The sequence below is a fragment of the Patiria miniata genome, unplaced genomic scaffold (genome assembly GCF_015706575.1).
Source record: "Patiria miniata isolate m_02_andy unplaced genomic scaffold, ASM1570657v1 HiC_scaffold_21, whole genome shotgun sequence".
Lineage (NCBI taxonomy): Eukaryota > Metazoa > Echinodermata > Asteroidea > Valvatida > Asterinidae > Patiria > Patiria miniata.
Window position 1 is genome coordinate 1086731 of NW_024037060.1, and position 285494 is coordinate 1372224.

The window sequence follows — 285494 nt, forward strand, 5'->3', positions numbered from 1 at the left end:
GGCACCTTGTTTTAACATGCAAACAGTCTGTGGTATTGTGAGATGTTGCTTTTAAGTTCGAGAGAAAAGTTCAAATTCTATGCCAAAACAGTTTTTGTAATTGATTATTAGTATCATAAATATGTTTAAACTTGTTCCAAAGACAAGCGGAAAAGTGAGGCATCTTATAGCGAGCTACATTAGTAACAAAAATGCTATTAGGATCGTTACATGGTATTTAAAAGCACCATTTTTTTCACCAAAGCTTTGCCAATGTGTTACGATCAAAAATAGGGTAGGATGCAAAAAATCGGATGACAGGAAGGGTACTTTATGACGTTATAATGACGTCACAATATACTACCAAGCTCGTACAGTAATTAATTGTAGAAAATAAGGTCGTGAAGCGTTGTGATGAGATTCCAAGTAATTAATTTGACATTTTGAGGGTCAGGGAATTGAAGAGTGATATAATCAGTGACATTTAAGTAACAATAAGCTGATTTGCTGTTGCAGTGACGTCACTATTTTCAAATTTTCTTGAAAAATCTAAGCATTTTTTGATTATGGACAAAAGTGCTACAATGACGGTATTCGTCACGCAGAAAATAAATTGTGTGAAATTGTGCGGCTCCTTGAATTTGGTCTTTACCACATCCATTTGTTTTGACCATTTACTATAGCTGGAAGACGTAACATTCTTATATGTGTTGTATATTACGGGTAATGAGGTATGGGTTAGGAGCCAGACAAAAAAGGAACGTGGTAACCTGAAATAGATTAACAGAGTGGCCGGAAATGGTGATGGTATTTCCTTTAACAATGTATTACAAACGGGGGCCGCCCGATAGTCCGAAGGTCCAATAGTCCGAAGGTTCTTTAGTCCGAAGGTTCGATAGTTCAAATCAGGGGCGGATCCAGGATTTTCAAAAAGGGGGGCACAAAAACTTTGTGCGCGTTGCACACATAACGAGACTGAAGCGCGAAATCCCTTGCGGGCAGGGTTGAGGGCACTGGAAGCTCTACGATTCTAGATGTTCTCTCCTACATCATGAGTACTTTAAGCCATTAAGAGCAAAATTCACAATGTTTATTTTTTACTTTTAATAACACTATTTTTGCCTATCAAATATAGAATTTAAAGTCACTGTTGATGTAAGTTGAAAATGAACCCCAAAATTAGAAGGTGCTGATGACAGCCCCCGGGTGAAAAATATGAACATGTGTTATTTTGCGAGCGAGCGGAGCGAGCGAGCCAAAAAAAAGTCATGTTTACTATTAAAACATACATTTCTACCCAGAAATTTGCCTTGCAAACAAAGAAAATAAAATAAATTGAATTTCATTAGGGGACAGCCTGCCCCAAGCAGCCCCTACCCCACCCCACCCCACGGCTGAGCAAATCAACCGGCCCAGAAAATTTCTCCGTCCCAATTCCTTTGAAAAATGTTGTATAACTTATAAGCCTGCTGAGTATTACATTACGAATAGTCTTTACAAACAAAAAGAAGAAATAAAACTTTATTTCAAAACCATCTCGGTTGTCATAAAAAAAATTGATGATATTAGCAAAATTTCCCCGTAGCGTTTAAATGTTTAGTCAAGACTTCAAAAAGACTGCCGCCTGTGTCCCAGTATAATGTGAGGTAACTGCGGTCACATATATACTAACTTTGTATATACACTTGTATACACTTTAACCACCATTTTTTTCCATGTTCTTTTGAAGTCTGCTGGCTAAATAATTTAAGACGAAATGAATCGTCTGCATTCTGCAAGTGTTGTCGAATCACTTCAAGAAATGTCAAGGCCTGAGGAAAATCGTTTATTTGTATTTTTTTGGGGGGGGGCGCCGATTTTCTTAAAAAGAAAACAAAAAAAAACAAACTTTAATTTAACGGAAATGCAAACTACATCAAAATTCCAAATTCCAAAATATGAAAAAGTTTGTCTGCACAAATTTCCCGAAAGTGGCAGCATTCCTGAGCTGTTATCAAAGGCCTTAAAGTTCGGTGGCCTACAGCTGAACCCAAATGTATATGCTTTGTAATGAACAAGAGTAGCATTGTATCAATTTGAACAATGCGGCTATCAATCATTCTCTGGAAAGGCTTTTCGGAGCTGAGATTTTATTTGGGCATTTGTTTTCCTCAGAGACAGGGGAAACCTTTATGCGAAAAATGTGGGAAACTGAATTGAACGTGAAATTTCACCTCCGTGTTGTGTACATGCACATAGATAAACGATTGGGGGATGATATTCCAAGTCCAAATAATTCATTAAATGTAGGGCTCCCGATGTCTTTTTTCGTAGTACGATTTTATTCTTCGCTTATTAAAAAAATAAAACTGCATGGCCTACATTATTTTTGTAAATGTTACTCTAAAATATTTCGGAATACATTTTGAAATTAAGTTTGAAGTCAAAGGGCTGTTGATAATCTTATTCGTATTCCTTTTAAAATTAGGAAAAACTAAGCATAATTCGTATTAAAATTTCCCCTGGAATCTACAAAAGAATTAACTGAGGGTTCAGAACTTAATGGGCTAGGGTAGTTGAAATCGTTTTACTTTAAAAATAAATCGAGAGAACAAGACATACTAAATCGTATTAAAATAACCCCTATTTATTTGATTTCTCTCTATTTGAGGCAAAAGGGATGACGATTAATTCTTCGTGTATCTAAAAAATAAAATGCATGGCCTACATTATTTTGTGAAAATGTTTTACTCTAGAATATATTTTGGAATATATTTTGACGCTATTATTTGAGGGATGTTGTTAATCCTGATCATATTCATTTAAAAATAAGAAAAACCGAGCATAATTCGTATTAAATTTCCCCTGGAATCTACAAAAGAATTAACTTCGAGTACAAACTTTAACGAACTAGGTTTTTTTTAATCATTTTGCTTTTAAAAAAAAAGTTTTTGTAGAGAACCAGACGTAAATCTCTCTCTGAGGCCGGGAAAATAAAAGAAGGGGAAGGCGATTTTATTCTTCATTTATTAAAAAAAACACATAGCCTACATAATTTCGTGTACCGGTACATGTTCTACTCAAGGGTGGATCCAGAACACAATTTTTGGGTGGGCCAAAACAAATTTTTGGTCCCCCCCCCCCAAAAAAAGTTTTGGTCCCCCCAAAAAGTGGGTCAAAAAAATTACGGCGTGGGGTTCGGGGCCCGCTTAAGGGCCCCGAAATTTTTTTGGATTCTAGATACTCTGTGGTGCGATCTGAGGCAATTTCTGACCACTTTAACCACTGTTTTATTGAGGAAAAGATGGTGGTGTACTCATTGCCTGCCTTTATTGCGATGTCACATAAAAAAAAAAAATTGGTTTCGTTTTTTTTTGGGGGGGGGGGGGCATGGCCCCCTTTGCCCCCCCCCCCCCCCCCCCGGATCCGCCCTTGGCTCTACTCTAGAATATATTTTGGAATACATTTTGACATGAAGCATTAAATGCAAGTGCTGTATTAAATGTGCCCCTAGTGCAGCCGGGAAATAAAAAAGTGTCTTATAAAAATATATTCTTGCTTTGAAAGAAATTTTGAGACAATGATTGACAGGCGACCTTCAAAACTTATACATTGTATATTTTTGTTGATAATTATGTATAATAGTTATGTTCCAAGCGATTGATTTGATGACCGCCCGTCCGCCCGCCATAATGACTCCTCAAAAAGGAAAAAGATAGCCATGTTCTCAAAGGGATGTATTTAATGCGCGCCCGCCCTAAGATAACTCGTTAAAAAAAAAAATAAAAAAAAACAGTTGCAAAAAGGGGGGCACGGGCCTGGTGTGCCCCCATCTGGATCCGCGCGTGGTTCAAATGCACAAAATTTCCATAAGAGGGGGTTCGTTGGTCCGAAAATGAAATAAGGTTCGTTAATCCGAACATTTGATGCAATAGTCCGAAGGTTCATTAATCCGAAGGTTCATTAGTCTGAAGGTTTATTTCTCCGAAGGTTCGATAGTCCGAATCGGTGATGTAGTGCCTTGATGCTGGGCCTTGGCCTTAAGGCTGCCTTAAGGCTGGACTTTAGGGCCTTGGCCTTGGCCTCGAGGCTTGAGGGCAAAAGCCTTGGCCTTGGCCTTGGCCTTGTCTACTGCGAAGGTGAAAAGAAAGAATGGTTTTGGAAAGAATGCATGCGACATGTTAAATGCCGTCATGTAGCATGGACAGGGTAACCAATAGCACACATCAATCTGCATGGAATTGAAAACTTGCGGTACTTTATCTGAAAGGAAAAGAGGACCTAATTTTAGCATAGTTAATGTTTTGCAAGTTGCTATCGATTTGTTGCTTCTACAATGTTTTCATATGTGAAGCTTGCTGACTGAAAAATGCACCTACTTCAACAGTTACGAGTTTCAAATTTGATAATATAATGAACCTTGCTTTTCAGTGTGGAACAGACCTTGCCAGCTTTATCCAGAGGAGGGACGAGGAATGCAGCAAGACGGGAGTAACTCTCAAGACATACCATGGACCATTTCTTCAGTTCTTTAATGAGGTGACAGTGGCAAAGCTGTTTCGAGATGACCGTTTGTGGTATTAAAGTTTTAAAATAACACATAAAGGTTTTCTGAAAATTTGGGAAGTTCATTTTTTACAATAAACTGATACAAAATAATGTATTTTGTGAAAAGTGACGCAATAACATTTGGAAAGAAACTTAACCTTTTTCAACAGCTTGTGCTCATCTAGTAAATAATTATCTGAAGTTGCTTCCCTTCAAGATGAATCAGAACAATTTATACCAAGTTTTGAAAAATCTACTTTCAAGATTAGGCAATTGTTAATAAGATTTATAATGAATTACAAGACAATTCAGCAAGTCTATCTGTAAAATTGGCAATTTGAAGAAATCAAATGCTGAACTTAAAGTACAAATCTTGAATATCATCCAACTTCTATTGGGGAGAACCGGAGAACCACAAGATGGGTTCAAACTCAAAGTTAAAATTGACTGAATCTGAGGGAGAGGGTGACGATATTACGGAAACTAAAATATAACATCCACTTATTAAAGGGAATATACATCATTTGCTTTTGCTGTAATTTTCAGAAATGGATGGAATTGGGGGGTTGGAAATATAAAGCAAATATAGTTACACTGACTTTTTGGAGGTTTTGGGTTCGAAAATGCTATAAAAACCAAGAAAAACGATCATTTTCCTGTAGTCTGGTTCCCTGACTCCATATAAGAAGAAACAGAGCAGTTTACATACATTGGGGAATTGTAAGGTCAGGGAACCAGTCTAGCTGGCTCGTACCCGTTCATAGGTTTGTAATCGATTGCAAACAAGTGCAATGGTCAATTGGGGCCAGTATTTGAAAAAAAGCCAGTTGTTTCCAACGCTGATCGGCCGATCAGCGTTGGAAATTGATACAAAAATACCACTTTTCTTGAAAATGACAGTATACCAGGTGCCATAATTTTACAGGATGCTTTAGACTGTCATTTACCAACATCCTGTTAAGGTATTTCGCAAAAACTTGGTAGTTTTATTTTTCGATGTTTACAAATGTTGTATATTCCCTTTAAGCAATGATGTCATTTGATGCAGGTCAGGTCGGTTGTTTTTGTTTGTCTTTTGTTAAAAAACAACCAAGACATGTTGGTTAGAATTCTGACTAATATAGATAGGTTGAAAAGCAAACCATTTCAGATTGGTTATTTTAAGCAATAGATTGGTTGGACACATATCTACCAACCACATTGGTTGAATTTGACTAATATATTGATTTCAACCAATTTGTTTTTAGAGTGTAGACACATGGATTACAAGATACGAGAACTGTTCGATTGCCTCATTGATGTTCTCCGAGGTCACCGTGTTAAAATTACAAAAAGTGTTAATTGTAGAAGGTTGTGAATCTTTTCTTTCAAAACTGAGGGAGGAATTATTGCAGTCATATTTATTTTATCGTCAATGTAAAATTGTGTCTTATTTCATTTTGTTCCCGGGTATTTTCTTGTTTTTTCTTTAGTGTGTGTATTTAATCTGAGTGTAGACCTATGTATGTCAACTAGGTTGTTTGTTTCTATGGGTTGCATTTTTCTCTCTGGGGAATGGGATTGCTTTTGTTTCTCGGTTTTGTTTTGTTTTGTTTTGTTTGTAATAATCTCTTTAGCCCGTTTGTCATTCGTTCCCGTTATTGAGTCTGAAGGGTTTAGGGCAATAAATGCATTGCCAGTTGATGTAGAATACGGAGCCGAAGGGACAGTAGAATAGCTACTAACGAATCATTGATCACAACAGGGGATAGGAGCGAGGGTCAAATGTACATGTACATACATGTTTAATTTAATACATTAAATTAGGAAACATCCCTCATTTTATCAAACTATTTGTATTTAAATCTTTTAAAGATAGTCTAAGAACAAAATTGGCAACTGCACTGATTTCCTTGATCTCAGAAACGTATATTAAATGTAAAAAAAACGATCCATGGCTTATTCCTAGATAATATTTCAATTTTAATGTATAAGTGTTTAATAATTAGCCGATGACGTCATAATGATGTCATAAATGGCCCTTCCCATCATCCAATTTTTTGCATCCTACCTTTTTTTCGAAAACGTAAACAATGGAGATGCTTTGGTGTGAAAATGGTGCTTTTCTCCACCCGTGTCACGATTTTATCACCAAGGTACCTCACTTTTCCGCTTATCTTTGGAACACTAAACATTTAAGATACTAATAATCAATTACAAAAACTCTTTAAGCATAGAATTTGAGCCTTTCTCTCTGACTTCAAAACAACATCTCACAATACCACATACTGTTTGCATGTTAAAACAAAGTGTCAAAGTGACTACCCAAAATCCATGATTTTAGCCCCAAAAAACGGTCTTTTGACCAAAAAGGTTTTTTTGACCCACAAAATCACCCTCAACTATATTCCATCCCAATGACATACCACTCAAATGAAAGATCTTGTTGTCCCCTTTAATTTGATACCAAATTTGTTGTTGAGATGCTCGCAGTTCTGAAGATTATTATTAATTTATATTTTTTCATGTAATAATTAGCTGATGACGTCATAATGACGTCATACATGCCCTTTCCATCATTCAATTTTTTGCGTCCGTCTTTTTTTCGAAAAGGTATACCATGGAGATGCTTTGGTGAAAAAATGGTGCTTTTGTCCACTGTGTAACGATCCTTAGCATTTTTGTTACTAATTATAATGTACCTCACTACGAGGCGAAGCCGAGTGAACTGAGAAAGTCCAGATTTTACCGAGCGATAATATTCCTCCCATTTCACAATTTAAAGCCACTCAATATTTGTTTTATATAGCTGACATATAGATCCTTGTCATTTGATATATTTGAACTTTTTTCAATACAAAACTGAAGGAAAATCTATTTCTCTCTTCCAGATCACCCCTTCACGAAAATATTTGAACCTAACGCTGTAGCGCTGGCTCTTTGGAACAATACGCGCTACGCGCAACGCTGAACGCGCACACCAGCATTCATTTGCACACAAATACCGCGTCATGATCCTAACTGTTGAATAGTATTTCCCATTCCCCATGGGCGGATAGTATCCAAATACTTCGAGTGGTGTAGTAAAACTAGCCTCCCGAGGTGATGCATGGACATTCTATTTTCCCGAGGCAAAGCCAAGGGAAAATAGAATGCTCCATGGATCACCGAGGGAGGCTAGTTTTACTTCACCAAGAGATAAAGCATTCAATACAGGCGCGGTTCTAGAACCAATATTTTTGGGGGGCTAGCACGGTCGATCCAGAAATTTTTTTCAGGGAGGCGTGCTGAAATGTTGACCGGTTATTTTTTCCAGACACTTAGGCCTCCGAAGATCAATAGGTGGTGGTGGGGGGGGGGGGGGGGGGGGGGGGGGGGGGGGGGGGGGCTCATGCCATATTTTCAACGGGGAACGCCAATAAAATCCTAAAATCATTCACACTATAGCAAGGGCGGATCCAGAACACAATTTTTTGTGGGGGGGGGGCCCAAAAAAAATTTGGTCCCCCAAAAAAGTGGGTCCAAAAAATTACGGCGTGGGGTTCGGGGCCCCGAACAATTTTTGGATTCTAGATGCTCTGTGGTGCGATCTGAGGCAATTTCTGACCACTTTAACCAATTGTTTTTGAGGAAAAGATGGTGGTGCACTCATTGCCTGCCTTTATTGCGATGTCACATAAAACAAACAAAAATTGGTTTCGGTTTTTTTTTGGGGGGGGGGGCGATGGCCCCCTTTGGCCTCCCCTCCCCCTCCTGGATCCGCCCTTGCACTATCTATACTACAATTCAAGGAATCTCTGTCTGTCTGTCCGTCTGTCTGTCTGTCTGTCTGTCCGCCGATTATCTCCAGAACTGGGCACCGTATGAAGTTGAAAATCGGCGGGTGTATTGCTCGGGACACCAGAATGTGCAGTGCCAAATTTGAAGGGGTTTGGAAGAGCGGTTGTCGAAAAAGCTGCAAAAAAGCAGCATTTTTTGAGACTCAACGTGGCAGAGTATAGCCTAGAACTCCACGCACTACTGTTCTTTTCAATTGTTTACGTCATGTTAAAGCTAAAGCGCGCGTGCTCAATATGACGCAAACAATGCAAAAAGGACGAGCACGCGCACGTGCATTGTAGGGCGATACCATTGTCCAGTATGGGTGAATAGCACTGCGTACCATATGTTTCCGTACGTGATGACTGCACGGGCACATGCATTTTGCAGTCGATTGAACCACTATTGTAGGCGGTGGATTGAGCAACCTTACTCACGTAGGTGAGTAGCTGCACGGGCGTATTGGTGAATATCAGTGCCGGGGATGGCCTGGCGACATGTACAAAGTGCGCTCAACCTATGAGTGTGAGTTTAACATGTGAAAACAACACAATTGAATCGTGTGCGTTGTTTGCATGATATGAGCATTTTGAAATTGCCCCTAACGAACAGGTGCATTTTTTTGACGGGCCCTGCAAAAATGACGGGCACATTGTAGGGAGATAAGCACTGCACACTATGTCTTCGTACGTACATATACGTGAGTAGCATGCACGGGCACATGCATTTTGTACTCAAATGAGCAACCATCACTGCACTGTATGTGCCGGGGGGGGGGGGTGACGACATTTTGTGAGTTTAACTTGCGAGTGTGCTTTCACACCATTGAATAATGTGCGTTGTTTGCACGAGCTGCAGTTCTCAACTGCCCCTTCCGAACACGCACATTTTCGACTGGCCCTGCACTAGTATTAACTAATGCACCCTTGTCACGGCTATTTCTTCTTTAGGGGGAGACCGTTCACATGTACATCACAATCCTTCTTTTTGCTAATGCAATTTGTTTTTTTACGGAATTTATTTTGGGGGGGCTAGACAAAATTTTTTGGGGGCTACAGCTCCCCCTAGCCCCCCCGTAGAACCGCGCCTGATTCAATATTTGTTTTTTTAACACTTCACCCACAGATTCTGCTTGATTTTAATATTTTAAATTATTTAAATCTGAACACAGTTGAAATTAACTTCAATTTCAATACAAAATTGGTGGAAAATGTATTTCTCTCTTAAAAACCACCCCTTCACGAAATGTTTGAACCGTAAGTCTGCGGCGCGCTCTCTTTGGAATAATGCGCGCTACGCACTACGCGCAACGCGCACACCAGCATGCATTTGCACACAAATACCGCGCCATGGAAATAGTACTTTGGTTGCTAATGGTATAGTACTTTGGTTGCTATGCGCATAGTACTTTTGGCCGTGCACAGAAAGATAGCAAAATTAGAAAGTAACACGTGACTCGCTCTCGGCCAATCAAGACACAGAATCTGTGGGTGAGGTGTTATAATCCAAACAAGTACAAGTGCAGGCAGCACGTATACAGGCGCGGCTGTGTGAGTGTACGTGTACCGACGAAGTGTCAAAGTTTTCCGTCATTCAAATAGTTATACTCTTTCTGCACATTGAACTAAAATAACTGCTAAATGTGTTTTGTAACCAAAGCTTCGGCTCGTTACACCTACATGCAATTACTTGTGAAGGACGGTGGAATCGCAGGGCGGCCTCGGACTGGTTTTGTACACACTAGCTGACTAGGCCTACGTACTGCTGCTGTTTAGCATGTTTAGATGATGTGCTATATTCTGTACGAATCTCGTGATCCGGCCATTCAACTTTTTTTAAGGCGATTGTGTAGGCCTAGGCGCAAGGCTACATGTATAGTTATTTCATCATAGTAGTACAGTGCAGTGTCCACCGGCCCCCTCTATCTTTTGGTCCTTAGGACGACTGTGCCAACATGCACGCCTAGCATGTCTGACTAAGCCTGACTTGCTATTGCGGCTTAATTTCCTTTCCTTAAATTGATCTTTGTTTTGTTCTAACCGGTTGTTTACATTTTAAAACTTTCTCCAATTCCTTCAGCTCAGTGACGTGCCATGCGTGTGTGGGTGGTAATCAGGTTATGAACTGCCCACATCTTTCAAGGGTCCTGCAAAAAGGATGTGGCAGGCTGCAGGCAGAGGCAGTCGCTATGTCTTAATTAAAGTCACCCTTGCTGCATCTGGTGCAGATACCAACAAATCCCACGCAGGTTGAGAGACCGCTAGTCACGACACTAGTTTGAATTGAACACATCAAGTAACCATGGCAGAAACCGACGCCCTGTTGTTGACCAAATTCAATACTGTCAATGGGGACCGTGACATCCTTAGTGCGGAGACCCCATCTCCTCTGACGAACAGCTTGAAGAATGAGAGGGGAAAGCCCATGGCAGAAGAACACGTGGTGTACAAAAGAAGGTGGTTCATTCTGGCCGTCTTCTCGCTACTTTGTATGTTGCAAGCAGCAACGTGGAACACATGGGGTCCCATCTCCGACACAGGTTTGTCACACAATTTCACCAGTTTGTGCTGACAGGAGAGTTGTAACCAAGTCATTTTTGTCCTAGTCAAGTCAAGTCACAAGTCACATATTTTCAAGTCAAGTCAAGTCTCAAGTCATTTTTTCAAGAGTGAAGTTGTCTCAAGTCAAAAAAAGTAGCGACTTGAGTCCGACTCGAGTCCGAGTCAGTGACTCGAGTTAACAACACTGGCTGAAAGCGTTAGCAGAAAATGTCTGATCTTACCCAGTAACCGCAGAATCCTTCGTTACGGGATGTAAACATGTGTATAATCCAAAATTCCTCTCTAACCTGTAAAAATAATTTGATTCCTTTTAATTCTAGGACCTACCTATAGATCTGGAATTATATTGTGTACATAATATCAGATTTTCGATTTACTTATAAGGCCCAAAAAAAAAAATATTCGGTCTCTGGTCAGACCAAATGTCTGCAATTGACGCGGCCACACGGCTTTTTTTTTTTTCTTCAAGCTTGGATTGTACAGACAAGGTGGGTACTATTTTGCTTTTTTGGTGTCCTCATGTACATTGGTGTCCTCCATAATTTGCCTTGGTGCTTTCGATCATTTGCCTTGGTGCAATTTCCCATTCCTTGGTGCTCTTTGGTAAAAAAAATTGAGGAGGTGCGGAAATAGTGGGCGCCGTTTGGAGCTACCGCGGCGCGGAACATTTTGGAAAAAAAAAAGATCGATGCGCATGGTTAAAATCGACGTGCGCGCTGACCAGAGACCAACTTATTTTTTTTTTGGGCCTAAGCTCCATTGATAGTAAACCATGATTTTAAACCTAATTCTTCATCATCTGATTTCTAGCCAAGGGTGTGTTGGACTGGACGGATGGTGACATAGCCCTGTTGGCCAACTGGGGTCCCATTACATTCGTAATCACCTGCTTTTTCTTTTCCTATCTACTTCTCATCAAAGGTAAGAAATTGTCACACAATGATCTCATGGTTTTCATGTTGTGTTTTGTGAAATTTGTTGTTTTTATGAGAGCTACCTTGTGGGGTACTTGCACAAATGGAACAATGGTGCCGTATTTGTGTCTGCCGGTTGTTGTCTAACGGTGCCCAGAAGGGAAATTCTAAAGAAGAAGAATAAAAGTAGAACAATGCAAGACCCATAAGCCTCATCCATAAGGTTGGGTGTAGGTGCAGGGGAGGGGGGGGGGGGGTAGTTTGGGGCAGTATAAGGTGTTAACATCCCTCCCTCCTAAAACAGACAAAATTTGAATGGAAAAAAAAACGCACTTCCCTATGAAAATAATTTTTAGAACACATGCTTTAAAGACATTATATAGTGTTAACATGTTTTAAACTCACGGAAATAGTGCAAAATAATTCATCAGCTATCTGTTTCTTTTCGTGTCCTGCAGGTCTCAGGTTTTTCGTATTATGCAGTTCCTTGATCTTCCTATTGGGAGTCGCTATACGGTGCATTCCTGTCGGTGTAGAAAACGTGAAGTGGTAAGAAAAATTACGAGGGCACAGATTGATTAATTTTCTATTTTTTTTATGAGATGGAAATAGATTCTGTTTCGTCCGCGGGCTGCGAGAAACTAATCATTAGCTTACTTAGGTGGGACTTGAACCCACAACCGCCTGGACTAGTGTTAGATGTCTCAACATGACTACCTTGTACATGTAGTACCGTATTCAAACCATGGAATATTCATTGTCACATTGTAAATTGTCGTCTTCGATGATTAAATGTCTGTTTTGTGTTTTATCCAAGGACAATGAACGCTGGCCACGTTTTAATTGGCATAGCTAGTCCTGTTATGATGTCAGCACCAACTGAATTATCAGCGGTCTGGTTCCCGCCTCACCAACGGACTACGTCCACGGCCATTTCTTTGACCTCAGCATTTTTTGGCATGTCCATGTCGTTTCTGGTGGGGCCATTAGTGGTCACAAGTCTTCCGCAAAATGCAAGGTAGTAACCTTACCTATTTGGTTAGTTTCACGTTTAATCTTTTTTTAGAGCAACTGATCTTTGGAAAGAGAACTAACTGAAATCAATTGTCTCTTTCGACAATGGGAAAGAGGGTTTACTTTTGATAAATTGAAGAATTATGAATTGTCCCTTGTCAAAATGTTCCTCTTAATATCGCTAAGCTGTTACCAAATAATGTTTTTGTTGAATTAAAAAAAGACCCAAAAAAAGGCACTGTCACACTGCATTGTAAAAGTGAATATTTGGTTTCAGTTCACATGCAGAATCCATAGACCCAAAGGAGAAAGCACTGTACTTCAATGAGATAATGAAGTTAATGTATATAGGTATGTACAAACTGTTGTCTTTCAAAAAAGTTACAGGGCTTAATGTTTTGGTCGTAGTAAAACTTCAGTTAAGGCAAACAGAATGTTGCCTGTAACAAAGGTCTAACTGTATTCCAGTAAGTAAGCAGTCTGCAGCAATTTAGTCTTTTAAATATTCGTTGTCAGATTTGATTCAAAAAAGGAAGGCTTCGGGATTTGTTTTTAATTTTATTGAAGTTGATAAAAAAAATCCATGAAAAACTTCTCTGAAAAATCATTTGACTGTTGAACCCACTGCTGTTCTGGATTTAAACCAGCCGGGAAACCAAACCAACCAAGGTGGTCGAGTGATTAAGCATGATTGTGCTTTTAACCAAAATGTTGTTGGCTCAAGTCCCACCTGAGCAAGCTGGAGGCTTTTATTTTCTGACCAGTTGCCAGACAGCGTTTAGTGTATATAAATTGCTGCGAGTGCCTATTAAATTACATTGGGGAAGGGTGAAACCTAATATAAACAATAGATATTACACACATTTGTATTATTTGTTTTCATTTGATGTTTCAGAATGTGGAGCTGTGGCCGTCGTGGTCATCGCGGCTCTATTGTACTTCCCTGAGAAGCCACCAACCTCACCCAGCTTATCTGCCACCAAACCTCGGGAAAGCTTCAAAGATGGAGCCCTGAAGATGATCAAGTTAGTCTTTAGAAAACTTCATTTTCAATTTTTTAAGAAACATGCTTTAATTCAATCAAGTGTCAACACGTATTAATCATAATCCTTAACTCTGAAACAGCTAAAGATTAAAAGAGTCCCATTTTTGTTGAATATTTGATTAAAGGAGCACCAATTTTTGGATTCCTGCGGCAGCCTACAGCATATCATCTGGAGTTTATGTTGGCTGGACCACGCAAATGGACACAATTTTCAAGAATACTCTGAATATAGGACAGGTAACAATCACAGTATTTAAAATTATTGATAATCGCTGAAAGTTTTGTTTAGTACAAGTGCGGCACTGTCCAATATGCTATGCTATGCTATGTCTCTGTTGAGTTGTGCTTAGCTGTGTTGTGTGATTTAGCCATGTTAGTGGATGAATTTCTAATATTTGGGTGGTTTTTTTTTCAGGACACTGTTGGTTGGATTGGATTCATCTCCAATATTGCCGGGATGCTGGGAGGCTTGATAGTTGCAAGGTGAGTGGTGCAACAGTGTCACAAAAGTTTCACTTCAGTAGAAAAAATTGCTCCTCGTTTAAGCTTTGGTCCCAATTGAGGATCAAGGAGGGCGCTGGGGGGGGGGGGGGGGGGGGGGGCGGGCTTAGTCCCCTTAAACTCTCCAGTAAGGTTAAAAAGTCTGGATCTTAAGCTCAGAATTTTTGTAGTTTACAGGTATATGCCTGGGTTGGTCTACCTTTCCACTCCCCATTTTATAAAATGTACCAGTCCATTGACCTGTGTGGTTAGATTAGGTGGGTGATAAGGCATACAGGATCACCAGGTCAGTGCCACGCTCACGTAGCTGGTCACACAGGGTGAAAGTTTTCCATATGGTGGGTGAAAAATCCTTGAAAAAATCATGCATTCAGATGCTGATCTGGATCACTTCCAAATGAAATGATTCGTACTTGTACCAAGGACCACCCCTAAATGAGTGACGGCAGGAGTATGCCATCGAATAGTAAGACAATTCTTATTTGGCAATGCGTTTGACAAATTCCAGTCTTCACTCTTGTTAACCATTTTATCTCTCCTTCTTTGTGTGACTTCACCAGACTTGTAGACATCCTAGGCGGTAGGATGAAGGCAGTATTGATTTCACTCACCCTGGCAGCCTTCGTTAGCTGTGTATGGTGTGTCCTACTCTCAATGAAGTATATCTCATACAGTTTAGGTGAGTAACGTGAGATAGTGTCGAAAAAAATGTAATGCGCACATTTATTTTTTATGTGAGTCGTGTGGGCTTCAACTTCAAGTTGAGATTATCTGAAAGATTGTGAAATTGAAGCAGATACGGGCAAATTTCTAACAGAGGTACAGAGTTTCGAAATTTTCAGGTTGTTTTATTTATCTTAAAAAGCTTCATAAGAAAATGTGAACACCCCTAATGAAAAAAAAACTGAAAAATGACAGTCACCCAGGTTTTACAAATGTTTTAAGCTTATACCAGACATACATTGCAAGTGTTTTCAATGTTTATTTTTGGGAATTGTTTATTGGACATTCACCTATATTTGATTCTGTGATTTGTTTCTCTTTGGTTGCAGTGAGCGTCTATATTGCATGTATCTTCATTGGACTTTTCATCAACGCCTCCTTCCCCATATACTTTGAGATCACGGTCGAGGGCATGTATCCTGTCTCGGAAGGCAACATAACAATGGTGATGGCATTCCTGACCAATGTGGTTTCTGTGATATTCCTGTTGCTGCCGATGATTCCAAATCTAAGTAAGTTCAAAATTCTGAAATAACTGAGGCTGCTACCACCGTCACAATGGACTCAGTGCGCAAACAAGAGAGGGCGCTTTTTCTACCACTTTTGAGAGCCATGTGGACGGGAGACATCATGTGCCCGTTCTGGTTCATGCACCTGCAGCATGAAGGAGGCATGACTAGTTTTATTTTCAGGGGGCGATCCAGAACACAATTTTTTTGGGGGGGGGGGGCCAAAAAAATGTTGGTCCCCAAAAAGTGGGTCCAAGAATATAACTGCGTGGGTTTTGGGGTCCGCTTAAGGGCCCCCCAAATTTTTTTTGGATTCTAGTGGTGTGATCTGTGGTGCGATCTGAGGCAATTTTCTGACCACTTTGACCCAATTTTGACCCTGGATCTGCCCTTGTTTATTTTGAATATGCATATAGCAATGTCATCTCGCATGAGCGTCAGGCGTCGGAAATGTATTGGAATGTCTCTCCCAGTGGTCTCCCCCAACTCTGCCCTTCTTACCGTTGAGGGGGTACTTGTGCACAGAGCCCATAGACTCGCCCATTATGCCCTGCCCAATTTTGTTTCAACCAATCACAGCCTTGAAGTCTAGCAACAAGTCCAATAAGTCCTCAGCAAATTTTTGTGCTGAGTAGCTGTATGAAATTGTGTTGGTCATTGATATTTTCCTCTTTGTTCGCCATCAGGTGTGATTTGGATGAACTGGTTCCTTCTAGGTTCAGTCTTTGTGTGCTTGCCTCTCCTCATGATGTTTAAAGAGCATTATAATCGTCTGGATGAAGATATGACGGAAGTATCCAGAGAGGATAACAAATGATATTGTCCTCTTCTAGGGCTAATTTCATATTTGAGTATTCTAACTTGGACTTGATTGAATATTCAAATATATGAAATGCACCGATCAAAATTAACTGGCACTTGAATTATCATGTTTTTAATTCATAATTTTCTCTCATTAACTAAGTTATGAACTTGCCAATGAGACGTTGCACACAAATCTTCTGACAGTATTAAGGTTAAGTTTGAATTGGAGTGACCTGCTCCCAAGTTTTGACAGTATTTCTTCTATATCCCCCTGGACTGTGTAGAGTACTAAGTGTAATACAGCATTATTACATTTAAAAAGTACAGTTTTCTCCCCACAGTAAGTGGGTATGTGGAAGACTGCCGTACTAATTTTGAAACTCATAATTTGCTTGTATTCCCACATCTTCTAAACCAAGAAGTATTTAGGGCATTATTTCATTTAATTGTTTATTTTGATAATTATTCACCGAAGTAAAATTAATTTTGTTTTAAAATCAACTAACTTGTAATTAATAGAATGTTTTGAAGCGTTAGGGTTGTAATAGAAAAACGGTGCAAGACATGACTTTTGATGGAATGCTTGCCTCAGAGAGACATTGCTTGAACACCTGTGCAAGTTTGTTGTATTGTTATCTCACCTGCTCATGGAAACCACTGAATATATAATGAGTAAATAACAAAGATATTTAAACTTACAAGATATTTGCACAACGAAAGTGTTATTAATATTAACATGTAACATGTATCACTCAGGTCACCTGTAAAGTGAATATAATAATTACATAATGTACATAGGTCTACATATTAATATTGCAGGGAATATTAACTTTTAATGAGGCTTCATCAATGCTATTGCATTTCCAATAATATTAAGAGGTGTTAAAGGCAGTGCTTATGTATCGAAGGTGGTTCATTCTTAAATTTTACACATTTATACAAACTTTTTATAATTTTTTTTCCAGCAATGTACATTGATAAAGATGATACTCGTTTTTCATGTATATAATGCTTGAAATTATAAATGCTGGCATTTCTACCATGACTGTAAATTTAATTGGTATTTTTTTAAATTTAAAACAAATCGTCGACTTTTATCCAATTTCTTGTCACTCCAATCATGATTGCTGCCTTATGCCATTGAATTTAAACTAAACTTTTTTTCTAGACGGTTTGACGCAAGTCTTGTAAATACGGGTAAAATGTTGGTTGTTTTTGTTAGAAGATTATTTGAGTGATGATTAATTGTATTTCCTTTTGTAGTACGTATATGTTGCAATTATGGTGAAACTTCAAACCGATTGTTGCACTAAAAACATTTGTTATAAAAATATCAATAGAAACCAAGTCTTTCACATACTGCCATGCTTTATTTAAATGTCAGTTATTTTAAGGATAGTCATAAATTAACATGAAATCATATGGTGGGCAGAAAAGTACGAAAGCCCATTAGCGCCACTGCAAGTATATATGTTGCGGAATATTTAATTCGTTATTATGGATTATTAATTCGTTATTACGGATTACTAATTCGTTATAACGGATTATTTAATTCGTTATTACGGATTATTAATTCGTTATTACGGATTATTAATTCGTTATTACGGATTATTAATTCGTTATTACGGATTATTAATTCGTTATAACGGATTATTTAATTCGTTATTACCGATTATTAATTCGTTATTACGGATTATTAATTCGTTATTACGGATTATTAATTCGTTATAACGGATTATTAATTCGTTATTACGGATTATTTAATTCGTTATTACGGATTACTAATTCGTTATAACGGATTATTTAATTCGTTATTACGGATTATTAATTCGTTATTACGGATTATTAATTCGTTATGGATTATTAATTCGTTATAACGGATTATTAATTCGTTATTACGGATTATTTAATTCGTTATTACGGATTACTAATTCGTTATAACGGATTATTTAATTCGTTATTACGGATTACTAATTCGTTATAACGGATTATTTAATTCGTTATTACGGATTATTAATTCGTTATTATGGATTACTAATTCGTTATTACGGATTATTTAATTCGTTATTACGGATTATTAATTCGTTATTACGGATTATTAATTCGTTATTACGAATTACTCATACGTTCCGAGTCATTACTCGGCAAGTATGGCACAGGGTGCAAACGTTGTATGCAAAGATAGCGCCGCCTAGCGGCGCTATATACACAGGCCCCTGGTCACGTGCTCTCCAAGTGTGAGAACATCAGACCTAATTCGTAATAACGAATTAATAATCCGTAATAACGAATTAAATAATCCGTAATAACGAATTAGTAATCCGTAATAACGAATAAGTAATCCGTAATAACGAATTAATAATCCGTAATAACAAATTAGTAATCCGTAATAACGAATTAATAATCCGTAATAACGAATTAATAATCCGTAATAACGAATTAAATAATCGGTTATAACGAATTAATAATCCGTAATAACCAATTAGTAATCCGTAATAACGAATTAATAATCCGTAATAACGAATTAATCATCCGTAATAACGAATTAATAATCCGTAATAAAGAATTAAATAATCCGTTATAACGAATTAATAATCCGTAATAACGAATTAATAATCCGTAATAACGAATTACATAATCTGTAACATATATACTTGCAGTGGCGCTAATGGGCTTTCGTAGAAAAGTGATTGTACTTTATTATTGTGTCAATAACTTGACATAAACCTATCGGTGTTTTTTTGTAATTGCCAGAGAAAAAAAAGGGAAATATCAAGATTCCATTCAAGTGTGTGGACTAACAGCCATTTTTGAATCGTAGTAATAATTTAATATTTATAACATTTTTAAAACACCTTACAGTGCCTTGATACACATTTTTCTTAATTTGTGCTTGGGAATTAAATCGATAAATCTCGAATAACAACTTCAACAGTAGCTGCATTTTCAACGCACTGTCTTAAGATTAAGAATCTTACGATTAACCACAACGGTACTAATTAAATACTAATTAAAGTTTGCATTGTTTGCAATCAACACATAGTTTGAACGTACTAAATTCTGGGGGAAAATGATGTATTCAATGTCTGCGTAAATATATTTTCACAAATCTTGAAAACATATTGATATCAATTAAAATTTAGGTTGCACAACACGGTTCTTGGAAGATTTAGTAATTGTAAACACATTATAGTTACTCTCTTTAACAACTTCGATTTTGTTTTTTTTATAATAGAATTCATGTTTTCAATTAAAATAAAACCAACATTTTCTATTTTTCGACGACTGCAACCCTCCGATTTGTTTTTCTTTTTGACTTTGGGTAGCGCTCTTCTTAACGTACACAAAAAAAAATCCGGATGAATTATTGTCAATCGCAAAAAATCGAAATTTGTAAAGTAATTATTCCATAACACTACACGTCAACTTGACATATTTTCGTTTGATGTCTCATTTAAAAGTAAATAACTTTTGCATTTCCAGGAAAAAAAGCTAGCTCGTGCTAGTCTTTTTTACCTGCCAGCATCCGGGGTGCGTTACGTGTCCGGATGGTCCGGGTATAGGCGCGTGGGACTTGACTAAAGGCTAATCGAGTGCTTGCGTGTAGTACTATACTACTATACTCGAGTTGTACAACACTGCTAATTTTTGGCAACCACTTGACATTGAGCAATCTCACCCATTTAATAATGGGATGGTCCAACTAGCACGGTGAACTAAAATAAACTGCTAAATGTGTTTTGTTACCAAAGCTTCGGCAAATACAATATCTTATTATTACAATTACATGCAATTACTTGTGAAGGACGGTGGAATCGCAGGGCGGCCTCGGACTGGTTTTGTACACACGGTAGGCTTACGTACTGCTGTTTGGCATGTTTAGATGATGTGCAGTGTACGAATCTCGTGATAATCCGGCCATTCAACTTTTTTCAAGGCGATTGTGTACAAGCATGTTTTATTTCTCCATGGTACAAGTATACAGTATTTCATCAACTCGGACCCACGACCAACTCGGACCAACGACCAACTCGGACCCACGACCAACTCGGACCCCAACTCGGACCCAACAATGACTTAATCATTAGTTAAAGTTATTAATTTGAAATAGGCCTTTCATTTCATGTAATTGTTAGTTTTTTTAATTTTTTTTTTTTTTACGAATCTGTTTAACTTTTTATACTTTTTTGATTAACTTTTTTGTTCAATATGGAACCTTCGTTTTTCTTGCAGTGTATGCAATGGTGTTTATGTGTTTTTTTTTTTAAATACATGTACATGTAGAGTTTAGAGTAGTCTTCGTTTTTATACCTTAATTATTTTATTTAATGACTTATATAATGTTTACTTATATTTATTGAATTAATAATGTCATGTTTGAAAGTGTTTATGTTTCAATGTCATACTTTTCAATTTTATTTTTCTATGAAGATCTGTTCTGAATTTATGTGGTGTTAATTAAAAAGGAAATAAATTGCTGTTAAATTGAGCAAGATGGCATGAACGATGTCAAATATGAAAATGAATAATTGGTTAAACTTTAATTTTAATTACTTTTGGTTAAAGTGCAATATGTTTCAATGGAAACAAATGATAAAAATAAATAATTAATTACACTTTTAAAAGCGCATTTCAAAATAGCATTTCAATGCGCTTACAACAACAAACTGCTGCAAGTGCAATACAGATATTTTACCTGACAACTACAATGAAAATTTATACTTACCAGTAACAGCATCACTGTATTAACAGATGATAAGTGGACAAACTGTATGAAATTGTCGAATGATTGAAAACGCTGTCGAATGATTGTAAACGATGGGTCCGAGTTGGTCATACATGGGTCCGAGTTGGTAGTGGGTCCGAGTTGGTTGTGGGTCCGAGTTGGTGGTGGGTCCGAGTTGGTAGTGGGTCCGAGTTCGTATGGGTCCGAGTTGGCTCGGGTCCGACTTGGTTTGGGTCCGAGTTGGATCGAAACCCTGACTAAGCCTGACTTGCTATTGCGGCTTAATTTCCTTTCCTTAAATTGATCTTTGTTTTGTTCCAGTAACCGGTTGTTTACATTTTAAAACTTTCTCCGATTCTTTCAGCTAAGTGACGTGCCATGCGTGTGGGTGGTAATCAGGTTATGAACTGCCCACCTCTTTCAAGGGTCCTGCAAAAAGGATGTGGCAGGCTGCAGGCAGAGGCAGTCGCTATGTCTTAATTAAAGTCACCCTTGCTGCATCTGGTGCAGATGTCCTGATAACCAACAAATCCCACACAGGTTGAGAGACCGCTAGTCACGACACTAGTTTGAATTGAACACATCAAGTAACCATGGCAGAAACCGACGCCCTGTTGTCGTACGTAGCACCCAAGCATTCACACCCAAGCTTGACCAAATACGATACTGTCAATGGGGACCGTGACATCCTTAGTGCGGAGACCCCATCTCCTCTGACGAACAGCTTGAAGAATGAGAGGGGAAAGCCCATGACAGGAGAACACGTGGTGTACAAAGCAAGGTGGTTCATTCTGGCCGTCTTCTCGCTACTTTGTATGTTGCAAGCAGCAGCGTCGAACGCATGGGGTCCCATCGCAGACACAGGTTTGTCACACAATTTCACCAGTTTGTGCTGACAGGAGAGTTGTAACCAAGTCATTTTTGTCCTAGTCCAGTCAAGTCACAAGCCATATATTTTCAAGTCAAGTCTCAAGTCATTTTTTCCCAAGTAAAGTCAAGTCTCAAGTCAAAAAAGTAGCGACTTGAGTCCGACTCGAGTCCGAGTCAGCGACTCGAGTTAACAACACTGGCTGACAGCGTTGGCAGAAAATGTCTGATCTAACCCAGTAACCGCAGAATCCTTCGTTACGGGATGTAAACATGTGCATAATCCAAAATTCCTCTCTGACCCGTAAAAATAATTTGATTCCTTTTAATTCTAGGACCTACCTATAGATCTGGAATTATAATTTATATTTTGTACATAATATCAGATTTTCAATGTACATACTTATAATATAAGCTCCATTGATTGTAATGCATGATTTTAAACCTAATTCTTCATCATCTGATTTCTAGCCAAGGTTGTGTTGGACTGGACGGATGGTGACATAGCCCTGTTGGCCAACTGGGGTCCCATTACATTCGTAATCACCAGCTTTTTCTTTTCCTATCTACTTCTCATCAAAGGTAAGAAATTGTCACACAATGATCTCATGGTTTTCATGTTGTGTTTTGTGAAATTTGTTTTTTTTTGAGAGCTACCTTGTGGGGTACTTGCACAAATGGAACAATGGTGCCGTATTTGTGTCTGCCGGTTGTTGTCTAACGGTGCCCAGAAGGGAAATTCTAAAGAAGAAGAATAAGAGTAGAACAATGCAAGACCCATAAGCCTCATCTATAAGGTTGGGTGTAGGTGCAGGGGAGGGGGGGGGGTAGTTTGGGGCAGTATAAGGTGTTAACATCCCTCCCTCTTAAAACAGACAAAATTTGAATGGAAAAAAAAACGCACTTCCCTTTGAAAATAATTTTTAGAACACATGCTTTAAAGACATTAAATAGTGTTAACATGTTTTAAACTCACGGAAATAGTGCAAAATAATTCATCAGCTATCTGTTTCTTTTCGTGTCCTGCAGGTTTCAGGTTTTTCGTATTATGCAGTTCCTTGATCTTCCTATTGGGAGTCGCTATACGGTGCATTCCTGTCGGTGTAGAAAACGTGAAGTGGTAAGAAAAATTACGAAGGCACAGATTGATTAATTTTCTATTTTGTCTTATTAGCTTACTTAGGTGGGACTTGAACCCAGGACCTCCTGGACTAGTGCAGATGTCTCAACATGACTACGTTGTAGTACCATATTCAAACCATGGAATATTCATTGTCACATTGTAAATTGTCGTCTTCGATGATTAAATGTCTGTTTTGTGTTTTATCCAAGGACAATGAACGCTGGCCACGTTTTAATTGGCATAGCTGGTCCCGTTATGATGTCAGCACCAACTGAATTATCAGCGGTCTGGTTCCCGCCTCACCAACGGACTACGTCCACGGCCATTTCTATGACCTCAGCATTTTTTGGCATGTCCATGTCGTTTCTGGTGGGGCCATTAGTGGTCACAAGTCTTCCGCAAAATGCAAGGTAGTAACCTTACCTATTTGGTTAGTTTCACGTTTGTTCTTGTTTTAGAGCAACTGATCTTTGGGAAGAGAACTAATTGAAATCAATTGTCTCTTTGCGACAATGGAAAAGAAGGTTTACTTTTGGTAAATTGAAGAATTATGAATTGTCAAAATGTTGTTCTTAAAAATATCGCTAAGCTGTTACCAAATAATGTTTTTCTTGAATTAACAAAAGAAAAAAAAAAATATTGCATTGTAACAGTGAATATTTGGTTTCAGTTCACATGCAGAATCCATAGACCCAAAGGAGAAAGCACTGTACTTCAATGAGATAATGAAGTTAATGTATATAGGTATGTACAAACTATTGTCTTTCCAAAAAGTTACAGGGCTTAATGTTTTGGTCGTAGTAAAACTTCAGTTAAGGCAAACAGAATGTTGCCTGTAACAAAGGTCTAACTGTATTCCACGTCACTCTAGTCAATAAGCAGTCTCCAACAATTTAGTCTTTTAAATATTCGTTGTCAGATTTGATTCCAAAAAGGGAGGCTTCGGGATTTGTTTTTAATTTTATTGAAGTTGAAAAAAAAAAACCATAAAAGACTTCCCTGAAAAGTCTTTTGACTGTTGAACCCACTGCTGTTCCGGATTTAAACCAGCCGGGCAACCTAACCAACCAAGGTGGTCGAGTGATTAAACATGATTGCGCTTTTAACCAAAATGTTGTTGGCTCAAGTCCCACCTGAACAAGCTTGAGGCTTTTATTTTCTGACTAGTTGCCAGACAGCGTTTAGTGTATATAAATTGCTGCGAGTGCCTATTAAATTACATTGGGGAAGGGTGAAACCTAATATAAACAATAGATATTACACACATTTGTATTATTTGTTTTCATTTGATGTTTCAGAATGTGGAGCTGTGGCCGTCGTGGTCATCGCGGCTCTATTGTACTTCCCTGAGAAGCCACCAACCTCACCCAGCTTATCTGCCACCAAACCTCGGGAAAGCTTCAAAGATGGAGCCCTGAAGATGATCAAGTTAGTCTTTAGACAACTGTCCAAAAATTGGAAGAAGAAAACTTAATTTTCAATTTTTTAAGAAACATGCTTTAATTCAATCAAGTGTCAACACGTATTAATCATAATCCTTAACTCTGAAACAGCTAAAGATTAAAAGAGTCCCATTTTTGTTGAATATTTGGTTGAAGGAGCACCCATTTTTGGATTCCTGCGGCAGCCTACAGCATATCATCTGGAGTTTACGGTGGCTGGACCACGCAAATGGACACAATTTTCAAGACTACTCTGAATATAGGACAGGTAACAATCACAATATTCAAAATTATTTATAATTGCTGAAAGTTTTGTTTAGTACAAGTGCGGCACTGTCCAATATGCTATGCTAGTCTCTGTTGAGTTGTGCTTAGCTGTGTTGTGTGATTTAGCCATGTTAGCAGATGAATTTCTAATATTTGGGTCATTTTTTTCAGGACACTGTTGGTTGGATTGGATTCATCTCCAATATTGCCGGGATGCTGGGAGGCTTGATAGTTGCAAGGTGAGTGGTGCAACAGTGTCACAAAAGTTTCACTTCAGTAGAAAAAATTGCTCCTCGTTGAGCTTTGGTCCCAATGGAGGATCAGGAGGGCGCTGGGGGGGGGGGGGGGCTTAGTCCCCTTAAACTCTCCAGTAAGGTGAAACAGTCTGGATCTTAAGCTCAGACATTTTGTAGTTTACATGTATGTGCCTGGGTTGGTCTACCTTTCCACTCCCCATTTTATAAAATGTACCAGTCCATTGACCTGTGTGGTTATATTAGGTGAGTGATAAGGCATACAGGATCACCAGGTCAGTGCCACGCTCACGTAGCTGGTCACACAGGGTGAAAGTTTTCCATTGAAAAAATCATGCATTCAGATGCTGATCTGGATCACTTCCAAATTATTTGGGGGGGGGGGCAAAAAAATGTTGGTCCCCAAAAAGTGGGTCCAAGAATATAACTCTGTGGGTTTTGGGGACCGCTTAAGGGACCGCCAAATTTTTTTTTTGATTCTAGTGGTGTGATCTGTGGTGCGATCTGAGGCAATTTTCTGACCACTTTGACCCAATTTTTTTGAGGAAAAGATGGTGGTGTACGCAGTGCCTGCCTTAATGACCCCCCCCCCGTACCAAGGACCACCCCTAAATGAGTGACGGCAGGAGTATGCCATCGAATAGTAAGACAATTCTTATTTGGCAATGCGTTTGACAAATTGCAGTCTTCACTCTTGTTAAATATTTTATCTCTCCTTGTTTTTGTGACTTCACCAGACTTGTAGACATCCTAGGCGGTAGGATGAAGGCAGTATTGATTTCACTCACCATGGCAGCCTTCGTTAGCTGTGTATGGTATGTCCTACTCTCAATGAAGTATATCTCATATAGTTTAGGTGAGTAACATGAGAAAGTGTCGAAAAAAATGTAATGCGCACATTTATTTTTATGTGTGTTGTTTGGGCTTCAACTTCAAGTTGAGATTATCTGAAAGATTGTGAAATTGAAGCAGATACGGGCAAATTTCTAACAGGGGTGCAGAGTTTCGAAAATTTTCAGGTTGTTTTATTTATCTTAAAAAGCTTCATAAGAAAATGTGAACACCCCTAATAAAAAAAAAATGAAATATGACAGTCACCCAGGTTTTACAAATGTTTTAAGCTTATACCAGACAAACATTGCAAGTGTTTTCAATGTTTATTTTTGGGAATTGTTTATTGGACATTCACCTATATTTGATTCTGTGATATGTGTTTCTCTTTGGTTACAGTGAGCGTCTACATTGCATGTATCTTCTTTGGACTTTTCATCAATGCCTCCTTCCCCATATACTTTGAGATCACGGTCGAGGGCATGTATCCTGTCTCAGAAGGCAACATAACAATGGTGATGACATTCGTGACCAATGTGGTTTCTGTGATATTCCTGTTGCCGCCGATGATTCCAAATCTAAGTAAGTTCAAAATTCTGAAATAACTGAGGCTGCTACCACCGTCACAATGGACTCAGTGTGCAAACAAGAGAGGGCGCTTTTTCTACCACTTTTGAGAGCCATGTGGACGGGAGACATCATGTGCCCGTTCTGGTTCATGCACCTGCAGCATGAAGGAGGCATGACTAGTTTTATTTTCAGGGGGTGAGCCAGAACACAATTTTTTTTGGGGGGGGGGCCAAAAAAATGTTGGTCCTCAAAAAGTGGGTCCAAGAATATAACTGCGTGGGTTTTGGGGTCCGCTTAAGGGCCCCCCCCCAAAAATTTTTTTTTTTGATTCTAGTGGTGTGATCTGTGGTGCGATCTGAGGCAATTTTCTGACCACTTTGACCCAATTTTTTTGAGGAAAAAATGGTGCTGTACGCAGTGCCTGCCTTTATGACCCCCATTGCCCCCCCCCCCTGGATCTGCCCTTGTTTATTTTGAATATGCATATAGCCATGTCATCTCTCATGAGCCTCGGGCGTCTCTCCCAGTGGTCTCCCCCAACTCTGCCCTTCTTACCGTTGAGGGGGTACTTGTGCACAGAGCCCGTAGACTCGCCCATTATGCCCTGCCCAATTTTGTTTCAACCAATCACAGCCTTGAAGTCTAGCAACAAGTCCAATAAGTGCTCAGCAAATTTTTGTGCTGAGTAGCTGTATGAAATTGTGTTGGTCATTGATATTTTCCTCCACGTTCGCCATCAGGTGTGATTTGGATGAACTGGCTCCTTCTAGGTTCAGTCTTTGTGTGCTTGCCTCTCCTCATGATGTATAAAGAGCATTATAATCGTCTGGATGAAGATATGACGGAAAGTATCCAGAGAGGATAACAAATGATATTGTCCTCTTCTAGGGCTAATTTCATATTTGATTATTCTAACTTGGACTTGATTGAATATTCAAATATATGAAATGCACCGATCAAAATTAACTGGCACTTGAATTATCATGTTTTTAATTCATAATTTTCTCTCATTAACTAAGTTATGAACTTGCCAATGAGACGTTGCACACAAATCTTCAGACAGTATTAAGGTTAAGTTTGAATTGGAGTGACTTGCTCCAAGTTTTGACAGTTCTATATCCCCCTGGACTGTGTAGAGTACTAAGTGTAATACAGCATTATTACATTTAAAAAGTACAGTTTTTCCCCACAATAAGTGGGTATGTGGAAGACTGACGTACTAATTTTGAAACTCGTATTTGCTTGTATTCCCACATACTTCTCAACCAAGAAGTATTGAGGGCATTATTTCATTTAATTGTTTATTTTTATAATTATTCACCGAAGTAAAATTAATTTTGTTTTAAAATCAACTAACTTGTAATTAATAGAATGTTTTGAAGCGTTAGGGTTGTAAAAGGAAAACGGTGCAAGACATGACTTTGACGGAATGCTTGCTTTAGAGAGACATAGATTGTAATTTTGCTTGAACACCTCTGCAAGTTTGTTGTATTGTTATCTCACCAGCTCATGGAAAGCACTGAATATATAGTGAGTAAATAACAAAGATATTTAAACTTACAAGATATTTGCACAACGAAAGTGTTATTAATATTAACATGCAACAAGTATCACTCAGGTCACCTGTAAAGTGAATAATTACATAATGTACATAGGTCTACATATTAATATTACAGGCAATGTTAACTTTTAATGAGGCTTCATCAATGCTATTGCATTTCCAATAATATTAAGAGGTGTTAAAGGCAGTGCTTATGTATCGAAGGTGGTTCGTTCTTAAATTTATACAAACTTAAAAAAAAAAAATTTCAACAATGTACATTGATAAAGATGATACTCGTTTTTCGTGTGTATAATGCTTGAAATTAGAAATGCTGGCATTTCTACCATGACTGTAAATTTGATTGGTATATTTTTTTAATTCAAAACAAATAGTCGACTTTTATCCAATTTCTCGTCACTCCAATCATGATTGATGCCTTATGCCGTTGAATTAAACTTAACTTTTTTCTAGACGGTTTGACACAACTCTTGTAAATATGGGTAAAATGTTGGTGGTTTTTGTTAGAAGATTATTTGAGTGATGATTAATTGTATTTCCTTTTGTAGTACGTATATGTGGCAATTATGGTGAAACTTCAAACCGATTGTTGCACTAAAACATTTTATAAAAATTTAATAGAAACCAAGTCTTTCACATACTGCCATGCTTTATTTAAATGTCAGTTATTTTAAGGATAGTCATAAATTAACATGCGGTGGGCAGAAAAGTGATATTGTACTTTATTATTATATCACAAATTTGACATAAGCCTTTATACAACACCTGAATAAATCCCCGTCATCTGATTGGTGAATTGTAGATCACGTGACATATTATTATTCGGTATAATGCACGGTGCGACCATGCGTTATACCCATGCGTTATACCGTTTCACTTTGCGCTTGTTCCATGACGCGGTATTTGCGTGCAAAATGCATGCTGGTGTGCGCGTTTAGCGTAGCGCGTATTGTTCCAAGAATCCAAATAGCCAGCGCTACAGCGTTGGGTTTAAACATTTTCGTGAAGGGGTAGTTCAACATCTTTAAAATCAAAATAAATTGTAGTTTATAATTTACCAATCAAATGACGAGAATTTATTTAGGTGTTTGTATAAAACAAATAACGAATGTTTTACGTTCGTGCGATGGAAAGAATAATTTCATCGGTGACAGATTGAATGTTCTATTCCACTCGGCTTTGCCTCGTGGAATAGAACATTCAATCTGTCACCTCATGAAATTATTCTTACCATCGCACTCACAAACATTCGTTATTTGTATAATATCGTTGTTTATTGTCATAACAAGAGAAAAAGAAAAAAGAAGATTTTATCCATGCGAACTAACGCCACTGATCTCTATATAAAGACTGGATAGCTAATAAAGAGCTGCACAATGAATGAATTTGACGCCAAATTGGTGAGACCGGCTGGTGATCTACAAAGGACAAGTTGCCGTCTTTATAGACAGCATGATTTCTTTTGTAACGTCGCGGTTCACTTGACTTATATTTTGGCCACCACCACTGACCAACTGACCAAGGTTTACTACAATTTTTCTAACGTCGTGGTTACTTTTATAATGCCGCAAATCACTTTTTCGGCGTTTTTGAAATAATAATCACTACGGAAATGTGTCCCTTTTAGAACATCATAATATGTGTACGTGACCAAAATGCGCGTCAACTGTTGATACAACGCGCGCGTATTTACGCGTAGAACGTTCGTATTATACGCGGCCATCTTCGTGAGACCGGGGGCGTCTACTGTGTTAATGTTGTATGCATATCCGCTATCCAGTCTTTATATAGAGATCAGTGACTAACGCAGCCATTGTTTAATATAACAACAATTTATAACATTTTTAAACACCTTGCAAAGCAATAATGCCGTACATTTTTTTTAGTATTGTGCTGGAGAATTTCACTTTATTTATTAAGTAAACGCTTCAGATTTCAAATATGCACTTGTTATTTTTCAAGGCTGGGTTGGGGCAAGGCTTTGAAATGATAAAGCAAATAATTCTGCGCAAAAAGTACTGCATTTATTAATGTTAATCGCGAAAAATTAATATTAACAAAGTTCATAAAGTACAAATGATACCAGTTGGTATGAATAAAACATGGCCATTTGCTTTTACTACCAAAATTTCAGCATATTGTACGCATCAGTTCTGTATGAGTGAAGTACAAATGATACCAGTTGGTATGAATAAAACATGGCCATTGCCAGTGCTTTTACTACCAAAATTTCAGCATATTGTACGCATCAGTTCTGTATGAGTAAATTTAAATAAACGCTTTTAATGAAAACCATTTGCTAAAATCTGATTAGTTTGCTGCACTATAAGCGTTACTTCGTTTCATACGAATAATAAAAAGGAGTATATATTTGCTGCAGAGTTCAACTAATATATTTCAAAGCTGTGGCTTCCTTGAAGATATAAAAGCAAATACGTTTGCGCAAAAACTACTACGTTTAAAAATGTGGATCGCGAAAAATTAATATACAAAAGTTCATAAAGTACAAATATTACATAATACCATATATCGTATGAATAAATACTGGCATTTGCGTATGCACGCGCTGTCGCTCCTGATCGGATGAGCTATAGTACAGAATCGATTTAAACAAAAATGAACTCGATTTGTACTCCCAGTAATTATATACTGGAGCCAGTACCGAGTCCAAACCAACGAGTCCGTGCCAAAATTAGCACAAAGACTCGAGTACGGGCCGAGTCCAAATAATTTTCGAGCAGTCGGGCCGATAACTTTTGTGTAGTTCTCGAGTTGTACAACACTGCAAATTTTTGGCAACAACTTGACATTGAGCAATCTCACCCATTTAATAATGGGATGGTCCAACTATTAAAGATCAAGGCAAAGCCGGCCGGTCGCGCCACAGGCTAGGCAGCGCAGCACGTACGTACAGGCGCAGCTATATGTCAAAGTTTTCCGTCATTCAATTTTAGTTACTCTTTCCGCACATTGAACTAAAATAACTGCTAAATGTGTTTGTAACCAAAGCTTCGGCAAATACAATATCTTATTACGATTACATGCAATTACTTGTGAAGGACGGTGGAATCGCAGGGCGGCCTCGGACTGGTTTTGTGCACCGGTACTCGGTAGGCCTACGTACTGCTGTTTAGCATGTTTAGATGATGTGCTGTATATTCTGTACGAATCTCGTGATCCGGCCATTCAACTTTTTCAAGGCGATTGTGTAGGCCCTATAGACTATTTCATCATAGTAGTACCGGTACAGTGCAGTGTCCACCGGCCCCTCTATCTTTTGGTCCTTAGGACGACTGTGCCAACATGCACGCCTAGCATGTCTGACTAAGCCCGACTTGCTTGTGGCTTAATTTCCTTTCCTTAAATTGATCTTTGTTTTGTTCTAACTGATTGATTGTTTACATTTTAAAACTTTCTCCAATTCTTTCAGCTTAGTGATGTGCCATGCGTGTGGGTGGTAATCAGGTTATGAACAGCCCAGCTCTTTCAAGGGTCCTGCAAAAAGGATGTGGCAGGCTGCAGGCAGAGGCAGTCGCTATGTCTTAATTAAAGGCACCCTTGCTGCATCTGGTGCAGATGTCCTGATAACCAACAAATACCACATAGGTTGAGAAACCCCCGGACAACTTGTGAATGGAACATCCTCCCACCAGACGTTAGAGCTCAACCTGACATCAAATAATTCAAAGAGAGACTGCATCAAATAAATATGGATGAGCTGGTCAAAAAAGCTCATTACAAAATTTAATCACCACTGCCACACTGACCTATACGTTATACCACCATCTGCAGTGTTTGCATACTATCCAGCAGAAGCAGAAGAGACCGCTAGTCACGACACTTGTTTCAATTGAACGCATCAAGTGACCATGGCAGAAACCGACACCTGTTGTCGAGTGTAGCATCCAAGGATTCACACCCAAGCTTGACCAAATACGATACTGTCAATGGGGACATTCTAAGTGCGGAGACCCCATCTCCTGTGACGAACAGCTTGAAGAATGAGAGGGGAAAGCCCATGGCAGGAGAACACGTGGTGTACAAAAGAAGGTGGTTCATTCTGGCCGTCTTCTCGCTACTTTGTATGTTGCAAGCAGCAACGTGGAACACATGGGGTCCCATCGCAGACACAGGTTTGTCACACAATTTCACCAGTTTGTGCTGACAGGAGAGTTGTAACCAAGTCATTTTTGTCCTAGTCAAGTCAAAAGTCACAAGTCATATATTTTCAAGTCAAGTCAAGTCTCAAGTCATTTTTTCCAGAGTGAAGTCGTCTCAAGTCAAAAAAAGTAGCGACTTGAGTCCGACTCGAGTCCGAGTCAGCGACTCGAGTCAACAACACTGGCTGACAGCGTTAGCAGAAAATGTCTGATCTAACCCAGTAACCGCAGAATCCTTCGTTACGGGATGTAAACATGTGCATAATCCAAAATTCCTCTCTAACCCGTAAAAATAATTTGATTCCTTTTAATTCTAGGACCTACCTATAGGTCTGGAATTATAATTTATATTTTGTACATAATATCAGATTTTCAGTGTACATACTTATAATAAAAGCTCCATTGATTGTAATGCATGATTTTAAACCTAATTCTTCATCATCTGATTTCTAGCCAAGGGTGTGTTAGACTGGACGGATGGTGACATAGCCCTGTTGGCCAACTGGGGTCCCATTACATTCGTAATCACCGGCTTTTTCTTTTCCTATCTACTTCTCATCAAAGGTAAGAAATTGTCACACAATGATCTCATGGTTTTCATGTTGTGTTTTGTGAAATTTGTTGTTTTTATGAGAGCTACCTTGTGGGGTACTTGCACAAATGGAACAATGGTGCCGTATTTGTGTCTGCCGGTTGTTGTCTAACGGTGCCCAGAAGGGAAATTCTTAAGAAGAGGAATAAGACTGAGAAGAACAATGCAAGTACCAATAAGTCCCATCCATAAGGTGAGGTGTTGGTGAAGGGGGGGGGGGGGGTAGTTTGGGGCAGTATAAGGTGTTGACATCCCTCCCTCCTAAAACAGACAAAATTTGAATGAACCAAAAAAAGTCTATTCGAAAATGATTATTAAAAAACATGCTGGTTTAAAAGACATTAAATGGTGTTAACATGTTTTAAACTCACGGAAATAGTGCAAAATTATTCATCAGCTATCTGTTTCTTTTCGTGTCCTGCAGGTCTCAGGTTTTGCGTATTATGCAGTTCCTTGATCTTCCTAATGGGAGTCGCTATACGGTGCATTCCTGTCGGTGTAGAAAACGTGAAGTGGTAAGAAAAATTACGAGGGCAAAAATAGATTATTTTTCTATTGTTTTTTTTTTTTATGAGGTGGAAATAGATTCTGTTTTGTCCGCGGGCTGCGAGAAACTAATCATTAGCTTACTTAGGTGGGACTTGAACCCACAACCGCCTGGACTAGTGTAGATGTCTCACCACTCTCCAGGATTGGCTGAGATGGTTATCTCAACATGACTAGTACTTATTAAAACCATGGAATATTCATTGTCACATTGTAAATTGTCGTCTTAGATGATTAAATGCCTGTTTTGTGTTTTATCCAAGGACAATGAACGCTGGCCACGTTTTAATTGGCATAGCTGGTCCCGTTATGATGTCAGCACCAACTGAATTATCAGCGGTCTGGTTCCCGCCTCACCAACGGACTACCTCCACAGCCATTTCTTCTACCTCGGCATTTTTTGGCATGTCCATGTCGTTTCTGGTGGGGCCATTAGTGGTCACAAGTCTTCCGCAAAATGCAAGGTAGTATTTTTTTAGTTGGTTAGTTTCAGGTTTGATCTTCTTTTTTAATGCAACTGATCTTTTGAAAGAGAACTAATTGAAATCAATTGTCTCTTTCGACAATGGAAAAGAAGGTTTACTTTTGGTAAATTGAAGAATTAAGAATTGTCAACCTATTCCTCTTAGTATCTCTAAACTGTTGCCAAATAGTGTTTTTGTTGAATTAAAAAAAAGAAAAAAAAAGATATTGCATTGTAACAGTGAATATTTGGTTTCAGTTCAAATGCAGAATCCATAGACCCAAAGGAGAAAGCACTGTACTTCAATGAGATAATGAAGTTAATGTATATAGGTATGTACAAACTGTTGTCTTTCAAAAAAGTTACAGGGCTTAATGTTTTGGTCGTAGTAAAACTTCAGTTAAGGCAAACAGAATGTTGCCTGTAACAAAGGTCTAACTGTATTCCAGTAAGTAAGCAGTCTGCAACAATTTAGTCTTTTAAATATTCGTTGTCAGATTTGATTTCAAAAAGGGAGGCTTCGGAATTTGTTTTTAATTTTATTGAAAGAAATCCATCAAAAACTTCTCTGAAAAGTCATTTGACTGTTGAACCCACTGCTGTTCCGGATTTAAACCAGCCGGGAAACCAAACCAACCAAGGTGGTCGAGTGATTAAACATGATTGTGCTTTTAACCAAAATGTTGTTGGCTCAAGTCCCACCTGAGCAAGCTGGAGGCTTTTATTTTCTGACTAGTCGCCAGACAGTGTTTAGTGTATATAAATTGCTGCGAGTGCCTATTAAATTACATTGGGGAAGGGTGAAACCTAATATAAACAATAGATATTACACACATTTGTATTATTTGTTTTCATTTGATGTTTCAGAATGTGGAGCTGTGGCCGTCGTGGTCATCGCGGCTCTATTGTACTTCCCTGAGAAGCCACCAACCTCACCCAGCTTATCTGCCACCAAACCTCGGGAAAGCTTCAAAGATGGAGCCCTGAAGATGATCAAGTTAGTCTTTAGACAACTGTCCAAAAATTGAAAGAAGAAAACTTCATTTTCAATTTGTTAAGAAACATGCTTTAATTCAATCAAGTGTCAACACGTATTAATCATAATCCTTAACTCTGAAACAGCTAAAGATTAAAAAAGTCCCATTTTTGTTGAATATTTGATTAAAGGAGCACCCATTTTTGGATTCCTGCGGCAGCCTACAGCATATCATCTGGAGTTTACGGTGGCTGGACCACGCAAATGGACACAATTTTCAAGACTACTCTGAATATAGGACAGGTAACAATCACAGTATTCAAAATTATTTATAATCACTGAAAGTTTTGTTTAGTACAAGTGCGGCACTGTCCAATATGCTATGCTATGTCTCTGTTGAGTTGTGCTTAGCTGTGTTGTGTGATTTAGCCATGTTAGCGGATGAATTTCTAATATTTGGGTGGTTTTTTCAGGACACTGTTGGTTGGATTGGATTCATCTCCAATATTGCTGGGATGCTGGGAGGCTTGATAGTTGCAAGGTGAGTGGTACAACATTGTCACAAAAATTTCACTTCAGTAGAAAAACATTGCTCCTCGTTTGAGCTTTGGTCCCAATGGAGGATCAAGGAGGGCGCTGGGGGGGGGGGGAAGGGGGGGGGGGCTTAGTCCCCTTAAACTCTCCAGTAAGGTGAAACAGTCTGGATCTTAAGCTCAGAATTTTTGTAGTTTACATGTATATGCCTGGGTTGGTCTACCTTTCCACTCCCCATTTTATAAAATGTACCAGTCCATTGACCTGTGTGGTTAGATTAGGTGGGTGATAAGGCATACAGGATCACCAGGTCAGTGCCACGCTCACGTAGCTGGTCACACAGGGTGAAAATTTTCCATATGGTGGGTGAAAAATCCTTGAAAAAAATCATGCATTCAGATGCTGATCTGGATCACTTCCAAATGAAATGATTCGTACTTGTACCAAGGACCACCCCTAAATGAGTGATGGCAGGAGTATGCCATCGAATAGTAAGACAATTCTTATTTGGCAATGCGTTTGACAAATTCCAGTCTTCACTCTTGTTAACTATTTTATCTCTCCTTGTTTTTGTGACTTCACCAGACTTGTAGACATCCTTGGTGGTAGGATGAAGGCAGTATTGATTTCACTCACCCTGGCAGCCTTCGTTAGCTGTGTATGGTGTGTCCTACTCTCAATGAAGTATATCTCATACAGTTTAGGTGAGTAACATGACACAATCTCGAAAAAAGTGTAATGCGCACATGTATTTTTTATGTGAGTCGTGTGGGCTTCAACTTCAAGTTGAGATTATCTGCAAGATTGTGAAATTGAAGCAGATACGGGCAAATTTCTAACAGGGGTACAGAGTACAATGTGAACACCCCTAACAAAAAAAACCCGAAATATGACAGTCACCCAGGTTTTACAAATGTTTTAAGTTTGTACCAGACATACATGGCAACTTTTTACAATGTTTATTTTGGGGAATCGTTTATTGGACATTCACCTATATTTGATATGATGATTTGTGTCTCTTTGGTTGCAGTGAGCATCTACATTGCATGTATCTTCATTGGACTTTTCATCAACGCCTCCGTGCCCATATACTTTGAGATCACGGTCGAGGGCATGTATCCTGTCTCGGAAGGCAACATAACAATGGTACTGACATACCTGAACAATGTGGCTGCTCTGATATTCCTGTTGCTGCCGATGATTCCAAATCTAAGTAAGTTCAAGATTCGGAAATAACTGAGGCTGCTACCACCGTCACAATGGGCTCAGTGCGCAAACAAGAGAGGTCAATATTTCTACCACTTTGGACGGAATACATCATGTGCCCGTACTGGTTCATGCACCTGCAGCATGAAGGAGGCATGACTAGTTTTATTTTCAAGGGCTGATCCAGAACACAATTTTTTTTTTTGGGGGGGGGGGGGGAAACGGTGGTCCCCAAAAAGTGGGTCCAGGTAAATAACTGCGTGGGGTTCGGGGCCTGCTTAAGGGCCCCAAACATTTGTTGGATTCTAGTGGTGTGATATGTGGTGCGATCTGAGGCAATTTCTGACCACTTTAACCCAATTTTTTTGAGGAAAAGAAGGTGGTGTGTGCAGTACCTGCCTTTATTGCGATGTTTGCCTTTTGCCGACGTTTTTAGTGCCTGCCTTTATGGCCCCTGTTGCCCCCCCCCCCCTTCCCGGATCTGCCCTTGAATGTGCATATAGCCATGTCATCTTGCGCGAGCTTCAGGCGTCGGTAATGTGTTTGGAAGGCTTCCAGTGATCTCCCCAACTCTGCCCTTCTTACCGTTGAGGGGGTACTTGTGTACAGAGCCCCTCGACTGACCCATTAAGCCCCGCCCAATTTTGTTTCAACCAATCACAGCCTTGAAGTCTAACGACAAGTCCAACAAGTCCTCGGCAAGTTGGTGTGATGAGTAGCTGTATGAAATTGGTTTGGTCATTGATATTTTCCGCTTTGTTCACAGGTGTGATTTGGATGAACTGGCTCCTTCTAGGTTCCGTCTTCGTGTGCTTGCCTCTCCTCATGATGTATAAGGAGCATTATAATCGTCTGGATGAAGATATGACGGAAAGTATCCAGAGAGGATAACAAATGATATTGTCCTCTTCTAGGGCTGTGCATGTTCAAATAATTTCATATTTGATTATTCTAACTTGGATTGATTGAATATTCAAATATTTGAAATGCACCGATCAAAATTAACAGCCACTTGAATTATCATGTTTTTAATTCATAATTTTCTCTCACTAAGTAAGTTATGAACTTGCCAATGAGACGTTGCACACAAATCTTCTGACAGTATTAAGGTTAAGTTTGAATTGGAGTGACTTGCTCCCAAGTTTTGACAGTTCTATATCCCCCTGGACTGTGTAGAGTACTAAGTGTAATACAGCATTATTACATTTAAAAAGTACATTTTTCCCCCCACAATTAGTGGGTATGTGGAAGACTGACGTACTAATTTTGAAACTCATATTTGCTTGTATTCCCACATACTTCTCAACCAAGAAGTATGAAGGCATTATTTTATATATTTTGATAATTATTCAATGAAGTGAGATTGATATTTGTTTTAATATCAACTAACTTGTAATTAATAGAATGTCTGTGAAGGGTTGGGTTTGTAAGAAAATAATATTTTATGTTATGAATATTACATGAACACCTGTCCAAGTTTGTAGTATTGTTATCTCACAAGCTCTTGGAAAGCACTGAATATATAACAATTATATAACAATGATATTTAAAATTTCAAGATATTTGCACATATCTACATCAAAGGTGTTATTGATCAAAGGTGTTATTGATATTTACATGTAACAACTATCACTCAGGACACCGGTAAAGTCAATACAATTAATACACAATGTATATAGGTCCACATTTTTAATATTGCAATGAATGTTGACTTTTGTGGCTTCATATAGTATGCTACTGCATTTCCAATAATATAAGAAGGTGTTATAGGCAGTGATTACGTATCATAGGTGGTTCGTTCTAAAATTTTACACATTTATACAAACTTTTTATAATTTTTTTTCCAGCAATGTACATTGATAAAGATGATACTCGTTTTTCATGTGTATAATGCTTGAAATTAGAAATGCTGGCATTTCTACCATGACTGTAAATTTAATTGGTATATTTTTTAAATTTAAAACAAATAGTCGACTTTTATCCAATTTCTCGTCACTCCAATCGTGATTGATGCCTTATGCCGTTGAATTTAATGTAAACTTTTCATTCTAGACGGTTTGACACAACTCATGTAAATACGGGTAAAATTTTGGTGGTTTTTGTTAGATGATTATTTGAGTTATGATTAATTGTATTTCCTTTTGTAGTACGTATATGTGGCAATTTTGGTGAAACTTCAAAACCGATTGTTGCACTAAAACATTTTTATAAAATATCAACTGGAAATCAAGTCTTTCACATACTGCCATGTTTTATTTAAATGTCAGTTATTTTGAGGATAGTCATAAATTAACATGAAATCATACGGTGGGCAGAAAAGTGATTGCACTTTATTATTATGTCAAAATTTGACATTAACGTATCGGTTTTCTTTGAAACTGCCAGAGAAAAAGAAAGGAAATATTAAGATTCCATTCAAGTATGTGGACTAACAGCCATTTTTGAATCGTAGTGATAAATTAATATTTATAACATTTTTAAACACCTTACAGTGCCTTAATACACATTTTTCTTAATTTGTGCTTGGAATTAAATCGATAAATCTCGAATAACAACTTCAACAGTAGCTGCATTTTCAACGCACTGTCTTAAGATTAAGAATCTTACGATTAACCACAACGGTACTAATTAAATACTAATTAAAGTTTGCATTGTTTGCAATCAACACATAGTTTGAACATAATAAATTCTTGGGAAAAATGTTGTATTCAATGTCTGCGTAAATATATTTTCACAAATCTTGAAAACATATTGACATCGATTAAAATTTAGGTTGCACAACACGGTTCTTGGAAGATTTAGTAATTGTAAACACATTAAAGTTACTCTCTTTAACAACTTCGATTTTGTTTTTTAAAATAGAATTCATGTTTTAAATTAAAATAAAACTAACATTTTCTATTTTTCTTTTTCGACGACTGCAACCCTCCGATTTGTTTTTTTTTTCTTTTTGACTTTGGGTAGCTTTAGCTCTTAACGTACAAAAAAAATCCGGAAGAATTATTGTCAATCGCAAAAAAAAATCGAAATTTGTAAAGTAATTATTCCATAACACTACACGTCAACTTGATATATTTTCGTTTGGTGTCTCATTCAAAAGTAAATAACTTTTGCATTTCCAGGAAAAGAGCAGTTTGAAATACAAATCTATTTTCTGGTCACAATGAACTCGAAAATGGCACGGGAAAGGTCATTTTGTCTTAAAATGAGACCATTATTTCAAAGGTATGACTAAATATAATACATGCATGTCAGTGCTTCAGCCTCCAAATTGTGTACATTAAGACAGTGCCAACCCATTTACAATGTGACATGACACTGCAAAAAGTTCCAGTGTGTTATATATAAGTTATAACTATAACTTGGAAATCTGTATTATAAGTGCCAACAGTAAATTCAATGCTTAAAGGAAAGATTGAAGAGCGTCATATTCCCGACAAATAGGAAATTGAAATTGTCACCGGCCCAAGTTTTATTTCAGTTATTGGTACCTTACCGCACCCATACAAAGGAAGACAAAAGTAGACGGAAAGGATTAAAGAAGATCGTCGAAGTTGAGTTATTTATTTTAGCCCTTCTTTTTTTTTCTTTTCTTTTTAAAGTACATGTAACATAAACTGCTGCCGAAAGGGCTTTATATAGTAAAAAGTTGTTTTGAAATAGTGCCTTCATCATCAGGCGTCGTCTTCACCCAACTTTTCCGATTTTTTCACGGCTATTTTGCTAGTATGCTAATGTTTTGCACTCACTTTGGAAAAATCCTGGCTTCAACTATGCTTATTATCAGTGGTGGAAGAATCGACATTTTTGTTATTTGTGATTATGTAGTAAAAACAGTAGCTGCAGCCTGAGTCAACAATTTATGTGTTTAGAAGAAAAATGAAAAGTCGTTGGCACCTAAGTTATATTTATAGCTTTGCTCGTGCGGGCCGGTGTTTACTCGTCCTTCGTGTCGAGATTGAGCCGCTTATATTGCTCCTTGTACATCAAGAGGAGCGGGACGCAAATGACCACTGACCCAAGGAGCATCCAATTCATCCACACCACTCCTAGAAGAAGAAAACACAACCGAAATTAATCAGTCACAATCCAGAACTTGTAGAAACTGCTGACATGCCTCCAGTTTTTTTTTTCGCCAAGTTTTATAGTAATGTTTTACGCATAACGACCCGTCATAGTCATTCGCACTGAACAAGCATGGCCGGGGAGTGGCTTTTGGGGGTTCATTACCAACATATTACGCTTTTATTACCAACAGTGTACAAAATGATGTACAAAATGTAGTTTGCTTATAGGGCTGTAAAAATAAGAACGGAAGTAACAATTTATTGCACTTTTTACAAAAACGAAAATCACCTTCCTCTGACTGGCTCCGTTTTTGGTGTTCCGTTGTCCCGGTTACTGTGCTATGCCCCACATTTTGTAATAAGTATTTGGGGGGGGGGGAGACGAATATAGATCCTCGAATCCTCAAATTGGCTCATAGCTAATGAAGCAGTAAAGGCCATGACAATGAGGAAAATGATAAGGTGCCTTGTTGCACTTGCAATCTTTAGGAAGAAATGAACAGTATTACGTGGAATAGACGCTCCCAAGAAGGCTTCGTCGCCGTGCCTGAGAATATTGCCTCGTGTGAATTGGTGTTTGTTAAAAAACAAAAGTCGTCGATGATATTGACAGTGTTTTGTTATTTTACCTATGCCGTGTATCTGCGGTAGGAGCAGGAAGACCAGCACGCACACGTTGTTGAGCCACGTCATCAGCATGGTGATGGTTCCCTCGGAGACGGGATACATGCCCTCTACCGTCACCTCGAAGTAGATGGGAATGGAGGCATTGATGAAGAAACCGATGATGATACAGGAGATGTACAGACTCGCTACATGATCAAGAGAGAAAGAAATTTGATCACAATATCCACCCGTTTCTCTCGTTTCTCTGATATTATTTTTTCAATTCCTATTTTGTTTTCTCTCGCACTACAAAAGTCATTCACTTTAGAATGAGATAGCGAACGACAAAATCTGCCCACGCACGTTTAATTACCGTACAAAACGTGAGTTATTTGCGGCCCGATAATAAATCAGGAGGATTTTTTTGTGCGTTATATGAGTCGCAAAAGCAACCCCAAAATAAGTGTTGCAGACTGCCCCAAAGGAAACAAACATTGTCGAAATATAACAAAAGAATTGAAAACTCGTCGGGGAAATATAATTGTTTTTTTTTTTTTGGCAGGGCACGGGGCAAGTTTAAGTTCTCCAAGGAGGCATCGTACCCTCCTCCCAATTCGCCCTGGAAGTATATCAACTTGAGCTACTTACGTAAGTTGAACGAGATGTAGGACATGGACAGCAGGACACACCAGACACAACTACCGACCGAGCCAATCATCATCAAAATAAGAATCAACTTCATGCGACCTCCGAGGTAATCAACTAACCTGCCAATGGAACAAAGAAGATTTCAAAAATAGACGCATGGGTGATTTTTATTGTGAATTTGTACCAGATTTTTATTATGTAGTATAATTTTTCCCACCAATGATATGAAATATAGTAGCAGCCATAGTTTAAATAATGCAGTTTGTCTCAATTTTTGGAAATAATGAAGATATCTTGGACACGTTAAACGAATGTGTAACATTCAAAGGGCTCTTAATACCAATCTAGCAGCTCATACTATAGTCAGGTGGCATATGGTCGGAATCGTGACCGACTGGTCCAAAGCACCAAACTTGGCAGATAGATTCTTATAGCCCTAGAGAAGATATTTAGAAGGGGTGACACCTGAAATTCTTTTGGGAAGGGTGCCTAATTTGCATAAATCGTTAATCCCTGCCGTGTAATATATTTATTCCCATATTTGGGTATATTTTTATTTTTTATTTTTTTTGAAAAGTGTATTTTGGTGATTCTACTTGCATATTCTTACTTCAATAACATTTTGTAAAACATATAAGTGACTGAATAATTAGGAGGACATAGTAAAGAACCACAATTGCTACTATTTTACCCTAAAGTTACGCGCATTTACCTTTTCCTCAGATATCATCAACTAGTCTCGCCAAACGTTGGTATTGATGAGCTTCAAATTAACAAAGTTACTTACTGGCATAGTTACCCTGACAAAAATAAATGGGAAATCAAGTGAAAATTGATAACATCTTGATGCTTAGCCCAAAAGACCAAAAAAGGGGAGAAAATGTGGTGTCCGTAAATTGGGCTAGTACGAGAAGGGTATAACGTGGGAACTTAAACAAGTTCAACAAAATCCCCCTTAAGAAGAGATTATTGTTGTTTACAATAATTTTGTCTACGCCAAAACGTTTTCTTAACAATAATTAGGGGAATTTTCTTGAACTTGTTCCAGTGTTCCATATGTTAGGCAACCATTCACCTACTTGTTAGCCTAATTTATGGACACCTCGTTTTTCCCCAGTTTTTGTTTTCTGGGCTTAATATCACAATGTTATCATAGTTCACATGATTTTGCATAAGGTTTTAATAGGGTAGCTGTACCAGTAAGCTACTTGGTGAATTTGAAGTTCATCAATGCTAATGTTTGGCAAGACTAATTGATGATATCTGGAGACAAGGTAAATGCGCGCAATTTTAGGTCATAATAGTAGCCATTTTGGATCGTTACTATGTCCTCATAATTATTCAGTCACTTATATGCTTTGGAAAATGTTATTTAAGTAAAGATATGTAAGTAGAATCCCCAAAATACACTTTTCAAAAAAAATAAAAAAATGGAAATATACCCAAATATGGGAATAAATATATTACACGTCAGGGATTAACGATTTATGCAAATTAGGCACCCTTCCCAAAAGAATTTCAGGTGTCACCCCTTCTAAATATCTTCTCTAGGTCTATAAGAATATATCTGCCAAGTTTGGTGCTTTGGACCAGTCGGTCACGATCTTGACGAAAATTAGATCTAAGCCACCTGACTACTAGGCCTACCTTGCGAAGGCCAATCCACCAGCAACCGCCGCCAGGTTTCCGATGAAGCCGATCCATCCAACCGTGTCCTGTCTCAAAAGTAGACTAAATTATTATCCTAAATAATTATCTTTAATATCTAACAAATTTCCGTTCAGTTTTGATCCTTGCAGAACCTAGGATCGAAACGTAGGCCGTTTAATTTTGTTTGATTTGTACACGTACATGTATCTCAGAGCAGTCAGGGCAAAATTCAATGGTGCAAAATTCAATGGCGCAAAAACTTCATCAAAAATCCTTCATAATTCCATCCAAAGTTCCAAACACGTCCCTAAATTACAACTTCGCCATCAGCATACAATTACTGGTGGAATTTTAATGAGACTGGCGTTGTACCAAAATGACTCGAATTTGAGAGTGTCTCATCCGAAAACGGACGGCTGTTCACGACTACGGCCATCAAATTAGCCACAAATTTTCCGATTCTGACAATGCCAGATATTTAAGAAAGTAAATTCTATCAAAATGCATACCGACCTGCTTAACGCCAAGAGACTTGTCAAAGATGACGTCCAGTTGCGTGCTCCATCCCGCGTACACTCCCGTACTCACACTGTACGCCAGGGCGGGAATCCAAAACTGCACGTTCCTGCAGTTTTTATTGATAAGTGTATAGTTAGTTCACCATCATTTAGCACTTCTTTTTCTTCTAAAAATATAACCACTTCATTTTTTTTCGGCTTGCAATACAGTGTATAGTACTAGTATACAATCCATTGTAATGTCATCTTTGGATTAAAATGACCAAAAAAATCACTTTAAAGATGGCTAATGAATGCAAAGAGTGTATACATAATCTGTCAGTCCATTTAGAAATGTGAGAAACAATCGATATTCAACAGACAAAGTAGGCCTATGCACGTGGTAAATTTCAAAATCGGATCCGTTAAGAACACGTCACGTAAAGAAGTTGCAATGTAAAATACGGACTCCATGAAAAACGGACCCATGACCATACTGCGCATGTCTATTGCAGAACTTGGGTCGCGTGAGTGGGCTATTCCAAAATAATAAAGTAAAAAAGGACCGGCTGTTATAAAAGTCAATATTTTCTATAATGACAACATACTTCAGAAGACTTATGGCACCAGACAGGAAGCTTTCCCGGTCTTCGCTGGCTGATATGCTTGGTGGAGTCGGTGGCTTGTCAGGGAAATACAACATGGCGGCGATCACAAGAACGGCAGCCATTCCACATTCTGTCCATTCAAAGAGAGAAAACAAAATCTTATAACCTAGGATACACGCTATAAGTTCTTAAAGGGGAAAAACAGATCAAATATATAAATTTTAAAACGAGTGTATGATTTTCTTTTAAATGTAAAGTGTGTTTCTGGAAGCTATTTTCCTCTTTAGAAATTCCCGATTGCATGGACTAAATGGTACGGAGTCTTACCTATGTACAGAAGGTTCATGATTTCGCCAAAGTGTTGTGTTCGACTCTCCGCTGTAATGTTGTTAGCTCTATGTTATTTGAAAGTCAAATAAAATATAATCATTAGAAATTTTATTGTGAAATTGCACGAAACAAAATGTTGTCGACTATAATTATATTTCCTATAACATCAGAATACTTCTGCATGGGCTTCAAGATCCTAAACTTAACTTTAAAAATGGCCTTAAATTTGGCATGTGAATTATACAAAACCAACCCGACCCAGCCCAACCCAACCCAGCCCAGCCCAGCCCAGCCCAGCCCAGCCCAGCCCAGCCCAGCCCAGCCCAGCCCAGCCCAGCCCAGCCCAGCCCAGCCCAGCCCAGCCCAGCCCAGCCCAGCCCAGCCCAGCCCAGCCCAGCCCAGCCCAAACCCAACCAATGTGGTAAGTCTCACGTGACATTCTTGGGCACATCGCTCACGATGTTCGGACCAATCAGGAAAGAGCAAGCCAGGCCGAAGTAGCCTGCCGTGGAGGCTATAGCCGTAGATGTAGTGCGCTGATGAGGTGGAAACCAGACTGCCGAGAGCTGCGTCGGTGCCGCTTGGAGAATGGGTGCTGACACGCCCACAAAGACCTGACCAATGTTGGCCGTCCTGGAAAAAAGGGAAATAGAGGTTTAGTGCGAAATTTGAACTTTATGAAATACGGACTGTAGGTTGTCTTGCGCAGGCCTCTTGAGGTGATTAAAAAAACAAAGAAAGGTGGAAGCCGTTCGTGAACATGACTGTGTGCTTGTATTTATGTGAACATTAGGATGAAATTGGGCCCTGAACTTGTTCTGTAATTTTGCAACGGAGTACAGGCACCATTTTTGAAAATGGTGACGGGCTTCAGGACTACTTCTACAGGGGTGATCATAATTATTTGAATGGAAATTTCTCCCAAAAGTCATCGGATTACCCCCCCCCCCAAAAAAAATGAACAGAAAATGAACGACGATGAAGTAAGCTTTAATTTGATGTGTATCAAATAACTTGGAGAGGTGCGAGTATTTTTTCTTGATTTTTGGAACAAAACATTTGGGGACATTCGTACCATTTGATGTTTTCCATTCCGACTGGAATGCAACGTAAACCCATGCCGAACAGGAAGAGTAAAGCACTGCACAGCACAGCAAAGCGTAGTCCTGTTAAGATAAAGTCAAACAAGAATCGTTTGGGTGGACTCTAACCAGCCAGTGAATCCGAACAAGATCATTGGTCGAAAGTCGAAACACGTGTTTTTTTTTTAAGTTAACAGGTGGTTGTGTGCGAGCTTCTTGTGCTTTTTCTGACAATCCTATACGGAGGGTGCCGTGTTTAGATTGTGTAAATACTTCAAGTAAGAAGCAACCGCTGTAGGAAATAAGTATTAAATTCGCACACCAATTTTGATGTAACAAAATGGCGTTGTATATCGATGACCCAAAGTTAGATTTTAAAATTCAATGATGTGGATTAACAAGACTAATTTTAAATATTTATACGACCTCCGTGCTATGGCTCATTAAAAAGAATTAATGACCGTCACATCAAAAATATATTCACAAACAAGATTGTTTTATTATTATACACACAAAAACAAAAACGTCATTCACCGACCTTTGACCTTCAGTATATAGGAAAAGATGAATCCCGTCACGACGTACGTGATTGGCCCCCAGTTGATGCACAAGTCGAGGTCCGCTTGGGTCCACCGTAGAACTACTTCGGCTGTGTCAAACATCACAACAAATGACTTGAAGAGCAAACAAATGTTTTGATAGCAAATTCTTATTGTTGAGGGCGTGAGTTTGAACGTTCTGAGGGAAGTTGCATTATATAAGCAAAAAAAAAAAAACCAAGCTTAAGGCCATCAACAGATGTTCCTCCGCTGGTGGCCCTCTATAATCACTGCACACGTAAATCCCAACCGAACAGCTGCGCAAACTTAATTATCCCTCCACTCTTTTCCGCAGCATTGCACTGTACGCGGAATATGCTTAATTATGTTCCATTATAGAGTAAAGTATAGTCATCGCAAAAGGTAAAAAAAACCCAAATTACCAGACAAATCATCAAACGAGTAGAGAGTAGGGGCGTGGGCTAAAATTTGGAGGGAGGAATTTGGAGGTAGTTCGCATCGTTTGAAGAGGGACTCAAAGGTTAAAAAAAAAGAGCTCATTTGCATTCAACGAATTCTGAGCGGGGAAAGCACAAGCCATGGAGGGGGTGGGGGGGGGGGCCGGGGGGTACCCCCATTTCCCCCTTAATAACATCACTGCCATCAGAGAGACAAAACAATGAGGACATCTTACTGGTATCAGCTATGGGACCCCACGTGTTCCAGGCAGCCGCCTGTAAGACAAAGAGAAGCGAGAAGACGGCCAGGATGTACCACCGTCTTGCATAGGCCACATAGTGCTCCTCCTGCAGATGCTCATGGTGCTTATGATGATAACCGTCCAGACTCTGGCGAAGGCTGCAATTCTTCTCGGAGTCTCTGGGCGAGATTGGGGGAGGAGTGCAGGCGTCGTTCAGCGTGCACTCGGGCGGCCCGGCGAGGGGTGTGGTCCGAGGGAAGTCATCTTCAGCGTACGGCAGGAGCGGTCTTGTGTCGGGTTCTTTCTCAGTCCGATCCATATCGAAAAAAAAATCTGCCGAACTTAAAGAAACGGAGACGGAAAGTATGCAAAACTTGTCTAGATTTTTCCAGTCAATATTATTGACTATAGGAAAAATTGTTATGCAAATAACTAAAACTGGAGTCAAATCCAACTAGTCAATATTTTGACTACATGTAAGTTGTTTTATTTCCTTTTAAAGTAGCAAATTAATCATTCAATTTCAGGTTTAAATTGAAGTTTATAAACACATTAATATGCATGACAACTAACTGAAGTGCCTTCCTAGATCTTACAATTGGACAGCGATAAGCAACCGGAATCGCAAAATCGCATTTTTTATTAGTAAAATTTGAAAGTTCTATATGGACCTCCATTACACTGTGATGTCCGTGTTTCCTGGTGTGAATTGTATGTCTGGTAAGACTCTGGTTCACTTCCCCTTTCAATTTAGTGCTGAATGAACATTTAAGCTATATCTGTCAAGGAAATAGTAAGCCGACACAGCTTTATGAAACTGTACTTTTTCATGCAGAGCAGAGGTATGTGTAATATCCACCATCGTGTTTACTGCATGAAGGTGCATACAAAGTTACTAACAAAAGCAACATTGTTGGTTTTCCTTTCGTGACAGGCTTCAAAGTGTGATGGTTTGTTAGTGATGGTTTGTTAATGACGGTTTGTTCGCCATTTGTTGTAAATAGGATGCTTGCAACACATGTCTTTTATGCTGAGCTCCTCTGTAAAGCATATAAAAAAGTTAGTTTACGTGTGCGTTTTGTAACACGCGCGAACATCGCCAAAATTGACTGAAATGTGTGAAATCTAGATTGAAGCAAGCATGTTAACAGCGTCCCACAATGTGAACAAATGCCCTAAAGTAATGAGCAATCTGAATACGTTGAATACACAAGCCATTTGCCTTCCCGCACTTGTCATATCATCAGCCGCATTACACCCAATTCACATTTAAATACAATATTAGTATAAGCGAACAAAGATTTCTCAATGTCATGAACAGGATAGCTCTTTTATCATGTGACCGCGGCCTGACTCGTGGAGAGTACACGCGCAATCGGAACTTCCTCTTCAAGGCTACTTCCTGTGTATAGGCTACGAATTATTTGCTTCATATGTCATTTGGCGAACGATACCATCATGACGTCACTGAAGAAAGCCACATTCATTTTGAATTTATCTCATCATATCTTCTGGTTTGTGAGATATGGCATTTTAACTTTTATAAATGGTCACATTTCTTAGTTTTCTAAAATCTGACATGACACGTTTAATATGCCTACGTTTATTGTGTACTGGAGTGTGTGCTCAAACAGGCGCAGAAACAAAACTGGTGAAAAAGACGGCAGAAAAAAAATAATCTGAACAGAAACAAAAGGCGTTTGGGATACAAACTCGCGCTAGTTTGAATCAAACAGATCAGTGTAATTAAAGCATAAAGTGACGCTATCTCATCTTACCTCAATTCCAAAGATAATCACGCCTTATTTCACACAGAAGGCAAACTAGAAGGAACAAGCAGGGTCGAGTTTAGGTTTGCACATTTAAAGGCTCACACTTGATATATTCATGCACGCCTTCCCTAGCCCTGCGCGTGACTGCTTCGCGGTTTCGCACTCGTGAATATAACCCGACTGTTGAACTTTAACCACCAACAACAGACTACAAACAAATCAAACACTTATGAACAACTATGGACCATTGTGTTTCAAAGATTGAACTAACTGTGATATAATATGTACATGCAATTCCCAGTATTTAGAGGGTATTTGACGTCGCCGGGGCGCATCAGAAAGATGGGAGTTAATAATTGGCCGAAATTGTGGAACTGTTTGTTGGGAGCTGGAGGGAAGTGCGGTCTTTTTTGAATGGTTTTATCATGACGAAATACTACACCGCGCAGCATTAAATAACCTTAACGTCCTAGCCATTACTTTGGGATAAAGAACTGAGTACATGTACTACAGAAAACTTTCAGTGTTGTGCACGCTTAAGTGTAATATATGCTGAAGTATTTCATACTATCGTTACTAGTACAGGTAGCTACGTGCACAACTTTTGCAAGGCGCAGTCCAATTTAAAAGCACTCCGATTCAAAATAACGGACTAAGTACAGTTGAAAATTATCACGACTATAAATACATCGTCACCAGGCATGTTTATTTAATGTGCCAGAATTTCCAATTGACTAATACTACAAAGAAAGAGTGCTCATCTGGCCAGTACATTTTAAAATTTATAATCACAAATTAATCGTTTTCATATTTCAAATATTATTTTTTTTCGGGAGGTCTACATATGACCATTTTTCATATGAGAATTTTTTTCGTGACAGTATAAAGTTGCACTGCTTCAGCAACAGAAATCAAAAGAACTTGAGTAATTCCACTTCTTAATTGTAACATTTTTTTAAATGTTCATACTGTGTTTTCAGTATTATAAACCAAGGCTTTTTTTTTTTTTTTTTTACAATATCAGCTTAAATAGAAAAGAACAACTTGTTGCACTTCTAACTGATGTTTTAAAGTCACTTAAAACAATGATTTCACTTACCGGTCTTTTTTTGCTTTTTTTTGCATTAATTGATTTCGGACCTCAATTTAATAAAAAATAAAAACTGCCACTGTTCACACTTCGTTCACATATCTATTTGAATTTTTAGAAAAACGAAAAGAACAGATACTTCCACCATTCACTGGCATGGGGCACCAAACCCCACATAGGGTACTGTGACTGTTGTGGGGCTCTACCTTTCTTAATCCTGCGAAATCCTCGCAAACATCTTGGTGGACTTTGAAGTGTCTGGGAAGATTGCGAGTGAACAGTTTCTTCCATTCTGAGCTCAACTCTCCTAGCTCTTAAAAAATCCTACAAATCTTCTGGTCTGTTGGAGTTTGAAAGATCTGGGAAGGTTGGGGTCAAACAAGTTTATCCTTTTTTTGTGTTATTCATGTAATAGCAACATGGCTCAACCTTCCTCAATCCTACAAAATCCTCCAAACATCCTCTTAGAATCTGGATGATCAAAAAAGCTTAGTATTGAACAGTTTTTTCCTTTCATGTAATGTCATAGAGGAAGGGCTTAACATTCCTTGATCCTACAAATTCCTCCAAAACCTGTTGGAGTTTGAAGGATCTGGGAATATTAGGGTTGAACAGCTTCTGTATCTATCTGTCAACCATCAAACAGTTGATTTTTGTTTTAGAAAATCAGTAGCTGGTCTCCATTCAAGCTGATTCTAGCTTGATTTTTGCTCCTCTTCTTGGTCGTCACATCCTTCTGCTCCGATTTGCTCAGTCGAATCCCAGTGAACTCTTTAATCTTCGGCTCCTCTTCAGGTGTGTCGCTGCTCTCGTAATCATCGCTGGAGGGCTCCGGCTCAGACGTCTTTGACTTTCTTCTACTCTGAGGTGTCTTTGTTTTAGATAGAAGACCCTGGTCTTTTCTCAAACTGCTCGGCACTTTGGGGGTTTCGGGGACTACTTTGGGAGTGACCGAGGTATCCTTTGAGAGATTCTTTGCTGTGCTCTTTGGCGTGGCTGCTGTGCTTTTCCTAGCATCTCCCGTCTTCTTTGGCGTCTCAAATTTGGACTTGACTGCTGGAGATGCTGCTCTCTTCAAAGACAACCTCCCACTTTTCCTGGTCTGGCTCAGAGCTCCTGATGACTTTTCCTCCTTATTTTTCTTGAGTGGGGATGCAGGAGAGGCAGCCTCTTCGATGGGGGAAACTGAAGTCGAGAGCTTCCCTTTCTTCTTAGCAGGAGTCTGTCTGTCTGCCTCGTTGGATGAGGGCACTGCCAGATCTTGAGAGTCCAACTTGCGTTTTGGGGACTTCTTGTCGCCGTCGACTCCTTCTTGTGATTTCTCGTCCGTGCTAGATTGTTGTTTCTCTGACTCGCCCTTCTCCCGTTCTTCTCTCCGTTTGTGCCTCTTGCTGATCTTCCGCTTCAAGGAGAGGAGCTTGACCTTCTGTTTGGCTCGTTTCAGGGCCTCCTGCTTTCTCTGCTCGATCTCCTTCTTGCGAAGGGCTTCAACTTTCTTCTGCTCGTTGATGAAAGCCCGAGCCTTCTTGATGTTCTCCCACTCCTCTGTCTGTTGAATATTCAGACAATGCATAACATAATTACAACACGGAAAAAAACACATCCGATCTGATCTCGGGCATATACTGATGAACACTCAACCAATCAGAGGGACTGATCAGATTCACAGTTTGCCGAGATTCATGCACTCTAATCTGAGGCATAAAAGACTCTCTGTTATTGTGTACTGAAAGAGTAAGTGACAATAACGTACAATAGAAATGCCTGCTATAAGTTAATTTGCGATGTAATTGTGTGAATGGAAGTGTGACAGGTTCTTGCATAGTCAGAAGAAGGTATGTGAATTTGTTTTAAGCAAATTAAACAAAGCTCAGTGGTTACTTTTGAGCAACAGTGCCTAGGGCACTTTTGAGGAATCCTTGGTTTCATTACCAGAAAGAAAAAAAATAATATAAGCTGGTACTAAAGGAATTATACCCGAGTACCTAAATGGAGTGGTTAGAGAGAGTTTTTGATTATTGTGGAAAAAGGGTATGTTGAAAACGTCAAAGAATTAGGAAATGACACTGACTTGATTTTGAGTCTGGTCATTGTACAACCAAACATGCATTATTCCAACTCACACACAAGACTGTCAGAATAGTCCAGTGTGTCAAGCTTAGGCTTGATTCCTTCTGTAAAACCTTCTTGGAGAAGGTCTGTATTTGCTTAGCAAATACAGGTTACCAGCCAAAACACCACACTCTGTACATTGCATGCGACTGGCTCTCGGCAGAATTTTGCTTAGTGAGCAAATTTGCCAAGCAATTTGTTCTGCTTAGCCGCTCTATGACAATGAGCCTAGTGCTTACATATCCAGGAAGGTTGCACTCGATGCCCAGTTTCGCCATCTTCTTCTTCCGTCTCCCCTCCATCTGGACCAGTCGTTGCTGGCTCTTGACGATGCGGGCCTCGTTGGCCGTCAGGAGGCTGTTGTGACGTTCTTTTGCGAGTTTGCGGTGGTAAGGCTTGACGAAGCGTCTTTCTGCATTTCTGAAGGCCCCGCCACACACTTCTCCGTTTGGGATGAATTTACCTTCAGATCGGGAAGGACAAAAACCATGTTAAGGTGCAACACAGTATACCATCTTTTTGCTTATTATTATTTATATCTTAAGTAATTATTCTAAAGGCAATGTAACACTGTGTATTTTACAGTGGTCTTAAAAACTATGCTGCTGAAGGGGTAAAACCATTTTAAAATCTTCCCAACACACAAAAAAGTCATCATATACAGTACAAGGGAGATTCTTTTGTTTTACTAGTATACTCACATTTGAGTAGTTTTTGAAACATGAGGTAGTTGTTCATGGTGTCAGCAACAATCTTGGCGACATCGGCATACTCAAACTCAATGTAGGCAAAACCTCTGGATTTACCACTCTGAAAGCCAAGAAAACACAATACAGTAATCAGTTAACACATAACAAAACGAGCCATTTCTTAGATTCCTCAACAAAGACTTGTTCCAACACTGATGCATGCAACATAAACCAATTTGGCACATTCTCTTTGCTCTACACAACCTAAGAAAATCAATTCCCATTTTTAATAAGTCAATGAAGATAAGGAACGAAGTAGAAATTTCAGGGGGGACGTCAAAGGGTAAATGTACCTTTTTGCTGCGCCAGAGCTTCAGTCTGTTCACCGTCCCAAACTGTGAGAAGAAGTGTCTCATCTGGGGCTCGTAGAATCCATGAGGGATGTGAGACAGATACACCACACCCACATCTTCAGGATCTCCACTGACTTCAACTTCATCAGCCTTCAGAAAAAAGAAAGGAAAACAATTACAGGCAAAATGTTGACGGTTAATTTAAGCTACAAATGATTGGCAACAGCCAACTAATGAACTAGAACCAACTGCTGGCATGAATTTGCACATAAATGGCCCAACGCATGCACATGGCAGTGCCCAGTCAACGTAATTTTAATTCTATGCATGGCATATTAATTTATGAACGATATATTTAGAGTGTTTCTATGAGACTCAGGAGGGAAAGATTCCCATATCTGGCCATCACTTGTCAACCCTACCTGTGGTGCACAAACCCTATGGGATTGGGACTGGTCTGAACATTTTTAAGTGTTTTCTCAGTAAAAAAATTGTACCTGCTAATTTTGACTTTTTAGGACATATTAATTATTATCACTTTCTGATAATATGGGCTGATACTACTAGTGATAGTGATAGGTCATTTAAGGGAAAAATTACTGATGGCCAGATATTGGGAATCTTTCCCTCAGCAGGAGCGTGGTGTTGTTATTGACGCCAGGTTTACGGTTCTTTTTACTTCTAAAAATATCATGGAGGAATCATGCCATGAAAATTCCTCAATGGTTCTACCCCTACCATGTCTACACGTGCACCGCACAGACAGTGCGCAGCCGTTCCAGCCATAATGCCAGCAGCGCAATCTCCCGCTGACAATGGCTGGGTGCTGTGTGCCGCATGCCACAGGCTGCACTGCAGTGCTGTGGCGCTGATCATGACCCACCGATCGCGCCAAATATGTTCAGGGTACAAACTATGCCTAGCCTAGGCGCACTACAAGATTGTCGTACCATTTTACCAACGCTTTTCTTCTTTCCCCGTTTTCTCTTTTTCTGCTGTTTTTCAAGGAATTCTGAGTTGACGTCCTTACTGAGGAAAGCCATGTTCGAAGCTGCACAGTTTTTGCACGTGTAAATTTATGTCTGGTTCTTCGTGCTCATCCGTAAAAATCTAACGTCAATTTTCAGGCGAAGAAGAGCCCGACTTCTACTGTTTAAAAATATCATGTACTTCGATCACATAATTATGATCGACCCCTTAAAAAGACATCGGGAAAGGGCAACTATCTGGACAGTTGTTAAGGGATTATTTACTCTGGGTAGAAGGTTGCGTACCGTCAACCTCGTCCCCAGGGTGTCGAGCAGTACGCGCCCACCACTACCTGCTCTTACTATTGGAAACACGGTTGGAAATAAAGTAAGCACTGGGGACGAGGATGGCGTACCGTTGACTTGAACTACTTGTTTTAAGAGCAAATATGGGTGGTTGTTTGTTGCCCAAAGAAACTTACTCCAATGTGCTTGGCAACACGCTACAACAACATGACGAAGTTGGTGATTGCAGGTAGATTTTTCATTAAAATAATGAACATTTTTCTCACCATTTGACTTCTAATGTATAATTTTTGAAAAATTAATAATAAGTCCTCCGAAAACTTGAAAATATTGGTCGTACAGGCTTTAAAGTCGAGCTATTGGCTGAAGTTTATGCTTGTCCAGTTTTCGGACAACTTTACCAAATAAAAATTGTGTAGCATCAATGTACATGGGTGTCAGACGCTTCGCCCCATTTCCACGTCGCCCCATGTCACTTCGCCCCTAACCACTTCGCCCCATCCCCACTTCGCCCCATCCCCACAACGCCCCATCCCCACATCGCCCCATCCCCACTTCGCCCCATCTCCACTTAGCGTTTGTTTTTGTAGCGTTTGTTTTTGTATGCGGTGTCTGGGGTAAAAACAGAGTCAATTTGTAGCAGCGCGAGCACGGCGTGAGTTACGAAAACACGATTTTTGAAATCAAACTGTTATGATCTTATCAAGACAACATGCAGTATCATATTTCATATTAATATGAGCAAATTGGAAAGGAAATGAGTATTTTCGAGAAGGCGTGGACGAATGATCGCGAAAACACGTACTGCACGTTGTGAATATATAGCACCAAGTACACGATAAAAATCCATTACTAGCCAATTGCGGTATCCAATCAGGATACAGGAAGAAGTTTCCTATCCAGGGTTTACTATTGGAAACGCGGTTGGAAATAAAGTAAGCACTGGGGACGAGGTTGGAGACGCCTCTCCTATTGGCTTGTGAATAAAAAATGTGCGTAAGAACAACACATTGAGTTATTCGATGGTGTGACATTGTGTGGTTTATGTTCTTCAATTGAGACACATGAAAGGGGTCTCAAAAATTGGGTAGAAATAAGAAGGAGAAATCAATGGAAGTTTTGACCGAAGCCAAGTTTACCCAGGCAGTGGGGTGGGTTAGGTTTTACCTGAGGGCAATAGCGGAATGCATATTCGTCCCTTCGGGGACTCATCTGCCGCTGGATTCAAAAGAATCCGTAGGTATGGGTCAGTGAGTTAAAAGGAACTCACTGCCTTGAGGAAAATGTTCCGTCAAAATTTGTCTGATATGTGACACTTACAACTTCATTTAGATGAAATTAGGATGTCAAAGGTATTGTCGTTCTCAGATAAGTGGGAGACGGGTTGGTATAGCCGGGTTGGGAACAAAGTTGGATCTTTTACTCTAGGCTTTTTTTCTCGGTAGGGGAGAGTGATAGCTTGAGAGGTTGGTCATGAATTGTTCATTTGGTGGGCTAATTCTTTCCGTTGGTTAGCAAGTAGTGAATCTGTTGGAATTGTTTTTAAGCCAATAAAATAGATGAGATTTTTTTTTTTTACATGTAACGGCTGGGGCGAAGTGGGGATGGGGCGAATTGGAGATGGGGCGAAGTGGGAATGGGGCGAAGTGGGAATGGGGCGAAGTGGGGATGGGGCGATGTGGGGATGGGGCGTTGTGGGGATGGGGCGAAGTGGGGATGGGGCGAAGTGGTTAGGGGCGAAGTGACATGGGGCGACGTGGAAATGGGGCGAAGTGTCCGACATTCACCATGTATACTGTTGAGTGTTTGGCCGAAAACTTAGTAAGCTATGGACTAAAACTAAAGCAAAATTCTTCTGTGGGCCCAATGGTATTTGTGGTAAGTTGTCTTCTGTGAGGCCGAGAGAATGAAAGTCATAGAATACCGTCCTGCTGATTTTGAAAAACAATGAGGCTTTTTTTTCATTATTCATTATTCATTATTGTGAATCTGAAATACTAACCAGAATCAGGTAACGTCATACTGATAGGTATAATGTAAACAGCTCTATATGCAGTATACACATATAATGTTCTTTCCACAGCACTGTATGCTCGCCCCGGATGGTCGCTCTTCATATGCTTCTGAGCTGCACTGGCTCAGGCAGTCATTGGTTTGCAGCGCTAGTGCTGGTAACCGCACGCTATACATTGTATGCACGTATTGTATATATGTACAGCGTGTTCACTGCACTCTGAACGCGTGGGCAGATTGGGTTTCGCTTCAATGTGGTACACAGAATACGACTATTCTGCGTTAGAAAAATTGTGTAGAGCGGATTCTGATAAAAAAAAGTAAACTGTTGTGGCAGATTAATATTCTGGGTAAATAATTATTTTTTTTGTAAATAATGAAAAATTTTGGCGGCACCTTTCGGCACATGCGGGCAGTGGACAGTATTCTATGACTTTCATTCCCTCAACCTTAGTCGATTGATCCTATTTGAGGAATCAGTTTTAAACAAATGAGCACATTAAATCTCCACATCTCCCTTTGAAATATGACATGACTTTAGTCTGCAGTTTGGCGGTAGGGACCTAGGCCTTAGCTTTCAAGTTGTAAATATTTTGGTAATCTTTCTTTTCTTGTTGTAGGTTGTGCTGATTGCCCATACTATGCTCGCTCTGAGCTTCTGGCTGATGATCTCAAGATCAATTTGCCGGATTTTCACATCCACAAGATAGTGAAAAATCCAGCGGAATGGGAGGTAGGCTAAATATAGTTCCATTTTCTTATTAAAACTTAAAACTCAAACTTTTGTTCACAAAATACAAATATGTAGTTGTGATATGTTGTTGGATGCTTTTTGGTGTTTAAATCTGAATATTTTGTCTTACAGATTTGGTTGCCGCAACTTTGCCAGAAAAATGGCTGGGCCCACAAGAAGTCCCCCATTGTATGGCGAGAACTCATCGACAGAGGTGGAAAGGGTGTCCTCATCGGTGGTTCCAACGAGTTTCAGGAATACGCCAGCGGTTATTACGGCATCACTTCCAAACAAATGAGCAGCGATATGACCAAGATATCGGCTGAAAATATGGAGACAAAGTTGCTGGTCACTGCAGAAGAGGAGTACGAAAAAAGTCTGAGCAATCCCTTGCATGTCTGCATCACCAACGCCGCCAGTCCTGTAGCTTATCACTTGGTGCACGAGATAGCTCGCGGGGACGTCCTGGGCAAGGATAATGAGATCTCCATCAAGCTGTTGGCGGATGTGGACAGCATAAAATCAGTGGAGGGTATGAAGCTGGAAATGGAGGACTTAGCTTGCCCATTGCTGCGAAACATTGTGGTGACAGCAGATGTGAAGCACGCATTCAAGGATGCCAGCATAGTTATCTTCCTTGATGAGATTGCCAGACCAGACAACATGGAGAAAGAGGATTGGTTGAAACTGAATGCAGAGGTCTTCACTTCCTATGCAAAGGTACTGAATGAGTTTGCCCTTTCTGAAGTCAAGGCCATTGTTGCCGGCTCTGGCCCTCTAAACTTCAATGCCTTTATCCTGGGACATTTCAGCCCGGCCGTCCTGAGGCAGAACGTGGTCGCCCTGTCGCGCCTGGAGGAGAACCACGCCAAGTCTGCCCTGGCGCGGCGCATCCAAGTCAACATGGCCGGCATTGTCAACCTGTTCATCTGGGGCAACGCGGGTGGGACGACCTACACGGACCTCAAGAACGCCAAGGTGCATGGGTGTGAGGGCGCCATCTGGGGGCCGCCGTTTTACTCGCGGCCGATTGGCGAAATGGTCCACGATGACAAGTGGCTGCAGACAGAGTACGTGGCCGGATTGAAGACTTACAAGGAGACTCTTGAGGGTGCTCTTCAGCACCCAGCCACCTTCTCAGTAGCCCACTCTATAGTGAGTCTTCTGACTGACTGGTGGAATGGCTCTGAAGGGGACACATTATACTCAGTTGGTGTACTATCTGAAGGTATGACAATCACCTTCTATCTAATTCTTTGTCTATTTGTTAAATCTGGATCAAAGCACCCGTCAACTGTAACAAGTTTCTTGATTTTCATGCGCAATCATACCAACCGTAAGTGCAAGATTGCTGAAATGACTGCAGGCATTATCCTTGGATTTTAACGTTGTGCATTTTAAAAAGGTTTAGTTTTTATTACACATTTTCGTGCAAACAATTAACGTTATCTGGCCGTTTATATGAAACCTATATGTCAGTGAAATTATTTTTGAATACTGTTTTCCTTTCTTTTCTTCATTGCAGGTTGGTATGACCTTCCAGAGGACATCGTCTTCTCCTTACCGGTCAAATTCCAGAAGGGGACCTGGGAGGTCGCTCAAGACATTCACATCAGCGAGGATATCCACAAGATATTCAGGTCCATTGCCGACGAGCTGATAAAGGAAAAAGAGGTCATCTTCCCCCCACCCCACCTCACCCCTCCTCCAGGAAATGACGATGATGGTGACAAGAAAGTGTTTGGGCAGGACGAGGCAGTGGAAGCAGCAAAGGATGGTGGGAAGGAAGAGGGTGATAAGGCCTCTGAGGCCGATGCCCAGCCAGCAGAGGGAACCAATGGACCTTTGTCTAAGATTGTTGAAGAATCCGAGATCGACAGCAAAGAGGGAGACAAGACAACGGACACAGAAAAATCAGCAGAAGATGCCTAATCCTCGTCAATTATATACACCTGTAGCTCTAATTGTCCATAGAAATCCCTCTCTACTGTAAATAAGTCTTCCACACTATGTTCAGCAATCATGTAACATGTATTTTTCAAAACAAAATGTGAGAAAAAACACTGATTGAATTTTTTTCCAAAGGAATCGGGAGATAGAGTCTTTATTTCATTTTGAAACTTAAAACATCAGCCATGTACATATGTATACTGTTATTTTTAACTTAAAATCACCCTTTGTCCTTTCATTTGTTGTGTATTGTACAAAGTGGCTAAATGTGTGTGTACACCTGACCATTGTAATATTCATGACCGTTTTTTTGTAGGCCTACTTGTATTCACTTATAGGATTAATTTGTAATTTCCTTTTGAATGGCTTGAGTTATTTTAAAGACTACGGAAAAGTGATACATGTTTTGGTTAAAAAATATTGCGGTTATTTCATTTCTCGAAGCATTATTTGTCACCTATTTTTTTGTAGTTGTGCAAGGCAAACTGAGGTGTAAGATAGTGGAGGGATCAGAGACTTACAGGGCCCATGAGATGAATTTTACTTGGGCTCATATTTTGTGCAACATTCTTCTCTTAAATGTATGAAAACTATTTGCCATACCTTAGTTTTTGGTTAATTTTATTGAATAGCGCACTTTTTAAAACATTTGAAATGTTCCCTGCTTTTCTTGACAAATGAGGGGGGATGTTTCTGTGATGTCATTTCAGGAAGACCGTTCAGTTTAGGAGTTTTCTTTTGAACTTGTGAACCAAAAAATTGCTCATTGAAAACATTTTGGGACAACTTTGCTCATTGGCCTAATGTCAGCTACTGAAACACTGAACAACGAATCACCAAAGAAAAGAAAATTTACGATATTCAAAATTATGGCAAATGTTGATGCTGCTATAGATGTGGCATTGAGATTTCTGCCTGGATGACATCACACTTTTGCTCATGAATATACAAATTGCCTTTTCATAAACACCAAAAAAGGCTAAAAAATGCTCTTAAATATGGCAAAATGAAAATTGAAAATAAGGTTAAATAGAACACAAAGGTACATTTCCATGGATTGCATAAAACTGAGCACACAGATGGACTGATGATCTTTGGAAAATTGAAACAGAAGAAGCACCAAAGGGGGTAGAAACTTAGTAGTGTATATTTTTAAGAAGAGTAACGACTATTCATTAGATGGAATTTATGCGTCTGGGTGATGTGAATCGACACAATGTATTAGGTTTTGCCCTAAGAGTAATGACTGTACAAAGTGAGGTGCCTGAGAGGGGAAAACCACATGAATGTGTTTTACAATCTTGTAGCTCATCCCTAGGGGCCGTTGAGACATCGGCCACCATGTGGTTGAGGGCCGCTGATTTTCCCTTTCAAAAATATCTGTTTTACATTTCAGGAAACATGCTATAGCGACACTTTATCAATTTACTACCAATCCGAATAAATTACATTTCTAACAAGATTAAAGTCATGATGTGTACAACCATTAATGTTTTACCCACAAATGCTATTCTTTTTTTCTGTGAGTTTACCTACAGGGTGAGTAAAAGAAACGAACCCAAAACCCCCCAAAATATATTTTTTATATTTAAAAAAATATTTAGCACCAAAAATAATAATGACTGGAAAGCCAATTTCATAAACTACTTTTAGAAAATTACTGAAATTGCTCAATCCGTTTAAAGAATACATGTACATGTATCACCATTTAAACAAATTGTCCCTAAAACCTGTCTCGTCCAAAAAAAAGCAATTTATTGTGTGTTTTGACTGTTTGGAACAACAAAGAAAATCACACACAATACTTTTTTCAACAACTGTCACCAACTGCAGTACACAATACATGTATATTGATTAACAACGCTGGTTATATTAGGCAAACAATATGATTTATAAAATTCTGGTTTGTTTTTTTAAAGACGGGCCATCAATGCACTTTGTTGCATAACGTTAACGTTTAAACTGAGATTTTATTGCTGGTGATGTTTGAAGACGTGACGACGACGATTCTTGAAATAGCTATTTTTTGGACGAGACATGTTTTTAGGGTCATTGTGTTTAAATGGGGATATTGTTTGAACGGATTGACTAATTTCGGTGTTTTTTCCATCTAAAAGTTGGTTATGAAATTGGCTTTGCAGTCATTACTATTTTTGGTGCTACATATTTTTTTAGATATGAAATATAATTTTGGGGGTACGTTACGTTATTGGTGCAAAAACAACCCGGAATACAAGCATTAGACTATCTTTTAGAAGATTAAAAGTGTCCAAAAGACGAAACAAATGTAGTCTTTGTGTCTAAATTGTCGATACAAATTACAAATCAAAAATGTTTGATGCAACCTTAAAGTTGGTATTATACGTGCTTTTCCAAAATCAAGATTTTCTTTTCCGACGAAATTTAAAGGAATATAATGTCCTGTAACAAATATATTTGCTTGCTTGTGTTTGCAGGCCTTTACAGTTTTAAAAAAGTGGGTTTTTTTAAATGGAGCGCTTCTGTTCAGAAATTACGCACACTATTCAGAAGGAATGAGGAGCGTCCCGCTCTTAATTCAAAAGTTGAAATTAATTCATTGCTTGTCGTGGTCTGATGGCTTTTTTCGTTCGATGTCTCTCAGTTTTGGAAGGCTCATAATGCAATGCTAGAAAGTCATCAGTTCGATTTGTTCGGATAGTTTGCTAACAATATGCAATAGGCCTGAAGTCTTCAGCCGAAATGCTTGGGACATTTTGACATTCATTTTAGAAAAAAAAGTCTTGGCCAGTTTTTGTTTTGCGCACATAAAAAATAAGAAATTTGAGCCGGGCCCCTGCACGCGGCGGACTGGCTTGCTATAATAACGACTGAATTTAAATCCGTGGTTAAAAAATTTGATAGTACTGGTTAGAAAATTTGATAATACTGAGAAAAGGCAACATTTATGATAAATTTATCGGCCGGCAAAGGATATCCCGTGTCGTGTGCATGTCAGCGCAGGCGGCACCCAAGCGCCAATACTGGCTTGCAAAAACTGAAGTAAAATAATATCTAGAAATCGTGACAAAAGAAATATAAACAGTATCAGTAAACTCAATTAAGGGCTACAATATGCATCAAATACAAAGTCTCCAGCCCCAACTTTAAGAGAAGAAAGGAAAACGAATCTCGGCCAAATTTGTCAGCCGCGCCGATTTGAATAAATTCCCCCTCGGCACCGTTGGGGGCGCACTTTTGTTCAAACTTGATCGAAAAGATGGCCGTTGCGATCGTCAAGTAAGTTGCGCTGTACTTCAACTACTTGCTCACTTTGCTTGTGGAAAACAGTTCATGTTTGGGTTTGTGTTTAATTTCAGAGTTGTGTTAGATAATTCCATAGAACAATTGGCAATATTTATTAGAAAAATAGCGTTACTATACTACCAGAACCATGTCCATGAGAAAAAGACGGTAATCCTTACTTTTAGGACCCCGTTCCTAATCCTATATAGAAAGGGAAAGACTCACCAAAACAGTTGACTAAATGACACTCAAAATTGACATTCTGATACTTCTTGGCACATCTGAACAATTGGCAATGACACCTTCTTGAATATCAGCAGGTTTAATTTTGTGGAAAGAGGGCAGGGCTTTGATTTATGAGGGAAATTCAGGGTAAAAGACGACGATGACACCCAGAAAACAGACTCTAAAACCAAGATGGCAAACGTGAAAGCTCGATGCAATGAAAGCTCGATGTTGATTGGCTGATAAAAAAATAAACATCTTATTTATTTTTAGTCTGGTTCCCAGACCAAAAGATTCAGGAATAGTCGGAATCTTTTGGTCTGAGAACCAGACTAACTTATTTATTTTTAGTCTGGTTCCCAGACCAAAAGATTCAGGAGTAGTCAGAATCTTTTGGTATAGGAACCAGACTAATTAATTTTTTTAGCAGCCAATCAGCATCGGGCTTTCATTATGTAGGGCTTTCATGCGTGTGAGAACTATAACATGCACGTCTGACTGCGAAAAAAGGTTGGAAAGTCACATTTTCTTCGAAAGTGCTTTCAAAATTACAACTAACATGAGTTTATATGAAGAAAAAAGACTGCTTTAGCCTGCAAAAGTCACTTTGGTACTGGACAGTCATCTGCAAAAGTCAGTTTTGAACAGAACTTGTAAAAAATAGAGGTGTCCTAAAAGTAAGGATTACCAAAAAGACGACACCGTCCAACGTGCCGTGTGTGATTTTTTTCCGGCGCTATAGTGCTTTTTTTTCCGGCGCTAGTGGCGTGCTGCTTGTCCTCCTCCCCCCCCCCAAATATCATAAACCATACTCCCATCCATAGACAAACATGACAAATGATAGACTAGCATGACTAGTAACACAGAAAAATGAGGGGGAGGGGGGTTGTCGGGGGGGGGGGGGGGGGATCACACAAGGTATCCATGGTATCAGGTCAACTCGGACCCAAACCAAGTCGGACCCATGCAAAGTCGGACCCGTGCCAACTCGGACCCACGCCAACTCGGACCCACTACCAACTCGGACCCACTACCAACTCGGACCCACTACGAACTCGGACCCACGACCAACTCGGCCCCACGACCAACTCGGACCCACTACCAACTCGGACCCAAGCACGACCAACTCGGACCCAACAATGACTCAATCATTAGTTTCAGAGATTATATTTATAGGTGATCTTAATGTTAGTGCTTATATAGTGAAGATATTCTGTAACTACATTGGGCAGAATGGGGCTTTTAGTTTTGTTGTTTTCTTGTATTGCCGCTGTGTGGAGCGCTATTTTATGATGCGTACAGTATACAAATATTGAATGCTTCGAGTGGTGTAGTAAAACTAGCCTCCCGAGGTGATCCATGGACCATTCTATTTTCCCGAGGCGAAGCCGAGGGAAAATAGAATGGTCCATGGATCATCGAGGGAGGCTAGTTTTAAATCACCACGAGATAAAGCATTCAATATTTGTTTTATAACACTTCACCCACAGATTCTGCTTGATTTTAATATTTTAAATTATTTAAATCTGAACACAGTTGAAATAAACTTCAATAAATACTGTTGCTAAACGCTTATCGTTTTGAACGTCATGAAAATAAACGTGCTTAGCTTTTTGAAACCGTGACCTGTGAAGCTAAACCAAGAGGTATAAATAGCGTATAGTATAGGTTAGGCATATCGTATGTCATTTGTACAACTTGATATATATGTGCTTTTCAAAATCTCGATTTTCTTTTCCAAACGAAATTCAAAGGATCATAATTTCCAGTAAAAAATAAATTACTTGTTTGTTTTTGCAGGCCTTTGTGTCGTGTAACAAGTGGTTTTAAGTGGCACATTTTGTTTCAGTGAGGAAGTTATTAATTTGAAATAACTATTTAGGCCTTTCATTTCATTTAATTGTTTGGGTTTTTTTAATTCACATGCTGGCTTTGAATTTTGTGGGATTTTTTTATGAATCTGTTTAACTTTTAATAATGTTTTGATTTAACTTTTTCCCCCGTGGAACATCATAGTGGAACATACAGGCAGCTACCTGTAAGGCCTTGAAGGATAATCTTCCTAGAGCTCCAATATTCCTTTTGATGATTGACATTGCATCTATTTGTAGGGGATTAAACTTGATCATTTTTTAATTCACATGCTGGCTTTGAATTTTGTGGTTTTTTTTTTACGAATCCGATTAACTTATACTTTTTTGATTTAACTTTTTTGTTTAATATGAAACCTTCGTTTTTCTTGCAGTGTATGCAATGGTGTTTATGTGGGTTTTTTTTAAAATAGAGATTAGAATAGACTTCGTTTTTATGTCTTATTTATTTTATTTATTGATTTCTAATGTTTACTTATATTTATTGAGTTAATAATGTTCTTAATTTGTTTACTCGTTACGTTGAAGTTTGGAGTAAAAACGAAATAAATTGCTGTTGAATTTAGCAAGATGGTGGGAACGATGTCAATTAATATGTTTGAATGAAAATAAATAATTGGTTAAACTTTTAAAGCATAATGTTTTAATGGAAACAAATAAAAATAATAAATAATTAATTACACTTTTAAAGCGCATTTCAAAATAGCATTTTAATGCTAATTTTAATAACAACGACAAAATGTTATACTGCTGCAATACAGATATGAGATAATTTACCTTATAATTACAATGAAAATTTATACTAAACAGCATCACTGTAATAACAGATGAGAAGTGGACAAACTTTATGAAATGAATGATTGAAAACGATGTCGAATGATTGAAAACGATGGGTCCGAGTTGGTCATGCATGGGTCCGAGTTGGTAGTGGGTCCGAGTTGGTTGTTGGTCCGATTTGGTAGTGGGTCCGAGTTGGTCGTGGGTCCGAGTTGGTAGTGGGTCCGAGTTGGCATGGGTCCGAGTTGGTAGTGGGTCCGAGTTGGCATGGGTCCGAGTTGGCTTGGGTCCGAGTTGGTTTGGGTCCGAGTTGGATCGAAACCTCACACAATACAGATGTTCAAAGAGGACGATTTGAGGGATTTCCATCTGGCCATCACTTATTCACTAACTAAATTTTCCAAGAAATTTAGGCATCTTCCTGGAGTCTTACAGCATGTTGCGGCATACATTTGTAACTGCCATTTCACCAGACACATAATTTTGTAATCTGTCATGATGCATTGCATTTGCATCTGCATCTGTTATAGCTCCTGTGCAAAGTCTATCTAGTACTTCCATTACAGGTGAAACATGTTTTATATTAAGAATTTTGTTGTGAATAAGCGATGCACTATAGGCACAAGAAGAAATGGTTGTACACATCTTTGTTTTTGGCTGCAGGGGTCTAGGCAAGTTGGCCGTTGGGGCTGGTGCTGTGTATGTGACAGTAGACCAAGGTATTTGGAGTGCATCGTCAGAGGGTGCAAGTAGTCTGCGCAATCTCACTGCTGCCTACACCATTCCCAGCCAGCAGGAGTATCTGCAGCAGGTAACTGTGGCAACATCAACGATCTGGCAGTATTTGTAAAATTTTCATTCAGGCTGAAGGAAATCAAAATGGGCAAGTCAGACAAGGTTTAGGATGGTAGAATTCAGGGGTGTTGTCGAGTCCACCACAAGTCCCTGCAAGTCCATCACAAGTCCTCCAGTCCCAGTTCAAATCACAAGCTATTCAAATGAGCTTTGACAAAGGCATTCCTTTGTTATTGTTCATCCGCTGTTACTTGTGACTGGACATGTGGATGGGCTTGTGATTTACTTGTGACTGAACTTTTGATTGACAGACTCAACTACATAACTGGCGGAACTTTCCTTTAAGAAAGATTGTAATTGACAGGGGATTCGGAAGCATTTCTTCCCACCCAAACTTCTTTACCATAATTGGGCAAGGGACTCTTTGACACTGAGGAATGTTTTTATGTCCTTTCACTTCCCCCACCCTTTTCTCTATTAAAATTGTAATGAAATCCCGGTCCCCCAAATCCATCAGTGACGGAATGTATCTTTTTAGTCACTTTTTTTACCCACAATGCTTTGTGAGGTCAGTGTTTCCTTCACAAGATTTTGCAAGAGGGATAAGTGGTCTAGTGCTCTAGGATATAGGACAATGGATACAGGCAAAGTCACTTTTGTGTTTCAACATTTACAAGCATGTTGGGGTATTGACTGCAAAATGAGTTTAAATAACAAAAAGTAGCATCCTAGAGAGTGCAGTGTAGTGCTGTTGCGACATCATCACAAGTCCATCAGAAACCTACCTGGTCAAAACTAAATCACAAGTCTAGTCACAAGCCCAGTCACAAAAAGAGGCGATGGCCACTAACAAAGGAATTCATTTGTCATAGTCATATTTGAATAACTCATGTCTTGACTTGGGACTTGCGATGGATTTGTGAGGAGTACTTGCGATAGACTCGATCTCAACACTGGTCTTTTCTGTTGTTTCTAATTTTAGATGCCATCAGCAAAAGGGATTGCAGCACAGCTCCGAGAAGGCTGGAATTCAGGTTAGTTTTAGTACCCTTTGCCAAAATCAGATTTTCTCTTTACGCCCGCTTTGTTCCAAAAAGAATCCATCCAATGTTTATTTAATTGTTTGTGTGTTTAGGGGTCAAGAGTACGTTTGGATATATTGTGGCTGCTCCCGAGAAAGTTGAAGACCTAGCCAGCTCAACCTCTAATTGGATTGCTGACTCGGTTGCTGGAAGTGATAAGTGAGCCCCGAACCTGAATAAACAGCCCTCTACTGAAGGTAAATTACCTGAAAATTTATCAAAAACTTCTGAATTGCGTTTTCTGTCTCAGTCTTCATGGTCTTTTGTTTTCAACTTCAATCAAACTTAAATATTGGTGCTGATTGGTCAACCCCCATAGCCACAGTAGATTTGATAGTATCACCGCTTGTAGAGTTGTAATCTCTCAATTATAGGTTGATTCCAGGCGCGGTTCTACGGGGGGGGGGGGGGGGGGGGGGGGGGGGAGGAGGGCTTTAGCCCCCCCAAATTTTGTCTAGCCCCCCCAAAATAAATTCCGTAAAAAAAAAAAAATTGCATTAGCAAAAAGAAGGATTGTGATGTACATGCGAACGGTCTCCCCCTAAAAAAATAGTTGTGACAAAAAGGGTGCATTAGTTAATATAATGTGAATGATTTTAGGATTTTATTGGCGCTCCCCATTGAAAATATGCATGAGGCCCCCCCCCCGCCCCCCCCCCCCCCCCCCCCCCCCCCCCCCCCCCCCCCCCCCCCCCCCCCCCCCCCCCCCCCCCCCCCCCCCCCCCCCCCCCCCACCTATTGATTTTCGGAGGCCTAAGTGTCTGGAAAAAAATAACCGGTCTACATTTCAGCACGCCTCCCTGAAAAAAAATTCTGGATCCACCCTGCTAGCCCCCAAAAATATTGGTTCTAGAACCGCGCCTGGTTGATTCATAAGTCATGTTGCGAGTCATAGGGTTTAAGCAATACAATTCAAGATTTTATAGACATTTCAGAAACTTTAATGTGTACCTATTCGGTTTTTTTTGTCATTTGCAGATCCAGTTTAATGTGGATCTTGGAGAAACTCTGTGTGCATCTGTGTGACCTGTAGCAGAACATAGAGTCTTGGAATGTTATTTTCTAAGTACTTTGTGAATGCATGTCTTTTTTTTCTCACATCTAAATATTAAAGCTGGCCGTTGACTTTTGCAAGGAAATGAATTGTGATGTTTAATTGTACACTAGAAGTAAACATAGTTTGTTCCTATTGGGCTTCACACTGTTAATTAATTGCTAAATAGACACACCGCTAATTTTATTTTAGATCCTGTTGAGTAATTACATCGCCAAATAATTCACAAAGCAAAAAGATGTCCCTTAGAGCTAGCCCTAGGTTGAGAGCACTTGGTCCCAAAACACCCTTGCCGGTGGTGGAGCCATCGAGTAAAAAAAGGAAAAAAGGAAAAAAAGGGAAGAAGAAGCGCAAACTTGACAAATACGTTTGCAAGACCTGCTCAAAAGAGTTCAGACGTCTGGGTCGCTACGAGAACCATGTGAGAGTTCACACAGGAGAGTTTCCCTTTGTTTGCGATACCTGCAACAAACGCTTCCGTGGTTCCGAGAGACTGAATGCCCACAAAGCTACCCACTCCGATTTTAGGTTTTCATGTAGTATGTGTTGCGGAAATTCACAACCTTGCATGAACTCCGGAAACACCAGCGCCTGACTAAGCTGGCGATCTCGAACGGTGAACCCAACGATCACGTCCCCGTCAAGTGCAAGCTGTGCCCCTTCGAGATCAATTCCAGGAGTGAGGGACGGCAGCACAAGCGCTCGCACAGCAGCAAAAGGCAGAAACAACGGCCTTACGTCTGCAGCCACTGCAAGGAGCGCTTCAGCCAACTCACCCTGCTGGGCGTGCATGAGAGGAGCCAGCACTGCCAGACTTCCAACACAAGCAAGGATTGCCCGAAGTGTCGGCACATCTTCAGAACGGAAGCCGACCCTGAACAGGACATGCCCTGCAGGCTTCAGCTCATCCATCAGATACATAGCTACTCCAAGACCACAAGCGTCCATGCCTGCCACGTATGTGGTAAGAAGTTCAATAGCTCCTCAAATCTCGGCAAGCACCTTGCCACCCACTTTGATTTTGATTTGCACAAGTGTGACTCCTGCCGGATGGAGTTTGAAGACGAGCAAAGCTTGAAAGAGCACAATTGTTCAAAGAAACTGGAGGCTCCCACTAAACCCATTCTGGTGGTCAAGTTCGTGTCCCAGCCCCACGGTGGTGCCAATCGGGCCATGATGGTACAGCCTGTCAGCACTTCGGATAGCACCTATGGAGAAACTAACCAACCATTAAGCCTGGTCCACTGAGCTGAAGGCCCCAAACAGACTACAATCCATATTGGACTTCACTGTGAAACTCTTTGAGCAAGAATCTTTATCTTTCATTGATTCTCAAAGCTGTAGCTGATTGCTGTTAGGTTTTTCAAATTGTAAAGATTGTTTAGTTTTTTAAAAACTGATTTAATGCTCTGTTACGGACTGTGTTGCAAAAATTGTATACATGAACCACTAATTCGTTTCTGGCGGTAAGAATTGAAAATGTGAAAGAATCAAACCATTTTTTTTCATAGTTGATTATCTTTTCCAAATATGCTCATTTTGAAGTTTCTTAGTGTTTGTTGAAGTTGGAATGATTTGATGGAGTAATAAAATAAAGGTGTTACCACACAATTATGAAGTTCGCATATGCTCAATGTTTTTTATTATTATTATTTATAAAATAAAAAGGGATACACCATTAAGTTGAAACTCTGCCCGACTATTCATGAGTACAAACATGTTTTAATAGCTATTGTGTTAAGAACATTGGCTGCTTTATTTGTTTGAACGGTAAACCCTTAAATAAAAACAATACACGATTCGTCACCATCCCCCCCCCCCCCCCCAGTTTTACAACACCGCAAAAACATGCCTCTACCCGGCTATAAAAAAGATTTAGATAATTAAATGGTTCTGCCACAACATCTTCGTATCCATGTACTTGCTCTATGGTAAAAGAAACAATTACTCTAAATAATCAAACTATTGTGATGAATGTTAATCCCTTATTGACTGGCACCTGTCGATCCATCAAGTTAATTGGTTTGTTTATGTTTTTTGCGCGCGTGGTGCCTGTCGCGAAGCTGCATGTGATGCTGACTGAAATCTTTTCGGATCTGGCATAGCGTGAATCTTGACGACGTGCATTAAAGGTGAATTCCCGGCCCCATGAGCGCACGAGATTCGAGCCTTGTGAGGCAATAGAACACTCAGAACTAATCTCTTATTACATAAAGTTTTCTTAAGGGAATTGCTCTCATTTATACCACATTCGGAATGAAACGGACAGAGGCTAAAACTGGGCAGAGGAGGTGTTTCCTGATAGTTTCCTTTAAAGCACTATTATTTTCTTGTCAAAAATATCCGAACAAACGTAAACGTGACCTGCAATCCAACTGGTACCCAGAGCGACGTAATGAGTCGTGCGGTATAAGTAGTAAGGGATCAGTGAAGTTACAACATTTTGCCATTTTCCACACCCAACCCATGTCACTGCATGTAGTTTTCCACTTCACTTTGCGTACTCCGTTTAGTCCGTATTTACAGTGGTAGTGTGCGAAGGCTTGATACGCTTGGATAATAGTCACTGGGAATTGCCACTTTTCGTCAAGGAAAATAGTTGAAATCTTCAGCATGGATGAAGGGCTTTATAATGATCGTATTTTTTGAGGTACAATAAATGTCTGAAACTGACATGGCTGAAGGAAAATCACCTCAGGTGAGTGAAGATGAATCGTTCATCACCCTGATCATCATTATCTTGCATTGGACTTCAGCAGTTCAGCTTAAGTCTAGAGTTTAATGCCATAACTTAAGGGTCATTGTGTTGGTGAATGATTTAAATGGTCATTATAGTGATATTCGTTAAACGGATTGAGCAATTTCAGTATTTTTTCATCTAAAAGTTGCTCATGAAATTGGATTTCCAGTTATTAATATTATTTTTGGCTAGGCCCTACATGAACATGATGAATATATTTTTAAAAGGTAGTGGATATTTTGCCGGAGGTAATGATGGCAAACTAACGATTACTAAAGGTTTGCCGGCGGCAATCCATATCAACAGAGGGCGCTGTACTCTTTAAAATAGGGCTGAATTATAACATGTATTAAATTCCCACCAAAAGTTGTGTAGCACGTTTGGTGTAGTGGTTAAGCAAAGGCTCTAGTAATTGGGATGACACGCGTTCGATTCCGACCGCACCACATTTTTAAGTTGTTTTTTTTTCATCCCCAAATAAATAAGAATATTCTTCTTTTATTATTTTAACATGTCTCAAACATTTTTTGCAGAGTATTACATTTTCTTTTTCAGATTTGTGGCTCTGGAGGATTTTTTTTAAAAGGGAAATAAAGTCCGAAATTATAAAATGGTCTGAATCCCATCTTGTGAATACGAGGTAACAACGATAATTTTGGCATGGAGCCAGACTAAAACTTGTCACCGGAAAATGCTTAAGTACAAAAAAAACAGTAACTGCGCATGTTCAGTGCATATCCGGCAAACTAACGTTTACTGAAGGGTTGCCGTCTCCGGCAAAATATACACTGCCTTTTTAAAATATGAAAAATTGAAACATAGTTTTTGGCATTTGGGTTTGCATGAATGGTTTGGATTCCGCCGTTATATTTTTTAACTCACTCTGTAACGGTCTTGTCTAGTACATTGCTTTTTCAAATGATGCGTAAAGAATGTTGCAACCTGACGCTGCTTTTTTTCTTCCTATCACTGTATCAGTATCATAGTATCAATCTCCATGAAGGTCAGTTGTCAGTAGGCCTAATTGCAAAATGATGGTAAGGCCAAAGTGCGCGCGTCGATTTTAGTCATGCGCGTCGATCTTTTTTTTTCCAAAATGTTCCGCGGTAGCTCCAACAGCGCCCTCTATTTCCGCACCGCCTCAATTTTTTTTTTACCAAAGAGCACCAAGGAATGGGAAATTGCACCAAGGCAAATGATCGAAAGCACCAAGGCAAATTATGGAGGACACCAATGTACATGAGTACACCAAAAAAAGCAAAATAGTACCCACCTTGTCTGTACAATCCAAGCTTGAAGAACTTTGGTCTGACCAGAGACCGAATATTTTTTTTTTTGGCCTAAGACATGAATATCTGGGACTGAGAAACATTTCCAAATTTCTGCACTAGAATTTAAGCGGGAGGTCGTGGGTTCGAGTCCCACCCGAGTGATTTTTTCCAATTTTCACTCGGGAGGTAACACACTGAGTATACAGTGTTTAATCGTCGGTGAAGGGCAAAACCTATAATTTGATTTATATCAGCCCGACGCAAAAATTCCATCTTATAATATTTCCAAATTTGTTAGGAAATAGTTAGAAAATTTTCTTGACTCTCCGTAGACGGCACTATTGTAGAATATCCTGCCACTGGATCCATTCTATGCACCTCGTAGCCTAGCCGGCTACAGAGTCACGGTTGATTGCCCTCAATAAACCTTCTCAGCACTACATGTATGTACTATGCGTCATGCTCCACTGCACTTCCACTCCGTATCCGCGTAGCCGGCAACAGGGTAGTTGGTTTGGACTTAAAAATTTTCCAGCAACTCCCATTACTTTCGTGTTGCTTCGTTCTCAAGCATATACATGTAAGGACTCCCACTTTGTATCCGTGTAGCTGGCAACAGGGTATGGTTTGGACTTTAAAAATTTTCAGCAACTCCCATTCATTTTGTGTTGCTTCGTTTTCAAGGTGACCCCCACTTAGTATCCGCGTAGCTGGCAATGGAATTGTTGGAATTAGCTGGAATTAGCTGGAATTGTTTCTTTTCCAGTTATTCCAACCTCGTAGCCAGAGAATTCAGGGGTGTATTTCCGAGTGGCAGGGTATTCTGCAATTACTCCCCGTAGACTTTGTACACAACCACTGAAGAAGCCTTAGGTTGCAACATTCTTTCTAATGATGCCACGCCCACTCATTTATTTAGCTTTAGCTCCGTACATCATTGTACATGTGGCAAATTTACTGGGCTACCTCTGTAAATAAGGGCCACACTCATGACACTTGGAACATGTACCCGAAATGAAGAACTTTGTCAATTTTTCATTTTTAGTAAATTGTATATTTAGACGCCGTTTTTAGTTTTAGTTATGCTTAATTAGAAACACACTCACCCTCATTCATGTCATTATGGGGATACTAGAAAAGAAGTTTGGCCTTTTTTAGACGTCTAGTTTTCGTGTAATTTCCATGTTCGTTTGCACATTTGCGTATCTAAATTCCAACATCGAAAAGATCATCAGTCACGTGGACTTGAGTCAAGGAGCACGTGGCAATCCTGACACGAAAAAAGACCATGAGAATAACGGGGCTCAATGGGTCCTTGTGCTGCAACTGCACTTCCGTGGTCTTTTTTCGTTTCCGGGTTGCACCTTGACTCAAGTCTATGTGACTGACAGCAGAAACAATCCAGCACGTGCATGATGTTTTCGATATTGTAATTTAAATACGCAAACATGTGCAAACAGACGGTACTGGAAATTTGGAAATTACACAAAAAATAGACGTCTGAGAAAGGCTGGACTTCTTTTCGTTCGCTATCAAGGTAAAAATTACTTAGTGGTAGGATAATTTGTACAGTTACACGTGTTCTTGTGATATAATTTGATTAAGGCCAAGAAAATATTAGAGTTTTCTATTAGGCAAAATAAAAAAAACTTTCATGTTTAGCGTCCCCGCCCGCTTCCTTTATGAAGGCCGCCTCCTTTTTTGTTTGTTTTTAATTTGAAAAAAAAAAAAACCCAGAAAACAAATGATAATTTAATGATCTTTTTCAGGGAAAAAAAGTCGTGCTCTCTAGCATCACCGTGATTATGCTGTGGAAATTGTCAATTTGTACGTTTTGCTACAATGGAGTCTATCAAAAATAGCCCGGCCGGTTGTTTTGGAAAATGGGTCGGGCAGCCATTTTGGGGGGAAAAAAAGGGCCTCCTTCCAAAAAGGCAGGACACTTAACATGTTGCTATTTATTTGGCCTTACTCCACCCAACCTAAAAAATCTTGCAGAACCTAAATTCTTAACCCCCAAAAATTAAATAAATAAATAAGATTGATGGTGTCACTCCTAGTTACCGTATCTTATGCGGACATTGTCGTGCATCTGCTGCAATATTTATTCATATTTTGTAAGTTGGGCGGCAGTGCAGTCAGTCTTGCAAAGCCTACAAACAAAGTGGACGACTTGTTCTGTGAATCAGGCATTCGCCCGTGATGCGGGTGTTTGCCCAGAAAGCCAGCATTTGCCTGCAAAGCAAGCATTGCCCACAAACCTGTTTTTTAAACAATTTGTAAATCGAAGTGAAATACTGCATTTTTGAAGCTCAAGTTCATGTACAATTGTACATTGTATACTGGTGTTTAATGTCTGAATATCTCGATGGGCATTTGTAGTCTAAGACTTCCATTGTTTCTGGTAGTGAAACCAAGGATTCCTGAAAAGCGCCCTAGGCACTGTACCGTACCTTGCAAACCTGCAGTTAACTGTAGAGAGAAAACAGTGAAAAGAAATCACAGTTATAGATGTGGGAAGAAAACCCAAGAAGAGTGTTCTGGGGGAACCCCACGGAATCAGGTACCGGTAGGGTCTGAAAAACTCAATCTGCATGTAGACCAGGGCAGGAACGGAACCTGGGCCATAGAGGTGGAAGGCGAGGAAAGAGCCAATGGGCCAAGCTGACTCCCCCGGGTGGGGGTGGAAGGCGAGTAAAGTTGTTGTTGGTCTGATGACTGACATGTATGATGAAGGGGTCAACTGAAAGTATCCATACGTGTACAATTAGGATGCTGCCTTCTGCAGGATGTGTGGACGTGTTTTGTAGCAAGCAATTACCTTTTCCTGTTATTCTCATTGCCTTTCCTCCTATACATGTGTACACTAAACGATGTACACAGGACTTAAGACGAATTCAAGTTTCTGTCAAATTTACAAGATACTTGTTCTCCTCTCTTCTAGGGGACACTGCTGTCTGCTGAGGTGGAACCTTTTATCCCTGGGCAGTCCAACCTGGCCAAGCCAGGAGGCCGGCCCCCGCCCACCAACCCTCAGCCTGGACACGCCCCACAAGCCCATGGTGTCGGAGCGGGACAGGCCTTCACTGGGCACGCTCATCCGGGGTCCTTCAATCCAAAGATGGCAGGGCCTGCTGCACACCAGAACATGGGTAACCCCAATGGGTCTGGTTACACACTGACAGAGCTGCCCCGCTACCTGACTAATTGCTATCCATTTGTACAAGACAGGTGAGTGGTGTGATAAGATACACATGGGCCAGAACGCTAACTACATATCTCGCCCAGATGCAGGGCTGGAGAATGGCTAGTGCATTGTCATTCGTATGAATGTTTTTTTTTTTTTAGGTGAAATCCATTTTGATCATTCAAAGTCTCCACATCAACATAAGTTTCATGCATTTTTGTGTGTGATAAAACTGAAATTACATCTTGTGTCACTTCCTGAATGTTTTCATTGTCAAAACGAAAGTGAAAGTTATGTATTAGGCCACAATCATGGGTACACTTTTTGTTGATAGGTGTAAGTTCAAGGAAACCATCCGTAATGAACAGAACAGTGTTTTATTTATTTTGTTTGCAATTTATAAGCTGATGATCAGTTTAATAATTAATCTATTTTGATATCAGTTTTTTTTTTTTTTTTTTTTTTTTTTAAGTTGTGCACATGTGCAAAGTGCATTAAGTATTTACAGTATCTCTGTATGTAGAAGTATGTACATTGTAAGTGAACATTGACATTTAATGACCTGAAGTATTTCAGTAGTAATGACCTATTTGTCATCACGCTTGATTCATCCAGCCACTTATAGCTGATCACGTAAACCAGGGTTCATGTATCGGTACATGTAGATATGGGTGATATACAAACAAAACAAAATATCTTAATTCCCCTGTATTTGTATCATTTGCATCATTTTTCACGAACTGCAACACATATTTGAATAATACAAATTACAGTTATGATTAAGGAGAATGTATTGGGGGGGAAAATGCAATTGTACGTTGACCATGTTAAACAGTATGGTGGCTGTTGGACTATTTTTTAATTTACTACAAGTACAATGTAGTGTACATGTATGTACACAAAAATGTAGGTGGTTATGGAAGACGGTAACTTATTAAATACGGTACATGGCTAGGCAATGACTGTTCAGATTTGCACTGGTACTGGTTTGTGTATTGTACATGTTATATATGTACATGTGTCTTGACAGTTGAGTGTACATTTTCACTGTACAGGGGGAATTGCATTTAATTTCAAATATGGTACAGCCCTGGTATTTGATGCCATAGACACATGTACATGTAGGTGAAGATAAAAATGATGTGCCAAAAAAAAAAAAAAAGAGGTTAACTTGTAGGTGATTATTAAAATGATACACTTTATGTGGACTTTCAATTAAATGAAATTTATGAATGTGCATTTTTATTACTCTTTTTATCAGTGTTACTGGTACAGGACCTAAACCTGAGGTACGATGGCCAAACTACCCTTCACATCAGCACCCTCCCTCTTCTCTAAACTCTGCCCTTCCCTACCCCTCTCCTTCCAATGACGTCTACTCCAGCCAGCAATACCCAGTGCAGGCCCCAAATTTCATGACGCAGTCCTACCCACAGTCATACTACCCGCCCCAACAGAGTCAGGGTGCCATACCAGGCCCGGTGCCTGTGCACCAGGGGTCATACCACATGCCACAGCACTATGCAGGATATTACCCAAACTATCCAGGGGAAGGGAACCAGTTTCCGATGGGGTCCTACCAGGGCGCAGGGTATGGCTCCTACATGCAGAGAGAAGCACCGCCTAGACAGAGTAGGGTAAGTTCTGCTTTTGCTGCAAAACGTTTAAGGTGCACTTTAATGGGTTTCTCCCCACATTTCGAACGCCGTTCTATAAATGAATACCATGAATAGAACATTCTTGGTCATTTTACAGAAGTGATTAATTTTTAAATCTAGTTGAAGACACCTCCAAACTGGTCAAACAGCCGTGTTAAATATCTTTTTAACTCATCCTCCAAAACATTGCTCCAATCGACATTTGAACCTTCATATATTTCTACAGTTTAAAACAACGTCCCTGTTCAATTATTCTTCCCTTTTCTGCACAGCATTCCAGCAGTAGGGATCGTCAGTATCCCGGAGCACACTCCTCGTCACGAGACAGGAGCTCATCGTCTTCAAGTCTTGAAAGCAGGAGATATCCCAAGACACTGGTCTGCATGGATGCTGGCTGCCAAACAGGTGAAAAACACTCAATTACTCTCTTGATCAGTTTTATTACTAAAAATTCATTGAACATGTTGAGGAAAAAACCCACTTCCTGTGCTGGATTTGAACTGTGAGAAGGCCTTTTCACACAATAGTCTCACCTACATGTGTTGAAATCAACATGGGTCCACCTTGAGAGAACCAGGTCAAAGACGGAGATTTTAAATATTGTGACAGTCCCTACAGATTACAGCTCTAGTGCTGTTTCCATGGAGCTTTGCGGAGCTGTACATGTAGTTCTTGTGATAATTGCTCAAATCTGACTGTAATTTCACACTCTGCATCTCTCCAAATACAGCAAAAAGGAAAAGTACCGAGTTTTTTATAGACCTGATAATAAGTGGTAATAGTATTGTAATTGATATCACTTACCGTTTCATCCGTGTCTGTATCTTGAACAATGTAAAGGATGATTGCCTCTTTTTTGTTCAGATTTTCCTGATGAAATAGCCAACAAAACTCTGGCTGAGAAGCCAAGCATGCTGAGACGGCACAAGTCCAAGCCGCGACGTCGATCGCAGGGAAATCAGACAGGCCAGGAAACCTCAACTTCAACCGACTCGGAGACAGAAGCGGGAACTGTTGACAGTGACAGCGGTTACTACAGTCCCAAACACGCCAAGACCAACCACACCTCTGTTGGAATGGCCACTCACGATGCTGGAACGGGACCCACCGCCAAGCCGCAGGGATACCAGCAGTATAGTGGTGCTGTGGTCAGCGCGGTACCGCGGCATATAACTCAGCCGCAGCCTTCAGGGAGCCCGTCGGTGGTCTACAGCACCCAGAACTCTGTACATGCTGTGATGCCGCAAATGATGCCCCCTGTGACAAACTTTGCCCAGACCCAACACTTGCATCACGCAGTGCCCCCGAGGTTGCCACAGCAGCAGCAGCAACATCAGCAGCAGCAGCAGCAGCATATACCCCAGCATCAACAACAACTTGTGCAGCAGCCGCCACCGTTAGGCCAACACCTGCCGCAACCCATCAGCTATGCCCGGATTCTTAGCCAGCCTCCGCTCCCGCGCCATCCAGTCCCGATACCAAACCAACCCCTCAATCATCCCCACGTGGGACCAGGGCTGATGCACCAGCAACCGCAATTTCCCACAGCTATCGAGAACATGAGGAAGAATCACAATGCTGCTACTCCCGGGAATCGAACTGGTCAGCCAAGACCGGGGACTAAGTACATTCCAGCGCAGGATGGCGCCGACAATTCCCCGGCCCAGAATGCCAAACGGAAAAAGAAGAAGGATCGCAAGAGGGCGGGGAAGGCTCGCGAAGGTGCTGAGGAACCAGGGAATGAACTGCCAGCACAGCCACCCCCCCCGCCTCCGGCGCTAACAGACATGGGAGATTTTCCTGAGCTGCCTCTGGGTGCACCAGCAGGACCAGCCGGAGGGAATTCCCAGGGCTCACAGCCACGATCATACAGTGCAATCCTCCAACAGCAAAGATCGGCTCCCGTCAGACAGCAGGTAATGTGTGCAATCATTGATCTGCCAAGTGCGCACAAGTTTTGCCTACTTACAGATTGCTTCCAATCGTTCTCATTTGTTAAACCGCTAGTCACTGTATTTTTGTCATGAGAAATTGTATGTTTAGCAGGGCAACACCGACTCCTAAACAGCTTAAAAAAATCTGGCCTGGTTATGTTTTTTAATTTTGGGGCAAAGTATGTAGAAATGGCAAATAGCAATACAAAACAAACAAACAAAATAGCAACATCAAGGAGGAATCATATAAAATAAAATTTTTTTGCTTTATATATTCTCTTTTAACTCATACTTCATTAAAATTCAAGTTTCCTCTAAAACTACCCCAAAAAATATTTTCATAAAAGTCTGCTCTTATCACATCAAATGTTTTGTTATTCAAAATAAGGACTTCACATGTTAATTTCATTGTGGCATTTTCCCTGACCAAAAAAAATGAAAACAAAACCAAAACCTGGAACCAAAACAAAACAACAAAAATCTAATTTTACTGAAACAAAACCTGTTTGTTTTCATGTCCTCTCAACTTCGTCTTGTCATAATAACGGTAGCATGATCTCTAATAACTATTGTCTGGATTTGTTTTCATATTCAAGGAATTTGAAATATTCTTAATAAAATGCCTTCATTCACACCCATCCTACCTGACCTGTACATTATTTGTACAAGTACCGGTACATGTACACATACATTTGTTTTTCTACATCTTTGGTTGTAGTGTATTGCTACACTCTAAATGTTCACAGTTCATGGATGCATTTAAAAACCTATAAACCAACATGACCAAGGTTTTTTTTGGGGGGGGATGTACCAGTATACATACATACATGTAGTGTTTTTTGTGTGACATGTGTTTCAACTGTAAATTCACAGTGTTGTAACAATACTAACATGTAGTATGTGTACATGTACACGTACAGTTGTAATACATGTAATCTACATGTGTACATTTATATCCAGTTGTATCTTTATATTATGGTGCATGTGCGTGTAGGCCTGACATTTGTTCACTGATAAAACCTACATACTGGTATGTAAGGGTAACAATTTGACCTGTCATGCCTGTGTGCACAAAATGTGTGCACATGTGCGTGTATATGTACATTATATACATTCTTGGTATCGTATCATGTACAGTATGGTACAGGTATGAATGAATGTTTGTGCTGCAAGTTCGGCACAGTATAGCACACTACACTATGCACTGCCTCTGCCCAGACAGCCAGTATTTGCCATGTCTTGGATTTTGCCCCTCCCCTCGTACCGTGCCAAGCTCTTTATTTTTAACTTGTCCATAATCGTGAAGATGAGATCAGGCTCAAAGTCCAGCAGCTCTGAGATTATGAATCATGACACTACATGTACATGTATGTTAATACTGTGATCTGCTCGTGCTTGCAGTGTTGTACTGAAAATGAATAGGTACATATATACAATGTATACAATGTATACAGTTCATGCGTCAAACACATGTGACGTGTATGTAAATGTGCAGATTATGTCAGTGTACATGTAACATAAATAAAAAATTGGGGATATACACTTTTGAGATTTTGTGTCGGGGTATTTGAGATGTCATTATTCATCAAAACATGCTACAGGTACATAAACTTGATTCATCTTCCAAATGATACTCGTAATTCAAACAACACTACATGCTGTATAATTGGTTTAAATGTGGCTTGGAACAATCAAATTTATAAGAAAAGGTAACTTTGAAGTGAAAGTGTTCTACTTTATGAGATTGTGTTTAATTTCTGAGATGTGCTTGGTTTTTTGGCAAATATCATACATGTACATTGTGCATGTACCTATACCTCAAATGAAAAGTCTCTGGTCGGATTCCCTACATTGTGTTCACTGACGTTTATTTGATTTTTTTTTTTTTAACGTATTTGTGAATTTTACATCTTAAATTATGCACAGTTATTCCAAATACATCTTGCATACTTTATTGCTCTTTTTGAATATTGACTTTAGGCTTGAGTAACCCCAATCCTCCACAATCCAAAAGCTGGTTTTGCTTGTTTTTGATGGGTCAAGAGCTTTATGACTCAGTTTTCTTAAAGGACAAAGATTGTGCTATTAGGCTACTCCACAGTTATGGGGAGGATTTAGGATTTTTATAGGATTTAGGATTTTAGAGAGTAGGGTTAATTGTACGCAAATTGTCCACTTTGATTAGCATTTGTGTCAGGCTAACCTTTAACTTTCTCTCTATCATGTCTATAGGTTAGTCCTGAGGATTCAGAGCCTGTCGAAGCCGTGGATGCCAACTCTGCTGACATCATCAAACCGGAAGACCTCTTGAATCCGGAAGCAGCAGCCAGCGGGATCCGAGACGGGAAGAATGCGCGGAAAAGACGGAAAAAGGCCATCCTGGCAGCCCAGGCTGCTGCAAAGGTATCCTTAAGACGTTTTCACACCGTCACCTCTCCTACTCATTTAGAAATTAACGTGACTCCTCTGTGAATGGAACCGGGTCCGATTGAACATGGGTGCACAAGGCACGATGTTCATGCTTACACCGGTTTGTACACAGGTTGGCAAAACCATTTGGTTTTTCTACCCGAGTAGAGGCTCGCAAGCTTGACTCCAACCAGGGCTGAATTTTACCCGCAGTGTATGACTCTCAGAACTCAGAGCACTGGACCCGTGTATAGGCCATGTTAGATTCTTGCTAGTATGAACAAGTGAGTTCCCGAAGGAGTTCCCAAAGTCTCAGGTTTGACGTCGGTCCACACTGAGATTTCGGATAGTACAAAAGCTAAGGTACATCCCAACCCCCAATGTGGCCAGAGTGGACAAGGTTTGTGACTCGTGATAGTCTGGTCAAGGGTTCGAATCCAGCTGCTGGCAATACATGTCTGTTTTCATGCTTGGACGAGCTGTTTCGTCCCACTGGCCTTCCCTACCCAGGAGCATCTAAATGGATTCTGGCATTAGGTGGGGAGTAACCTGCAAAAAGAGTGGCATTTAGTTTAATTATCTAATGAGTTTGTCACTTTTTTTGGCAACAGGAATATTCTGAAATAACTGAGGAGCAGCGTCAGCTGCAGGAGAATCTGAAGAAACCCAGCAAGAAGACCAAGATGCCCATTGAGTATGACTTGGGAGACATGCTGGCAGCACTGGAGGTAAGCCAGCCCCTACTCAGAGACAACCACAGATAACAGCATAAACATGACTAGAGCGCTAACCCCTCATTCCTTTGGACACATCCTGGGCGCAGACATGTTGAATGAATGTGCATTGAAATAGGATAAAATGAAATTTCACTTGGGATCTCGAAATTGCAATACGAGAGTGTAGCAAACACACAGCTGTATAGGTGCGGTTCCATAAGCATGAACAATATGATTAAACTTTTCAGAAGCACGTCTTGCATACACGCAATAATAGGAAATGCTGATTTACTGATTTTACACACATTTTACATTTCAGTTTTAGGCATATTGGCTTCATATAAGTATCGGTTTTTAATACAAACACAGATTTCAATACATGTAGTCATGCAAAATGTTGAGCCTTCCATAGATTTGGGCAAAATCATTGATATGCCCAGTGGGCTACATTGTGAAGGCTACGGGTGAGTTAGCTCTGTAGTACATATAATATGATACAGCTCAGTGGATACAACTGACTGGGAATAATGAACAATTTTACATACTGGTACACATGTACACTTCTGTATGTACATGTAACGATACATTGTACAAAGCAGTATGCGGCTGTATTCACTGTTCTTACTTTTGTGACATCCAAATCTCCAAATAGGCATAATTTTGGAAAGAGAGGTCCCAAGTCTATTTTCAGATATTTTAATGTTATTGTAAAGGGGATGATCGTCTCTTTTTTTTAATATTGAAAAAGTCAATATTTCTTTTTTACCAGCTGCTCATCACCACATAAATAACAATTTGAAATATGTTTACGAAAAATATCCCAATAGTGGAAAAGAAATCTGACTGAATTTTGACAAACTGGAGTTTAAAAAAACTAGCCAGAAACGGTATGAAATCAGGCAGAAGTGTTTCATTTTTTTATTAAATGGTAAACAAGAAAATTGTGAACTGAGATAAGATCAGATCCTTGGTGTTCCCTTTCTCTCACTGAACTCTCAGCATACGTGTACATGTATTCTGTGTTTACGATGTTGGAAAAGGTCAACCGTAGTATATCGTCCTGCTTATCGGACTTCCGTCAAACGTCATTCACAGAAAACTTTGCTGTATGTACATCCAAGGTTATCGCTGAAAATTTTGGCTGTGCTGTAATTCATCTACACTGATGATAACGTGGTGTGCACAATCACATCAATATTGTATTTCACTCTGTTATGTTAGCAGCAGTTCTAAAAACCATTAGAAATTCATTATCCACATGCACAGCTACAGCTACACATACAAGTCTTTCAAGCTGCCAGCCTTCATGCGTGAAGCAATATGCGACAATATATCAACCTTTATAATGATTGACACGTTTATACATAATTAAGACACAAACATGTAGTGCGAAGACTATTCGTATTCACTTTAAATTAATCATGGTTGGTGGATTTCTCTTAAAGGGGTTTGTAAATTAGTTACCGTACACAGCAACTGTGCTGTGATGGACTATCTGAACAATAGCTAGCACAATGCTTTCGCCATTGAAGGGGGCCTTTGTGATAGAATTGATTGCATGCCTGAATTGGTCTACAGTGTAGACACTATAACCGTACATTGAACGTGAAGCCACAAAAAAGTACAGTACAAAGAATTTGGGTTCCTACTCAATCGTTGGAATTGGGAAGTATCCTGGCAAAAATATACAAGGAATTATATTACTTGTGAAGATACAATTACAAGAACCTCAGATATTTTACTTTCTTAGGGTTCAGTTTTGTGTAAGTGGACTCTGACATTTTTGCCTGAAATTTGAGGTGTATAGAAAAGTACACACACATGTATGGTGCCAACATGTTATTTACAATTTGAGAAAGCCTGAATCGGGCAAGGACTTATGAACCAAATTTGTGAAGCTAAAGCTCACACACTATTTTTGTAATTTTTCAACAGTTGGAGTTCGTCATTTGTTTTTAAAAATAAAAGAAAAACTGCTGAGCCATAGTAGAACACCGCAACCTCAGTCATGTCAGTCAGAGTCAGCGTTTCCTTTGGCCATACGCTGGGGCCGGGGAGGAAAACTGAAACAGGGGGCAGGATCGGGGGTAATTTCCCCCCTAGCTTCCTTCCTGGATAGATTGAAGGGGATTATCGGTCTACCTCAGTCCTATCCTGCTAGTACATGTGGGTGTCTGTGGTACTGGATGCATGGGTGGTGCGACGTGTGGGTGTGTACATGTATGTGTGGGTGGAGGGGGGGGGGGGAGGATTGGTGGGGGGGGGGGGGGGGGGGTTGGCATTGGGTTTAAAGGTACATGTACACTGTTTATTGGGTAAAATGGATGAAGGATTAATTGACCTTAACCCTAACTACCTAGGCCTTTTTCCAAGGATGCAACCTCAATGCTGCAAAATATTCCAACTACATGTACATATACCTCCATGTAAAAATGGATACAGCCTCAATCCTACAAAATCATCCGTACGGCGTTATTTCTTGAATTTGTTCAATGGAGGGGCGACCACTGCCTCAATCCTGGAAAATCCTCCAACAATCACTTTGAAAATGTTGAGACAGTGCGGATGATTTTCAGGAGCAGTTCGGATGTTTCAATTATTACCTAGGCATAAATTTATGCATGGCCGGGCATAAATGACACAAGGTTCAGCCTAAGACCTTGACACAATGCATCCTCCGAAATCAACTGACACATTGTTGCCAAACAGCCTCAATCCTTCAAAATCCTCCACTTATGCAATGAGGATTTTGAAGTATTTAGGACGGTTAGGGTTAATGCATCCTTTCAAATAAACCACAAAGGGAAAATGACTAGGTGCACTGTAATAATTTTTAATAAAGAAATTGACTGGAGCAGGCTTTGAACCTTCGACCTCTGGATTTAAGTTGGTAGTGCATCCGGAGGTCGCAGGTTAAAACCTTGCTCCATTGATTATTTTGTTCAACTTTAAAATTATCTTAATGCATCCCGTCAGCGTTTGGTTTCCGCAATGTGCCAGATGCACTGTTTAGTTGTATGGGTTTTGTTTCAATATGCATAATTGGTTGTTTTTTCTGAAACAGTTGATGATTCAGTTTTGCCACCTGCGTTTTCATGCAGGAAAAGGAAACCACAGTATTGGATTGGTTTCTGTCGTCACCACTTTCATGGTTGAACTTGATTTTAGGAATCAGAGAGAATGAACAGCAGTGTGATTATGGGAGAAATTGGTCCGAATTTTAATACACTACATTGTGGCAATATACATGTAACAGTTGCCTCCCTATTTGGTTCTCTATGTAACATGTTGTCTAAATATTTGTTAACTCGAAACACATACATGTATATTTGTTTTGATAGAATAGTTGAACAACAAATTATTGGGAATTTCATTTGAAAATAATAAAATTAGCTCTTTTTCGTGATTGTTCTGGTGTAAGTGCTGAAACACCTCCCACCCCCCTCCCAAAAGAGAGTTTTGAACTGAATTTCTAAATTTATTTCCCCCTTTTTGTGTGAAAATGTTTAGAAGTGGGGGATTTACAGTACTTATGCATTTAGTAAACTTAAAAAATTTTTTAACATGTTTTTTAATCAAGAAAGTTGGTTTAGGGTGATACAATGTATACTACTTACCACTATGCCTGTAAGCATGCAGGATGTGTATTTGAAATGAGTATCCAAACTTAATCCTGTACGTGTCCGTTTTTACAGAAACAACAGCAAGAAACCAAAGCCAAGACACTGCAGCAGGGGATTGCAGGCAAAGGCCGCCCTGCCGCTGTGCCGTTTGCTGCGACGCCCTCTAAAGCACAGCCCCACATCGAGGCCAAGCAACCTACTACAGCAGCAGCGACTGCCATGGTGGCTGCACCCAAGCCGGCTGCACCGACCCACAAGGAGCCTGCCCTGGTAAGACAAAATAGAATCTTGGTGTATAAACAATAGAACGTGCTTCGTGAGAGTTCCGTGGCAGGTACACGTTTTGTACCAACTACATATGACGTGAAGTATGCACAATTTATTTGATTCTGAATGTGCACATGCCTGTATTGTTTTAGCTTGAATGTCGGCAGGTGTATGGCAGCAATACATTCAAGTCCCTCCAAACTCTGTCCTTATAACTGAGTAAGGGTGCTTGTGCACGGAGTTGATAATGTTGTAGTTGTCACAGATGCTGCTAAACTAGTATTTTTGTCAGTTTTTAGTCAGTTTCCAATTTTCCAATTTTCAAAATTTTGTGAAAAATTGTCAGCCCAACACTAGTTGGTGTTATTTCTAGTGGCACAACAGGTTCACTGTTTTGCTACCAATTATGACACCACACCCCAGCTATGCTTAGTCTGAGTCCTCAAGTTTATTGAGATATAAGTTGGTATATTAGGAATCAAGCCCAAGCACCTAGGCTGTGTTGACCAAGTACTGAGTGAGTAATGATTTGAGTGATTGGACTCCTAACCTCATACAGGCATGCAAGAAATGTATTCGCAAAACAACTTAAACCTCAAGATGCTCACCCGACTCTTGATTCTTGCAGTCTTTTACACATATTTTGTTGGTGAACTTTTGGCCTTTCCTCCTCTGTAGTATTCATCTTATTTCTGCAGTTAAAGAGGATTAATTTCTTGATTTTTTTTTTCTCCTCTAGGGTCACAATCCTTTAGATGCGTCAGCGCCAGCAAAGAGAGGCAAAGAACGGGAGAATCCCGTCAAGAAGAAACCCAGCGCTCTCAAGAGAGTCATCCTGAAGGAGCGAGAGGAGAACAAGAGACTACGCACCTTGCAGGAGACATGCCTGTCAGATGCAGAGGAGTAAGTCACTGGAGACTTAGGCCAAGATTAATATTCAATTCAGTTCCATTCTATTCAATGATGTTTTGTTACTTTAAAAATCCCTGATTCCTGAAACAACACTGACCAACACGATGAAATCATAAACAATAAAAAAAGATTATAATTCACTATTTAAAAAACTCAAAAAGCATTTTTGAATCCTAAAAACTTGAAAAGGGTATTAAAACCACTGGAAAATTCAAGAATAACAATAAACTGGAAAATTCAAGAATTACAAGAATTACATGTACAGTGGTAGATATAGATAAAACAAAAAAGTTGATAAAAGACGAAAAATATAAATTGATAAAGATAAAATGTATATTGTTAAAAAAAAAAACAAGATAAAAAGTATGAGTGTCCTTATGAGAGATACATGTTAAGACTTTATTTCAGTAGTTTAAAACAACTAATTAACTGGCATTTGAAGACTCTTCTTACAGCACTACCTCACCGTGTCTCTTTGATTTGTTCTTTTCCAGTGGACTATCTCAAGGTGATGATAAGACGATAGATGCCATGAGTGGAGATGCTGGCCTAGGCTTATCACAAGACGGTGAGTACAGACAAGTGATCAAACCACAAAGCATGCAACACTGGTATCTTCCTTTCAATACACTAAGTGAATGATATTTTTGCACTTTATTAAGCATGCAGTATGCTGGGATGAAGTCGAGTCCATCACAAGTCCAGTCACAAGAAACATTTGATGAACAATAACAAAGGAATGCCTTTGTTAAATCTCATTTGAATAGCTTGTGAGTTGAATTGGGACTTGTGATGGACTTGCAGGGACTTGTCATAAATTATAAACTCGACTGCATCCCTGATATAAGGCAAACCTTTTTTTTAGAGGTGAACTGACTCGTTTTTATGAAATAGACTTATGCAAAGAAGTGTGGTTCTGAAAAAAATGTTGTCACAATTGGTACTTTACTCACCACAAAAGCCCACATCATACTCCAGCAGTTTCACGTTTCTTGTCAATGTCTGTTGAAAAATGTTGACTAGCAAAATTTGGAAAACTTAGGTGGTCAAACAGCCAAAGAGTTATGTATGGTTCTGAAACATTTCTCATAATTTGTATTTTCCCTGTGGTAAGGCCCTCATATTTGACCAATATCTTGCAGTATATTTGTTAGGTCTGTTGAAGCCAAAGGCTTAATACTTTTTATCTTTTCTTGACAGCTAGCGAGAGAGGCTCCAACATTTCCCCCTTCATGACCTCCCAGAGTGACCTTTCACCCCTGAGCCAGATGTCCCCCATGAGTATGAGCCCCCTCTCCCCTGGCTCGCCCCTCAGCTCTGGCCTGTCCAGTCCAGCCACGGGATTCAAGTCGACTTCCCCAGCCCAGGCCAATCCATCCATTCACAGCCGCAGGTTCAGAGAGTAAGTCCATCAAAGAATTGTGTAATTTTCCCTTAACTTATGTAATGTTACTACCACTGTATGCTCAGTGTTGCCTGAGAGCTTCACAAGCTTACTTGGGTGGGATTCGAACCCACTAACTCCTTAGTAGTTTCTCCTGCTTATGAGTGGTAGAACGTTAGGGCTGTCCTGAATATACCGACAATATCGAATATTTGAATATTTGATCATCAATTGGATATCCGAAGAGCATTTGTTTGATTCGTATATTCAAAAAATAAGTTGAAATCCATTTTTTGTGCATGATTTGAGAGCTGCCTTCAAGAATATTAGCTAAACTTGTTTCTTTAAAATGCACATCTCCCAGACGTTTGCACTGATAAACAGGAGGCCTAGGGTGCGAGTCCCACAAAAGTAGTGTTGAGAAGGCTTTCCCACAAACTCTTATAACGGAGCTTATCACATTTGATCGATGAAGGGCAAAACCAAATGTTTACTTGTTTACAGCTTTGCCATATTTCAAAAATTTGGTTGTGAAATATCTTGCATTAAAGTCTGGCATTCTATTGTCTCTCTCATGCAGAAGAAGGCTTTTTTGGGGGTTGCAATTATATGCAATACAGAGTATAGAATCTTTTTTATTTGTTTAGTTTTTCATACTTCAACCAAAAAGTATTTCGTTTTTTTGTTAGGAACCGTTGAGAATACACAAAAATCCAACACTGCACAAAACCATTGGGCACATATTTTCTTACTCAACTCTTAAGAAAGCAATAAGTTCTATGTCCAACAATAGTGGCTTGGTTGTAACTTCCTAAATCTTATCTTACAAAATCCAACCAAAAAAACACCTGTTGTTTGATTTTGTAGGATCTGGTAGGGTAATGGTTAATTGCTACTGTTTGCTTTCAGATATTGCAACCAAGTGCTAGACAAAGACATTGACGCATGCTGCACCACACTACTACAGGCCTTGGTCAGGTTCCAGGATAGACAGTACCATAAAGACCCAACAAAGGTAGGCAGGGATTCAGACCATACCCTCTTATCTTCCTCCAGAAGTGACGTAATGCATCCTCAAGCAGCAGTTCCCAACTATGAGATCATTTGATTTGCAGTTCAAAAGTACCCTCTCAACAAAATGAGAAATATTTGAAATATCGAGGACCAAATGCTTTTTATGTGCAGGTATACATAGATGACATGAACTACTTGCATGATGAATCAGTGATCCTACTGAGTGCCCTTAACATGCTCTAGATTTTAGTTGACAGAGAGCTCTCTTGTGTTGACGCACAGTCAGTTGAAGTCTTTTTTTTATTCTTGGCTGAAATCATCTTGTTGTTTGTCATTAATAACAGGCCAAGGCTAAGCGACGTATCGTGATGGGACTACGGGAAGTCACCAAGCATCTCAAACTCAAGAAGATCAAATGCATCATGGTCTCGCCAAATCTGGAGAGAATACAGTCCAAAGGTAAAGACTATGAAAACACCAAAACTGTGCAAGTGATCCCAATTTGTTTTTGTAAGTGAAGTGCAGGGTGATAATATATGGAAATTTACCTTGCAATTTATTGAGGGAAGTTATTTGGAGTGAAGACTGCATGGACTAATACAAAACAGTTGATGAAATTATTTCATATTTGGGCATGTTATCAGTTAGGAGGAAACGATACAATAACTGAAGACGCTTTTTTAAAACAATTTTGACACTTCCTAAAAATGAGAAGCTGAACCTTGCTCTCGTTCACGAAATTTCAGATTCTGGAGCCAGATACACATGTACAGTGCTTCCATCCACAAAATTCCTGAACTCGCAACAAAATCACTGTTTGCACATTTCCAAAACCACAATCATGTGTAAGAAAGATTAGATCCTCCAAATCCTATTATTGGATATATTTGCAGGATCCTGAAACCATGTTTTAGGCAGTAATAGTTTGATCTGTTACATAATGTTCCCCAAAGTCTGTCTTCTGTTACCCTGAATCTCTGAACTTGGCTACTTGCAGGTGGGTTGGATGATGCGCTGAATCGCATCATGGCACTCTCCGCTGAGCAGAATGTACCCGTTGTCTTTGCCCTCGGCCGTAAGGCGCTAGGCCGTGCCGTCAACAAGCTAGTCCCCGTCAGCGTGGTGGGAATATTCAACTATGATGGAGCGGAGGTCAGTAGAAAATGAAATAGAACAAGTGGAGGCTTGTCTAGTCGTGCTGTACCCAAAGGTCACAGTTTTGGTTTATAATCAGTGATTCAGTCAGGCAGGTAGTCAGTGACAGTCCGTTAGTGGACAATGAGCTGGCCCTTCGTGTCCGACAAAAATATCAAAATTCTGTTCCCATTTGAAATTCTAAGCCGAGATTGGAATCAAGAAATCAGTGACAGAATCCTTCGATTTGCATTTGGAGGCAAAGAATTGGAAAGCTTTCTTGCAAAGAGACTTCTAACCACAAATGGAACGTTTAGAAAAGAGAACTGAACTTGGCCTACTATAAAGTGAAGGTTATATGGTGGTGAGCACTATATTGTTGCAGGTCCATATGTTATCGGTCCGAAGAGGTATCAAGCCCAGCTACAAAGGTAAGACAAGCTGTTTGTTTGTAATCTGTTTTGATTTGTTGTCTTTTCTTTTCCCTTTCCAAGGAGTTTTACAAGAACCTTCTGGACCTAACCAAGAATGCCCGCGAGAGTTACACCTCCATGATCCGCAAGTACCAGCAGGAGCTAGAAGCAGCGGCCACGGCGGTTCCTTTCTCCAAACACCGGCACCACCTTGGCCACTACCGCAACCTGTCTGGCTGCAGCGGTATATCCTTCAGCAGTGTCATCTCGGAGCCTATATCTGAGGATTATCCGGACCCGGAACCCGAGGTGGACAGCCGGGGGAACGAGATTGTTAGAGAGGTCCGCTTTGACGACGCAGTCACGACCACGCAGTATACCGCGGGGGCACCGGTTTCAATGTTGACGGCCCCAGAGTTTGTGGAGACAGGGGGCGACAACACAACAGGCGGCTATGAGAGTGACAAAGGTTTCAGCCAGGAAGGAGCTTACAGCGAGGATTCTGGGACCGTTGAGCAAGGCGCCTCCAAGACGTCCTCGGAGACCCTGGAAGCTGCCGAACTTGATGACATCGAAGATGATGATGTCGACAACGAAGATGCCTCCAATCTGAGTGATGAGGATCAAGATGAAGAAGACCTGGATGGGATCGATACCGACTTCCACCGACGGAACTCGGAAGATGAGGACGAGGATGAGGACGATGATGAAGATGATGATAATGAAATGGAAGATGGAGGACTCGCCATCTTGAAAAGGAAGACAGACCTCCCACTTGACAAAGGACGCATCGCTGACTGGGTTGCAGAGACCCAGACTACCATCCAATCACTGACACTCCACGACAATGATGACAAGGAAGATGCTTCTAATCCGATACCAGAGGCGAAGGTCTCAAAACCTTTAAAAAATTCCCTGTCAGACAGAGACCAAATGCCCCACTCTGAGCATTGCCCGCAATCACTGAACTCTTGCGAGTGCACGAACAAAGACTGCGTACAGTCAGGAAAGTCAGTATGTAAATCGAACACAGGTAACAAGAACGTGGATGGGAATCCGTCAAGTTCTCTGGACAGCCAACCTAGCGAGAACCACCTAGATTGTGTCTCGAAAGATTCTACCTGAGATGTAACCCCCAAAAAGTAAAAGAAAGTAAACAATTTTGTTCTACATCTTAAAAATGGTGCAACTACCAGTATGTTACTTGTATGTAATACTGAAGTACATAAAATCGTGTCAAAGACATGCTCAAATTTTTCTTCAGTGCCAAAGAGTCCTTCCATTTTTTGTATGCAACAATGCCAAGCTAGAAAGAGTGGCTAGTGGTTACTTATTGAGTCAACCCAAATCTTGAACTTTTAAGGGGCAGCAAGTCCCCTGATTCGAAGGATCTTGTGGACCACAGATCAGAATTAAACATGTCCCTAAAATTGTCTCTTGAGCACTAGACCAATTGGTGCGTCAAAATGCTGGAAGGGCCTTCTTAGCATTGAATGAACAGAAATTGATGTGGTAAATCCAAATGAAAAAAATGACAGATATCTATGCAGAATAATGAAATGATGTAAACATGTTATGTCTGATAATCGTTGGCTGTATGTCTGATCAGCCTCAACGACTTGTGTATTTTGTGTATTTCACCGTCTCGATCAACCAAATTTTGACTCACTCTTGAGAAATGTATATATATCTATCATCAGCAGATGTTCAAATATTTGGAAAACAATCTTTGCTCACTATTGGTGATCACCCTACCCTAGCCATTGTCAATGGCTAATTTAAACTTGCATCGACCATGCATCGACCATGATGGTAGGCTACCAATAATGCATTGTGTTGCCCACGTAAAGTGTTTTTGGAAAACAGATGAGCCATCTCCAACATCCTTCCATAGGGCAGTGGTTTCCAGCACGATGGCTCGTCCATACTGCAAATGCAAATTAGCAAACGTTTCTTCACACAACATTCGCAGAGAAATGTACCATTCTTGAAAGTGCTCAACTTTTGCAAATTCAAGCAAGAATGTTTAGCTGTGGCATTACAAATTTGTGTTTGAGCTCACTTTGCCAGTTGACAAGGAAAAAACATTGATATCTTAAAATTGTAGTTTTTGTCAAGGAGAATTTAGTGTCCTTGCACATTACCAAAGACAAGGCAGTACCAAAAAAAAAACCCTTCCTAAAACTCTTTTTAATCGTAACCACCCACTTCTCAGTTTGTGACGTGTCATTCATTGATGTGTGATGCATTTTTTTCAAGAGCTGTGTCATAATGAATTACATCATTAATTGTAATTTCTGGAAATTATTCTGAAATGTTCTATGTGACAGATGTGGGCACTTTTGGCTCAAACCATCTCAGGATTACTCTTACATTTTGTGTCCATATATTTTTCTCTCGTCATCTCAATGTTTTTCTTAGATTTTGATTGCAGGATAAAATAATAAGAACAGTGCAAAGAACCAATAGCTACAGACTGTAGTTTATGGGCATTGCATTGAAATTGCATTGAAAATTTCATTAAAACGTTACTAAACAAGTTTGACACACAAAAAATGTGATAAACATTTGTAAAAACACTCTCGTCTTTCTTGGTAATCTTATTGATACCTTTCTTGTTCATTGTGTGCTCTTCTTACATGTACAATGTAAAATTTGACATCTCTTCAACTATAATGTTTTTATTTTGAAGTTGTTTAACCTATTATCACCTGTACTTGTATTACATTGTATTACATTGTAGTACAATGTGTTTATTTACTGAAGAATCAATAAAACCATAGAGTGCTCAGTTGGTTTCAGGCACTACAGTGAGTAATAGGCAGGGCAGTTTCAGGTGCTACAGAGACTAAAATAAAAAGACTTAAGCAATAGTAAATCTGGCTTTTCTTTAAAATGGGATTTATTCCTGTCATAGATTCATTTGTCGATTTTTGGCACATGTGCTACTATTGCAACACCTGAGCTATGTACATGTACTTTTAACTTGTACACTTTTTTTTCATACGTATGCTATCATTACTGTAATTCAGGCAATAAATAGGCGTTTGACATTTTTAGTTGCAACAAATTAGATGTTAAAATTTATACTCGACAAGTTACATGAATTTCTTATTATTCTATTGTTTGCAATTGTAAAGCACAGTGCCGTGGTGTTTTTTTTCGTTGTTTTGTTTTTCACGATTCAATTTCTTTGCAGTTGTGTGTACTGAATTTGAGACCATGTGTAGTTTTTCCTTGGTACACATCATTTTCAATATTTCTATTTGAAGTAAGGCAAGTCTTAAGAACTGGTAGTCACTGGTACAAGTTTTAAGCTGAGGACAAATGGGGCAAACAGGTATAAACGAAAATTCTAAAATTGGTCTAATTGCAATATTTTTCATCAAGTTTTGTGGGTTTTTTTCTTTTTGTTAGAATGTTTGTTATTTGAGATGGTAACACCTGAAGTTTTATGAGTTTGCGGTTAGAAAAATTGTCAAAACAAATCGTCAAATGTTCATTTGTAAATGGTGTAAGTCTATTTATGATTGCCTATATGCCAACTGTATAGATATTTATATATATTATCATATAAAATAATTTGCATAAACTAAAACTTGGATGTCTTCAATGTCAAACTTGTCATGTAGTAAAAAGAAAATTGTGTACCCTTCCGTCAGCTGATAAAAAAATCCTTGTTTTGATTTTTATATTTTCCATACAGTGTGTTTCCCTTCAAATATGTTTTTTTGAAGGCATGAGTGTACATTTTTTGGATTAAATTGTGCAAATGTGTCCTGTAGAAATGTCAAAAACAAAAACACTCCAATAGCAAAACAATTAGATCTTATGGCAAAAAAATAGTTCATAGATCTTTGAAGCAACTTTATTTTTTTTTATGTGAATTGCACATGGAGATTAAAATGGACTAGTAAGCCAGTCTAATATTCATGGTGTATCCAAAAGCAGTCAAAGCTAGCCATTGGCTCTTGCTGTCACATGGCCCTGACCCTTTGCCCAATGAGAATTGCATTTTGATTATAAAATATGCATGATTTGGTGCTGGTGACATTGCTAACATAATCTGTCTAATATTTGTCACATTAAAATAAACTTTGCCCTTGACATGAATTAAAATGTGTATGCTACTGAACAGAGTAAACTAATCTTGCATTTCGAGAGAATGCATAAAATGACAGAATTCTACCGTTTGTATAACACAATGTCTAATGTTTTTTAAAAGGTGTGTTGGCATGTGCTTTCTTGATAAGCACATCCGTGCTGCATCACAAAATATTTTGGTTGTGAAATTGCAAATGAAATATTTTTGAGTTCGAGAGATGTCATCAGTGCAATGAATTTTTTTTTTTAATTCAAGTGGCACATTTAAAAAGCGAGTCCATCACAAGTCCATGACAACACAATGAAACGAACCGTGTCAAAGGCATTTCTTAGTCACTGTTCTCCCTTATCTGTTGACTGGACTTGTGATTTGACTTATGATTGACTCGAGTAGAACTCTCTCAAGTAGATTTTGTCAAGAGGGTAGAAATTGCCAATCTTTTTTAGGTAAAAAAAAAACGTATTTAAGAGTATTGTAGTCTTGTAGTGCATGATAATGTAAAGCATGTGTATACGTTGTATTCATGGTCAATTCTTGATGTATTATAATCATATTGGCAAAGAGAAGTAATTTTATGAACATTACATTTTTTTGATTAATCGGACAAACAAAAGTCACTTGTGTTGTCATTGTTTTTGCATTGTTTGAATCCCCAAAATAGTACAGGCAACCCTAAACATCCAATTACGGTTCTAAATTTCATCTGGCCATAAATTTAAATAAATTTACATAAAAAATGACTTTCCCACGAGTGTTACAAACGAAAGAGTGTGAAGAATTCCCCCAAATTTTCGGACTTGTGTTACCCATCATAAAACTCGCCCAGAGCTTAGTCTGTAAGCAACTGGAATTAAAGCATTACACTCGGTGATATTCGTTTGAAACAGTATCCCCTCCCCACTTTTTTTTCACCCGTTACTTTTATCATCTAATTTCTGTAATGACAACTACCATAACAGCAGACTTTTTTGGAAGAAAGAAGAACAAAAGTGTTTGACACAGGCAACAATGTTTCTCTGAACTGAAGAAATAAAAAAAAAAGGCAAATAATATACAATTTTTATGTGGAACTGAATTCCGTTCCAAATTTATTAAATTGCAATGTATAACATCAGCACATATTTGAAATGTCGTAATATAACTCCTCCAATAACTATTCAACAAAATGAAACCCCACCGTTCACATGTGGAATGATAACCAACAATTGATTAAAACCAACAGTTGATTTTGGGAAGGAAAACAAAAAATACTTCCAAGTTGTAGATTTGAGTTTTAAAAACTCATTAAAATCAACTCAAAATATATTTTTCATATGACGTTTGCTTTCAAATGCTAAATATTTCTGGTACATTTTAACGGCAGCCCCATCCACAATGACACTGAACGTTCCTTGAAACTCTGAACACTCACCAAAGTTGGTCCTCTTATCAGATCTATTTTCTCACTTTTACCCATCAATTTTATCACAAGATAACACCAAGATATTTATCAATTTCAACTCATTCACAATTCTGCCAACAGTTACTTGTATTTTTGTATTACTATGAGAATTCCTCAATCTAGTTTCCACTTCAATATCCCGAAAATTAAATAGCCCCGTCACCATTAGGTACTTCACTCACAAATACATCCAAAGTTGTATAGCACCATCTCCCAATTTCACACAATTCTTTGTTTAAATGGGTTTACAGAGTAAAACTATTTTTTCATTACCAAGAAACAGTTTTTGTTGGAATAACTCTGTTTCAATAAACAATTTCCATATTTAAACGCAGCATTGAATATGTACTGAATTAAATTTAATCAATTATTTGTTTCTGAAAAAGAAGGAGAGTTAATAATTGGACTAAGTAAAGTGTATTTTCCTAAAAGAAATACTAATCCTATCAGTGTGCATTCTCTAATGTTCTATTTTACCCTTTTCTCCAATTTAATTTCTTTCCATTTCAAAATTGGGGGTGTTTCGTGCATATTTTGTGTAAACTAAAATGAAGAACCCAAAATTTAAGATACAGTCATGTTCCACACATACATACATGTAGATTACATGTTCTCTTAATTTTTTTTTTCAAAATAAATCTTTTGAGTAAATACAGAACAATGAATTTGGGCATTGATGGAGACCATCAAATAACATCTCAATATGCAGTGGACTAAACATATTGGATTGATTTGTTTACTAAAATGTAAACTAAAAACAGTATGAACAAGTCAATGTTCGTAACACTAATTGTAAAATTAAAAAACAATGCCCTCCAAAATTCAAAAGTCGTTTTTCAAAACTTAAAAAAAAATCCCAAAATCCAGTCCATGAGATGGTTTGTCACAATGATGATCACACACATTATTTTTCAGTTCTTTACATGGTTTTTCCTCATTTTTGTTCTTATTTTATTTCAAAACTAGTCAATTGCTCAAAAAGTAGAGTCGCTAATAAAGCCTGAAAAAGTTTACTTCAAATTGTGCCTGAATTTTATGGCATTTAATTGCAAATTTGCAATCATGTACCTCTGTTGCTTCTTCGATAGACAATCAATCATAATACACGTAGATCATTTTTTCAGAGTTGAAACACGAAACATGAATAGGGTGTTTAAATTTTTACATCTGGACACCTTATTTAACACTGACTGTAATTTGTAACTAAATTGGTACCAAGAACACGAATTGGGACTCGAAAGTTGAAACGCGTGTCTATTGAGACACAGCGTGTAAATTCCAACATCGTGCATAAAACATTGACGTAACATTACAATTTGGCCACAATCTCGGGCACCATGTAATTTGTTGGAGTTCGAAAATTTGGACTCTTTGAGCGTCAACATTTTGAGTGAATCTTTGAGTGGATATATTCTAATATTGGACTCACTGAACAAAATGGCATTGAATTCTTCAACTCAATTTCAATTCCTCACAGCAATGTTAAGGCCAAAAATGGAACCAGAAGCCAATTTTGAAATTTCATAATCACAAAATAAGGTAGAAACCATCTTTATATTCACCCACAATTGATGTACCCATACACGGCGTTAAAGCAGTTATCGCATTTTAAGTCAAGTTACTGTTATAGGTCACGAATGTTAATGCATCATCTACATGATTTTTTGTTTTGGTTCATACAGCCAGTTTCTGTCGGATCATGTAGTTGAGGATACCACCGTGCCGGAAATAGGTGAGCTCTACGTCAGTGTCGAACCTGATGATGGCCTCGAAGGCACGACCATCACTCGTCTGTAAGAAGAGAAAAATACACACAAAAATAATCAAAGTTGGAAATGACAGTGAAAACTGTCAATACTTTTGAATATCTGAACTCTTTAGTGACCACAGAACCCACAAGTAGCCACAACATGGAGCTAGTTCGGACAAGGACTATGGCTAACCATAGCGTGACTAACTTCACTCGCATGCAGGATGACTGGACTACTCCAGTCGACTATTTGGAACCAGAGCTCAGCGTAGGTTGCATTACTGGTTACCAATAGCTGTGCACATCATTAATGCACAGCAGGTAGCCAGGACCAAGAATTTTAGATTAAAGCCAGAGTCCATCATTTGCAGCTATCCAAAAAGTAACTGGCGTAATTAATGTTGCAAAACATACTTGGTTGAAAGATAGTAAGGGGACTAAACTCCCTGTGAAATTATTCTTTCTGGCAAGCTGTCATTTTGAAGAAATCAACAAAAGAAGGCCTTTCCAACGTGCTTCTTAAGCACCGTAGGAAATTCAAATTAAGGAGTTTGTTTTGTTATTCGGTGAAGCGCACGCAAGCATTGGCACGACGCACACGCAGTTGCTATAATTTGTCGGATCAGTGCGTGACATCGCATATAGCTGCAATCGGCTCAGTGAGAACGTGTCTCGGATACCGAATTCAGGCCCAATTCAAAACATGATTCCGCAACTTTTGATTTGAAATCCAGATCCTAGAATGTTGTGTTTCTCGAAATATACAGCTAAAGCTGAGCTGAAACTTCATCAGGTTAATTGTTCAGTACCCTTCTTTAGATTTTGAGCACTTTTGTTGCTTCAAACGAACAAAATGCACAAATGATGGACTATACCTTTAAGGTTTTGACCATCGTTTGATAAGAGAGGTTCGCACATTGCTATTTGTGTGCAGACACAACTTATATGTATGTTAATAACGAGTCACATAAGGCTCAAACTATTGCCTTAATTTGGACTTTTCACTGAAGTCATAATAATTATGCATAAGTGAATACAGACAAAAATGAATGCCAAATGCATTAATTAATGTAGAAGTAACACAAGTTTTGTTGAAGTAAATCATTACCTTCACGGTCGCCTTCTGTCCAGGCTGCAAGTCCTCAGGCACCTCGATGGAGTATTTCTCCTTGCCAGTCAGGCCCAGGGAGTCGGCATTTTGGCCTGGTAGGAACTGCAGTGGGATGATGCCCATGCCGACTAGGTTACTACGATGAATTCGCTCGTAGCTCTCGGCGATCACGGCACGCACACCCTGAAATGAACGGTGCAATCGTTAAGATGTGCTTAATGGGGTATCACACGGTTCCTGCTAATCATTACTGCTTAAAGGGAATATACATCATTTGCTTTTGCTCTAATTTTCAGAAATGGATGGAATTGGGGGATTGGAAATATAAAGCAAATATAGTTACACTGACTTTTTGGAGGTTTTGGGTTCGAAAATGCTATAAAAACCAAGAAAAACGATCATTTTCCTGTAGTCTGGTTCCCTGACTCCATATAAGAAGAAACAGAGCAGTTTACATACATTGGGGAATTGTAAGGTCATGGAACCAGTCTAGCTGGCTCGTACCCGTTCACAGGTTTGTAATCGATTGCAAACAAGTGCAATGGTCAATTGGGGCCAGTATTTGAAAAAAAGCCAGTTGTTTCCAACGCTGATCGGCCGATCAGCGTTGGAAATTGATACAAAAATACCACTTTTCTTGAAAATGACAGAATACCAGGTGCCATAATTTTACAGGATGCTTTAGACTGTCATTTATCAACATCCTATTAAGGTATTTCGCAAAAACTTGGTAGTTTTATTTTTCGATGTTTGCAAATGTTGTATATTCCCTTTAAAATTAAGCTTACAGTAGATTCTAACAGGAGGCTAGGTGTTGTAAAATGAAGCCCAGCAGATCAGTGAAATTCTGAAGAAAGATACTTTACAGAAACATCCAGTGGACAATGGGGGATTATTTCACAGAGCTGTGAGCACTAACGGTTGTTAACTACAACAGAGATTCTGCTCAGGAACATTAGATTGCAGCTCATATAATGGACAATGTGTAGTGTTTGCATATTTGTGTGGTTTAAAGCTGAAATTTTAATTTTAAATTTTAAAAGTACATAACTTTGTGCAGCATCGGTTTTTTTTTTTTAAAGTAATTCCATGATATAGGGCCAAGTTTTCCATTAACAAATGAGCATTTTCAATGGGTGGATGTGTTCTTCGTAGGACTCTTTAATTTCTAACCCTAAAATCTGAAAGCATTATATAGAGTAATCCAGTACTGAGGTGGTACTGCGCTTGGTGTACATGGGTCATACCATGTGAAATCAAGGTTCCTTCATAAAAAAAACCAACTTTGACAAACTTTGGGCCTACCTCAACAGAAATGGATTATATTTGTGCTTGACAGAAAAGTTGAGTAATTATTGTAATTCTTTCTGGTAGTGAAAGAAGAATTCTTCAAAAGTAAACTGCAACAGAAGCTTCGAAGTAACCACGAGGGAGAAGACATTTATACATTTGTTCAGGTTATTAATGATTTTTAAATGCATTAGTCATGTAAAACCATTGTTCAGATTGATCCTACCTGCATCCAGGGTCCCTTAGCAGCCCAGTCACGCGATGACCCAGACCCATAATCCTTTCCGGCTAGAATGATCAAAGTCTGTTTGTCCCTGCGATACCGCTCGGCCGCGTCAAAGATATCCATAGTCTCACCCGACGGAAGGTGGACGGTCTTAGGCCCCGCCTTGCCCACAAACTTGTTGACCAATCGGATGTTGGCGAAGGTGCCCCGCGCCATGACGGCGTCGTTGCCGCGTCGACTGCCATAGGAGTTGAACTCACGGGGGGTGAGGCCACGCGAGGCTAGGTAGCGGGCCGCGGGGCTGTTGCGGGCGATGCTGCCGGCAGGCGAGATGTGGTCGGTGGTGACAGAGTCTCCAAGGTTTAACAGGACGCTGGCGTCTTTGACTCCCATGATTGGTGGAATCTCTTTCTCCTGGAAAATAAGCAGAGTTAAATTAACTTCATGAGCCAAAAATGGGCCAAACATTGTAGCAAATTGCTTTAAATTCCTATAATTAGCAGCAATTAATTTCTTACTCGCACAGTTTATTTGAGTTATAAATGAGCACTCAACAATCCTTTGAAATAATAGGGTTGCCAAAATACATTCTCATCTTGACTGGAAAGTCTCACCATGGTTTCAAAGAACGGCGGCGATTGGATATAAGTTGACTTGGAGTCCCAAGGGTACAGCATGCTCTCTGGGGCATCCAGGCTGTTCCATCGCTCGTTACCTTTCTGCAAAAAGAAAAAAAAATATAATACAAAATATAATTGGTTTCAGACACGCAAACATTTACCGTTTACTAGACTCTGGAGTAATTTTTAATGACTGCGACAGTCAATGTCTTGATGTGGTTGCTCCTTATAGACAGCAGATGGGCACATTTCTTTACCAATTGCGGAAGCTCCAGTGGGGGAACACACAGCTTTGTAACCGTTGAGGGGGTTGCAATTGTTTTAAAAGCCACGCATTTTTAATGAAGTTATTTCAAATCTATGATTAATTTGATCTGAAAGACGTTTTTGTGTCATTCTGTGAACTACTTACAGCAATCTTGGCGTAGACCTCTTTGAACATGGCGGGAATGACATACTGCCTCTCTACCTCATGAATCTCGCTACGACTGGGCCAGATATCTCGCAGGAAGACTTCTTTGCCCTCTGGTGTCTTACCTGAAGATAAATCCAACAGATAAAGTTTACTTGAGAGCCGGGGTTTGCTGCATGAAGACAAAACACTGGCTTTGTTTTACGCTTTAGCAGAACAGAAAATGAGTTCCAGTTTTGTGCAAGAAAAATAGTCAATTTTAAAGTTGAATAAAGAAATTGAATGGATCGGGGTTTGAACCTGCAACCTCCGGATTGCCGTTCCAGTTCTCTACCAACTGAGCTATCCAGCCCTATGTTGGCAGTTCCCCAATTTGTCAATGTCTTTGTGCAAGGGGCGCTAGTTAGAAGCCATCAACCCACATGTGTCATGTTGCCAGGGATCACGCCCAAAGTCACAATGCTAGCAACATTAGCAATGCTGCAAACTTGCCAAATAGCAAACGAGGATCACTCAAAGAGAATACAGCTGTTTTTATTATTTGTTTTCATATAAAACCACAAAGGGTCGTTATGCTATGAGTCCAAATTGTGACCAAACATTAGTTGTTACAAAAAACAGACAACTTTTCCACCTTAACCACTGCAACAATATCTCAACTTAAAAAGCTCTCTTATGCTTCCTTTATCGTGAACATACTCCCCTACTTACCTAGTGGTTGGGTCTCAAAGTCAATGCTGACAGTGCCGGCCAGGGCATAGGCTATTACCAACAGAGGGGAGGCCAGGTAGTTGGCCCTGGTCAGAGGGTGGATGCGTCCCTCAAAGTTGCGATTGCCTGACAGAACGCCACAGGCCACTAGTTCACCCTGAAAAAGCAGAACAGATTCCACAATGAAATTTCAAAAAGAGAAAGTAATTAGCTCATATTTCTACTGAATGTAAATTCTCAATAGTTTTTTTCTTCAGGCACTCTGAACAATCAAATGGAGTCCACCAGTAGTAAAGTATCAAGTCATCCATTTTTGAAGTCATCCATTTTTGAAGACAGCAATAGTGACCAGGCTCTAACTTACTTGATCCTGCAAACCTTCCAATACCTCCTGGCGAGTTTGGACAGTCTGGACAGTTATGGTTGACACATTTACCAAAGAACAGCTTACCTTTTCAATGGCTTGAGAGACTTCCTCTGGTAGGGGGCCACTGTTGCCGATACATGTCATACAGCCGTAGCCAACGATATCAAACCTGCCAAAAACAAACCATGATGAGAATCAACCAATGCTACAAGACAAATGGCAAATGGTATTCCAGGGATGCACAGCAGTTTGAAATGAAATTTTTGGAAAAAAAGTTCTGTTCTTACCCTAGTTTGTCCAGGTAAGGGATAACCCCGCTCTCTTGCAGGTAGTAGGTGACCACACCACTGCCTGGGCTCAAGCTGGTTTTGATGTAAGGTTCGACGGTCAGGCCTGCCTCTACGGCCTTCTTGGCAAGCAGTCCTGGTTGGAGAATGGGACATGAAGATCAAACCAGTGTCAGACTGGCACTACAGAGAGGCAAACTTTATGCATTATGTACATTTTCCATTGACCATTTTTCCAAGACCATCTTGAGATATGGTACACACAATAGGATACAGCCTCAATCCTCCACGATCATCCATTATTTCTTGAATTTTTTCAAGAGTGGTGACCACTACCTCAATCCTCTAAAATCCTCCAAAAATGCCTGATTGACATTGAAGAATTGAAGGTAAGGCTGAAATATTGTTGAACGAATGTTTGGCTGATATAACACCATTCTCCCACTTACCCGCTCCAAGCATGACTGATGGATTGCTGGTATTGGTGCAGCTGGTAACTGCAGCAATCACTACTGAGCCGTGCGTCAGCGTGTACTCAGTCCCGTCAAACTGGAAGGGCACCGTGGTGGACTGCTGCTCCTTGGGGATGTGGAAGCCCTTGAAGCCCACCTTGTTGTCCAGGCAGCTCTGGAAGTCCACTTTCATGTCCGTCACCAGGACTTTGTCGTGGGGCCGCTTGGGCCCACTGATGCAGGAGCGGACCGTGCTCAGGTCCAGCTCTACTACCTAGTCAGATAAAGAGCAAGAAACAATTTTTTTTTTTATAGGAAATGAAAGGAAAAAGCACAAAATACTAATCAAATATTTAATTCAAATTGTGAATAGAGCTGCATCATTTTGTCTTTGAGATGCAAAAATCATTGAGGACAATTTTCTGATTTTTTAAAGTTATTTATACACTTGCAATTGTTTTCGTCAGTTTTTCTTTTTTGTCAATTCTTAATTTGAAAGTTCGTCATTTCTATTTTTCTTTAAAACTATTATATAAACCTTCAAGGCTTTCTTTGTTTTCAGGACTTCAGGTTTTCCTGTAAAACCTTCTTAAGGATTTTGGAGAACAGAGAGGGTTCAGAATAATGTCTCATCAAATTCATCACAGCCAGTTCTTTTTTTGTTTTCATTTTGTCAACCAGGAATCAATAAGATCAAGGAGTGTTGTCAGCTTTGAATTTGACAGTTCTTTAACAAATGGAATAGCAGCTTTTTACCTCCGAGAAGACAGGGTCCTGGTCAGAGTTATTGAAGTCCCTGAACATGTGGTTAGCTTTGCAGTAGGCCTCGATGCACGCAATCTGTGTCTCATCGCGACCTGGATTGGGGGGAAAGAATGTCAGATTGGGGATGACTGATGAGAAACAAGTTATGCACCTTGACAAACTAGTCACAAACCTTGCATCTGTTAATAAACCAAACTGTCAAGGAGGACCAAATACAAAGCAATGTCTTGCAATGTCTGGTGCCCAACTCGTACCTGTTTGCCTGAGGTAGGCAATACTGTTCTGGTCGACTGGGAAGAACCCAACGGTAGCACCATACTCTGGGCACATGTTAGCGATGGTGGCGCGGTCCGCTATGGATAGCTGGGCCACACCAGGGCCAAAGAATTCCACAAATTTGCCCACGACGCCAACTTGTCGCAAATGCTGAAAACGAATTTGAACAAGGGAAATAAAAAAAATGTGATTTTATCTAAGTTGTCATCAACTGACAGATTACAAAGCAATACACATTTTTTCTGACCTATCAGCCGTTTGAGCAAAAATCTTGTGGAATAGTTATTTGTTTAAGAAAGTGATCTTCAGAGTATAATGCCTTGCCTTTGGTTTTGACACAAACCAAACTGGTCCGATTTCATGGTATGGTTAGCAGAAACACACTGACAGTAGCAGACAAATTTAACCAACCTAAAGCATATTCCAAGGGTAGATGACTAACACTTAAAGCAGATGTAAATTTCCATTAACTCTAACCGAACTCAACCCATCAAAGCCCAACAGCAGGTTTTGTTGAAATCTGTTGGGATAGGTACAGTACCCCTAAACTGATGGTCTTTTACACTGGGGTTGGCATACCTCCAGAAACTAAGTCCAACAGTGTGTGTGTACAGTTTCCCATGTGGGTGTTGGAATTTGCCAGAATGGGTATGGTTCCTAGTAAATTATGCTAGGGAGTTAATACTGCCAATGCAACCATAGCGATCTTTACTCTGCTACTGCTCAAAGTTCCGTGCAGAAGTTTGAGTAAGCACACAATCCTCTCGAAATCTGGTGACATGAAATTGGACCTAGCTGCATCCAATACTGCAATCTTTGTATTAAACTAATCGTGAAAGCTGTATCATGGGTATGGCATTAGGAATGACTGACCCACCTTCGTAATGGTCAGCACAACGTCCGTTGATGTGGCCAGTGAGTCCATCATACCGGTCAGTTTGTAGCCGACGACTTTAGGAAGCACCATACTGATGGACTGATTCAGCATAACTGCTTCTGCTTCAATGCCACCAACACCTGAGTAAAAGAAAGAAACAGATCAACATAAACAGCTGCTACCAACTGCTAAGCAACTGGACTTACTTGAAAGGAATGGTCAACTGTCCTGAATCCTCCAATTTTCATATTTTTCACAAACCCAAGGGAGTAAGGATAGTAACAAGAGGCTGTATTTTGATCTTGGCAGAACCAAACTACAGGTTTGAGGTGAAGATTACTTCCAAAATCTGTCAAGTATGGAACAGATCCATAACCAAAGAATATAAAAAGCCATAATCCTCCAAGGTCTTTCAAATTTTCTTTGAGATTTTCAAATGTTTTTCAAAAGTATGTATCATTGGTTTCCTGAAAAGTGGTGGATCTTCTCAGATTTTGGAAGCTTCCTTGGACAATTTGTTGGGGTTAAATACTGGAATGCTTAGAAAAACATCTTACCCCAGCCCACAATTCCCAGGCCGTTGATCATGGTGGTATGGGAGTCCGTTCCCACGAGGCTATCAGGGTACAGCAGGCCGTTCTTGTTGAAGACAACGCGGCCCAGGTACTCGAGGTTGACTTGGTGGACTATTCCCGACCCAGGGGGAACAATCAGCATGTTCTGCAGCGCTTTGGCACCCCACTGGAAAAGGAATAGAAAAATAGCTCAAGTTATTAACAACATGGATAATCCAGCACAAACTCATGTCATCTCAGAGCAATCAAAAATGCTATCCATTCTAACTATATTTCAAAGTGGAAAACATTCAAATTGTTTCAAAGCTTTCTTTGTATCTATCAAATGACTGCGAAAAACTGGATCACTTAAAAACTCTGTCTCACCTTCAGAAACAGGAAGCGTTCTTTGTTTCTCTGGAACTCAATTTCTTGGTTTTTCTGAAGTGCGTCAGAGCTGTGCAATAACAGAGACAATTAAAAAAGATCATGAATTGGGAGAAAGTGGACAAATTTGTTGAAGCTCACCTGACTACAGAACCAGACCTTGTCCCTTTCACTGAAACTACAACATTTGTTTCTTCTAGAAGATACTTTTGCCTTAAAAATTATCCCGAACAAGAGCAAGACATTTGGCAGGTTAAAACATACAACAGGGGTGTGTAAGAAAACAGACAGAGCAGGGAGGAGAAATGGGTCATGTAACTGCTGTTAATTGTACCCCAACCCCATTTAAAACTTTAACCCCAACCTTCCCGAATCCTCCAAAATCCTCTTTGCAAAAATGGAGGATTTTGCAGGATTGAGGCTATATATGGCAAAACAATAATGTGGCTAATTTTGGAGGATACACTGTGTCAAGCCGTGCATAAATTTAGGCCTAGATTATACTTGAAATCCTCCGCACTGTTCCAGGATGTCACTGGTACTGCCTCAACATATTGACAGTGATTGCTGGAGGATTTTGCAGGATTGAGGCAGTGGTCACCCCTCCAAGGACCACATTCTACAAATAACAGAGGATTTTGCGGGATAGAGGCCGTATGCAATTTTTACATGGAGGCAGTTGGAGGATTTTGCAAGATTGAGGTTACATCCTAGCAAAAATGCCCCCAGGAGTTAGTGTTAATGGAGGTGGTACCACAGGCACATACATGTAGAAGCACAGTGAAAACACATACATACTGCATAACACTAAACACTAAAGGCTGGTTTACACTTGGTGCACAAGCAAACATGAACACGAATTGTTGACGTAGCCGCAAGTTTTCACGATGTCACTTCAAGAAGTTTAACAGTAACACATTTCAATTTCCTCCAAATACATGTATCAATACAATTTGGTCAAGATGAGCAAAATCACGAGCATTTGCATACGTGTACGAGCACATGTAATTCACATGAGATGTGAACCAGCTTTCACTAAATGATGAAACCTTAGCATCACATTGTACGCAACTGTTTGAAGCAAGCTTGTGGGTTCTTGTGTTGGTTACAGTGTTGTCATATAATTTCTTATTTTTACCAACTAAGGGCTACAGATGTACTGGGCCCACCCCCACTTGTAACAGATACGTTTAATCCCTTTTTAAAGATGGAACACCTACAACTTTTACCAGGTTCATAACATGTACAAACAATAGTATATTCACCAGTATTGAGTAAATTACCCCCAAAATATAAACATAAATTATGAGATGGGTACTTCATGCTATAACAGCTACCCAGTGTTTTCATGATTTCTCCATCTTTCATATCTTTTCTGACTAATGTTCTTGCAAATATTATTTCCATTTGGTACCTCGACCAAAATTAGTGACACAATTTTCTACTTTAAGTTTGTGCCCTCATTTTCCATTCATTAAGCCCAAAACAAAATTCTCCACGCCACAAAAGCCTTTGACCATCCGATTTCAAATCTCAACTGGGGCAAAGAATTGATTAAAAGTATAAAACAGAATTGTTCTTATTGTTCACCCACTGAGTTTAAGTTTATCTTGTTTCACAATAGCTGTTTTTTTGTGACCTTGCTGCTAACTTTGTACAAGTACTGATAAGACCTCTCTCTAATACTATGGACTTTGAAGTTTGAATAACAAACAAAAAACAGGTGGTGTTAAACTCTTGCATAAGGTTAGTGTGCATGTACGCAGAGACATTGAACTCTCGGATAACAACCTCTTAAACTTTGCTGTTGATAGAAATAATACTACAAACTTAGAGCATTATCAGTATGGATCTTTCAAGGACAAATATAGCACCTGATTGTTCTCCAACAATGGTCACTTTAACAATGATGTTTTTTTAAGCACTGCTTATATTTAGCATACGTCATGTGCAGGCATGCATTTTCTGAGACTGATGGTGTGATACCTAACAAGATCAACTTTGGTGGCCTTAAAGCAACACATATTGAAAAATCAAAACAAAAACCAAAGTTTACATGTACATGTACACCAACCAACAGGTACACAAAATGTGAATGGGCCTTATAAACCCACAAAAGGCCATGAAGACCACAAAATCCCATACCTGCCAACAGTTGAGAGTCTAAAATACATGTAGGGCCACTACTGGAAGGCGTTCCAAGGATTTGCAATTTTAAAATGCCCAGAAACCTGCAATGTGTTTAGGTTTTCCATGTAGCCTGGTTTTCATCATCAGCTGATGAGAACCAGTCAAAGCAATAAGGCATGACATTTGGTCGGTAACCAGTTCTTGAGTCAAGGAAGATTGAATCACAGTGACGGGATATTTTTAAATGCAAAAAACTAAGTGCAATACCAAAAGTATTCTAATTTGCAATTGAATACCAACTATACAAGCAAATGAAGAAAAAAAAACACCACCTATTTTGAAAAATATGAAATTAACAAAACACAAAAGTCAGATGACTTTGATTTCATTTATGTGACATAGGTGCTTATTACTATGATTGCAATAAACAGAAAAGCATACAAGAAGTGTGAAAAAGTTTATACAAAAACGAACTGCTGAGGTGCCTTAAGCACTGTTGGCAACACAAACGAAAAAAAAAAAAAAAAATTACGAATATGGCAAAAAGGAATGGATATCGTAAACTGGGAAGAACTTGAGAAAACAAAATTAAGAGTAGACAAAAGGTGGCTTGATCATGTTCACAGGAAAAGTAAAAGCAACAGACGGTGAGAGGCTCAAGACAGGGGGCGGAGCCAGAGTGATTGGAATGGGGGGAGGGGAGGCTACACAACAATATAAGAGCTGTACAACACAGGACAACTGTCAAACTTTTAATGCAGCTATAGTGCACACAAATAGGACAAAACAAGAACATGACACCAACAGAAAAAGAATGCAAGCAAGCAAGCAAGCAAGCAAGCAGTTTTTAAACAAAATTTTCCAACTTTCCCCCGAAAGCTCCAAGGCATTCATGTTGCTTGAGGATATACAAAAGAAATTGATGGAAAAATTGTAGATTCCCAACTAACCCATCGGTAGCTATGTGGTGAAAGGGACAAGTCTGGTCTTGAAGGGGGAGGCGGAAGCCAGACTCAATGGGCCCGCACACGTTGCAGACACTGCCCCCCTTAGGGTGGCTCTCGGACCCCTTGGGCACCCCTCCGCCCGGATTAGGGGTGCGGGGGACTATTGGGCATGGCCTGTGAGTTGATAGAGAAACACGGAAAAACATTTACATGTACAAACACCTAATGAAAAAGGGTGGAAAGGATTTTGGGTGAGGGGTCATGGTGATGCCAAATCTGAAGTAATGGACATAAGTGAGGAGAGGATCCAGAGGGAAAGGGGAAGGAGGGAGGGAGGGGTGAAGTACATTATTATTGTCAAAGAGTTTAATTAGAAAGAGAAAGATAACACCTTTAAGAAAGATTTAACTAGGATGCAAACACCAGCCCTCTTACTCTCACAATTTGACAGAAACAAGGACTGGGGGTGGGGGTGGGAAGGGATTAAAAAAAAACCCCAGATGTTACAGTTGTTTTATCTTCAGCGTGAGCAAACAATCTCTGTAGCCGTTTTTACAAGTTGCACCTGTAGAAGCACACAAGCTTTGATTGGTTGCATCAAGCTTTGAAGGTTACAGTCTATGAGGATGTTGGGCAGGGAGGGTTTTATTAATGACAGAAGGCAATCAGTCATTGCCATTTTATCTTCACTGTGCTCCTTGTGAGAAAGTTCTTCAGCATTTGTGTTGCAATCGACCAGGGCTGTAGATGACTTACAATCCAGTTTTAAACTTAATTTGTAAACTTGTTTACAAAATTTCATGTTGTTGTCAAGTGATACCAACTTCCTGCAAAATGTTCTGCTCTGCACTGCATGCTCATCCCTTGAACTATTAAAGGTTTAAAATTATTCATCTTTACTGCACAATATTTAGAAATAATATAGAAAAACATGATTTGGTGGCTGATGATTTGGACTGTAAACATTTAAGTGGCCATTGGCCAATTACGAAGATTGCTTATAATATACATACAATGTAAATTGAAGAAAAAATCTGAAAAGCTTTTGTGAGACAAACCTCCTGGACACATCCACTTGCACGGAATGGTCAATTACCAGGTCGGCAGGGCAGACAGGATTGATGGTCTGGGGGTCACCGCCTAGACGCTTGACCGCATCACGCATGGCTGCAAAGTCCACTACCGCTGGTACACCCCTATTGGGGATAGAATGGGAACAGTGAGGTCACCAGCAAATTCCACGAAGCACATTAAAATTTTAATATTGGTTTTGCTTTTCAGTAACATGACGTTACAGGCACTGTATGCTCAATCATGTCCATTGAGGCAATATGGTATTGTTTACAAAATCGTTTTCAATCTGTAGCACTTCATTTTTGTTATGAGACTAATCTATTTCTTTAATGACACTAAGCCACTCAGCATTGCCCTCAAACCCAATTGCTATGAATTGTCCCACTGATAAAATTATACCGGGGTTCTTTACAGCCTACAAAACTCTGTGCTCAGGTTGATATTATTTTCTGTTTAAAACTATTTCTTTGAATTGCTTCACTATACGCTTCTCACAGGAAACGTGTTTGCTAATGTTGCTAGAGCCTAGAGTATAGATCAAGGGTATCAGCTAATTCAGTGACAACTACATTGTAACTTAAATGCATAGTAAATAAATGGCAAAACAAAAATGAACATGTACATACTTCCACCATTCTTTCCTGAGATCATACAAAACTGTACACTTTGAAAATTGTTTACATCTACTAAAAGGATTTGTTCAACAATGTATGGCCATGACTCAAAAGCAATGGTAATGCTCAGTTGACTTCTATAGCCAGATATCTTGAAAGAAAAAAAAGATTATTTAGGCAAAACAAAAAAAAATACTCGGTCTCTGGTCAGCGCGTGCGTCGATTTTAATCATGCGCGTCAACCTTTTTTCCCCCTTCAAATTAACACGGAAGCTACAACAGCGCCCTCTATTGCCGCACCTCCTCAAATTTTTGCACCAAGGAGCACCAAGGAATGGGGAAATTGCACCAAGGCAAATGATAAAGGGCACCAAGGCAAATGATGGAGGACACCAATGTAATATGAGGACACAAAAAAGCAAAATACATGTAGTACCCACCTTGTCTGTACAATTGAAGCTTTAAAAAAAAAAAAAAAAAAAAAAAAAAAAAAAAAAAAAATTCCGGAACTTCGGTCTGACCAGAGACCGATTTAAATTTTTGTTTGGCCTTATAACAGAGGCCGTCCCCCTTGACTGTAACCCTTCAATTTATCATCATTATCGCAAAAGGTTAAACTCTGTTAGATTTGCATATTTCTGTGCTCATGTTAAGTACCAGCAACTGTGGGTATATCCGGTTTGTTTATATGCCTGGAATTTTATTTGTTGTTTGAGAAAACAAGCAAATTTCCAGGCAGGAAAAGCTGTTGAAAGCCAAGGACAGTTTGCTAAATCAATAAATCACAGTTGGATTTTTAAGTATGTGTACATGTACAATTGTATGCTTGTACATGTATTGTGTGTGACCCAATCCAAACCATTCAAATCCTGTTCAATTTGAGCGATTTTGACCTGAATTACTTCCTCATATGAGAAATGTCCACAATTGTGGATTTTTATATGGCACACCAAAAAAAAATCACAAGCGTTCTTGCCACATGCCGTGGTGTGGGATATTATTCCCCACAAAATCTATTCATAAATTCCAAAATCCATAAATTCTCGGATTCCTTTTTATGCAATGCTAATTTCCATTATGATTTTGCATGGAAGTGATTTGAGCTTTAGCAGAACCTTCAGAGTCACTTTACTTTTACATCTACACAAAATGGTATATGTAAACCTTCAATGATGTGTTCAGTGTTTTTGTCTGCAACAAATATCTTCAGTACTTGACACAATGGTCAAAAAGAAATGCTATAGCGTAGTCTCTTATGATGAACTATGCTTTGCTTTTATAATTTTAACAGAAGTCCCTTAACATTTCCATCAGTGCCTCATATGACATCACAGCATTAGCATCTGCAGGGCACAGGAAAAACGATGCTAAAAAAATAGGGTGTCTCATTATTATGTTCATACAGACCACAGACACAAAATAATTATACAAACTATGTTGTTTTGCAAAATCCATGTTTATTTCAGTTGGCTAATATGTGGACCAAAGTTTAGCTAAAAAGGCAACCAAGCAGCAAGAAAGGCAGGCATGGACCAGTGAACATTTAGTCACTCGTGCCAGTTTTGCAATGCAAGAGTTTCTAGTGGAAAGAAACAAAAATAGCGGAAGATTAAAGCTACAGTCCATCATTTGTAGCTATCCAAAAAGTAACTGACGTAATTCTTGTTGAAAAACATACTTGGTTTGAGCTAAACTCCCTGTGCTGTCATTTTGACGAAATCAACAAAAGAAGACCTTTCCAACGATAGACGCATTGTTGGACATTTCCGTTAGTAGTTCGTTTTTTTAATTAAAGCGTTGACACGACATACACACACGCGTGGTTGCTATAATTCGTGGGATCAGTGTGCGACATCGCGGAGCTGCAATTGGCTCAGTGAGAACGTGTCTCCGACACTGAATTTAGGCCCAATTCAAAACATGCTTCAGCAACTTTTGATTTGAAATCGGGATCTTACAATGATGTTTTCTCGAAATATATAGCTGAAGCTGAGCTGAAACTTCATCAGGTTAGTTGTTCAGGACCCTTCTTTAGATTTTGAGAACTAGTTCCAATACTTACGTAAAGTCTTGTAAGATGACACGGGACGGCTTGAAGGGCACTTCCACACTCTTGTCCTGGTTTTCCTTCCAATTCAAGATGTTCTCCACATCTTTCTCCTTGATGTGGAAGTTGTCGCAATTCCTAACGGCCGACTCCAGGAGAACACGGATGGAGAACGGGAGACGATCTGCGATGGAAAAGAATCAAAGACATGTACAACCCCATGCAAATGCTAACAGTTAGCTCAATAAACCTTATGAAATTACCTTCCAAGTTGACCTTCCTTGTCTAGTAGCTCATGTGATTTTACATGAGCATCAAAAGCGGGGATGGGGGGGGGGGAGTTGTGACATCCCCCCCCCCTTGTCAGTTTGATAGCAAAATTATCATTGTTGTCAGAAAAAATCACCTAACTGTTGGCTAAATAGACCATTTGGTTAATTGCAACCACTTGTACTGTAAAATGGTCACAACATCAAAGAGTAGGGCCTAGTGGATCGGTTTTGTTTCAGTTCCGAAACAAAAAGACGCATCAGTCGATTCTTACCATATCTGTAATCGTTGAGAGCCAAGAGGTTGAAGTACTGTAGGTCCTCATCTGCCACTCGGATGCTTTCTTTTAGTCGGGAGAACACGCAGGTTGCTTTTTTAAAAAAATGAACGGGGAGGGAAAAACAAAGTTTGTAATTTATTATTATCAAAAAACATAAACAATTTTAGAAACTAAAAACACAAGCTTCTCTAGCGTGCGGAAGAGGCTCGGAGTTGGTGTAAATTATAAAATTTCATTTCAAGCATTAAAATCTGCCACTTTATTTGTAAAACACCAAAACGCCCAAAGTCAATTTTGATAAATTAAATCTCAACGAAATCAAAGCCATATTTTGTACATTATATCAACTTACAAAAAGGTTTGGCGACAAGGCAAATTTTTGTTTTATATACAGGCTACACAATGGAGCTATAAATTATACTGGATTTTATTAATTTTATTTATCAATATCATTATCAATATCATGCTTATTAATTATTTTAACAACAAAAAAAATATCAGGGACTGCTTCACCATGTTCATGGTCAAATATTGTCATGCCTTCAGTCCTACACTGCCTTTCCAAAATGCCACATATTTTCCTTATTCATGTTCACTGGACAGGGCTACAACCAAAACATTTTTCCCCTGCCCCCTCCATTTACGGTAAGCACCGCCCACCTTCCAAGTGACCTTGGCCAGTTCGAAAGACCTGCTGACTAGCTCGCTACGTACATGACGTAGGCTACGTGATGATGACTGAACAAAAAACGCCACACACACGACAAAACAACTTCAATTTTAAAGAACACGCACGCAAATCTCCCATGAAAAAAACACCCCCACTGATGCAGTGCCAGATCAAGTCATGTCAAGTACAATAAATGGGTATCAAATATTTTAGCAATATTAATATGTGAAAAGAACATTTTACCAGCTCCGTCCGTCGCCATAGCCGATTCTGATTTTGTCACGTACGCACGTACGACACGTTATTGCATGTATTGTGTGCAGTGCTGGTTGCGTCATATACTGCTTTTATCAATCAATGACTAGTCTGGTTTCTATCTGATCTCCGACTCCCGGAGTTAATGCGAAAATCGTACGGCAGACTTTGAAGAGCGCCACCAAGAGAGGATATTGTGCCATTGCTTGTCTCACGTGTTTTGCTGAAATTTTGTCAACAAACGTGACAAACGCGCGAAATGTATGGTAATTTAAGCACATGTTTGAACGCGTTTGATAACAATCATGTCCTCAGAGTCTGCGATGCTTGGTACTTTCGAGAAACTACTACAATCACTGGATGATTGTCAGTGCGAGGAAACGTTGGTAAATCAATAACACAACATGTTTGTTGTTATACTTAAATTAAATGAACTAATTAATTAATTAATTAATTAAGTGGGGTCACTACTCGACAAGCTTTGCTGTTAGAGACCCGGTCATGCCCATCCACATTATTGTGATCTTATGATTTTCTTGGCATATTTTTTGTAGTTAGATTGATTGATTGTGTCATTAATTGTTTATCATCAAAACATTATGTTCGTTGTTATTTTAATGCTATTGTTTAGGTCCTTTTCACAAAGGCTTTTTCAATTAAATTTCTCTTACCAAGTTAAGAAGTAGTTGGATCATATATAATTACATCATATCGGCCGTGTCAGCTTTCTTTTTAGTCATTGAGTTTCAGTTTTGAACATTTAATTATTTCAGTGACTGTTGCCATTTTTCATAGAATATAACCTAACAATCTTATAATCATATAAACAAAAAAATAAATGTGTAATTAGAAGTGTATTGTATATGTATATATACAGAGATCTTATAATTTAGAAGAGCAAATTAACAACATTTAGGTGTATTAGGTGGACACCTGGTACAAGTGTGAATTGTACATCTTGCCTTCCTGTGTTCAAGAACACTAGTTTTCGCTTACAGTTACAGCGGCCTCGTGTTGATTTCAACACAGGCAGATGAGTCGATAGTGTAAAAAAAACTTTATTTCCCATTATTTTTTTTGCCAGGAGATTGAGAAACTTTGTTCAGAGGTGGATGCAGCATTTCAACATGACAGTGGTGATTCGCTGTGCTTTCTACATTCATCTGACAATGTCAGAAAAGCTGTCACAAAAGCTATCACATCATTGGTTAGGAAAACAATGCTCCCTCAAAGTCTGTCCAATGAAAATGAAGGTTAGTTGGAAACATTTCAAACAATCCTCATATGTCTCTTTTATAATTTATATAACACCCTCAGATTGGACAATCTTAACTAAAGTGTTCCCACTAGAACAAAGAAGTTGGAACAATTCCAACCCAGCTTAAGTTGGGACCGTGATCCAGTTGAAACGTAACAATATTGACGATTTTCTTCCTTTTTGATGGAAAATATTCAAATTGTATCACTTTATTAATTTCCTTCACTTATTTTTTGTGTATATAAAAACAGACGATCATTTCCAAGAAACAGCGAGGATAACTGCAGTTGTTGGTGCCACGTGTTCCGCCATTTTGTCAAATCTCCACAAGGGTCAAAGTTCATTTGGCGACACAGATGAGTCGAAGGACGAAGCTCAGCGATTGTTCAGAGATGTCGTCTTGGCAGTGGCTCCGCACTGTATGGTCTTGGTGGCTACTCACTGTGAGAAGCAGCCATGGACAAGCAAGAAGTCAAGATTGAATACTGAAGGTTTGTAATAAGATTCAAAGATATATGCCCTGTACTCTTCCAAGAATGGATTTTTTTCTCCTAACGTTTTTCAATTTGTATGTTTTGTTTTAACAAAAAAAGTACCTTTTTCCACTTTTGGGCATCTGCAACCTTGAATTCTTGAATTATTGTTGTGCCGCGAATAATTTGAATTTTGTAAAGAAATAATTCAATAACTAAACCTCAGTACACTTTTTTGTTGGACACTATGAATATCTCATTCGGAAGTAAACTATTATATTGTTAGGAAAATAGCAATTGAATAAACATATTTAAATCTTTGTTTCGGGGTGAAACTCAAAATAGCATGGGGAATGAATCTTTAAGGATTCAAGTATGCATTCCAATAGTCATAACGGAAAAAAGGAATGATTAATTGATAAAAATTAGTAATGGCTGCTTTGTGTTTTGATAATGATGTACAGTAATGTATTGACAGGACATTTGAAAACCACTATTTACCACAATTCAGGTATTGTGTGGTGCTTGATAAAGTACCAATGAATTGATATTAAAATTTTCATTCATTTTTTTAAAAACACATTTAGGTCTTTGTGCTTTACTCTGCAAGATGTCGGGATGCAACTCAGTTGTAGAACTTCTTGTGCAAGGGCCTGCCTGGTGCAGAGGGTCACATGACAAGGGTGTCTTCAAGGACGTCTTAGGCTTGCTGAAGGAACGATTGACAAGGGACCAGTGGCACAGGGAACCAGCAACAAGACAGGCATTCCGATGGTGCCTTTTCCAAATAAGGGTTTGTAACTGAAAAATATAAGTGTTTTGAATTTTTTGTATGCAGAATGTTTGAAGACCTACACAACAGTGATTCAAATTTACAATTTTTCTCATAAGATTTACTGTTTTGTGGCTTTTAAAATTGTGTCTGTGTGATCTAGCTAAGTGTTTTTGGCCTTCTGAAAGCTGAGTGAGGAAGATAGATTTTAACCCCTCACCTCTAGTCTTGTTCAGAGTAACTCTTTTTGGTATATGTGGAGAGTTTGTTTCCAAAATGTGATAAACGTAATTTTTGTTACCTTTTAGAAACCCGACCTCTCCTTGTCAGCTTCAATGACTGCGACATAATTAAACACAATTTAAAAATACAGTAAAGTGAAATGTAGTTTAGAAACAGGTCTTCTATACTGTGTACATGTACATTGTACGTTCTGTAATTTTCCTAACCAAGCAATTCTTTTCCACTTTCTTGCAAAGGAATATATTGCATTTTGTAAATATTTACTCATGTTGTATTGCACTTTCCTAGACATATCCTTCAAAATCAGTGAGCACTTATGGTTACTTTGATACTTTGCATCCTCCTTTTTCTCTTGTTTCTCACTTTCTGGTTTCTGTGTTGTTGTGTTCCAGCATCCACATCTCAGTCATCATCTGGACTCGATCCTGCCTGCTTCACTTCTATTCACTGATGACTACAAGGTACGGTATTGTTCTTCTGTTCAATTTCTTGTGCAATTTTTGGAGAAAAGTGGGAACTTTTGTGATATTTCGAGAAAAAAAAATTCCCATTTATATTTCCAACAGACAAAACAAATATTAAAAAGGATTTGGAGCTTAAGGGGTGTTACTAATGCTTAAATGTTGGCATGAGCGACAACATACGATCATTTGGGCTTTAAAGAACATACTCACTAATCAGAACCTTTCTGTTAATAGGGATATTGTCAAAATACTTTCAATAAAGAAGACAATAGAAAGTTTTATTACATTTATGATGGCAGTTTTCCACAGTGTGGGTTTGACGTATGTTGAAATATTTTGGTAGCTTGATTTTTGCTTTCTTTATACAGGAGAGCAACAAATGCCTTGGTATCCTGTGTCTGCAGCATATTATTGACAATGTGGTAAGTCAGCACATGAGAAGGTGATTCGTCAATAATTGTACATATTCAGTAAATTTTATATTGGGTTTAAGTTGGCCCTTTGCCAAGTGTTGTCTGGGGCTTGCAAGAAACAATTTCAGAAGCTTACTAGGGTGAGACTCGAACCCATGATCTCTTACTTACTAGTGCAGACTTCTCACCACTCGACCACTGAGTTTGCCTGGGTCGGCTGGCTGGTTCAAGTCTGATGTAGCAGCAGGTATCGCCACCAACATTTTTATAGGATCAAATTTGTCTCAGGGAGATGTAAATTTATGTTGGATTTGCCCTTCTCTGACATATTTTATTAACATTATATACTTGTTGTCCAAGGGATTGGGAAGAACAAAATAACAAGCTTAAAATGCTGTCACTTTGTGACGATGCTGATTCAATTTTTGTCACATTCAGGACCCAACTGATCTGCGATTGCACGGTCGGTCCATGGTCATCTACGAGGCACTCCACCATCAGCTTTACACACAGAAGCCCACCCTCATTAGCCAACTCCTGCCATGCCTGATCAGCATTCTCACCGTGATCGAGCGGTCTCCACACAAAGCAGACGAACAGAGAAAAGTACGCTTTGTTGGTTATAGACATTTTGATCTGAAACGTCAACTTGAAATTGTGCTCAATTAAACTGTTGAGCCAATATATATTTTGGTTGGACATTGTTTCGCATTATTTTAATTTCGTCAAAATAATTAAGACGGGTATATCTGTAGTCAAACTGTTAATGTTTGAACATCACCGTAATATTTTTCACTCACCAATCGTGGATTACCTGGCTTTTGAAAAAAAAATTTAAACTAACAAAATATACACCTGCAGAATGATACTTGAATATTTGTTGTATTTGACCTTTTACATCACTGCAGCCGAATCGATATGACGCTGTCCTTCAGACGGTACTAGTAAGCATGGAGTTTGAACAGAAACTTGCTCTCCGGCAGGCATACGCTAAGAAACTCTATCTGTTTATTGACAGCATGGGAATCACAATACTCAGACATATGAAGGTAAATAAACCTGACACCCCCCTCCCCCCCCCCCCCCCCCCCCAAACACATATCCACCAGATTAGACTTTTATGATCCTTTATTATTACCCCCGCTCATCAAGCCTATATTTCCTTAAGCCTAGAGCTGCCTGAGAGATACATGTATAAAGCTATTTTGGAGTTCAACCAATTGAGCTTTATTTGTCGTCAAATCCCTATCCTTCAATTTCCCTTGTTGGTATCTATCCCTTTCCTCAGTGAAGAAAAACAAAAATTGAAGTAAATTATCCTACTTAGCAGCACAACCATTGCTAATTTTGGAGAGGCTTGAATCCAAAGCCTGATGAGAAAAGAGGTCTGTTTGTGGAACTTTAAATAAGTAATTGTGGTTTTAAAAAGATAAAGAATGACAAATAAGAAAGACTAAAGACATTATGACCTGACCTTTTCGGCGGAGAAGTGTAATTGGGTTCACCGTGCAGCATTTGAACTGACTGTTGTGATATCTTTTGTCTTATCCAGCAAGTTCTCCGTGTGATTTTAAAGTACCTTGAGGCTTCTGAAGGGCAAGATGATTTATCCAGAACGTACACGCTGCGGTCACTCAACTCACTTATCCTGCAGTCTTGGCCAAGGTAAAACTCAGTTCATTACACAGAGAATTAAAAGCCAATTGCGCCTGTGGAGTTAAAGGTTTTTATAATAGAAAATTGTGTCCTTACAGGTGCTTATGATGTTGGAGTCTGACACTGCAACTGACTTAAGAAATTAAATATTTGAATCCAAGATGAGCATAAACCAGATAACCATTTTCAGTACAGATATCCATGTAAAAAGGAACAGAAACTTTATCACCTAGATTTTCAGGCATTTAAGTAACACTTCAAAAATGAATCCCTTGGCAGTTATCAATTTGGGTTAATATAGAACTTGGAAAAATTGGTAACTCATAAATTGATGAATGTAGAATGTACAATGTCTAACTTTTCCTCTAGGATTCCCATTCACTGGAATGCAATCATCAAAGTCCTGTTGAAGCTCCTGTGTGATGCCTGCGACAACTGCAGCCACATAGACAAAGACGGTAAGCTTGTCCACATTTTAACCCTCTGACACTACCCTCCAAGATGCTGCAAACTAAACCAGAAGGTCTCAGAGGATTTTACAGGAAGATATTGAGCAAGTACTACTACTACAAAGAATGTGTCATTGTTTTCCTTACTTTGTGGAGGATTTCACAAATGTGATTTCACAATATTTGTATAAGTTTATGTATGAAGTTTTGTGTGGCATTTCCACTTAAAATTTCACCAAATTTGTCTCATTTAGAAAATGCTCTGGGCTTACAGCATTAACCTGTCAACATTGACAAGTGTGGACAAATTTGGTGGGCCTTAAAACAAAATGTTCACTGTTGTACTGCATGCAGATGGAATCACTATATTATTGCCAGGAACCCTCATGTTATTGACCAATCTGGGCATACTATCAACTCTATCACAATGGTTTTTCCATTGATCAAGGCATCGTGAGTGTAGAGTGATCACATGCCAGGATTTGTCTATAGACTTGTTGAGTGAACAGTAGACATGTAGGTAGCGCTTCATCATCGTTCACAAGAGCTCCAGTGGGGGGGGGGGGGGGGGGGGGTTGACCAATGGGCGCAATGGTTCACGCATGTATGGCGCAAAGCACTCATGACTAATTTCATTCTGATGATGCAGAAGCCATAGCTTCTTTCCTTAAGCATGAGGCATTGTCAGCAATGTGTGGACCCTCCCAACTTTCTCATTGAGAGGGTACTTGTGCACAGAGACCATAAAATGTCTCCTCGTTTGACATTTGACAGCGAGACGACCCATACTTGATGGGTGTGTTGACTGCCTGCTCCTGCTCAAGAGATGCTGCAGCAAGGAGACGGAAGGGGCCCTCCGAGAAATCTTAGCAATAAACACCGACAGGAGTGATGCAATGAAGGAATATTTGGAGAGAGTTCTGGCCGGCTGAAAATAGACGTAATAGAGAAAGGTAGCGCGAACACCATCTCGATATCTCCTTCAGATATAGAGTCAGACATTGGCCAGCTTGACATCACCCTGATGACCTTTGACACAGGGTCAATATAATAGGTCAATATAATTTCAGTATGTAACAAGAGCAGTCCTAACAGTACCTTAACGGATGAGCACCTTTACTACATTGTATTAATTCATTGAAGAATCAATAAAACCATAGAGATCTCAGGCAGTCTCGGGTGCTACAGTGAGTAATAGGCAGAGCGGTTTAGGACAGTTCAATGACAAAAGGGTTAACAAGCAATGGGTCATGAGAACACTCAAATATCTCAGATATCGAGAGAGGGAGACTGGCCAGCTTGTTGTTGACCTTATGACCTCTGACAATATTTACATGTGCACAAATAGGTACCGTGTTCAGCATAAATGCATGCTTGAGAACTTGCCTATCAAACTTCTGGAATGGAAGAATTATGAACAGTAACCAGTACCATTCCAGAGATGGGCTACTTACTGATTCTCTTTTTCTACCTAATGAGCTGGGACAGAATAGTTTAAGTACATCACCGATCCATCATGATCTCAATCATTCCTTATCATCGATGGAATTCTGCCCAATCACTCTAAATGGAGACTTAGGTTTTTGACGCCTGCTGTCAGTATAAATACATCTTTGACAAACTGATTTGTTTCATTCAAATTAATTTATTCTCTCCTATAAAATCTGTATACAAAATACAGGGATACAAACATGTGAATCGACCAGTATAATGACAAAAATGTTTGTTTGCAGAAAATGCAGGATTTGTTTAGCAGTGCAGACATATCTTATGTGAGGGCTTTTTGGAAGCTTAGAACTTAAACCAGTTGACCAATAGCAGCCATCTTAGAGGGCAATGCCTTTGTTTTGCTGGGATGCATGAGTGAACCTTTTGTGCATTCATTGTAAATGAATTAAAATAACAAAAGATGCCCTCTAAGATGGCTGCTGCGCATAAGGTCTGCAACCACTGGTTCATGATAAGTTCATTCATGAGGTACCGAGCACCTGTTCGTCTGAATGAACTTTAGTCGAACCCAATTTTCAAAGCAATCTTTGATATAATAAAAAGAAAGTTTATTGAACTTCTGTGTCTTTTACCAGTTGTTGTGAATGTTTCCTTGTCAATCTTTTTGGGCTAAAATTGTGTGTTGTGCTCATGCTGCAAGTTTGCAAAAGTTGGAAACACATTTTTTTTTATTCTGGAAAATTTCACTACACATTTTTTTGGGGTAAAATCTGCGTTTGCAATTGCATTAAGTTTGAACTAGCCCGAAATGCATGTTGTGTGACGGGGGCAATCCAGCAAAATGTTGCTGAATTATATGAAATGAAATAAATTGAGATCATAAAATTCGGATGAGTTCATTGAACTCTTTGACACTCTCCTGTCATGTCCAAATGGACACACAACATCCTTCAGTGGTATGTGCTTTGAAAATCTGTGCTTGAAGCAGACAGGCAGGGCTATTGAAAAAAATACATAATCGTCCATTTCCAAAAGAAAATTAGAAATACAAAATCGAACTAGTGGCAGCAATATTCTAATGGCATTTGAAAATAATATCTGTTTAGTTACATAATTATAAAAAAAATAATAAAGACTATCAAATTACCCTTCATGATTATTATTCCCAGAGAACAATGGTTTACAAAAGTGTCGGCCATATTTCAGGACATCTTTAAAATTGATGAGTACACAGAACGTTAAAAATTGAATACGTACATACAATTACATGTATACATACATGGGACAAATATACATACAATGTTTTAAAAAGTGGGCAGCATTAATTTTGTATAGAAAGTCAATCGTAAAAAAAATTGTTTACACTCTTTGAGTGAGGTAGATGGTTTGTGAGGAATTAAAGGCATATAGGATCATTTGCCTTTCATGCTTATTGTTTGTTTGCAATAATAACACTACTCAAACTTCACTAAAGAATGTTCAAAACCTACCCTGTTGAAGTCTCAGCTCCGTGGATACTACACTTTTTAAGAAAATAGTAAAAACAAAACATGCACAATCTTTTGATCACGGAACCTGATTGTGTCATAAATCTTTATTCCAAAAATCAGTCAATTGACTGATCGTTGGAAATCACCCACATTTCTTGATTTTTGTCTTAATGACAGCAAGCCAGACTGAATAATTTCACGAAGTGTTTAGTACCAGTATGCTCTTTAACCTAAGTAAGCTTTTGGATAATAATTTGGTAGGTTACTTTTGGGGTAAATGCAAATGATCCTATATGCCTTTAAGTGTGTTTACGCTCATTGATATGACACATTACATCTACACAAAAATCTTTCAAAATCACATCTGAGTTTTTAAGATACTTGGTATCAGTCAGCAGACCTGAATCGTATTAATATTTAAAACATTATTACAATAACAGTTGTAAACGAACAACATATACAAATCAAGGACCTTTACCTCATATAACTGGCAGCATTTTAACGGACAAGTTTAAAACTTAAATTTCCATAGTGTCCAAAAAGCCATTTCACACCATACATGTATTTTATTGTGGCATGATTCTCTCAGTTGGCACACCTTGACATATAACAGAATAATAACTTTCAAAGCTTAAGAATATCTAAATTCTAGGCTATATGAAGACAATTTTCATCAGCAATCTATTAATAAAACAATTATAGGAATGGCCCACACTGTAACTGGGATCATCCAAACTATAATTGGCATCGCCCAAATTATAGTTGGGATCGCCAAAACTATAGTTGGGAAGATGCTATACTTGGGGCTAAGCACAAAATATTTACTAAGCATAGAATATATTTTCCCACCCAGGAGTAAATGGGTACCTGTGAGGGAGCTGAGATTGTGTTTGGAATGTTTCATTGGCCCAATGAGCAGGGTGATAACGATGTACACGTAGGGCCTTGAGCACTAATAATGGTGGATACAGGCGCTTTATAAATACACTATTAATATTGCCTCTTGGTGGGTAACCTGTTTTTTTTGCTAAGTAAATACTCTTGTACTCAGATAGGATTTGAAGGTTTGCATGGGGAAAATAGCCAAAAAAAAGGAGAAAATATACATTAGCACCATGTAACAAATCATTTTGTGAGTTGTTGAGGTTCTGAAAAGAACCGGGGGCAACTCATCTTTGTACTCATCACATTTCTGTGGTCAGCAGCTCCACCAAATCAGCCACAGTCGCCAAAAACCGTTTTTTGAAACCAGGCATGTTTAAACAAAAATATGAAACTTGGCAATCAATTCTTCTTATTGAGAGGATTTTGATTTTTCAGCAAATTTTCACGGACTTCCGGCTTCACGGTCTGCTGCATCAGCGCTTCCAAGAGTTGGGGGGCCAAGTCCCTCAGAATCGGGAAGATCAGTGTCTGGTGCCTGGGATAGAAGACCTCCCTCTCCCTGTTGGTGGTTCCTGCCATGATGCGGTAGGCCGTGGAGGAGGGCGTGGTGATATACATGCCGGTGTACATCGTCCCCTTGGAGTTGTCTAGGGCTCTCTCAGTTGAGATTGAGCCTGGTTGAATGAAAAAAAAAACAAGTTCTTAAAGTTGCGTTCCCCGTGCTCTTCGGAAAAAAAAAAATTGATTTTTTTTTTCTATTCATAAATTTGAAACCTGTTTATTCCAACCAAAAATGTTGCCTTGGGCACAAACAGATCTGCTTTGTGGGCAGAGTTGCTCCCAGTCTGTACATTATCGATACCGTGAGAACAATTGTAAAGTAATCGTTGAATTTACCTATCGCCGTTTGCAAGTTAGCCACGCCCCTTAGACAACCCTATGGAGTTTTTGTACACTAAGTTTGTTTGTCTCAGATTTTGTATCATGTATTGAAGTGGACAATATTTCACAAGCTGCGTTGGCGTGATTCTACCGCGATAAGTCAATTACTAAACATAAAGACATTTATTCTATAAGAGCAAGTTGAAGATGACATCAAGCGACACGATTGACTCTAACAATGGACTATACCCCTCCTACCATCAATGGATAAATCAACATCTGACCATTTGTGTACCGATGTAGTTCTTCTTCAGATGATCGGAGCAGGCAGACCAAACTTTTATCAGAACCATTTTTCATTTCAGCGGTAATGCTGTTTTGCACGGGTTCTGATTGGGATATGGGATCTTTTTGTTTGTTTTGATTGGCTACTGGTTGGATCTCAGGAATTTTTCCTAAGAGGTGGATTGGTGCTGGATTCAAGATTTGCAAATCTGGTGAATGAATTGATATTTCACTGTTTATCACAATATGTTGGAAACTTTTTAAGGTTTGGTGTTGTATAAACATGCATTTAACCCGAACTCTCAAGGCCTTTTTGCTAGGATGTAGCCTCAATCCTGCAAATTCCTCCATTATTTCTTGAATATGGTCTGCGGAGGAATGACCACTGCCTGAATCCTGCGGCAGTGACTGTCAATATGTTGAAGCTTGGCCAGTGACATCCTGAAGCAGTACGGAGGATTTCAAGAATAATCCAGGCCTATATTTATGCATGGCTGAGCAAAAACAACACAAGGTCCGGCCCAAGACCTTGACAAAGTGCATCCTAAGAAATCAGTAACACACTTTTGCCATGTAACTTCAATCCTCCAAATTCCTCCACTTTGGCAAAGAGGATTCAGGGCAGTTAGGGTTAAGGACAAAATAAGAAAGCCAAATAATTAGGACTGTATTAAATCAAGACTGAAGACATTCTGTATATTACATGTATGAACCTGACTGTCGCTATATTTCTGTTTCCAGAAGGATAAGGAATGACCTGAGCGTTTTTGAATTTGTCTGTCCTGACCACAAGAGACAAGAACTTGTTACTTACCAAGAGAAAATATTGTCACAGAGATGCCCATGTTCTGCATCTGGTATTCCTGCCGTAACGTGTCAAAGAAGCCGTGAAGGGCAAACTTTGATGCGCTGTAGTCAGCTACAAAAGGAACTCCTACTTTTCCTGAAAGACAAAAACAAAGAGACCAGAAAGCAAACATTTAAAGAGCAAATACTATACATAAATGGCTCATCAACAGTTGTTGAAGAAAAGCTGTGGGCTACGTTCTGGAAAGGCGTTAGATGATGGATACAATTTTGAGTTTCAACATTCCAAAAGAATTTAGGAATCACTACCTAAACACTTCTTTCCTTGGAACAAAATTCCACGATTACATACCTCTTTTGAATTTTATTAACTTGCTTGAAAAATCTAACAAAACTACTTAACTTTTAAAGTATGTTTCTTTAATAAACAGTAATTTTGGATGCTACAACCTACCTGCAACAGATGATACAACTGCGATGCTGCCCTTGCTTTCTGCTAACATCGGAGTGGCAAATGTTGCCAGACTCACATACGCATGGAAGTTTATGTCCATAGCCTGAGAACAAGACAAATGAATTTGACATTAGCGTAAAAAAGGTAATCACAAGGTTGGCCTTAGCCTCATGTCCCTAGTCATGATGGCAAAGAGTGAGTGAGTCCTCATCTTTTGCCAAATTGACTTGAGTCCGAGTCATGGACTCGAGTCCTACGACACTGGTCGGAGGTGAGGGTGTGTTTTTTTTTTGGGGGGGGGGGGTTAGCCCCCAAGCCAACCTTCTTGGTTCTACCCATGATCCGGTCTTCGAACGATCCTTTACTTTGTGACGTGTTGAGGAATACCATATCTGTTGCTAAGAGTGATGAAGCAGACACATTACAAGAAGGCAAGCAGATGTCTGATAGAAGCAAAAAACAGAATTTTGATACCAAAAAATAAATACACAAATAAAAACACCTTTCCATTTAAACCACATCTAGGGAAACTGACAAGGTGCATTCTAATCATTTCAAAGTTGAACCAAAAAAATGACTGGAGCAGGGTTTGAACCTTTGACAACGGATTAGTCTGTTAATAATAATAATAACAGTAGCGGGCTTTTAGGCTTTAATGGGGTATCAAAGTGCTTTACAAATCCCTGGGGAGCATACACGGCCGGTAGGCAGCCACTTCAGCGCTCTTGGCCGTAATCAACCTCTCACAGTCAACAACACTGCCCTCACCGGTACCCATTTACTCCTAGGTGGAGAAAAGCAGTGAGTGACAAAGTACCTTGCTCAAGGACACATTGATCAGGTGCTCTACTCAGTTTGTAGAGCACCGGAAGACTTGTCAAGGTGGAATTCAAAGAGAAACATCTCACAAGGTTCAACCTTATTTACATAGATCCCTCCCTACACCCCCCCTACACCCCCCCCCTCCCCGAATCCCTAGATTCCATTATTTGATATCAACTATCCTAACCTTTCTTAAACCATCCAAGTCCCCTGACCACACAGCCAGTTCACTGTACGCAACGTGGTTCAGGATGAGATGGTCCAGGCCTCCAAACCTCGCCTTAGCCTCATCAATCAACCTCCTGGTGTCGTTTTCTCTGCCCATGTCTAGCGGGAGGTAGAAGGCTTCCTTGGCTCCGAGCTCCTTGCATCTGGCCACGACCTGTAGAAATATACTACACATGAAGTCAGGTCCCAAGTAACAGGTTGTATTAAATCCCAAGCCTGGATTTTCTCTAAGGCGCTCGTCCAAACTTCACTGATGTTGAGTTGACACATTCTATTACCTGTTTTAACAGTGCTTCCCTGCGTGCTGTGATCAGAACCCTTGCTCCTAGGCTAGCATACTGGTATGCTATCTGCTCCCCTATACCAGTACTGGCGCCGGTGATCACCACTCGCTTGCCATTTATACTTGCTGAAAGACAAAATGAAAACTTGTTTAATGGCACAGAAGAACAAAGGAAAATAAAGGTTAAGTAATTGATGCAAAATGAGTAGAGTATACATGGCCACAAAAGGGTGCCTATAGGTTACTTCTAGAAGCCTTCTAATTCTAGAGGTACCTATAGGCTATATCATTTAGGCAATATTTCCTGAAGTTGATTAATTTTAAACATTTTAAAGATAGTACCCCACGCTCTTGAAAAAAACCCTTTTTTTCTCCTAATTTTTTTAAATTACGTAGGTTTTATCTTTTGTTTTAACCAGTTCACACCAGGATTATTCTGACAAGAACAGAACGAGGCGCAGGATTACTTTTCACTTGACCTCAAGCCAGGCGGGTTGAAGCCATCACCCTTGGGCAGCACACTCATATTTCCGGCCTCGCTCGCTGTACACGTGCCTCTTTCTCTTTTCATGCTAGCTGGCCTGGCACATGTCAGTGTCACTTGTGGCCGCCACTTACAAGTTACATGTATTAAGTCACGGCCGGCCGGGACTTAATCATGTCACAGCCGCGGCTTATTACACCGCGGCCGCAACTTAATTATGTCGCGGCCGGGACTTACTAACTCGCGGCCGCGACTTATTAACTCGCGACCGCGACTTATTTATGTCGTGGCCGCGACTTGTTAACTCGCGACCGCGACTTATTTTTGTCGTGGCCGTGATTTAACTCGCGACCACGATTTATTTTTGTCGTGACCGCGACTTGTTAACTCGCGACCGCGACTTATTTTTGTCGTGGCCGCGACTTGTTAACAGGCGACCGGTCGCCTGTTAACAAGTCGCGGCCACGACATAAATAAGTCACGGTCGCGACCGTGACTTATTTATGTCGTGGCCGCGACTTGTTAACACGCAGCTGCGACATAATTAAGTCGCGGCCTCGAGTAAATAAGTCGCTGCCGCAACACAAATAAGTCGCGGCCACGAGTGACATGTTATGAAAGCGAGGCCTTCCATAATGAAATGCCCTGCCGTGAACCAAAAAAGAGGTACCTGGCCCTAACAGTAACAGGCTTCCGTAGATTACTGACTACCCCCGACTTTTCCAACACCATAAGGAGAAATTCTTTTGTGCGTGCAATTACATGTACATAGCCCATGATGTAGACAGATGCTAGCGCTATCTAGCCTAGCCACAGACAGTCACACTCACAGTCACAGTATGGCAATGGAACATGAATTTGAAAGTTGAAGCAACTTGGTTTGCAATGGTGATTTTCATGTAGAGCTCTGCTGCTTTACCTGGATCAAATCTATCAACGAGAAGAAATCCGATGTAACCAACAAATATTGCAAACAAATACTTTTTCAGGCCCATTTTATATCGTCATTTCAGCTGAAACTTGAAAGTGGGACGACCGAAACCCCGCTTGTACGTCTGGGTACTGTTTCTATTTTATCACGCTGCAATTGCATAGTTGTAGACTGGTACTTGACAAAATGTATAATGAGACGTCTGTATGGTTTTCACTCGTAGATAGGAACCAGTTTCCTACAATGCACTAAGAAGAGTGAGAATAGAAATTGTACCCAGACGTACACCGCGCCATTGCTTGAATCGACACTCGATCGAGTGTTCTCGGTTGTCTTCAATCTCGAACATTTCTTCGCTGAAAATGGGTTGGATAAAGTATTTGATTGCAATTTTTGCTGGTTACATCGGGTTTCTACTCGTCGGTAGATTTGATCCAGGTGAAGTCAATGCCATTCATTGCAGTTGTACCGCTGAGAACTGTTGTTATAATTGGCAACGCCGATGGTTCACCTTTTTTACTCACTGACTGAGCTGACACTGCTTTTACTGCCGGTTGCCGGCCTCGCTGGACGGCGGCGCGGGTGTAGGCTGTAGTGTTAATCATGCCTGATTTTTTTTTTATCAGGTTGCTGGTACTAGGGAGCAGGCTGATATGATGCGGGTAGCTTTATACATGTGTACTATCATTTAATGAGTACTGGAACATTTGTCCAAGTAACTAACTTTAATTTAGTTAAAGACTCTACAACAAATTGCCTTTTTTTGTTTTAATTTGCCCCCGTAAAAGAGTTGGTCATGGTCCCTTCAGACCATATGACCAAAATAAATGTTAAAAAAGGTGATTTAAGAAGTCCTTGTCATCGGACTCATTCGATAATTGCAAGTGCATGCAAATACCATTTTTGCATATTTACCATAAACTAAAAATGGCCTAGGACTAGGCCCTTTTTTAAGGCATTTTCCACCTTTTTAAGCAGCGGCAGCACTTTGTAGCTTCAAAGTGGTAGGCCTATAGTACCGGTACTGCTTTATAATGGAAATAATCATGACACGATAAAGTTTTGAATTGTACTGAAATTTGTGGAATCACATTTGACTTTTCAATAGGTTTGAAACTGGTGCCTTTTTAAGATTTTTGAGTTGTGATTTTGATTTATTCCTTTGAATTATGATTTTTTCCCCCTTTTATTTTGCATAGAAGTCTAATCTATACAGTTTATCAAAGTAGATTTTATCTTCAAATAAAGGACGTTAAGTCCAGGAAATATTATTTTGAAAACTGACACGTGCGGTATTTATCATTGGTTGCTATAAATCATGTGACCTTAGTACATGTATTTGTTAAATCATTTCTATATTTGTTACTTTTTGCATGGGAACCTGAAAAAAGTACCACTATCCTGAAGCTGGTTTTCAGCTTATAATTCACAATAGTCATTACTGATAGATATATGTTTAAAACAGTACTGAATTTGAGACTGAGAAACATTTCAAATTCTGTCATAAAAGTCTAAGAAAATGTTTGTAACCTCCCATAGACTCTGTGCACAATTACAAAAGTGGCATCAGGACCCCCCCCCCCCAAAGTACATACATGTACTGGGGAGACACATGAGTATGATATTAAAAAGATCTGTTGCTTAACATTTTCACTGTTTTGTTTTGGTTTTTGTTGCAGAAAGTATAAATGGCAAGCGAGTGGTGATCACCGGCGCCAGTACGGGTATAGGGGAGCAGATAGCATACCAGTATGCTAGCCTAGGAGCAAGGGTTCTGATCACAGCACGCAGGGAAGCAGTCTTACAACAGGTAATTGAATGTGCCAGCATAAGGTCCGAGGTGACTTAAAAATGTTCTCAAGTTTTCACTAGCAAACATCCTGAATTTGTGTGGAGCGCCATTGGGTGGGGAGCACTGTGGACAAGAAGGGCGGTCCAGTGGTTATGGTGTCTAACTCATGCACCACGAGTGGGTTGAAACCATGACAAGGAACATGGTGTTTGATACTTTGTGTTCTTGGGCAAGGTATTTTACTACCATTTCCTCTTCTCAACCCAAAAGTTAATGGGTACCTGTGACACTTGACTACAACTGCCCCCTTCTACCCAGGAGTTCAATGGGTACTTGCGAAACCAGATTGTGCTGATCTGAAGCTGAGCCCAGAGAAAAATGGTTTCATGGCCTGATGAACAGGGGTAGTATTTGTTGATAGAATAAACCATGATGGTCTTATCACTTCAACAGGTGGTGGCCAGATGCAAGGAGCTCGGAGCCCAGGAGGCCTTCTACCTCCCGCTAGACATGGGCAAAGAAAACGACACCAGGAGGTTGATTGATGAGGCTAAGGCGAGGTTTGGAGGCCTGGACCATCTCATCCTAAATCACATCACCAACAACTACATGTCCCTGTGGGCTGGCAACTTGGAGAAGTTAAGAAAGGTGAGCAGACTTTGTCATTTTAACCCAGTAGCACCTGTATTACATTGTGTTACATTGTGTTACATTGTATTACATTGTACTACATTGTACTACATTGTATTACAAAAATACATTGTATTTATTCCCTTGATTGATCGATTTCAAAGAAGAAATTTCAGTTCATTTCTCATGAATGGAAGCTCTCAAATCATGGTTTTGAACTAAAGTATGGAACTTGAATTGACAAAAAATAACACCACACAACTTATATATTTTTCAATTCAGTATTGGGTGCCCTTCACCGACGTATTATTTTTTTATAAACACGGTATTCTCAGTGTTGTCTTTTGATAACACATGTAGTTATTTCATCATCGTGTCTTGAATCAGATTGGTTTTCTGTTTTTCTGAAACTTAATTTTTGTCGTGTTTTTTTTTTAGACCATGGACATCAACTTCCATGCGTATGTGAGTCTGGCAACTTTTGCCACACCGATGTTAGCAGAAAGCAAGGGCAGCATCGCAGTTGTATCATCTGTTGCAGGTAAAGAGAAAATAAAACTACCAAACTTCCACAAATATTATGCAAAATAATCTTCACATTTAAAAAGAAAATATCTTTGCAAAAATGTTTACAGTCATTTGAAGTGTCCCAGCCATCCTCTATTATTTTTCTGACTTAAATAATTCATGAATGTGAAATTTTTTTGTCAAGTTTCAAAATTTGAACAATGTATGGACAGCTTGGTATTGGGCAGCAATGGCGGATCAGTTTGGAAAGTGGAGGGCAAAGCACCTCAGATGGCAACGGGCTGTCGCAAATTAAAAAAGCAGGGGTGGGGGGGGGGGGGGGGGGGGGTTGTGCTCATTTGTCGCTAGTGGGGCACCCCTTCCCTGTTTTCTTTTGGGTGAATGTTTGGATGTACATGTACGAAATGTACACAATATACCTATTCTGCAAATGTAAGAAAGATAATAGCTAACCCTTATTTGGTTTCACGACTTTTGCAAAAAATGGGGGAGGCAAAATCGCTTCAATGAAATAGGTTTTTTTTTTTTTTAAATGTTAAGAACTATTCAATGCACTTAACATGGAGTTGTGACACACAATCAAATGATATAAAAGTTTGGTGTTGAGTGTTTCAAGTGGTAGTATCAAAGTAGAAGGTCATTTCTGTTCTTTTGTCTACATATCTTTCAGGAAAAGCAGGAGTTCCTTTTGTAGCTGACTACAGCGCATCAAAGTTTGCCCTTCATGGCTTCTTTGACACGTTACGGCAGGAATACCAGATGCAGAACATGGGCATCTCTGTGACAATATTTGTTATCGGTAAGGAAATCCTTCCTAATTTGTTACTTTAATGTTGTGATGTGCCATGGAATTGATGGAATTCGCCTTTGAAATGGAGTTCAGCCTTTCAAACAAATTGTTAGTGTGTTTAAAACGAGTACGTTGGCCTATGGAGCTATGGAATTGAGGTCTGAACAGTTTTTTTTGGTCTCATTCAGTAATTGTTCCCTTTTCAGTTAATTTAAAAAAATGAAATGGTGGATTTTTTTTTTTGTGGTCAGTTGATAAATAAGACAATGGAAGATGCTTTAACCAATCCTTCACTCACCTTTTTGGAACATTTGTCTGGACATTATGTTCACAAAGTACTTGAGCCAGATTTTGAAAACATTTTTGAAACTGTTTTGCTCTAATGGAAAAGGACATTGAAAAAGCTTTCCAATGATGTATAGAAAATGGGAATCGGATACAATCTGCCGCAGTTATAGGCATTTTCAATTTTTAATTTCAGTAATTTCAGAAAATAAAAAAATGCGCCAGTATAACTACCGACTTTGTTTTTGTGGTGGAGGATCACTGTCTTTGTGTTCATCGCCCTCCTGTTTAAGTTGTGTGCATGGAACTATTGAAGTTTTGGGCTTCAATGAACTGAAAACTGTATCCGAATATCTGACAGTTTGATAAATTGAATAACGGAATAAATTGACTAAGTCTAGTGGAATTTCTATTCTGGATGTTTTTTGTTTGTCTCCTCAGGTTCCATTGATACCCCCAATGCACGGGAATACTCCAAGAAGGTCATGGCCTCTGGTTTGTTTTTTACAACCTCGTCCTCCACGGGTTACCGCATCATGACAGGGACTGCTAACAGGGAGAGGGAGGTCTTCTATCCTGCCTACGAGACTCTATTTGCGCCTCTACTGAGGGACCTGGCCCCCCGTGTGTTGGAAGCAATCATGAAACTGACCTTTAATTCGGACTTCCTGGATGAGATACTGAAGAATCCCCAACCCATGAAAACTTGATTGACGGCCATGTTGAATTTTTTTTTATTCAATAATTTAACTTAATTATAAATTTTTAAAAAATGAAGTTAATTTGTTATTTTAATTTGACACACCTAGTCCATCTTTGAAAAGATCTTGTTCAGATTTTTTCCCCATTTTTTAAAAATAAATAATTAAATTATCTCTTGATGATGCTTTCAGTTTAAATGGTGGTATAGGAAAAAACTGCAGCCCTTTGGGCACGAACAGATCCACTTTGAGCAGACTGGCTCCCAGTCTGTACAGTATCAATACTGATTGTGGGGCAGGAACCAGCCTACCCGCGAGAGCAGAATTATTTTCTGGCAGCCAATAATTCGAAATTGTAAAGTAATAATTCAATAGCTAAACAAAGGCCGATTTGTTTTCGGATGATGTCTCATTCAAAGTGAATAACTGTTGTATTGCTAGAAAAAATAGCAATTGAGAAAAGAAGTCTATTTTTCAGGATGAAACTCAAAAAGAGCACATAACTTTTAAGTTTGTGACACCTAGATTTTAAATCTAAAATTGTACAAACAGGACTTTTTGGATATTTAAAATGGAAAGACATTTCTTGAATTTTGTGTGCCGTTTGGTTGGGGGTGACACAAAGTTGTAACAATGGAAATAAAAACTATTATCAGTACTCAGGTCCTTTTTATGTAATTATGCATTTTTTTGAATTTTTTTTTAAGAAATGATGTCACTACTTCATTTAGATATTTGATAAATCTACAGAGAATATCTCTGTCATAATGTTGACAAGCGCAATGCGCTGGTGTAAATGCAATATTTAATTCAGTAATAACAGACTGCTTGTTTATACCAGCCATTTAAACAATAGTATTATGCAGCTGTACTGCCAAATGTAATTGCTCCCTGAAAAATTTGTTAGACTACTTTTATACAATGTAAATGTATTCATACACTTTTCTAAAGCTGATCTTGTAAAACAAATGCTGGTTGTTGTTTTTTTGCTTTTAATTGTGTGAAATAATTTATTCGGAATTCAATTAAATTATGGCTGATAAAGTGACCGCAATCTATTTTTTTGTGGCAAAGTATTTTGTGGCATAGTAAAGTAATTTATATATTCATGATGATGTTTAGTTCAGATCTGATATTGACATGATTGCTGTAAAGTATTGAGAAGTTAAAAAAAGGTCAATATTTATGAAGAAAAAATGGTTATTTGCTCATTTTTATGAAGAGAATATTTGCATAATCGCCAAAAAGGTTCTGTAAGGCCAAAAAACAACAACCATGTTTAGCGTCCTGCCTGTTTGAAAAAAAAGGAGGAGGCCCTTTTTTTCTTTCCAAAATGGCCGCCCGACGGGGCTATTTTTCAAGATGACCGCCAGCTTTTTTTTTTAATGGCTGCCACTTGGACTCAGGAATGACATACCAGCTTTATATCGGCTAGATGCAACAGACAAAGAGGCCAAAATGATGTCACTGTTTAAAATTTATCGTTTCTTAATGTTTAAAAAAAAAAAAAAAGGAGACGGCCTCCAAAAAGGGAGCGGACGGGGATGCTAAACATGTTTCTTTTTTTATTTGGCCTAACAGTATGTTTGATATTAGCAATACATTGGCTGAAACTGAAGGTAAATGCGTACGGAATTGTATTTCAAAGAAAACTGCCCAGTAACCTTGGGCATAGACCATTATCATGTTGCGGCCATCTTGATGTTTTCCCATTCAAATCAACGTAACCAAAGCGAGGCGGGAAGGAAAAATAGTCTGGTTCCTTTTTGCACAAGAAACATTATCACTCAGTACTGTTATTGGATACAAGGAACATGACTGAAATTGTGGCAGCATGATAAAGGTCTATTGTAGGTGGTATCAATGTATTAAAGTGCAAGTAGAGAATATTGTTTCAAAGCTAGGGCAGGGTGGTTAAACGTTGGCAGGCTTTCAAGTTTTCCTCCTTCCCTACAAGTTTTCCCTGTTTTTTGTTTAACCTTGCTCCTACTTTTCTTGTACTTTTTTCTTGAAAATCCTACATTTTCATACTTTTTTGCGGCAACTCCAAATAATGAAATCTCACTGAATATTTTTCATGAACAGTGTTACACACTGTAATATGCAAATCACACAATGAATGGCTTGTAGGATAGGAGTACAGCTGTACTTCAAGAGCTTAAGAACATGCAATATGAGGCTTATGATGCTGTGTGCAGTATTAACAACACAAAAAACTACTTCTGAAAGCCCGCAAAGGTTCGACATTCATCCTGATTAATGTTGTCCTCCAAAGCCCTATTTTGTAGTTTTTCCTCTTTTTTATCCTACTGTTCTACTTTTTTAGCATGGGTCTGCTTGAAAGCTTGCAATGGGCAACCTCTATAGTAATGATTTACTAACTTAAACTGAAGCTGAAGAAACCAAAGGAATAACATTCAAAGCACCATGTGTCTCATGATGACGAACGTAACACACTGTCCGAAACGTCAAATTTAACCTACTGGTTCTTCTTAGAACCGCACTACTTGCAAAGAGATATCATTCACATGGTGTTAACCGCAAACCTCCCGTTCATTGACCATGCGATCAGTCCTTCAACAAAAAGCCTACAGAAAACAATTGCCCTTGACGCAAGACCATCCGACCATCGTGACTTTGGGGGCGGTGAAACCGCGAGGCGAATTTAATATTTAGCGGCGCCTCACCACACCAATATAGTCTTCACACAATTCGCCTATAGTATACCAAATATCGCTGTAGCCTTGCCAAAAGGCAACGGGAAACCAGACAAAAACCACAGACTCGAATCAATTTTCTGACACTTGTGCAGAAACTTCTGCAATAAACTCTGTGTTGGTGGGTTGAGTGTTACAACATATTAAGTTTGAATGTGTGTATGCGGTCCGCATGCGCACTTTTTTATTTCCTGGTTTAGAGCTTAAACAATAGCTATATAATAGAGAAACACACACGTATATGTCAGTTCCGGTTGTCTTTCACAATAAAAATGCATGACAGTCACATGTTCGTGCCGCAGGTCATGGTTGGAAATAATATTACTGAGTTAGATTTACTTTGGTTTACACAATCATGGAGGTAGCGAGTCGCGATCGCTGGACATATTAGACTTATCGGCCAAGCAATTTCGATTTGCTCTTGCCGTGCATTTGCTATCAAGCATTCAGCTGTCTACGCCATGGCACCCCCTAACTATAGCACCATTACGGTAAGTTATTTAGCGAAACCTATACTATAAGGTCAAGTTGAATCAAACACGTCCATTGAGGACTTTTTAAATTGGGGTGCGCCGCGCAGTGGAGGTTAGAACCTAAAGGTCGAGGATTTTAATTTGGGGGTGAGGCTTGGGCTTTGATGATGACAACGTACCAAGATATATTTGTGTCACGTTACGGGTGAGAAAATTGGGGATTTGTATTGCTGTAGGTAATAATGCTCTAGGGGGAAAGATTTCCATATACGAAGTTCACTCAACACCCTGTGTACAAACCCTATGAGATTGGACTGAAAAATTCTAAGTGTTTTCTAAGAAAATGCTTGTATTTTCTCACTGCTCAAATTGACTTTGATGACATGAAATTGCTATCTGGGGGCTTGTTAGTCAATACAGAGGAAAATTAGTGAACTTCGTATATGGAAATCTTTCCCTCTAGGGGCATATACGCCTCAACTATTACATGGAGGAAGGAACATTACATGGAGGAAGGAACGCGAGGCCCGATTCAAAGATCGACAAAATAGCGTCTCGAGCCAAGACTGTATCCAACGCAATGGCGAATCCACGACATTCGGGGGATGGGCCGGGGGAGGTTAGGGTGGCTAAAGAAATCAACTCTCGACTCTCTATGTTAGAGAAAAAATAGGCCTGAAACAATGACACACAAAATTAAAGATAATTTAAGATTTTATCCGGAAGTAAAATTAATATATTAGACTCCGAGTGTTGGGGGAGGGGGCAGGAGGGGGCAGGAGGGGGCAGGAGGGGTTATAGCCGCGCCACCTCCTTGAACACGCTGCATGATGACCGTGATGACCGCTCTGCAATTCAGTTTCAGAACAATTTGGTAAGGAAACGCAGAGGTCCCCCTACTGTAATATTATACTTCGTGAGGTATCATAGCAAACCGTAAAATTAATGCAAAGAAGTGTTCATGTGCGCGGAAATGTTCAGGAACGCATCAGCACTAGGATCTTGGGGGGGGGGGGGGGGTGACGGGGGGTTGGGCGGTTTGGTTGGGGGGGGGGGGGGTTACACCCAAAACTGGGGTTGCAAGGGGTGTCGTCCCCTTCCAGGAGGTAAATGGGGACGATCGAAGGTGAAAGGAGGCGAAACTCCCTTGCGAGTTGTCGGGTTTGAGCTGACAAAGATTGATTCAGCTATAGTACACTAATTTTGTATCTAATTGAAGCAGTTTCTGTTTTGATTTGGAGGTGGCACGGCGTAATCGGAGCCTACGTTCCGTGTTAGCCTTAGAGTCAGATGGGATCCGCAACCATGGGTCTGTTTTTAATCAGACATATTTTGAAAGAAGTGTTTACTTAAATGAGAAAATAGCAAGGCAAGACCGGTATGTGCAGGCAAGATTAAGGGAATGTCATTTGATGTGGATTTGCTGGAAAATTCCAAGAAAATTGTCACAATGTACTTGAAGGTGTTGAGAAGTCAAAGGGATTTGCTGCAGGTACCAGCAGGGCAATTAATTCCTCATTTTTTTCAAATTATTTCCGAGAGCGAAAAAGTTGGAAAACGAAACGTACTGCTCTGTTGTACATAATTTCATTTCAGATGGTTTATGATGTGACAGTTGACAGATAAAGATATAGTGTGGACATTATAATAAGCCTCTGCACATATGACGTCACTCTTTGTTTACATGGTGGGACGACGGTTTCGTAGCACCATAGAAAAACGCACGAGTATAAACAATGTGTGACGTCATCAGTACAGATGCTTATTGAACTGCGGACGGAGCGTCTGTAATACGTATTTATGAAGGCAGTTCCGGTGATTGTTTCTGCCAGTCCGGCGGTGGAAGTGAGACATCCAACAAAAGAAATCCGCCGACGTTTAATTATTGCAATTATTTCTTTACAAAATTTAAATTATTGGCTGCTTGACAATCATTCGGCTCTCCTAGAACGAATTCATTTGTGCACAAAACGAAAGCCGTTTATCGGAGGATTACATACGCATATTTTCCCCCGTTAAAACAAGGAACACAGGGCGAGTAAAAAAAAGCGTAACTCAAACCCAAAGAAATGTATTTCATATGCAGAACAATATGTAGTAACAAAAATAATTATGACTGTAAAGCCAATTTAATAAACTACTTTTAGATGAAACAAATTACTTCAATTGCTCAATCCGTTCAAATTATATCACCATTTAAACGAAATGACCGTCAAATCTGTTTCGTCCAAAAATGCGATTCCACGAATTGTCGTTACAATTGTATTCCAACATCACCAGCGATAAAACCTTAGTTTAAAAGTAAAAAATATTAAGTAAAAAATATTCAACAAGGCCTTTGAGGCCCGTCATAAAAAAAACCCAAAAAACAAGTGCGAGTGCACAGTAAGCTCTGGCGAAAAATGCAACGCTAATTGCACGTATGGAACACCATACCTTTCGTCACTTTCATTTCCTCCTTCTGGTTACCGTCCAACCACTAAATATCACGTGTGAGAACTAACTCAGTAACAGAGTCAGCCAGTGTAAATGGAGGAAAACAAAATTCTTCTTACATTTTTGTGGCCTCCATCGTTGCCTGCAGTCAGTCACAGTCCCAAAGTTAAACTGGGGAGTCTAACAGTAGGCCTACTCCCAAAAGAAGAATACTTGTCGAGCAAGCAAAATCGGGATAAAATATTTGCAAACCGCGATGTTGCAATAGGCAGCGAAACAACTGACCATGTGTAGAGCGAAAGCACATTTATACACGCACACCACTGCCTCACACTCCAATGCACATGATTAAAAGGCTACACCCAATTGTTTAAATTCCAGTCTCAATGCAGGGGCGGGGGTTTCATCAGCAAATCAATGCTGAAATGTACACAGTTTTTTTTGCCCTCCGGAAACTTGGCCTCCGTAAGATCAATAGGTGGGGTGGGGGTGGGGTGGGGTGGGGTGGGGTTGGTGTGGAGGTGGGGGCTCGACCATACTTTTATTGGTGGCGCTGTTCAAATCCGACTATCGCTAACAATATATGAAACAATAGTGATAACATTTTCACTTGAAGAGCAATTGAAATAGTTTTTTAATTAAAATAGTTAAATAAATGGCCTTCCAAGTCATAATTAAGTTTGGTGCTACATAGTTTTGTATATAGGCCCCTAATGAAATATAGGCCTAGTTCTTTGTTTCGGGTTCCGCTTTTTTGACTCGACCTATACAAACTGATGATTCGTTAGGAGGGAAAAATACTTTTGTCCAAAACAAAACCAACAACACCAACCCCCCCCCCAAAAAAAAAATAAAAAAAATAAAAAGGGGTATGCAACTATTACAGTGGTACTAAGAAAAAACTGTATTTTGTCTACAGTGTAGAATGTATGCCTTAATGGTTGACATTGTGACGTCTCGCACTTGTTGACATGGAGGATCTAAACTCCAGTCGAGTGAGGGAGACTTTTTCAATAAAATGAAATGATCTCCAATACATGAAAAGGAAATGCACCTTCTATATACAGCTGTGTGGTAAACCAAAGGTGTTTTTTTCCCGAATGACTAAAAGTTCGGAACCGACTATAGGTGATGTGGTGATGCAATCACTGAAGAAGACCCAGGAATATGAGGCGCCATTTAAGACAAAATCAGGACTTAGGCCCTACACATATTTAATACAAACTTTATGAAGAGCAAACCACAGCGAACCGATACTGAATAACGAACCCTTAAAATGAATAGTGATCCCTCATAGTGAACTTCAAACGTTGCTTAGTTCAAGCAAACCTTTACCGGAAAGAATATGCCCAAAAGTGTATGATACATTTTGACCAACGTTAAGCAAGAACATGTGCAACTAATGCATGAGTTTGCTATTAGCTAACATCTTCTTTAAACGTGGTGTATTTTGCCCTTCAACATTATTGGTTTTCGCCCCAAATATGTAGTTTTGTTTGCAATATTCCCGACGACCCAATTCTGTCATATGCGGCACGTCATACGAAAGACACTTGAACTTCAAACAATGGTCAACAGGCCAAGGTACCGGTACCTTATCTATTATAGCTATAGTTTGCGTAGCTTAGCCTATAAATATAACGTAACACTGGGGTTTGTTCTGTCATGTGATTGTGCTCGTGCTTGTGGGTTTGAGATAATCGGCCTCGTTTTCTCGCCTGTGTTAAATTTCTGGTTTCCGACCGGCCTCCAAACAGTCCTAGAGCAAAGATGAAGGTAAAATATCAAAAGTTTTGTCTTTCAGACTTCTAGGCCAAAGCGAAGTACATTTTGTGATCGAGAGTTAGTTTTCAGAGTTTTTTTTATTTTCTCGTTTTTGCTACTGAACCTGAACGATAGCTTTCGAATTGGTTAATCGACTTTTTCAGTTTGTGTTTGAAATCAAAGCAGGTGTACACTCAGCCGAATTGTGCCATCATTTCGTATGTGAGATAGTTTAGTCATTTTGTTTCAAAGGGCATGATCGTATGATATTCACATAATGTCCTACGTTTACGGATGAAATAGTGAAACTCGCATAGCGTCAAATTTTTTAGCCAAGCTAAAATTGACGCCACACAAAATCTGCCATGAACAATCCACTGCAGCTATAGATTATTGGTTCCACGCTAGATTCAGAATTATACATGATGGTAAACCCAGCGCACAAAACTCTATTTTCTTGTTAAAACAGTCTTCAAAATGCATGTGCGCTGGGATGTTTAAATGAATGACGACTTGGGCTGAAACGGCTCGATTTTTGAGGGCCAGCTTTGTGCGCCCAATAACTCCTTCGCGTAGTACATACATGCAAACAGCACATTTCCAAGACACGGCTGTTTGAACGTTATATATATATTTTAAATTTTAACAATTATTTCCATGTTTTCATTTCGTGGTAAACGCATTTTCGTATAGAAATGGGCGCATTCTCTCAATTGTATACTCATTGAAGTTTCAGAAATGGGTTGCAGTACATTTCAAGTCCATTTACGGTTTTACTGATGGATTTAACTTGGGTGTCTTTGCAGGAAACTCATTCGGTGAACAGCGATGAACTGTGTACGTTACAAGAGAAACATGATCATTTTCAACGGGCTTCACGACGTCTCATTACGGTGGAACCCATCTTGATCTTAATCAATTTGGTTCAGGGGGCCCTCGTCACTTTACGGTACCAGTACATCGAGCATCGGCTTGCCGATCAAAACAACTACACTCTACCGACGGGCAAGAATAGTTGCGCCAGCCAGGACGAGACCGACAGGAACATCGAGGATCAGACATCGCTTTGGGTGACAGGGATGAAGGATATGTCGGTCTTCCCGCCGATCGTGGTGGCTCTGGTGCTGGGCGCGGCCAGCGATTTCGTCGGCAGGAGACCCATGTTTATCATCAACGCCTCGGGGCACTTCTTGGGGTCGGTCCTGTTCCTGTGTGTCGCCATCTTCAAGCTGCCGTTGCCGTTGCTCATCGTGGGAGAGCTCATGTTGGGTTTGGCTGGGGATGCCGTCTTCACTGCCATCATTGCCGAGGCTTACGTGGCCGATATCTACTCGGGTAAAGCCCGTACCTACCGGCTAGTCATCATAGATGCCGTGATCCTGTTCTCCTTTGGTATCATCCAGTTCGGTATTGATGAGATTCTCCAGAATACTGGCATCAACTTCATCCTCGTCTACGGAATCACTGTTGGGTTGGCTTTGCTCAACCTCCTGTACACCATCACCCCGTGCCTCCTCTTAGAAACGGTGAAGCGGAGGCCTTTCCCTCGAGGCGTGCTGAAAGAATTGGCCCTGAATATCCTGTCTCTCTTTGGCAGGTCTCACGCTGGCCGTAGGTGGCGCCTCTCGCTGTGCCTTGCCATTGCTTGTCTGTGGACTCTCATCTTCGAAGCGGTGGGAGGCAACATCATCATCTATGGACTGTCTCCACCCTTCTGTTGGTCGCCTGAGATTGTGGGTGCATACGGTGCTATCATCAACGCGTTACCAGCAGTAGGTAAGTTATTATTTCATAGTTTTCGTATATGATAAAAATATTACAGTTTATACCTGCGGTCTTGCTTGGTGAACCCAACCCTAATACTCATTACCGAATGAGCATTATAGGTTCCTCAATCTGATATATAGCGCATTCATGGTGCGTCAAAACCTTAACTCCCTACTGTCTTGTATTGGGACCAAGTCCGCCCAAATCTATCAATCAGACTGCTTCCATGCTTTGCTTTAGGCCTCCAGGCACTAGGCCTGCAGGACCAAGTCCTCAAAACTCCAGCAAAATGGGGGAGATACCTTGATGGAGTCGGGGAGGTTAGGGTTTTAATTCCACGGCAAACTCGGCATTAAATTGCAACCGAACAACATGTCTCATACTTTTCACTGTAACACTCAAGGAAGTTAACAAAAATCAGTTCACATAAAGATTTAATTCAGTTCACTAATTTATTTCAAGCACAATTTGATACCACTAGTTGGTGCCACACTGGTGCATATAAATTAGACAGGTTGTACGTATTCCTAAGGGACATGTGCATGCATTTTGCCAAGTTGAAGCAAGGTACGTCATCGGTCAAATGATCGAGTGCGCTAACAGTGAGTACATGAGTGTCATACACTCTCAGCAATGACTTCTTATTGTGGCCACAATAAAACCACCAATTTCTGCTTCCATCCTGCCACAAAACAGTGTCCATTGTTGCGGTACCAGTGCTGCGCCTGTGCATGTCCACATTCTGGATGGTGTACATCGGCTTCGCTTCGGGTATTGGGTATATGATCGCCACAGCACTATCACCTACAAACATCTGGCTGGCCTATATAGGTGAGTTTACGGGCCTACACAGGCGTCAGATCCGCTCAAAGGTAGATTTGTGTAAACTAATCAAAAAAACTTCTGCCCACGGTGATTTTTTTCAACCATCCCGTGACCTGTCAGGCGATTGATTGCCCAAATCTAGGCTTGATAGGCAGTCACGTGTAGATGAATCACATGACTTTATGCCGGTGGCTGGTCAACGATTGAAAATTTGCAGGGGTGGTTCTAATGGGTAGGGGTGGGTTAGTAAGAAAGAGGGTTGGAGAGAACTATTCCTCGCAATTTTACATTTTTAAAAAACAATATATATATAATTGCTTCAACGAAGCTTTCAAAATTAGTCCCCAAGTTCCCAATTTCCACCAGCTTTCATAGGTTAAAAAAATTAGATTAGATTTTACCGTTAACCCCAAAAGTGTTCTGGGCGATGTTTTGCGTCACTTCGCTATTTACTGTTTAAACAGTCATTTCTGTCTATCGTATTTGCCGTTGATAATTTTTGTATGGCAATGAAATAATTAAGACAGTGGTGCATCATCATGGGCAAAACGATTAAAAACAGCATGAATTACACCAATGAAGTATATCCTAAAAGAGCATGTTCTTCCACTCGATCATTTGGAAGAAAAAAATTACTGCAATCGATCCATGCTATAAGTTAAGCATGTCTTATACTATAAAACTATAAGAACCTATCGGTTGAGAATTACAGATTACACATCACACGCATTCAAATACAAACTGAACATTATTTATACAGTCAGATTTTGCGTTTTGAATATGAAGAACAAGTCCACTCTTTGTATCTGAAATATTGATGGCAATTTGTGTCTGTAACATTGTTGTCCTTTGCAAGTTTTCGTTCATTCATGGAGGTAGTATTTAATGGATATTCATCAGTTCGTAGTACGGTACATGCATCTGAGTTTTGTGATCGTTTTATTAAAATAGTCATCACTTGGGAATATTATGCAAATAAGCGAAATTTTCACAGTTACTAGTTGATAACATATACTTTACCCCTGTGTAATTTTTTTTTTTGGAATAGAGCTGATTTTCATGAAACAGATCTAATTTGGTCGCTTTCGTTTCGACTCTCACTGTAGAAGTCTATTGTGTGAGCCCCAAGTGGTGCGTGCAATGAATTGCTTATCAGCAATGCTTGTCGTCAAATTGACTCTAAAGGCAAATAGTTCAATTCGAGTACTTACACAACCTTTTGCACCCTTGCTATCAGTATAGTGCTTCTGTCAGCAATTTTACACAGGTTTTGGAGTGTTTTGTGTGGGTAAATCATCCGTGTACGGCATCCTTTGCACTTCGGACCTGACTGAGCTATAGTCTCAATTCAACGCGTTTTGAAACTAGTAGAATGTAAAACCAACCAGCAATTGCTTCAAAACACAGCTCTCCATACTCATACTCAAAATGTATACTTTTTGTAGTTTGTACTTACTCTTTGTATAGCGCCATGAGCGTCACCGAGTGATGGACCTGTTTGCGCTTAATAAGATGCCACTATTATTATTATATTAGGTACTTATAATTAGCCTATCTGATCTTTTATCTATCAATCCTGCAGCTCCAACGATAGGCATGTTCCTACTGGTGCCTCTGCCGATCGCAAAAACAAAATGTTCTGAGCAAGTAGGGGAAAACGAACAAGGTAATGAGAATGTGTGTTCATCTGATTAAAATAATGCTCAAAGTGTTGTATTTGTATCTAAAGGAAAGTAGACAACATCACAATTACGTTAAAGTTGACGATACGTTTTTCCTCACTTTGTGGATCGTTTTTCGTTTTAAGAAGTCAACATTTTTATACATGGTTTAGCCCAAATTATTCTTTTAACCACATGGGTTAATTTACTCCTAAATCTTCAGATGAAAAGTTTGTCTCGAAAACCATTGCTTATACGACAAAAAGACAAAGCCCGCTTTGGTTCCAAAATGATCTCCAAATTACTTTCTTATCTTTATGTAAGGATTGACGATGAGGATGCTGATGATGGTGTATAGTGAGAATGCTAACAATGAGGAGGATTGAGGATACTTTAATGATGTTAACAATGATTCATGTCGGTTATAGGGGGACAATGGCGAACAAGTTCTAATCCTTTCTCATAATCGATATTGAATATGTCAGGTGCGGTGTTTGGATGCTTAGCCGTTGTGATCAGCTTAGCTCGCTTCATCTCGCCCATATTACTGAACGGAATTCTGGCGACGGAACTGAAAAAGCCGAAAGGACAGCGTCACCCCAACGTGACATACTACGCGGCTGCTGGTATCCTTCTACTGCCCATCATGATCAATGCGTAAGCTAAACTTTTGATCACAGATATTTGATTGGCCCTTTTCCCTTATTAAAGTCATATATGAACAGTTGCTTTTCAAGCTTTTTTCGTTTCCAATAACAAAACAACTCAGAATAAAATTAAAAATATGTCAAAAAGCTAAATTTCAGCTCAGTGGATATATTATATTTTTCGAGAAAACAGTGAAAACCTTTTCATCACGAAACACGATTTCGTCTTATTTCCAAGATTCAGACGGATCGTTGGAATGCATTTCTTGATTACTTCTAAATGACAGCAAACCAGATGGAACAATTTCACGTGATCTTTAGTTCCACAATCTTTAATACAAGTAAACTTTTTGGAAAATAATTCGGTAACTTAGTTGCTTTTGGGATAGATGCAAATGATTTTACACGCCTTTAATTATCACACCTTTTCTTCATAATGTGTACCACTTAGATATCCCCATCTATTGTTAAATTGTCGCCGAATTCTAATAGTCCAAACTGTTCCGGTATGCTTCCTATTAGTAATAACGCTCAACTTTAATAATGAATAATTGGAAACGATGAGGGCGCTAAAACGACAATATGAGTATCTGCCTACTGCCCAACAGGATGCTCGTTACCAGTTTTGCTTGAGAATGTTTTCTTAATAAAAGGTTCAATCTTCGCCAATTGCATGTCTTAATTCCTCAATTAAATGTACAACATATTAAACGGTCGTTTTCAAATCGCCCTTCTAGGTTTCTGCACATCACCCAGCCCAAGGTAAATGACTACAAGCGCCTAGAAGACAGTACTGTGTGTCCTGAGGAGAGGGGGTACGACGCCTGCTGCGACGAGAAAGACCTCCTCAACAAGCGCAACTAAAGCAGGGCAAATCACACCACGCAGTTTCCATATTATGCAATGCATGGAGGCAAGACAACAAATATACTGCAACCTAAACCATTTCGGAGTTAATTAAGTTTTTTACATTTTTTTCCAATTCACGTCTCGCTTTCTTCGTGGAGATTGCTTGTAAGTTGCTTGTAAATAGTCCTGGAACAAAATGACGTCACGCTCTGTTTACATGAGCGTTTTCTTACGGGAGTCACTAAGCTCCCATTGGAGGGGGGTTCCTGTACACAAAGCGTGACGTTGTGACCATGAGAGATTAAGCTTGAATTCGAGTCTGAATGTGGTCCTTCGTTATCCACTAAACAAATTTTGTCTTTCAACATTTTAAAGTGCAAAACACAAGCGAAAAATCGCTTCTTCTTTGTTCTGGAAGTGAAAATAAATATTCTGAAATAAAAAAACGCCATCAGAGGCTTTTATTTGAACGCTACTTGGATTTTTAAAAATGGATTAAGTTGAGCTGCCTGTAGGAACATTTTGTGAAGTGATGCAATTTTTGTATTTTTTTGAGAATACGTATATTTCTCCATTTAAGTGGCTTTGTGATTATAATAATTCGTATCTATGTGATCTCTTACTTTTTGCTTGGATACACCTTTCAGTATTATTTTTTTGTAATTTTCTCTCTTTTTAAATTGTGATCGGCCTTGGCTTTTAAGTTGTATCTTCGTGAAGCACCTTGAGCGTCTCCTAGGCGGACTTTGGCGCTATATAAATGGTCCTTAAAAGTATTATTCGGGAAATTTTAGATTTTTACCAATGGTATTTTAACAATTAACAGTGATAAGATGGAAGATATGAACTGATATATAAAAGCTTTGCTCGGCAGAGTAACAGGAACAAGCGTCAACCTAAGAATGTGTTGGTAATATTAACTCGATTCACTTTATAGATTTATCACAATTTTGAGCTTATAATCACTGATTGAATTTTTGTAATGTTATTTTTGACGTAAAACCAATTCATAATATGTATACACATACAGGTTTGAAATATAAAAGAAAACTCGAGTTGAAAACTTAAAATTAGGTACGGAACCAAACAAGTATACTGTTGACCGATAATAATATTGGCCAAACAATTCGCGTCAATGTATAATTTTAGAGTAAACGTTATTAAATACAACGTGACAATATTCCAAAGTATCGTTGATTTATTTCAGAGCTTGTAAAACGAAACTTACGAATACAGTGGAACACCTCATGAATGATCTTAAGACTCAGGCTAATTAGTAATTAAAATATCTCACTAGGATTTGAAGCAGGCGTTACGAGACTCCTAAACGGCAACAATTTGGGAATACTCGTTGATAGACGAGGCATCACTTCACTGGAACAGTTCTGGTACTGGAAAACGAAGCTCAGAAGAGGAGTCCAGGCGCGGATTCAGAGGGGGGTGGGGGGCAGCTCTTACTCAATTTTGTTTTCATAGAAATATATTTAAAAAAATGTTGAATCCCCCCCCGTGTGACACCCAAAAACAATTATGACGATTATATACTAGTAATAATGTCCGCCTGTGCACAAGATCAGGACAAATCCAGTGGCACGGTGGTATTTGTACAACTATTCTGTAATATAGTGTTCATGATCATCGGATTTGAACAGCGCCCCCGTTGAAATATGGTATGAGCCCCCCCCCCCCCCCCCCCATTGATTTTACGAAGGCTAAGTGTCCGGAGAAAAACATTGCTCTCCCCGTGCAATTTATCTCGAAATTTTGATTAAAACAAAACATTTTCTACAGTTACTCACTTTTAAATGAACATCGAAGTAAAAAAAAAACGCGCCCAAGTTTTTAGTCATGGAGTAGGTAACCCCTGATCACTGCCTGACTTCGTAATCTGAAAACAAATACACTGGTACCATCACATGCGATACTTGACCTTGCGACTGGTTCTACATTTGGCTAATAACCATTAGGTACCACTGAGATAAGACTGAAATGCGCCATAATATCCCGTGCTGTATTACACTCTGACTCAACGTCACCATTTTGTAAACGTTGTGCTATCAAAGCTTTCGCTTGGACGATGCCTGTGAAGTAAGTTGAATATTTTCTTCTCATTTTAGATTTTTTTTTCACTCTTGTGTGTTTATTGCTGATTTGCAGCCAACGTACAACGTGCATTTCATTTTCCCTGCATTGCAAACCATAAGGCAGAACGTCTGTTTTGAATTGTAAACATCGATCAACACACCCACTCTTGCATTTTATTATAGCAACTCCCCACTTTTGTAACGCGACTTATTAAAAATCTCCACTATAGAAACTAGCGAATTCTTTTAATATTCATAAGTGCAGGTCTTTGATGGTGCCTCAATTAGAAATTTAAACCGGCGGACGAACAGCAATTTCATGTGTTTGTTCTGGCTGTAAATTGCCTCAAAGGTAACAGGTGTTTCGACAGGAGCTCGACATGGCGTCCGAAGAATGCAGCAGGAAGGAGGACAAGCACGCCAACTTTCATCGCGCGTCCAGGCGACTTGTGACGGTGGAACCAATCCTGATCTTTATCGACTGCGTCCAGGGAGCTCTTGTTACTCTACGGTCCCAGTACATCGAGCATCGGCTAGCTGATGATAGCAACTATACCTTACCGAGCGGCCGCAATAGTTGCGCCACCCAGGACGAGACCGACAGGCACATTGAGGATGAGACAGCGATTTGGGTGACATGGATGAAGGATATGTCGGTCTTCCCGCCGATCGTGGTGGCTCTGGTGCTGGGCGCGGCCAGCGATTTCGTCGGCAGGAGACCCATGTTCATCATCAACGCCTCGGGGCACTTCTTGGGGTCGGTCCTGTTCCTGTGTGTCGCCATCTTCAAGCTACCGCTACCGTTGCTCATCGTTGGAGAGCTCATGTTGGGTTTGGCTGGGGATGCCGTCTTCACTGCCATCATCGCCCAAGCTTACGTGGCCGATATCTACTCGGGTAAAGCCCGTACCTACCGGCTGGTCCTCTTAGATGGCATCATTCAGTTATCTTTTGGCATTAGCCAGTTCGTCATTGGAGAAATCCTGCAGACATCAGGCATCAATTTCATCCTCGTCTATTCTATAACTGTTGGAATAGCTCTAGCTAATCTGCTGTACACCATCAACCCGTTCTTCGTGCTGGAGACAGTCAAGCGGAGACCGTTCCCTCGAGGGGTACTGAAGGACCTCGTCTTCAACGTCTTGTCCCTCTTCGGTGCTTCTCACGCTGGCCGTAGGTGGCGCCTGGTACTCTTCCTTGCCGTCGCCTCTCTCTGGACATTAGTCTTCGGCGGTGCAGGAGGAAATATCACTATCTACGGATTGTCGCCTCCTTTTTGTTGGACACCTCAGATTGTGGGAGCCTATGGCGCCCTCATCAACGGGTTGACGGCAACAGGTGAGTTTTGGACAAGACAAGTGTGTGGTTGGGGTTATGAGTTTTTTCGACAGGCTTTAGGAAAGCAATAATTAAATAATTAAAGTCAGCACGAGAACAAGAAATGACCAAGTCAATCTGTTTAGAAAATATTAGTTTAACGCATCGTGTGTAAGATGTACCCAATTTCCACACTTCAAGTACGTATAAGAAAAAAACACCTCGCACTTGGATTTTATTCACAGAACATTGTGAAAAAAATACGTTTGACCCTTCTTATTTCTCATGTAGTCAATAGTCTTTAAGTTTAGTTTCTTTTTGGTGGCATTTTTTGTTTCTCAATTCCAATTTCCAAATAGTTGGTCTTTATTGTCTCCTAAACCGTCGGTATCTGCAAGTCATTCATTGCACCCGCTGGTGTATCAAATTCGAACGAGCCACTGGTCTATTAGCTCGGTTTGTGAGTTGCATATGAGGGGGTTTAAAGGTCTCAGAATAATACTCGGTCTGTCGATTATTTGTAGAGTTAGTAATGCCTCAAAGTTAGCAAAAATATCTTCATTTTGTGTCGGTGTTCTTCTCCATACCAACAGTCGCCATCGTTGCGGTACCAGTGCTGCGCATGTGCATGTCGTCATACTGGATGGTATACATCGGCTTCGTGTCGGGTATCGGGTATTTGATCACCACGGCACTAGCACCTACAACACTCTGGCTGGCCTTTATAGGTGAGTTGACAGAGATCGCCACTGTCACGTCTTGTTATTATTATCATTTTATAGCCTGGTGTACAGTGTACTCACCTTACTTGACTTAATTCCGTATCTCCTTTGGGAGAATTGGGCCAGCGGTGTACTCACCAACGTAACTAATTATTCTGCTGTTTTGAATTTGTGTTGCATGCATTTCAAGTTTACTGGATTAAATATGCATCAAAGTTAATAATGGCATAGGTAAACGTAGACAACATATCTCTCATTTTTGTTTTTAAAGATGCGTTCTCCTTGCTTTTGATCGAAATAAAGTAGATTTTACGTTCAATCAAAACACATCAATTGAAAATTCGTTAGGACATTTTTTTCAAGAGTACATGGCGCCAAAAAAAAAAAAAAAAAAAAATTAGTCGAACCACTCATGCAATTGCATTACATTTATTGATACTTATAAACTCAACAAACATAACCTGTCTCTTCACTTCCAATCCACACAGCGCCGGTAATCGGTATGTTTTACCTGATGCCCCTACCGATTGTGAAAGCCAAAATTTCCGAACAAGTTGATGACAAAGAGCAAGGTAATTTGTTTATAGAGACCACATGTGTCGGTGAGCCCAATAGGTGATTTGAAACTAGAACGATCATTGTAAACACTTTCGTCACCAAACCTTGCTATATTCCATGGAATACCGCCCTCACTCGAATGCGAATTTTAAGTCATGAGAGAAAATGCGTAACCGTTGGCTAGTCTGAACAGTGATGGACGCAGGACGCTTTCCAAATTTTTTTTTATAAAAAAGAAGAGGCCGCATGTAGCATTCATTTTACAATATTATATATATTGAAAATTGGCGAAGGGGTGTAAAACAGTAGGCCAGCCCTGCATTTACAAATTACCATAAATAGTGACCCCTAACGTCAACATGAGATCCAAAACTAAGCCTCCATTGTAGTACCTGACATAATTTTCATCCATCATTTTGCAGCATCGTAAATATCATTATTGTAATCACGATCCACATGTTATTCTCGTGTCTGTAATATTTTCACAAGTCATAGTGTAAATGGGTAAAACACTCCGTCTTTGTGTATCCCAGGGGCAGTTTTTGGATGCTTAGCCGTTGCAATCAGCTTAGCTCGATTCATTTCGCCCATACTACTCAACGGTGTGCTCCAGCTTGAGGTAAAGAAGAAACACAACTCCCAGCCTACGGTCACATACTACATGGCAGCCGGGATACTCATCCTGCCCATTATTATCAATTTGTAAGTACGGGCCCTAAGCATAGCCTTTGGAGATATGGTGGACACATTATGAATGTGCTATAATTATTTGGTTTTGGTAAATTATTTTGCATTAACTCAGATTTACCCAAACCGTAAAGCGACATGCTACCGTGTCCACTTTATCAACACCCCCAACCAGGCGCGTACGCAGGGGGGGTGTTTTGGCTGTTAAACACCCCCCTTTGCCATGTAAAAATATGAGGGGAAAAGAGAGTTATGTGACCGAGCGCGGAACAATTACAAATTATGTGCATGTTCTCAACTTTAAGCTTTGAATACAGAAGACACTTAAGAGCAAGAGTATATAGGCCAATATGTATTTGAAACAAATGAAACAAAATATCCCCTTATAATTTAAAAAACTTCTGCTAAAAAAAACAGGGGAAAGTGGCCAGGAAACGCCTCAGATTGCACCACAGATCATCTACGATCCAAAATTTCCCGGGGCCCTTAAGCGGGCCCCGGACCCCACGCCGTAAGTGCTTCGCGCTCCGCGCTCGCATTGGTCCTCCGGCCAAATTAATCACGGGACATACCGTTATTTCGTTTTACTGTTTTGGATTTCCTCAAAAACAAAAACAGTAAACGAACCATTGACCGTTTTCTCGTTTTACAGTTTTGTAAAACGGTCAAACGGTATTAAGTCACACACACAAAATACTTTTTGTTGTTGTTTTTAATTGTAGAAAGCGATAAACGGTTAGTTGCTTTATTTTTAGAGTGTTGTTTTACAAAATCATGACAATGACAAAACGGTCAATAGTCTTACCGACCATTTTTTGATTTTAGGTTCGGCAATTAAGCAATGCACCGGAATGTTAATTAATGCGCCCTTGGGATCGACTCATTGCCTGGGCCCCGCTCCTTACATTTCGTTCTCACGACAAAATTTGCGAATTGGCTATTGAAGAGCCGCGTCGACTTGAACCCCATTTTCCTTCAAAATGTCTGCAACTTCATCAAACGTCTTATTACCATCCTGTTTCCATTGTGAAAAGTAATGTCCTCCCTTGAAGTTTTCTAGCGCCATATTGCTTGGAACTCTTTAAGCCCCACCAACTTGACTGAATCGCATGAGAAAGGGGTCAGGGTCCGCGCCAGGAATCACATCACGCATTAATTATGCTGAGGTAACACTTCTTCGTGTAAAACATGTAATGGTCCCCCTCCACCCCCTTGCCCACCGCCACAAAATGCACCACGGACTGTTAACCATGACACTGGAATAAAAAAACAGTCTGTATTTGTGTAATCTGTAAAACAAAAATCATTGATCGTTATGCTATAATGAATTTTACTAAACTTATAAAACGGAGAAACCGTATTTATCTTAATACCGCTTGTCGTCTTATAACACTATAAAACGACAAAACGGTCGATGATTCGTTTACTGTTTTTGTTTTTGAGGAAATCCAAAACGGTAAAACGAAATAACGGTATGTCCCGGGATTCAAATTCCCTCTATGCTATAATTTCACCCTAGCGGTGCCCCCACCATTTTGTACCTTAAGTGGCATAAATCCCTTTCCAAAATAGAAAATTGTGAAAAAATACGGAGATGGAACATGGTTCACAACTTTGAGTACGTAACAAACTTTATAAACAACAAAAAAAACATAACAAATTTAAATGGAATTTTCGATGTTTAAAACGTTTTCTAAACGGTGGAAGTGGCCAGGAATCGCCTCAGATTGCACCACAGAGCATCTAAAATCCCATTTTTTCCCGGGGCCCTTAAGCGGGCCCCGGACCCCACGCCGTAAGGGCTTCGCAGGTCCTGGACCCTTCATTACAATAATTCTAGGCCCCCCGGCAAATGGCAGTCTGAATCCGCTCCTGTGACCAGAGCGCATATGTATCCTGTATCTGAAGTTTGGCCTTAGGGGTGGGGGCGGTTTACACAAAGATTCCCAACGGATGAGAATCATGAGATCCAGGGGACGAAGCTGAGTGATTTTAGACAATAACAAGAACAGATCCTAGCACTTCCGCAGCCCGTGTCACTTTTTTTCTTGAATTTCTTCTTTTTTCGGTTTAAATGCTGTTGAGGGAGGGGACTGCCCACATTGACCCCTTTACTCATATGTTCATCATACTCTAAAGACACAGAACATTTTTTTTCCCGATTTACTATGCTTTAGCTCAAAAAGATAACTGATGGTCGTGGGTTCCCGGCCCTTCGAGTTTAACCCGTCCAAATATACCCTCTTTTATTTCTGGCGCCAACACAAACTCCTGACTTTTATTTAAGCGTAAAGTTTAGCCCACTGATACTATTTTTTATTTCTGGCGCCAACACAATTTACCATCTTCATTTCTAGCGTCATAAATGACGACATCCAATTTTGAAACACCCCCCTTGAAAAAATCCTTCGTACGCCACTGCCCCCAACCAACCCTAATATCAACATATCAATGGATTCTTTAAATGACTCTATTGAGTCCTTCAGTACAAGTAAGGTACAAAGAAAAAGCTCGCTAGCGATTTAGTCATTTTTTGGCCATAATTCGATCCTGTGTCAAAAATGAGAAACCTTAGGCTGTACCTGTATATCTGCGTTAGCTAAATCGCCCGTTTTTTCAATCACCTCATATTGATCATGGTCGGCTAACAAAGCCCGTGATTGAAGATATCATTTCATTATCGATCTCACTGAGGCATAACGTTCGGGGCGGACCCCGGTACGCGCAAACTACAGGGAACGAGCCACAGTGACGCCACCTTGAATATAAAAACTACTCAGCCACAACGATATGCGTCACGACTGTAGAACATCAACGGCAGGATTCCATAGTTTAACATCTTTTTGGTTAAGAACCTTCGGACGTTTTTGTCATTTTTTTTCCAATAACTGTGATGAGTCAAACTCGAAGACAAGGAATCCCTATCCGAACAGTCTGGTATCGCCTGAATTAATCTCCAGGGACTGTTTTGTGTCCTCGGCTTTTTGACGTTGATTCGCCGTAGTAGATATCCATATCGTATCCGTTATACGCTTAGACAATTATAAAAACAAAATGTTTCAGTCTCAAGCCGTGTACGACTTGGGCAATGGCTATGTCTTCTGTCAGTACTTTCCAACGTAGTTGTATTGTTGAAAAGTCCAAACAAAAACTCGAGACGAGAAGTTCAGAGGCGGCTGTATTTTTTCTTCTGCAGCCAAGTAGATTCAATCACATAATGAGCAAGCGTGAAACATATTAGGTGATTGAAATAATATATTTATGACATGGTTTGGATGCAATATTTATTAGATGCTTCATTTCGGGCATTTGTCGTGGTCTAGTGTTGGAAGATGGTAACACAACTATACAAGATATTGCGTCAACTGGACTCACATCTAGACATAGGCCCATAATGGTTGAAGCTTTATTACGAGTCGCAAAGCAAACTTAGTGCAGAAATACTTGTCAAAGATACTTGTCATTGGTTCTTCGTTTAGTATTGACAGGTTCAATTTTACTATGCACTATTCTTATAAAAGACACAAATATCTAGTGCCAGTTTTGTATCGAAGGGTTCATTACAAACCCTTCTGATTTCATAGTGGATAATCGCTACAGCGCTCCCTACCACAGCTCATGGTAAATTGAAAGTATTCTCTTTCTATCAACTTTCTTCCCAGGATTCTTCACATTTTCCAGCCAAAGGAAAACGGCTACAAGAACCTGGACGACGACAGAGACATCTGCACATCTGCTTACGAGGACGAGGTTGACGCCTGCGCAGACCAGCCAACCGAATGCATCAACAGCCAATAAGATAAAAAAAGATCCCTAGATGACTTTGGTCAGTTCTCAATCTCAGGCCTCGTCTCCGGGTTCAGCTTGTATCTCCAAGGCACCAGAACCATTAATTTTGATAATCTTTAATTTTTGAAACCTTAAAAAACAAACCTGTTTCATAAGAAATATTTTTATGTTCCTGTATATCAAACATATGAAGGGGCGAAGGCTGGATGAAAATGCGGCACCCAGGGATCTGCGGTGAAAAGCGGAGCTTGGAAATATGATAAACGGTTTAAATCTTGTATGGTACATTTCTGTAATAAGGCTTTTAATTTGTGTTGCCATCTGCGTACAAATATAAAACATATCCGCCTTACGAGTGGACTCCTTATACTTGATGCTAAAAGGCGGGGTGGAACCAGTGTATATACCCTGCGAGCTGAAGTATGTTGGGGCTATACATGTGGTAATTCTAAAATGTGTAGAGTTATTATCCAATGGGCAGATCTTTTTCGTTCGATGTCACATTCACAAGTGAATATCTTTGTAATGCTAGACAAATGGCAATTAAAACAATTTAAATTTTATTTTTCGGGGTGAACCCCCCACCCCCCACGAAAATAGCTCGGAGTACATTTGAAATTTTCCAGCATTTAAAATGCCCCTTGCTAATTGTATCTCTTCTTATAGAGGGCGCTCTTTGTCATTGGTTATCGTAGAGAGGGTAGGATCAGCCCACACCTCCACCCCATGTACGTCAGACAGAATTGAAAGATACTTTTTGTAGAAAAGAAACATTTATTGGATCCTGGAAAGGTGCATGGGGGGGGGGGGGGTTACGCGCAACAACAAAAAACAGCTGCAAGGGAAAGTGCACTGGAAGTATTAGGCAAACAGTGTGATACAGTAAGCATTTGGACACAAAACCTGCACTTATGATGTGTATGACATTGTGCATTTTCAAGCGACACGAAAAGCCACTGAATAGTTATTACTAGATGGATATGCTGAAATAGTTATTACTAGATGGATATGCTCCAATATGTGGCAAATATACAGGTTACTCACTGAAAGGACCTCGCCCAAAAAGTGATAAACATTTCTCCACACGCGAACCTTTTTATACAATGAGGCTCAGCAACCTGATACGACAGAGGACAGAAATATAAGACGTGTGACGGACAACATGGAACTACTGGATACTTGTGTTACCAAATAGACGCTTGCACTCCTGCATGCCCAGTCCAGGGACATAGAGGGTGTGACGTAATTTTTTTTTTATTTTTTTTTTTTAAATAATATGAACTTTCAATTAATTTAAAACATTGTTTTAAACTCGTTGCATTCAGCAACCATCTTAAAGGGTTTTTAACTATATTTTAAGTAGTGAACGCAGGTGGTATGCACGCACTGTAAAACCGGTTCTATGTGAGAACACTAAACACCGCGTTTAACTTATTAAAGCTTCGTAAACAGACCTTTAAACACTGTAAAAACATAAGCGTTTATAAGTTAAACACGATGTTGAGTGTTCCTAAACCGAACCTTTCACGAACGTTTATAAGTTTATCACAAGGCGTTTAAGGTTCCTAAGGAGAACCGTTCACGAGACGTTTACAATGTAATCGGAATGTTTGCTATTTGTTTTACTGAAAGTTAAATTTCATTTACTAGCAGTTGCAAAACTTCATCCGGCTGTTTGAGGCTTTGTTTTTGGTACATGGATACGTGCCCAATGAATCCAACTCAAATTGAGCCTAGGCCTTGTACTGCCCCCCCCCCCTCCCTTATAAACGATTTTGAACTGTTGCCAAAAGGCGTTGCTAATGTGTTCAAAAGTTAAACACTAGGCTTTACGGCGTACCTATTGAAAGAAACGTACGCACCTTAAAGATGACTACAACGGATATTGTCGATAAGGGAAAGTGTACTTTCACGATAAGGGCGGGAGGGGTCGGCGTGTTGAGAGAGTCGACAGCTTCAGACAAACACGGAGAATGTACACACATAAAGAGAGGAGAAACATCAGATTTCTTCGAACCAAACCTTCTGGATTTTGCGGTGCATTTAAGAACTACTTTTGAACGTTCTGACGAAAGGCTGGGGATTAGCTTCCCCATCAGCCACGGATCGCGCAGCGGTCTCTAATCGTCAGGGGAATTTTCACACCGCTCAATTTGCAAAGAGCGCGGTATTATATGAAGAAGTACATACAGCACGAGGCCGAGCCCTGTCAACGGTGCCTGGCGCGGCAGGGATTTGACGGGGGAGAGCGTGCGTCTATCGTCGGTGATATCTGTCGTTTGTTGGTCTAATAGCAACAATCCACACGACAACTTTAAGATCCAATCTTTGGGGCAAGTTAACTGTTAGTTTTTTTCCCCCTTTGTCACTTTTTTTCTCGCTAGGAAGTGTTGACCCTTACTCACTAGTTTTATATAAGTCCATTAATGGGAGCGCAAAGAAATTAGAGGTCACAACCGCCCTTGGATTTAGGGCGGTGGGAACGTGCGAATTGTCCTCACAGTCTGCGTGAAAATAGGTGAAACGGCACTTTCTTGCAATGTAGGACACGCTTTAATTGTTTACAACGCGGAACTGATGGGGAGCGGGAATTGAGGGTAAATATTGTTGTATAGGGCCTACGTATTCAATGGAAACAATGCATGGCATTGAATTTTGAAAGAAACTTTCTATAGCTGCAATGATGTGTGCATTTGTATGCATTTTACCAGGCAGTGTAGGCATGCTATTTTCCTGTCAATTCTTAGTGTTTGGCAATCATGTTTTCTTGAGAATAATTTTGGATAAAACTGCCTTTATATGTTTTTATTCATAGTGGTTACTCAACGTTAAAATAGGGGCATGCATGCTACTAAATTCATAGAAGTCTCTAATAAGGTATTAAATTACTGCATCCAGTCTAGACATATAAGTATGTTCTAATTAAGAGCATTTTATCGACTAGCAATCGATAGTCTTGAGGGGCCCCGCAATTAGCCGTAATTTACCCCGCAGTGATCTGAATCGATGGCCGTGCCAAACGGCGCACCGGCCGCGCTTGATCCCACCGACCCCGAACGTCGTTTGGCCGTTTACAGCGCGACCAGCTAGTGCTCGCCTGCTGCCGTGAAGCCCTAATTGGCATTGGGTGAGGGACTAATTAAAAATGGTGAGGCAATCAAAAATAGTCGATAGTTACCTCAGCCGGAGCCGCTCCGTTTTGATAGTTTTTTTTTCTGTTATGCGCATGCAGCTAGAAAGCAAGTGTATTTTTATCTTGCGTCTGATAAACAAAACCGCCTTCAGTTCAGCCATGGAGCTATTTTAGTTCAGTCAAATACACTGTAGTTTAGTTTGCATCAGTATAATCATACCTTTTAAAATAGGTGTTGTCGCAATCGCATTCGGCATTTTAGTATAGACTTTTTTTTGGCTGCAGGAAACAATGCTATGGGTAACCTAGTATTAAAAAAGCCTGAACATCGAAGACTAAACATCTGAATTATGAACTGGTTCAAGCATACAAGGCTTTGCGCTGTATAGGCACAGGCTTCATAGACTCTAATGCTTTGGTTTAAAATCAGGCGCTGTACAATTTTAGTGTTTTTTTTTATTTTTCTTTATTTCTCACAACGACCTTTATGTATTTCAAATCAATCAAAAATCCACAGGGATGCAGTACTAATAGAACAAGGAAAGAAAAACTACGGCAGCCAATAGTCAAGACTTGGCACTTAATTGCTAAGGCCAGTCAGCTTAAATTGGTCGTGCGATGCATCACCGCATCAGCCTCACCAAGAAGTCTTAAGCTGTGGGGATTAACCATTGGTACGGTCGTGGACTTTAATAAGCCCGCCTTGGCCGATGACGCCCAGAGGGGAAAAAAGGTCCCAAATTACGAGTAACAACAATATTGCCACTCTATGGCAATATACATCTCATACTAAATAATTAAGAAAAACTGCATTTTGATATCCAATCCGTTATTGTTACTCTCGCAATAAACATGAAATGTGCGGTTGTAGATACAGACTCTTATGGCATAAGGATTGTCTACACCACTGCATGAGTGTGTCAGAGAAATAATTCTTTGAGTTTATCAAAAAAGGATGTACATATAAGAGTCAGGCAGTAGCAAATGTATTTTGTAACAGGACTAGATGGTTTTTGTGTGACGTCATAACAAACTGACCCTCCTCAAGCTATTTTTACTTTTATAGACACTTCCCATAGCATATAATTTTTGCTTAACACAACTCGATTGGTTGCTGATGAATGTAAGTTTAAGGGTGATGGTAACCTCGACACGACCCCTCTTACGTGGAAGCAAAGACCGTGAACAAAGCAATAGTATAAACGAGGATCCGCATAAACAGCCCCACCACTCCACGCATCTCACTGATATCCCCCTTGACTGATTATGTTGTTGATTTCACGGACAGTTTTATACCGCGTGATTTATCTGATTTCGAGCCAGCTAATCGTGTCTCGTGACGCGGGGGTTGGTAAGTGGAGACAGCAATCCCCTAACCCCAATGACGTTCGGCCGAGCCAAAATATCAAAATTCATCATTACAGTTTGCCAATAATCGTCGGTGCTGTGTGTCGTTTTTGGTATTAACGTGAACAATGACAGTTTTGACCTCGGGATTTAATTTGGCCGGGTACCAGCGAGGCAAAGTGGCTGTTAATTAGCCCAATCTGACCTGAGCGAGGGTTGTAGCCTCGGCTTCCAGTCGTGTTTATCGATCGAGAGTCAAGTGTTCTTAAGTTTAAAAACCTCGCTCAGATCTAGTCACTGATGAAAGTGACATTATTTAAGCTCAGGGACAACTATTACAACGCTTGCTATTTACCGCATGGAGGGCCACAATTCTGTAATACTCTCTAAATTCAAAAAGGGAAATTAGGGACTAGACGTTTTAGAGTGAAAAAGTCTGAAAAAGAACCACTTCAGACGAAGCTCGAGTGAAAACTCGATCTTTACGATTGAAGGAATTTCACTCTAAAACGTCTAGTCCCTAGTTCCGACTGTAGGAGTGAATCTTCACTCGAATGGAGTGAATTTTCACTCTTTGGAATTTAGAGACGCTGAGCCTTTCTGTAGCTTTCCCTCAGAGGTAATACGAGGCGCCATTATTAATTTCCGCTATCATAGACCCCCCTCACATCCCCCTCCCCCATATTGTATTGTTTTTAGGTGTTCCATGCGCATGCACGAGAAAAGAAAACACGTACCTTTAACATGGCTGCAACGCAAAGGGTCTATCTTAGAGATGCATGACACGATCCCTTAAACCTATAATTCCATCTATTGGACTGAGAAATCCACAGGTAGCCTAAGCGTCTTTCACTCGTTAGTTGGTGTCCCATTAATTGTGTACTCGCGCTACGGTGCCAATTGAAAGTGATTATTGTACAGGAGTAATGTCAGTCCAGCTTTCCTGTTTTCCTCCAACCTGACGATCAGCCGCTAATAATCAAAAAAGACTTGGATACATTTCTTCTTCTGACTACGGAGTTCTGTAGGCGCCTCCGCGTAATTGTTGAAAATTCGACAATAAGACTTGATGTTTGTACCTAGTGGTAAGACCTTGACTAAGCCGACCACACCAGTCCCGGACTGTGTGATGGCTTCTGATTCATGGTTCCTAGCAAGCTCTTCCTATGGTCTAATAAGAACTGATTTAAAAAATATTTACTCAACCTGAACTCAACCAGATTTTTTTTCTTTTTTACGGTAGTAAGGTTGTTAGTCTGCTTGGCAATTTCGTAGTCCAATAAATTAATGCCTTTGCCTAATGTGGTAACTGCTTGGTACAGCGTATATACACCAAAGAAACGTTGCCTGTTGATATAAATAGTGTCCATTAAACAACGCATCCAACACAAAACATCGGCACTCCGACTCGGCCAACAAAAAAATCAATACATTTTACGATCGTAAAAATATTATCACTCTGCTAAAACCCAGCCGGTGAAGTAGCCGACTTCAATTTGTGGCAATAAAACGAGAAGGCTGCTATTACTATTAGTGTATATGGACAAGGTTATGTAGGCCTGCTGCGAGGGTTAATTAAAGCGTGTGCTGTTAATGTTTTGACTTTATGCCTCGACCTGCTGTCGCTAGAGTTTATGGTTTGGTCAGTAGAAAATGGTGACGTCGTCTTTGGCAGCCGCCATGTTGGAAATTGTTGTCCCTCCTTTAACAGGTAAATCCGACTGATTAAAAAATTAGGCTCTGTCATTAATTAAATTTCGTCAATCAGCAGAAGATTTACTTAAAAACCTCGAATATAAAAAAGTCTTCATATGTAATTGTGTTAATGGTTTATTTCGTTTGAGTCGCTTTAATTCCTTTTTCTGGAGAAGTTGCCAAACATATTGCCTAGATGTTTTTAAAGGACAGAACCACGCAGCGATGGCTATCTTTAAATGACTTGAAATCGAACCGCGTCGACCTTTTATCTCCTTATAATTGTTGCAACATTGAATAAATGACTTAAAATCGAACTGCGCAGACCTTTTATCTCCTTATAATTGTTGCAACATTGAATAAATGACTTAAAATCGAACTGCGCAGACCTTCTCCTTATAATTGTTGCAACATTGATACAATATTTACAATGAGTTGCCGAAGAAGGACAGACTCATTATTGATTTATATAGATTATTTTATCAACATCTAAATGTAGTAGGAGTTAATAAATAGAACACCAAAACTAACATTATTAACATTGGTTCACTTGCACAGGCTGCTAAAATGCCAAGGTCAATCAATGTGCTGTTTTTCTAATCAGGTGTGTGATGAGCATTTTCTGTTATAACAGATTTATTACGTTTTCCTTTGATTCGTTTTCAAGGTGCTTTGACTGGATCATGTTTATGTGGGCGTACTGCTTGACGCAGAAGGGATGATGTTGAAAATGAGGCCATCCCATGAACGTATAATTAGGCCATGTTGTCTGGACTTCATTCTGGGTGTGATTTATTAAACGCCCCTGTCGTCTTTCTGAATGTTCAGACTTCATTTACATGTATGTATTGTGAAGGACCGTCTATGAATCTCATGTTGTGCCATCTCAAGTATTTCCAATTAATTCTTCTCCAAACCTTTCTAACATTATCACCTCCGATATGTCCGTAAACATGTGGTATTTCTCACCTTTTCTGACCATCAAAGGACCTTGTTTACGACACTCAGATATCAAAAATGGATATTACCTGTTCCTTGGCGCCGTGAGAGCCACCACCAACCACACTTAATTGCCCACTGTAAATATAGCAATGATATTATCTCGATCACCCAAGGAAAGACCATGCTATTTAGCGGGAAAGTTATGCCGCGGAATTAAATTGTCGCGTCTCAGCAGGCAAGCAGGCGGGAAGTCACAGCTACCTACCCTTGGCCAAGAACCCCAACTATTCTGCCCATACAGCCCCAAAGCTTCAAGTTTTAGAGAACTTGGTAATTTTGCGTATATCATTCAAGCAATAAGGCGCAGCATTGGCAGCGCGGGGAGCCAGTTGCCGTTGTTTTCGCGACATTTCGATAATGAAATTTCTCGAATTTGACGCGCCCCAAGTGGCAATTGTTTCGCCCTACGATAGCATTCTTGACTTCAACGCCAGCAATGTCACAGGGGAGCATTAAATCATATTTTTATTTTGCCTGGCGATCATCTTCAGGGCACGTCTGGGAAATTTATGCAGCCTTCCTTTTTAACATCGGAATTGCTGTCCTGTTCGCTAAGACGCAGCTTGATGCAACCCCGACCGTCCCAGGGATTTGTGGAAGCTTTAAGTGGATTATCCATCGCCAGTTGAAGTTCCAAATGTCAGGGATATTGCGAGAGCCACCCGCGACAAATATTGTTGGTGTTGGGCCCCGCACGTTTCTCGGTTAGTCCTCCTCATACATCAATCAATCAAACACGCGCTGACTCCATAAACATTCCTGGTCTGGATATCACGTTCATGCACGCACGAAGCCTGTCTTAAAAAAAGACTCCTTGACTTTGGTATCCTGCCAAATGACTCCGTCTGTGCCATTACTCACAGCACAGCTATTTTGCTAAGCTATCAACCACACTTACCCACATTGTGCGAAGATCGCTTCATCTCAAAACCTTCAAGTTGATTTTTTTCCCCGTGACAATAAAGCTGTGCTGGTTCATGACCCTTGGCATGACCCTTGAGGGCGGTATAACAGCAGCCGGAAGTTCAAATGTACAGATAGCAGATTTAAAATATCTTAAAGTAGATATTTGTTTTAATATTTATTTGATGTTTGCAACTACGTGTATATACGGTCCTAAACAAGGGTCAAAATCATCTTCTCTTGCTGACTTTACGAGCCGGAAACTCGAACTTAACACCAGAATTTTGTATTCAATCACTTGATGACCAAACACCTGAGGTAAAATTGCGCCAACGTAATCCCTGTGTCAAGTGGATGACACAAAAGGTCATTTTTTGATTGTCATGTTTCATAAATCACCTTCAATTTGTTTTGGACGTACGATTTTGCACACATCGTAAATTGCTGGTGCGTGGCGAAGCGCAAAATGAGTAAAAAGTCACAATTTTTTGCACTCACATTTTCTAAGTTTCTTTTTAACAGACAGACGTTAAGAAAACCGCTTTCTTGGCAATGAAAAGAAACTAAATTCACACCTTGCTATTCAGCCATATCAGAAAAAACTTACGTCAATATGAAAGGGCTACCGAGTGTTCATCAGGCTCCGCATGTCGTCAAGCACATACAGTTGATCATAACGATTTGCCTTCTGAATCGAGAAATCCATATACATTCATATAAATAGAGAGACAAAAAAAAAGGAATACGCAATACGCAGTAAAAGTATTTAACGAAGGCAGATGGAAAACCAAGAGAGTCATTGATTCAACACTTTTCCCGGACCAAACATAAGCTGCTAGTCCCCAAATCTTCACAATATTTAAAGTCAGACCACTAGAAAACACTTTCGTTGTGAACACCGATTGGCTTGATATTTCTTTTCAGAAAGCATACGGAATTTTAAACGCACAAAAAAAGACTACATGATGGCATGGTGACAAGCTCAGTAATGGTCAATGCAACTACGTACAGGAGCCTATAGGCGGGTTATGATGTCTTTCCTACAGCAATGCAAACCCTCGATCATGTGCATGAAGTAATTAATTTACACGTCCAAAAATTAGATCAGTTCTTTAGCCTGATCTGTAAGGTTCCTATCCACACATCTAGTGGCCAGGGTTCGATTCCCCGCGCTATGTGTTTGGTTTTCGTTGCACTCGTTCAGTCAATTACTATAAAAGATTTAATTCTCAGGTTTGAAATACCAACGGTATAACTTAGCGTGATCAGTAAGCTCTACACTTGAGACTGGCCGTGAAGTCCAGGTTAGCATCTTCGTGAAGGTATACGGGGCTCATTCGGCTGATCTCGGCTGATCTCGGCAGCCAACTTAAATGCTTAGGGTACCGCCTCGTTTCCTCCCTTTTATGGTGCTTGGCCTTCGGGTTATATAGATGGACAGGGAAGGACGTGTGATTGGCCGGGAAACCAGAGATACCAGGCGAGTGTTACATGAAAGTTGGTAATGGGTTCATTGAGTTGAATTGCTTGAGTCCGGCTCCTGAATGCTTGGTCAACACCACGTGACGTTTTGTTTTCTCGCCATTTGAATCGTTTTCTGTTTAATTTGGTGATTAGTAATATGTTTGTTTTGAACTTAGCCGTTAAAATTTGAATAACGAGAAATATTGTCAAGAATTCATCACTGGCCATAAAACACTGTTTCTAAGCTAACTTTAGAATAATCTTTTAACGTCCAAATAACATTCAGATGAACGTAAAAATGTGATTTATCTCTGTATCGGGTTCTTCGTTATAATTTTTTTTTGCAAGTTATTTTCAATTCTTTCTTGCATATCTACACGATCCTCTACCGTTATGAACGGTCTCACCAAATCTCTTATCCATGCGGGCGAGGGACCTAAGAAAACAATAAGAAATTTGTTGATACAATTTTTCCCGGCTCCATAAACATGAACATTTCTTGGCGGGTAATTTATAGCAATCAGCATTGGACGTGTTGTCATTTCTTTGACGCGATCTTATCGGAGTCTTTCCATGCAAGTGGCTTCCGATTGTGTAAATGTCAATGGAATATTGAAAATATACAACTCGAAAAGCACTCAAATATATTTCTTTTAAAGAAATTCCCAAGCCTGCAGGATGCCGCCATATAGGTTGGACTAATTCCTTCACAATGAGAACGCACAATTGGGGATGGGGTCTTAGAGTAAAGCCGGAATCACTGCGGCAGTTTGTCATTGATATACCGAAGGAGACAGCAAGATTATTATTTTCAAAACGAGATTTTGTGTGAAATTTGCCGACAGAGGTTTTCGAAATGTTCAGCCTTTTTGTGTGTGTGCGTGTTTACCATCCAAGGTGATGGTTTTAATTTGGTTGATACAAGTTTTGAATCAAATGTAGATACATGCCATCCATGTGTGTGTGTGTGTTTTTTTAAAGCAAAACATGTGTAACATAATAATTTGTATTTGCAACATTGTTTGAGTGCATAATTGTAATGGTATCGCACATAAATACGCAGGGAAATCCACATTTTAAATGAAGTAACCCCACGCCTTTTCCCTTGTTTCCCCACCAGATTTGTGATCAAGCTACACAATCCGATCACAAGCAATTTCGTAAGTGCAATATATCTCGTCAAGTAACAAACAAATTCAAATGAATTGTGACACTTAAAAGCTTCCCCGTGTCGATGTTCGTTCCTTGTTATTCGCGACACGACTTGTGATTGACTCGATAACAAAACTTTAATTGAAGCTGCATGAAGGTCGGTGTGTTCACGGGTGTGTATATTTATGCATTGTCTGACACTGACAACCGGTTCATGATGTAACAATGATGACTATCATGCACAGATTAACGCTGGTTTGGAAACGTACACAAAACGCTGAGAAGTTTTGCTTATGAAGAAAGAGTGAACAATGGAAAGTCTTCCAAAACTCTTGTTACCAGTTTGTTACGGGTTAATACCCGTAACACTCAAGGACTTTCTGTGATAATAGCCGTAATGAGAGTACATTCAACCAATACTTGCTGCACGTTAGTCACTACATTGTAATTATGAAGCATCGTGTTTGGTAAAGGGTGTTGGGTCGGTCCCAATCCTACTCCGACCTCTTCCCAGTTGTCATCGTATGAATATCAAACGTAGGGCTATGCATTTCAAACCCAAGAGTCAACTTGTTTTGTTCTACCCGATGTGGATTTTTACTTTCCACTAGAGGTTTATTTTTTATAATTCAGGGAGACCGCAGGCTACATCCCATGTTTACCTTGTGCCTGATATGAACATTGCTTGTTATGCCACGTGACGCCGACTGTCGCAGGAGAAAGGAAACTGCTCCCCTAAACATCTTATTATAACAATGTACCGGTGCATATAAAATGTTGACGTTTGCGGTGTCAATTGTACTCTGAAAAAACATACTGCAGTTCACCTCCGGTCATGACGTCACAAATGGTATAATCTCTGCAGCTATTTGGAAAGAAATGAACAATAGTCATTTTCTTATGGTTTACAGAGCAAAAAGTCAAGATTTCTCAAGCTATCGATAATTCAACATACGAAGAGAAAGTACGAGTTCATTTTTTTTAATTCAAAAAGCTGGTAAGAGTCGATTGTCAGATTGTGTGGCTGTGACATTTTCGTAATGCACACGTATTGAGCAGTGATTAGGCACGCGTTTTGCATAAAATCAATTTGCATGTGAAATTTACCTCGGCTCGGCGCCACGACTGCGCAATGTGGTAAATGACAGAACTGATACAGTTGTAAGCGCAGCACTGACGGAGTGTGTTCTGTTGCAAAACCCACCGAATAATTTGACGCAGGCTGTTGGAGCAAAAACGACGGCCATGCTTGACACAGGCGAAGTTGGCTTCCACTTGTGACCAATCATGGGTGGGCAGGAACATACGTCATTGTCTTAGCTATACCTCAACTCCCATGGGTTTTGTTCGGCGGGATCTGTAACGCCTGATCTGCCTTGTGCGGCAGATGATGACATCACATTTGAGCCGTGTACCGCCACACGCACGCACGCAGTCAGCGAGTCAGTGCGGAGTTTTTATTCATCTCGTGTGTACATATCTTGTTCGCCTCGGAGAAGATTTCTGTCACGTTGTCAAAGGCGCTCCGAAAGGACCAACATGTCTTTAAGCCGGCCTGATTGCTTGTAGTGACCTACCTGTGAACTACTTAATCCTCTCTGCTCATCGCTACACCGGGTAGGTCTCTGACATGTATTTTTTTTTTTGGAAATTGCATGTACTGGTTTAATGACATGCGTAGGTTAATCTATCTCAATTCTTCTGATGCGGAATGGTAATGAATATATTCGCGAGTATAGAAGCTTGTTTACTCTATGCACAATGAATTGCTGCTATTTCTTATTTTTAACGCCGTTATCGTGCAGTTGTTACAATCACAACATGAATTTTGGAGAAAAGACGTAAGTGATGGTTGGAATCGGGGTAGCCAGGGTTTGGTTTAGAGGAGGGGAAAGGCCAAAGGAAAGAAATATTGTGTTTATCCTGGTTGTCATGATGTTCTTTTTGACGATACGTGATTGTATTTTTTGCGACGATACTGCGTGTAGGAGTTGACCGTCAAGATAAAGTTGTGTTTCTAGTGAAGTAGCAGAGTGTCGCAACTTGAAAACAGAAACCAAACTTTGAAATGGTTGTTCTGTTAATTTAAACCAAGTAAAAGTTACATTCTCGTAAAGTAACAACCCCGAACTGATGATATTAAGGTTATAGGTTTATGTTCTTTCACAAATTGATCCGTACTATCCAAACTGTGGTTTCTCAATTTCAGTAACTTTCTTGAAAGTCAGTCGTCAAGGTACTTGTTAAATCTAATCATAGCGCCATGATAAGATTCGTACATGCGTAGAATATAGAAGAAAAAAAATAATAGCATGATTACGGGCATTTTTTTTTTAAGTTTCGGCTGAGTCTCCAGCTTTTCATTGATGAAAGTAAAGTCTGTCGCGAGCCAATGTGGCTCATCAGGCCGGCGTTTATCTCCGGTTTCAGTAGCATGAAACGACTGAGAATATTTCTAGTCCCCCCTGGATGGGATGCTAGTCCATCGCAGGTTACTCCCCAGCTAATGCCGGTACCCATTTATACTCCTGGGTGGAGAGGGGCAAGTGGGGGTGAAGTGGCTTGCCCAAGGACACAACATATGACCAGCAGCTGGATTCGAACCTCGGACCCTCTGCCGGACCCTCTGATCATGAGTCACGAACCCTAACCACTAGGCCACACACTCCCGTAAATTGATCTCCAGGAACAGCATCATATTGTGCAAATAAAATGCAAGGGCTGGGTGATGTTTTTAAGCAGAAAATTGACCTATACTGAACCGCAATGTGCGATGTGCGATCAAAATCGCGAAGATGGAGCTTGCTGCCGAAGTCGAAGACTGAGCCGAAGCTTGGTAAAAACCCTCGATTCGACAAATCCAAACCCAAAACGAGTCCTTGAAAACAAAGAGAACAAAGCTGAAAGTGGGAAGAGTTGTGTCATCTGAAACATCTGTGTTATCGATGTTGAACGCTGTTACAACTAGCAATTTGGTAATCGACATTCAGAAACAATTTGGTGTCATCCAAAAAAAAAAAGAGAGAAAGAAAGTCACGGTTAATTAACCCGGCTCTTTAGCATTGTTGCGAGTCGTTAGTGATGCGTAAATTCAAGCGCTCATGGCGACGTGACCGATCAATGGCCACAGATCACATACAGTTATTTGGGCAGCGCGATCAAATAGACAATAACACACAAGCCTCATAAACATGCATTTGTGGAAGTGGGACACTCTGCAGACACACGACAACCTTAATGTACCAGAAACCAGTTGTATGATTGGGTGTTTGCGCGTTAAATGCGTCTCCATGTACCAAGTAAACTAGATTGTTGATACAGGGTGATAAAAGTCGCAGTTTTACTAGCATCGAGATAGTAGCCAAGGTCTTATCACGCCTGGCAACTAACTGCAAATCAGATAACTCATTCAACCTCTCCCCAAGAAAGATATCAACAATCTCATAACCCTCATTGTCATATTTAATTTAATTTCTCCACCAATTGAATAGACACAGAAGATGATCAAACACCTTTCACCACTCCACAATCGCATTGTTTAGCTGATCATACTTTTTCCGTATTGTTCCCACATTGGCTGGTTTAAAGTATCATTCAGCTTAAACTTTAATTTAACTGAAACCTTGTTTACCTACCGTAGCCTTTTTTCCGTTTAGCGTCATCGCTTTTATTAGTTCATTCACCTGTGTTTGGTACTAGTGTCCCATATGTATTATTCCGCATGTCGTATATCTAATAAACATGTGTTCCTAGGTCTATACCGTTATGCTACATGGTGTTAATCTGACACCGCATTGATTGTAGTGTTGTTCCACAAATACAGGTGAATTATCAATTTTCGAATGAGATATTTGCCTTTTTTCAGCTGGTTTGCTGAAAATGATATCCCGTGGGTCCTGGCAGAACATTGCAAAATATAGGTATGAGCAGACGGGTATGAGCACAGCCTATTTAAAAAAAACCTGTAACCAGAGAATGTAGGCAACTCTACGTACGCTTGTGTAATAATAATAATATATTCACACAAGGGATATGTGAGAGCTGTCAGTCATTTGATTTGTCAAAGTCAGTGCCATTCCAAAAGGTCGGTAGTCTAATTTTTGAAATGTCAATTGTCACTGTCGTTCTGCCTGTCTACGAGTCTATAAGAAGAGCTCGTTAAACCAACAATCTCAAACTCCGAGACATTTCGGTAAGAGTCGAGCATCTCCCTTAGATGGATGGAGTTAGACTATTTCGTCAATTAAAACAAAACCTGGTCTGCAACTTGATTACTCGACCTCACATTATGTCCTGCTGGCAATATGGAGAGTGTGAAAATCCAGCTTAGTGCCGGAGCGCTAGCGATGGCCCTATACGCTCGCGTAACTGATTATGATGAGAGATGGTTGCTGAGCCTTGTCGAACATCGTGACTTAGTGAAAATCAGTCTTTCATATGCCTCCCCCCTTTGCCTGCCCCTCTACCCCGGACCCACTAATCCGGAACATCATTCGGATGACCTGAGTGTCCCGTAATGAATCGTATATTCCGAGGGTCGGTCTACCGTGTTAATCGCCTGTTTGCCTGAGTGAGTGAGTGAATGAATCAGGTCTATCGTTAGTTTCACCTATAGCCTGTCCTGTCACTCAGCTTTGATTTGGTGGTGTCTTCAACGACACAATTTTGTATTTTAATATACATGTATTTCTCTTTTTGGGGGGCTGGCAACATCGATTCTGTCAAATTAATGTCAGATACTTAAAATGATTTAACCACAAAATTATATTGGAGTGGCCTCGTTTATTTTATTAAGATTTTAAATCGACTATATAGTAACGTTATCCTACCTTTAATTTACGTTATCCTACCTTTGAGTTACGTTATCCTACCTTTGAGTTACGTTATCATACTTTTGAGTTACGTTATCATACTTTTGAGTTACGTTATCCTTTACCTTTGATTTACGTTATCCTACCTTTGAGTTACGTTATCATACTTTTGAGTTACGTTATCCTTTACCTTTGGGTTACGTTATCCTACCTTTGAGTTACAGTATCCTACCTTTGGGTTACGTTATTCTACCTTTGCGTTATGTTATCCTACCTTTGAGTTACGTTATCATACCTTTGGGTTACGTTTTTCTACCTTCCGGTTGCGTTAACCTACCTTTGAGTTACGTTATCCTATCTTTGGGTTGCGTTAACCTACCTTTGCGTTATGTTATCCTACCTTTGCGTTACGTTATCCTACCTTTGACTTACGTTATCCTACCTTTGGTTACGTTATTCTACCTGTGGGTTAGGGTATCCTACCTTTGTTTACCATGGTTAACTCGTTATTTTCGTGCTGGTGTTACCTCCAATCACTGCTTTTCGTGATCGTAGAAAAGTGTTACATGACTTCGTTTTTATTTATTCAGTTTTATCTGGTACTGCAAACATGCATGACGATGTTGTCATTTTAATCAAAATGTTAAAACCGTCCGTTGAAGAAAGGATAACTGCGAACATGGTTGCACGAAACAAACAGGGACTCTTTCTTTATAAACACCTGCATTAAAGTCACGTAAGAATTTCGACCTACAGCATGAGCCCTATACGCACATCATGCAATAGCGTTCAGTTCACACAGCAAAAGGATAAGGTCACACAAGTGGAATATATAATTGGCACTCACATAAATACATTTCTCAGTGATTGTGTTATGCTTGCTATAAATGTCACCCGGGAGACTTTGTAACTGGCCGACTGAGTGCAAGGATAGCACCTCTAGTGGCAACTGACCTCTACTTTCTGACGAAGCACAAACAAATAATTTTTTTCGGTAGCAGGTGTTAAATGGCAATATTTGGTCGCCAGAGACGCAATATTTGATTCATTTGATTTTCCCCTGCAGTCCGCGGACAATTATTGTTATTTTTGTCCGTCTGTGTAAGCGGACAATTATTGTTATTTTTGTCCGTCTGTGTAAGAAGTATCGTTCAGACAAAGATGATCATAAACAGGAAAGTTAACTCATAGTTGATATCGTTGAGGTTCCTTAATTGCTAAGATATTGCTAGCATATTGTTAAGGGGGGTAATCAATCAGGTAATTTTTCATAAAAAAGACTCTTTCTACCGTTCGTAAAAATGTTGAAAAGTGGGGAAAGTATTGCGAATAGAAGCGGGCAAGAGGTGCTGGCTCTTACATTTCCTGGTAAAAAAAATAAATCAGTTTACAAATTAAATTGTCAAAATGCCGCCAATGGAGAGGGTGAGTTGCCCATCTTACCCCCACCCCCTGCTGGACACGCTACTGCGGAGGGTTTTTACAAGTGCATACCCTTCGTGACAAACTTTGTTTTCACGTTCCAAAAAAATTATGTATATATATTTATATATATTTCCCGTTTTCATCGAGATAGTTTGCCTCTTTATATGTCTCTGTAGGTTGTCGTTTCATTTTAATTCAGAAAAGTCACCTCAGAGTCTGCACGCGCCGATTCGGCAAACGCTACTGGGAGGTTTTGCCTTCAGACGGACCTAAATTACCGCGGATCACTGCACGTCGACCGGGTGCTTGGCCTATTATCCCGTGAGTGGGTCCGTGCCGGAATGCCGCGTGTTTATTTGGATCTGTCCTCCCGATTTCAACTCATCACTCATTTCGCCTCTCGTCAAATAAAAATGATTTCCTTAAGTCTCATCCCAAATTGTACACAGAGAGATGGTAACTGCGGCATTTTGAAAAGGCCACAAGTCGGCAGTGTACTGTGTACATTTCGAAGAGAGAATCGGACCGTTTGATGCAACCATATATCTTGATCTCCTATTTCACTTGAAACAGACAGTGAATAAGAACTGTCATGTTTGATCGCTACAAAGTGTGTAAACCTATGTAAGCCAGCCACTAACACTAATTGAGACCCCGATTCCATAAGAGCCCACGCTTCCTGTTCTTCGGTTGTGAGTCAAAACAATGTAATCTGTGTACAATTTCGTAACAACCAACACAACGATAAACGAACCACACCAAGCACGCTCTTTTTAAGCCAGGGTTGTATCGATGCAAGTAAAAAGAGTATGACCCAATTTGGAAAAACTAAACCAGCAGAATGAATGAATTTGAATTGCGAACTTCAACTTAATTTGCATTTTTGAGGCTTGTACGAAAACGCCAAAGATCGTGGGCGAGCCTAAATGGACTGACGAGAGCGCCAATCAACGATCAGTATTGATGACATTTATGCATGACGTCATTAGTTGACATCAAACCGAATTAAATTGTTTTCCCTTGAGTTTTTCGAACATCTGCTTCATCCCAGCTTTTGATTCAGGAGATGTTAGGCCCCTGACCAAAGGGAATCCAGGCCCCCCCCCCCAAAAAGGTCCAGGTTCTGTTTTGGATATTAAATCTTGGAGAGTATTTTCAATTAATTTCGCGATGAAAGCCTTCTGTATTAATCGAGGACCAAAAGTGTCACTGGAACAAGGCCGAGGCTTGGGAAAGGCCTCACTTTCGTGGGTGCAAAGGTTTTTCTTGGTTTTTGAGAAGTCTTACATCTTAGACTATATTTCGCATTTTTTTAAAAGTTCGCTGCTGAACATGGGCAAAGAAACAGCGTTTCAATGCGTTTCGGTCGTTACTCAAAAACACCATCATTACATTTGAAACATTTCCAGCGCGTTCAAGATATTTTTATCATTCAACGGACCGTTAACAGTCTCGTTAATGACGCCAATTGTTATTATGACGCACGAGACATTGTATAAGAAGTCAAGCATATTTGATATTCTACTTGGTTATCACATCAGCATAAATCAATGAATTCAGATGGAAAACTTCAATATCAACTTTCGGTAAACACAAGCCTACAGTAATGACACTCAATCAATTGGCCAAAAGTGCACCTGGACGGTCACTCACTAGTCTTTCTATGCGGTACATGAATTTTTAAAATCTCAACGAATCCAATTCCGATTTGGCAAGACCGGATGATTGGAGTTAATGGAGATGTTTAAGGGGCTCGGTGCAAGAATTCTTTAAGGAATCATAGCATAGTCTCTAATCGCTCCTTGGGATCTCAATTATTTCTGAATGACTTAAGGCGCGCAGAGGAGACGAGATCCCGTGTTATGTTGCAATTCAGAGCGTAATTGCTTCATCCTCCGAAGTCAGATAATTGTCCCTAACCGGCTGCCCCTCTTACCTGGCCGGGCCCAGTACGTCTCTTTCGAAGGACAAGAGACTAATGAACTCTCGCAGGTCTATAGACAATCTTGTTTAGTTTGCTATAAAATATTTGAAGAGCTAATAAAGGAGTATCTGTCTGATTCTTGACTAACCACGAGTGGATCACAATAGGTGAGAGTTGAGTCTTATCTTAGGGGTCAGACACCGTGAGTCAACGTCCTCCGTATTTTCTGCTTCCACAATGGCGGAAGAAGTAACAACGCTGTTACATGGCGAAGTTATGTAGATTTGGAGCTGAGAAGGGGGCTTTTCACGAACGCCTTGATGTTGTCGGCGGTCGTAAAAATATGACATGTCACAAAACAAAAACATCAAATGTCTGGGTTTTTTTACCAGCTAGTATCAATTTATTGCTCCCTCTCCCAGTGTGGACTGACGTCCCCACCGTCTTCTTAAAAAAACGTAATCAAACCGATATTGGGAGGTGTAGAGACACACATTGAAGTGTACTTATTGCTGAACAACATTATGATTTATATGATTGTCTATGTGAATGAAACCGTGACAAATTGAATATTGTGGCGTGTGCTTATGGTTCACTGAGTGTAGTTCATGTTTGAAATCCTTGCGATCACATTTGCAGATGTATAGTCGTCTTGGCGTCTTTTGACTCCTCCTTGGAGGTTAGTGTCGAGTATAGTATCGATATTTTATTGAACTGGTCTTGCTCATCACCCGACACTCCTCCAATTATTTATCATGGAAATATTATTCTATTTATACGAGGGTAAAGGCTAAAGAGACCTCTGAATAGTGAAATGCAACTTGGCATTTAGGGTGACTACCTTGTATGTTCAACTCAAGTGTCACATTTTCTTCCTTGTCGCCACAAACTACGTTTCTCATGGAACATGAAAAGAGTCAAACATACAACATACGTCAACAGAGTTATAAAGGCTCGCACAACCAACAAATAACGCAGAACAATAAATACTGATTGAAAACTAGGTTGTTGTATGCACTACAATTAAAAAAAGAAAGATGTGGCTCGCTCTATTTCATGAAAATAACATATGGATAAAGTAAATGTTATTGACTTGTAACTGTGTAAATATCAATTACTTTGCATGCTTTATTCCCAAGTTACGACCATTTTAATAGAATGATCACAAAATTCAGCAGTACACAACTGATCATTTACCGTTATACGAACTGATAGATACCCATAAAATACATACAATGAAACATGAACGTTTTCCCACGTCCATGAATGAACGAAAAATCTGCAAAGGAAAACAGACAAAAATCAACATCAATATTCCAGAAAAAAAGAGTGGACTCGTTCCTCATATTCAAAACACAAACTCTGACAGTAACAATAATGTTTAAGTCTTGACTCAAATGATTAAAATCCATTTGTATTTGAATACGTGTGTGTAATCTGTAATTCTCACTCATAATGGCATTCAATAGACAGCTATTTAAAAAGGTTCTTTTTGTAAAACATGCATAACCATAATAATCTGGATCAATTTCAGTAATCCCTGTTTTTCAGATGAGTGGAAGAGCATGCTCTTTTAAGACATACTTCATTCGTGAAGTTGTTTTGCTTTTTAAGTAACAAAATCATTAATCCATCCCACTTTCTTTTTGACTCACCCTGTATTATATTGTGAAATTCTCATTTCTTCCAATGCCAATGCCTATTTCTCATTAAATAGGCCTTCTCTTTCTAGCGTTTCGCCCGTGATACACGTGGAAAATCATTGGCCAAGATGAATTTAGCACCCTCACTCTAACCTAAACGCTTGGACCAGTACCAATTCATATAACCCAATCACAGCCTTTCCAAAGATATTTTTCCATTGTGTTTAAGTATGGGCAATGTGGCTAGTATTTCCCAGAGTTCGATTTGCTCATTATACGGAGGAATACAATTATTTTTGCGCCAAATGACCTCTCCGATCGTAAAAAAAACACCGTCTCGTGAATATTATTGCCTGTCATCAGTTTATCTAATAAAGGAAGCCCAAACAAACATACTTGTACAGTGCTGATCGCTTGTTTTAATGCACCGTTCATTATCTGCACATCTTCCAACAGTCTACACGGCTTCATTCGTGATAAACCTACTTGAAGTTACCCGATAATGAAAATAACATGAATTTAGGTCGAACATTTTTTTCTGGCCGTGGTTCAAGTCTGATATCCCCACGGGACCGTAGCGTTTCTTGCAAAGTGTCCATCTGCGGCTTGAATCGATTCTAACTATTTAGCGTCCTTGGGTCATTAACGAAATGCCCGGATGCTTTTATAATACGGTGAGACGGACAGCATCATGAAACCACGAAGCCCTTTCAAGTCGTTAATGAAGCGCGTAATTATGGTAAATGTGCTCGATACTGATCAGGGAGAAGGCACGAAGCGTTTGTCGGGTTATTCGGCTTTTGTGTTTGGCAATTAGTGCTAATATCGCCTTTTAATTGAATGAGTGCGATGAGTTAATCACAGTCTTTCAACACCTCTGCGTCTTTTTGTACCTGCTGTTTACCTTACATAAGGTACAATGTCTCTATAGAAAACAGCACATGAAATTTTAACAGCTGGACCTTTATTTTGTGTCAGACGCTAATGTAATTGAAAAAAGTGATGTTGTTTTCATTCTAAATAAAATCGTCGGCATCAGCAAGCAAAACGTCTTGCATGGCTTCGCAGTGGCGGGTCTCGGGGGTAAAATCTCTCTCCTTGGATCGCAAAAAAGGTGAAAACTAGCGCATGCCTGCTCAACCACCCTCTTGATAGCTAAGCCGCCCTCTGGAGCCAAACCCGACCGCCAATGGTTCGAATCTCGCCCGAGCCAGTGCCGCATTGGTACAGGGATGGTATTACCCAATATACAGGGTGAAGCAAAAAGAAAGAAACCTACTTTTGAATGCAATTTTCACCTATTTGTTGAGCAAATTTCAAAACTTCAACTTATTGGTATTAAAATATTGATCTTTAAACATAAGTGACGAAAAAAATGATTACGAATGCATATTTAGTCTCTGAGATATGGTAATTTTTAAAAGTGTCAAGTGTCAAACCTGTTTGTCCACACGGACGGCTTTATTCCATTCGCTTGACTGAACTCCGGAGCTTGATTTGAAGACAAAAAAACACTACACCACACTAATACACGTGGACAACAGTGATTTTGGTGACTTGTGTTTCAAATACGCATAATAACGCTACTCTTGCGATTTTTTAAAAGTTTTTTTACCATGTATGGTTACAGAGCTATACTACACTACATTATACATACAGAGTTCAAATAAGTTAAGTCAGTAGGCCTACAATCCCGGCCAAAATGGTTGGGACACTTCCTGAGCCTGCCACGGTCACCCACTCCCCCGCTCCCCCGCTCCCCCGCTCCCCCGGTCAATGTTGTTCTCTCCAGCTGATGGAGCACACACCGCTCAATGAGAGACAACATTGAACGGGGGCCGGGGGGTGGGAGGCCCAGCGAGATTTGGCCAGGATTGTAGGTTAAAAGTCCTGTCCAAAGTGGGTTTCCTTCTTTTTGCACCACCCTGTACATCGACTTAGGGAGAAATAGTTGTAATGGTGTTGTTGATAAAGTAACTTTTTAAACGAGCAAACGACACCCCTCATAATGACCTGCTCAGATTCCTCTTTTTTATTGCTTCAGGTGTTTGCTGTAAATGGGTTATTTATTTTAAGGCGACAACATGAAATCTAAGTAGGTCAAATGTTGTTTTCCCCAAACCTTTGGTGTGAGAATCTGATGAACAAATCAGGCAGAGCCGATTGGATGAGCAATTACAACCAGATGGCGCATTTCTTTTTACAATAAGAAAAACAAACCTGCCTGGGTAATGTCCTTAAACTCGGTCATGGATCCTGGAACCTGTATCATGTAGTCCAGTCCTTCCGGCACATGATAGTTATTACACGAGGAAACACGTGTGATGGCTTTCTATCTTTTGGCCCCGCGCATCGAGATGGTGTTATGAAATGTAACAAATTTAACACCTTAGAGTACACTTTGGCTTTCAACATTAATGTCGCAAAAGGCAAATGATTAGCAACATTAGCAGTGCTGCAAAACCGGGAAATAGCTTCGTGACTTCGGGCGTGATCCCTGGCTACATGGCATAGGCCTATGCAGATTTAAAGCTTCTGACTAGCGCCCCTTGAACACAGATATTGACCAATTGGGGAACCGAAGCCGGCAAACATAGGGCTGGATAGCTCAGTTGGTAGAGCACCGGAAAGGCAATCCGAAGGTCGCAGTTTCAAACCCTGCGCTCCAGTCAATTTCTTTGTTCAACTTCAACTTTGAAAATGTTTATTTCCCCCTCACTTTTAACTTTACACTTTTGTGTAGGCTACCAAAACTTCTCTTCCAATTACGGTCAAGACGTTGTTTTTCCTTTCATGCCATTCCTTCCAGAAATAGAAAGACGCATATTAATTTTTCACGTATTCCAGATTTGTTTGACCTGAAAGACTTAATTTGGTTTTATATTTGACTAAACTGACAATAATTATTTCAAGCTTGCGTATCAAAAGATTTCTGGTTGCAAACTAAAATTTGTTGGAAAAAATCTGGACTGCAAAGGTGCTGTTGACGACTCTGATACATGATGCCCGCTTAAATGTCCCAGCACAACCAAAGTTCAGGACCTCGTATAAAAGCAGTCGTGAAATCAGGGCCCGTTTTAGCACAAGGCAATTGTTTTTATTACGGCCCCAATGTGTGTGCATTCGCGCCATCGGCTGTCATCGAGTGGTCTGTTATTATACAGTTATTACTTGGATTACCAGCCTAGGCACACTTCGTGTATACAATGAACCCACCAGGTGATGTACATGTTTATGCTTCACGTCATCGGTGGGCCTGGGTGGACATCTCGCGATTATTAATAGCCAAATATTATTATTTTGGACAACCCCGTGTGCGTAAACGCGAACCAATTAAAGGTAAACTCAATCAGTACGCGTTGGTTTCTTGTCACGGCTCGGTGACTTCGTCACAGGGACTGGGGATGCAAAGAGTTGGGTTGTCAGACAGATAATGTCCCACCGGGGAGAGTGCCCTGTGAGAGTGTTGACAACTCCCCCAAGCCCAAGTGCCAGAACTCTCGCTCGTTGTGCGTGGCCAAGGTGCGCGTTCGTCACCACCGCGTCGGGCTGGAGAAAGACACATAGATCCAAAGATAAGAGAACTCGTATCGTTTTACATTCGCCATATGGTCAGGAAACCAACCATACTTTTTGAGTTTATCAAGTTTGTCGTCTTGGCATCTGGCACGATGAACCATTAGAAGGGTTGCTGAAAACTTGTATCACCGGGAAATGGCAGGTCATATTCGTTCGCCTTATTGAGGGCGTTTCCGCTTGGCTGACCGACATAAGTGGTTCAAGATTTGTTTCTTTTTATTATGATGACTAATATCATTGGGATACCAGAGCAAATTGTGAGTGACATTTCGTCATGTTGGCAAAACATTCCAACACAGTTAGAAACCCAACAGCAGACATTAAAATATCGACGCAATTACTGGCTTTCTCATATCGAATAATTTTGTTTATGAGTTTTGCTCTCCGTCAATTTGTCTGACTGTCCTTGTGGCGGCGACCTTAAAGAGCTTACATGTCCCTGGGCTGGCGGGAAATCTCTGCACCAGGCGCTGATGTGCCACAGTTATTTCTGGTAAATCCTTATTTAACCCCGACCACGTGTGGAGATTGATTTTGGTTTTAACCCTAGATTTCCTGCGTTCCAACGAAAGGCACTTCAGCCGAGAGTTACCACATGCCAAAAATGGAGGTAGAATTTGTGAATTGTGATTTAAGCTTTGCGATCCAAAAAATCGTTCAACTAATTTTCCCTTTGCGTTTTGAGAACTACATTGTATGCCAAATCAAAAAGAATTTCACAATCATTGGTGAAATTTCGGTCGAGTAAATTCAGCGTATGGATTCATGTGATCTTAGTATACTCGGACAATCTTAAGGAGGAACCCTGTAAATATTTCCTAAGTGTATGGATTCACTTTCTTTCCCTCTGAAATATTTGTGAACCCCCATCGCGAGCCAAAAGAAAAACAACAACAACAACAACAACAAAAAGTAACTGCTATAAATTATACGACGGAAGAATGCAATAAACTTTGTTTAGCTTGTAAAAAATCATTGCATCTCTCTGTCTGACCTAGGGAGTTCTGCTGGTAGGTTATTGAAGGATAAGTGCAACATTTTACCACCAGTTTTATTGTTTGCCTTCTGTACTATCGCAAGCATGTCATAGACAACAAAAACCACATTATAGTTCGATTTGGTAACAGCTGGTGGTTTTATTGTTGGTAATAAAGGGCAGAATATGACGTAGCTGTCAGACACAAGGTTTTTGCACACTGGTTTCCCCATATAATTATGTGTGGTTAAAGAGTTGGTAGAAACGACGGAATGTTTTATGTTAAAATAATAAGTCAGAGTTGTCATGTGTAAATTCAGCACCATTATGCTGCAGAAGTATGAATTCTGAGGCAGTTTGACTTTACGAATTATCTCTGGATTTTCAATCTGTTACCTGATGAGAAATATGCAACATTTACAGATGGAAATGCACAAGTGTCGTAAGTGTTGTTAGCGAGGTAAGATATGCAGTCGTGATCTGATTTAAAAGGTGTTGTGATTCCTCAAGTTTTCCTAGTTCACTTTGATTCCGGTGCAGGATGTCGTAATCAATAGGCATATGCATAAAATAACGAGATGCCTCTGTCGTTGATGCTGCTTTCAGCAGCTGTTTTTGAAGGCACCAAGGTGCCTCAAATGGCGCACTTACTTCAAGCACACCTGCGCAATGCCCAAAATAATCCCATTACCAATATATGTTTATATTGTATTCATGAGTAATGGGATCGTTACAAAAGTTGGAGCGATGGTTTGTTTCCTGGTGTAAACTTAAAGGTTTACAGAAATAGAAATAGAATGGTACAAATGGTTCACAAACAGTGATGAATACGTAAGATACAACGATTTGAGGGTTTGTGTGCGTATCAAGAATTTGTACGGAAAACTGGGACGGAACAAACTCTTTCCTTGTTTCCCGTCCACAAAGAAAAACCGTTCTCTCTGTGACGTCAGCCAAATAACACAAAGTTTGCCTGCCCCTGCAAACACAATGAATTGTGTACACGGCTATTTAATGTATCAGAGCAGGCAAGCTATGGGTTATTTTGCCGATTGCGTCAAGACACATAAAAAAGTTTTTTTGGGGGGGGGGGGCACCTGGGAAAACTGTTTTGTTCGATTCTCAATTAGTTAATGAAACACAAAACAAAACAGAACCGTAGTAATGTATTTAGTTTTACTGGTATCATTTTTCCTACTCAAATAAACATTCAAACTACATTGATTATTTGATTCCGTTTTGCTCCTCAGATCAAGTTGGAGGCAGGGTACAGGGACGGGTGGTTACATCGGTCGCGATGGAGAAGGGGGAGGAATTCCGCCTGACGGTGGAGGACGACGCCAAATGGCTGGAGTGGGCGCAGCGACAATTCGCTGCCATCGCCGGTAACGACCGGCTCATCGACTGGCAGGAATTCAAGTTAGCCCTTAAAGTCAAAAAGGTGGGTCTGGTATAAACTTCGGCTCGGGATTAACTTGAAGACAAGATGTTAATGACTTTGGGGAAGGACGTACGGTGAAGGAAGTACAGGGAGTAAAAGGTTGCCCTTCGGCAAATCGTTTTATTGAATAGAATAGTAAAGGCTCTAAAATTGTTGGTAAAATTGCCTCTCATTTTTGAACGGTTTCGAACTGTCTCGTTACTTCTTCGAGGTGATAAAACTCCAACACACTCCTTTGAGAATTAATAGTACCTCTAAACCTAAACCTAAAAAATTAACCACATTTTCTGCAATAGGAATGTTTTCTTAGCCCGTCTACGAGATCTCTCGTCATTTTGCCACGAGACAAGGCCAAAAAGCACCGTTTTATAAAATACCACCCGTGTTGCCCCAAGGTTGCTCTTTTACCAATCGCACTATCCGTAGTGCCCGCCGAGCGCGCTAATGGTACCCACCCGGGGAGGACGAGCTCCAACGCCCGGGGAAGTCATTCGCTAACGACGCGCTCAACTCGATTCCCGCCACAAGAGAGCGGACAGTTACCATAATTGTCACACTCTCATTCCCGGTGTGGATTACAAAACCAAATTGCGAGAGTTTATTATTTTTTCTCCGTACCGTTTTGGCGCAATTATTTTTACCAAGTGGCGCACTTACAGAACTCTTGTTGATTGATTGAAATGGAGGCCGCTGGGATGTGATCGTGTTGTTTATTTTGTCAGGCTTTCCCGCCAAAATGTGGCGTTTTAGCAATCCTTCGGGTCCATTAATTGAATTGCTGAAAGACACGTACCCTTGGCAGTGACTTAAGGAGTGGAATTTAGCCGACTTTCGCTTGAGTGAAATACAAGCGCTGCTCAGAGTGCGAACATCAGAACTTAGCAACAGGTTTGAGGCAGCAACACAAGTGAAGCATAATTCATTCCAAAATAGCTATGATGATTGTTAGAAAACAAACAGCATTTAAAATCTCCTCGGCTTTTTTTTCGTCTAGCAGCACCTTAAAATTGTGCCCAGACATCAACAAAATAACATCAATTCTAATACTTCGCTAAACTAACATAATTATCTGCCCCGTCGTTTCAGCACAATCTTTAGATCACTTTTGAAATACATAACCAAAAATGTCGTCTTTATCCACTCTTTTCCTCTGACACTTCTGTTGATTTTTCCTTCACTGAATTTCCTCGTTCTCACCAGGAATTCTTCGCCAAGCGTTTCTTCGCGCTCTTCGATGCAGACAACAGCGGTACGATCAGCTTGGACGAGTTAATGGACGGGCTGCGCATGCTCACACACGGTGAACCAGCCGAGAAGCTTCGGTTCCTGTTCAACGTGTATGACGTTGATGGTGGGTCAAAGTTCAACTGTTGTCTGGTCCCTCACCTTCCCTCCATTCTCTTGACTACCTTATGCTGTACCTTCGACGCTCATGAGTTAACAGGATCAGACGAAAATCATGAATATTTCAGCTCATTTAATCATAGCAAATTTCTTTATCATCCGCTCCTTCAGTTGCAATAACTTTACACTCGATAACAAAATATTTTCCCATTGAAAGAGTACCAATTCACGATACCTGTTTTGATCGCAACGCAATAGTAGAAAATGAAACCAGTTTGTATTGATGCCTTAACACTCATGGAGTATAGAAATATAACTTAAGAGTGGTTTTAGGTCAGATTACTTAAGAGTGGTGGGAAAAGCACGGAGGGGGCGGGACCTCAACCCCCTACCACGTACATGTTGGCTCCTATCGTCGCAAGGCATTTGTTAAAGCCTGCCAAGTTTCTTTCACAGCTGTTCTGCTGTCTTGCAGTAATTGTGACATCAACTTTATAGAAATTAGGCATTACTTCGTCATGAAATGTCCATTTTCCAACACAGGTAGGCCTAAATGTTAACTTTTCCTATTGAAAAGTACATGCACATGAAAGCGTGCATGTCAGTGCCGATTAACAGATTGAATTGGAATTGTGCAAATGTACTACAAAATTTAAATTGGGAAAATGAAACCATTTTTATTGATGCCCTGGCACGGGGAGTCAGTCAGCTAGTCAGCCAGTCTTCTGGGGAGTCGGGAGCCAGTCAGTCAGCCAGTTAGTCCGTAATTTATGGAATTCATAGATTTTATTTTGTTTTACATAACTTGGAAAGTGGTATTTGTCTACATGATTTTGCGATTTCTGCTGGCATGTCAATTAAATGCGAACTGCAACAATGTAGGTCTAGTCTCTACCCGGTGACAGAAGGTGGCATATTGTAATTTCAGAAGGCCGTTTATTTATGAACATGATCAATTCAAACGGAAGCAAAACTAAATTATAGACGCTATAAATAATGGCAGTTGTAATTGGTACGATAATGCTGCTGCATCGTTTCACTCGGTAACGACGGAAATGAACAACAGTCATTATTTATAGGTTTTATAACTTCAAATCGATACCTTTAAAGTGGTATTATATTGCTCAAACTTGTTGAGATAAAAAAAATGAATATCCCCAAAAATAATTTGCGATTTCGAAAACGAATGTGAGAAGGTTGTCTGCGAATCAGTAAAATTAGCCGTGTGTCAATTGGGACATTAAATAATCTAAGTAAACGTCAGAGTTTGTGTTGCATCAATTTCCCTGGAATGTTAAGACTATAATCCGTTACCGAATATACTTCCAGATGGTTGGAAGGTACCAGAGCACGCACATTTTTAGCAGACAACACATCAGTTTATGTAATACAAATAGTCTTATTTTATAAGACTATTTGCCCCCAAAAAGTGGGTCCAAAATTACGACACAGTAAAAAGGCATGTGCAGAAATTATGTTGTATGTTTGTTGACAATGTTGTATTTCCAATTATCAAATAATATTTTGGTGATCTGTAATTCATTTCAGTGTTGGACCTTCCATACGTAGTTTGCAACGCATGGTTGGCAAAATGTGCAGTTTGCCAACAGAGCGTAGAAAGGTCTATACTATTGTATTATTAAAGCCGGAGTCCATCATTTGCAGCTATCCAAAAAAGTAACTGGCGTAATTATTGTTGAAAAACATACTGGTTGAAAGATAGTAAGGGGACTAAACTCTGGCAAGCTCTCACTTTGAAGAAATCAACGAAAAAAGGCATTTCCAACGGTGCGTCTTAAGAAGCACCGTAGGAAAATTTAAATTAGTAGTTGAGTAGTCGGGCACAACCCGACCACTCTCTGTTTTTGTTCTGATAAATCTTCTTCTTTTTTCCGGACAATACTTCTCCGCGGCTTTTCTCCTAAACGGTTCATGAAAATGAACTTGTAACTTTCAATATATATCGACCCTCATCCCTAGTGGTGTATATTATGATGACGTCATGATGACGTTATCGGGTGTCAAATTACAAGCGATTTCAGCTGAAAAAGTGATTAATTACTTTCACCTATAACTCTTGAACAAAATAATCAATGATGTTTGTATTTCGTAATCGGATAGACCATGAATTGATAAAAACAAATTTGTCGTGTACGTGAACTCGCTTGACCTTTACTTCCGGGTCTGCCGGAAGGTCAAAGTTGGGTGAATTTAAAATGAAGACTTTAGCCTGAAATCAAAACAAAACAGAATTTCTTTCAAACGGCTTACGGTATGACCCAGAAACCTAATGTGAACTTGTACCATGCTACAAAGATGTTATAAATTTTGTAACGTCATCATGACGTCATCAGCGATCAAATTACAAGCGATTTCAGGGCAAATTTTGACAAAATAGTTTGCGCTAAATCTTTTGAACTAAATAGAGTATCGTGTTCGTTTTTTCGTGAGGTTGTAGGCTATGACGTGAGAAACATTTCTTGTTCCCGGACACAAAACCGCTTGACCTTCACTTCCGGTATTACCGGAAGTGCAATGAAAACCGAATGTAATTCAAAAGCGGAAGCATTTTACTACACACATATAAATTATGATAGTGTTTAGTGAGGAATGCCAGACACAAAAAAAGTGTGATGACGTCATCTTTCGAAAGGGCGCCCCTTAGTGGCACATAACACAGTGTTTGCTCTTTCTAATTTGAAAACCATCCGTTCAAATTTTACCAAATCGCTCCTTGATAATCTTTGATTAACCAAAAATAACTTGGCAAGGTTTCAAATTCATGACGTCATCAGACCGGAAGTTACCCCTGTGAGAATTTGAAAACGACCATATTCTAAAATTCGATTCATGTCGTATATCTTCGTAGCCCAAGTTACGATATACATTACAATGTTCACTTTTTGCTGCCAAATACTGTGACGTCATCAAACCGGAAGTAAGTTGTTATGAATAAATACACGTATATTTTCCATACTTTCATACATCATTAAACTTCCACGATGAACATTTATCCACTCCGAACTAAATCAGTATTCACTTCCCGTTTTTGAATAATGACGTCATCAAGCCAGAAATAACTTGTGTACATAGAATGTTTACTGAATTTTACCACAAAATAATTGATTGTACCTGACAGGATTTAATTTCGTGATTCTTTGATCTTACATAAAAATTTTCATAACTTAACACGGCAGTGTTTATTGAAAAAAATGTCTGCCCGACCACTCTGCGTTTGTAACAACAAACGCGCACCTCTAGTTGTTTTTGTTTTTGTTTTTTTGTTTTGCTACAGGCAGCGGTCAGATCGATCACGAGGAATTACGGACCGTCTTGGAGTCTTGCATGGAAGAAAGTGCCTTACAGCTGAGTTCCAGCGTCTTGGATGAGCTGACAGACGCTCTGTTCGAAGCCGCCGATGAAGATGGCAGCGGTGCCATTTCTTTCGATGAGCTTCGGCGGGAACTGGAGAAATATCCAGACGTGATGGAAAACATGACAATTGGGTACACAATATTCGTATGTCTGTTTGGTATCGAAATTTCTGAAAATTGACCGATGTAGAACTTTTTTTTTATTTATTGATTTATGTTTCGTATACTGAGGTTTGGTGATAATTAAATTGATAACTTTACCAATTAGCAAAAGAAATGTAAATCACTGTTTGTCATAGCGTATCTTGCATGTTTTTTTTTATCAACCCCAGAAATGTGAAATATAATGTGCATCGGGAAATTATTTCAATTCCAAGTCAACTTCCCCCCGGAAACTCAACTTGAAGCACACACACATACCTTGCAGAGAGACGGGCCCAACCCCACCCAAAAATTACTTCCACATAGCACTTTTGTTGAAGATAGTCCCAAGTGCTCGGATTCGTTTTTGATGTTTGAGGCAAGACTGTTTGGAGTTTGTATTTGGGGCCTTTGGTCTACTTAACTTAGTTGTAGTTAACTGTGTGACATTGGAGTCGCCAGAGCCAGAGGGCCGAATAGCGCCCCCCCCCCCCGGTGTCAGATAATCCTGTAAAAAAATGGGTATATTGTTCAACCAGCATTTTAAAATATGGTGGACAAAATATGAGGGAGTTGGCAAACTCTTTTGTGTTGACCTTAATTTAAAGGCTCATTATCACTGATTCGTCTTTTTTTTTCGCCCACAGTGCCGCAGGCTGGCTGAAACCCCCGGACGACGAGCCTAAGACGGGCCCGCATCTACCCCGCTACCTGACCCCCCGATACATCAACAACAACCTGCGTAAAGTCATCTTCGTTATCGCCTACTGCCTTCTCAACGCCGCGCTCTTCACCGAGGCGGCCTACAGGTTCGCCTTCCGTGGGGCCAACTGGTGTATCATCGTCGGTAGGTCTCCGCCCAAGCAACGGGGAGGGGCGTGGGCGGGACTAAAAAAAAAGTGGTTCAGGAAAACGAGAACATGATTTTGTGAGAGGAGGTTATGACGATGCTGTAGCACTTGATTTAACAGATTCAGCTACTTGTAATATGGCTCTAAAAACTCAGAGCTTAGATAATTATTCCCCCTCATGCTCCTCTGCCCTGAAGCAAATTCTGGCTTGTCTACTGAGACTGTGCCAGCAAGGCGCAATGGCACTGCATGCAGGCTTCATCTAAATAATCAAAGGCTTAAATCCACGGGAAGAATATATCCCGTCACTTTTTGACAAGGACGGGATATTTGAACAGAATTATTTGATACAGTTGTGAAAGAAATTGTACAAAGACAAGACAAAAATTTAAGCTACTCATAAAGTAATGTTAAATTAAACAGTAAAAAAACAGTCAATAATTGACATACAGGGCGATAGTGTACATGTCAAAGGGTGTTTAGTCCCTACTCCTCCACCCCGAACCCCGGGATGTTTCAGGAGTTTTCCCCGCGTCATCCCTTAGAGATCTACGCTCTCAGTATAATTTATTTTAGCTGTTTCTAGTGATGGAACCAAGAGTTCGCAATGAGTACGCGAACTAACAGTAGCTAGCAAAACCGTGAGAGAAGACAGTGAAGAATTGTTAAGTTTATACCAGGGAGATTATCTCGGGGAAACCTTGCAGAATCAGTCTGGGACGGGAACGAAATCCCCTCTCGAACCACATCCCGGTTTTCCTCTTAAAATAACGTTTGGGCTGAAAAAAAATTACTTTTGTCATCTTGCCATCCAGCTCGAGGTTGTGGCCAGTGCCTCAACCTCAACAGCTCCCTGATCCTTGTCCTGATGCTTCGCCAGACATTGACATACATCCGCTCCACCCGTGTGGCTCGGTTACTACCCATCGACCAGCACATCATCTTCCACAAGACAGTGGGGCTGATCATAGCGGCACTCAGCCTCGTTCACAGCCTGGCTCACGTGGGAAACGCAGGTAGACAAACAAAACATTTTTAAAAGCCAAATTACTACACGAGGTTATTGTCAAAGGCAACTTGGAGGGACCGAAGTGCATTGCAAGCTAAAGCAACCCCCGGGAACAGTGTAGTACATTTCCAAACGGTATGGGAATCCTTAGAGAATTACAAGTAATTAAAATTTGGCCGTCGATATCTTCGTGGTGATTAGGAGTTGCTCGCAAATTGCGTCTTGCCATACATCGCGGTCCTAACATGCACTGCACTCGTATTCCAACGGCACTAGTGGCGGCAAATATTCCCTTTCGTAAAATATTTTTAAAGGGCTCCTGACATGAATCTTACTTGGGAACATAAGTTGTGCAACTTTTTACTTCTATTAGATATATGAAAACTATTTGACATCCCTTTTTGGTTAATTTTATTGAACAGTGCTCTTTTTGAAACATTTAAACTTGTCCATGCTTTTCCTGACAAATAAGGGGGTTGTTGCTATGATTTCATTTCAGGAAGACACTCTTCACTTTAGGGGTTTTCTGTTCAAATTGTGAACCCAAAATTTGCTCATTGAAAACATTTGTGAGAAAACTTTGCTCATATGCTTACTGTCATGTACTAAAACAACAACGATTCACCAAAGAAAAAAATACGACAGCATAATATCCACAATTCTGACAAAGTTTGGTGCTGAAATTGCTGTAACATTGGGCTCTGCCTAAAATGACATCACACTTTTGCTTATGAATTGGAAATTCGCATTAGCATAAAAACCAAAAAGGCACCAAACTGCCCCTAAAAATGGCAAAATGAAAATTGAAATAAATGGGGCACAAAGGTGCATTTGCAAGTATTGCATTAAAACAATTACATGACAAGGGCCCTTTAAAGGACATGCAGATCGAGCACCGAGATATAACGCAACATACATTCAATGCATACTGTGCAGACTTTACGCACAAACTAAACCACGGTACCAACTTAAGCTGGAACCGTCCCAAGTTAAGTGTGCCAGTTGGAACACTTATAAGTTGGAACGTCCCATAGAAGAAATCACATCATTCACTTCAAAACGAAAACGCGAGCGTCATTTACCTCTGGAATTTTCGAAGAATTCCAGTCATTCTTTGTCTTCTCAGGTATCCCCCAAAATAACACCAGAACCTCAAGAAAGGTTTTTATTTAAAGCTACATGGAAATCAAGATACCCCTTGGTATACCCAGTAGTATCCCAGATGGGTGCATAACTTTCCCACGAAGGTTGCCTTTTATCTCCCACTCTGACATGACAAGCATTCCAATAAAGGTATATTTTGAATGACGTAGTATTAAAAAAAAAATTCCCTTCTTGTTTTTAGTCGTTTATCATAAAGACTCAGTTGCAGTCTGAGTGTAAAATGGCGGCAGTGATTTTGTCTGATTTTCTCACGCGTCGAATGTAAATATCAGTCAGCTGGGTTCTTTGGGTATCAACTCACCCGCTGATCCCGATCTATTTCAGGAAACTCAGCCCGCCTGTCATTAAGCCCACTTAAGTACACCCACTTAGGGAATTTAGCTAGAATTTTCTGGAATTATGAGCTCAATGGGATCCAAATTTCAAGCTCAGTATGCTAAGTTGTCTGAATGGAATGGCTGAGTCTTTTTTAGTGGTCAGACAGTTGGAAACCTTTGCTAAATTCTATTTTAATTAAATAAAAGTACATTTTCTTAGTTCAGGTAAATGACTGAATAATTATGACGAAATGGAAACTGTTATTGTTCTTTTTACCTGATGTCCTACTCACATATCGAAGAACCGTTTAGCCTTATAGTGCACTGGGGACAAGTTTGCGGATACGCTATGTGCGTCATATTAAATGATTTACTGTAAAATGTCCACGTAGAAGCGGAGGTATAAACTCGACGTTTCGGCTAGTTTTGATATGACCATCATCAGAAAATAGACTTTACACATCTCCCATATTATTTTCACTTATCTTAAGGATTCGTCACTTCATATGGTGTTTCCTTACATTTCCTTCAAATCACATTCATAGTCGGGGCTATACATTTCAAACCTGACAAAAAATTAAAATGGATCAGAGGGGGCTAATTTCATGGCGTCGATAATTTCGCTTTGCTCAGAAAATATTTGCGTAGCAAAAAAGGTTACCAACTAAAATTCCATGGGGTGTATATTGATTGTGGTTGGTTCATTAATGCGTTTAGCTTAGCAAGAAAATAATATTAATTTCAGCTCCATAAAACTGGTCACGGGTTCGAACTTTTTTTTTTTTTTTTTTTTTTTACCAAACTAGTCATCATCACGAGTCCTTCGGGCCCTCTTCCCAACAACACTGCCTGGGATGTCCTGTTCACCCAGCCCCACCTGACACCCCTGGGACTGGTCAAGCACAGCGCCTTCCTGACCGGCTGGCTGCTGGACATAATCCTCGTCGTCATGGTCATCTGCTCGTTACCCTTTGTCCGAAGGTCTGGTAACTTCCAGGTGAGTGGAAACGGGACATTCAGTATTTCACATCAGAACGTCAAGCTTGCTACCTTAAGGACGAGTTCGTTTCGAGTTCCTACACTTGCTAAAATACAAGATGGCATGGTAGCAATCTAGCTTAATATAAGTACCTTTCTTTTGCGAAGTCACAGCGCAGTGGTACTTTTTTTTACAATAAACGGGGTGACAAATTGAGGAATACCACATTTTCCAAAATAAAATAACAAGTGTCAGTGTTTTAGAAATACCACTCAACAATTCATATCACTTACTAATCAACAGACGCTACTAAGTGCCGAATGAAAATGACTGTCTCTTAAATATCGAGAGTGTAAATGTGTCATTTCGGGGGAAAATCTGTTGCCAACCGCGCCTACAATATGTCACTGATGGCCGCCCCTAGAACACTCAATATTTGCAAAGAAGAGAAAAGGTCGTTATGTTGACAGCGTACTTTGAATGAGCAGTGTGGGTGGTGACGCAGTCTGACGCAGCAATGCATGTAATGCAGAGACATTTTGATGAAACTTGCTTTCGGGAAGATATAAATTTTAATATTGGGTTTTCCCCTTCACCGAAGCAATATTATAAGCACTACATACTATAAGTAAATACAATATTCGGGTGGTCAAAGCCAAGACAACTGTCTTATCTCCAGGTGACTCAACTACGAGCTTGCTGGGATCGTCCTGCAATAATGTACGGTCTTTTTTCCTCTTTGGCTAGGGAATGTGTGGCACTTAAGTTACATTAATGTTTGCTATGAAAATAATCTCGAATGGGCATTCGGGATTTTCGCCTCAGAGATCCAAGAAACGTGAGTGAATCGTTCCTTAGATTAACCCAAGGTTAAAATGCATCTTCAGCCACCTTGCTGGGATTTTTCTTCGTGTTTCAAGTATGTACACTTGCTCAGGATTTCAATTTTCGAGAAGCTATACATCATTACCGTGTACTCTCTTGTGACACGGCATTTCGTGACTTTGCTTACAGCGGACGGCAGGGAACGTTAGGCGGGGAAGCACCCCCATGCGACTCTGCAGTTGATTAGCTCGCGAGGCTTGATAAACACTGGCTAAATTGAATATTTTCCCAACAACCTCTGTAAATTTGCACACACAAAAAACTTTCCTTTTTCAGTGCTCGATTCCTCAAAATTTCCGTCTTATTTCGTGTAGATATATTTTCAGCCGTCGTACAGTAAAAGTGCAAGCTTAATGCTCCGTGCAAGGACACGTATGTAGATTGAAAGCGCTTCACGTACCAGGAGTTATCGTATTGCACACAGTATATCAAGCCTAAACATTTGAACGTGACAGCTCAGTTATGTCGTGCCTTCTCATTAGAGATTTATGAATTATGTATGTGTTCATGTCATCATACCCATGTTCGCCGCAGGATAAGCATGAAATCACATGCATCATTATCCAGTGACAACAGAACTTAAGAAATTAATGCATGTCTAAATATGATTTAAAATCAATTGTATTTATTATAGGTTTTAACGGTTACTTTAGCTTTATTGGTTGATAGGTCGAATTACACTGCACACAAAACGAAATCTAGTTACTTTGTGAATTTTTATAATACAAGTCTGCAAGTATCGGGAAAATATATATGTAAATTTCTGTAACATTTTACAATAATTCACTGACGTAATCTATACTGACTTTCAAATAAACTGACAAGGTGTATTATAATACTGTAATTGCTATTTCCCAGGTTTGCAACATTGCTAATGTTGCTAGCATCGTGACTTTGGGCGTGATCCCTGGCTACATGGCATCTACGGTTTTATGGCTTCTGGCTAGTGCTCCATTGAACAAGGATATTGACAAAAATGGGGAACCGCCAAAATAAGGCTCGATAATTAGCTCAGTTGGTAGAGCCCGGAACGGCAATCCAGAGGTCGCAAGTTCAAACCCCGATCCAATCAATTTTCTTGTGCAACTTTCAGAATTGAGTAATTTAGTGATTGTTTTCTTTTGATTCATTCATTTTATCTATTAGGTTGTTTATTTACTTTTTGAGGGAATCGTAACAAACTTAGGTGCACCTGTATACAAACAAAAGTTAGCCACCTGTTAAGCCTACATGATGATCCCAAAATCTGCACACCGATTTTCCAGCATTGTGATTTTGATTCAGAATAACCATACGTGCGTGGAAGGTGAATTTGGCGCGTTACGGTCACGTGATCATGCACTTTCGTAATTTGGCAAATTGACCCACGCCTGTGCAGATCCAAATGAAATGAAATTAAAACTACGTGAAATATGGTTGTCCGATGCATTTGCAAGTTGTGTGTTGGTTTCTGTTGTTGTTGGAGACAATCTGTCTGGACCCGCTCATTAAGCCCATTGTCACAATATGTATGGAGCACACAATGACAAATTGAGGCAAAGGAAACCGAGACAGGAAGTCAGGAACACCTTGCCTGAGTCGCGTCTGGTTTGGCCGGCGTTGATTCATGAGGCATCGCGCTGACATCTTACGATTTCCGACCTTCGGTGGTTAAACAGGTGCGCCTTTTGATCCGAGCAAAAACAAGCCATTCCGATCGACAGCCTCGTTATTGATCACTCCCGGGGACGCATTAGTGAGGTTCAAAGTTGAAGGTATTTAAAAAGAGAATTTGTATCATAATAGGCGATACTCCTATATGAAACTTTTTACCTGTGCACTTTCAACGAACGTTTTTGATTTTTGCGCCGATCGCCATATTGGAACCAAAGCGAGGCTATAGGCCTAGTTTTGACTGTTCGGCTCCATGAGATTGCTAGGCTATAATGTACAGGTGGCTGAAGTTATGCAGGTAGCCGAAGACTGCCAATAAATGTAGCCTACCTTTTAATCCAACCTTGCAAGGGCCCCATTAGGGTTATTTTTCTATAGATTCTTCATTAACATGCCTACCTGTAGCTATCTGCATATTAACGATGCGACAGAGACTAATTTACATTTGTTTTGCAAGAACGGACTCGATTCTCGTCCAATACTTAATGGCGATTCCTTGAAAAGAGCAAATTGTCTTTTACTTGCCTACCATAATTATAGAGACCGGTATACTTCTTCAAAATGGCGGCCGGTTGGGTGACGTCATTAAGGCATTTTAATATAATTACAATTCTCACCATTGTTCACAAAGCCACGGACCCTCTGATACCGAGTTTGTTCCATTGAATTGCTCCAAAAAAAAACCACCCCAAATTTGGTAAACCTAACCGATTTGTCTTACTAAATACAATTAGCATTTTTTAAAATTACATTTCGTACATCTGTGGTAGAACGACCCATGCGTCACGCATGAACCAAAAAATGCCGCATTTTTTATAAGCGAACGGTTTCCAACATAAGACATTCTGTAGATATCCTCTCCCCGACATTTTGAATGATCATAAGCAAACAGTAAAAAAAACCTACATCGTGGCGATTTACGTCCGAAATGTTACCTTAAGTGTGCATATACAATTCAAGCTAGACACAATACTGAAAAAGGTTGAAGTGGTGTCATTACTTTCTCATTTTTGACCGTAGGTGTTTTACTGGACCCATCTGATGTACATCTTCTTCTGGGTCTTGCTTCTGATGCACGGCCCGCGCTTCTGGTACTGGTTCATCGTCCCAGGAATCATCTTCATCCTGGAGAGAGTCAGCCAGCTCCGGCTGGTCCGTCAGGCCCAGTTCGGCAAGATGTACGTGGAGAAAGCCGATCTGATGCCCTCTGGGGTAAGAATGAAAATGCCCCTCCCCCTCCCCTCGATCCTTCTCCTGTGTTACAATGGAGAATTAAGGGGCTGGAGGGGTGGCCAACCAGCCCCATTCCGTATGAATAACAGTGATGTATTCGACTCCATCACAAGTCATCGCAAGTCCATTATGCTCAAGTCCACCACATGCCATTAAAACCCAAGTCGAGTCACAAGCTATTTAAATGTACTGTGATAAAGGTAATCCTTCATTCACTATTACTTGTGACCGGCCTTGTGAAAGGACTTATGATTTACTTGCGACTGGCCTTGCGATGGACTTGTGATGTACTCGACTTCAGTAATGATGAATAATGAAATTACATTGAGACCGAATCCCACGAAATAACTCTCATAAAAGACATTATTATTTTTCCCAGTTTTTCCGGTGCATAAGGAAGAGCCTAACCCCATCTTCATTTTGACCTACGTAATTAACATATTAAGAAGTGGATAAGGTTGACCGTTTCTATTGATTTCCATCGTGTAAAATTCTGTTAGAAGGTTATTAAGTAGAAGTAGCTCAGGCGGCTTGTTTCTCGTTTTGTTGGATTGGCTGAAATTTACGTATTTATCAAAAAAGAAAAGAAAGAAATCCCAAATTTCTTGGCTGAAATAACGTCATGTTATATTAGAATCTCGGTCCATTGCTTACAGGCCTTCAGTTTATGTACGAGTTGACTTCTAACATCACCCACTACTTTTAGAAGTCCTCGATCTGACACTGTTACTAATTCGTGCCTTCTTTCTGCCTGAAACTGACCGGTCCAGCCTGACCTTTGAGTGTATATGACAACATCAATTACATAATGCCGCTGCGAGACGACTGCGGGTCGACAAGTCGCTGCAGGGGCGGGATTTTATTTCCCGCGCTAAAACCAAGTCAACGATGCGTAACCATGCGAAACCTTCGAGCTTCCATTTTTTTCCTTCCAATCTCGTCGTGAATGAATCGCCTTAAGCGGAGGCCACTTTAAAATTAAATCATGGTTTGCACTATACTCAACTACATTCAGCTGTAATATTTCTTTTCTACTCTCCACACAGCAAAGAGAAATATGACCCTTTAAATTTATCATATCAAAGATACCTCCTATGGACATTTTAAAGCCAAACTTAGCAAACAAATGCTCAATTATGAATCGTTCCAGATAATCAACATGATTTATATTTTGGGGAAAAAATGAACTTGAGTGAAAGACGTCAATTTGGATTAAAAAGAAAAGAAAAGAAAAGAAAAAACCAACACACAGCCGTCCCACCAGCATCTAAAAGAATGGGCCTAGGAATTATGACTAACACTGTTATTCGAGAACAGTCAGGATTTAGACTAAGTAACGATACCAAAAATACGCGCTCGTGTTGTCACGAAAAAAGGGTTGATAAATGATATTTTTTAATGGCTTGAGCTTAATTATTATGCCGCGTCATTTCGAAGCTTAATACAATAAATGAATCATATCTAAGGACAAATATGACGTCAGGACGCGTCGCATTTCAGAACTGATTTATTAATAAGGGTATGGCATTCAATACAGTTGGGTCAGCTCGCGGGAAGACCCCTCTTCTCATGACGTCATAGATTACATTTTTTCCTGTGCATAAAATTTCTCGCAAGCTCTATAAGCTCCATGTCATTACACGACTGTGCAGGTTAATTGAGCTGTAAACTGCATGCACAAAGTGTAGGCTATGTGCGATACAATGCTCATGGCGCTGTTGACTGGAGAACCAGTAGCTTTGCAGGTTTAGGTGCTATTACTAACCTTAAAGAGAGTCGGAAACCAGTCAAAACAATATCCATCACATTTTAGCTGGTAATCTTTCTCTGCCGAGGGAGGCGCTCAACGATATCTTCTGTGATATTTTTTTTATGCAGTTTAATTTAATGGTTCGAAGTAATCATTCTGAAACACGGATCGATCCATGAACAAGTGTATATAGGCTAGACGTGTTATTCCAATTTTTGCATATCTGTTTAATAGCTGAACCAGAACGAACTTCTGTAAATTCAAATCCAAAGGAAACTACCTAAAGGTGACAGAACTTGGCCTAGGTTTGCCAGGCACAGAAAAAGACTTCTTCGCAAAAAAAGGGGTAACAAGCCAAAAAGGCATGCAATATTTTGGCTATTTTTTTTTAATGGTCCCTGGCCATCGTTTTGCATGGCGCGCAAATTTACTAACTAAGCGTAATTTCAGCTGAGCAGGTTTGGCCCATGGCTCTCGAGGTGGGCGAGGTGGGCAAGTTAGGCAAGTCAAATCTTTCCCACTGAGCATTAGGAAAAAAACAAAGGCCTACCGGACTTCGTTCCTTCCCGCCTCCGTCAATTTACCGCCCATCACGGCACACTGAGGACCGAATTACCGGTGTTTAAAGGTTACTGCTCGGGGCTTAGGTCTCTGTTACTGTCCCCTGTTGCTGACCACCCAGGAGGATTATTATCAAATCTGATGCCAATAAAAATAAGACACTTTTTTTACCTCTGGGCTTTAAATTACTGAATTAAACGTGTAGATGCTTGCAAATTCTGGACAATCGTGAGTAAGCCGGTTCTGAAAATATCAATTCAGTTCATACTTCATTGTGCTCACTGTACAAAACTGAACAAAATGGGAATGAAACATGAAACTTAGGGTATCGAATGCGAAGTGTCATTTTGTAAATAATTACCGTGAGGGGTGAGTAATAAATTAAATTTAAATGAAGTACATTGGCGCCTTACAATAACTATCTAAAGGCACTCTAAATCTTAATTAATCATGGTTTTATAATTAAAGTTTTAATGCTTGGGTTGGAAAGTGACTTGACTTGACTTATCAGTCGCTGATACATTTTCCACTAAAATATTTTGCAGGGACGAAACAATTTTGCACGAGATTTATGTCATGTAAAATTTTGTTTTCAATTTTATTTCTCCCGTAATTATTTTTTGTTTTCGAAGTAGAATATGCTTAAGTGTTGGGAAAGGGCAGCCGTTTTCATTTATTAACATAACACTGGTACAAAGTACTCATTTTGGTGCCAGAATCGAGAGGAAAGGCACATTTAAAGCGAAATGTATTCGTGCTGTCCATCATTATTAAAAGCTTCCGCGGTTTTTACCCTTAATTGCATTATTCATAAGCAGGACAAACGATAACTACACTTGAAAAAGCAAAAATATAATCTATACTGTCAAAAGTCCCTGGTGGTCATGTTGCCCAACTAAACCTAAATTCACGTTAAACCGAACCTTGTTTCATTATATCTTATTAATTAGTCACAATCCAGCAATCTCGCCTAATCTTGGACTGAACTGACATCGTCCGTAGACGATACAAACTGTCACCGACACTGTGTCTCTACAGCCCATCACAATTAGTGGAGAAAATATCCGGTCTAATCAAAGATTAAGATTTAAACTTCGTGATCTTCTCCTCACGATGCTTACTTAATAATTGATCAACAAGGACACAAAGAGCATCTTAAAACCCAATGGGACATTTGAAGAAATCTCGTTGATTGATTAAAGATGAACATCGTGAACACACTCATCTTAACGGGGTTATATTGATTCAAGTTAGGAGTAAGTCGGTGCTGTATTTTTTTAAGCATGATTTCGATCTATTGTACTGGATGTAAATGAACGACAATTATTTATATCTAGCACAAGTATGGAGTTATCGGTGACATGTAATGTTAGGTTTAGTTCGGATTGGACAGCCATGCTAATGTAACTCAAGGGAGTTTCATCACGCAAAAAAGTCTGGAACCAATACATTCAAAATGGTTCGGACACAAGCTAGCTAAAGTTTGATATGCTCTGCTCATCTCGAGATTTGGGCGTTAAATTGACTGGTCAATGGTCAGGGTCACCTAGATATTTGATTTCTAACCTGATTTGTAACCACTTTCATTACTGATGTAAATACATCGCTTAGACTGTGTGGCGTGCGGTCAATCGATACAATTAAGGCAATCCGAAGACATTAAGGGATACAGCTTGTCACAACCGTACGGTCTCAAACTATGTACTCATTGGTAAACATGTATCTTCACCTTGAAAATAAAATTTCCATTTGTCATTCAGAATGGTTCGACCAATTACATGGCCATGACAAAACAGATAAGGACCATGGAACAGATGGGGTTTTGCATGTGTGCTGATTATTGTCTGCTAAATTACAGAGATACCCGTGATTTCAGTTGCTTCGGTTTTTTTGTCCGGCATTAGCCGTGGTCCTAGCAATAGCCGCACAGAACAATGCCTGTTCGAATAGACCTTGTTGTTTGCTGCCACCAACCGTTCAAAAATGTCATTTGTTTTTCCTTTGTCAGGTGACACATCTCATGATAACGAGGCCGCCTCATTTTGACTACTCGCCGGGAGATTACCTGTTTGTGAACATTCCCCAGATTGCTAAGCACGAATGGCACCCGTTCACGATCAGTAGCGCACCAGAAGAACCGGGTAGGTCTCTAGGAACCAGACTCAGGAACTGCTTAGCACTATGCTAAGCACAAAATATAGGCCCCCTCTATGATTTGCAAAAGAATCTTATCAGCTAAAAAAGCTTTAGAAAAGAAATAGACCTTATTCATGAGGCAGCCATTTTTGATCATGTTCCCTGAGTCTATTTTATAAATTGTAAACTCATTGGGTTATTAATGAGGAAAAATAGGGACTGACAATCCAGTCCACGTTATGCGCCAGGTGGAATTTGAACAGGGGTCACAAGAGGTGCAAGGCTGCACAGTTACCCCGTCCCAACCTGACTGCTGTTCCATCACCAGTCGAAGGAGTTTGAAAGAGTGACAAATCCTGACTTAATTTCGACAGTTGGCAAGTTTTAGAAAACAAAAATCTTGTAATCGAGCCATTTAATCAAAAGTCAATTCACACGTTAGATCACAAGTAAAGGCTATAGGAGGTGAACACTGACAACAGTTACAAACGAATGTGACTTCAAGACTGGATGACTTGAGATGACTTGAGATGACTTGTGATGTCTTGTGATGTCTTGTGATGACTGACTCGCTTACAACTCTGCTGATAAAGTCACTATAAGATCTTGTATTTTGCTCCAATACAGACACCATATCGTTACACGTTCGATCGGCCGGCAATTGGACCAACAAGCTGTACAGTTTCTACGACGAGCGGCACAAGCGCAACCGACAAGTGTCGATCCGGAGCCGATCGCGGAAGTCCAACGGCAGCACGTCCACAGAGAAGGCAGCCGAAGCGGACCCGCTGTGTTTGGACGTGCCGCCTAGCCCTCCCTCGGACCCTTACAGGTACCGATCCGGCGGGGATCAAGGGAGCCGGCACCCGGTGACCAAGAGTATGGGCTGGGTGAGCATTATTAGTTGATGATCCTCATGATCCAGGTGATCACGAGTCAGCCATTCGAGACCAGCTGTTCTCAAATTAAGTATTCCTATGTTCACTACCCAGTTGCTTGTGATCTTGGAGGTTTGAGGCAACGCAATATTATTACCCCATCCGTTACTTATTTAGACACAAAGTAATGCTCAGTTGCTGACCTTTTTAGTGATTAATCATTCAGGCGAAGCCAAAACTTGTTCTCGTGGGCAAAATCTGAAGGTAAAGGCACTTTGTGATGGGAGACATTTTGTTGAAAAGCATAAGCAAGGCCGGGCTTGAATCCACACTGCAACTTCATATTTTTGATCAAGGCTGTGACACTGCACGGCTGTATGAATTATCACCCCTCGCAAGGAAGTTTTAACCTTTCCTGATCTCAGTAGACTTAAGCCCGTCGTCCAGTAATTCTGCCGCAAAAAGATTAGTTTTGAAAACCAATTAAATCATTGCAAACAGCTGGCTGTATCCTTTCCACCTGGGCTAAGTATTCCCGCTTTCCCTGCAGAGCGACAAAAATGGGAAATCGGCAACTTACGTGGAGGTATCGACGGGCGGCAAGCATTCCAACGGCAAACATCGAAAGTTGAAGAGAGACCCAACGAATGACAGGGTCGAGGTGAGAAGCCAGTGCGGGATTCGAACCAACCCCATTCATCAGATCACTCAGTCAAATGCCATAAGGGCGACTCAACGTCTAATGGCCAACTGCTACAGATCTTAATACATGTAGCATTCCAGTGCTTATGTTATATACCGGTACAAGTGTACTATACAATATAGACTAAAGAAAGGGCACATAATGGTTTTGACAGAACATTTCATGTTCCACTTATCCTTTTGCCGTCGGCCTAATTGTTTCTAAGCTGAGGCACGTTGACGTGTGGCAATTTTTTTAATAGTAACACCGCAAAATGTAGCAAAATTGATACCGAAAATTTGCTACCTTTATATCATGTACTTTGTCGCAGTGTACGTAAACGCTTGTCTATCTAGTAAGTTTGGTATAAGCGGAAAGTTCCCTCTCACTGTCGAATGATTACAATTTCTTGCCTGATTTCTTTCCCATGCGAAGGTTTTCATCAACGGGCCATACGGCACGGCAACCCGGGCCATCTTCCGTGCCGAGCACGCCGTGCTGATCGGGGCAGGTATCGGTGTGACACCCTTCGCGTCGATCCTTCAGTCCATCATGCTACGGTGCCGCACGAATCAGCAGACTTGTCCAAACTGCCAGCACGAATGGATTGGGAGCGTCCCAGAGCATGTCATGCGTATCAAAAAAGTGAGACGATCAAACAACTCCAACAAACTACAATTTAATCTTTGCACATAATCACAAGTTGAAACAAAATACTCTGGTTATTCCTAAGCAGTCACTCACATTTTTGTTGTTGAAACTTATGTTTTGTACCAGGTGGACTTTATCTGGATCAACCGCAACCAGAAGGCCTTCGAGTGGTTCGTCCGTCTGTTGACCCAGCTGGAGCTGCAGCAGGCCGGCATGTCCGAGCGATTCCTGGACATGCACATGTTCATGACAGCAGCCCTGGGCAAGACGGACATGAAGGGAGTCGGACTACAGATGGCGCTAGACATCATGCACAGCAAGGGCAACAAGGACATGATCACGGGGCTGAAGACCAGGACGCAACCCGGCAGACCCGACTGGGATAAGGTGAGGTGACCCATCTAACACTTGGTGGCACTATTTGGAGTGTCATCGGACACTAGTAGGTCGTTACGAAATCCCGGCTTCCTCGACCTCTTTGGCTTTCGTCTCCTGCCTAAGATAAATAAGAACCCTGCCACGTCCAAACTCAATGGAAGTACACCAACCGTTAGCCATGACGGGATTTGGTGTTTCTAAAGCAAAATATGGACCAATACTGTACTGGGGTCTGCCCATTCAGGGGGCTGAAAGCACTAAGATGGAGCATGAAGCAGTAGACGGAGATGATGCCAAAATTTGTTAATGCCAAGATTTGTCAATGGTAAAAACTGGTGTGTAACGACAATTATTGACATGACCGCGTTTATGACTTCTCCCTGTCGTCTCTATTGTTGAAATCAAATTAACAATTAGAATCATAGCTTAGGTATTCATCTTCATTTGCCCCCTGTTTTGTTACCGCTTTTGCATTTCCTTTCGGCGGGGGGCAGGGGGGGGGAAGGGGGCGACATTGATCTCATCCCAGAATCTTCCTCCTCCCCTCGATGCTGATCTCAATTCAGACTGCAGACTCATAACAGACTCATCACAAACCAATTTCATATGTTGTTGCTTTATGCTTCTCTCCAGCTCTTTGCCGATATCACGGGGCAGAGGAAGGGAAAAGTTCAAGTCTTCTTCTGCGGGTCGCCGATCCTGGGCAAGACAATCAAGGCCATGTGCGAGAAATACAAGTTCCACTTTCACAAGGAAAACTTCTAGACAGTTGGGACCGTCAGTGGTCAGAAAAGCTAATTCCGTCTCCAAACGACTGGGAAAAATAAAAGTATAGATTGACCTCGTAGTCTCGGATGGGAGTGTCTTCACAAGATATGGACACGCCCATCGAGGAATCACTGAGAACCTATATGCACAATTCAGATTTGATTGCCCTTTGTATTGGGTTGGACCTCGGGATGAGGAAAAATGTTCCCAGTTCCCACAAACGGTGGACTAGTAAGACACGTTCTCCGATATCTGTTTGAGACCGGCGTTCCGCGTATCCGGAGCCGCGCCGAACCAGAAAGAACCAGGAGTGACTCAGATCGACCAGAATGGTTTCTGTTGTCAGCCTGGTGAAATGTATGGACTTATGTTCCACTGATAACCCTCTGAGTCGTTCGAACGACAGCAACAATCTTTTTAATTCGCATGCAGTCGTTCAATTTTTTTCAAACACCTCAGCTCATTTAAACCTTTGGAATCGTTTGGAACACCAGTCGGAAACTGATATACGCCGTTCGATACAGGACTGAAGGGAACAAGTTGGAGTATTTCATGTGACAAAGAGCAGCATTCTCGTCGAAATACCGACATAGCACAGTTGGGTATTATGCATGACACATAAATAAAATAAGCCGCAGTCGTAAAGTACATAATGCAAATTCGCTATCATACAAATTCCTTCTTTTCTTAAAAAGAAAGGAAGACATTCACGGAAGTATTGTAACCTCTACTGGTCCAAGTAAATCAACATATGTAAAACATTGGACGCCTCAGATAGAAAGCAATATACATAAAAAAAAGTTGGGCTTAAAAAACAATTTTCGATTGCTCTTAATCGCCCAAACACTGAGAAAATCAGAACAGATTTTGTAATTATATCTCATGTTGCTCTTTTGTTTTGTCACATACGTTCGTATCACAAAGTATTTAATCAAGCTTGTTCAAATTTTGTAAATAAAATTTGGCTAATATAAAACCATCCGTTTTAAAACTACTTCTTCTGAAAGATATTTATATTATTGTACATTGAAAGTTTGGCAATCTTAATTTAATTTGCATATATCCATTATTTATGCTCTAATTTTAATATAGATTTAATTGAAGATGGTTTTTCAACAGCGAGGAAGAAATATTTATAGATTGGAGAGTTATTTTGGCGATAGTGGTCGTCAAAACAGTGAATGACTTGGATATTAGGGTTTTGACGTCAGGGTGATTGTGAACGATAATGGCGAGAATGTGAAATGTTAGCGATGATTAGGATGATAATGATTCCTTAAAGGATGATGATGTAAAGGATGGTAATGATTATGGAGATTTTATGGTGAATATGCTGATGATGGTGAGGTGTTAGTGATGAGAGGGGTGCATGATGATCGCATTATCGTATAAATAGGAAATGTTGCCAATGCAAGGAGCGTGCAAGTCTCTCCAGTTTCCGTTCACATTTTTTATCCTAGTACCAAACGTTGACAAGTCTGGTCACGTGCTCTCTGTCTTATGCATCATCCATTGAACGGAAGTTTAGTTCAAAATATTCTTATTTTATCATGGTCTTCAATTTGTAGTAGTTATTAACAAAATGTTTTTTCAATTGTAATTAACTAAACAGAACTTATCTATTGCCCCTGACTGAATACGCCCAATTAGGCAAAAAACAAAAAAAAAAGCCAAATAATGACATTGCACACATTGTTGCTTCTATACACGACGTGCCCGGAAGCGAGAGTTTAATTTTCTTTTATAAAGTGTGTTTTACCGAGTCCTACTGATCGATGAAATGTCCCTGATTTATGGCTCTAGAGAATTTCTTTCGTAAAGAGAAGTTAGGTCCAAGAGCATTCCGTTACCAACTGACCCGGAAGTCACAAATTCCCGCGCAAAACCATCGCTTTTTGAAGGTCAAATTGCACGCTCTGTGACAATGGTAAAATATGATGAGGAACTAGAGCGATATTAGTGGTGAAGGCGGGCCGGGATGAAGTGTGGGTGGTATTGATGGTGAAAGTGATGGAATGATCCTGGTGTGTGGTTATGGATAACGGCGGAGATTAAGATGGTGGTAATGACATGTTTGATTTTGGTAAACCAGTGTTGCCGATATAGTGCTGACGGTAGTAATAAAAACAAAAGAAGCAATAATGTTGATACTGGTCATTGAATGGCCCGTTTTTCAAAGATATGTTGATTGTTTTATTAGAAAAATTTGCACGGCACATTTTACTAAACTCCAGCTTAGCATCTATAATAAAAAATGACTCAAAATGAGTGTCTGTGGTGACTGTGGTGACACTGTTGGTGAAAGTGAAGGTCAGATTATTGACGATGATGACAATGGTGATGAATTGTGATACGATATCAGGCTGACCATACAACAATCTTATTATACTTACCATTTGTAATTATCGATACGATACAGATAACTTTTTTTTGTAGTTCGTGGGATCAGTTGAACCCACGTTCGAGAAGCTCCAGCTCATTATTATTGGCTTATGTCAGTCTATGATGTACTTTAAATGTTTTGATTGATTGTAATAAAATTGCATTGCAAGATAATACACATTTTGCCTTAGAAGATTGGTTTTCTTTTGCGGGGATTTTGTCATGATTTACAGACAAATTATAGTGTAAAACTCGAATTTACAAATTACAACCAATTGCAAAGTTTGCAAACCAAAGTATGCCCAATTTCTTTCGATTTGAAATGCTAATTTGGGAAAGTGTAATTATAATAGCTAGGCTAAACTTTGAAATGTTTACAATCAGGGGCGAAGCGAACGGTGGGTACATGAGGGGGTGTTACACGCCCCCCCCCCCGAATTGTTTCTCTTACCCTCCATAATTTCTCGGTTTTTAGAGGTTCAGGCGGCAAACCACCAACGGCAAATACAGAACAAGGGCTCGTCCCATGGTTGCCCCTAGAGAAGGGTGTGTGGTGACACACCCCGAATTTTTATCAACCCCAAATTTTTATCAATATGCCGCAACGAAGAGCGCCACCTATTGTCCTACATTGTCCGACATCGTCTGCTTTGAATAGCGCCTCCAATAAATATAGTCAAATCGTATGGTCCTCCCAACCCACGGAGGGCTGACACCCCATTCAAAACGGTCTCCATATAATTATACGCCTCTGATTACGATTTGAGTTTTGCTTTTCACGTCACTGACAACACATCAGCGCCCATTTCGATTATTTCTCATACAGCGCCTTCTATGTACAAACTTTACTCCATATCTCGCAGGCCCAAACACCACCCATAACCAGAAGGTCAAGCAACATAAAAGGGAGGAAACGAGGCAACACCCTAAGCCTTGTCTGCCGAATCAACCTAAGATCCCTGTACCTTTACGAAGATGCTAACCTAGACTTGGCGGGCAGTCCCTACTGTACATACCGACCACGTTTAGTTTACAGTTGGTATTTTTACGAAAGGTAAATTGAAAGATGCTGAAATACACTACGGGGATTCGAATCCGGGCGCCGAACCTAACCACTCGGCCAAATATTTACCTTACATTTCTTTTCAACTCAATCTGTCTTTGACGGGACACGTGGAAGAAGATAAATCCAAAATGCTCTGGCTCCATGGACGAAACGGAGACTGCATTTTGAGGAATTAGCACTCACTGTGTTTGATTTGTTTGGAAATCGCCGTGTAGTGTTGGATGAGTTTCCAAAACTATGTCGTGCATTTTTTTTTTTACACCTAAGCTGTGATTCAGCAGGTGGTTTATGAATTGGAATGATAAATGCTTCACAATCGAACCCCAAATTCACCGGAAATGTTGTCCATTAACAAGAACAAGGATGCACGTAAATAACAGTTTTTAGATTTTAGATTTGAGATTTTATTTCCTGTACTCACATAGGCTTCAGTCGGTTATTTCAATTGAAGACAATGGTTTGTTTTTGTATTTTATTATCTTAGACAGCTGTACATTTGACATTCAAAAAGTACAAATTACGCAACAGGTGTTTCTAGTGTACATAAGTGTAGCAGTGGGCCTAATTATATATCTGTCACTTGGTGCAAGTCACACACATGACTGTCAGGACTGGTGAAGACATTGGTCTGACTCACAAGAATAATTTTGTTCATCTCAAAGGTAGGTATAATTCATTTAAAACGGACAAGCATTGTTTGGATTTTAAAATTTCATTGTCTGCATTTCAGAATAATATTGAAAGATTTACGTTCAGTGGTGACATTAAAACGGGGCGTTCAAATCCCGTCATGGTGAAATAAAGGCACTTTAGCAAGATAGTTTATACAAATATAATTTAATTCAGTAGTTGTGATGATCAAAATCAGAACCTGTAATTATTGTTGCTGTATTGACTTGTTCAAGCAGACCGTGTTACATTAAAGTAACACGGCATTTGTGTAACTTTGTGTGAAGTACTGCTTACCTCACTGGACAAGTTTGTGATAATAATACCGAAAACGTTTTTGAAGTGTTTGAATTTCGCAATGTGAAATGCTAATTTGATGATAAAAGATGGCAATAGATTTGGTATCAAGCCGTTTAAGGTGCAACAAGCCACTGCGTGTTTGCGACATGTTCTAAAGTTCACCTTTGGGTTTTTACACGAGAAATCAATCCAGTCAGTCAACAGAAATGGAGTGGGTTGAGGGCGATTTATTATGATAACTGTCATCAAAATGCCGACGCATGCACCCGGCAGAAGTGTTACTTATTCCAAGGAGACCAGAAATAGACCATTGTTGTCAAGGAGTTGAGTAAATATACGGACTGGTTCTCCAGATCAGATAACTGGACACGGTACACTTTGGGCACAATATCATGAATGCTATATAGTATGGAGGCTTTACTAGTTGATGAAAATGAACAAGTAGATGTATGCTAGTTCCATTCTAAATGTCACAACCTGTGGATGACTTTTACTAAGGTATGTTTCATTTCTTATTTCTTTTGATATTAAGATACAAACGGAGTTGGTTGCAATGTAGAGCCGCATTGCAATGCGTGTACGTCGATACGATACTTGTGGGATATCGCTTTCGTAGCGTTGTTTGTGTTGTAAAAACAAACCATTTTTACCCTTCAAGTAACGGGTGTAGTATGATGCTTTAGCCGTTAGGCAGTGCTCTTGGTGTATCAAACAGAGAAGACCGATTTCTCTGTTTCACACAGCTGTGAATTATGAAAGCAGCTAACTTGAATGCCTATTAAACCTTGAAATGTAAAATATATTACAAAGAAAATCCAAAATAGCCTGTTTCACATTCATACTTCCTATAATGTTTTGTTGAAGAGTGTGACATGTTTGTTATTAGGCCTACGTAAATGTATATCGGACCATGTTTTAGGAAATTAGGAAACTAGGTAAAAGTCGCTCCTCTAGCCACAGTCCAACAAAGAATCGGTTGGTACCCGCCCATATTTTGTGTGTGAATACAGTTCTGGCATTCCTAGGCTAGAGGAAGACTTCATTAATACTGTTAGGTTTTTCCACTGTGAGGTCATTTAACGAAGATTTTTGACCATCTGTGGAAATTTAAAAAAAAAGAAGGAAATGTGAAAAATAAAGTTGGCTTCTTTTCACAGTTAATAAGATTGAAATAAAAAAAAAGTCACTTAAAGGACTATATATTCAAATTCATAAGATACAAGTCATGAATGAGACGTCGAAGCGTGTAGTGTGGATGCCACAAGACATACACGAATAGGCAAACCTTTAATTATGAATATGCTCCCAGACCAGTGTACGGCCCAAATGTCAGTCAGTCAGTGAAGCACATCGAGTATGTTACGCTGGCCTAGGCCCTCTGGGGCCAGCAAAAATAAGAACACTAAACCCCCGAGGGGGTGGGGTGAGAAAAGACGCCTCGTTCTCAAGAGGTATCACACTCCCTTCATATTCGAGGGGACGATGTCAGGGCCGCACCTTCGTATGGCAACATCATTTGCCCTCGTCTTACCCATCGGACCATCCAGACTCAATATTGATTCAGCTAGGGGCAGAGAATACAGGAGTATGTGTTAAGTGATTCTTTGTTTGCAGGCAAACATATGAGAAACGGCGGAGGACAAAAGGCATATAGCCGTGTGCCTAGGGCCGTGATTACAGACGATTAATACTTCGCAACACGCGCGTCATAACATGTAATGCCGACATTCCGACTCCAAACATCTTGATTGAGAAAAATCTTGAAACAGACATCAAAATTTTCTAAATTATCGGTGCAACCTTCCATTGTGGATGAGGTTTGGTTTCTGAACGAGAAAAAAAAATCACCTCACGACATTCTATATCGATCTCTGCATATGTGTCTCGTTGCCAACAACAAAAGAAGATGGCGTTTTATTATCTTGTCATTACTGGCTTTAATGACCATCGATTTGTGTCATACTACATTCTGTCGCCTTCCCACAGTGTCGTAAACGATTGTGTAACATCAATTAAGTACGGGGTCAGATGTTAATATGACTTGAAGCAAGCATCATCTGCTGATCGTTGGAAGCAGTTTCTCCGAATGTTTCTCATTTATTTCCATCATTGCTACGATTTCTCATCAGAGGACAAACAAATTGACAGCACCATCGGCGAGATCTCTGACTTTAACTTTAAGAAATGGTTATCTTTCTCGATGAATGTAGGTGAAAACAAGTTTGCAGACAGGAGACGAGCACAACACGTAACGACGTCAGCATCTTAACCGGATCTTGATAACGCAATCGTTCTTTAAACGGTGGATACTTGCCAGTTATGGTCCAAGCCGGAAATAACCCCAAAGTGATGAAAATTATTCTACAAGATCAGTACTTCGGTTTGGCCTAACCGTAATAACACCAGCCGTTTTGACAAACTGATTTTGACAAACAATTTGGAATTTATTGTGACTTTTATGGATTATGATATATACTTCGTGTTGTTTTCTACGGATATTCATGACTGCCGAGTTATATGATGTGTAAAGATGCCTCATTTAGACCGTCTGAAAGAGACAAGCTCCTTCAACTTTCTTCTACTTCTCATCCCCATTTTAAATCTGCTATACATAAACACGCTTGACCCGTAATCTACCCAAAACAATGATCGAGGAACTCGCACTTTGCATCACTGGGGCAAACCAAGCCGCCAAGCACCGAGAAAGCACAGCCGCATCGGTAGGTTCATTCCCTTCAAATTGAGAGCAAATTGAGGACGAAACAAACTTCGTATCGCATCACCGTCGCTCCAAAGGCATATATCAGTATTCAGCTCTTTTTTTCGCTAAGTCTCTTTACTCAGGCTTTAATATGGGAAAAGATAGTTGCTTGGTTTGATACATAAAAAGCGCAGCAATCATTTTCATGTGAAAAACTCAAACAAGACAGTCGTTTACCCATCAGACAGTTATTCAACCATCCTGCAGAGACAAGACACCATCACATGTTCAATTCTCACAAATTTCGTCTCATAAAGTCCATTTCTTTCGCAATCTCTCTCCAGGTACCGCTCCAAGTCTCCACCAAGACTCCCGTGTCTGCCCGGGCCGCCACCATGCCTGAGCCGCTGCAGCTGACGGCGATACGCCGGGAGCAGAGACGGATAGCGGCCCTGCTCGATGCGTCCAAGCAGCTCGGACTCGTCTTACCAGTAAGTATGAGAGGATGCACAGATCAACTTTCGATTCAAGCTGCTGTATGAACGTTGTTCTGAGACAATACATTTTCCTTGTACTTGATCACGAATCACGGACAACATTGAACATTGTTTCCAATTCGTAGTTACGGGCGACGATTGATACACACAAAATAAACCGCTCCTAATTCAAAATAAGAAACATATTGCAGTGGCTGATCTAGGATTTTTCTGTTTTGGGTTGATAAGGTGTTCAAGTCAATACGAACAGAGACAAAAGCCTTATGAACCAAGATTTGAAATTTGTAGTTCGACGTAATTTTAGAAAAATGTTTTTTTTTTCGAGTAAAGTAGTATGTTGTCTGAGATGACGACATCCAAAAAATGAAGTTTTTTTCGTATGTCGAATTAAGTTGAATCTTAGATATTGAGATGGATGTAAGCGGTAGGTCTATTTATGTGCAAGTTTTTATTTGAATTTTCTTCCTGTATTATTTTGCTCTCGTCACAGGCTCGTCAAGATGGTATTCCATTACAAGATCTTTACAAGAGCGACTACTATCTTCAAATGCAGAATGGGTTCAGGAAGATGTACGTAGCGGGGACACAGCAGCAGACGGCTCTTTCATTACCGGAGATGGAACATCTGATGAAAAGACACGGCAACGGCAAGTCCAAGAAACCGACGGCTGTTTTGTCGCTGAGCTCTACCATCAACGAAGGCTGGAAACACTTACGTGAGGTCAGAGAAAAGAGGGAAAGTTTTGCGAAGAGGAAACAGTTCAGGACTAAACATATCGGAGGAGATAAACGGCTGTTTGAAGCTCCGGACGAGCCGGACGGGTGGTCGCCCGGTCAGGCAGCACGAGAGCTGATGACCCGAAAGAAAATCCGTAATGACAGACAGACGAACGATCTGATTGGTCAGAAGCTGGTTGAAAAATCAGCGGGGCTCCAACCAGTGGGCTTGTCTGATAGGCTGCCGAATCATGGCGGCAGCGTGGACTTCCGCTTGCCGAGGCTGGCAAAATTCGACCCGAGTTCAGAAATATTGCCAGACATTGCTCAAACGGAAAACAACCGACTCGGTGACGACAGTTCCCGCCAAAACTCCATCACCGGGAAACCTTTGCTAAGATACAACCATGGCAACAGGGGACATGGGATGGACCTCTCCGTGCAAGGCCAAGCCGAATCGACGGAGAGTGACGAGATGACGTCATACGATTGGAGCGTTTACTCAGACTCCCCGGACGATGTATACAGACCATTTTATCCACAGACGCCGTCTGCGTCCCCGGCCAGCGTGGACTCGTTGGACGGTTTCGACTTGCACGGTTTGTACCGCGATTTCGACTCGGACAACCCCTACTCCGATGTGAATAAAGACCCGAATCTTACTGGCAAAGGCGATGGAGAAGGAGGGTCTGAGAAGGTGGATAGTCTTATGAATTCCTCAAGCAATCAAAGAATAAAACAAGTGGGTGGCGATTCCCAATCCAACAGCGGAGACGCAGTGAAAAACGGACTCCTATCGTCGCATTCCATACTGAACAGAAACAGAAACAGACAGGACTTCAGAAAGTCCAAGGAATCCTCGACAACCCTTGATACGTACCGCGACGCCTACGTTCGAGCCCTAGCGGTGGCACGCTCCCGTCGCCTCCCCGATGATTTCACTGGACTCGGTACGCGCACCACGCGACCGTTCTCCTTCTCCTACTTCGCTGACCACGGGTCCACCTGCAAGTGCCAGAGTTGCCTGGAGCGGGTGCAACGGCAAGATTTCCCCGGGAAGAAATCCGTCAAGAGAAGGAAGCAACCTCAGGGGCTAAAACTCATCTTGGGAGATGTAAGGATGGAGGATTATTACAAACGATGAAGTCGTTGGGCAAGAAGTCTGCTCTTTTGGAACCCATCTTTTAGAGCCAGATCTCTACATTGGGATTTTTTTTCGGCATGATACCTTGATTCGGTTCAGCTCCATTCCCAGTGAAAACCACCCACATCTCCCCCGAAAAAGGCACTTCATACTAGAACAGTTAATAAAAACAATCTGGAAGCAGTATTTAAAATCACAAATGATAGAAAGACATGTCAAACTGTTCAAAATTTAAACGAGGCTTATTATCTGAGAAAAACTCTGCCTTTGATTAATTCATCGACTCCTTTGCTGCATCGCAAGGGCGATCCAAGGGGGGGGGGGGTAGTTTGGCTTACCATGACCCACCAAGCCCCTCCCGACTGCCAAATGTTAATTATCATGGGAAAAAATCCCAAATTTCCTTGAAGAAACTTGATTCATTGCTTTAGGCCTTTGGACTTCAACAGCCAAGCCACCACCTTTGGAAAAGACTACATCGGCCACTGCATTATGGTCCACTACATAGGCCAGATTGACTGATACATTAGTCTTCTTTCTTCTGATATTAACATGTACACCACTAACTTTAAATTTCAGGTGGCCCATTGAAAATCACCCTTGGGCTGAACTGGCAACCATTTACGAATTAAGTGTATAATTACATGCCACAAGTATGATTGGGAGACAGAAATCTTTAACTGACTTCAGCCCAAGTTAGCTTGTAAAACGCGGTCAAACAAGGATTAAAGAGAATTCACGTTCTAGCATTTAATACAACCTTTTTACTGTTCTCTTGATTTCAATATGGTGACAGATTTACATATATTTACATGCATATATACATTTATAAGGGTAAACTATGAAATGCAACAATGTCATACAATTATTTTTCATACTTCCGCATTATGAGAGAAAGCCAGACAAAATAATGGACTCGAATTAATCATAACATTTCAAGTCATGGAGAAATAAAGGCTTCTCAATCAAATGAAAGGATCCTAATTGTTTCATAAAGGATTTGTCATGTTTACCAAATAATGACAAAATAATGTTCCCTCGGTAGTAAATTTATGGATTCCAAAGGGCCTTCAACATCATTCTTTCCTTAATGTGTTTGTTAGGATGTATCCCTGTCGATCAATATCACTCATTATCCAGACAATATTAGGGTTTTATTTGGCATTATTGTTTTACAAATCTAACAATACGTTGAGGAACGAATTCAAGGCTTTTTTGAATTTTTTTAATGAAATCTGAATTTAGCTAATATTTTTTTCCCATACGTGTGCAGGAAGCACTTTTTTATATATATAATTCCTTGTGCTTCTTATTCATGGCTTGCTTACTTGAAAGCCAATTTCTTTAAAAGTAGATCACAAACTTGCTGGAAGCAAACGCACCATGAATTCTGGCACAGGTGACTTACATCCCACTTCCGTGGCAAATTTACATTTGCGGTGTGTGCCATGTAAGCCGCCCTGTGCGCAGACTTCAGAGTGCGTTTGTTCGAGCTCGCATTTTTAATGAAATGACCCCATATGACTTTTTGCCGCACCCATGCCATATGCGGCATTCTTTTGAGGGCTGATATCGGCTTTTTGTGGCAATTGCCCATTTTATTTCTACACACCACGACTCCATGTCGGCCATTTTCTCTCAGTAATTTTCAGGAACCTAGAAATCCATTGGCTCAAAGTTGTTGTTTTTTTTACCTGGGATGTGAAAGTCCACCCTTCATCATCCATTTAATTAAAAGTCAAAATTTGATTTGTACAAGCTCAATCAAGTACAAAAAAGTATCATTCACTTATTTTTGTCTGAATATAGAAAAAAATACGCCTTCTTTGTCTACTATTTCAATAATATCCAATAAAATACCCCCCCCCCAAAAAAAAAAACAAGTCTGGTTAAAATTAACAGGGAGTAGAGTATAAAAATGGGAAAACCTTTGTCAAAATTTGTTTGAATAATTTGTGACTTGACTTGAGACTGGAGGAGTTGGGATGGACTTATACTGAATTGTGGTGTATTTCCTACAACATGGAATTTTCCTTTATAAGGAATTCATCTTATCATTGCAGCACTGGTATAAAAATTACAGTCTGGTGCCGCTTTCTTAAGAATCAGCACTATGTAGCAGGCTTGCGACAAAGGGAACCAGACAATGATGGCTTCCTTGTCTGAATATGTCGCTGGTATCCACTCATTTCTTGGAATACATCTGTGCTTTCATGCCTTGGATCTTGGCAGTCAGGGCCCGGTTACCGAGACATTGTCGCATGACTTGGTTCAGGTCGTCTTCACTCCTCTGCTGGAAGGCAAGATCCGCGGCTTCTTCCAAAGAACTTCAAGAATAAAATGTTCATACATTAAAGCAATTGTAACTATCTTAAGAATTTGTCTATTCTTGTTTTGCGTAGTTTTTCTTAATGTTCATGTACTTTTTTGTTGTAGTATTTTTTTGTATGATTTGTCGTGGTCAAAATGATGTAATAATAATAATAACAACATAACTTTGCCCACCTGGGTGGGGCTTAATGCATTGATCAATTCTTGTTTATTAAATATACCATAGGACTCCGTGCAATGCAAAATAAAATTCACTGAAATTGCTGGTGATTTTAGCTAAATTTGGAAAACAATTTTTTTTTCATGTGAGGAATCTTACCCCATTTTGATGTACATTTTGACTTTGTTCTCTGCTGCCACTCTTCCTATGTACTTGTTGGCCTCATATTTGTTGTGGTGATTCATACAGACCTCAACAAAGGGCTAAAAGATAAATATTTCAAAAGAAAAAATTACTACATGTACATGTATAACAATTTCCAATCAACAATTGCAGAAAATGTAGAATAATAAAAAAAATATTCAAGATGTACTCTGGATAAAAACACAACCATATCTACTCCCCATTTCGATTTTTAATTAACATTCCAATACAATTTATGAAAATAAACAACACACTGGCTTTGTAGCTACTTACCTCATATCCGATGGGAGATTTCTTGCTCTTTGCAAATCTCTCAAGTTCCAGCCAATCGCCTGAGTTGGCCAGGGCGTCAATTTTCAGCCACCAGAATCTAAGCAAGGCCAAACAAAAATGTCCAACAAAATGATTTTGCAGTTCAGGGACGGAAAGAAATTTTGGACACCCGAGTTCCAGAAAATGACACATACAAATCTGAAAGATTTGGCAATGAAATTTATGAACATTAACTTGTGGTCTCCTAATAGTGTGTGGGGAGTACAGTGTGGCTCATGATCGGAGGGTCAGGGGTGTGAATCCAGCTGCTTGTCATATGTTGTGTCCTTCGGCAAGCCACTTCACCCCCACTTGCCTCTCTCTCCACCCAGAAGTATAAATGGGTACCGGCATTAGCTGGGGAGTAACCAGCATCCCGTCCAGTAGAACAGAAATATTCTCAGTTGTTTCATGCTACCAAAACCGGAGATAAACGTCGGCCTGATGAGCCACATAGGCTCGTGATAGACTTTACTACTGCTCCACCTAATTGTGTGGCCAGTAACAAGCTGATCCTCTGTGGCAAAAGTTTCAAAAGTGAAACAAAAAAGATATTTGCTTCGAGACAGGCAATTATTAGCGAGCATACATTTATATAGGAACACCTGTCGCAAGCTAACACAACCAATGCCTGTCTATTCAGGACTGATTTTCCACGTAAGACACCTTTAAGGCAAAACTGCACAGTGGCACAATTGCACAGTATTTTTGTGATAATTTCACCCACCTTCTCAGGTTTACAAGTATACCTTAAGTGACCATTTTCCTGAATACAAGATGCATGTTTAAAATGCTGGGTTTTTTTATCCAAAAGAGTTCTCAATTCTAAAATCCATACCTTTTGTCCGGGACCTTGAATTCCTTCCGGAGTTGCTCGGCCAGCTTGCTCATGTTCTTAGAGATCAGTTCGTGCATGGTGTCATGCAGTGACTTGCCGATGTAGGCCACTTTGTATTGATCCTCCAAGCGTCGCTGGTAGCCGAGGAGTTTGTTCTGCTCTTCTGTTGCCTGAGCGAGAGGTGGTAGAATAAATCAATAGTTGGTCAGGCAGATTCTTCAAGGATCTAGGGCACTCATTGAACCCATGTTCTAATGGACTCATGCATGAACCCTAGATGGCGCCATATTACCACTCATATGAGCTGCAGATGGAGGGAGGTCAAAGAAACTAGTCCATAGGGGAAATATAGCACTTTTAAATTTCATATTGCCCTTTTTAACCAAATTATTACTTTAGGGGGTTATTTTTGGAAACTAGCAGGGTCTGTTAAAGAACATACCTTGGCAGCAAATTCATTTCTTGCTTTAGTGTAGTTGTCATGTGCTCCATTCAGCTTATCCGTCTTCTGCTGAAAATCCTGTTGAAAAAAAATCAAGTTATACTGGGTAAGTTTGAATAGTGGTGAATTTGAGGACTCCCTGTGTTATGCATTCTGGCCCGGTGACATTTAAGCGTTTACGGCTTCGTGTCCTTGAATCAAATATATTGAGAAATCTGAGATTGTCAACATGGGTCTGGAGAGCTCGGCTGGTAGTGCACAGGACAAATAATCCAGAATTCTGCATCAGTCAGCTTTCGTTTGTTCAATTGGAAATTAAGCTGTGAAAGTAAAGCAGGGCCGGACGCTTCCATCCTGGCAGACTTTTTCTCAAATGCAACAATCTATTTAAAAACAAAAACAAAAGTAACGACGGGTTTAAGTTCTGCAAATGTACATTTACGAATATATCACTGATTTGATGAGGAGTGAAAATTTGATATCAAATGTATCCAATGACGTAAACAAAACTGAAAGTCTCATGAAAAAGGAGTTCCTTGGGATTGATAGTTTTACCGTAATCTTGAAGCTGTCAGCAACTTGGCAGTTTGCCATCTCTTGGAAGTCATCGTTCTGATAGTACAGGTCCGTCAACAAGGTGGGCTTCTGCTCCCGGCAAAACTGTACAGCATAACAAAATAAAATAAAAATCAATATAAATATTTGGTGCTGCCATTAGAGAAAGTCCATGACAAGATTTGGGCTTGCTAAACACCAGTGCCAGTTTGTCAGTTTGCATTGCATAATTATATTGCTCAGAAAATTAGAATTCACCTCTTGTTCCTACATCGCCTACTATGACCCGTTCTCTAAAGTTTCCTGTGATAATTGTTCACTGAAAAACAAATTTAGAAAATAACGCGACAGTTGAGTCCCGCTCGGGTACTGAATTGTGAAGTTTTTAAAATGGGTCAAGGTAAAACCCAGCGTTGTGGTCAAGGTGTTTGTGATGGATCACAATAACATCACAAGTTCAATCACAAGTCATTTCACAAGTCCATACACAAGCAACTAAGGAGGAACAATAACAAGGGAATGCCTTTGAATCAGTTCACAGAAATAGCATGGGACTTGACCCAGGACTGGATGACCTGTGACTGAATTGTGATGACTTGTGATTGGCTTGTGATCACTGGTGATCACTTGTGATGGACTTGAGGCAATACTGGTAAAACCAAAAGTTGAAATCTGTGTACCTGCATGAAGAGGCTCTGTGCCATTGGCTGGTTACGCAGAGACATGAGAAAGTCTCCCATAGGCATGGTCTCTTGCATCTGGAGTAGTACCAAGTACACTACACACAAATGAGATACAATAGATCCAAACTGGTGTTAAGAGCCCAGATTATAACAACCTTGATGAGCGCTACTCACCGATTTCTCATAAATAACACTTCTCAAATACACACGGAGTAGCAAGCGCACATGGTTCAATAAATCTAAACTCTGAGTGGCTTTAAAGGTAATAACTCAAGATCTGTCAAGACATACTATCTCACTAATGAACAATTTCTTACCTAGGTCACCGTCTCCACGCACAATGGCTTCGTAAAAGGGTATAGATTCCAAAATCTCCCAATAACACAACTCTGACTGGCTGACTTTTGAGTATTACTGAGTAACACCTGAAAGTCAGTATCTCAACTCTCAATGGTTTTGGTAAGGGCTACTCACCATCTTCTCATACACACCGATCTGACTGATCAAAGCTGGTTCCTCATAAATTTCTCAACGGCTTTGATAAGAGTTACTCACTGATCTCTCATCGACACTTTAAGAGACTCACTCAATGAGTAACAATGTCTTACCAAATCAGTTTCTCAAATATCAATATCTTTGAGGAGGGCTACTCACTCACCTCTCAATTACACAAATCTGATTACTCACTCACTCACCGAGTAACAGTTTCTTGCCCAAGTCGGTGCATGTATCACCACTCGTGATAGCTTGGATAAGGATTACTCACCAATCTCAAATTCACTCTCATCTGAATGACTCACTGAGTAATAGTGTCTTACCTAGGTCGGTGTCGCCACTCTCAATTGCTTTAGTAAGTGCTACTTTTTGATCCCTCATTGTCATCAGCAGTGGGACTTGTTCGGCTGCTCGTGGTTCGTACTCTAATAACTGCAGTCAAAACAAAATAGAAACAGGTTCCCTGTTGCTTTTCAATCTCTGTGATAGATGTAGGCCCTTTGTGCAGGTTATTATTTCAACCCATTGGTCTCTGTGCCAACCCAAACACCCTGCTTGTTACTCCCCGTACCGCCCGAAACCGTGCAAGTACTGTATGGTTATGGATTCATCAGGAATAAAAAGTATGTAATACAATGTGGTACACGTGCTAATGGATTGCTACAGATATTATTAAGTAATGATTTTAATGAAAGTAACTGAAATTATTATTGAATTATTAGTTTTTAATACACATTGCCATTTTAGTATGCAATGATTGTTCCCTCACCTTGACAGCGAGTTGGGTGCGGCCGCATTCCGATGCCTTCTTAGCAATCTCTGAGTAGGCAATCCCCGGCGCCGTGTCCAACTTGCTCTTGATGTCTTGAGCTATCGTCTCATCGGCTATGTGCTTCTGTAGAACCTTTAAAAAAATTTGTACTAAAGATGTCAGGTAGAATGTTTGCAATCATCTTTGTGCTTCTACAAGACCATTTTTTTTTACTGGAAGTGTTAAAGTTGCTCTTGATGTCTTGAGGTTGGGCTTGGATGGGTGGGTGTGGAGTGGATTGGTTTTCAAATTGTGACCTATCGTGTTGGGAGCCTAATGTCCTAGTATGCTACTAGAAAGAATGGGGGACAGGGGAATGGATGGGATGCAGTAGGCCTGGGCTGGGAGAGTGATCTGGGGTGGGCTTGGGTTTGGATGGGGTTCCATATGGTGAGGATGGGGTGGAGTTAGATTGGGTAGGATTGGGTTCAGATGGGATGGGATAGGGCAGGATGGGATGGGGTGGGTGGCCAGGGTTGGTGGATTGGGTAAGTGACCAACCTTGTAGCAAGCCCAGTGCCCTAGTATCCTACTCTCCCCCTCTGCCTCTGGCAACTTGAGGAAGCGACTGATGTGCATGGCAAGACACCATTGGCGACGCAGGATCAATCTGTCATTCAAAATCAGAGATTAGAAATGGACTAGGAAATAATAATCTTATTACAAATTCATGTCTACATAACGACGAAAAGCCCCTGATCTCTTCACCAATAACAAATTTATCAATTACAAACAGTATTCTGCAGGTAAGTATTTTATATCAAAAAATTAAACAGATTTATAACAAGAAAAGGTTGCTACAATACCTGTCAATGAGCACTGGTAATGTAAGTCTCTTGAGTCTGTAAAGAAGCAGCTCAGGAAATTATATGCACATCTTTGATTTCAACTTCATCCTTTCAAGTGACCACAATTATCTTTTTCAGTGCAATACGCTGTATGCCATGAGTACCTCAAACGCGACACATTTTGTGACACTACTGTGAGCGAGTCAGTGAGTTGGTCAATCAGTCAAGGCTATGAACTCAGTGCAGTAGTACCCTGAACAGATATGAGAAGAGAGAATAGGGGAACCACTGGGACGGACATTTGAACGCATTGCTGACGACGCCTGATGCTCGCGTGAAGACAATATGGCTTTGTGTACATCCAGAATAAAATAAGTTGTGCACAGTTTGCAATCAGTGTGGGCACGTGGTGTGTCCAGGGCCCAATTTCACTGCTAACCACAGAATTCCGCGCTTAAAATCACCATTCTGTGCTAACCGTGCTAGCAGAAAAATTCTGTGCCAACTCTGTAAGCACATAATCCCTAGTTATGTATCTTTGCATGCGCATAAGCCAAAATTCCTCGCTAAACCGTGATATACGCTTACTGTAAGCACGGAATTCTCTGCTATAGTAAGCAGGGATTTTTTTGCTAACTGTAAGCAGAGCAAAGAAATTGAGCCCTGTTCACTACGGTCCTGTTCATCTACTGTTCGTGTATGGAATGAATAGACCTAACCATTTAAAGCCCCCCTCCCCCTATCTGATCACAACAACTGCCCTCTCCATGCCACACTGCATGTTCCAACCACATGGTTGTGATTGGACAAAATCATCATACAGCAGGGCTTGGGGATCAGTCTCTTGCTAAATTCCAAGCTTTGTTTTTTTAAGAAAAACGTTGCTGGACAAATTTTCTGGCTGCATGCAAATCTCTCTGGATCCACTTCATACTATGACATGTCAAGGATACTCTTCATAGCTTAGCGGCATTCCTACATGGTACTCCCGTACGGAGTTGATGACTCGAAGCATCTTGCACATGTTGACAAACTTCTCCGGGCTCATGTTGGTCAGAAAACACTTCCCAAAAGACGCGGCCTAGTTGATGTAAAACCATCCAACAACGATGATAAGTCAAACGATAAGTAAAATTTAAGTTTATTTAATTCATTATTATTTGGTGAGCGGACAGAATGGCCCATGAAAGTTTTAGGAATGACATTGCAAGGAAAACCCACGGAATCAGGTAGGGACTAACAACCCAATCCTCATGTAGGCCGAGGCAGGATTCGAACCCGGGTTACGGGATGTAGTCAAAGACAGTATTGCTAGCCCAACCTGATCCCTGTTTTGTCAATGATAAACATGTTTTCAAGCCATACTTCTTGCTGGAATCACGACAAGTGGAGCTTGATTGATTGGACACCCAAGCACTCTACGTATCACTGTACTAAAAAACTTAGCTATTTTTGTTTTGTAATGATTGCTGCCCATAGTATGCCAACCATTGGTTGACAAAAACAATAGTTGTGACACAGCAAAGGGCTATATGCAGGATTATTTATGAACAGAAAAATACTTCACCTATTTCAAACATATCCGACTGTTTTTAACAAAATGTATTGGGTAAACTTTGGACATTTTTTTTGGAAAATGAGCAGGATCCCATTATTAGTCAATTCAATCTCAGATGGATCTTAAGATTTGTCATAACAGTCAGCATCATGTAGTCTGGTAACCAGACTTAAACCACTAAGACCTATTGAATACTGACCTTGAGGAGTATCCTCTGAGTTGCGGGCTCATACTCGCATCCTGCAGCCTCGATGCACTGGTCCACAGCCAATGGCAAATCACCCTTTGCCATGACCATTCGGATGTAATCATCAGCTTTCTGACTTTTTTTCTGCCAAGATTTGTTAAAAAAAAAAAAAAAACACCAAAAACAAATATTTGTTACCATTCACCTCTTATGTATTTATCCTAAAACCTCTTTGAAAGCGGAAATGAAGTTAAAAAAAATTATTCCCAAGGACACCTCTTCACACTTCTTCGCAGGACAGACTAGTTCCATGGTGTACCGCAAACTTACAGTACAACTTTACTGTACCATTCCACCATGCAAAGCTTTGTATCATATTAACAAATCTGAAACAAAGTCAATACCTGGAATTCTTTTGAGGCTTCGAAAAGCAGCGCTCCGGGAGCTATGGACCCTACGTTGAATATCTCCTCCACAACCACTGAAAAATGAGAACAAATACTTTAATGGAGAGCTGTTGGTTTGTACTAGGAGTAACTTTAAGTCTTTGCCTTTCGGTTTGTTAAAATAAATATCAAATTCACGGGACAAGGTGCTGAGGGTTCTTCTGTAAATTCTGGTTTCGTATTCTTACAACCAATCTTACTATCCATGAACACGCACACACATTTTATGAAACCAATTGCATGAGAATTTTCACAAGAAAGAGGACTCTCATAGAAGTATGAGAGTTTTGTTTCTTGTGAAACCTTCGAATTCAGTTGTAAAATTTAACAAAAACTTCGGAAATGTCTTAATCGAAACACTGCCTTCAATAAGATACAAAATGCATGTTTATAAAGCGCACTTATCCACCAGAATGGGTGCTCAAGGCGCTACATCATTATTACCCCTGCTCATTGGGTCAATGAAACATTCCAAATACCATCTCAGCTTCCTGGGGAGCATACAGCTCAATGCTGCCATTTTGGCGCAAAGCAGCGAAAATCAACCACAATAACCATCTCTGCCCTCACAGGTACACACTTACTCCTGGGTGGGGAGAAGCAATGAGTGACAAAGTGCCTTGCCCAAGGGCACACACGCCATAACCCCAGGCTGCAGAGCCCACAACCTGCAGAATTACCTGCAGACCACAAATTCAATGCTCAAGACCACAAGGCCACAGCACTCCACGATATGAAGTCAGAGAACAGCCAGTGTGACATTGACCTTATGACCTCTGACTCAAGATCAAACAATTTAAATATTAACACACACAAAATAGATGCTGCACTCAATCTGCGCGTATGCATAATTGAGACACAGGCCAATCTGACTACAGGAAAAGTCAAATAGTTAATGTACAAAAAACCAACACAAATTCAGAATCTTTGAGGTTATTATCCAAGTAGAGACATGTCACCAGTCTAGATGTGGCTTACCTGGTACCCGTTGCAGTAACTCATGGGTGGCGCTGTCTACGATGCGTAAACCGTCAGCCTCAGGGATCAAGTACGCCTCACTTTTCATGTTGAAAGTGATTGCTTGGTTAAGGCATGTTCATTTTCAAAAGAGATAAAAGCGGACATTACTAGCAAACTAGACACAGCATGCAAGGATATTGGCCACACAAATCAGACATACAGACCAATCCAGGAATGCTATCAGTTTTATCAAGACGGCCCATTAAAAACATAAGCAATGTACTAGATTTTGTTCAGATAATGCATTATGGCACAGTTGTTTTGTACAATAGCTTCAACAATGGTTTCTCCATTGATGGGGGCCTAAAGCGTGTATTGTGATCCGGTGCCTGGATTCCTCTATAGCAAATCCAGGCATACACACAAACTATCCCCCAACCCTCTCAATCAGTGGAGGCCTCAGAAAAGTAGAGTCGAAAAAATTCAAGGTCACAAAATGATGTTAACTTAAAAACTTTTTTTACAGAACTGCTAAGGATATCTGATCCAATCTTTGTGTGGTCCAATGATGAGCAGTAGATTCTCCCAGTAGCCCACTACGGCCCCCGTCCCGCACCAAGCTAGCTGCTTGGGGCGCTTCTGACTCTTGGTGTCAAACTCACAGTAAACCTTCTGCAAACGGCCAAAACAACAACAAAAGTACAAACTACAAGCCCCTCAAAACTAGACTTCTAATCCTTGATATTCAACAACGGACTCCCCGCACTTTTGGACCACTTTTGAGAGTTCAAATGGTAGGACACACCGCGAGTACTGGTACGCATGATTAATTTATTTTTCAGAGAGTGCACAAATAAAGTTGTGCCAGACGCCTTCGGGAAATGCATTTAAATGTCCCACTCACAGCCAGTGATCTCCCCCGACTCTCTCTTTAAAAACGCTGAGGGGATAATTGTGCATGTAGTCCTGATGACATGTGTGATAACAAAGGATCTGAAAAGGGTTTGATTTAAAAAACAAGGCGTGTATGCAAATTTTTCTGACACGCAGTTACAGGTTGTGTAATGTTGTTTAAACCATTCTGTTACAATGTGCGACGGGAATCTTTACCTAAACTATTAAGGGTCGTGATCTTAGCGACAAAGGGAATAATTAATTGAGGCTGAGGGTCAGGAGTAACTCAATCCATTTTACCTGCAGGTCCGATGAACCAGTCCACAGAAGGCCGGTGTCGCCAAACAAGGCCAGGAGTCGGTTATCAAAGGACACCGCCATCTCAATAAAGGCATTGACAGGACTGCTGGTTGTAAGCGTCTGAACGTCAAGAAAGAGATGTTTTATTTATTACTTACATAAAAGGTTATAAGATGGAATTTTGCGTCGGGGTGATATAAATCAAATTAGGTTTTGCCCTTCATCAACGTTTTTAAACACTGTATACTCAGTGTGTTACCTCCCGAGTGAAAGTTGGAAAAAATCACTCGGGTGGGACTCGAACCCACAACCTCCTGCTTTCTAGTGCAGATGTCTTACCACTCGACCACCGAGCTAACGGGATCAGTTGGCCGGTTCGAATCTGATGTACATAGCAGCGGGTACCGCATGCGGTACCTGCTGCTATGTACATCATCAGGAGGTCGTGGGTTCGAGTCCCACCCGAGTGATTTTTTCCAACTTTCCAGAGTTGCTGACTCGAGTCATGTGACTTGGACTCGAGTCGGACTCGAGTCCCTATTTTTGTGACTTGTGACTTGACTTGTAAATACCAGCTTTGAATTGTGACTTGACTTGGACTTGCAAACAATGACTTGTGACTTGACTTGGGATTGCAAAAAATGACTTGTTACCAACCCAAGTCAGACGCTAAATCCAGTGAAATGAATAGTTCCCACTAGTTTCAAAAGTTTTCAATAAGACTGTCACAACAAACTACACAGTTCTCAATGACCAAGTCTCTTGCTTAATGTAATGGTTGAACAAACTTTGAAAAGAAAGCAGCCCTTTGTCAATTGCATGTAAAATACCGGATAGCATAACCCATTGGTAGGCGTTTAGTATACATGAAAATTGAACAATAAAATGTTAGTATACTACATGTAATCGAGTGAGTGAAGTCTTTTTTTCATGTCATCTCAACATTTATTTCTACAGTGTTAAGTAAATTTATTAAAGTATACAAAGGGCTAATATCCGACAGATATGTGATAAACTACAAGAATAGTATTAGCAACACATTGAAAAAGGGGAATTAAGGAGGCATGTTCAAAATAACTCGTAAGTTGACGCCAGGTTCTTTTAGCTTATTACAGCTGGACAAAATAATATGCAACTTGACGTGTTCTTGGACAAAGATACTTCTGACTGGACCTAATGACTTGTGACTTGACTTGTGACTGGACCTAATGACTTGTGACTTGACTTGTGACTGGACCTAATGACTTGTGACTTGACTTGGACTTGCAAACAATGACTTGTGACTTGACTTGGACTTGCAAAAAATGACTTGCTGCCACCTCTGCAACTTTCACTCGGGAGGTAACACACTGAGTATACAGTGTTTAAAAATGTAGGTGAAGGGCAAAAACCTAATTTGATACATAAAAGATGTTTTGTCGTTGCTGGTGTTTGGATTTTTTGAGTTTCAGTCCAAAAATAGATTTCGCTTTTAGATTTTTTCCCTCTTCAATACAGGGTGGTCCCAAAAAACAAAAACAAAATCGGGCGATCTTGGTTTAATTTTTCTTCTGAAAAGATTTTCCATGCATTGTTATATGTGGTTTGAGTCTCAGGGTAGTGGAAGTATGACATTCCGGTTTTTTTTTAAATTTTTTTGACCACCCTGTATGGGAGGTCTACAAATTGGGCAATGGGGCCATTTTTCATGAAGCTGTGAAGCAGAGAAATCTCCTAAGCACAGAAAATACATGCTCAGCGAAATCAGGTTACCAGCCAAGATGCAATGCAATTCACATAAGTTGTCACTGGTACTCAGCACATTTTAGCTTAGCACGTAAATTTGATAAGCAGCATATTCTGCTGAACTGTTCCAATGAAATCAGACCCAGGTCAAAGGTCACCCAGACACCCACCTGTTCGTGTACGTCTGTGTAGTCCACCAGGAATAATCGTTTCTCCTTGGCTAGTAAGATCTGAGTGTGTCTGTCTCTACAGATAATGCACCAGCTACTCGGCGGGGAGTCCAAGTCTACACGTTAAGACAAAGAGTGGAATAAGCCATGAGTGAACCCTGGTCTCCACAGAAGTAGAGGTCATCATATCGAGTATGTTTTTGTTTGCTTTGTTATTTCTCTTCATTTTCCAACAACCCCGATTCCCCTGTCTGTGATTTCCAAGAACATACCATTGCATTCGGGGGAGATCACATGAATTGTCTATACAGTGTGGTGCTCAGCGTCCCTTTGTACACAAACATGTGGTATGGTCACCCTAATTCATTGGAAATCCACTGCATAATTTACCGTAAATTTGACTTTAAAAAAAATTAAAAATCAGACGAAATTGACTTAAACATTTCCAAAATGCACGAAATGGGCAGAAAAATATATATACAGTGTACATGTATATAACTTCATTGTTAATAGTGGTTCATCAAAATTGCAAAAAAAGTTGAACACTTAAAGATTAAAGATGACCGAACCATTTAGGTTGTATGTTTGTTATTGTTTAATTTGGACGGTTGTTTGTTTTACTACCACATGATGCCAAACGTCCCAATGTAGCTGCACCTCCACTTAGTAAGTGCAAATGATTTGTGTTGGACAGTTGTGACTCATTTTCCTCAAAAATCAGTCACAGACTTGGAAAGATTCCCATATCTGGCCATCACTTGTCACCCTGTGCACAAACCCTATAGAGACTGGTCTGAACATTTCTAGGCATTTTCTCAGTAAATAATTCGATATTGTCCCTACTAAAATCAACCTATTAGGACATATTATCACTTTCTGATGGCTGATAGGTCACAGAAGGGAAAAATTAGTGATGGCTAGATATGGAAATCTTTCCACAGACTTTTCTACGTCAATGCAACATCAAAATGAGCTTTGCTTCAAACAATTTGAAATATAAAATGAGATACTTTTCATGACCAAATATCAAATAAACTTTCCAAGATAATTTACCCGGCACTTCAACCATCTTGCGACTGTGTCCCTCCTCAATGTTATTGATGACAAAGAATCGGTAACTGCCAGTCAGTACAGCCAATCCCGTGCCAACGTAACCCTGGAATATCTTGCACTCCAAGACTTTGGTATCTCGAGCCTCCTGATAAAGCGATCAAATCAGGGGGGGAAAAACAATCAATAAGGCCAAAAAAAAAAGTCTCCGGTTTCTGGTATGGAGCTTGCCCAAAAAGTGGTGCGGCGACGCGGCTTTTAAATTTTTTTTTACCTGTTTTTTTTTTTTTTTTTGCTTCAAATGTCGGCTGATGTCTGCAAATGGTGCCCGACTAAACGTAGTGCAAATATATGGGAGTCCAGAGAGGCCACATAAAGCTTATTCTCGATCATAACCCCATCTAAAAATACGTTAAAATTGTGCAGCAGCAGGATTCCAGTCAAACCAGTGAGTTTGGCGGTTTTGAGACATCATCTTGTATTGAAAAAAAACTTTTTCATTTTGCCGACGCGCATGGCTACGGCGACGCGTGCGCATACCAGAAACCGGAGACTTTTTTTTTTGGCCTAACATACAAAAAATGTGTTTTTCTATATCCAGAGTTATTCCAATCACCAGCATTTTGACTAAGATGCATCCTCAATCCTTCAAAATCCTCCAACTGCCATTTTGTACAAATTGGAGACAACCTCAATCCTCAGCAAGTATTATTTCTTTGATGTGTCACTATCTCAATCCTTCAAACTCCTCTAATAATCAATGTAATATATTGAGGCAGTGCAGATGATGTCCAGTATAATGTAGGTGTCAATTACAATATGGCTGAACATACATGCAGGGTACAGCCTAAGACCTTGACACAATGCATTTTTTTCAAAATCAACACAAAGTTGTTGGCATAATAGCTGAATCCGCCAAATCCTCTAAAACTACCCGGTTGCTTTTCAGGATTGAGGAGGGTTAGGGATGGAGAATTTATTGGTTTACCTGTCCCAAGCTGAAGTTTCTCTTGAAGTTACTGAAGATGTCATAGACCAGGACCGTACCATCTTCTTGGATGCAAAGGAGATCCTCCGAGCTGGACCAACCCATGTCTAGCAACTTACCACTATTCCACTGCAAAGAAAAGCGAATAACATCAAAAGATGTGATAAAGGAACTTATTTCATATGGGAATTGGACTGGGCTTGTTACAGGTGTCAAAACCCAGGACAGAATTCAGTAAAAGTATGATGAGATTTGAAGGTTTGCATGGTGGAAAGATACTACGACAAGATAAGTTTGCGGTAGCACCATGTGAATAAATCTCTTTTGTGAGTATGTGTGGTTCTGAAAAGAACCGGAGGGACTCTTTTCAGAACCACACATACTCACAAAAGAGATTTATTCACATGGTGCTACCGCAAGCTTATCTTGTCTTTAGTATTTAAAAAGTATGATCAATACGTCCAAATCAGTATTATCTAGGCAACCAAGTCAAGCTGAGGCTTTTATGATATCCTTGAGTAAAGGCACCTTTCATTTAAAAATTAAATGTAATTCATATAAAGCCAAACTGGAGAATTTCAAAATCTGGGTTTTTTTCACAGAAAACTCTTAAAGAAACGTACTAATCTACAGTGATCTGCCATTTCAAAAATGTTAGGAAATATATTTCACTATGTTCAGGCCTCACACTCAGAAAAATATCGGAGATAATTGATAGATTTTTCCAACTGTTTTTCTTGACAGTCCCTTGTTTTGAGGGGAAAAGTGCCAGATTCAAAACAATGTGTTCAAAAGAGTTTAACATCTGGATTAACATTTCAATTTTAATGTAGGTACTTTTTTTTTGGAAGAAGCAAAATTCTCTTTTAGAAAAGCTAGGCCTGAAGGTGGATTTTTTCTTTACACTGATGCCTATTCATAACATGGACAATTGGAAAGTCAAATTTTTCAGGGATCCTTCAGGTATTTCTTTCCTTTAACCCTTTCCAACATGTGAGAATTGTCTGAGAATTCTTCTTACTCTGAACTGAGAGATCTCACGGCCGGATGAGGTGTAGATGTACACGGTTGGACGAGTGCTGCCAGGGATATGCGTCATCTTACTCTCATCACGTACAAGAGCTGTGGAGGAAATGAACGGACAACCTCAGGCAAAATTCTTGAAAATCTGCTGTCTTCCTGAATCCTTCAAACATACACCAGAAATATGGCACATTCTTTGTAATTGTCATGGAGCACAATCGTCTAGCGAACATGCTAAAAAATAGGGAGAAATTTGGCAACATTTCATGATGTGAACAGCACTCCATCTTACCAATGGGTCCACCATAGGGGGCTGCAGCCACCTTGAACTTCTCCAGTTTGGCGAGTTCTTGCCAGCTTCGATCCATACTGTACAACTCCAACTTTCTGCCAATTAGAATTCAAGAAAAGTAATTGAACTGAAATTACTGAAGTAATGTTCCACAGTGCATACCTGTGATAATCAGAGAGAAAAATCACTATTTATTTCATTTACGATAAAAAACTATATAGGGCCTACTGTGGAGAAGTTTGGAGTGAGTGAACAGTTTTAAGGTTGATACATGTAGCTTACTGAAGCCAAAGTTGATGAGAAACATTTAATACATGTAGGTGCACAACAGTCACTAAATAATGACCAAAAAAAAAAAATCCTGGAATGATAATTTAACAATGTTTAGGCTTAAATATAACAACCCAAGATCTAAGGCTAGACCTATGTCTTTAAAAAAATACTGGCCACTGGATTAAAACAAGAATAGATTAAACAAAAGCAAAATCAGTCATTAGGCCAAATAAAAAGAAAAAATGTTTAGCATCCCTACCCGCTTCCTTTTTGGAGGCCGCCTCCTTCTTTTTTTTTCTAACACAAAAAAATGATAAATTTCAAACAGTGACATCATTCTGGCCTCTTTGTTGCATAGTTCTAGCTCATATAAAGCTGGTATATCATTCCTGAGTCCAAGTGGCTGCCATCGAAAAATAGAACGGTCGCCGGTCGGCCATTTTGGAAGGGAAAAAAAAGGGCCTCCTCCTTCCATTTTTTCCAAAAAGCAGTACGCTAAACATGTTTTTTTTTACTTGGCCTTATCATATGTCTACAGTAGTAAAGTGGGCAAAATGTATCATTAATGATGTAACAACCCAAAACATACTCCTAGAACTATGACTGAGGCTCCACAAAACACTAATTAAGTACAACATTTTGGGTTAAAATGGACATTTTGGGTTAAAATGACACCGAGGACAATAAATGGCAGAAAGAATGTATTGTATACACCACTTCTTTAAATGTGTATAAAGAAGTATCATTAGGCCTATTAAAAAAATTTAAAATGCACTTGACTCTCCATAGACATGATGATGATAGACTTTGATTTGTCAATGTTTGTACACAACCATCGACGGAAAAAATTCCGTACTCGGACGTCACTTTTTTCAATTAATTTTCTAGCGCCAAAAGTTACATCTTTTATGGTTATTCCTCCACTTTCCCTCCTCTACTCTCACCCTCTCCTTTCTTTAATTTCTATTTATTAATCAGTCAGTTACTTCATCGGGATTCGAACCTCTGACACTTGCTTGATACACGAGACTCTTAACCGCTAGGCCGCGCACGATCGCTGTTGCAATAATCAATCTTTGGACGTATTTGAAGTATCAATTGAAATAAACTAAATATTCATGAGAAAATAAATATTCATAATGACGTATTGCACTATCATTGGCAGGCTCATGTGACGTCATGGTTGTTGATGTCACGTGTATAACGTACCGCTGTCTTTCAGCCACTACAATAAGTTTTGACCGGCTGCTTCAAGTTAGTTCTGCACGACGAATGCATCCAAAATGTGCTCTAAAAACACATTTTGAGTAATTTTTTTTCACCTTAACACAGCTTCCTGGATTTCTCTTGGTTCAAAGGACAAGGTGAGGTGACAATTAATATGTTTGGCAGCAGATAAATTGACATCCGAGTATGGAACTTTTCCCCCATCGACAACCCAAAGACTGAAAGAAGTGGTGTCTGGATACTAGTTACTACATTCCTTTCAAATTTGCCAGAAAATACTGTCCAAATAAACCAATTCAACATGTCACTAGCGCGTGTGCAAACGCTAGTCTCAGACACAGGCTCATGAACAATGGTCAACATGGTCAATGCAACTTTTTCAATTTTTTTCGGTAAACAATTAACAAAACACGTCCGGAAACTGGACCTTAATAAAAGCTTAACAAAAAGAACAATGCTCGGTACGGTTCCTCGAGGTTCCAGTTCACCCAATGTAACCAACATGTTTTCAGTACACTCTTAGACAACACTTATGTAGGTGATACACAAATTACCAGGCTGGTGTTACCTGAAAAACACTTCCCCCAAAGGATTCCAGCCGCCGGTAATGTGCGCCATTTTGGATTTTGACCAGCCCCTTTTTGCCGGCTGTCCACGAATGACCTATTGAGGGCGCTCTAATTAAGCGCGAACGTGGAAAACGTCAAAGCCGAGCGCGAGCCGAAACTTTCCGAAAGTGGCTAAATTTCGGCTGGCGGGTCCAAAAATCGGATTTTAGTCCCCGAAGTGTCGTACAACCTGTCCCCGGCATGGACGTGGATCGCTTCTGAATAGTAGGGGGATATGCCCTCCTCTGGTATATTTAATTTCCTCGATAAAGGAATAACCCGAGCGTGGCGGAGCGGGGAGCCCGAAGCAACGGCAGCGGTCTGGGCCCGCTTAATGAACACGGTCCGGTCAGTAACTACTCCGATATATTATAAGGACTCGTAGGGCTCTTGGATTTTCCCGGTATACCAGACCACCACAGCTCATTCCCTGTCTATCTCAGCACTACGAATGGGAGGAAACGAGGCGGCACACTTAAAGCCATGGTTGCCGAGAAAGGGGCGCGGACCAATACGAATGTGCAAAACCTAATGGGCCGCCATCATATCGATGTACAGTCATCTGAACATGGAGCTTTAGGGCCTCATGTTTAGAAAGGGTGAAGCCTCTTATTATTTATACTTGTAAAAGTCTCTTTTTAAACTTATTTTTTTTTGTAATGGCTACTAAGTGAAAAAACACACCCATAACCCACAGACGATGCTAAGGCACATAGGCTGATACATGAGAGAGATTATATTGATGTGAATAATTTGAAGTGTAATGCTTAGAAAGTAACATGAAAATTGTGTGTTGAAATGAACCAATTTAATTATTTGAAAATATTAATTTTTTTTAAAATTATGTTTTTCTAAATGTACTAAAACAGCTTGAAAGGAGTTTGTACAACTGTGTCAACTTTGTATCATCTCAATCATAAACAGGAATTTCGCAATTTTTCAGGCAGTAAGAAACACTACTTGTTTTAACCAAGGACATATAAATACGCATAATAAGAACAAATTTATTTTACAGATAGAGTGTAGAATAAAAAGGGCTCACGGAAAGATGAAATGTGATAAAATAATTATTTTGCTAGACACTAAATTCCCTATATTCGCTAGTAAATATTTTGTTGTTTATGACTCTGCCAGTTTCCATCGCATTGAATTACTGTCACGCACATCTATAGGCCTATCTGTCTGAAAGTGACCTGTTGAACAAACTAGCACGCACGTTCCGCTCAATCGGACGTGGACAATTATTTTTTTTCAAAGTAAATGCAGCGGGAACCAGCCTATGTCGTACGGAATTTGCCTTGGGAAGCAGGCTCTCCCTCTATCTTAAAGCTGTTTTTCTGAGTCTTCTAGCTTTCATATTCACGCGAGAATCAAACGAGAAAATCTTCTTTCAAACAATATTCTATATACATGTAGGGTTCAGCAAGCCTACATCTAAAACTATGTATCGAGGGGAAAATCAAGTTGCATTTTCCCCAGGTACTGGTTGCAAGTTATTAAAAAAAAGTTCAATTTAGGGTAAGTCGTTTGTCATCCGTTAAAGATTTCTGCATCGAACATGGAACACTGATCTTATGAGCATGCACAATTTATTTGGCAAACTTCTTTTCGCAAGAATTTCGTTTTTGACAATCGTGAGCGATTATAAATACCATTTGAACGTTGGGATGGTATTAAATCGCTCATAATCAAAACCTAAACTCTCGGGAGAAGCAGTTTGCCGAATAAATTTGCGTGCTCATAATAAGATCAGTGCATGTACAGCAGTGTTTGAATGTTTTTTAACTGAGCAGAGTTTGAACTTTCTGTTGTTTTTTTAATCGTCAAGAGAAGGTCAGACGTGCGTTAAATACATCATCTGTGTCCGCCAGAAAGAGTTGAATTCCAAATATTTCGAAAACAAACACTTCACAGAATGAACAATAATTAAGTATACAATTACTCCATAAAGTAAACATCTGGCAGGTAAGTTTATCCGTGTCTACAAACACATATAGTTTCAATTAGCAAGTCAGCGTTTTGTCCCCAAGGACAAGTGAAATTTGCACCCATAAATATATGGACAGTGTTTACAAAGTCCATGCATCTTTCTTAAAAGTAAAGTTTGTTCACTGAATTATTTTCTTCCGTAATGAGCTACAAAAGTTGGCCCATATATGTCCTTACGTCTTTGCAGTTTTTCGTATTGTTGACGGAATCAAAATAAAACTGAACCTGTCACGTGTCAAAGATTAATTTTTAAAAACGTGACTTGCGCAGTGGCTTAGCCAAGTCGACCACACGCCCAGATGATAAATCAAAAGTCCTTTCACAGATCGAGTTTTGTGTCTTGGTGTTTCCGAAGGCTGCCTCCCTATAGCCCAAGTGAACGGCACAATGAGCTAGATTGCAAGATGGAGTTGGTGACAGTCAGGGCACCAGTCTTGTCTGCAGTATTCTTATTTGGCATTCCAGAGCTACTATAAGAAATATTATATTGGAGGGGGGGGGGGGGTGAGCAACAGATGCCCGTGACCGCGGCCGGTGCCCCCCCCCCCCCCCACATTTAAAATCTTGAAGTGAACATTTTCCACTTGCCTTCAGTGCCCACCGTTTGTGCACACCCCACGGTCCTCCCCCTCCCCCCCCCCACCCCAGTTTAACCCTAGTTACATCAATGCGGGCTGACGGCAGTGTGCTACCTGGGAAGCATATATAATCCACATGTCATGGAGGGGAGGGGGCTTTTTCCTCTCCATTTTGTGTATAGTGTAGATTTTTACAGCATGGTATCCCCTAGCTGCATCAAATATCACGTTATACGCCGTCAAGTTTTGTTCACCAATTTAAGGACTGTAGATGTGCACGCAGCCGGGAGCTATAGCGCAGTATTTTCAATTGAAAACCAGAAGTAAAACATGCAAGCAAAGTGGGTTTGTGGTACTTAATATAATAATTCACGGTAAAAATGGCACCAGAGCACATATCAGTAGAGAAGACTTGAAGTCTTATATTAAGCCCATCCTTTTTTTCTCAAATAATTTAGTATGAACAAAAATTCATTTCGATGGCAGGGTAAGAGGAAATTGCACCACAAATCTGTTTCATTTTAAGGTAGTGTTATGCCTTGGGTAAAAATTAGAGCCAAAAAGTCTATATTAGACCTGAAAATCAGCCATGAGGTCCGAGTCATGGTTCCAATTATTGCTGTTGTGATACTGCTGCTTTAAATTCATTGGGGTAGTAATCGATAGAGGGAGGTATATTGACATACCATACCAATAGAGGGCACTATTGATAAAATCAGGACAGGGCGTGATTATCCTTTATGAATTGAAGTAACAACAGAAACAATAAATAATATGAGGAGTCAAAGGTATCTCATGTAACTACATGTATTTTAATGAGCCGCTTTGAATTATTCACCGTTCACAACGTGTGCAAACATACGGACATTCAATACAGTAGGTAGAAAGAAAGAGAAAGTCTATTCCTAATAGTTTTCATTTTAATCCAATAGGCGTAACTGAGGAATGATAAGTTTAGTCGTTTGGAATTTGTTGAGAGGTGTCAGTCATGAGTACGTTTTTGAGATCAAATTACCCCGAGTAACATCTCCATTCTACTTTGTTTTTGCAAATGTGACGTCATACCAATATAACCACGCCCGGTCTACTTTGACTTGCATCTTTATTGAAGAGATAAACGGCAAACACTAAGGAATCGTCATAATATTTAACCAACAATGATTTTTTTGTGGAGTTGGATATCACGCATGTAAAGGTAATGCCATGACGTATGATCACATAAATAGCTGAGTAAACAGAACAGGTTGCAAAAGGAAGCACGGTTGCCACCGTATACGTGTGCATGCACCATAGGTTATAAGTTTCTAAACACGAAAAAGATTATTCGCTAACTACTAACGAAGGATTTGGATAGCATAACATAATTGTCAATTATTAAAGCATACATTCTGAATCCCGATCAATTTTTAATTTGAAGGGTCGCTCTGGAAATACATGTATCCTTAGTATTCGTCGTTGTACATCTCAAAGATGATGCGGTACCAACCATGAACTCGCTTCCAAATCAGAGCGGTCCTGTGGACACGGACAAAAACATTAAAAAGATTTTATCAGTGTCTTTTAGATATGCTGATCTTTCTCCCTTGATCACGTGAACAACCGCGTGAATCTAATCCCCTACAGTTGTATACAGCATTATACATCAGCCTCAGTCTGCCAAACTCTGGATGTATGTACGCTTAGCCAACAGATGTATCTTCCCCACGACCCCAACCCACCCCCTTCCCCTATCCTGACACGGGCATCGTACTCAGTCACACACTTTAAAAACTTATGCGAGCACCCGGCCGTACGTGCACCAGTGTTGTAATCGAGACCGGATAGTCCGAGATCGAGACCAAAACCGAGACCTGAAGATTCGAGACCGAGACCGAGACCCAGACCAGCCCCTTCAAGGCGGACCGAGACCGAGACCAATATGGTCCGAGACCGAGACCGAGACCGAGACCGCTGATAATAAATAACAATTATCGAAATAAAAAAACAAGACACGTTATTATAGTTGAAATATGTAACCTTTCTATTCACAAAGATTATAGACCAAAATTTTGACCAGTGGCAGTGTTGACAAATTGATACATGACACCTTACTTGAGCAAAAAGTAGTTACACTTAAGAAATATGGGCTTTGACATGTTGTCTGCACCCAATCGTGACAAAAGTAAAAAGTTAAAGGCAGATGTTTCATCTGTTATAGGAACTCGGATCCTAAACTCCACAGTCACCCCTTGGTTTCAGCTATGACTTCTAACGGATATTTAAAGATGCAATTTTAATTTTATATTGTGCCTTTGTTTTCCTAAAATAAATAAAGGACTTAACTTCTAACAAGACTTGTGTACTTCATTTTAAAAATGGGAGCTAGAAATTGTTAAATTAATTTTAAAATTTCTGTCATAGAATGTGGACTTGTACATGTAGACCCACAAGTTGCGAGGTGGTAGCCAGAATGTGCCAGATATGGATTTTTAATTTTTTTCTGAACGGGATATTAATTTTTGAGGAATAATGGGGTACTTCAAAATGAGCAGCCAGAAAATGGGGTCTCATCATACACTCTCATGGCAACAGTGAGTGGTAACTGGTAAGAGTGTGTGAGTTCAATGCTGGAAAATCAGGTAGGAAAATTTACTTTTTCTTCCAAATACTGTCCCAAATTAAAGAGAACATTGTGTGGGGTCGAAAATATAACTAATTTGAAGCACCTCATTTATTATCAGAATACAAAATGCAAGTGATTACGCCCACAGGAGTGGGCTAAACTACACAATCCCCGAAAATGGCAGGCCCTTATTGCATAAATTGTTACAAGTTTATACTTTGCTTTATGTGCCCGACACAACAGATAAATGCCGAACTTGTTCCAAATCGTTCAGTGACTGGTACTGCGGCAGCTTTACTTTTGGGATTTTCCAACGTGCAGTCGAGTCCAAACCGACCACGATATATAACAAGCTTGATCTACGGGCTAGCAAATGTTTTAACTATCAACGGTACTGAACAAAGTGAACACAAAGTAATCGATCGAGCTGTAAAAGCTACATATTGACAATCTCGACCCGAGACCAGCCAAAATATCGAGACCACAGGGGACCGAGACCGAGACCAAGACCGAGACCACAGCTTCCGAAACCGAGACCGAGACCGAGACCAGCAAAAAGTGGTCTCGAGACCGGTCTCGAGACCGAGACCGGTCTCGAGACCTACAACACTGACGTGCACCACTGATTTCACAACTATGCCGGAGCGGAGTCGAATTTCAAAGTGATACTACCCTTCGATGTAGCTATTTTATCCGTATTTTCTTTCCAAACACAAACAAGTCAATAATCACCCAATAATTAACGACTGGATTTGATCGTTTTAAAAATTAATTGGGTTATAAATTTAAATCAAGCTAGGTTTTGGTATTACTTCACTTTGACTTACTTTCCCTTCTTGTGGCTTCCATCCGGTAGTACAGTGTCGTGAGCATGCACTTCAAGCACGAGATCCCCGCTTGCTTCCAATGGTTCAATGTGCTGAGCATCATGTTTGGTCACAGTAACATGCTGAACCCATCCAAGGTTTGTCGACAATTCTGGAAAACATTGATACAAAACAGGTGATTTCAACTCCTCTTTTAATTGCTACTTCAGATCCAATATTCCACAGGCTTTCATATACCGACATCACTCATATACCAAGGAAAGGTTTTGAGAGCTTTATGGACGACTATTGTGCTCGGACCAATTTTCATGATTCGGAAAGTTTCATCTTTTTGGATAATATTTATAGACTAATTTCTAGCTGTAATTAAATGTGCACAGAGAAGTTTTGGGAACCGGTACATAAATGTTCACGACGATTACGTTCGTTTGTTTCATTATGTCTGACTCTTGGTCAAAATCAGCTGTCGGGCATTGAACAACCGACGTACAAGGGCGGATCCAGAACACAATTTGGGGGGGGGGGGGGCCAAACATTTTTTGGGTTCCCCCCAAAAAGTGGGTCAAAAAAATTACGGCGTGGGGTTCGGGGCCCGCTTAAGGGCCCCGAATTTTTTTTTGGATTCTAGATGCTCTGTGGTGCGATCTGAGGCAATTTCTGACCACTTTAACCAATGTTTTTTTTTGAGGAAAACATGGTGGTGTACTCATTGCCTGCCTTTATTGCGATGTCAAAAAGTGGGTCAAAAAAATTACGGCGTGTGGTTTGGGGCCCGCTTAAGGGCCCCGAAAATTTTTTGGATTCTAGATGCTCTGTGGTGCGATCTGAGGCAATTTCTGACCACTTTAACCAATGTTTTTTTTTTGAGGAAAAGATGGTGGTGTACTCATTGCCTGCCGTTATTGCGATGTCACATAAAAAAAAAAAAAATGATTTCGTTTTTTTTGGGGGGGGGGGGGCATGGCCCCCTTTGGCCCCCCCCCCCGGATCCGCCCTTGCCGACGTAGGGCTTAATGGTCTTGAACAGACGAAAATGTGAAAATGTGAAAACCGGAAACTTCATTTCCATAAGGATGGATGAGAATTATATTTTATATTAAATAAATCACATTCGAATCTGTCACTATAAGTCTAAATTTACAACATGTCAGACTGTGTCCTTTTATGAAAATTTCTTTTCATCTTTATCTAGAAACTGATGGTCTTACGGTCAATTCCTTGGTATGATGGGTAGCCATCCGGTACTACGATCACATCAGGGGCGTAGAAACTCAAGATACACTCCATGTCCTTGTGCGTTACACATTCCCGAAGTATGTTTCCAGCGTAGATGATTTCATCAACCACTGTCAAGAAACAATTATTAAAACCAAATGAAAGTAATAGCTGTTCGCAGATGTAGACTTTCCTTATCAAAATTGCAACTACATGTAGTGATTTCAATGTACAGTCATTAAACATTATACTGGTGCATGCTATAAGGTCTAACAAATGGACATGACTAGTCAGCTGAACTAACCAAAATCTGTCGAAGATTGTGGCACCGCCTCGCACAATATTCCGTATAGTTTTATTTTAAGAGATAAGCGTAAGCCATTGTTTAACAGAAAACCATGACGCTGGCAAATTCTCCTGAGGTGACTTGCTTGCGCTATGGCCTCTGTGACGGTACAGAAGATGAAGCTATGTACGATTTAAAGGCAATTTACACGAGTAAATTTTGGGATTGTTTTTTTTGGTTGCCGAAACAAAGAACAGTAATACAGTAAATCTGAAGCGGATTACTAATTATAAAGTTCTACTTTTGAGACAACCGTGAAAAGCACCCTTTTGTGGTATGATCCCAGTTGTCACTCGGGGAAATAACTATGTGTAACCGATTGAAAGCTAAACCAATTTTGGTCAATTTGGTGCAGTATTTGAAAACAAAACAAAAATATTCCAGCGACATATTGGGGCCAACCATCGTTTGGGAAACGATGGTAATTCATATTTTATTGAAAATGACAGCAAAACAGGCGCCACGATTTCATACGATGCTTGATATAAACAGTCAAGTAGCACATTTCATAATTATTGTGGCAGTTCCCTTTGTTTTAATGTTTGTAAATGATAGACGTTACCTTTAATGTCACCTGAATGTGACAAACACATAGTAAGTAATGGATCTATATGAGGAGGATAATATCCAAGGAAATGCCGGGCCGTAGCTAAAAAGCTATTAACTGTTAACACGCCATTATAGACACTTTACCTTTACGTTACCATAGGCCTATACTGAATTATTAAAGCCTGTCTAATGGCGGATCCAAGGGTTGATTGGGATGATTAACCAGCCCCCTTCCAATTAACCGATTTTTATTCTTTACATCATGATGAAAATACTCACAAATTTCCTTCAGCTACCAATGTTATCGCTAAGTTTCACAAATCTCAATTCTTTGCTAGCGTTCAGGTCGGGTCTTTTATGCGTTGACTGCAACATCACATGCACCCTATGCATATCCCCAATTAACAAATCTTGGACTTCAACAACTCAGCCAACCCCCTTTTGGAAAATTCCGGATCCGCCATTGTGTCAGGATTCGCAGTCTTTTGGAAAGATAACACATGCAATAATTGTCGTATTACCATGGTGATCTGCTACGCCACGGTTCTCCTCTTTGCCATCTTCAAGAAAGCAAACAAAACAAAGTAATCATTTTGGTTATTTTGGTCTTAGTATCATCAACCAATATGTGCGAAACTATGTGCTACTAGCGCCTGTGTGTTAGTCCAATATACAGCTTTCATTAATATTATTTTCTGGTGATATTTCCCAATTTTTCCTATTTCCGCATTTGCCCTAAATATAAATGAAACTTTGTGTTTTTTTACACAACATTTCTGTGTAGACCCACTGGGCAGCGATCAATATCGGTTAAACTTTTTGTCATAGAATTTGACTAGGCAGAAACGTCAAAGTAATATCCAGTGGGGAAAACATTACTCCTTTAACCCTAAAAGGAAACTCGGTACTTGCATCAAGCAACTTATCATGAACATACCCAAGAAATTTCGTGACTATAGGTCAAAGGGATTTGAAATCATGGCTAGTTAATTACTCATATGTACGAATGGTAATTCTGCTGTGTGTACACGACGTATATGGGAAAATTCAGTTTTTACCGGAACATTGTTATGTTTTTGGTATAAAAAGATGCGCAAGGATCGAGGCTAAAAAGTCATTACAGCTCGGGTCGCGAACACATTTTTTTCAAAGCTATCGCGGAAAAAGTTGAGGGCGGATTCCGCCCCGGCTCTTTTAGGGTTAAGGCTGTTACAAACCTTCTAGTACTTTCCCGCCTTCTACCGCAGCCGGATACTGGCCTTTGATGGGCGCGTTCAGCAACCCAACCACCAGAAACACACACAGCCAGGTAAAAGCAGACATGTCGTATCGTTCAGAGGGTGGTTTTCTTCAAGTCAGCACTGTATGGTAGATAACTAGCTGATTATCGTTCGATGTGAGTGGAACCAGCCTCGAGGTAGACCTTAAATAACATCTACTCGTGCTGATTGATTATGCAGATGTCGTGACATCGTGACCACGTGATGCAATCAAACCAATAACAGCACGCTCCGTTCATTTGTCATGGGTTCGTTGGACATTTCGGGTTAAAACCGGTATTTGGCAAGGCCTAGTCCTGCAATGGATTTGTGTGTGCGTTTAATTTGTGGTGTTGCAGAAACAATTCACTGAGCAATGAACAGTTGTTTAGAAATAAATGAAAGTGAACAAACGTTTTTTCGGTGTGCATTTGATATTCTCAGGCCTCATAAGGTGGTGGTATGGGGACTTCAATTTAGGTTTCTTGACAATTTCATCTTGGCTATTTGATGGCAAAATTTCACAGCGAACGGACACATCGTCCGGATCAGCTAGCAAAGACACCTGTATCGTCATATCAATCAGTCACCATTCAATATTTTTCCACATGAATGGCTAAAAATGGGCCTAATGAAAACAAAACCAACAGACGAAATTAAGGCACATGGACTGAAACATGAGGGGGAATATTAATTGATTAATTAAAGTCTAATGCTTAGAAACTAACAGGTGAAATTGTGTGTTGAAATTAACCAAATTAATGATTCGAAAATATGAATTTGTTTTAAACAACAAAATATTGTTTTCAAAATCTATTGAAATAATTTGAATGGGTTTGTATGAGTAAACTTTGCATTAGTTTTTTAATGAAAAAAACCCCCATATCGCAACTTTTATATAGTAAGAGACAATAATTATTTTAACCAAGAGCGTATAAAAAAGCATATAATAAGATCAGCTTTATTTACAGATAGAATAGGATAACACGTGGTCACGGAATGAAGAAATGGGATAAAAATGATTATTTTTCTAGATACTAAATTCCCAATATCTAATTTTCCTTGTAATTATTTGGTGAAAATAAAACTAGTTTTCATTTGTTGCTTCCATCGCGTTGAATTACTGTCACGCACATCTATAGGCCTATCTGTCTGAAAGTGACCTGTTGAACAAACTAGCACGCACGTTCCGCTCAATCGGACGTGGACAATTATTTGTTCAAAGTAGATACAGCGGGAACCAGCCTATGTCGAACGGAATTTGCCTTGGCAAGCAGGCTCTCCCTCTATCTTAAAGCTGTCTTTCAGAGTTTTCTAGCTTTCATGCATATTCACGCGAGAATTAAACGAGAAAATCTTCTTTCAAACACCATTCTGTATACATGTAGGGTTCAGCAAGCCCTGGAAATACTACATCTCTAAAACTATGTATCGGGGGGTGGGGGGGGGGGGATCAAGTTGCATTTTCTCCAGGTACTGGTTGCAAGTTATACAAAAAAGTTCAATTTAGGACGAGTCGTTTGTCATCCGTTGAAGATTTCTGCATCGAACATGGAACACTGAATTTACGAGCATGCACAATTTATTTGGCAAACTTCTTTCCGCAAGAGTTTTGTTATTGACAATCGTGAGCGATTATAAATACCGTTTGAACGTTGGGATGGTGTTAAATCGCTCTTAATCAAAAACGAAACTCTTGCGAGAAGACGTTTGCCATTAAATTTGCGTGCTCATAATAAGATCAGTGCAAATACAGCATTGTTTGAATTTTTTAACTGAGCAGAGTTTTGAACTTTCAGTTGATTTTTTGTAAATCGTCAAGAGAAGGTCAGACGTGCGGTAAATACATCATCTGTGTCCGCCAGAAAGAGTTGAATTCCAAATATTTCGAAAACAAACACTTCACAGACTAAACAATAATTAAGTATACAATTACTCCATTAAGTACACATCTGGCAGGTAAGTATAATCCGTATCTACAAACATATTTAGTTTAAATAAGCAAGTCAGCGTTTTGTCCCCAAGGACAAGTGAAATTTGCATCCCTAAATTACACTATATGGACAGTGTTTACATAGTCCATGCATCTTTCTTTAAAGTTAATGAATGAATAAAAAAGTTGGCCCATTCCTGTCCTTTCGTCTTTGCAGTTTTCGTATTTGTTGACGGAATCAAAATCAAACTGAACCTGTCACGTGTCAACTATTAATTTTTAAAAACTTGCGCAGTGGCTTAGCCAAGTCGATCACACGCCCAGATGATAAATCAACAGTCATTTCACATATCGAGTTTTGTGTCTTGATGTTCCCGAAGGCTGCCTTCCTATAGCCCAAGTGAACAGCACAATGAGCTAGATTGCCCGATGGAGTTGGTGACAGTCAGGGCACCAGACTTGTCTGCAGTATTCTTATTAATTGGCATTCCAGAGCTACTATAAGAAATATTAAATTGGAGGGGGGGGGGGGGGGTGAGCAACAGATGCCCGTGCCCGCGGCCGGTGCCCCCCATACATTTAAAATCTTGAAGTGAACATTTACCACTTGCCATTTAAGTGCCCTCCGTTTGTGCACCCAACGGTGCCCCCCCCCCCCCCCCCCCCAGTTTAACCCTAGTTACGTCAATGCGGGCTGACGGCAGTGTGCTACCTGGAAAGCATATATAATCCACATGTCATGGAGGGGAGGGGGCTTTTTCCTGTTCATTTTGTGTATAGTGTAGATTTTTACAGCATGGCATCCCCTAGCTGCATCAGAATATCACGTTATACGCCGTCAAGTTTTGTTCACCAATTTAAGGACTGTAGATGTGCACGCAGCCGGGAGCTATAGCGCAGTATTTTCAATTGAAAACCAGAAGCAAAACATGCAAGCAAAGTGGGTTTGTGGTACTGAATATAATAATTCACGGTAAAATTGCACCAGAGCACATATCAGTGGAGAAGAATTGAAGTCTTATATCAAGCCCATCCTTTTTCTTAAATAATTTAGTATGAACACAGCAATAAAATTAATTTTGATGGCAAGATAAAAGGAAATTGCACTTCAAATCTGTTTCATTTTAAGGTAGTGTTATGCCTTGGGTAAAAATTAGAACAAAAAAATTTATATTAGACCTGAAAATCAGCCATAGCATGAGGTCCGAGTCATGGTTCTAATTATTGCTGTTGTGATACTGCTGCTTTAAATTCATGGGGGTAGTAATCGATAGAGGGAGGTATATTAACAGAGGGTAGTCCAACAATAGAGGGCACTGTCGATACAATCAGGACAGGGCGTGATTATCCTTTATGAATTGAAGTAACAACAGAAAAATTAAATCAAATATTAAATACGAGGAGTCAAAGGTTTCTCATGTAAGTACACGTATTTTAATGAGCCGCTTTGAATTAATCACCGTTTTACAGATCGAGTTTTGTGTCTTGATGTTCCCGAAGGCTGCCTTCCTATAGCCCAAGTGAACGGCACAATGAGCTAGATTGCCCGATGGAGTTGGTGACAGTCAGGGTACCAGACTTGTCTGCAGTATTCTTATTTGGCATTCCAGAGCTACTATAAGAAATATTATATTGGAGGGCGGGGGGGGGGGGGGGGGGTAAGCAACAGATGCCCGTGCCCCTGGGTGCCCCCCTACATTTAAAATCTTTAAGTGAACATTTACCACTTGCCTTAAGTGCCCTCCGTTTGTGCACCCCACGGTGCTCCCCCCAGTTTAACCCTAGTTACGTCAATGCGGGCTGACGGCAGTGTGCTACCTGGGAATCATATATATAATCCACATGTCATGGAGGGGAGGGGGCTTTTCCTGTTCATTTTGTGTATAATGTAGATTTTTACAGCATGGCATCCCCTAGCTGCATCAAAATATCACGTTATACGCCGTCAAGTTTTGTTCACCAATTTAAGGACTGTAGATGTGCACTCACCAAGGAGCTATGTTATGGCGCAGTTTTTTCAATTGAAAACCGTAAGCAAAGTATAGGTTTGTGGTACTGAATATAATAATTCACGGTAAAATGGCACCAGAGCACCTATCAACAGAGAAGAATTGAAGTCTTATATTAAGCCCACCTTTTTTCTCAAATAAGTTAGTATGAACACAGCAATAAAATTCATTTCGATGGCAGGGTAAGAGGAAATTGCACTTCAAATCTGTTTCATTTTAAGGTAGTGTTATGCCTTGGGTAAAAATTAGAACCAAAAAGTCTATATTAGACCTGAAAATCAGCCATGAGGTCCGAGTCAAGGTTCCAATTATTGCTGTTGTGATACTGCTGCTTTAAATTCATTGGGGTAGTAATCGATAGAGGGAGGTATATTGACAGAGGGTAGTCCAACAATAGAGGGCACTATCGATAAAATCCGGACAGGGCGTGATTATCCTTTGTGAATTGAAGTAACAACAGAAACAATAAATAATACGAGGAGTCAAAGGTATCTCATGTAACTACACGTATTTTAATGAGCCGCTTTGAATTAATCACCGTTCACAGCTTGTGCAAACATCCGGACATTCAATACAGTAGGTAGAAAGAAAGAGAAAGTCTATTCCTAATAGTTTTCATTTTAATCCAATAGGCGTAACTGAGAAATGATAAGTTTAGTCGCTTGGAATTTGTTGAGAGGTGTCAGTCATGAGGACGTTTTTGAGATCAAATTACCCCAAGTAACATCTCCATTCTACTTTGTTTTTGCAAATGTGACGTCATACCAATATAACCACGCCCGGTCTACTTTGACTTGCATCTTTATTGCAAAGTTCGTCATGATTCTTTTGAAGAGATAAACGACAAACACCAAAGGAATCGTCATAATATTTAACCAACAATGATTTTTTTTGTGGAGTTGGATATCACGCATGTAAAGGTAATGCCATGACGTATGATCACATAAATAGCTGACCAAACAGAACAGGTTGCAAAAGGAAGCACGGTTGCCACCGTATACGTGTGCATGCACCATAGGTTATAAGTTTCTAAACACGAAAAAGATTATTCGCTAACTACTAACGAAGGATTTGGATAGCATAACATAATTGTCAATTATTAAAGCATACATTCTGAATCGCGATCAATTTATAATTTGAAGGGTCGCTCTGGAAATAAATGTATCCTTAGTATTCGTCGTTGTACATCTCAAAGATGATGTGGTACAAACCATGAATTCGCTTCCAAATCAGAGCGGTCCTGTGGACACGGACAAAAACATTAAAAAGATTTTATCAGTGTCTTTTAGATATGCTGATCTTTCTCCCTTGATCACGTGAACAACCGCGTGAATCTAATCACCTACAGTTTTATACAGCATTATACATCAGCCTCAGTCTGCCAAACTCTGGGATGTATGTACGCTTGGTCAACAGATGTATCTTCCCCACGACCCCAACCCACCCCCTTCCCCTATCCTGACACGGGCATCGCACTCAGTCACACACTTTAAAAACTTATGGGAGCACTCGGCCGTACGTGCACCAGTGATTTCACAACTATGTCGGAGCGGAGTCGAATTTCAAAGTGATACTACCCTTCGATGTAGCTATCTCATGCGTATTTTCTTTCCAAACACAAACAAGTCAATAATCACCCGATAATTAACGACTGGATTTAATCTTTTTAAAAATTAATTTGGTTATCAATTTAAATCAAGCTAGGTTTTGGTATTACTTCATTTTGACTTACTTTCCCTTCTTGTGGCTTCCATCCGGTAGTACAGTGTCGTGAGCATGCACTTCAAGCACGAGATCCCCGCTTGGTTCCAATGGTTCAATGTGCTCAGCATCATGTTTGGTCACAGTAACATGCTGAATCCATCCAAGGTTTTTCGACAATTCTGGAAAACATTGATACAAAACAGGTGATTTCAACTCCTCTTTTAATTGTTACTTCAGATCCAATATTTTACAGGCTTTCCAGGAATCGACATCACTCATATACCAAGGAAACGTTTGGAGAGCTTTATGGACGACTATTGTGCTCGGACCAATTTTCATGATTCGGAAAGTTTCATCTTCTTGGATAATTTATGGACTAATTTCTAGCTGTGATTAAACGTGCACAGAAAAGTTTTGAGAACCGGTACATAAAATGTTCACGACGATTATGTTCGTTTGTTTCATTATGTCTGACTCTTGGTCAAAATCAGCTGTCGGGCATTGAACAACCGACTTAGGGCATAATGGTCTTGAACAGACGAAAATGTGAAAATGTGAAAACTGGAAACTTCATTTCCATAAGGATGGATGAGAATTATATTTTATATTAAATAAATCACATTCGAATCTGTCACTGTAAGTCTAAATTTGCAACATGTCAGACTGTGTCCTTTTATGAAAATTTCTTTTTATCTATAACTAGAAACTGATGGTCTTACGGTCAATTCCTTGGTATGATGGGTAGCCATCCGGTACTACGATCACATCAGGGGCGTAGTAACTCAAGATGCAATCCAAGTCCTTGTCCGTTACACATTGCTGAAGTAGGTATCCATCGTAAACGATTTCATTAACCACTGTCAAGGAACAATGATTCAAACCAAATGAAAGTACTAGCTGTTCGCAGATGTAGACCTTCCTTATCAAAATTGCAACTACATGTAGTGATTTCAATGTACAGTCATTAAACATTATACTGGTGCATGCTATAAGGTCTAACAAATGGACATGACTAGTCAGCTGAACTTACTAAAATTTGTCGAAGATTGTGGCACCGCCTCGCACAATATTCCGTATAGTTTTATTTTAAGAGATAAGTGCAAGCCATTGTTTAACAGAAAACAACGACGCTGGCAAATTCTCCTGAGGTGACTTGCTTGCGCTATGGCCTCTGTGACGGTACAGAAGATGAAGCTATGTACGATTTAAAGGCAATTTACACGAGTAAATTTTGGGATTGTTTTTTTTTGGTTGCCGAAACAAAGAACAGTAATACAGTAAATCTGAAGCGGATTACTAATTATAAAGTTCTACTTTTGAGACAACCGTGAAAAGCACCCTTTGTGGTATGATCCCAGTTGTCACTCGGGGAAATAACTATGTGTAACCGATAGAAAAGCTAAACTAATTTTGGTCAATTTGGTGCAGTATTTGAAAACAAAACAAAAATATTCCAGCGACATATCGGGTCCAACCATCGTTTGGGAAACGATGGTAATTCCTATTTTATTGAAAATGACAGCGGCAAAACAGGCGCCACGATTTCACACGATGCTTGATATAAACAGCCACGTAGCACATTTCATAATTATTTTGGCAGTTCCCTTTGTTTTAAAGTTTGTAAATGATATACGTTACCTTTAATGTCACCTGAATGTGACAAACACATAGTAAGTAATGGATCTATATGAGGAGGATAATATTCAAGGAAACGGGCCGTAGCTAAAAGCTATTAACCGTTAACACGCCATTATAGACACGTTACCTTTACGTTACCATAGGCCTATACTGAATTATTAAAGCCTGTCTAATGGCGGATCCAAGGGTTGATTGGGATGATTAACCAGCCCCTTCCAATTAACCGATGTTTATTCTTTACATCATGATGAAAACATTCACAAATTTCCTTCAGCTACCAATGTTATCGCTAAGTTTCACAAATCTTAATTCTTTGCTAGCGTTCAGGTTGGGTCTTTTATGCGTTGACTGCAACATCACATCCACCCTATGCCTATCCCCAATTAGCAAATCTTGGACTTCAACAACTCGGCCAACCCCCTTTTGGAAATTCCCGATCCGCCATTGTGTCAGGATTCGCAGACTTTTGGAAAGATAACACATGCAATTGTTGTATTACCATGGTGATCTGCTATGCCACGGTTCTCCTCTTTGCCATCTTCAAGAAAGCAAACAAAACAAAGTAATCATTTTCGTTATTTTGGTCTTAGTATCATCAACCAATATGTGCGAAACTATGTTCTACTAGCGCCTGTGTGTTGGTCCAATATACAGCTTTCATTAATATTATTTTCTGGTGATATTTCCCAATTTTTCCTATTTCCGCATTTGCCCTAAATATAAATGAAACTTTTTTTTTTTTACACAACACTTCTGTGTAGACCCACTGGGCAGCGATCAATATCGGTTAAACTTTTTGTCATAGAATTTGACTAGGCAGAAACGTCAAAGTAATGTCCAGTGGGGAAAACATAGAACAACACTCCTTTAAGGCTGTTACAAACCTTCTGCCTCGATGGGCGTGTTCAGCAACCCAACCAACAGAAACACACAGAGCCAGGTAAAAGCAGACATGTCGTTCAGAGGGTGGTTTTCTTCAAGTCAGCACTGTATGGTAGATAACTAGCTGATTATCGTTCGATGAATTCCAGCAATGTGAGTGGAACCAGCCTCTCGAGGTAGACCTTAAATAACATCTACTCGTGCTGATTGATTATGCAGATGTCGTGACGTCGTGACCACGTGATGCAACCAAACCAATAACAGCACGCTCCGTTCATTTATCATGGGTTTGTTGGACATTTCGGGTTAAAACCGGTATTTGGCAACCGGCCTAGTCCTACAATGGATTTGTGTGTGCGTTTAATTTGTGGTGTTGCAGAAACAATTCACTGAGCAATGAACAGTTGTTTAGAAATAAATGAAAGTGAACAAACGTTTTTCTGATGTGCATTTGATATTCTCAGGCCTCATGAGGTGGTGGTTTGGGTTTCTTGACAATTTCATCTTGTATCATCGTTATAATCCCTCATTCCCCTGACGACGGGCAGAGCATACTAGTTCCTCCGGTTCTTTTTAGAACCACACATACTCACAAAAGAGATGTATTCACATGGTGCTACCGCAAACTTATCTTGTCTTAGTATCTTTCCACCGTGCAAACCTTCAAACGTCAATTTCATCTTGGCTATTTGATGGCAAAATTTCACAGTGAACGGACACATCATCTGGATTGGCTGGCAAAGACACCTGTATTGTCATATTAATCAGTCAGCATTCAATGTATTCCATATGGATGGCTAAAAATTGGCCTAATGAAAAGCAAAACAAAACCCACAGACGAAACTGATGCACATGGACTGAAACATGAGGGGGATTATTAAATGATGGGAATAAATGTCTTTGAATTTTAAAAGTTTAATGCTTAGAAACTAACAGGTGAAATTGTGCGTTGAAATTAACCAAATTGATGATTCGAAAATAAGAATTTGTTTTAAACAACAAAATATTGTTTTTCAAAATCTATTAAAATAATTTGAAATGGGTTTGTATGAGTAAACTTTGCATCAGCTTTTTAATGAAAAAAAACCCAAGAATATCGCAACTTTTATATAGTAAGAAACAATGCTTATTTTAGTTGTTTGTATTTTCTCCGAATTTCTGAAGTGGGAGCATTTATCATTGGGGTCATTGGAAGTTTATTTACTGGTCTGCAACCATAGAGAGAGTTGCGACAACTTCAGACTGTTGAACCATGATGGCCGTTCATTATGTGTACAGTGCAGCGTGCGACGATTGTGTCCGAATTATACATAATATGTTAATTATCTCTATAAACGGTTCTGATCAGGAGAGGGCGTGATTACCATTATCATAATTAAAGAAAAGGCAAACAAAATAAAAAAGCCAGAAGTGAAAAGTATCTTATGTAATTACATGTAATTTAAAAAGCCGCTTTGAATTTCTTGTGGGATTTCAAAACGTGAGCAAGCCGAAAGTGACATGTTGAACAACCTGGCACGCACGTTCCGCTTAATTGGAAGTGCACAATAATTAGTACAAAGTTGATGCGGCGGAAACCAGCCTATGCCCTCGGAAAATTTATGAAAATTTTCCTGGCTACCAGGCTCATCCATTGAAAGCTATCTATCAGAGTCTTCCTTTCCTGTTTACGCGCGTTATACGTCATGTTTATCCGCACAAAAAGAGTCGCATTCCAACAATTCGAAAACAAACACTTCACAGAATGAAAGATAATTAAATATACAATTACTCCATTCAATACACATCTGGTAATTAGGTAAGATTATCCGTGTGTGTCTGAGGGCATATTTAGTTTCAACGAGCAAGCCGGCACTTCGTCCCCAAGGTCAAGTTAAATTTGTATCAATGTAACAATGTTTACAAAGTTCACTCGTCTATTTCAAAAAAAAAATAACTTTAAATTATTTTATATTGTATTTTGAAAAGCAAACACACCAGACACATTGAATCGAAAATTGTTCTTTTATTTGGATATCATTTGATGTCAGATAAATAATAATTTTCACTATTCGGTAACCTTTTGCGATTAGTACCCATTCGCGATTAGCGTTGCCAAAAATAACATCAGGCATCCTAATGCTGTCACGTCATCAAACCGGAATTTAGCTCTATAAAAATTTTTACACATTTTTAAACGTTCTTGTATTTGAATATTTCGATACGTTCATTTCATTTTATTTTGAATTATGTAACCTTTCTAAACCGAATCAGTATTCTATAGCACATATAAAACTGATGACGTCATCAAACCGGAAGTCCCGTGTAAATAATATGTAAAATGAAATATATCGATCCCAAGGAATGTGTTGTTCAAATGAAGAAGTTGTTAAACCGGAAAAGGGTTTTAAGATCAATAACTTGCGTTCCTGTTTTTGCATAAACAATTTTTACAACCGAAAAGGACTATGACCAATGAAAAACTTTCGAGCCCTATCACCCTGCTGCGTTTGTCACAAAAACAAAAACATCAAACCTCTGGTTCATTTTGATGTTGAGAAAATAATTATATGCTGTAAAAGTGTGTAATGTGAGGGATGCGGTGCCGTTGAAAAACAACAAGCCTTGCAAAAAAAATGCAAAGAAGGAAAAGAAAAAAGCCTAGTAAAGCTGGTCCCTGGATTATTGTGTCCATGAAAGTGGTCATCCGAGTCAACTTTGTGCGAGGGGTGATACTGAAGGAAGTCTAATTCACAAGTTGACGGGGAGTCAGTCAGTCAGTCAGTCGGGGAGTCGGGGAGTCGGGGAGTCGGTCGGGGAGTCAGTCAGTCGGTCGGTCGGTCGGTCGGTCAGTCAGTCAGTCAGTCGGTCGGTCAGTCGGTCAGTCGGGGAGTCAGCCGGTCAGTCAGTCGGGGAGTTAGTCAGTCGGGGAGTCAGTCAGTCAGTCCGGGAGTCAGTCAGTCATTCGGGGAGTCAAGTCAGTCAGTCGGGGGGTAGTCGGGGAGTCAATCGGGGAGTCGGTCAGTCGGGGAGTCGGTCGGTCAGTCAGTCAGTCCGTCAGTCAGTCAGTCAGTCAGTCAGTCGGGGAGTCAGCTAGTGGGGAGTCGGGGTGTCAGCAGAGATGATTGTATGCTGGCCCTAGGCCCAGCAATAATATTTGTTGTCGGGCTACCGTCATCATCATTATCATTCTGCTATAATCCATGATGGGGGACGTTGAGCCGCCCAGACCAAGCGATCAGATGCAGACTGCCACAGCTGTTGCGCTCGTGTCGTGTGGCCAACTTCTAGCTGGCGCATCCAGGGTTTGCAAGGTCGGCCCTGGGTCTCTTCCAGGCAGTGTCAGGGCTACCGTAGTAATGAGTACATTTCTACTGATCTTCCTGCCAGCAATAATTACAGGCATGCGAACGAAGTGTTCAAGGGCACTGGCTTTCATTAAGGGCACTGGCTTTCATAAGCTTTCATGTCAGGAAAAACACTGGCAAGGATTACGTATGGTAATTTGAAATAATGCTTGTAATCAATAATGACCTTGCTTATAACGGGTTCATGATCGATGAAAGATTAAGTATAGATAGTGATATTGGAATTGCACCCTAATGCGCGTCTTGCATCAAAGAGTTCTGACGGATACTTGGATGATGAAGAAATTCCCTAGAATTGCGCAGGTGTTGAAAATGACGGGGGGGGGGGGGACGGGTATGGACTTTTCTATACCTTTTTGTCCGTTTTCTCGCTTGTATTATATTAATTAAAATCTCGGAGTTTACTTTGGAAATATACTCTCTCCATACACTTTTCAAAATTGTAAGTATTATGTTGGCCTATTTTAATGAAAATCACTTTTTGTTCCTCGTTCGGAGTTTGCACTTGCAAAGAGATACGCGTTGCCAGCAGACTGATTCCCCGTTCCGAACTCTATAAAGGTTAATAGGGGCGGAGAACAGTCATCCCTGCACTAACTAAATTACAGTCAAGCCGACAGAGATTGAAATTTGTTAAGTGTTTATTCCATAACTAAGCACGTTCCTATTTCATCCTTCGATTTTTTTTTTTCAAGATGGAATATCTTAACAATGTCTATGATTGAAAACAGCGATCGAAATCAGTTTTCTCTGGGTGAAAATCGGATATAGAGTAAAGTACATCTTTGATTTTACAAAATGCTTCGAAGAAATATACATTTTCTCCTGGATACCAAACTTATACGCGATGATGAAAATATGGTTTCTTTCGCCTTTTGTGGCCGGTCTAATGTATGCCAGCAACTCCAACAGAAATGTGATTAACAGAAACGTGTTGCTATTACAGTACATAACGCACGCCCTCGTGCGTCGAATCCGGACCATCATGTTAAAAAACGTACATGTTCATGTTATTTTCAAGTGATGCAGCAACCCATTGCAAACTTTTGCACCACATGTATGCACATGCTCTGCAATACATGCACACACATGTACTTGTAATGCGCATTCTTATACGGCACTGAAGTGGAACGCGCGCTGAAGTGAACCTTGTCGGGCATCTGTAAAGACGTAAACTAAGTGATTTTTTGCTACTTTTTTAAGATACCGACTTAAAGCAATTCCAACTTGAGTCAAGTCTACTGTAACATTGAAGTTTCTACGATTTGTGAGAAAAATGTGCTCATTAGCTTACTGTCATGAACTTAAACAACAACGAATCACAAGTTGACGAGGAGTCTGTCGGTGAGAGAGTCGGTCAGTGAGAGAGAGTCGGGGAGTCAGTCAGTCAGTAAGTTGGGGAGTCGGGGAGTCGGTCAGTCAGTCGGGGAGTCAGGCGGTCAGTCTGTCTGTCAGTTGGTCAGTCAGTCAGTCAGGTTTTTTTTTTTGGGGGGGGGGAGTCAGTCAGTCAGTCAGCAAAGAGGACTGTATGCTTGACTTCTAGGCCCACCAATAATCCACATTAACAATTTCTGTGTCGGGTTTCCGTCATCGTCTTTCTCCCAATCCATCATGGGGTTTTGGGGCCGCCCGGACGTACCGAGCGATCAGATGCAGACTGCCACAGCTGTTGCACTCGTGTCTTGTGGCCAACTTCTAGCTGGCGCATCCAGGGTTTGCAAGGTCGGCCCTGGGTCTCTTCCAGGCAGTGTCAGGGCTACCGTAGTAATGAGTACATTTCTACTGATCTTTCTGCCAGCAATTATTACAGGCATGCGAACGAAGTGTTCAAGGGCACTGGCTTTCATTAAGGGCACTGGCTTTCATAAGCTTTCATACCAGGAAAAACACTGGCAAGGATTACGTATGGTAATTTGAAATAATGCTTGAAATCAATAATGACCTTGCTTATAACGGGTTCATGATCGATGAAAGATTAAGTATAGATAGTGATATTGGAATTGCACCCTAATGCGCGTCTTGCATCAAAGAGGTCTGACGGATACTTGGATGATGAAGAAATTCCCTAGAATTGCGCAGGTGTTGAAAATGACGGGGGGGGGGGGGTACGGGTATGGACTTTTCTATACCTTTTTGTCCGTCAGTCGGGGAGTCGAGAGTCAGTCAGTCAGTCAGCCAGGCGATCAGTCTGTCTGTCAGTTGGTCAGTAGTTGGGGGGGGGGGAGTCATTCAATCAGTCAGCAAAGAGGACTGTGTGCTGGCCTTCTAGGCCCACCAATAATCCACATTAACAATTTTTGTGTCGGGCTACCGTCATCATCATTCTCCCAATCCATCATGGGGTTTTGGGGCCGCCCGGACGTACCGAGCGATCAGATGCAGACTGCCACAGCTGTTGCGCTCGTGTCTTGTGGCCAACTTCTAGCTGGCGCAACCAGGGTTTGCGAGGTCGGCCCTGGGTCTCTTCCAGGCAGTGTTAGGGATACCATAGTAGTGAGTGCATTTCTACTGATCTTCCTGCCAGCAATTAATTTTCAAAGATTTCTCCCGCCAACGTAACCATGTGTGTGTACATGTAGTTTCATTCAAAATGAAAATGAAGTGTTACGTAACCTTTTGAAATCGGCCTTAGCAACCATATGACTGGAAAATTGCAATTTTATTTTAACATTTAAAATTTCCTATGCTTTTCCTGACAAATAAGGGCGCTCTAACTGTGATGTAAATTCGGAAAGACACTGTCCGTTCAAATTTTCTGTTCAAATTGTCCAAATATTTGGCTTACTGTCATTTACTGAGACAGCAACGAACCACCAAAGACAAGAAAATTTACTGAGGAAAATGTCCAAAACCAAATTGACAATTTTGGTGCTGGAATACCTGTAACATTGAAGTTTCTACCATGTGTGAGAAAATTGTGCCCTTTAGATTACTGTCATGAACTTTAAACAACAACGAATCACCAAAGAAAATGTGGCTGCTGAAATAGCTGTAACGTTGAGGTTTCTGCCTGAAATGATATCACACTTTTGCTAATGAATATGGAAATTTGCATTAGCATAAGAACCAAAAAGGCACCAAAATGTCCTTAAAATGGAAATATGAACATTGGAAATAGGGTTAAGCAAATAACAATAATGTTTACCGTCCCGCCCGCTTTCTTTTTTGGAGGCCGCCTCCTTTTTTTCTTCTTTTTTCGGGGGGGGGGGAAGAAACTAAAAGATTATACATTTTAAACAGTTATATCATTTTGGCCTCTTCTCCGTTGCATCTAGCCCATATAAAGCTGGGCTGTCATTTCCTGAGTCCAAGTAGCGGCCATTTAAAAAAAAAAGCTGGCGGCCATCTTGAAAATTGCCCGGCCAGTCATTTTGGAAGGAAAAAGTAAGCGCACTTGGCACATATTTTGTTACATTAATTACAATTACATGCTAACGACCGTTTGCCGGGAACAAATAGAGAAAAACGTCCTTACTACTTTTGCTGTACTGTTAATTACATCAGTATTACGTAGCCCTTTGAGAGAAAATCTAAATCAAATGAAATTTTTATTTTTTTCCATGCTCTATCTACTACTCGAAAAAAAATTCCGAATTTGACCTTTTGTCCCATTGTTTTTTCACCCTAATGACCTTCTTCCGCGCACCCGACGCTTGTACTTATCCATATTATTCGTTGTTTATTTACGTTGCTTTTTTTTTTGGGGGGGGGTGCAACTCGAAAATAGGGAACGCTTAAGAAGACTCAGTTCCTGAAGTAGGGCAATAAATGTTTAACAATACCAACGCTGCGGCTGCTCCTTTTAAGTCCCATAAGTTCTGAGAAGGTAGGAGATTCAGGGGGCGGGGCGGGGGTATAAGCCTCAAGTGGAAGAGCCTCATTTTTCAGGTACACCTCAGGGGAAGCACTTGGTATATTTAATTGCCATTGTTGGCACTGGCTTTTCTTCATTAACAAACTATTTAAAAAAACAATACTTTTCTGTTTTAAATATGTTATTACGATGGCGAAAAATCAACCAAAAGCCGTTAAACATCCATTTCGAGTGTGAAACCGGAAAAAAATGTAATATTCATGCTTTTTACCTATAGCGACATGAAAGTTATTCACTTTTGAATGAGACATGGTAGTCCACCAATGTTTAATTATTGAATTATGTTTTTAACAAAATTTGAATTATTTGCGGCTTGACAATGACTTGGCTCTTGGAGGGCGGGTTCATTTACACGCAAAACAAAAACGTCCTTTTGCGAGGGCTGCAGACGCCTGAAATCAGAAACAAAGCTGTTTTTCCTGAACACAGTATTAAAACAAACACATTCAAAGTTTGTTAGGGAAAAAAATTAAGAGCACGGGCAAACTTCTTTAACTCGGTCATTATTTTGTACGTGAATATCTTCTCTCGCGCCCTATTCGTTTTGTTTCAATCAACATTTTTAATGAATGGGTCACATTCTACCTTAGGAAGTACAATTATTTAATTAAGAGGACTTTACCAGTGCAGTCAAATAATTACAAGGCTTTGCAGATTATCATGCATGGATATAGCCGACGCCAAGTGAAGATCCCAGGGATCCAAAGCGTCTGGATGATGTACCAGCAGGTTTCTCCCCTGAAATGATAAGGGAACTAATTACTGCATTGGATTCTCTTTCAACCTCGGTACCTCGGTATTTCTCCTTGCATTCTATAAGGTGGTAACAGTGCAGACAAGAGTATTGAAGAACAGGGGGGGGGGGGGGGTTCACTTGTGCGGAGCCGGGGGTGGGGGAACAAGATTGTCTGAGTAATTTTGGAACTGTAAAATTTTCTGAAATTTTGACAAAACCACCGGAAAGGTGTCTTGAAATATTATGTACTATCAGATCCGTGCCCTGTATACGGCTTCGTTTACAGTTGAACAGCGCCCCAAGTGTCAAATAATCATAGCTGCCTCTGGACAAAGTTACGGCGACGCTTATGCCATGGGATTTGGAAGAGTTCGGGGTGATTCGAAGGAACGGACAAGGGTGTAAATCCCTTGGAGATTCCCCCAACTTTTTGAGGGTAAGGGTGGGTCATTGGATCATCCCCAACAAGTAGTGAATATTATAAAAAAAAAAAAAACAGAAAGAAATTGTAGCCAATTAAAAAAATCGACAGGAAAATATCAACTACTATACTGTATACTCATAAAGTCGGTAAATGAGGTAAAATGCTCATAAACAGCAATAGCACTCATGTCGCTGATCTGTCTTCATGCAGTGCTACGTATAGTGACGGATGGTGTTCAGCCCCCCTCCCTCCCGCTAACCGCTTTTTGAAGTTTGCTACGTAGGGATGCTTTTAGAATTTTAGGGGGAGTCACTCCCCCCCCCCCCCAGTCGTCGGCACGGATTTACGCCACTATGGGGACGGATATCGAAACGAATATACAGTGCTATAAATACCATGGACTCTCCAAGAACTTAACTACCATAGGCCTCCTTCTCCTAAACAGCTTCTTAAACTGAGCACCGTGACAGCTCAAATTAAATTTCATTTCTATTCTAAGACTTTTGACGAATTTGTTTGGGGGAAATCCATGATTTTCGTGGTAGTCAATCGAAAAATTGAATTTAGTCCATCAAATTAAATAATGAAAAAAAGACTGAATACGCAGAGTTTCTCTTTATTCTGCCTTGAATAAGGGTAAATTTAACCAGCATTGGGTACTAGTAGAATGGTAATAACAACAATAAAACGAAAAGACGAAAACAAAATCAAAGGTTGAAAGCTCTCCATCTTTATTACGGTTCATCATCGGTATACCTCTTTCCCTTTCCTGCCTTTGGACTATCTGCTGAACGAAAAAAATTAATGAGAAATTCTGTTCTAATACTGAAAAAAAAAAGACCAATCCCGTTTGCTTGAAAAGTCAGATTCAGGGATTCATCGGTGAAAGTACATATTTGTATACATTTAAGGGGAGAAAAACGTACCGCGTTGAAACCCTTGTTCACTGATCGCTCCAACTTTTCAATAGGCCTACCAGGGCAATGGGTCACCAACAATTATAGCAGTCCACGGGAGGGATTGCCGGCGGCGCGCCCTTTGATTTGCCCGGTCTTTGTTACCCGGCAGTGAGGATTATCGCCTTGCAAATTGCTTCTTTTGTTAGGTTCAGGAGAGGCCCACCAGTCAGACTTGTACTTAGTCTCTTAATCCGAGCCCGCCCACTTTGGAGGGGAGTCCCAATCCCTTGGTCAGAGCGGGCGGGGCTTGGCCCAGACCGACTGGGAACTGGGCGGTAAGGGACCCCATACCGAGGATTGTGAACAATCGGCTAATAAAAGGGTAAAATGGACCGGATTTCATAGGAGTTCAAATTTGATGTGACACTGGAAAAGTGTTTAAGACCGGCCAACAGGTCTTTATCAACCGGGCTCTTGACCAATATGAATGTGTTAACTGTCTTAAAGGTATTTATATTGAAGGTAAAACTATGCCCGAAAATACTGTTTTTGAAAAAAAACCTGTGCAAATGTAGTAAGGCACCCTCTTGTGGTCGACGTGGGGACGATCCAATAGCCAATCCCCTGGTCAAAACAAAGAGGGGGAGGGGGAATACATATCCCGCATCTCCACCCCCGGGATTTACGCCCCCGATAGCATGTTATACGCTGTCATCTAGCGTCAGGTTTTGGTCACCAAGTTTAGGACTGTATAATGTGCACGCACCAAGGGAAGTATTTTGTTTTAGCCCGAAATTTTCAATTGAAAAACAAAAGCAAGATATACAAAGGGGTTTGTAGTACTGAATATAATAAAACACTGTAAAATGGCATGTACACTGCACAATATTGTTCTCAGGAAAAATTGATATCCTCATTTTCGATTATTTAGTATGAACACAGCAATCAAATATATTTCGATGGCAGGGTATAGACGGAATGGCATTTCAAATCGGTTGCCTTTTAAAGAAGTGTTATGATTACGTTCGTTTGCTCCATTATGTCTTGGTCAAAAATTAGCTGTCGGACATAATTGGTCTTTATTGCAAAAAAGTAGCTAATGAAATTGGCTTTCCAGTCATTATTATGTTTGATGCTACATATTTTTTTCCAATATGAAATATAATTTTGGGGGTTTGGGTTCCGCTTTTTTTTGTTGACTCGCCCTGTACAAGCCTCGCCAAATAACCCATTAGCCGATTTTATGTTTACAGACACAATAGGAGGGCGCTGTTTGATTTGGGTACAGAAATGAGACAAACGTTTGGATTTACTAAAAGCAAATAGCGCCCTCAAATTGTGTCAGCCGTACCTCGAATAGGCTATACGTGTATATATAATGAGTATGCATACCTCGATACACAGTATTTTGTACACTGTACAATTGTAAATTGATGAAGCACGCAACCACGTTTTGTTGCCATAAACTGCATGAAATTAATAATAATACATGTAGTAACATATAGGTTTCGGTTTCATTTCATGTGTGAAATTTGTCGTGACGGAGAATCGGACGAATTTGTTAACATTATACCACTTAGGGGATGTGATTAGCTAACCACTCACTTTTGATTCAAACTATCACAACTATGTGACAGGATATGTCTTGTTACCTCCTCTATGGATGGCAATGAGGCTATGAGTAACTTCGTGACTTAAAAAAACCACAAAAGAGATCATTGAGTATATATTTGTTTATTTAGAACTCTAAAATGAACACTTGCATAATGCAACCCCCAATTAATAAGATCATCATTATCAAGGCACATCAGTCCGAAGAACAGGTTACTGTAAGTCGGTCAAATAGAAAAAAGTCACCCTTTTCTCAAAGAACAAAATGTGAAAACCGGAAACTTCATTTCCATAAGGATGGATGAGAATTATTTTTGTTATAAAATAAATCACATTCGAATCTGTCACTATAAGTCTAAATTTGCAACATGTCAGACTTTGTCCTTTATGAAGATTTCTTTTTATCTATAATTTAAAACTATTGGTCTTACGGTCAATTCCTTGCAATGATGGGTAGCCATCCGACACTACGATCACATCAGGGGCGTAGTAACTCAAGATGCAATCCCGCATGTTCTTGTCCGTTAAACATTCCCGAAGTATGTTTCCAGCGTAGATGATTTCATCAACCACTGTCAAGGAACAATTATTAAAACCAAATGAAAGTACTAGCTGTTCGCAGATGCAGACCTTCCTTATCAAAATGGCAACTACATGTAATGATTTCAATGTACAGTCATTCAACATTATACAGGTACATGCTATCAAATGGACATGACTAGTCAGCTGAACTAACTAAAATCTGTCGAAGATTGTGGCACCGTCTAGCACAATATTCCGTATGGTTTTATTTTAAGAGATAAGCGTAGGCCATTGTTTAAACAGAAAACCATGACGCTGGCAAATTCTCCTGAGGTGACTTGCTTGCGCTATGGCCTCTGTGACGGTACAGAAGATGAAGCTATGTACGATTTAAAGGCAATTTACAAGTGTACATTTTGGAATTGTTTTTTTGGTTGCCGAAACAAAGAACAGTAATACAGAAAATCTGAGGCGGATTACTAATTATAAAGTTCTACTTTTGAGACAACCGTGAAAAGCACCCTTTTGTGGTATGATCCCAGTTGTCACTGGGGGAAATAACTATGTGAAACCGATTGAAAGCTAAACTAATTTTGGTCAATTTGGTGCAGTATTTGAAAACAAAACAAAAATATTCCAGCGACATATCCGGTCCAACCATCGTTTGGGAAACGATGGTAATTCCTATTTTATTGATAATGACAGCAAAACAGGCGCTACGATTTCACACGATGCTTGATATAAACAGTCAAGTAGCACATTTCATAATTATTTTGGCAGTTCCCTTTGTTTTAATGTTTGTAAATGATATACGTTACCTTTAATGTCACCTGAATGTGACAAACACATAGAAAGTAATGGATCTATATGAGGAGAATAATATCCAAGAAACGTTAACTATTAACCGTTAACACGCCATTATAGACACGTTACCTTTACGTTACCATAGGCCTATACTGAATTATTAAAGCCTGTTTAAATGGCGATGATTAACCAGCCCCCTTCCAAATAACCGATGTTTATTCTTTACATCATGATCAAAACATTCACAAATTTTCTTCAGCTACCAATGCCTATCCCCAATTAGCAAATCTTGGACTTCAACAACTCGGCCTATCCCCTTTTGGAAATTCCCGATCCGCCATTGTGTCAGGATTCGCAGACTTTTGGAAAGATAACACATGCAATTGTCGTATTACCATGGTGATCTGCTATGCCACGGTTCTCGTCTTTGCCATTTTCAAGAAAGCAAACAAAACAAAGTTATCATTTTGGTTATTTTGGTTTTAGTGTCATCCAGTGTTGTAGTCGAGACCGGATAGTCCGAGACCGAGACCAAGACAGAGACCTGAAGTTGCGAGACCGAGACCGAGACCGAGACCAGCCCCTTCAAGGCGGACCGAGACCGAGACCGAAATGGTCCGAGACCGAGACCGAGACCGCGAATAATTAATAATCATAATCTTAATAAACAACAAGACACTAATTACAACTGAACAGTCTGTCCTTCAGATGTTGATGTTCATGGGGATGTGAAGGAAGTGATTGAAAGTTAGGAATCACTTGTACCTGCTTAATTGTGTCATGCGAGTGCTCTTCGTGTTTGCTTCATGCCATAAATTACAACATGGCAACAGAATTTGTTATTGTCACAATCAATTAAAAAAATTGGAAACAACCTAATTTAAAGAAGGGGAAAACCTTATTTGATGAACTCCATATATTTTTGCCACTTTTTAAAAATATTTTTTTAAAAATATTGTTTGACTACTATAAAGTGTAAATCTGATGATGAAACTCTAACTTAGGAGTACGACAATTTGTACTAGTTTTTGCAAAAGTAAAAAGTTAAAGGTGGATGTTTCATCTGTTATAGGAACTCGGACCCTAAACTCCACAGCCACCCCTTGGTTTCAGCAATGACCACTAACGGATATTTAAATGCAACTTTAATTTTACATTTGACCTCCTTGTAAACCTGATTCGAACAAAAATTGGAGCAAGAAAATATTGATTTATGTTTTAAAATTTCAGTCATAGAATATAGATTTGCACATGTAGACCAAAAAATTGAGAGATGGTAGCCAGATATGGATTGGTTTGCCCCCCCCCCCCATCCCTCTTTGTGATTCTCCTTCCAACCCTGCATGTTTGTGTGTCCCCTACATGTTTGTTTCTTGTTCCTCTGTCATTTATCTCTGAAAGAAGGCCTGGCTAAGGCTGAAATGTAATGCCACTTTATTTTGTTTAATGTCAATAACGTTACATATACTATAGAAGATTGATGAACCATATAAAATTTTGCCTGATCTATCTTCTGTTAATCTGCCCGCCGTCATCATCGTCATTAGCATATTTGAGAATATGGCCGACACAATAGAAGGGCGATGTCACAAACTGAATGTGTTGGGTGAGATGTACTTTTAGAATTCATGGCTCAGTGCCCACGCCTCTCTGTGTTTTGTACCGTGCCATCGTATCGCCTGCATCAGCTACTTTGCTGGGCAATTTACTTGAAAATTTAGTGATTAACAAGTACGACATATTGCCAGTTTATTACATGTAATAGTTTATTATGATGGCCGTAAACAGCATATTGACATTTAGGAAGGAGACGAGGCAGGCAATTATACTCTATTTTTGTGTGTACATGGCAGTAGCTCAATTTGTGTTTATCACAGATGAAAATATGAATACATGGCGAGTCAAAAAGAAAGTGACCGTATGGTAAAAAAATATATTTGGGATAAAGAACATGTTATTGAGTAGTAACTGTGCACATTTCACGTAATTTGCATACTCTATTCCCAAGTCGTGTCTATTTTAATAAAGAGATCACAACATTCAGCTGTCCACCACTTATACCAATTTAACGGTCTACGAATTGATGAATATCCATTAATAAATATAATGAAAAAAAAAAAACGTTTTCCCGCCTCCAAGAATAAAGGAAAAATTGAAAATGAAAATAGAAAAAAATTACCAATATTTCTAGGGAAAAACACTTGAATTGTTCCCCATATTCAAACTACAAAATCTGACGGAAAAATAATGTTTCAGTCTTGATTCATAAGATTTAAATCTCAGTTGTATTTGGAATCAATGAGGATGGCTTTAAAGTGCTTGTTTCAACGGATCATCCCACAATAAAACCGAGAAATAAGAAGAGGAGCAATGGTAATTGGACTATGCCTCACTCACTAGAAAGTGAAGAGAGACATGTCCATTAGCATCACACTGCAGTCACATCTGCCCTAAACTGATTCTTTACTTAACCCTAAAAGGGCTGGGGCGGAATCCACCCCCTCACTCTTTGGCTGGTCTCGACTCGAGACCAGTCAAAATATCGAAACCAAAGGGGACTGAGACCAAGACCAAGACCGAGACCACAGCTCCCGAGACCGAGACCGAGACCGAGACCGGCAAAAAGTGGTCTCGAGACCGAGACCGAGACCGAGACCGGTCTCGAGACCTACAACACTGGTATCATCAACCAAGATGTGCGAAACTATGTTCTACTAGCGCCTGTGTGTTAGTCCAATAAACAGCTTTCATTAATATTATTTTCCGGTGATATTTCCCAATTTTTCCTATTTCCGCATTTGCCCTAAATATAAATGAAACTTATTTTTTTTTTACACAACACTTCTGTGTAGACCCACTGGGCAGCGATCAATATCGGTTAAACTTTTTTTTATAGAATTTGACTAGGCAGAAACGTCAAAGTAATATCCAGTGGGGAAAACAAAACTCCTTTAACCCTAAAAGGAAACTCGGTACAAAGGCGCAGTTCTACGGGGGGGGGGGGGGGGGGGGGGGGGGCTGTAGCCCCCAAAAAAAATTTTGTCTAGCCCCCCCAAAATAAATTCTGTAAAAAAAAATTGCATTAGCAAAAAGAAGGATTGTGATGTACATGCGAACTCTAAAGAAGAAATAGCCGTGACAAGGGTGCACGCATTAGTTAATATAGTGTGAATGATTTTATTATTTTATTGGCGGTCCCCATTGGAAATATGGCATAAGCCCCCCCCCCCCCCATCCCCACTTATTGATTTTCGGAGGCCTAAGTGTCTGGAAAAAATAACCGGTCAACATTTCAGCACGCCTCCCTGAAAAAATTCTGGATCCACCGTGCTAGCCCCCCCCCCCCCCCCCCCCCCAAATATTGGTTCTAGTACCGCGCCTGTCGGTTCATGCATAAAGCAACTCATCATGAACATACCCAAGAAATTTCGTGACTATAGGTCGAAGGGTTTTGGAATCATGGCTAGTTAATTACTCATATGTACGAATGGTAATTCTGCTGTGTGTACACGACGTATATGGGAAAACTCAGTTTTCACCGGAACATTTTTCTGTTTTTGGTATACAAAAGATGCGCAAGGCTCGAGGCTAAAAAGTCATTACAGCTCGGGTCGGGAATTACAAACCTTCTAATACTTTCTCGCCTTCAACCGGAGCCGCTTTGATGGGTGCGTTCAGCAACCCAACCACCAGAAAACACACACAGCCAGGTAAAAGCAGACATGTCGTATCGTTGAGAGGGTGGTTTTCGTCACTGTATGGAAGATAACTAGCTGATTATCGTTCGATGAATTCCGACGATGTGAGCGGAACAATAACATCTACTCGTGCTGATTGATTATGTAGATGTCGTGACGTCGTCAAGGGCGGATCCAGAACACAATTTTGGCGGGGGCCCAAAAAAATTGTGGTCCCCCAAAAAGTGGGTCTAAAAAAATTACAGCGTGGGGTTCGGGGCCCGCTTAAGGGCCCGAAAAAAATTGGATTCTAGATGCTCTGTGGTGCGATCTGAGGCAATTTCTGACCACTTTAACCAATTTATTTTGAGGAAAAGATGGTGGTGTACTCATTGCCTGCCTTTATTGCGATGTCACATTAAAAAAAAAAAAATTGGTTTCGCTTTTTTTTGGGGGGGGGGGCATGGCCCCCTTTGGCCCCCCCCCGGATCCGCCCTTGGACGTCGTGACCACGTGATGCAACCAAACCAATAACAGCACGCTCCGTTCATTTATCATGGGTTCGTTGGACATTTCGGGTTAAAACCGGTATTTGGCAAGGCCTAGTCCTACAATGGATTTGTGTGTACATTTTATTTGTGGTGATGCAGAAACAATTCACTGAGCAATGAACAGTTGTTTAGAAATAAATGAAAGTGAACAAACGTTTTTTCGATGTGCATTTGATATTCTCAGGCCTCATAAGGTGGTGGTATGGGGACTTCAATTTGGGTTTCTTGACAATTTCATCTTGGCTATTTGATGGCAAAATTTCACAGCGAACGGACACATCGTCCGGATCAGCTGGCAAAGACACCTGTATCGTCATATTAATCAGTCAGCATTCAATGTTTTTCCATATGGATGGCTAAAAATGGGCCTAATGAAAAGCAAAACAAAACCAACAGACGAAATTAAGGCACATGGACTGAAACATGAGGGGGATTATTAATTGATTAATTAAAGTCTAATGCTTAGAAACTAACAGGTGAAATTGTGCGTTGAAATTAACCAAATTAATGATTCGAAAATATGAATTTGTTTTAAACAACAAAATATTGTTTTCAAAATCTATTGCAATAATTTGAAATGGGTTTGTATGAGTAAACTTTGCATCAGCGTCTTAATGAAAAAACAACCCAAGAATATCGCAACTTTTATATAGTTAGAAACAATACTTATTTTAACCAAGGGCGTATATAAAAGCATATAATAAGATCAACTTTATTTACAGATAGAATAGGATAACACGTGGTCACGGAATGAAGAAATGGGATAAAAATGATTATTTTCTAGATACTAAATTCCCAATATCTAACTTTCCTTGTAATTATTTGGTGAAAATAAAACTAGTTTTCATTTGTTGCTTCCATCACATTGAATTACTGTCGCGCACATCTATAGGCCTATCTGTCTGAAAGTGACCTGTTGAACAAATTAGCACACACGTTCCGCTCAATCGGACGTGGACAATTATTTGTTCAGAGTAGATGCAGCGGGAACAAGCTTGTGTCGTACGGAATTTGCATTGGGAAGCAGGCTCTCCCTCTATCTTAAAGCTGTCTTTCAGAGTCTTCTAGCTTTCATATTCACGCGAGAATTAAACGAGAAAATCTTCTTTCAAACACTATTCTGTATACATGTAGGGTTCAGCAAGCCCTGGAAATACTACATCTCTAAAACTATGTATGGGGGAATAAAGTTGCATTTTCTCCAGGTACTGGTTGCAAGTTATAAAAAAGAGTTCAATTTAGGATTAGTCGTTTGTCATCCGTTGAAGATTTCTGCATCGAACATGGAACACTGATCTTATGAGCATGCACAATTTATTTGGCAAACTTCTTTCCGCAAGAGTTTCGTTTTTGACAATCGTGAGCGATTATCAATACCATTTGAACGTTGGGATGGTATTAAATCGCTCATAATCAAAAACGAAACTCTTGCGAGAAGAATTTTGCCAAATAAATTTGCGTGCTCATAATAAGATCAGTGCAAGTACAGCATTGTTTGAATTTTTTTAACAGAGCAGAGTTTTGAACTTTCAGTTGATTTTTTGTAAATCGTCAAGAGAAGGTCAGACGTGCGGTAAATACATCATCTGTGTCCGCCAGAAAGAGTTGAATTCCAAATATTTCGAAAACAAACACTTCACAGACTAAACAATAATTAAGTATACAATTACTCCATTAAGTGCACATCTGGCAGGTAAGTTAATCCGTATCTACAAACATATTTAGTTTAAATAAGCAAGTCAGCGTTTTGTCCCCAAGGACAAGTGAAATTTGCATCCATAAATTACACTATATGGACAGTGTTTACAAAGTCCATGCATCTTTCTTAAAAGTTAATGAATGAATGAAAAAGTTGGCCCATTTCTGTCCTTGCGTCTTTGCAGTTTTCGTATTTGTTGACGGAATCAAAATCAAACTGAACCTGTCACGTGTCAACTATTAATTTTTAAAAACTTGCGCAGTGTCTTAGCCAAGTCGATCACACGCCCAGATGATATATCAAAAGTCCTTTCACAGATCGAGTTTTGTGTCTTGATGTTCCCGAAGGCTGCCTCCCTATAGCCCAAGTGAACGGCACAATGAGCTAGATTGTCCGATGGAGTTGGTGACAGTCAGGGCACCAGACTTGTCTGCAGTATTCTTATTTGGCATCCCAGAGCTACTTTAAGAAAAAAATATATTGGAGAGGGGGGGGGGGGGGTTGAGCAACAGATGCCCGGCCCCTGGGTGCCCCCCTACATTTAAAGTCTTGAAGTGAACATTTACCACTTGCCTTAAGTGCCCTCCGTTTGTGCGCCCCACGGTGCTCCCCCCAGTTTAACCCTAGTTAGTCAATGCGGGCTGACGGCAGTGTGCTACCTGGGAAGCATATATATAATCCACATGTCATGGAGGGGAGGGGGCTTTTTCCTGTTCATTTTGTGCATGGCGTCCCCTAGCTGCATCAAAATATCACGTTATACGCCGTCAAGTTTTGTCCACGAATTTAAGTACTGTAGATGTGCACTCACCAAGGAGCTATGTTATAGCGCAGTAGTTTCAATTGAGAAACAAAAGCAAAGTATAGGTTTGTGGTACTGAATATAATAATTCACGGTAAAACGGCACCAGAGCACATATCAGTGGAGAAGAATTAATGTCTTATATTAAGCCCATCCTTTTTCTTAAATAATTTAGTATGAACACAGCAATAGACTTCATTTTGATGGCAAGATAAGAGGAAATTTCACTTCAAATCTGTTTCATTTTAAGGTAGTGTTATGCCTTGGGTAAAAATTAGAACCAAAACATCTATATTAGACCTGAAAATCAGCCATAGCATGAGGTCCGAGTCATGGTTCCAATTATTGCTGTTGTGATACTGCTGCTTTAAATTCATAGGGGTAGTAATCGATAGAGGGAGGTATATTGACAGAGGGTAGTCCAACAATAGAGGGCACTGTCGATACAATCAGGACAGGGCGTGATTATCCTTTATGAATTGAAGTAACAACAGAAAAATTAAATCAAATATAAAATACGAGGAGTCAAAGGTATCTCATGTCACTACACGTATTTTAATAAGCCGCTTTGAATTAATCACCGTTTCACAGATCGAGTTTTGTGTCTTGATGTTCCCGAAGGCTGCCTCCATATAGCCCAAGTGAACGGCACAATGAGCTAGATTGCCCGATGGAGTTGGTGACAGTCAGGGCACCAGACTTGTCTGCAGTATTCTTATTTGGCATTCCAGAGCTACTATAAGAAATATTATATTGGAGAACGGGGGGGGGGGGGGGGGGGGTGAGCAACAGATGCCCGTGACCGCGGCCGGTGCCCCCCCCCCCCCCCCCACATTTAAAGTCTTGAAGTGAATATTTACCACTTGCCTTAAGTGCCCACTGTATACTTTTATAAAAAAGAGTTCAATTTAGGGTAAGTCATTTGTCATCCGTTGAAGATTTCTGCATTGAACATGGAACACTGATCTTACGAGCATGCACAATTTATTTGGCAAACTTCTTTCCGTAAGAGTTTCGTTTTTGACAATCGTGAGCGATTATCAATACCATTTGAACGTTGGGATGGTATTAAATCGCTCATAATCAAAAACGAAACTCTTGCGAGAAGAAGTTTGCCAAATAAATTTGCGTGCTCTTAATAAGATCAGTGCATGTACAGCATTGTTTGAATTTTTTTAACTGAGCAGAGTTTTGAACTTTCAGTTGATTTTCTGTAAATCGTCAAGAGAAGGTCAGACGTGCGGTAAATACATCATCTGTGTCCGCCAGAAAGAGTTGAATTCCACATATTTCGAAAACAAACACTTCACAGACTAAACAATGATTAAGTATACAATTACTCCATTAAGTTCACATCTGGCAGGTAAGTTAATCCGTATCTACAAACATATTTAGTTTAAATAAGCAAGTCAGCGTTTTGTCCGCAAGGACAAGTGAAATTTGCATCCATAAATTACACTATATGGACAGTGTTTACAAAGTCCATGCATCTTTCTTAAAAGTTAATGAATGAATGAAAAAGTTGGCCCATTTCTGTCCTTACGTCTTTGCAGTTTTCGTATTTGTTGACGGAATCAAAATCAAACTGAACCTGTCACGTGTCAACTATTAATTTTTAAAAACTTGCGCAGTGGCTTAGCCAAGTCGATCACACGCCCAGATGATATATCGAAAGTCCTTTCACAGATCGAGTTTTGTGTCTTGATGTTCCCGAAGGCTGCCTCCCTATAGCCCAAGTGAACGGCACAATGAGCTAGATTGTCCGATGGAGTTGGTGACAGTCAGGGCATCAGACTTGTCTGCAGTATTCTTATTTGGCATTCTAGAGCTACTATAAGAAATATTATATTGGAGAACGGGGGGGTGGGGGGTGAGCAACAGATGCCCGGCCCCTGGGTACCCCCCTACATTTAAAGTCTTGAAGTGAACATTTACCACTTGCCTTAAGTGCCCTCCGTTTGTGCACCCCACGGTGCTCCCCCCAGTTTAACCCTAGTTAGTCAATGCGGGCTGACGGCAGTGTGCTACAAGGGAATCATATATATAATCCACATGTCATGGAGGGGAGGGGGCTTTTTCCTGTTCATTTTGTGCATGGCGTCCCCTAGCTGCATCAAAATATCACGTTATACGCCGTCAAGTTTTGTCCACGAATTTAAGGACTGTAGATGTGCACTCACCAAGGAGCTATGTTATAGCGCAGTAGTTTCAATTGAGAAACAAAAGCAAAGTATAGGTTTGTGGTACTGAATATAATAATTCACGGTAAAATGGCACCAGAGCACATATCAGTGGAGAAGAATTAAAGTCTTATATTAAGCCCATCCTTTTTCTTAAATAATTTAGTATGAACACAGCAATAGACTTCATTTTGATGGCAAGATAAGAGGAAATTTCACTTCAAGTCTGTTTCATTTTAGGGTAGTGTTATGCCTTGGGTAAAATTAGAACCAAAAAATCTATATTAGACCTGAAAATCAGCCATAGCATGAGGTCCGAGTCATGGTTCCAATTATTGCTGTTGTGATACTGCTCCTTTAAATTCATAGGGGTAGTAATCGATAGAGGGAGGTATATTGACAGAGGGTAGTCCAACAATAGAGGGCACTGTCGATAAAATCAGGACAGGGCGTGATTATCCTTTATGAATTGAAGTAACAACAGAAAAATTAAATCAAATATAAAATACGAGGAGTAAAAGGTATCTCATGTAACTACACGTATTTTTATAAGCCGCTTTGAATTAATCACCGTTTCACAGATCGAGTTTTGTGTCTTGATGTTCCCGAAGGCTGCCTCCCTATAGCCCAAGTGAACGGCACAATGAGCTAGATTGCCCGATGGAGTTGGTGACAGTCAGGGCACCAGACTTGTCTGCAGTATTCTTATTTGGCATTCCAGAGCTACTATAAGAAATATTATATTGGAGAACGGGGGGGAAGGGGGGGCGGGGTGAGCAACAGATGCCCGTGACCGCGGCCGGTGCCCCCCCCTACATTTAAAGTCTTGAAGTGAACATTTACCACTTGCCTTAAGTGCCCACCGTTTGTGCACCCCACGGTGCTCCCCCCAGTTTAACCCTAGTTAGTCAATGCGGGCTGACGGCAGTGTGCTACCTGGGAATCATATATATAATCCACATGTCATGGAGGGGAGGGGGCTTTTTCCTGTTCATTTTGTGCATGGCGTCCCCTAGCTGCATCAAAATATCACGTTATACGCCGTCAAGTTTTGTCCACGAATTTAAGGACTGTAGATGTGCACTCACCAAGGAGCTATGTTATAGCACAGTAGTTTCAATTGAGAAACAAAAGCAAAGTATAGGTTTGTGGTACTGAATATAGTAATTCACGGTAAAATGGCACCAGAGCACATATCAGTGGAGAAGAATTAAAGTCTTATATTAAGCCCATCCTTTTTCTTAAATAATTTAGTATGAACACAGCAATAGACTTCATTTTGATGGCAAGATAAGAGGAAATTTCACTTCAAATCTGTTTCATTTTAAGGTAGTGTTATGCCTTGGGTAAAATTAGAACCAAAAAATCTATATTAGACCTGAAAATCAGCCATAGCATGAGGTCCGAGTCATGGTTCCAATTATTGCTGTTGTGATACTGCTGCTTTAAATTCATAGGGGTAGTAATCGATAGAGGGAGGTATATTGACAGAGGGTAGTCCAACAATAGAGGGCACTGTCGATACAATCAGGACAGGGCGTGATTATCCTTTATGAATTGAAGTAACAACAGAAAAATTAAATCAAATATAAAATACGAGGAGTCAAAGGTATCTCATGTAACTACACGTATTTTAATAAGCCGCTTTGAATTAATCACCGTTTCACAGATCGAGTTTTGTGTCTTGATGTTCCCGAAGGCTGCCTCCCTATAGCCCAAGTGAACGGCACAATGAGCTAGATTGCCCGATGGAGTTGGTGACAGTCAGGGCACCAGACTTGTCTGCAGTATTCTTATTTGGCATTCCAGAGCTACTATAAGAAATATTATATTGGAGAACGGGGGGGGGGGGGGGGGGGGGATGAGCAACAGATGCCCGTGACCGCGGCCGGTGCCCCCCCCCTACATTTAAAGTCTTGAAGTGAACATTTACCACTTGCCTTAAGTGCCCTCCGTTTGTGCACCCCACGGTGCTCCCCCCAGTTTAACCCTAGTATTGTCAATGCGGGCTGGCGGCAGTGTGCTACCTGGGAAGCATATATAATCCACATGTCATGGACTGGAGGGGGCTTTTCCTGTTCATTTTGTGTATAGTGTAGATTTTTACAGCATGGCGTCCCCTAGCTGCATCAAAATATCACGTTATACGCCGTCAAGTTTTGTCCACCAATTTAAGGACTGTAGATGTGCACTCACCAAGGAGCTATGTTATAGCGCAGTAGTTTCAATTGAGAAACAAAAGCAAAGTATAGGTTTGTCGTACTGAATATAATAATTCACGGTAAAATGGCACCAGAGCACATATCAGTGGAGAAGAATTAAAGTCTTATATTAAGCCCATCCTTTTTCTTAAATAATTTAGTATGAACACAGCAATAGACTTCATTTTGATGGCAAGATAAGAGGAAATTGCACTTCAAATCTGTTTCATTTTAAGGTAGTGTTATGCCTTGGGTAAAAATTAGAACTAAAATATCTATATTAGACCTGAAAATCAGCCATGAGGTCCGAGTCATGGTTCCAATTATTGCTGTTGTAATACTGCTGCTTTAAATTCATTGGGGTAGTAATCGATAGAGGGAGGTATATTGACAGAGGGTAGTCCAACAATAGAGGGCACTGTCGATACAATCAGGACAGGGCGTGATTATCCTTTATGAATTGAAGTAACAACAGAAACAATAAATAATACGAGGAGTCAAAGGTATCTTATGTAACTACATGTATTTTAATGAGCCGCTTTGAATTAATCACCGTTCACAACGTGTGCAAACATCCGGACATTCAATACAGTAGGTAGAAAGAAAGAGAAAGTCTATTCCTAATAGTTTTCATTTTAATCCAATAGGCCTAACTGAGAAATGATAAGTTTAGTCGTTTGGAATTTGTTGAGAGGTGTCAGTCATGAGTACGTTTTTGAGACCAAATTACCCCGAGTAACATCTCCCTTCTACTTTGTTTTTGCAAATGTGACGTCGTACCAATATAACCACGCCCGGTCTACTTTGACTTGCATCTTTATTGCAAAGTTCGTCATGATTCTTTTGAAGAGATAAACGACAAACACCAAAGGAATCGTCATAATATTTAACCAACAATGATTTTTTTTGTGGAGTTGGATATCACGCATGTAAAGGTAATGCCATGACGTATGATCACAAAATAGCTGACCAAACAGAACAGGTTGCAAAAGGAAGCACGGTTGCCACCGTATACGTGTGCATGCACCATAGGTTATAAGTTTCTGAACACAAAAAAGATTATTCGCTAACTACTAACGAAGGATTTGGATAGCATAACATAATTGTCAATTATTAAAGCATACATTCTGAATCGCGGTCAATTTTGAATTTGAAGGGTCGCTCTGGAAATAAATGTATCCTTAGTATTCGTCGTTGTACATCTCAAAGATGATGTGGTACAAACCATGAATTCGCTTCCAAATCAGAGCGGTCCTGTGGACACGGACAAAAACATTAACAAGATTTTATCAGTGTCTTTTAGATATGCTGATCTTTCTCCCTTGATCACGTGAACAACCGCGTGAATCTAATCACCTACAGTTTTATACAGCATTATACATCAGCCTCAGTCTGCCAAACTCTGGGATGTATGTACGCTTGGTCAACAGATGTATCTTCCCCACGACCCCAACCCACCCCCCTTCCCCTATCCTGACTCGGGCATCGCACTCAGTCACACACTTTAAAAACTTATGGGAGCACTCGGCCGTACGTGCACCAGTGATTTCACAACTATGTCGGAGCGGAGTCGAATTTCAAAGTGATACTACCCTTCGATGTAGCTATCTCATGCGTATTTTCTTTCCAAACACAAACAAGTCAATAATCACCCGATAATTAACGACTGGATTTAATCTTTTTAAAAATTAATTTGGTTATCAATTTAAATCAAGCTAGGTTTTGGTATTACTTCATTTTGACTTACTTTCCCTTCTTGTGGCTTCCATCCGGTAGTACAGTGTCGTGAGCATGCACTTCAAGCACGAGATCCCCGCTTGCGTCCAATGGTTCAATGTGCTCAGCATCATGTTTGGTCACAGTAACATGCTGAATCCATCCAAGGTTTTTCGACAAATCTGGAAAACATTGATACAAAACAGGTGATTTCAACTACTCTTTTAATTGCTACTTCAGATCCAATATTCCACAGGCTTTCATATACCGACATCACTCATATACCAAGGAAACGTTTTGAGAGCTTTATGGACGACTATTGTGCTCGGACCAATTTTCATGATTCGGAAAGTTTCATCTTTTTGGATAATATTTATGGACTAATTTCTAGCTGTGATTAAACGTGCACAGAGAAGTTTTGAGAACCGGTACATAAATGTTCATGACGATTACGTTCGTTTGTTTCATTATGTCTGACTCTTGGTCAAAATCAGCTGTCGGGCATTGAACAACCGACGTAGGGCTTAATGGTCTTGAACAGACGAAAATGTGAAAATGTGAAAACTGGAAACTTCATTTTCATAAGGATGGATGAGAATTATTTTTTTATATTAAATAAATCACATTCGAATCTGTCACTATAAGTCTAAATTTGCAACATGTCAGACTGTTTCCTTTCATGAAAATTTCTTTTCATCTATAACTAGAAACTGATGGTCTTACGGTCAATTCCTTGGTATGATGGGTAGCCATCCGGTACTACGATCACATCAGGGGCGTAGTAACTCAAGATGCAATCCATATCCTTGTCCGTTACACATTGCTGAAGTAGGTTTCCATCGTAAACAATTTCACCAACCGCTGTCAAGGAACAACGATTAAAACCAAATGAAAGTACTAGCTGTTCGCAGATGTAGACTTTCCTTATCAAAATTGCAACTACATGTAGTGATTTCAATGTACAGTCATTAAACATTATACTGGTGCATGCTATAAGGTCTAACAAATGGACATGACTAGTCAGCTGAACTAACTAAACTCTGTGAAGATTGTGGCACCGCCTCGCAAAATATTCCGTATGGTTTTATTTTAGGAGATAAGCGTAAGCCATTGTTTAACAGAAAACCATGACGCTGGCAAATTCTCCTGAGGTGACTTGCTTGCGCTATGGCTCTGTGAAGGTACAGGAGATGAAGCTATGTACGATTTAAAGGCAATTTACATGAGTAAATTTTGGGATTGTTTTTTTGGTTGCCGAAACAAAGAACGGTAATACAGTAAATCTGAAGCGGATTACTAATTATAAAGTTCTACTTTTGAGACAACCGTGAAAAGCACCCTTTGTGGTATGATCCCAGTTGTCACTCGGGGAAATACCTATGTGTAACCGATTGAAAGCTAAACAAATTTTGGTCAATTTGGTGCAGTATTTGAAAACAAAACAAAAATATTCCAGCGACATATCCGGTCCAACCATCGTCTGGGAAACGATGGTAATTCCTATTTTATTGAAAATGACAGCAAAACAGGCGCCACGATTTCACACGATGCTTGATATAAACAGTCAAGTAGCACATTTCATAATTATTTTGGCAGTTCCCTTTGTTTTAATGTTTGTAAATGATATACGTTACCTTTAATGTCACCTGAATGTGACAAACATATAGAAAGTAATGGATCTATATGAGGAGGATAATATTCAATGAAACGGGCCGTAGCTAAAAGCTATTAACCGTTAACACGCCATTATAGACACTTTACCTTTACGTTACCATAGGCCTATACTGAATTATTAAAGCCTGTCTAATGGCGGATCCAAGGGTTGATTGGGATGATTAACCAGCCCCCTTCCAATTAACCGATGTTTATTCTTTACATCATGATGAAAACATTCACAAATTTCCTTCAGCTACCAATGTTATCGCTAAGTTTCACAAATCTTAATTCTTTGCTAGCGTTCAGGTTGGGTCTTTTATGCGTTGACTGCAACATCACATGCACCCTATGCCTATCCCCAATTAGCAAATCTTGGACGTCAACAACTCAGCCAACCCCCTTTTGGAAAAATCCCGGATCCGCCATTGTGTCAGGATTCGCAGACTTTTGGAAAGATAACACATGCAATTGTCGTATTACCACGGTGATCTGCTATGCCACGGTTCTCCTCTTTGCCATCTTCAAGAAAGCAAACAAAACAAAGTAATTATTTTGGTTATTTTGGTCTTAGTATCATCAACCAATATGTGCGAAACTATGTTCTACTAGCGCCTAATACTTATTTGTGTGTGTGTTAGTCCAATATACAGCTTTCATTAATATTATTTCTCGGTGATATTTCCCAATTTTTCCTATTTCCGCATTTGCCCTAAATATAAATGAAACTTTTTTTTTTACACAACACTTCTGTGTAGACCCACTGGGCAGCGATCAATATCGGTTAAACTTTTTGTCATAGAATTTGACTGGGCAGAAACGTCAAAGTAATGTCCAGTGGGGAAAACATAGAACAACACTCCTTTAAGGCTGTTACAAACCTTCTGCCTCCACGCTAGAGCTTGGAGGCCTATGGCCTTCGATGGGCGTGTTCAGCAACCCAACCAACAGAAACACACAGAGCCAGGTAAAAGCAGACATGTCGTTCAGAGGGTGGTTTTCTTCAAGTCAGCACTGTATGGTAGATAACTAGCTGATTATCGTTCGATGAATTCCAGCGATGTGAGTGGAACCAGCCTCGAGGTAGACCTTAAATAACATCTCCCCGTGCTGATTGATTATGCAGATGTCGTGACGTCGTGACCACGTGATGCAACCAAACCAATAACAGCACGCTCCGTTCATTTGTCATGGGTTTGTTGGACATTTCGGGTTAAAACCGGTATTTGGCAAGGCCTAGTCCTACAATGGATTTGTGTGTGCGTTTAATTTGTGGTGTTGCAGAAACAATTCACTGAGCAATGAACAGTTGTTTAGAAATAAATGAAAGTGAACAAACGTTTTTCTGATGTGCATTTGATATTCTCAGGCCTCATGAGGTGGTGGTTTGGGGATGTCAATTTGGGTTTCTTGACAATTTCATCTTGTATCATCGTTAGAATCCCTCATTCTCCTGACGACGGGCAGAGCATACTAGTTCCTCCGGTTCTTTTTAGAACCACACACACTCACAAAAGAGATGTATTCACATGGTGCTACCACAAACTTATTTTGTCTTAGTATCTTTCCACCGTGCAAACCTTCAAATGTCAATTTCATCTTGGCTATTTGATGGCAAAATTTCACAGCGAACGGACACATCATCCGGATTGGCTGGCAAAGACACCTGTATTGTCATATTAATCAGTCAGAATTCAATGTATTCCATATGGATGGCTAAAAATGGGCCTAATGAAAAGCAAAACAAAACCCACAGACGAAATTAAGGCGCATGGACTGAAACTTGAGGGGGATTATTAATTGATTAATTAAAGTCTAATGCTTAGAAATTAACAGGTGAAATTGTGCGTTGAAATTAACCAAATTAATGATTTGAAAATATGAATTTGTTTTAAACAACAAAATATTGTTTTCAAAATCTATTGAAATAATTCGAAATGGATTCTATGAGTAAACTTTGCATCAGCTTTTTAATGAACAAGAATATCGCAACTTTTATGCAGTAAGAAACAATACTTATTTTAACCAAGGGCGTATAAGAAGGCCTATAATAAGATCAACTTTATTTACAGATAGAATAGGATAAAACGTGATCACGGAATGAAGAAATGGGATAAATAATTATTTTTCTAGATACTAAATTCCCCCTATCTAATTTTCCTTGTTTTTATTGAAAATAAAACTAATTTTCAGCTGTTGCTTCTATCGCATTGAATTACTGTCACGCACATCTATATGCCTCCTCACTATCTGTCTGAAAGTGACCTGTTGAACAAATTAGCACGCACGTTCCGCCCAGTCGGACGTGCACAATAGTAGATGCGGCGGGAACCAGCCTGTGTCCTCGAAAAACTTACAGAATCTGCCTTGGCAACCAGGCTCTCCATCTTGGAGCTGTCTATCCGAGTTTTCCTTTCCTTTTTCATTGAAACAAACACATTTCTTTCAAACAATATTTTGTATTCAACAAAAATTCAAGTTACAATTTTCTCCTGGTACTGGCTGCTAGCTATCAGAAATAAAATTCCATTTAGGGGTTCAAGATTTTTTCACTAAACAAGGAATACACTGAGCAGGTGAATTTATTCGGCAAACTTCGATGTACAACCCATCTCTTCTCCCAATAGTTAAGTTTGTTATTATAAGCTTTTAAAAACCGTCCGAACAGTATTGTTTTGAGTATTTTAAGTTAGCAGAATTTTAAATATTTCTGTTGTAATAGCAGAGTTTTCAATATTTCTGTCGGAATACGTTAAATCGACAAGCGAAGGTCGGACGTGAGGTAAATGCATCATCTGTGTCCTCCAGAAAGAGTCGCATTTCGAAAACAAACACTTAACAGAATGGGAAAATAATTAAACAACAATTAGTTTTTACTCCATTCAATACACATCTGGTACTTAAGTAAGAATATCCATGTGTGTCTACACGCACAGGCAAAGTGAAATTTGTATCCATAATTTACATTATAGATAAGTCCAGGCATCTGTCTCAAAAAGGGCTTCTCAATAAATACACATCTCCTCATCTTCTTTCGAGGTGAGTTTTAAAATGTTGGCACATTTCTGTCAGTATATTTCTATAGTTTTCGTATTTGCTGTCGGAATCAAAACTAAACTCAACCACGTGTCAACTGTTAGTTTAAGAAAAAACCCACCTCACTTGCACAGTGGCTTAGCTAAGTCCACCAAACGTACAGATAAAAAAGTAATTCACATGTTCTTTCATAAGTTAGTCTTGTGTCTTAATGTTCCCTCAGGCTGCCTTCCCAGCCCCTGTGCACAGCATAATGAGCCATATTGCCTGAAAGAGTTGGGGACAGTCAAGGTGCCAGACTTGTATGCAGGATTCAATATTTGGTATCAATTGGGGGTCCCATCGGAATAAGTGGCGCACCCAGGATTTGGTTGGGGCTCACATTCTTTTTCTCCATTTTTTTTAGTGTGAATCTTTCTAAAAAAAAAAAATCCCAAATGTTTTTGGCAGCAGATAGATAATTTGTGTGCGTAGGTATGTTTCTCCATTCCATAGGGGACGTTGAACAATAGCTAGATCTGAAATCTAGTTGAAATGCTAGATCTTCAAATATGTATCGGGGGAAAAATTCAAGTTACAATTTTCCCCTGGTACTGGCTGCAAGCTATCAGAAAAACAATTCAATTTGGGGGTTCAAGATTTTTTCACTAAAAAAGGAATACACTGAGCAGGTAAATTTATTTGGCGAACTTCGATGTACAACCCATCTCTTCTTCCGATAGTTAAGTTTGTTATAATAAGCTTTTAAAAACCGTCCGAATAATATTGTTTTGAGTATTTTAAGTTAGCAGAATTTTAAATATTTCTGTTTTTATATCAGAGTTTTCAATATTTCTGTCGGAATACGTTAAATCGACAAGCGAAGGTTGGACGTGAGGTAAATGCATCATCTGTGTCCTCCAGAAAGAGTCGCATTTCGAAAACAAACACTGAACAGAATGAGAAAATGATTAAACAACAATAGTTTTTACTCCATTCAATACACATCTGGTACTTAAGTAAGATTATCCATGTGTGTCCACACGCACAAGCAAGACGGCAACAAGTGAAATTTGTATCCATAATTTACATTATAGATAAAGTCCAGGCATCTGTCTCAAAAAAGGGCTTCTCGATAAATACACATCTCCTCATCTTCTTTCGAAGTGAGTTTTAAAATGTTGGCACATTTCTGTCCGTATATTTCTATAGTTTTCGTATTTGCTGTCGGAATCAAAACTAAACTCAACCACCTGTCAACTTTAAGTTAAAAAAAACACCTCACTTACACAGTGGCTTAGTGAAGTCCACTAAACGTACAGATAAAAAAAGTAATTCACATGTCCTTTCATAAGTTAGTCCTGCCTTCCCAGCCGCTGTGCATAGCATAATGAGCCATATTGCCTGAAGGAGTTGGGGACAGTCAAGGTGCCAGACTTGTATGCAGGATTCAATATTTGGTATCAATGGGGGGGTCCCATCGGGAGAAGTGGCGCACCCAGGATTTGGTTGGGACTCACATTTTTTTCCTTTTTTTTTTATAGAAGTGTGAATCTTTTCTAAAAAAGAAGAAGAGATAAATCCCAAATGTTTTTGGCAGCAGAAAGATAATTTGTGTGCATAGGTTTTCTCCATTCCACAGGGGACGTTGAACAATAGAGGACAGTAGGGTCCCAACTTCCCGAGAAGTCCCCAAAAGTTGGATTCGTGTACAGAGCATATTGGAGGTTTTCCTAAAAAGTACAAACAAAAGAGGGACAATAGGGGTACCCGATTGCAGGCAAATACATACTTGTGTGCAATCGTGGACTAAAGACAAAAGGGTTAGGGCACAAACAAAGGGATCCATAATTAAAATTCGTGTTGAATTGAACAAACATATGCACCATATGCCTTCAGTGTCTCCCTGACGTGTGTACCTCGTGCCCCCAGAAGTAACGGGAAAATGGCACCACCGCACGATTGTTCACAGGAAAAATGAAAGCGAGAAGACTTGAAGCCCTAGGCCTATATGCTCATTTTTGATTAATTCAGAATGAAAACAGCGAATAACTATTTCGGTAGCAGGGTGAGACGAAATGACACAGCAAATCGGTTGCTTCTTAAGGTAGTGTTATGCCTTGGATAAAAATTAGCACCAAAACGTCTCTTAATTTTGTACAAGACTGTATTATATAGCACCTGAAAATCAGCCATGAGGTGCGAGTCATGGTTCCAGTTATTGCGGTTGTAATTCTGCTGCTACATAGTCAAAGGGGTTAGTAAACGATAGGGGGCGGTATGTTGACAGGGGTAGTCCATTGATGAAGGGTGTTTGGAGAAAATCAGAAGCAGAGCCGTATATACAGCGGCGGCGGAACGGGTTTGAAACGGGGGGGGGGGGGCATCACCAAAAAGGGGCACTTATGCTCAGGATTTTTTTGTTTGCACATCCGTGTTGAAAGGTCGACACGTGCTTTTCACCGGACATTAGGCCTCCGTAAAATCAAACGGCTGGTACCATCTTCCGACATAGGGGGCACTCTTGAAAACCGATGATTATATGCCAACTATGCATTATGTGCATGCCCATTTTCAGGGCGTATTGCATGGATCTTGGGGCTTGGTTTTCATATCCCTCGTTTTTAGCAAAACTATCTATACCATGTTCGGGAAATGGTTACTTACAAGAAAAAGTCAGATAATTTTAGGGCCATTACTTTTTTCATCTGAGGGACACTTTCATGCTCGAGGGGGCACATTTATGGCCGCAAAAGGGGCACTTGGCCAAATCGGGGGAGGGGCAACTACCCCCCCCCCGGTTCCGCCGCCCCTGCGTATATAATGGGTGCATTTCAGTAAATCGGTCCGAAATTGCCTACGCCGTCCAAATCACGATTTGCATGCCCTCGATATCTTTAGTAATTGAGCATACTGTGGGCCATGAACTTGAGAGTTTTAAAAAAAAATTATGGATGGAAACCGTTCCATTTGGATGGAATTGGGGCACTTAAAGCGCGCTATTTTTGCAATGGAGTGTAGGCATCGTTTTTCAAAGTGGCGATGGGCTTCAGGACTATTTTAAGGGTGATCATCGTCGGATGGCAATTTCTCCTAAAAGTCATCCGTTGCCAACCTTCCGAAAAATTGAGAAGAAAATGAAAGATGATGAAATAAGCTTTAATTTGATGTGTGTCTTGAACTCCTTGGAGAGTTGTGAATATTTTTCCCGAATTTCTGAATTGGGAACATTTATAATTTGGGTCTATGGAAGTTTATTTACTGGTCTGCAACCATACAGAGAGTTGCGACGACTTCAGACTATTGAACGATAATGGCCGTTCATTATATGTAAGTGCAGTTTGCAACTATTTTGTACGAATTATACATAATATGTTAACTATCTCTATAAACGGTTCTGATCAGGAGAGGGCGTGATTACCATTATCATAATTAAAGAAAAGGCAAACAAAATAAAAAAGGCCAGAAGTGAAAAGTATCTCATGTAATTACACGTAATTAAAAAAGCCGCTTTGAATTTCTTGTGGGATTTCAAAACGTGTGCAAGCCTCCAGACATTCAATACAGATGATTTGGAAAGAACATAACTTTAGAAACAAAAAAGTCCATTCCTTAGGCCAAAAAAGTCTCCGGTTTCTGATATGGAGCTTGCCCAAAAAGTGGTGCGGCGACGCGGTTTTTTTTTTACCTGTTTTTTTTTGCTTCAAATGTCGGCTGATGACTGCAATGGTGCCCGACTAAACTTAGTACAAATATATGGGAGTCCATAGAGGCCACATAAAGCTGATTCTCGATCATAACCCCATCTAAAAACACGTTAAAATTGTGCAGCAGCAGGATTCCAGTCAAACCAGTGAGTTTGGCCGTTTTGAGGCATCATCTTTTATTGAAAAAAAAACTGTTTCATTTTGCCGACGCGCATGGCTATGGCGACGCGCGCGCATACCAGAAACCGGAGACTTTTTTTTTGGCCTTACATATGTATTTTTCATTTTAGAGTTGTATGCCCTAAATTGTTCTTGTTTTTGTGTTGCTTTTAGAGTATTTTGTGGGCCAAGAATTTGAAGTTTTTTTGAGAAATATGGTGGAAGCCGTGCACAGGGCTGTGCGCTTGATGTGTTTCTGTGAAATTCAGATGAAATTTGACTCTATACAATTGCTCTATTTTGCAATGGAGCGCAGTCATTATTTTTCAAAATGGCGACGGGCCACAGTTACTTCCGGTTCGATGACGTCATCATTCTTAAACATCCTCGTGATACTGCGTAATTCATGCTAATGATTGACATATTTTGACCTGCACCCTGAACTTTTGACCAAAGAATATCACATCGATAGTTCCAGTTATTGCGGTTGTGATGCTTCTGCTACTAATTGATGGGGAAAAGTAGGGCTTACATTGATTGTGGTATATATCAGTTGATTGTATTACACATAGACAGAGGGCGCTACAGATAAAATCAGAAGAGGGCGTTTTTACTAATTATGAATTGAAGTAAAAATTAAAACCATACAATCAGTCAATGGTATCTCATGTGTTTGTTTTATTAAGCCACGGCCCTTTTTAATTTCTCCCTTTTGGGATTTTCATAACGTGTGCAAGCATCCGAACATTATTCAATACACACGATTGGAAATAGCACAGTAGTTAGAAAGGAAAAGTCCATCCCTAATAGTTTTAAGCCGATAGGCCTAATTGAACATTTATTATTGGCGTTCAATTGCTTTCATGTGGAATACAAAGAATTTGATTCGAGGCGAAACATGCTTGAAGACTCCACCCACAATGACCACTTGACTAAGATCGAATTACTCTCAGTTACATTTTGATTCTACAACTTTGTTTTTGGAAGTGTGACGTCATGCCAATATTTTTTAAAGAGCTACAAAAGAAAAAATAAAAGAATCGTCGTAATGTGTAACTGAACCACAATGATGTCTTTTTTTGGTGAAGTTGGGTATCATGAAAAAGGTAATGGCATGACGTGTGATCACAAGCAGGCCCTATAGCCGTCCAGAGGAACATGTTGCAATAGGAAAGTATGTGTACCACCGTATGCATGGACAAGCATTGTGTGGACTTCCGAACAAAAGATGTCCACATAAACCAGTTTCCAGATACGTAGTGTGAACTTGCCCACGTCCACACAAGGTTTCCCCCTCTCTGGAAAACAGGTTTAGAGGCATTTGGGGTTAGGGTTAATTATCCGTCGCAAAATGAAGAGAAGCATTCAAGGGAATCACAGAAAACAATTGGGGTCGAAAGAGATTTCACTGTTTGAGTAAAACGAGTTTTTTTTTCACTGAGGTTTCTCATAACTACACGAAAACAAAGGAATATCCACACTAGGTATGTAATGTAAACATGCATGCACCATAGATTGTAAACACGAAAACTTGAAAGATTATTTACTAAAAGCTAACTAATGAATTTGGATAGAATAACACTTTTATAAATGTTGTCTTAATTTGAAGGTTCACTCTGGACCAGCGGCGTAGCTTGCAGGGTTCTATTATCCTGCGGGCGGGGGGGGGGGGGGGGGGGGGGCGGGCTGGATGGTACAGTTACAGAGGGGCGCCCAATTTCATGTGTGTGTGCGTGC

The 285494-nt window shown here is 40.0% G+C and overlaps 21 protein-coding genes across 28 annotated transcripts; 13 read left to right on the forward strand and 8 right to left on the reverse strand.

Moving 5' to 3' along the window:
• The first annotated feature begins 9837 nt into the window (after nt 1-9837).
• Nucleotides 9838-27895, forward strand: LOC119729760 (solute carrier family 49 member 4 homolog). 5 transcript variants are annotated; one of them, XM_038202493.1, is made up of 13 exons: nt 9865-10105; nt 10384-10552; nt 21642-21965; nt 22440-22550; nt 22998-23088; nt 23301-23501; nt 23762-23835; nt 24390-24519; nt 24690-24801; nt 24972-25039; nt 25792-25910; nt 26285-26467; nt 27196-27895. In XM_038202493.1, exons 3-13 carry the CDS (start codon nt 21695-21697, stop codon nt 27318-27320), a joined length of 1485 nt encoding a protein of 494 aa, XP_038058421.1. In that variant the 5' UTR covers nt 9865-10105; nt 10384-10552; nt 21642-21694; the 3' UTR covers nt 27321-27895. The 5 variants fall into 5 exon arrangements, with proteins under 5 accessions (XP_038058420.1, XP_038058421.1, XP_038058423.1 ...); XM_038202495.1 differs by having other exon boundaries at nt 9865-10062; XM_038202492.1 differs by lacking the exons at nt 9865-10105; nt 10384-10552 and adding an exon at nt 9838-9854 and having other exon boundaries at nt 21466-21965.
• LOC119729762 (solute carrier family 49 member 4 homolog) lies at nt 10552-17763 on the forward strand. Its single transcript, XM_038202497.1, has 11 exons — nt 10552-10843; nt 11676-11786; nt 12238-12328; nt 12597-12797; nt 13071-13144; nt 13689-13818; nt 13964-14075; nt 14254-14321; nt 14900-15018; nt 15392-15574; nt 16258-17763. Exons 1-11 carry the CDS (start codon nt 10606-10608, stop codon nt 16386-16388), a joined length of 1458 nt encoding a protein of 485 aa, XP_038058425.1. The 5' UTR covers nt 10552-10605; the 3' UTR covers nt 16389-17763.
• Nucleotides 27896-30906: 3011 nt separating the features above from the next.
• On the forward strand, nt 30907-39200 carry LOC119729763 (solute carrier family 49 member 4-like). The gene is made up of 12 exons (XM_038202498.1): nt 30907-31126; nt 31447-32149; nt 32630-32740; nt 33193-33283; nt 33578-33778; nt 34036-34109; nt 34645-34774; nt 34945-35056; nt 35227-35294; nt 35873-35991; nt 36318-36500; nt 37260-39200. The coding sequence occupies exons 2-12, from the start codon at nt 32035-32037 to the stop codon at nt 37382-37384; spliced, it is 1329 nt and encodes a 442-aa protein (XP_038058426.1). The 5' UTR covers nt 30907-31126; nt 31447-32034; the 3' UTR covers nt 37385-39200.
• An 898-nt stretch (nt 39201-40098) lies between these two features.
• Nucleotides 40099-47555, reverse strand: LOC119729651 (solute carrier family 49 member 4-like). The gene is made up of 11 exons (XM_038202314.1): nt 47215-47555; nt 46520-46630; nt 45975-46065; nt 45332-45532; nt 44897-44964; nt 44570-44699; nt 43978-44089; nt 43462-43529; nt 41815-41933; nt 41190-41372; nt 40099-40542 (listed from the first exon to the last, which is right to left on the reverse strand). Exons 1-11 carry the CDS (start codon nt 47537-47539, stop codon nt 40430-40432), a joined length of 1521 nt encoding a protein of 506 aa, XP_038058242.1. The 5' UTR covers nt 47540-47555; the 3' UTR covers nt 40099-40429.
• Nucleotides 47556-49659: 2104 nt separating this feature from the next.
• On the reverse strand, nt 49660-54388 carry LOC119729653 (MKI67 FHA domain-interacting nucleolar phosphoprotein-like). Its single transcript, XM_038202315.1, has 5 exons — nt 54187-54388; nt 53237-53386; nt 52896-53004; nt 52434-52657; nt 49660-51631 (listed from the first exon to the last, which is right to left on the reverse strand). The coding sequence occupies exons 1-5, from the start codon at nt 54277-54279 to the stop codon at nt 50741-50743; spliced, it is 1467 nt and encodes a 488-aa protein (XP_038058243.1). The 5' UTR covers nt 54280-54388; the 3' UTR covers nt 49660-50740.
• Nucleotides 54389-54640: 252 nt separating this feature from the next.
• On the forward strand, nt 54641-60671 carry LOC119729655 (putative malate dehydrogenase 1B). The gene is made up of 4 exons (XM_038202317.1): nt 54641-54739; nt 57144-57256; nt 57389-58484; nt 58782-60671. The coding sequence occupies exons 1-4, from the start codon at nt 54691-54693 to the stop codon at nt 59186-59188; spliced, it is 1665 nt and encodes a 554-aa protein (XP_038058245.1). The 5' UTR covers nt 54641-54690; the 3' UTR covers nt 59189-60671.
• A 1725-nt stretch (nt 60672-62396) lies between these two features.
• LOC119729671 lies at nt 62397-69885 on the forward strand. The gene is made up of 5 exons (XM_038202340.1): nt 62397-62464; nt 66007-66154; nt 67121-67172; nt 67274-67417; nt 68199-69885. The coding sequence occupies exons 1-4, from the start codon at nt 62445-62447 to the stop codon at nt 67381-67383; spliced, it is 330 nt and encodes a 109-aa protein (XP_038058268.1). The 5' UTR covers nt 62397-62444; the 3' UTR covers nt 67384-67417; nt 68199-69885.
• Nucleotides 68513-69522, forward strand: LOC119729822 (zinc finger protein 782-like). The gene is made up of 2 exons (XM_038202611.1): nt 68513-68695; nt 68815-69522. The coding sequence occupies exons 1-2, from the start codon at nt 68513-68515 to the stop codon at nt 69520-69522; spliced, it is 891 nt and encodes a 296-aa protein (XP_038058539.1).
• A 905-nt stretch (nt 69886-70790) lies between the features above and the next one.
• On the forward strand, nt 70791-95781 carry LOC119729482 (selenocysteine insertion sequence-binding protein 2-like). The gene is made up of 15 exons (XM_038202049.1): nt 70791-70972; nt 75230-75516; nt 76734-77109; nt 77403-77535; nt 77995-79046; nt 81297-81467; nt 82085-82201; nt 85885-86082; nt 86819-86982; nt 87486-87559; nt 88192-88393; nt 89285-89390; nt 89734-89848; nt 90387-90541; nt 91018-95781. The coding sequence occupies exons 1-15, from the start codon at nt 70934-70936 to the stop codon at nt 92059-92061; spliced, it is 4233 nt and encodes a 1410-aa protein (XP_038057977.1). The 5' UTR covers nt 70791-70933; the 3' UTR covers nt 92062-95781.
• A 312-nt stretch (nt 95782-96093) lies between these two features.
• Nucleotides 96094-114965, reverse strand: LOC119729483 (cytoplasmic aconitate hydratase-like). Of its 2 annotated transcripts, XM_038202050.1 has the most exons (19): nt 114843-114965; nt 113924-114019; nt 113395-113563; nt 110703-110840; nt 109648-109818; nt 106568-106637; nt 106184-106367; nt 105627-105766; nt 104728-104899; nt 104465-104565; nt 103706-103982; nt 103257-103392; nt 103054-103138; nt 102603-102759; nt 101892-102016; nt 101474-101578; nt 100860-101273; nt 99341-99526; nt 96094-98273 (listed from the first exon to the last, which is right to left on the reverse strand). In XM_038202050.1, the coding sequence occupies exons 1-19, from the start codon at nt 114859-114861 to the stop codon at nt 98157-98159; spliced, it is 2862 nt and encodes a 953-aa protein (XP_038057978.1). In that variant the 5' UTR covers nt 114862-114965; the 3' UTR covers nt 96094-98156. The 2 variants fall into 2 exon arrangements, with proteins under 2 accessions (XP_038057978.1, XP_038057979.1); XM_038202051.1 differs by lacking the exon at nt 109648-109818 and having other exon boundaries at nt 114843-114963.
• A 74-nt stretch (nt 114966-115039) lies between these two features.
• LOC119729485 (TELO2-interacting protein 2-like) lies at nt 115040-121927 on the forward strand. The gene is made up of 11 exons (XM_038202053.1): nt 115040-115240; nt 115939-116107; nt 116364-116603; nt 117173-117378; nt 117993-118061; nt 118433-118486; nt 118916-119083; nt 119386-119526; nt 120030-120142; nt 120503-120591; nt 121357-121927. The coding sequence occupies exons 1-11, from the start codon at nt 115160-115162 to the stop codon at nt 121512-121514; spliced, it is 1488 nt and encodes a 495-aa protein (XP_038057981.1). The 5' UTR covers nt 115040-115159; the 3' UTR covers nt 121515-121927.
• A 283-nt stretch (nt 121928-122210) lies between these two features.
• Nucleotides 122211-130202, reverse strand: LOC119729486 (hydroxysteroid 11-beta-dehydrogenase 1-like protein). 2 transcript variants are annotated; one of them, XM_038202054.1, is made up of 6 exons: nt 130094-130202; nt 128163-128293; nt 127844-128038; nt 126835-126937; nt 126388-126516; nt 122211-125080 (listed from the first exon to the last, which is right to left on the reverse strand). In XM_038202054.1, exons 1-6 carry the CDS (start codon nt 130185-130187, stop codon nt 124806-124808), a joined length of 927 nt encoding a protein of 308 aa, XP_038057982.1. In that variant the 5' UTR covers nt 130188-130202; the 3' UTR covers nt 122211-124805. The 2 variants fall into 2 exon arrangements, with proteins under 2 accessions (XP_038057982.1, XP_038057983.1); XM_038202055.1 differs by lacking the exon at nt 130094-130202 and adding an exon at nt 129571-129736.
• LOC119729488 (hydroxysteroid 11-beta-dehydrogenase 1-like protein) lies at nt 129852-135455 on the forward strand. Its single transcript, XM_038202056.1, has 6 exons — nt 129852-130020; nt 131262-131392; nt 131828-132022; nt 132443-132545; nt 133203-133331; nt 134049-135455. Exons 1-6 carry the CDS (start codon nt 129945-129947, stop codon nt 134315-134317), a joined length of 903 nt encoding a protein of 300 aa, XP_038057984.1. The 5' UTR covers nt 129852-129944; the 3' UTR covers nt 134318-135455.
• Nucleotides 135456-136825: 1370 nt separating this feature from the next.
• On the forward strand, nt 136826-148627 carry LOC119729484 (proton-coupled folate transporter-like). Its single transcript, XM_038202052.1, has 6 exons — nt 136826-137516; nt 142505-143474; nt 144162-144296; nt 145873-145956; nt 146437-146608; nt 147336-148627. Exons 1-6 carry the CDS (start codon nt 137487-137489, stop codon nt 147460-147462), a joined length of 1518 nt encoding a protein of 505 aa, XP_038057980.1. The 5' UTR covers nt 136826-137486; the 3' UTR covers nt 147463-148627.
• A 1284-nt stretch (nt 148628-149911) lies between these two features.
• LOC119729489 (proton-coupled folate transporter-like) lies at nt 149912-157014 on the forward strand. The gene is made up of 5 exons (XM_038202057.1): nt 149912-150869; nt 151442-151576; nt 152059-152142; nt 152662-152830; nt 156478-157014. Exons 1-5 carry the CDS (start codon nt 149912-149914, stop codon nt 156611-156613), a joined length of 1482 nt encoding a protein of 493 aa, XP_038057985.1. The 3' UTR covers nt 156614-157014.
• Nucleotides 157015-168456: 11442 nt separating this feature from the next.
• On the forward strand, nt 168457-206413 carry LOC119729490 (NADPH oxidase 5-like). 2 transcript variants are annotated; one of them, XM_038202059.1, is made up of 14 exons: nt 168457-168917; nt 182909-183099; nt 184300-184450; nt 187739-187949; nt 188606-188805; nt 189625-189825; nt 192106-192296; nt 195837-196028; nt 200369-200501; nt 201124-201386; nt 201925-202035; nt 202492-202701; nt 202834-203094; nt 203719-206413. In XM_038202059.1, the coding sequence occupies exons 2-14, from the start codon at nt 182956-182958 to the stop codon at nt 203848-203850; spliced, it is 2400 nt and encodes a 799-aa protein (XP_038057987.1). In that variant the 5' UTR covers nt 168457-168917; nt 182909-182955; the 3' UTR covers nt 203851-206413. The 2 variants fall into 2 exon arrangements, with proteins under 2 accessions (XP_038057987.1, XP_038057988.1); XM_038202060.1 differs by lacking the exon at nt 168457-168917 and adding an exon at nt 181923-182118.
• A 4440-nt stretch (nt 206414-210853) lies between these two features.
• On the forward strand, nt 210854-213605 carry LOC119729533. Its single transcript, XM_038202135.1, has 3 exons — nt 210854-210990; nt 211316-211462; nt 211959-213605. The coding sequence occupies exons 1-3, from the start codon at nt 210916-210918 to the stop codon at nt 213327-213329; spliced, it is 1593 nt and encodes a 530-aa protein (XP_038058063.1). The 5' UTR covers nt 210854-210915; the 3' UTR covers nt 213330-213605.
• A 439-nt stretch (nt 213606-214044) lies between these two features.
• Nucleotides 214045-232659, reverse strand: LOC119729677 (vacuolar protein sorting-associated protein 16 homolog). The gene is made up of 23 exons (XM_038202350.1): nt 232610-232659; nt 230542-230636; nt 230248-230348; nt 229227-229355; nt 228242-228386; nt 227189-227304; nt 225294-225413; nt 224641-224771; nt 224118-224212; nt 223098-223174; nt 222706-222837; nt 221902-222029; nt 220967-221002; nt 220662-220770; nt 220119-220253; nt 219673-219781; nt 218852-218949; nt 218172-218276; nt 217617-217694; nt 217175-217344; nt 216298-216394; nt 215980-216083; nt 214045-215656 (listed from the first exon to the last, which is right to left on the reverse strand). Exons 1-23 carry the CDS (start codon nt 232657-232659, stop codon nt 215515-215517), a joined length of 2502 nt encoding a protein of 833 aa, XP_038058278.1. The 3' UTR covers nt 214045-215514.
• Nucleotides 232660-236321: 3662 nt separating this feature from the next.
• LOC119729496 lies at nt 236322-242146 on the reverse strand. The gene is made up of 5 exons (XM_038202067.1): nt 241973-242146; nt 241277-241315; nt 239854-239991; nt 238646-238796; nt 236322-236731 (listed from the first exon to the last, which is right to left on the reverse strand). The coding sequence occupies exons 1-5, from the start codon at nt 242076-242078 to the stop codon at nt 236659-236661; spliced, it is 507 nt and encodes a 168-aa protein (XP_038057995.1). The 5' UTR covers nt 242079-242146; the 3' UTR covers nt 236322-236658.
• Nucleotides 242147-246447: 4301 nt separating this feature from the next.
• Nucleotides 246448-250321, reverse strand: LOC119729497. Its single transcript, XM_038202068.1, has 5 exons — nt 250183-250321; nt 249798-249836; nt 248380-248517; nt 247689-247839; nt 246448-247196 (listed from the first exon to the last, which is right to left on the reverse strand). The coding sequence occupies exons 1-5, from the start codon at nt 250250-250252 to the stop codon at nt 247124-247126; spliced, it is 471 nt and encodes a 156-aa protein (XP_038057996.1). The 5' UTR covers nt 250253-250321; the 3' UTR covers nt 246448-247123.
• Nucleotides 250322-274013: 23692 nt separating this feature from the next.
• On the reverse strand, nt 274014-277934 carry LOC119729550. The gene is made up of 5 exons (XM_038202157.1): nt 277758-277934; nt 277360-277398; nt 275947-276084; nt 275255-275405; nt 274014-274761 (listed from the first exon to the last, which is right to left on the reverse strand). The coding sequence occupies exons 1-5, from the start codon at nt 277855-277857 to the stop codon at nt 274689-274691; spliced, it is 501 nt and encodes a 166-aa protein (XP_038058085.1). The 5' UTR covers nt 277858-277934; the 3' UTR covers nt 274014-274688.
• Nucleotides 277935-285494: the final 7560 nt, after the last annotated feature.

Excerpts from the sequence above, each read along its gene's own strand:
- LOC119729762 (XM_038202497.1), top strand. The coding sequence starts at position 10,606 with ATGGCAGAAACCGACGCCCTGTTGTTGACCAAATTCAATACTGTCAAT. Across the intron at positions 13,819-13,963 it reads GGAGCCCTGAAGATGATCAA|GAGCACCAATTTTTGGATTC; the intron begins GTTAGTCTTTAG and ends ATTTGATTAAAG. Across the intron at positions 14,076-14,253 it reads ATACTCTGAATATAGGACAG|GACACTGTTGGTTGGATTGG; the intron begins GTAACAATCACA and ends TTTTTTTTTCAG.
- LOC119729760 (XM_038202492.1), top strand. The coding sequence starts at position 21,695 with ATGGCAGAAACCGACGCCCTGTTGTCGTACGTAGCACCCAAGCATTCA. Across the intron at positions 24,802-24,971 it reads CTACTCTGAATATAGGACAG|GACACTGTTGGTTGGATTGG; the intron begins GTAACAATCACA and ends CATTTTTTTCAG. Across the intron at positions 25,911-26,284 it reads GTATATCTCATATAGTTTAG|TGAGCGTCTACATTGCATGT; the intron begins GTGAGTAACATG and ends CTTTGGTTACAG.
- LOC119729763 (XM_038202498.1), top strand. The coding sequence starts at position 32,035 with ATGGCAGGAGAACACGTGGTGTACAAAAGAAGGTGGTTCATTCTGGCC. Across the intron at positions 32,741-33,192 it reads CTATCTACTTCTCATCAAAG|GTCTCAGGTTTTGCGTATTA; the intron begins GTAAGAAATTGT and ends CGTGTCCTGCAG. Across the intron at positions 34,775-34,944 it reads GGAGCCCTGAAGATGATCAA|GAGCACCCATTTTTGGATTC; the intron begins GTTAGTCTTTAG and ends ATTTGATTAAAG.
- LOC119729651 (XM_038202314.1), bottom strand. The coding sequence starts at position 47,539 with ATGGATCGGACTGAGAAAGAACCCGACACAAGACCGCTCCTGCCGTAC. Across the intron at positions 44,965-45,331 it reads GATGTGCCCAAGAATGTCAC|AGCTAACAACATTACAGCGG; the intron begins GTGAGACTTACC and ends CAAATAACATAG. Across the intron at positions 41,373-41,814 it reads CTACATCTCGTTCAACTTAC|CGAGTCTGTACATCTCCTGT; the intron begins GTAAGTAGCTCA and ends TTGATCATGTAG.
- LOC119729653 (XM_038202315.1), bottom strand. The coding sequence starts at position 54,279 with ATGGCTTTCCTCAGTAAGGACGTCAACTCAGAATTCCTTGAAAAACAG. Across the intron at positions 53,387-54,186 it reads AGAAAAGCGTTGGTAAAATG|GCTGATGAAGTTGAAGTCAG; the intron begins GTACGACAATCT and ends TTTTTTCTGAAG. Across the intron at positions 52,658-52,895 it reads GTTTCAAAAACTACTCAAAT|GTAAATTCATCCCAAACGGA; the intron begins GTGAGTATACTA and ends CCCGATCTGAAG.
- LOC119729655 (XM_038202317.1), top strand. The coding sequence starts at position 54,691 with ATGTGCTTGGCAACACGCTACAACAACATGACGAAGTTGGTGATTGCA. Across the intron at positions 54,740-57,143 it reads GACGAAGTTGGTGATTGCAG|GTTGTGCTGATTGCCCATAC; the intron begins GTAGATTTTTCA and ends TTCTTGTTGTAG. Across the intron at positions 58,485-58,781 it reads AGTTGGTGTACTATCTGAAG|GTTGGTATGACCTTCCAGAG; the intron begins GTATGACAATCA and ends TCTTCATTGCAG.
- LOC119729671 (XM_038202340.1), top strand. The coding sequence starts at position 62,445 with ATGGCCGTTGCGATCGTCAA. Across the intron at positions 62,465-66,006 it reads ATGGCCGTTGCGATCGTCAA|GGGTCTAGGCAAGTTGGCCG; the intron begins GTAAGTTGCGCT and ends TTTTGGCTGCAG. Across the intron at positions 66,155-67,120 it reads AGCAGGAGTATCTGCAGCAG|ATGCCATCAGCAAAAGGGAT; the intron begins GTAACTGTGGCA and ends TTCTAATTTTAG.
- LOC119729822 (XM_038202611.1), top strand. The coding sequence starts at position 68,513 with ATGTCCCTTAGAGCTAGCCCTAGGTTGAGAGCACTTGGTCCCAAAACA. Across the intron at positions 68,696-68,814 it reads TGGGTCGCTACGAGAACCAT|TATGTGTTGCGGAAATTCAC; the intron begins GTGAGAGTTCAC and ends GTTTTCATGTAG.
- LOC119729482 (XM_038202049.1), top strand. The coding sequence starts at position 70,934 with ATGTCTGAAACTGACATGGCTGAAGGAAAATCACCTCAG. Across the intron at positions 86,083-86,818 it reads CCCACAAGGAGCCTGCCCTG|GGTCACAATCCTTTAGATGC; the intron begins GTAAGACAAAAT and ends TTTCTCCTCTAG. Across the intron at positions 89,391-89,733 it reads ACCATAAAGACCCAACAAAG|GCCAAGGCTAAGCGACGTAT; the intron begins GTAGGCAGGGAT and ends CATTAATAACAG.
- LOC119729483 (XM_038202050.1), bottom strand. Across the intron at positions 113,564-113,923 it reads TCTCAACGATTACAGATATG|ATCGTCTCCCGTTCTCCATC; the intron begins GTAAGAATCGAC and ends TTTCCATCGCAG. Across the intron at positions 103,139-103,256 it reads CCTTACCTGGACAAACTAGG|GTTTGATATCGTTGGCTACG; the intron begins GTAAGAACAGAA and ends TGTTTTTGGCAG.
- LOC119729485 (XM_038202053.1), top strand. The coding sequence starts at position 115,160 with ATGTCCTCAGAGTCTGCGATGCTTGGTACTTTCGAGAAACTACTACAA. Across the intron at positions 116,108-116,363 it reads TCTGTCCAATGAAAATGAAG|ACGATCATTTCCAAGAAACA; the intron begins GTTAGTTGGAAA and ends ATATAAAAACAG. Across the intron at positions 120,143-120,502 it reads ATCCTGCAGTCTTGGCCAAG|GATTCCCATTCACTGGAATG; the intron begins GTAAAACTCAGT and ends CTTTTCCTCTAG.
- LOC119729488 (XM_038202056.1), top strand. The coding sequence starts at position 129,945 with ATGGGTTGGATAAAGTATTTGATTGCAATTTTTGCTGGTTACATCGGG. Across the intron at positions 132,023-132,442 it reads ACTTGGAGAAGTTAAGAAAG|ACCATGGACATCAACTTCCA; the intron begins GTGAGCAGACTT and ends TTTTTTTTTTAG. Across the intron at positions 133,332-134,048 it reads TGTGACAATATTTGTTATCG|GTTCCATTGATACCCCCAAT; the intron begins GTAAGGAAATCC and ends TTGTCTCCTCAG.
- LOC119729486 (XM_038202054.1), bottom strand. The coding sequence starts at position 130,187 with ATGATTAACACTACAGCCTACACCCGCGCCGCCGTCCAGCGAGGCCGG. Across the intron at positions 128,039-128,162 it reads GGGAAGCACTGTTAAAACAG|GTCGTGGCCAGATGCAAGGA; the intron begins GTAATAGAATGT and ends ATATTTCTACAG. Across the intron at positions 126,938-127,843 it reads ACTTGGATGGTTTAAGAAAG|GCTATGGACATAAACTTCCA; the intron begins GTTAGGATAGTT and ends TCTTGTTCTCAG.
- LOC119729484 (XM_038202052.1), top strand. The coding sequence starts at position 137,487 with ATGGCACCCCCTAACTATAGCACCATTACG. Across the intron at positions 137,517-142,504 it reads CTAACTATAGCACCATTACG|GAAACTCATTCGGTGAACAG; the intron begins GTAAGTTATTTA and ends GTGTCTTTGCAG. Across the intron at positions 144,297-145,872 it reads CATCTGGCTGGCCTATATAG|CTCCAACGATAGGCATGTTC; the intron begins GTGAGTTTACGG and ends TCAATCCTGCAG.
- LOC119729489 (XM_038202057.1), top strand. The coding sequence starts at position 149,912 with ATGGCGTCCGAAGAATGCAGCAGGAAGGAGGACAAGCACGCCAACTTT. Across the intron at positions 152,143-152,661 it reads AGTTGATGACAAAGAGCAAG|GGGCAGTTTTTGGATGCTTA; the intron begins GTAATTTGTTTA and ends TGTGTATCCCAG. Across the intron at positions 152,831-156,477 it reads CTGCCCATTATTATCAATTT|GATTCTTCACATTTTCCAGC; the intron begins GTAAGTACGGGC and ends CTTTCTTCCCAG.
- LOC119729490 (XM_038202059.1), top strand. The coding sequence starts at position 182,956 with ATGGAGAAGGGGGAGGAATTCCGCCTGACGGTGGAGGACGACGCCAAA. Across the intron at positions 183,100-184,299 it reads TAGCCCTTAAAGTCAAAAAG|GAATTCTTCGCCAAGCGTTT; the intron begins GTGGGTCTGGTA and ends CGTTCTCACCAG. Across the intron at positions 201,387-201,924 it reads TGACCAAGAGTATGGGCTGG|AGCGACAAAAATGGGAAATC; the intron begins GTGAGCATTATT and ends CTTTCCCTGCAG.
- LOC119729533 (XM_038202135.1), top strand. The coding sequence starts at position 210,916 with ATGATCGAGGAACTCGCACTTTGCATCACTGGGGCAAACCAAGCCGCC. Across the intron at positions 210,991-211,315 it reads GAGAAAGCACAGCCGCATCG|GTACCGCTCCAAGTCTCCAC; the intron begins GTAGGTTCATTC and ends ATCTCTCTCCAG. Across the intron at positions 211,463-211,958 it reads AGCTCGGACTCGTCTTACCA|GCTCGTCAAGATGGTATTCC; the intron begins GTAAGTATGAGA and ends CTCTCGTCACAG.
- LOC119729677 (XM_038202350.1), bottom strand. The coding sequence starts at position 232,659 with ATGGCGCACATTACCGGCGGCTGGAATCCTTTGGGGGAAGTGTTTTTC. Across the intron at positions 223,175-224,117 it reads GTTACTGCAACGGGTACCAG|TGGTTGTGGAGGAGATATTC; the intron begins GTAAGCCACATC and ends CTCATTTTTCAG. Across the intron at positions 220,254-220,661 it reads GGCACTGGGCTTGCTACAAG|GTTCTACAGAAGCACATAGC; the intron begins GTTGGTCACTTA and ends ATTTTTTTAAAG.
- LOC119729496 (XM_038202067.1), bottom strand. The coding sequence starts at position 242,078 with ATGTCTGCTTTTACCTGGCTGTGTGTGTTTCTGGTGGTTGGGTTGCTG. Across the intron at positions 241,316-241,972 it reads AGGCGGGAAAGTACTAGAAG|ATGGCAAAGAGGAGAACCGT; the intron begins GTTTGTAACAGC and ends GCTTTCTTGAAG. Across the intron at positions 239,992-241,276 it reads TGGCGTAGCAGATCACCATG|TGGTTGATGAAATCATCTAC; the intron begins GTAATACGACAA and ends GTTTCTTGACAG.
- LOC119729497 (XM_038202068.1), bottom strand. The coding sequence starts at position 250,252 with ATGTCTGCTTTTACCTGGCTCTGTGTGTTTCTGTTGGTTGGGTTGCTG. Across the intron at positions 247,840-248,379 it reads ATCATACCAAGGAATTGACC|AATTGTCGAAAAACCTTGGA; the intron begins GTAAGACCATCA and ends AATGTTTTCCAG. Across the intron at positions 247,197-247,688 it reads GGAAGCCACAAGAAGGGAAA|GACCGCTCTGATTTGGAAGC; the intron begins GTAAGTCAAAAT and ends CCGTGTCCACAG.
- LOC119729550 (XM_038202157.1), bottom strand. The coding sequence starts at position 277,857 with ATGTCTGCTTTTACCTGGCTCTGTGTGTTTCTGTTGGTTGGGTTGCTG. Across the intron at positions 277,399-277,757 it reads CTCTAGCGTGGAGGCAGAAG|ATGGCAAAGAGGAGAACCGT; the intron begins GTTTGTAACAGC and ends GCTTTCTTGAAG. Across the intron at positions 275,406-275,946 it reads ATCATACCAAGGAATTGACC|ATTTGTCGAAAAACCTTGGA; the intron begins GTAAGACCATCA and ends AATGTTTTCCAG.